This window comes from Papio anubis, chromosome 17, assembly GCF_008728515.1.
Source record: "Papio anubis isolate 15944 chromosome 17, Panubis1.0, whole genome shotgun sequence".
Lineage (NCBI taxonomy): Eukaryota > Metazoa > Chordata > Mammalia > Primates > Cercopithecidae > Papio > Papio anubis.
The window spans coordinates 41,510,889-41,799,246 of record NC_044992.1 but is presented as its reverse complement, the minus strand read 5'-3'; the positions used below and the strand labels follow the sequence as shown (position 1 = coordinate 41,799,246).

The 288,358-nt window shown below is 44.4% G+C and overlaps 4 protein-coding genes and 1 non-coding gene across 50 annotated transcripts in view; 2 read left to right on the top strand and 3 right to left on the bottom strand.

The window, feature by feature from the left end:
• Positions 1-64,811: 64,811 nt before the first annotated feature.
• SPAG9 (sperm associated antigen 9) lies at positions 64,812-224,570 on the bottom strand. 24 transcript variants are annotated; one of them, XM_021929030.2, is made up of 35 exons: positions 224,038-224,570; positions 185,295-185,415; positions 163,347-163,417; positions 151,871-151,965; positions 145,273-145,423; positions 140,793-140,885; positions 134,881-134,922; positions 124,126-124,333; positions 123,132-123,231; positions 117,269-117,390; positions 112,308-112,319; positions 111,002-111,016; positions 110,432-110,489; positions 109,203-109,355; positions 108,359-108,410; positions 104,558-104,688; positions 102,587-102,643; positions 102,080-102,091; positions 101,047-101,220; positions 98,852-98,981; positions 97,751-97,840; positions 97,360-97,527; positions 96,065-96,236; positions 92,855-93,073; positions 92,080-92,275; positions 89,547-89,672; positions 88,111-88,191; positions 87,334-87,401; positions 85,229-85,377; positions 82,510-82,681; positions 79,791-79,904; positions 78,539-78,577; positions 77,442-77,618; positions 73,404-73,553; positions 68,251-69,013 (listed from the first exon to the last, which is right to left on the bottom strand). In XM_021929030.2, exons 1-35 carry the CDS (start codon positions 224,338-224,340, stop codon positions 68,898-68,900), a joined length of 4,137 nt encoding a protein of 1,378 aa, XP_021784722.1. In that variant the 5' UTR covers positions 224,341-224,570; the 3' UTR covers positions 68,251-68,897. The 24 variants fall into 24 exon arrangements, with proteins under 24 accessions (XP_009188535.2, XP_009188538.2, XP_009188539.2 ...); XM_021929036.2 differs by having other exon boundaries at positions 92,080-92,230; XM_021929035.2 differs by lacking the exon at positions 78,539-78,577.
• LOC116271157 lies at positions 202,690-202,793 on the bottom strand. Its single transcript, XR_004179594.1, has one exon. It is a non-coding gene; the product is annotated as a small nucleolar RNA U13 (small nucleolar RNA).
• A 32,872-nt stretch (positions 224,571-257,442) lies between the features above and the next one.
• On the top strand, positions 257,443-267,041 carry NME1 (NME/NM23 nucleoside diphosphate kinase 1). 2 transcript variants are annotated; one of them, XM_009190283.2, is made up of 5 exons: positions 257,443-257,589; positions 259,852-259,981; positions 264,996-265,097; positions 266,159-266,271; positions 266,730-267,041. In XM_009190283.2, the coding sequence occupies exons 2-5, from the start codon at positions 259,856-259,858 to the stop codon at positions 266,845-266,847; spliced, it is 459 nt and encodes a 152-aa protein (XP_009188547.2). In that variant the 5' UTR covers positions 257,443-257,589; positions 259,852-259,855; the 3' UTR covers positions 266,848-267,041. The 2 variants fall into 2 exon arrangements, with proteins under 2 accessions (XP_009188547.2, XP_031513407.1); XM_031657547.1 differs by lacking the exon at positions 257,443-257,589 and adding an exon at positions 257,744-258,370.
• Positions 267,042-270,926: 3,885 nt separating this feature from the next.
• On the top strand, positions 270,927-276,457 carry LOC101016759 (nucleoside diphosphate kinase B). 3 transcript variants are annotated; one of them, XM_009190285.2, is made up of 5 exons: positions 270,998-271,147; positions 271,455-271,584; positions 272,842-272,943; positions 274,242-274,354; positions 276,200-276,457. In XM_009190285.2, exons 2-5 carry the CDS (start codon positions 271,459-271,461, stop codon positions 276,315-276,317), a joined length of 459 nt encoding a protein of 152 aa, XP_009188549.1. In that variant the 5' UTR covers positions 270,998-271,147; positions 271,455-271,458; the 3' UTR covers positions 276,318-276,457. The 3 variants fall into 3 exon arrangements, with proteins under 3 accessions (XP_017806096.1, XP_009188549.1, XP_003912809.1); XM_003912760.3 differs by having other exon boundaries at positions 271,067-271,212; XM_017950607.2 differs by lacking the exon at positions 274,242-274,354 and having other exon boundaries at positions 270,927-271,147.
• Positions 276,458-283,041: 6,584 nt separating this feature from the next.
• Positions 283,042-288,358, bottom strand: part of MBTD1 (mbt domain containing 1) — an 86,596-nt gene continuing 81,279 nt past the window's right edge. For all 20 annotated transcript variants that reach the window (XM_021929041.2, XM_031657545.1, XM_031657546.1 and 17 more), the window contains one exon: positions 283,042-286,274. In XM_021929041.2, coding sequence (XP_021784733.1) covers positions 286,156-286,274 — 119 coding nt within the window. In that variant the 3' untranslated portion in view covers positions 283,042-286,155. The remainder of the gene's footprint in view (positions 286,275-288,358) is intronic.

Below are 288,358 nucleotides of genomic sequence, written 5' to 3'. Positions count from 1 at the left end.
CCCTAGCTAATTTTTGCATTTTTTGTAGAGACAGGGTCTCACCATCTTACCAGGCTGGTCTTGAACTCCTGGGCTCAAGCAATTCACCTGCCTCAGCCTCTCAAAGTGCTAGGATTACAGGTGTGAGCCACCACTAGGGATTGTATTTTTTAACTCTTTTTTTTTCCTTCAGCCAGTCACAAAAAAATCTGGCCTACAATACATATTGAGTTCAAGAAGATTTTTTTTTAACTGACTAGAATAAAAGAATAAAAACTATACCTATAGCTGCTCAATGTTATTGTTGCTTAAGAGGTGAGCATTTTTATTAGATCCAGGTACAGAATAAATTTCACAACTGACTTGGACAACAAGTTTTACACACCTATGATCTTAATGCTTTACATTATGTAAATTACCTCATGTGAATTACTTAATTTAATCCTATCTCAACCTCACAACAGCCACATGAGATGGGAGTAATTTTAAGTTATAGATTAGCCAGACTCAGGGATATATCAGGATCTTACAAATGGTAAATAACGGGACCAGAATTTGAACCAAGGTCAAAATTATGATCGTTCTCTAAATCAAAATGATTAGGATTCAATTGTCTTTAAAGTTTTCTGGGGCCAGGCACAGTGGCTCACCCTGGGAGGCCGAGGTTGGCGGATCCCTTGAGCTCAGGAGTTCGAGACCAGCCTGAGCAACATAGAGAGACCCCGTCTCTACAAAAATACACAAAAATTGGCCAGGTGGGATGGCACAGACCTGTAGTCTCAGCTACTTGGTGGGCTGAGGTGGGAGGATCACTTTTGAGTTGGGGAGGCTGCGTGAGCTGAGATTGAGCCACTGCACTCCAGCCTGGGTGACGGAGTGAGGCTCTGTCTCAAAAATAAATAAATAAATAAATAAATAAATAAATAAATATTTTTGGATGCAGAAATTTGTTTCCAAAAAGGAATATCCCTAAACTGGACCCCTTGGTCACCTGGTTCCTCATAATTTAGCAGCTGAATAATCACAGGTTCACATCCTTCTCAAAGGTTACTGGGTGTGGTGGCACATTCCTATAACCTCAGCTACTCAGGAGGCTGAGATGGGATGATTGCTTGAGCCCAGGAGTTTGTGTCCAGCTGGGCAGCACAGTAAGACCCTGGCTCTTTAAAAAAAATGTAACTAAGGGACTTACGACGAAATCTTTTCCCTTCCTTCGTCTCAACTACGATAAACTTTCTCCAGTCATCTTTCCTCAACCGAACATTTTCTGCATAACTTGGAAAAGTGGTAGATTGTTACCACAAACAAGGGACTGCTCGTTCAGGTAGTATATCGGGCGCATTGACGTTTTGAAGATCTTAACAGAGGGACTGTGATACTGGATGTTCTTTATGTGTAGAAAAGGGCCTTGTTCGACTTAAAGCTCTCATTCACTCAAAAACATTCACAGAGGACTTAATAATCACAGATAATAACAGTAGCTAATGTTTATTGAGGGCTTAGTATGTGAAAGGCACTGCTCTGCCTGCTTTATGAATAGTAACTCATTTAATCCTCAACAACCCTCAGGCAGGAACTATTGTTAAGACAGTCTATAGATGAGCAAACTGAGACAGAGAGGGCGAGTAACTTGCCCAAGGCCACGGAGCCTATAGTATGCTGCCTCTCCCCCCATGCACAAGGCTCTCAGCCAGCTTAGGGTAGATGACACAGGTCCTGCCCTCATGGAACTTATGTGCTCATGCAAGAGAGACATGGAACAAGGAACTTCGGTACTTGGTTCTGGGGACACATGCAAGGTGATAAGAGGTATAAGAAAGAAATGTTGGGCCGGGTATGGTGGCTCACACCTGTAATCCCAGCACTTTGGGAGGCTGAGGAGGGCAGATTGCTTGAGGTCATGAGTTCAAGACCAGCCTGGCCAACATGGTGAAACCCCCATCTCTACTAAAAATACAAAAAATTAGCTGGGTGTGGTGGCACACACACCCAGCTGGAATTCATTGGTGTGATCATGGCTCACTGTAGCCTCGACCTTCCAGGCACAAGCAATCCTCCCGTCTCAGCCTCCTAAGTAGCTGGGACCACAGGCATGCACCACCATACCAGTTTAACTTTTTTTTCAGCTATTCAGGAGACTGAGGCAGGAGAATCGCTTGAACCTTGGGAGGCAGAAGTTGCAGTGAGCCGGAGATTGCATCACTGCACTCCAGCCTGGGCAACAGAGCGAGACTCCATCTCAAAAAACAAACAAACAAACAAATAAAAACAAACAAAAACGTTGGACTGCTGGACTGCTAGCTGATGACTTTAGAGGAATCAGAGGAGGTGACATTTTAGCTGGATCCTGAAGGATAAGTAGGAGTTCAGTAGGTTGACAAGGGTGGGGTTTGTTGCAGAGAGTAACCTTTGCAAAGAGGATAAAACATGTAAAATGTGGAGGTGGAAGAAGAAGAACTTGTTGAGGAACAGCAAGAATTTCTGAGTGATTGGCTCCCAGGGTCCACAGGGGAAGCAGCAGGAAGAAGGCTGGAAAAGTAGGTTGGGCCAAATCATGGAGGGACTAAAGGAACTGTACGTTAGTTGGTGAGAAAGGAAGAGTTACTGGAGATATTTAAACAGAGGAGCAGCATGATTACATTTGTGTTATACTTATGAGCAGTGGGGCAGATGGACAGGGAGGTGAGAGTTTAAAAAGGAAACCAGAAAATCCATCAAAAGGCAGTTGGAGGATCACACCTGTAATCCCAACATTTGGAAAGGCCAAGGCAGGAGGATTGCTGGGGTGCAGGAATTTGAGACCAGACTGGGCAACATAGTGAGATCCCATCTCTTAAAAAAAAAAAAAGTTAGCCTGGTATGGTGGTGCATGCCTGTGGTCCCAGCTACTCAGGAGGCTGAGACGGGAGGATTGCTTGTGCCTGGAAGGTCGAGGCTACAGTGAGCCATGATCACACCAATGAATTCCAGCCTGGGCAACAGAGCAAGAGCCTATCAAATAAATAAATAAATAAATAAATAAATAAATAACTGACAGTTAGAATTAGCTAAGAAACACATAATCCCCCAAGGAAGGAATTGGTTGGCAAAGTATTTTAAGAAGCAGAATCAATAAAACTCAATGACCCCAAAGCTTCTCACCTGGGCCTGTGGAGGACATTAACCTTGGCAGGGAATAAAGGAGGAGGAGCTCATTTGTTTGTCTATTTATTTGTTCAACAGACACTTGGTCAGAGCACAAGAACCTGCCTCAGGTACTGGGGCTACAGCGGCGATTCAGACACAGGCCTGCTCTTGCAGAGCTCGTAGCCTCATGGGCAAGGCAGACAAGTAAACACACTGATTACAAGGCAAAGTAGTGTGTGGGCCACCCCCTGAGTCACAGTCTGATGGTGACATCTTGACATCTTGCCCTTGCTGGCATGGCCAGCCCTAGAGGCGGCACTGGTTCCTCTGGTCACTCTGCCACCCCCTCACTGAAGAGGTCCACCCTGGCTTCCTTAGGGCACAGGGGAAGAGCCTGATGTGGACATTTGGTGATGGCAGAGCTGGAGCCAGGGCACAGCTGCTCTGAAGGCAGGGCAGAAACTCGGCCTTCCAGTGGGTGAGCCACATCAGTGCCCATCTGGGAAATCCAAGAGCCAAATGCTGGTAGAACTGGATAGAAACACCTAATCAAGGCTCTGGGGGGGAACAGAGCCAAGAGTTTATTTTTAATTAATTAATTTTTTTTAGAGACAGGGTCTCACCCTGTTGCCCAGGTTTAAGTGCAGTGGTGCAGTCGCAGCTCACTGCAGCCTTAAATTCCCAGGCTCAAGCAATCTTCCCACCTCAGCCTCCTAAGTATTTGGGACTACAGGTGTGCACCACCACACTCAGCTAGTTTTTAAATTTTTTTGTAGAAACGGGGTGTCCCTATGTTGCCCAGGCTGGTCTTGAACTCCTGGGCTCAAGCGATCTTCCCAGCTCAGCTTCCCAGAGTGCTGGGATTAGAGACGTGAGCCACTGTGCTCAGCCAAGAACCAAGAGTTTAAAGCTGGGCAGATATGAGACAAGAACAAGCCAGAACGTCCAGGGATGATTGCCCTAAACCCCAGGGAACTCGCTGTTTTGCCTGACGGCTGGTATGCACATAGTACTCAGGTTCTAGGGGCTGGCAAAGAGGGTCAGAAGTAGAACCAGTGCGCTGGTTTCTACATGCTGCAGAGAAGTGGCCCAGTCATCACATCCTTTTCCATCCTCCCAGATAACCCGCATCAGTTCATCCAGGTGTGCTGTGGATTGCAAGGCATGAAGATCAACTATCTGTAATTGTTTCTGCAGGAGGCAAGCTGCAGGAGACAGAGGGAGGTAGAGCGAGAGGCCAAGTACACAGAGAGCAGGGCCTGTGAGGAGAGGATTGTCGCCCACTCTCCCTCTCCAGTTTCCTCTCTTTAGAAAGAAAAAGGAATGGACAGAGTCAGCAGAATCTGGAGGCTGCGTTGAAGTTGCCTGTGCTTCTGAACGAAGCAGCCGGTGCCGCTCGACCATCTGGGACACCTGTGGAATTCAGGGCCCCTCTCAGAACATTCAGGGCATGTGGACAATGTCAGTCACAGGGTGAGGGAGGTGGGTAGAGAAAAAGATAACAGGAAGTGAGCAAGAAAGGGAGCTGCAAAGAGAAAAAAGAGAGCTGGAGAGGAGTAAAGAGGTGAAGGTCCTGTTTCCTGTCCCTGGATTCTTACTGCTCTGCTCACAGCAGCTTCATTTCACACAGTGGCACCACAGCTGATGTGGCCCCTTGGGGAGGCAGTGGTGGCAGGAGAAGGCTGGGTTGGGGACCAGCTGGGTGTGTCATGAGTTTCTGAACCTGGAGTACCTGAAGCCTGATGCTCCCTGATGGGAGATGACAACAGGTGGACTGAGCCACTGGAAGGGAGGGAGGCAACGTAGGAAGGGAAGGGATGCTACGGCAAGCATGTGGTTGAGGACACTGGTGGCTGGAGTCCTGGGAGTTCTGCAGTCTCTTTTTGGGGTTGATCGGAGCCTTTGGCAGCTTGGGCAGCAGCCATTCATTGCTGTCTTTTCATTTTATTAACTTTAATTTGTAACTGGGTTGATCAGCAACTGTTCTTCCTGGAGGGTGTAATTAGGGTTATAAATAAAGCCAAGTGGAGAGTTTGGACAACCAAGGGCTGTGTATTCTGCGCCACAATGAGCCTGGGGCCCCCCACGACACCCTCCCTGGAGGACGCCATTTTCCAACAATAGGTTTGTCGCCTCATTGACTCGAAGGGAAGACTGAAGTTGCACAGAACCTCATACTTCACGATTTGGAAGGAGTCAGCTTTGGCAACCTTGATCTTCTAGAAACCAGCCATTTGGGGGTATTTCCTGGTGGAGATTTTTTAATTTAGAGCCCACAGCATTTAATTCATCCCAGATGTCCCAGCTTTTCATTGGCACCCTCCAGGTATAGTGCATGTTCCTCTCCACCTACCTCGTCCAGGCTGGACCCAACGTCCCTCAGATCTGACTGCTTCTCTCCACCCCTACTGCCCAGGCTTTAGTTCAAGAACCACTCAGTTTCCCTCTGGATTATTCCTTGGTCCTCCTGGTCTCCCCATGGCCCTCTCACTGTCTCCAAAATAACCATCCTAAAGTACAAATATCTCCTTGTTTTAGCACTCCAGGACAACCCTAAACAGCCAGCCCCTCACATCTCTTGCCTTTGCACATGCGATTTCCTTCTCTTTGAATCTGTGTCTCTCTCTTGCCCTTACACGTCCGTCATTGCTGGGTCTGAAATTGGTCCTTACTGTCTTAAATCCTGTGTGTCAGTGTCATTCTGGATTTGCAGATGCATCTTGGACAGGGATCGTATCTCTGAATTTTTTTTCTCTAAGGTCTAGCCCAGATAAGGCCCATATATAGATGTCCTAGGTGATAAGGTTCTAAATGTTCTACATGATAAAGCTGCTGCTATATATGTGGCTAAGTATTGAAACCAGCACTGTCCAATACAACTTTCTGTGGTGATGGAAATATCTTATGTCTGCCATGTGCAATATGGTAGCCACTAACAACATGTGGCGATTGAACATTTCTTTTTCTTTTTTTTTTGAGACAGAGTCGCGCTCTGAAGCCTAGGCTGGAGTGCAGTGGCCGGATCTCAGCTCACTGCAAGCTCCGCCTCCCGGGTCCATGCCATTCTCCTGCCTCAGCCTCCTGAGTAGCTGGGACTACAGGCGCCCGCCACCTCGTCGGGCTAGTTTTTTTTGTATTTTTTAGTAGAGACGGGGTTTCACCGTGTTAGCCAGGATGGTCTCGATCTCCTGACCTCGTGATCCACCCGTCTCGGCCTCCCAAAGTGCTGGGATTACAGGCTTGAGCCACTGCGCCCGGCCGCGATTGAACATTTCAAATGTGACTATTGCAATGAAGGAACTAAATTAATTGTATTGAATTTTAACTTAAGTAATTTAAATTCAAATAGCCACATGTGGCTAATGGCTACCATATTGGACAGCACAGGTTTGGCTCAAGCCAACTCGGAATAAGGGTTAGTTAACAAGACTTCCTACCTGTATCAAATTCAGTACCTCACAGCTATTTTTCAGTCTTTGAATAAAATAAATAGCAGTAATAACAATATTTAATCAGGGATTAAATACTGTTTTGATAGCTCAGACTGGGGCAATGTCAGAGGTTTATCATCCCAGGCAATCTTTTGATAGTCCAGGGCAATTTCATCTGTTTAAAACATGCTGAGACTGGTAGGATCTTGCCAGCAAGTGCCTTCTAAAGAAGGTGGAACATGACCGGGTGCGGTGACACATGCCTGTAATCCCAGCACTTTGGGAGGCTGAGGAAGATGGATCACTTGAGGTCAGGAGTTTGAGACTAGCCTGGCCAACATGGTGAAACCCCATCTTTACTAAAAATACAAAAATTACCTGGGTATGGTGGTGCATGCCTGTAGTCCCAGCTACTCGGGAGGCTGAGCCAGGAGAATCACTTGAACCCGGGAGCCAGAGGTTGCAGTGCACTGAGATAGCACCACTGCACCCCAGCCTGGGCGATAGAGCGAGGCCTTGTCTCAAAAAAAGAAGAAGAAGAAAGAAGAAAGAAGGAAGAAGGAAGGAGGAAGAAGGAAGGAGGAAGAAGAAGGTGGAGCATGATGAACCCAGCTAAGTGAGCTACTGCTACTCCAGGCATGAGCAGTGGTATTCCCCAAGCAGGGGAGAATGGTTTCTTAGGTATCCTGAAGTGTTAGAGAAATTATATCCCGAGAGTCTTACAATGAAGATCTGAATTTATCCTACAAAGGTTATTTATTGGCCCCACTCTAAAAACTTTAAAACTGGTAGAAAAAGGACTAGCTCAGCAGATGTGCAGTGCCAGCCTGTTAGGTTTCCTTACCTCTTGCTCCAAGGGTAGATCCTTTCTACTGCCTGTACTTTCTTGCAATGTGTCTGAATATAAAAAGAAAGCTTAATCCTTGTCTTTGGGCAGCTGCATCCCTTGAGTTAGTGAAGCCCGGAGCTCACTGGTGACTAACGGCAAGGTGGAACAATGGGTCAGACAGGGAGGTGAGAGCAGGGGTGGGACACTGACAGCAAAAATACAAAGTTCTCCAGCTCCAGTGCCTACCCCAGTTATCAGCCTGTGCTAATGAAAAGCGAAGACTCAGGAAAAGAAACTCAGCTGCCTTGGCCTCTGGAAGAAACAGTTTTGATGGGGGCTGGGGGAGCAGCAGGCAGGGGAATAGGATGAGGCTGCCAGCATGGCAGTAGCTCTGTTTAAAAACACACTTGGCCAGGCGCGTGGCTCACGTCTGTAATCCCAGCACTTGGGGAGGCTGAGGTGTGTGGATCACCTGAGGAGTTCGAGACTGGCCTGACCAATGTGGTGAAACCCCGTCTCTACTAAAAATACAAGAATTACCTGGGTGTGGTGGCGCGCACCTGTAGTCCCAGCTACTCAGGAGGCTGAGGCAGGAGAATTGCTTGAACCCAGGAGGCAGAAGTTGCAGTGAGCAGAGATCGCATCACTGCACTCCAGCCTAAGCCACAGAGCGAGACTCCATCTAAAAAATAAAACAAAAACACTCTCACAGGATGGGAAGAGCTAGCAAAAGGAAAATAATTATAGCATTTTAGCCAACACTGTATCTGCTTAAATTCACATATAAATAGATCCTTAAGCCCTTCCCTACTCAGCATAGCCGCTTTAACCTCATCTATGAGCAGGGACTTTGAGGGGGCAGGAGAATGTTTTCTGGTGAAGCAAAGAACCACCCCCACAACCGAAGCACCATACAAACTTACCAAAAAAAAAAAAAAAAAAAAAAAAAAAACCTTGCTCAGTCCCTGGGGAAGAGAAAAGGCCAGGATATGGAATAGGGAGGGAAGGGCTGCATTCAAAATCCCGTCCTACCCATACATTGTAAAATGGTACAACCACTTTAGGAAACAGTTGGGTGGTTTCTTTAAAAGTGAAACATACGCTTACCATGTGACCCAACAATCCCTCTTCTAGTTACTAATGCGAGAGAAATGAACACATGCATCCACATGATGATTTAGATACTAATGTTCATAGCTGCTTTATTCATAATAGCTGCCAACTGGAAATAACCCAGATGTCCAAACACAGGTGAATGGACACACAAACTGTAACATGTCCATATAATGGAATGTGTTACTCTGCAATAACAAGGAAAGAACTATGATAGACACAACAATATGAACGAATCTGGAAATCATTAGGCTGAGGAGGAAAAGTCAGATGTAAGAGTAGAGTAGAAACTATATGGTAATGTATATGAAACATGCAAATCTGATCTGTCAGGACAGAAAGCAGATTGGTGCTTGCCTGGGGCCAGGGAAGGGGCGTGACTGACTCACAGGGGGCCACAGGGAACCTTTCAGGGTGACAGAAATGTTCTCCACCTTGGTTATTGTGGTAGGTTTGCAAACATACAACAGTGCACCTACAATGGGCACATTTTATTGTGCGTAAGTTAGACCTCAACAAAGTTGACTTAAGAAATAATTCCTTCCCGAGAGCCTGGCCTACGAGGTGCCGGCAAACAGAGGGGCCTCCCTCAAGGCGCTGGTGAGATTGCCAAGCTGGAAAAACGGCTCGCTGGCAGCCTGGAAAAGGCCCTTCTCTGGCTCTTGATCCTTAAAAGGCTGGAATTTCTGGCTGAACAAGAAGGCCTGGGCCCAGTCCCCAGGGGGCAGCTTCTCCTCAGCCCTGGGCAGGGTGCCCGGCCACCCCTCACACAGGTGCTGGCTTGCTGCCCAAACACAGGACCAAGGGGCCTGGGCAGGCCCCCACAGCCCTGCTGGGGGAAGAGGAGGAGACCAGCCTGTAGCCAGCCCAGCCTCAGCCCCGGCAGCCTGTGGCTGGCAGGGCCTCTGCCTACACAGCAAGCTCTCAGAGTGTGGGGATGGGAGCAGCGCCCAGGCACCCACCCAGCTCCCGCAACCCAGAGTGTCACCAGTGACCTTTACCCTGAATAGGGATGGTTTTAACAGCCCCTAGAGAGAGTCAGGGCATCTGTGACAGGACAGGGTCTGAGTCCCGGACTTTCACCTCTCAGCCCAGTGCCCTTTTCCCCACACCAGCCCAAGCTCCCAGTGATTCGCTGGGGGAGGGATTTCTAATGGGACTGGTTCTGAAGAAAAGCTCTCTAGGGCAGGGCCTGTGAAACCCAAGGACTGACTGCTGTGGGGGCTGGGCAGCCTTTGGGGACAGAGGAGGGGAGAGGGTGGCGGAACCTAAACAGCTGCAGCCGGTGCCTTGTCCAAGGGCAACCCAGCCTCCCAGGTGTGGGCATCGCCTCTGCCTCTGACCTGAGTCTCAGACCAGAACCAGCTGAGGCCTGGGTGCTCCCTTCAGACCCTTCTGGTTCTGCAATTCAAGGTCCAGGTAACCCCCTGTGGGGTCATAGAGAAGCTTGCAGAGGGTGGAGCCTGGGACCCGATTCTGCTCACCCTGGGTTCTGGCCAGCCAGTACCTTCTGGCAGCAGGGATCCTCCGGGGTCCCAGGAGCCCTGGAACCTCCTCTGCTCCCTCTGGCTCTGGCTCTGTCTCCCGCCCCACCCCCTTCCCTGTTGCCACCTGCGCCTGTTTTTCTGGCCTTGCTCCATCTCTCCAATCCACAGGCTGTTTGTTCCCAGGGGTCGCCTCCCCTTATCTCCCAGGCAGCTGCTGGCCATGGCCTGAAGGTACAGAATTCATTGTTAACTCTTCAGCTTCCCTCACACACTCCACCCCCAAAAACCGTAGCAGCAAAGAGCACCAGGGAGAGTCCAGGGTTGGGGGCTTAGGCAGTCTGTGGTCTGGCCCTCCCTGCTGTGTGACCTTGCCTCATTGTGTGATCTTGAACTGGTCACTTACCCCCTGCACTTCTGTTTTCTCATTGGTAAAATGAGAGCATTTTATGTTTTTATTACCCCAGCTCTGCACCTCTTCCCCTGCCACACACACACTCACACACTCTTTCTTTCTCTCTCTCTGTCTCTCTGTTTTTAAAATGTAGGGCCATCAAATAGCACCTATCCAATAATTACTAATTCAGGAGCTGATTTTTTTTTTTTAGATGGAGTCTCGCTCTTGTCCCCCAGGCTGGAGTGCAATGGTGCGATCTCGGCTCACTGCAACATCTGCCTCCCAGGTTCAAGCGATTCTCCTGCCTCAGCCTCCCAAGTAGCTGGGATTACAGGTGCCTGCCACCACGCCCGGCTAATTTTTGTATTGTTAGTAGAGATGGGGTTTCCCCGTGTTAGCCAGGCTGGTCTCAAACTCCTGACCTCATGATCTGCCTACCTCGGCCTCCCAAAGTGCTGGGATTACAGGCATGAGCCACCGTGCCCGGCCAGGAGCTGATTTTGTATGAAACAAAACTAATCAGAGCTTCTGAGCAGCATGTCCTGGTTTTGTTTCATACAAAACAGAATCCTGAATTGGTAATTACTGAATAAATATACATTTGTCATGTTCCTCATTATAATTCCAGCAATGAAACTTGACATTTTAGTTAAGCCCATGAACCCTTCTCACAGATAAATGTTCTATTTTCTGTTAGGGTTTTAGAAAGATAAAAAACAGCAACAGGTCTCTTTCTCCCTGCTCTTTTCTGATCTGGGGTGGGGCGTGGGGAGCCAGGAACAGGTGATCTTCCAGACCCCTTGTATTGCTGGGTTAGGAGGCCCACGTGTGTCCCATTGGTGACTACACTAGTCAATCATTAGGCCCATCATCAGTCCAACCTACCAATGCCTGGCCCCCATCAGAGACCAGTACAGAATAGAAAAGGGCCAGTAGGACCAGGGTGGAAAACCCTGCTCCCATCACAAACCCTTCTGCCTCTGCCCGCCCAGCCTGCAATGAACACCAGAATTCAGAGCTACTATCAGTGGAAATGGGAAGGGACCACTGCTGCAGGCACCTTAGGATTTCTCCAATGGATGAGAAAGACTGGTTAAGAGTCCAGGGGGGCACGGTGGCTCACACCTGTAATTCCAGCACTTTGGGAGGCTGAGGCAGGAGGATCACCTGAGGCCAGGAGTTCGAGATCAGCCTGGCCAACATGGTGAAACCCCATCTCTCCTAAAAATACAAAAAATTAGCTGGGGAAGGTGATGGGCACCTGTAACCCCAGCTACTGGGGAGGCTCAGGCAGGAGAATCGCTTAAACCTGGGAGGCAGAGGCTGCAGTGAGCCAAGATCACGCCACTGCACTCCAACCTGAACAACAGAGTGAGACTCTGTCTCAAAAAAAAAAAAAAAAAAAAAAAAGGGCCAGGCACAGTGGCTCACAACTATTATCCCAGCACTTTGAGAGACCATGAGGTCAAGAGATCAAGACCATCTTGGCCAACCTGGCGAAATCCCATCTCTACTAAAACAGAAACAAAAACAAAATACAAAAAAGTTAGCCGGGCGTGGTGGCATGCGCCTGTAGTCCCAACTACTCAGGAGGTTGAGGCAGGAGAATCACTTGAACCCAGGAGGCGGAGGTTGCAGTGAGCTGAGATCGCACCACTGCACTCTAGCCTAGGGTGAGACTCCGTCTCAAAAAAGAAAAAAAAAATCCATTCCCGACTGGACACTCCACCATGATGTCTTAGAGGTGCCAAATTCAATCTGTTTAAACCACCCCATTATTCTCCCTCTGGGGATGGAAGAGATGCCCCTCTGGCTGGACCCCCCACCTTTACAACTGACCATCAATCACCCAGGCTCTGCCTTCTGACCCTTAACTCCCCTCAGCCCCTGTCAGGAACTCTAGGCCAAAGCTCCAGTTCCTAATGGTGTTTTCTCCTTCACCTCCCTCAGCCCAGGCCTCACTAGGGCCCTCCTGGCTCATGATGGGGGTCTCCTGTCTTCCCACCCAGCACCACACTGAAGCCAGGGGGCTTGTTCACATGACTTGTGATTGATCATCCATAGCCTTTGTCAAAACCTTCAGTGACTTCATGCAAAGACACAGCATGTGTGCGAGACAGTGGGGAGAAAAGCAGGGAGTAACTGAAGTTGTTGGGGGAAAGGTGGTGAACCATTGATCACTCCAGACCTTTAATTTCACAAATGAGAAATCTGAGACTCAGAGACACAGAGTACCCAGCTCAAGGTCACCCAGCAAGGCAGAGGCAGACGGTGTATTCGGGGGACAGTGACGCTCTGTCCCACCTGGCACGCTGTCCATCCCCCATGTCCTCACTGGGCACTGCACTCCAGCCACATGGAGCTTCTGTGTGCCCTAAACTTACACCTCTTTCACCCTACTTCCTTCATGTAGGCATGTCCTTCCTCCCCTCCCCACATCCACAGTCCTAGCCACCCGCCCAGGCCCAGCTCAAGTGCTGCCTCCTCCAGGAAGGCTTCCCTGAATGCCTGTGCTGACCTCCTCTGCGTGCCTCCCCTCCCATCACTCAGCATTCTCAGGTTTGTTCAGAATCATTCCTGGGCATGTCCTCCAGGAGGGGTGGGACTTGCTTTACTCACCTTCATATCTCCAAGAGCACCCTGCATAGTGCCTGGCCTGTCACAGGTGCTCAACAGGTATTTCTGGAAGGAATTATCATTACATTTATATTGTCGCTATGCATGTCTGGCATTGACAGTTGAGTCAGCCACTGCGCTCAGTGTACGAGTCAGAACATAGGCGTCTTCAAAACAGGCAACAACGATTAGCCCCATTTCACAGATGAGGAAACTGAGGCTCAAAGGAAATTGATTGCTTGCCCTGGGTCTCACTGCAGGAAGGAGGCAGAGTTGAAAGTTGACCCTGAGTGCAGCTGATTCTAAAGCCTGTGACTCTCTCTTTTTTTTTTTTTAAAGACGGAGTCTTGCTGTGTTGCCCAGGCTGGAGTGCAGTGGCACGATCTCTGTTCACTTCAACCTCTGCCTCCTGAGTTCAAGCGATTCTCCTGCCTCAGCCTCCCAAGCAGCTGGATTACAGGCACGCACCACCATGCCCGGCTAATTTTTGTAATTTTAGTAGAGATGGGGTGTCACTGTGTTAGCCAGGCTGGTCTCGAACTCCTGACCTCAGGTGATCTGCCTGCCTCTGCCTCCCAAAGTACTGGGATTACAGGTGTGAGCCATAGCGCCCGGCCCAGCCAAGCCTGTAACTGTTAATCTCTGTGTTCTCTCTGCAGCACGGATGACAGTGCTCCTGGAGGCTGGCTGGGAAGCTGGCTGGGACTCTGCCACCCCCAATGGCCCTTGTAGCCTTGGGGAGTCCTGTGATCCAAGGCCGGAGGACTGAGTCCCCTCCAGGTCTCATAGCAGACGAATAGCAGGTTCGCCCAGGCCTGTTTTGTCATGGACCCTGCCGCATTCAGAGGCCGCCCTCCTCTGTGGTTTAGAGCATGCCCTGGAATCCCTAGCATAGCCAGGTGATGAGAGTTCCCCGCTGGCCGCCTGCCACAGGAACACAAAGTACCTTTGCACATAACCTTTCTTTGTCCCCTGCTGGTGACGGCAAATAGGGCAGGCCCAGGGCAACGTGGTAAGGTGACAGAAGTTTGTTTTGGACAGTGTTTGCAGCTTCTCTGTTCCTTTTCCACCAGGGGTTACCTCCTGCTGGCTGACCCCTTCCTGTGCTGCGGGCTGGAATATAGGGTTTAACCCTGTTATAACCCAGAGGAACACAAAAGGAGGAACATCAGGCTTTATGGAGAGACCGGAAATGAAGTGGAGGTTTTCCTTGCTCATGAAACCTGGCTCACCCTACAGGTAGTCCCAAAGAGAGCTTGTGATTTTCTTTCCCCTTTGGTCCTCCCACCCCTTCAGAGCTCTCTGGGAAGCAGTGCTCTCTCACTGCTTTCCCTCCCCGATCAGAGTCCCTGTGCCAAGGCTCCTGGATACGGGGGCTGGAAAACCTCCTGTCCCTTCCACCACTCCTGTGTCCTCCAGGGAAGGGGTCTGGGATCTCGGGGCTCACCCCCACCTGTGTGCCAGCCCCTGTGCTAGGCCTGCACAGACATCAGCTCGCTGATCACTACGAGAACCTCAACACTTCTCCCCATTTCATAAGGACACCGAGGCTCAGAGGGGTTCGTGATACTCAAGATCACACTGCCAGAGCGTGAGTTGCTGGGATTTGAACTTTGGTCCGTTTGGCTGCAAAGCCCGTGCTGCTACGATTCTCTTTCCACTTGCTGCACCCCATGTCCCTCTGGGCAAGTCTGACAACTTAGCTGCCCTCAGCTGCCTGGCCCCGTGGCGTCCCAGAGGGCGAGGGGAGCACAGGGACTGGGCACAGAGGGCAGCTGGGGTGAAGGCAAGGGGGCTGCCCAGCACAATGGTTCTGCTCTAGAGGTGCGGTCAGGCCGCCTGGGTTGGCGTATGCCTGGGTCTGTCATCGTGGGCAACATGACCAGCCTAAACCTCAGTTTTCTCTTTTATCACCTATTCCTGTTTCTGGAGACTCTTGTGAGGATTAAATGAGATAAAGTCCAAGCCAAGTGCTTTGCATAGTGGCACAGGGTAGGTGCTCAAGAAAAGTTTGTTGTCTGCCTGTGGTTTGGGTGGGAGCAGGGTGGGGCTATGACGGTGAAGAAATGACACAGAAACCCACAGGAAACTTCATCACCTAGATGGTAGATGGATGGCACATTCAAGGGACGTAACAAAACGAGAAGAAAAAACTTTAACATTTTGGCTGAGCAAAGGCAACAATATAATTACCATCATTTGTAAAAACTGCCTCCCATTAATGTCTAATTCCCACAAAGCGCAACAATGATTATCTCATTAACTATGTGTCAGATTAACTTTGTTGCAGGTTTTATTTGATTAAAACAGTGAACTCACAACACGTAGGCTCATTCTTCATAGTTTGTGGTTTCTGGAGCATAGTCTTCTGTTGGCAACTTTTTCTAAATTAGAAGGCATGTTTCTGGGTGTTTTTTTGAAATTTAGTTATCTGGAGTCCCAAAGCACCCAGGGTGGGGGGAAGGGCTCAGAGCTTCCTATTAGCTTTCACTTTTGGATTTGCTAAGGCCAGTGATGAAAGATGAATTATGTATCCATATTTTCAAGACTTTGGGGGCTGCACTTGGGCTTGGGCTGGGTGCTGTTCCTCATGCCTGTAATCCCTGCACTTTAGGAGACTGAGACAGATGGATCACATGAGGCCAGGAGTTCAAGACCAGCTTGGCCAACACAGTGAAACCCTGTCACTACTAAAAATACAAAAATGAGCCAGTCATGGTGGCAGCACCTGTAATCCCAGCTACTCAGGAGGCTGAGCCAGGAGTTCTTGAACCCAGAAGGTGGAGGTTGCAGTGAGCCAAGATCATGCCACTGCACTCTAGCTTAGCCAACGGAGCAAGACTCTGTCTCAAAAAAAAGTATTATTCGAATATAATATTCAAACAGTGGAACCTGTTTTTCCAAGGCAATCTCATGCCGAACCCCCATGTATAAATCACAGGAGAGTGGAGCTGCTCAAGGCACTGTGAGCGGCTGCTTCCAGCTCCCAGCCTGGAGATCACTCAGTGGCCAGGCCCTGGAGCTGGGGGTGAGAACCCGGCACTGTCAGTCCTCACAATCCATTTCCATTCCATTTCTCTTTTCTTTCCCTCCCTCCCCCTCCCCTCCCTCCCTCCCTCCCTCCCTCCTCCTCCACTCCATGCAGCCATTTCCTTCCCTTCCCTTCCTTCCTTCCTTCCTTTCCCTTCCTCCCTCCCTTCCTTCCTTCCTTCTTTCCTTCTTTCAGACAGAGTCTCACTGTGTCGCCCAGGCTGGAATGAAGTCTCAGCTCACTGCAGCCTCCACCCCCTCAGGTTCAAGCAATTCTCCTGCCTCAGTCTCCTGAGTAGCCGGGATTACAGGCGCCCACCACCATGTTGACTAGTTTTTGTATTTTTAGTAGAGACAGGGTTTCGCCATGTTGGCCAGGCTGGTCTCAAACTCCTGACCTCAGGTGATCCACCCGCCTCTGCCTCCCAAAGTGCTGGGATTACAGGCGTCAGCCACCGTGCCCGGCCTCACACCTACTTTTCTAAACCTGCAAATGACACTGTAGGTTGCTTAAGGGCCCGTGTACATAGTAAAAGTATGAAAACGTGCATAGGAAGTGCGCTGGTTTCAAGTCAGTGGTCTCCTCTGATGAGGGAGGAAGGAGGATGGGCACTTCAGTTCTGTTGCCAAAATTCAATTTTTTGATTGAAAGAGACCTGAAGAGAATATAGTGAAACACTAACATGTGTTCAAACTTAGTGGTGGGTTAGTGGCTGAGATATTAATCTGTACTTTTCTGTATATTTGAAATCTTTTGCAACTTTAATTTGAAACTTTAAGAAGGACAAATAAATATAATCTGATCTCACCTTAGGCATAGAGTTTTTTTTTTTTTTTTTTTTTGAGACGGAGTCTCGCTCTGTCGCCCAGGCTGGAGTGCAGTGGCCGGATCTCAGCTCACTGCAAGCTCCGCCTCCCGGGTTCACGCCATTCTCCTGCCTCAGCCTCCTGAGCAGGTGGGACTACAGGCGCCCGCCACCGTGCCTGGCTAATTTTTTTTTGTATTTTTAGTAGAGACAGGGTTTCACTATGGTCTCGATCTCCTGACCCCGTGATCCGCCCGCCTCAGCCTCCCAAAGTGCTGGGATTACAGGCGTGAGCCACCACACCCGGCCGATGCCCGGCTAATTTTTGTATTTTTAGTAGAGATGAGGCTTCACCATGTTGGTCAGGCTGGTCTCAAACTCTTGACCTTGTGATCTGCCCGCCTCGGCCTCCCAAAGTGCTGGGATTACAGGCGTGAACCACTGCACCCGGCCAGGCATAGAATATTTTTAAATGATCAAGTAAAATGTAACTTTCCCTCCCCACAACACACTTGGTAATCCATAAGACCGCCCCCCCGCCCCACCCCCCACTTTCTGCTCTGGTAGTTCAGGAATGTAGGTGCTCAGTTGACCAAGGGTCAGGAGTTCTGAGGAAGCGGACAGAAGCTGAGCAGTTATTCAATAAGTATTGACTCTACCTTTGGGGTATCAGGTATGTGGGGGGCCCAGGGAATTGAGACCCAACCCTGATTCAAGAGGAGCCTGAGAGGGGTGAGACCTTTCATGGATAACCTGGCCTCAGGGATGGCTGTGATGGGCCGAGGGAGGAGGAGGGACCTGCCCCTCTCATGCCCCCAGCCTGCGGTCTCTGGGTGGACGGAGGCCCCTCCTCTCCGTCGCTCACTGTTCTTCCCTATCCCTTCGCAGCTTGACTCTCCAATGCACTGCGGATGGCCTTGGACCCCTCTGGCCGAGTTTTGAGGGGCTCAGCTCACCCCTCTGAATGTGTGTGTGTTCTCCCCTGGGCCCCATCTCTGGTTCCTCCCAGTCACCCTTTCTCCCACATCCACTGATGAGGCCCCAAGCTCAGAAAGTTTAGGAGACCTGCCAGGGTCACCCTTCTGGGCTGGGCATGGCAGGAGGAGGGTTGTGGGAGGGCAGCCGTGTACCAAGTCCAGTGAGGTTATTTCACCCCAACAAACAAGTCCTGCTGGTTTGCCATTTGGAGAGAGTTTGGCCCCAATTCCCATGGGCTGGTTAAATGGTAACTTGTCTTCAGTTTTTTGTGGAAATGTGACAGGGCACAGGCCACCAGCTAGGCCAGAAAAGCCGTGCGAGGCCCAGCTAGCTCTGGGCATTGGACTGCAAGCCACGCTTTGCTTCGCCCCTTCCCTTCCCTTACCTTCCCCTCCCTTCCCTTCTTCTCCTCTCTTCTCTTTCGAGACAGAGTCTCACTCTGTCACCTAGGCTGGAGTGCAGTGGCACGACCTTGGCTCACCACAACTTCTGCCTCACAGGTTCAAGCGATTCTCCTGCCTCAGCCTCCCGAGTAGCTGGGATTATAGGCACCCGCCACCACGCCCAGCTAATTTTGTAGTTTTAGTAGAAACAGGGATTTTCTGTGTTGGCCAGGCTGGTCTCAAACTCCTGACCTCAAGTGATCCACCTGCCTCTGCCTCCCAAAGTGTTGAGATTATAGGCATGAGCCACCGCGCCTGGCTCTTTTCTTTCTTTCTTTTTCTTTTCTTTCTTCCTTTTCTTCCCCAAGGTCTTACCCTGTTGCTGAGGCTGGAGTACAATGGCATGATTACGGCTCACTATAACCTTGAACTCCCAGGCTCAAGTGATCCTCCAGCCTCAGCCTCAGCCTCCCAAATACTAGAATTACCAGGACTACAGAAACATGCCATGCCTGGCTAATTTTTTTTTTTTTTGAGACTGGGTCTGGCTATGCTGCCCAGGCTAAGCAATACTTATTTTCCTTATTTTTTATTCTAAAAAGATTCCAGAATCTTCCCCTTTCACATGTCTTCCTAGCCAGATGAGTAAGAGCAAGGAGTGGTGATGTTAATAACAGAGTGACACAGCCATTGAGGCAGATTTCTTAATCAAGAGCAGCTGTGCCCATTTTACAGGAGGAACAACTGACACAGAGATGAGTGAGGTCACTATGAGTCACTGGCCTTTCTGGCCTAACTCAGACTTGGCTCAATATGGCTGAGCCAAAGAGACAGAGCAGGCTGGGGGTGGGGATGGAAAGAAACTCTGGTTCTTCAAAGAGAGTTGTCTGTCCTTGAGTTGACAACTCCAAAGAGAGTTGACCATCTCAAGTGTGAGATGGGGATAGGGGCCCACTCCTTCCCTTTATTCAGTGCCTGCCTGATTAGAGCTGGACATACAGGATCTCGTCTGCTCCCACAACCACCATCTAAAATAGGCAGAGCAGGTTTTACTTGCCCTGTGTTACAGACAAGGAAACAGAGTCAGCAAGATTAGGAGCCTTGTCCAGTTCCACAGCTGGTCAGGCCCAGGGAGACCAGGCCTCTGGACACCAGCTCAAGATGCAGGCTGCGATTTTCAAGCTTATACCAGGCCTGACTCTGTTTCCAGCAAAAGAACCCCAGGACACAATGTTTCTGAGCTGAGTATTACATAGATCAAGGGCTAAGGACTTGGGAGGACCTTTCCTGAAATTAACAGCTGCTTCGAGAGTGAGGCTTCCGACCAACCCTTTCTTTATTTCATCTGGGGCTGGTTTGGCAGATGTCCACCCCCAGCCCACAATCCCAGGTGGACACAGGGAGTTCTCTCCAGCTTTTGGAGGCCCTGGGGAGGAGGAAGCCTCGCTCACCCACTCCTAGACAGTGTGTGTGAGCCCTCAGGCGCCCAGGGTGGGCAATGCTTCCCAGGCAGAGAGGGCATGCAATGCAAGTGAGGTGTTCATTAGACAGACCCGGGGCACTCCAAGCCCCATAGAGTGACTCACTTTCTCTCTTGGTACCCCCCAAATGACCCTACCTTCCTCAGCAGGTCTTGTGAAGGTGCACTGACACAATGTGTGTGAAAAAGGCTTGAGCAGGGCCTGGTGCACAGTAGGTGCTCAACAGCTCCCCTCCCCAGCCCCCAGCCACGGCTTCCTGTGCCCCTGTGCTGTGATTTCAGCCTCAGAGGAGCGGGAGACCCCAGGATTTCCCCAGGAGGGAGTCTGGCATCCTTGCCATCGTGGTTGGCCCCTGTGCTCACCCATCGAGGCCACTCAGTGCTGTGCTGGGGTGGGAGATTCTTCACTGAGGAATCTGCAGAGGTCAGGGGGAAGCAGGAACCAGGGCCACAGGGAAGGCCGGCCAAGGACAGCTGCCCACAGCAGGCCACAGCTGGGGCCCTCCCCACACTGCAGGCTGGCTTGTTTTTCATGCAAAACCATGTTATGTAAATCAGTGCTGGGTTGAGCACACTCAAGTCAGAGTCAAGAACTGGGTCCCCCACCCCCCATTCAGGGTGTCTGAAGGCCTAGGCCAGCATGCTCATTATTCAACCACAGTAGGTGGCCAAGCCAGCTGGGCTCTTCCCCAAATGCTTTCAGGGAGGGACCCTAGGCCTAAGACCTGGGGTCCACAGCCCTGAGGGGAGGGGGCAGAGGATGCAGCCTAGCAAAGCCCAGTACCTGGTGAGTAGGGAGGGGTCCCCCCAGATGGTTCCAACCTTTGACCCAAATTCCTCCGTCTTGGAGGCAAAGGGAAAGGATGTGGCTGATCCACCCAGAGCCCAAGGCCAGCCACCATCCTTTCATGGAGCCAGGCAGCTTCGAGAAGCCACTGAGGCTCCTTGTGCTCCTCGTGTGGGCACAAAGTGTGGACTCCTGGAGGGGGTCCTTGGACCTCTATCTCAGCAGGGACATTCCTCCTCTCCCCACCTTCCAGACCTCCTGCTCCAGATGCCTGGCTTCTCCAGGGCACCCCGATGGGTGGCTCTGCCACCCCGGGACACTGGACTGGGGCCACCCTTTCAGAACCAGTTTGAAGCCAAACAATGGCACATCGCAGCCCAGCTGAGCCAGAGGCCTCAGCAGGGTGATCACAAGTGAGGCTGTGGCCAAGAGGGGCATAGGTGCCAGGGACTCAGAGGCAGGCACGGCGCGAGTGCCAGCAAGCCCCTACTGCCTAGCATGGCGGCCCCATGGCTTCCTCTCTTCCCCGTGACCTGACCTCAGCTTTGAGGACAGCACTTGCCCTCCCCTCCCAAGCAGCAGGCCCCTTCCCTGGCCCAGAGGTGAAGCAGGGTGACTTCCCCGGGGAGAGGAAGCAGAATGATGGCCTGCAGCCTTCCTGCCGCAGGAGGGGCACCTCAGGTCAGATTGGCCGTCTCAACCTCATGGAAGCCTCCCTCTGGATTGATAAATGACCGCTGTTGTGGCAGGAGGTCCACCTTCCCACAAAGGGAGCCAAGAGCCCAGAGGGGTCCCTGGGGCCCAGGGAGGGCGGGACACAGGCGTCTGGGTGGAAGTTGGACAAAGTCTGGCGGAATGGGGCATGAGGGCACAGGAAGACTGTGACTGGGACACTGAGTGGGGACAATCCCCAGTAATTCCCTTGGAGATAAAGAGCCTGTGGCAGGTCCCAGACCCTGACAGGAGACAGACAGGAGGGGACAAGCTGGTGGTGGGGGTGAGCTGGCTAGGCAGAAAGGTCTGTGAACACCTGAGGCCTCCTCCTGGAATTGCCCCAAGCCGTGTGGCTAAGGCCTAGGGAGACCCTCGCCATGTGGGGTGGGGGCCCCTAGCCAAAGCTGGGAAAGGGTGGGGCCTGCAGAGAGCCTCCTGAGGACTGCAGCAGAGAGGAAGCCCTTGAGGCCTTTCTGAGCTCCCCGCTGCCTGGCTTTCCTCCTGCCCAGCACACCGTGGGTGGACTCCAACCTACGGCTTCACTGATCTCAGAAGGCCCCACCCTCTCCCTCCTTGTGCTTCTGACTGTTTATTTCCTGCAGAGGAGTCGGCATTACTGCCACTGAGAACAGAGATGGCTCACCGAGAGGGCCTGCCCGCAGAGCACAGGGGACCCTTGCCTGTACCCCCCGCACCCTAGCTCCATCCTAATGCTGGGATATAAGCTTGGGCCTGTGTCACAGCTGCTTCCTGGGCCTCCAAATCCTCATCCCTGAGCTGAGGGTGTGAGACCAGAAAATCCAAGCCACCATCCAGCCCCAAATGTCTCCCCATCCCATGACTCTCTTCCCCAAATAACATGTCTCCCCAAATACCTCTCCTTCCCAGTGAGAGGAGGTGCAGTCCGGGGTGGGCAGAGGAGGTTTTTGGATAACTGTGCCTTCTCCTCCCCAAATCCCAGCCTCTCCTTCTGGATCGCACACCCAGGGACCCGGCAGTCATGGGGCTCAGGGTGCTCCCCAGCCTTTACAGTTTACCCATCCCTGCACAGTAGCTATGATTTCATTTCCTCCTCATTGCAAGGTAAAGATCATTAGTTCTCTTTTATAGGTGAGGAGACTTAGTCTCAGACAGACCCTGAATCTTGCTCAAAGTCACCTGGCCAGTCAGGGGCAGGACTGGGTTTCGAACCCAGGGGCAGGCCCTCTCTGCACCCCCCGCATCGGTGCAGAGCCCTGGGTCGCCCTCCTCCAATGTCGTTGTGGTGTGAACAGCCAGGCGCTTTCATTCAGGGCCTGACTCTGCAGCCGCCAGAGCCTGGTGATGTCAGCGTTGCCATGGAAACCCTTCCCCGGGCGTCAGGCAGGACCAGCCTCCCCAGCGCAGTTTCCCTTTGTGTGGACTTTGCAATGCGTTGCCAAGGCAGTGGGGCCTGCTGGGCGGGTTGGCATGGGGTGGGGAAGGCAGACAAAAACCCACACTGCATCCCAGCAACTGGCAGCTCACAACAGGGCCCACGGTGCTTGTGGGAGGGAGGGGCTGCAGGCTGCTGGCCTAAGGCGTGAGTGTCAGTGGGCGGGGGGGGGGGGGGCCCACACCCCTGCTCAGGACCCCGGTCTGGCAACAGCCTTTTGGCGTCTTTAGTGCTCTTTTGGGGTCCTGCTGCACCTGGGCCTGGGTGTTGTGAAACAGGCAGACCTGCTGGGCTGGGGTGGAGAGGAGTCAGTAGTGTAAACAAATCCCCAAGGCAATTTGGATATGCCACCAATTCCGAGGATACCTTCGGGGAAGAATGACATTTATTGAGCACCTAGCTATGCCAGGCAGTCCCTTCTGCCTATTTTCTTTTTTTCTTTTTTTTTCTTTCTTTTTTTTTTTTTTTTTTAGACAGAGTCTCACTCTGTTCCCCAGGTTGGAGTGCAGAGGTGCAATCTTAGCTCACTGCAACCACCTCCTGGGTTCAAGCAATTCTCCTGCCTCAGCCTCCTGAGTAGCTGGGACTACAGGCGCCTGCCACCACGCCCGGCTAATTTTTGTATTTTTAGTAGAGATGGGGTTTCACCGTGTTATCCAGACTGGTCTCTAACTCCTGACCTCAAATGATCCGCCTGCCTCAGCCTCCCAAAGTGCTGGGATTACAGGCATGAGCCACCACGCTCAGTCCCCTTCTGCTTATTTTCTCTTGCATTATAATCCTCACAGCAACCCTGAGTGGCAGAAGGGGACAGAAGAAAAATTTTTTGTGTGGTTTTTAAAAAAAATCCTCTTTTCCAGAGGAAGACACTGAAACTCAGAGAGGTTAAAGCTCTGCTTGCCCACGGTCACTTGGCTTAGACGTGGCGGAGTCCGGATTCTAACGCTGTAGCCTCCTTGCCATCCAAGCTGGGCCTGCGGCCTGGCAGTGTTCGCTTCCTCCTACTGCTGGTTTTCCAGGAAGAATCCTAAAGTACCTTTGGAGAGTGGGCCAGCTCTGTCCGAAGCCTCCCACAAGCTCCCGGATCTAAGAGGGGATTGAGCCAAGTGAGAATCTCCAAGCCCAGGCCCCTCCCCGCATTGGCTGCCTGCAGAGTGCTCTAGCCCACCTAAGCCTGCCCAACCTAGCTAAGGATTAAACCAGTGAGCCACTGTGCCCAGAGTCTCTGCTGTCCTCCAGCCACCTCGGCCCTCCAGTCACACCCTCCTCTGTCCTGCAGGCTGCCCCAGCCTCCGTACTCCTTGAAAGGGCTCCTGAAGCCTCTGCTTCCTCCCCCCGCCCCAGGGATAGGTGGCCTCTGACCCAGTCCATGGAGATGCCCCCTTCTTGGATTCATTGTTTCCAGAGACAGAGTCAAATTCAGTGACCTTTGCTGGCGATGTTGCAGCAGCCATCACAGCTCATTACAACCGACAGCCTTCCTGTGTCCACCCTCCACACTTCTACTTTCTCTGAAACCTGGTTCCTTAAGCGCCCACCACCAGGTCCAGCTAATTTGTAATTTTTTTTTGTAGAGAGAGGGTCTCCCTCTGTTGTCCAGGCTGGTCTCCAACCCTTAGGCTTGAGTGATCCTCCTGCCTTGCTCTCCCAGAGTGTTGGGGTTGCAGGCACCATGCCTAGCTGTGAATCTCCCTTATTAAAGGCCAGCAAACACTAGTGACCTCCATTGAGAGCTGGTGAGAACTGACCTCATGCCAGGGATGCCAGGAATGGTTGGATGGTGAATGGTGTTGGGGTTCAGCTTGTGCTGGGCACAGCTAAAGCCAGCCAGGGTTCCAGTCCCAATCATGACTGGCCCTGCCTGTCCCTTCATTAAACCAGTATTTCCTGAAGTCTGTGCTATGTATTAGGAAGCATTTTTTTAAAGTCCCCAAATAAGCCAATGATGGAGAATTAATAAAAGCCAAACAACTGAATAACTGTGACCCCTGTGTCCCCATCATAGAAGAATACAACCTAGTCATAGTTCATATTTGACTTTGGGATGAAGAGGAGGCATACTCCCGAATGCTGACAATGGTCATCCCTAGCTGGTGGCATTTTGGGTGACTTTTATATACATTTGCCGTGCTTTCCAAACTTTCTTTGCTGTAAGATGAAATTTTTATAAGCAGAGGAGCCCCAGCAAGCCTGAGTATTTGTTGAGAGCCTCTTAAGGAAAGCTCGGCGTCTACAACCTCTGGGTCTGGAGGATGGGGCAGAGGTCAGCTGGTCCATGCCTTCTCCTCCCTACAGGGGCACACCCAGACCAGTTGATAAGTTCCCCGGCCCCACTTGTGCAGGCTGGGTGAGGCTACCTGGGTGGACAGCCCGGGCCCAGGCAGCCCCTGGAGACTCTGACCCCAGCCAGAGTTCATAACAACCAAAGGACCAGAAGGCAATGAATGGGCAACATCCAAGATGGGCCTTATAACCTCCTCCCTGGCCCAGCCAGGCTGGGAAGCAGAGGAGAAGAGATGGGGGTGCTGGTTGTCTCAAGGAGAGGGACACCAGTGTGGAGCCATAATGCCTCTTGCACAGGCCGTTGGGGGAATTAAATGTGATGGCTGGCCCACAGGCCACAGAGGAGGAGGCACTCAGTAAACATTGCTGGGCACGTGGATAAATGCACAAGTTGGCCGTGCTCCCTTATGGGGCTGGAAATCCTCTCCACACTGCCGAGTTGTAAAATATCCTCTCCTTTATGATCTAGGTGGGAAGCACTCTCTGCTCCTGAATTCTCCCACACAGGCTGCAGCAGGATGCCTATGGCTGAGGCAGCCAGAGCCACTCTTGATATCTGGCTCCCGAAAGTCTCTCAGTGCCCTGGGGCCCAGGCAGCCCCTGTTGGAACTGCCACGTCCAGTCCTACCAGAGCCCAAGCTGTGGCCACAGAAATGAAAAGGGTGATAGCTTTGTGGGAAACTCAAACATTAAAAAGAATAAAAAATAAAAAACCTGTGAAGGCCAAAAGAAGTCCACCTGTGGGCTGCAATCTCTGTTCTAAATTTTAGCATTGATCTTACTAAAACAACACCTTTGCATTTTTATCGAGGCCTTTCTGGGGAATGATTTCCTCCAAAGAGAGAGACCCCAGTGGTGGGAATCTCAGGCCCTTTGGCCGTGCCCAGGTGGCACTAGGCATCTGTGTGTCCTGTGCTGACTGGCCAGCTGTGCTCCCCAGAATCCATCCGCAGGCACCAGTGGATTTGAGATTTTGGCAACAGCCCAAGGCATTGAGGTTTTGCCAGAAAATAAGGTAGAGGCCTCTCTGGAAGCAGAGGGTGTCAGCTATGCCCTGTGTTTGCAGAGATCATGTGCTGCAAGGCTGTGGGTTTGGGATTCTGGGGCAGGTGGAGTCCCAGAAACATCCCCTCCCCAGGCTAAGCAGATTAAGGTTTCCACCTGTTCTTCCCTTCAATAATCCCTGCATTTGATTCTCCAACCAAACAGGAACCAGGCCAGGGAGAGATGATCATGATTTCCATTTTGTAAATGAAGAAACTGAGGCTCAGCAAGTGACTTACCCGAGGTTGTATGGGGACTAAGTTCAAGCCCTAAGAATGAGGACCATTTTATAGCAGATCTCCCAAAGGCCACAGGTATCTTATGATATTCTCCCCCAGGAGACTTTGTGGCTCTTGTGGCTAATGAAATTTCTTTCTCTTTGTAAATTTTATTTCTCAATCATTACGCAAACTTCATGTTAATATCTATTACAAGAACCCCCAAAGACCAAAAGATAATCCATAACCCATGAATGTCATTATATTGTATTTTCACATTCTACCCTCCAATCATCGTTCAGAGGAAAATCCTTTTCCTTGCCTCTGAGATGCACAGTTTTCAAATTTCTAAACTACAAATGTGCATTTGTTTGTTTTGAGACAGGGTCTCACTCCGTAGCCCAGGCTGGAGTTCAATGGCACCATCATGGTTCACTGAAGCCTCAACCCTCTGTGTTGAAGCAATCCTCCCACTCAGCCTCCCGAGTAGCTGGGACTACAGGCATGCACCACCATGTCTGGCATTTAAAAAACCTGTTTTTGCGGGGAAGAGACGGGGGTCTCACTATGTTGCCCAGCTGGTCTCAGACTCCTGGATTCAAGTGATCCTCCAACCCAGGCCTCCCAAATTGCTGGGATTACAAGCATGAGCCACTGCACCCAGCACAAACATGTCTCATAGTTGATGTATACACACAATGTGCCTGCAAATGTGTGTGCATTTTCTTTCCACCAAAAAAAAACCCTGTCTTTGTAAATCAGTTATGTGTCATATAATTAAGGAAATAGGATAGGTCATTTTGTAGAGAAGTAAGAAAATCATCAATATGATTTGCTTCCCACTTCATTCACTTCCCTTTATATCCCCTGGCACTGGCCAAGGTTTTAAAATAAAGACAATTCAGTATTTCCTAATCCCTGGCCAGCTGGCCACCTGGCCACCCCCACACCAGGCACTTGGGCACTGGAGCTAACTTTAATATAAATCAAAACAGCAAGAGGGTGTGTATAAGCCTCTGCTCTAGAAATTCCAAGGGGAAATGGGAAGGAGAGAAACTAATGTTTAATGAGCGTCTGCTATGTGCCAGCCTTGTGCGGTGGCATTGGAGGAGTGAGGAGGGCTTCTGTCTCCAGATTGTAAAGGAGAGGATGTTTCACAATTCTGAAGTCGGAGGGAGAAACGTTTCCAACTGAATTAAGACAGGAGAGCCCTGGCCCTTGGTAATTAATCAAAGCAAGGTTTTCTTTTTTCTTTTTTTTCTTTTTTGAGACGGAGTCTCGCTCTGTCCCCCAGGCTGGAGTGCAGTGGTGCGATCTCGGTTCACTGCAAGCTCCGCCTCCCGGGTTCACGCCATTCTCCTGCCTCAGCCTCCCGGTAGCTGGGACTACAGGCACCCGCCACCACACCCGGCTAATTTTTTTGTATTCTTAGTAGAGATGGGGTTTCACAGTGTTAGTCAGGACGGTCTTGATCTCCTGACCTCATGATCCGCCCGCCTTGGCCTCCCAAAGTGCTGGGATTACAGGCATGAGCCACCATGCCCGGCCCAAAGTAAGGTTTTCTTTTCAAAAAGTGTCTTTAAACTGACTATCTCTTGTAAAGCTGGTGAGTTTCAGATGTGCCCTGTTCCCGTAGGCACCAGCTTCGCCTCACAGCGCCTGGGTCTGAGATGGTGCGCCTCAAATTGTGCTGAGTCAGAATCACCTGGTGGGCTTGTTAAGCTGCAGCTGGCGGGCCCACCCCCAGAATCACCTGGTGGGCTTGTTAAGCTGCGGCTGGCAGGCCCCACCCCCAGAGATTCTGATTCAGCAGGCCTAAGGCGGGGCCTGAGATTCCACATTTCTAACAAGCTCCCAGTGATGCCGACGCCACTGGTGCAGTTTCGGATCACCCGAGGAGCTTTTGAAAAAAGGCTGGTGCCCGGCTCCCACCCCCAGGATCTGATTTCGTTGGCCTGGGTGCAGCCTGGCGTGAGGCGTGCCATGGCTCCATAGGTGATTCTTATGTGCTGCCCAGCCTAAGGGCCACTGGGTTTACCAAAAGAAGCCAGTAGACATGATGAGCGTTTCCTGAGCCTCTGAGATTCCTTGGATTTCAGGGACAACCTCCTCAGTCTTCCCAGATCAGGGCCTGCCAGGCAGAGAGTCTCTGAGGGATGGAGGGAAGCTGTCCTATGCGAGCCGTACTTCCACCCCTGTATCTTCCATACCAAGTCAACTGTTTGCTAATGCTAGCGGGGAAAACCGTGTGAACTGATTACTAAGATTTCTGGCTTCTCTGCCCAAGCTTCTGGACCACATGGCTGTTGCCAGTGCTCCCTTAGATGGCACACACTTGCCAGCTTGCCACAGTCCCCATCACCCCCTCGTGTGTTACCCTCCTTGGCCTGAGACTCACTGATTTGAGCTACCTGGCACCACTGATTGTCCATCTTCCTGTTTGTGGTTGGGTGTGAATGGACAGGTGCTTTAGGAATGGGAACTTAGATCAGTACTTTCAAAGAAAGACAGGAGACACGGGGAAAGGACCCTGTGTGTGCTTTGAGGATGATGGTGAGCTCAGGCCCTGCTCTTAGCCTAGAAGGGGTGGGGGAATGTTAGACTGAAACCCAAGAGACCTGTAATCTCACCCCAGTTGTGTCGCTAATTTGCAGAGTGACTTTAGGTCACTAACACCATCTCTCTATGCCTCAGTTTCCTCATCTGCAAAGTGATTGAGGGTAAGACATGCTGAGCACCCGTGTCCTTCCTATTCTAGGAGCTGGAGAGAAAAGAGTCCAAGTCTTATAACTAAGAGTTGGGAGGAGGGGGACCCTGAAGCCTAGGGAGGGAGACAGCTGGGCCCCAGGATGTGGGCTGGGAAGGAGGCACGGCTCGTATCCAGTTTAACCGCAGGCCCGTGCCATCCCCAGCTCCTCAAAGCTGGACTCTGCTCCCTGCATCCATGTGTGCAGGTGAAGCCTAATTCTTATACCGACTCTGATGCGAGGTGCTGTGGATAGTGGCTGAACCCTGGACTCTGGAGCCGATGGGGCCCAGTCCTGTGGCTCTGCCACTTCCTGGCTGTGTGGTCTCAGGCAGGTTACCAACCCCCCTGGAGTCTCAACATCTCACATGTAGCATGGGCTAGTAATGGGTTGCTGTAGGAATCAAATGAGCTGCACCTGGAAAGCATTTAGCTCTGTGTGTGGCAGATGCTCAGGGGTCACAATCACCAGCATTAAGAGGAGGCACTCAAGTTGTACCTGGGGCCTCGTTTATGCCCCCAAAATCTCAGCCCCAACCCCAAGATGTGTCTCTCTCTCTCTTTTTTTTTTTTTTTTTTTTTTTTTTGAGACAGAGTCTGGCTCTGTTGCCCAGGCTGAAGTGAAGTGGCATGATCTCACTGCAACCTCCACCTCCTGGGTTCACAGAATTCTCCTGTCTCAGCCTCCCAAGTAGCTGGGATTACAGGTGTGTGCCACCACTCCTGGCTAATTTTTGTATTTTTAGTGGAGACAGACAGGGTTTCAACATGTTGGCCAGGCTGGTCTCAAACTTCTGACCTCAGGTGATCCACCAGCCTCGCCCTCCCAAAGTGGTAGGATTACAGGCGTGAGCCACCGCACCCAGCCCCAAGATGTGTGTCTTGATAATAGGGATCCCACTGCCCTCCTTAATTCCTATGATTGAGCCCAGCTTCCCCGAAATGGGGGTCTGGCCCAGCCCAAGTTCACCGAATGGCTCTCAGACTCCCTACAGACCTGAGCTCTTGCAATCAGGTCTCCCTCTGCCCCTGCCCTAGTTTCCTCTGCCACCTGCCATACTCAGGTGCCCTGAGGCATCCTGGACATGGAGTCAGACAGTATAATCTCCCCTAGCTGTGTGACCTTGGGCAGGTTACTTAATCTCTCTGTACTTTTGTAAAAGGGGAATAATAACTTCCACTAGATCCTAAGCTCCTCGAGGGAAGGGATGGCGTTTGCTTTATCCACCAGTGTATACCCAGCATCTAGTCCAGTGCCTGGCACATAGTAGGTACTCAAAAAGTATTTGTTGGATCAATGAATGGGTGACCTAAGGACTAAATTGAATAATATATGTGAAGCACAGTGCCAGGCACACAGTAGCCCCTAAATTAATGTTTCTTGGAACTGAACCTATCTGACTCCCTGAAAGTCTGTATTTTCCTTTGCGCTTTCTTGTGGCCTACGTGTTGGGACACATTCCAGGAACTTGGACCATGGATGATTAAGACCTTGGTCATCACACTTGGCCCCTACCAATACCTCTCAATTTCAGCAATAGAGCCATCCCCAGGGCCTGCTCCACAACCCTGGCCCACCTTATCTATCCTAACGAACTCAACAACCACGTGTGTGTGTATCCATCCATCCATCCATCCATCCATCCATCCATCCATCCATCTGTCCATTCACTCATTCATTCATTCAACACATTTAAGGAGTGTCTACTATCTCAATACTTCCTCCCCAGGCTCCCCCACAAGCTATGGATTCCTACACATCATGGGTTACTGGATATTTCCACCTGGGCCTGCCATGATGTTGTAAAAGGCCAAACCAGACCCTCCTTTTCTCATACCCACATTTCCTCCAGGGCTCTCTAAGCTGATGGTGCCACTGCCAGCCTAGTCACCCAAAAGGGGAGCCCAAGAGTTACCCATGATACCCCCAGATGGGCACCCAGGCCTGACTATTTATTTCCTATGTTCTTCTCAGATATCGTCCCTCCCAAATTTTCTGCCCCATTAGCCTGGGAATCTCCAAGCTCTTTTTCCTGAGTTTCTCTCTCCTCACTGCTCTATCCCCCTTTCTCTCTCCCTCCTATCTATCCTCTCAATGCTGCTCCCAGGAGGAACCATTTCCTGGCCCCACCTTCAAGCCTCCCAATTGCTTTCTGTCCAACCTGTTGGCCTGTCCTGAAGCCTCCCACAGTCTGGGGGCCCTGTGACCTGCTTAGCCTCATCTCCTGCTCTGTCTCGTATGTCATAAAGAGTCCCCTGACCAGTATCCTTCTGTGTCACCTCCAGGGCTTACTCCTTCTGCCTGGAATGCCTTTCTTTCCTCAGTTCACCCCTTTGTTTGGCCAACCCTTACTCACCTTTCAAAGCCAGTTCAATGTCACCTACTCCGAGAAAACTTCAGACCGCACCCAGCCTAGATTATAGACTCTTCAGCTCTGCTCCCATCTGACCCATGCCTGACTCCATCGTTGTAGTTACCACATTATTTCATAATCATCTGCTTATGTGTCTGGCTTTTGCAGGCTTATTCATTGTTCTACCCCTCTGTGCACAGTGCGAGTAACCCCCTTTGCAGATACTATTGCTCGGTAACAAATCACCCCATAATTTAGTGGCTTAAAAGTGCTATTTAATTTTGCTCATGGTTTTGTGGGTCTAGAATTTGGGAAGGTCTCAGCCAGGCAGTTCTCACTTGAGTCCTGCCATGGGCTGGAGTTACCCAAAGTCTCAAGGGGGTGCATGAAAATGGGCTTGGGTTCTACCAGGGCTGCATTGGATGCTGGCGATTGGCTGGGATTTTGCCAGGCTTTCCACTGAGGTGTTACATGTGGCCTCTCAAGTACAGCAGTCTCAGGGTAGTCAGACTTCCCCTGGAACCAGTGTGCCAAGAAAACCAGAAGGAAGATGCATAGGCTTATCTAATCTAACCTTGAAAGTCAGGCAGTATCGCTTCCATCACATTCTATGTGTTACAAGTGAGTGGCTAAGGTCAGCCCAGATTCAAGGAGAGGGGACAGAAGCCCTGCCTTTCAATGGGAAGAGTGTTGAAAAAATTTGCAGACATGCTTTAAAACCACCAGAACCCTCAACACATGTTTGTTGCATGGATGGTTGAAGAGATGGATGCCAAATCGCTTTCCATCTATCCCTATCCTGCCCCATGAATACCTGGTTTTCTTTTCTTTTCTTTTCTTTTTTTTTTTTTTTGAGACAGACTTTCGCTCTATTGCCCAGGCTGGAGTGCAGTGGCGCCTTCTTGGCTCTCTGCAACCTCCACCTCCCAGGCTTAAGACGAGGTCTCATTATATTGCCTAGGCTGGTCTGGAACTCCTGGGCTCAAGCAATTCTCCCACCTTGGCCTACCAAATTGCTGCGATTACAGATGTGAGCCACTGCACCCAGCTAGTACTTAGTTCTTTTCTTCCTGCCTCTTTCTCCTGCACTACTGTGACTCCAGCACATTTGAGGGTAGGCAGAGTGGCCTGGTGGTAGAAGAACACAGGCTAGCAACCTATAGCTTCTGCCTTCATGTGCCTGCTGCCAGCTGGTGTGAGATGCTCAGACAAGTCCCTCTCCTGTCCTAGGCTTCAGTTTCCCTACCCAGAGAACAAAGTGCTGGGCCAGATATTCTCTAACATCCTCCCCACCTCCCACCTTCTACTCTAACTTTAGGCATCTCCATAATTCCTGCTTGCTTTCTGAAAAGGCAGCTGGAAGCACAGGCCAGCTCCATTCTGCAAAGCTGCCCTCCCCGCGTCATGTCTTTGGGAGTTAGCGTCTTAATGACAAGCACACACAGTACATTCTGGTGTGAGAAACTCAAATACTACAGAAGTATGCAGAGTAAAACATGAAATTCCCCCACGACCTTCCTTTACGCCCTGCCTCCCTCCGAAGGTGGCTGCCTCAGTTCAGCGATTGCCCCGGCAGCCTTTTATACACCTACTGTCCGGCAACTTGAAGCTTTCTCAGAAGGAGAAAGCTTTGCTTGGAATATGTAGTTCGTTTTCTCTTTTAACACATAAAATCATACTGTCCATATTTCTGCAACTTTCTCTTTTTCATGTAATTATGTGTCTAGGACATCTTTCCACCACATACCCAGCCTTTTCTTTTTTTTTCTTTTTTTTTTTGAGATAGAGTCTCACTCTGTCCCCCAGGCTGGAGTGCAGTGTCACAATTACAGCTCACTGCAACCTCTGCCTCCCGGGTTCAAGCGATTCTCCTGCCTCAGCTTCCAGAATAGCTGCGATTACAGGCGTCCGCCACCACGCCTGGCTAATTTTTGTATTTTTAGTAGAGACGGGGTTTCGCCATATTGGCCAGGCTGGTCTCGAACTCCTGAGCTCAGGTGATCTGCCTGCCTCGGCCTCCCGACGTGCTGGGATTACAGGCGTGAGCCACCGCGCCCAGCCTTTTTAAAAAGATGCTCTATAATTTGAGATGGTATGGATGCTGCAAAGTTCATGTGACCATTCTCCACATTGTCAAATATTTTGGTAACTTCCAGTTTTAGTTATTTTACACAGTCTTGCAAAGGGCATCCTCAGGCCGTGTTCAGCACTCCCCGGAATTGCAGGGCTGGGGGACACTCCATTCCTGCGTCCTAGAGAGCCTCTTTCAAGCAAGCTCTTTCAAGCAAGCAAGGAGTGCAAATCCTCCTGCCTGCAGATTGCGGGCTGTGTGGCCTGGGCCAACTCACTGGAGCTCTCTGAGAACCTCTGTGACGAGCCGAGCTAACAATAGCCCTGCTTAGCAGCCCCGCGGCGGCTGACATGGTGAGGCCGGCAGGCCCGCCCCAGCCCGCCCTCCCTCCGCGGTTCGGGCAGGGCGGCAGGGGGTGCAGGGGCAGCAGGGCCCGGCTGGCTCGCTGCGGCCTCTTATCAGAGCCGGCTCTGGCGCCGGTTACGTAACCGGGCGGCTAATGCTGTTTTACTTGTCGATGGAACCCAAATTAAAAGAGGAAATTATTGTCCTGATGCTCAACTCGCCTAATCCCCATCTGTCTCTCCTCTGGTCCCCCGCGCTGCTGAGAGCTCGCATCTAAAGGTCTTGAACGCGTTCCAGATTTCTAATTTCGTTTGCTTATGCAACCAAAAATATTATGGCCGCGTTTCCTGGGGGTGATGAAGTCTATATTCTGGGCTACAGGCACACTAAAAACGGCAGCGCCAGGGCCCAGCGTCGCTCGCGCGTGCACCACGCGCCGGCTTTTTTTGGTTCCTCAGAGGCGCGGGCAGCTCTGCCGCCGCGGGGGCCGCAGGAGGTGGGGGCTGGACCCGCCCGGAGCTCGGGAGGGTCCGGGATGGCCCCGGGGAGCTCAGGCCCCAGAGCCGGGAGGCAGGGGCTGAGCGAACAAAGGCCGGCGTGGGGCGCCCGGAGACGCGGGGGCCGTTCTGGTCGCAGCTGCCTGGGTGACCTCTTGGAACCTCAGCCTCCTCCTTGTTTTTAATTCGACTCCGATCCCTGTGTGCTGAATCGAGGCTGTAGTGAGCTGTGATCGCACCACTGCATTCCAGCCTGGGTGGCAAAGGGAAGATCTTGGAGAGAGAGAGAGAGAGAGAGAGAGAGAGAGAGAGAAATGAGGGAGACATTAACCACCCTGGAATATTGTGTAGATCATTTTTTAAAAAACAGGGTCGATCAAGATGTATTAACATGTATCAGATTGTTAACTTTCTTTAAGAAATAAAGTCATAGCAAAATAGAAAAATACAGAATATGGTTCAACTTGAGTTTTTTAAAATCCATGGGGTGGGGAGAAGCAAAACAGACTTCAGTGTTTTTACCCCACTTCTGTATTGTCTGAATCATCTGAAGAGACACCGTTCATGTATTTCTTGCATAACTTTAAGTATCTGCTTTTAATGATATGAGGAACGGGGGAGCAGGGGCCTTCCTGATCCTATAATTCTCTGGAAGCAGTGGTCAGATCAGGAGTGGGACTGGCTGCAAGGTTTCTCCCCCCACCCCCGACCCCTGGCTGGGGCTTCAGGACGTCTGACCACAGTGTTCTGAGGGCCTCTGACCATCAGGAGGCCACTGGAAGTCTTACGGCTGAGGGAGGCATGGGTACCCAGCCCGGGAGGCCCGAGGCGGGCCCTTGCTGAGGGCAGAGCAAGGGCCCTGGAGTCAGAACCCTGGCTTCTAGTCCCTAGAGCATTGGCTCAAATGGCAGATTCTCCCTTGTTCCTGCGGCCACTCTGGGTCTTGAGACCGGTGGCATCCTCTGCCCTGACAGCCAGGCCAGGGCCAGGGCGAGGAGGAGCCAATGGACCTGGCCGGCTCCAAGGCTGCGGGGCTGGGTCTGAGGCCTCACCTCAGCCAGTTCTGGAGACGTGCCCCTTGACTTGGCTTCTCCGAGTGAGGCCAGGCTCCCTGCGGGCCCCAGACGCAGAGAGCCAGGATGTTTCCCAAGCCACGAGGTACCCCCCACCCCTGAGACGGGTCCAGCCTGTGTGCGTGGCACTCATCAACCAGATGCTTGGAAACATCCGCACAGTTGCTGGAGAAGCAGCAAAGAGGCCGCTTGAATACAGGGAGCCATCACCCACAGCACACCAGACTTCTCCAGGTGGACACCGAGGAGCACGGATTCCGACAAGGCGTTATACCTTCAAATCAGGTTCTAATAGCCAAGAATTGCAGGAACCCGTGATGAACTAACTTAAGCAGATTTCTTTACTTTGGGACTTCTCAGGACCTTACCTACGCTTGGGTACATGATGACTCTCCATGAAGGTGTAATGAGTGCAACTGTTACTAGAAAGCCACGGACTCAGGAGCCCTTTTCTTCCAGAGCATCTCACAGGGCTAGAGGGCTCCAGAACACTGAGCCAGTGAAGGCGGGGAAAAGGCACGGAGGGTGCAGGACTATTGCAGATAGAGTTTGGGAAAACTTAAGAGGAGGATAAGGCCTGGCACAGTGGCTCACAGCTGTAATCCCAGCACTTTGGGAGGCCGAGGTGGGTGGATCGCGAGGTCAGAAGTTCAAGACCAGCATGGCCAAGGTGGTGAAACCCCGTCTCTACTAAAAATACAAAAATTAGCTGGATGTCGTGGGGGGTACCTGTAATCCCAGCTACTCGGGAGGCTGAGGCAGGAGAATCACTTGAACCCTGGAGGCAGAGGTTGCATGAGCGGAGATTGCGCCACTGCACTCTAGCCTGGGAGACGGAGCAAGACTCCATCTCGAAAAAAAAGAAAAAAAGAAAAAAAAAGATAAGGATGAGTAAGCACTGTCCTGCATCACTCAACAAGGGGGATACGTCCTGAGAAATGCATCCTCAGGCAATTTCATCATTGTATGAACATCATAGAGTGCACTTACGCAAACCCAGATGGTGGTATGGTCTACCACACACCCAGGCTACTGCGCCTAGGCTACCCCCTCAGAGAGCTTGTTACTCTACTGAATACTATAGGCAATTGTGGCACAAAATAGTATTTGTGTATCTAAACATATCCATACATAGAAAAGGTAGAGTAAAAACACAGTATTATAATCTTATGAGGCGGGGCCCAGTGGCTCATGACTGTAATGCCAGCACTTTGGGAGGCTGAGGCAGGTGGATCACTTGAGGTCAGGAGTTCAAGACCAGCCTGGATAACATGGTGAAACCCCGTCTCTACTAAAAATACAAAAAAAAAAAAAAAAATAGCTGGGCATGGTTGTGGGTGCCTGTAATCCCGTTACCCTGAAAGGGCAGGCAGGAGAATCGCTTGAACCTGGGAGGCAGAGGTTGCAGTAAGCCGAGGTTGTGCCAGGCACTCCAGCCTGGGTGACAAGAGCAAGACTCTGTTTCAATAATAATAATAATAATAATAATAATAATAATAATAATCGTATGGTCCCACTGCTTTAGCTGCAGTCTGTAGTTGACTGAAGCGTTACGTGGTGCATGACTGTATAAGAAGGTGTGAGAAAAGTGGAGGCCACCTCAACTGTGAGAGATTGGTTTAAAAATCACTCCTGTCGATAGAATGCAGGTGGGTGGGTGGGAGGAAGCCCGTCGACTGAGCAGGTGTGGGACTAACATTCATCTCTTTTCTCAGAGTTTGACGCCTGGGCTCATGCACATCTGTGCACCTACCGAGGCACATACCCAAAGGTACACACACACAAAGCTCACATACAAGCATGTGCTCACATGAAACACACACAAACACACAGGGAAGAACATACATCTCCTCATGGGCACTCTCGCATACAGCAAAGCACACACCCATGCACACCCCCAGGGGTGTGCCCACGCAGACCCACCTGCCCAGGCAAACCCATACAAAACTCACGGAAACACAGATGGAGGCACGCACATCCGCACACATGAGCCGGAGCACGCACAGACATGCACGCAGCACACTACACAGGGACACTCGCGTACACGCACTGGGGTGTGCGTGCGGAAGACAGGTGCAGGCGCATGCTCACAGCACACACCTGCATCCACACACTACGCCCTCACAAGCACAGCGTGTCTAAGGCCACAACAGCTTCCCTGCCTCTTTGTGGAGGTGGGGCCAGTGGGGGTGGGAGTGACACTGTGTTTTAGAGGGAAGCTGAAGGACTCCCAAGCACGTTGAGTAAAGCAGTTCACAGAAGGCATATGTCCTTTGAGTATTTTTATCTTTAGCACTCATATGTCTAGCAGAGTCTGGGTGGCTCCATATTGCTACCAGGAAGGAGGACAAGTGGCTGGATTTGAAAGCAGATGGCCCCTGGGTGCAGAGGAAGGACACCCCTTGCTCCCTCCCCCGCCACACCACAGCGTTTCCTACCCCAACATATGGGGTCCCCCAAAGGCCTGTGTAGGCCACCTGCTTCCCACCAGGAAAACAGCTGGCAGAGCAGACTCCCCAGCCCCTAGCTGGGTGCCTGAAGAGAGGTTCCGACAGCCCGCAGCCCCTAACCTACCCCCTGTCTTGGGAGCTCAGATCTCCAGAGCACTTTGGGCCAGGACCATCAGTCTTGGGTCTGGGCTGTGACCCACTGTGGGGGGCTCTCTGCAGCTGCCTCGAATGTGTACATGGGTGGTGTTTTCCACTATCCCTGAGCTGGCAGGAGGTCTGGGCACGTGCCCTGGCCCTCTGTTTTGGTCAAGGACAAGCTGATGGATTTCCAAAGCTATTTAATCCCTGGGTTCTGACGCACCCGGTTCACCACCAAGCGGGATCTAGTGCCCACAATCTGATGTCAGAGGGCGGGAGTGGCCTTGGCCAGGCCTTGGCATGACTCCATCCCCCTGCCCACATGGCAGCGTGGTGGAGCCGGCAGGGAGCAAGAGGCGCCCAGAGCCTTCGCCTCTTGAATCACAACCATTTGTTAGGCCCGCAAACATCAGCATGGCCTAGAAAATGAGGTAAAACAATAACAAGGAAAAATAATCAGGTGCTATTAAGTGAAAAGAGCAGATAAGCAAAACATTATAATCGTGTTTATTTGAGAACAGTAATATTTAGGCAGAGGGAAAAAACTGGAAAAACCAACAGGGACTATCTTTAGAAATTTGCCATTCAACAAATATTTACGGAGTACCTGCTGTTAGTCAGACTGTTTTAGGTCCTGGGAATATAGTAGTGAAGAGACAAAACCCTTTAAGAAGCTTATATTCTAGAGAGTTAACAGGCAATAAACAAAATATACAAGTTCAATATATAGTCAACTGCTCAGGCTCAGTGGCTCAGACCTGTAATCCCAGAGCTTTGAGAGGCCGAGATGGGCAGATTGCTTGAGTCCAGGAGTTGGAGACCACCCTGGGCAACATGATGAAATGCCGTTTCTACTAAAAATACAAAAACTAGCCGGGTATGGTGGCTCATGCTTGTAGTCCCAGCTGTTTGGGGGGCTGAGGTGAGACAGTCACTTGATCCTGGGAGCTCAAGGCTGCTGTGAGCTGAGATCGAGCCACTGCACTCCAGCCTGGGTGACAGAGTGAGACCTTGTCTCAAAAAAAAAAAAGTAAGTTAAATCGTGTAAATGGTGTTAAGTACAATGGGAAAAGGCTGGTGGGTTTGGGAATTGTGGGTTGGGGACTGTAATTTTTAATAGATTCAATTTTTTAAGATCAGTTCCAGTTTTACAGAAAAATTAAGAAGACAATATAAAGCGTTACCCCCAAACCCTCCCTCTTGCTGCACCCAGTTTCTCCCGTCAGTGACAACTTACATTAGTATGGTACATTTGTTGCAATGAATGAACCAATATTGATACATTATTATTATTATTATTATTATTATTATTATTAGAGACAGAGCCTTGCTCTGTCACCCAGACTGGAGTGTGGTGGTGTGGTAATGGCTCACTGCAGCCTCGACCTCCTGAGCTCAAGCCATCCTCCTTCCTCAGCCTCCAGAGTAGCTGGGACCACGGGTATGCACCACCACACCTGGCTAATTTTTGTCTTTTTTGTAGAGATAGGGTTTTGCACGTTGCCCAGCCTGGTCTAGAATTCCTGGGCTCAAGCAATCCTCTCGCCTTGGCCTCCCAGAGTGCTGGGATTATAGACATGAGCCACTGCACCAGGCCTTGATACACTATTTACCAAACTCTATAGTTTATTTAGATTTTCTGGGTTTACCTAATGTCCTTTTTCTGTTTTAGGATCCCATCCAGGATCTCACATTCTATGTCATTGCTTTGCCTCCTGAGGCTCCTCTTGGCTGTGACCATTTCTCAGACTTTATTTTTGATGACCCTGACAGTTTTGAAAAGTCCTGGTTTGGTGTCTTGGAGGATGCTGCTATATTGGAATTTGTGTTGCATTTTTCTCATGTTTAGACAGGGGTTATGGGTTTTGGGGCATCTGATCACATAGCCGAGGTGCCATTTTCCTCAGGTATCCTATCAGAGGTCCTAGGAACTGGAGTTACGAAGATGCTGACTTTATCGCAGGTATCTGTCGGGTTTCCGCACCGCAGAATGACCCCCCTTCTCCCTTTCCACACTGTACTCTTTGGAAGGAAGTCACTGTGTGCAGCCACACATAAGGCCTGGGATGTATGCTTTCAGCCCCAACTCATTTAGGGTGAAATAGTGACATAAATTGGCCTGGCACGATGGCTCATGCCTGTAATCCCAGCACTTTGGGAGGTCGAGGCGAGCGGATCACCTGAGGTCAAGAGATGGAGACTCTCCTGGCCAACATGGTGAAAGCTTGTCTCTACTAAAAATACAAAAATTAGCTAGGCGTGGTGGCGCACGCCTGTAGTCCCAGCTACTTGGGAGACTGAGGCAGAAGAATCGCTTGAACCCGGGAGGTGGAGGTTGCAGTGAACTGAGATCACACCAATGCGCTCCAGCCTGGGCAACAGAGTGAGACTCCATCTCAAAAAAAAAAAAATCGACATAAATTATTTGAAATTCTTCTGCATGGGTTTTTTCTGTGTATCTTCTTCCCCATTTATTAATTAATCCAATCGCTTATTTATAATGGACTCATGAATATTTATTTATTATAACCCACTTGGGTTATAATACTACTTCATTTTGCTGCCCAATTGTTCCAGGGTTTGGCTGTTGGGAGCTCTTTCAGTCGGCTCCTTCATCCCTTTGTTACCCCCATTCCCAGCACCAATGCGGTTCTTTTCTTTTTGAGCCCTTCCTTACTCTCTGGCACTACACGATGCTCCAGGTTCATCTTGTGCATTTTCTGTCCCAGTCCTGGAATCAGCCATCTCTCCCAGGAGCCCCAGATCCTTTCATTGAAGAAGGGTCTTAGAAACCAAGGTACTAGGTGTGATCTTTTTGTTGTTATTGTTTTGAGACAGAGTTTTTCTCTTGTCGCCCAGGCTGGAGTCCAATGGTGCGATCTCAGCTGGGTGCGATCTCAGCTCTCTGCAATTTCAGCCTCCGGGGTTCAAGTGATTCTCCTACCTCAGCCTCCTGAGTAACTGGGATTATAGGCACCTGCCCCCACGCCCGGCTAATTTTTTTGCATTTTGTCTTTTTAGTAGAGACAGGGTTTTGCCATGTTGGCCAGGCTGGTCTCGAACTCCTGACATCAGGTGATCTGCCCACCTCGGCCTCCCAAAGTGCTGGGATTACAGGCGTGAGCCACTGTACCCAGCCTGATCTTTACTTTTTAACATGGTGGTTAGTGAAGGCTCCTCTGAGAAGATGACATGTGAATTAAGATGTAAAGAAGTTGAGGGGCAAACCACGGGAGCTTTAAGGAGGGGACTTCAGGAAGAGGAGATATCCCTTGCTCCCTCCCCTGCCACCCCACAGCCTTCCCTCCCACAACATACTGGGTCCCCCAGAGGCCTGCCCAGGCCACCTGCTTCCCACCAGAAAAATAGCCAGCAGGGCAGCAGGTGCAAAGGCCCCGGGGCCGACATGTGCATTGCATAGTCAAGGAACACAGGCCAGTGAGGCTGGAGCCAAATGGGCCGTGGAAAGAGATGGTGTTGGAGAGGTGGGGCAGGAGCAGATGATAGAGGGGCCGCCCGACAGAACCGCGGTGTTTCCTTAGACTGCAGGGGAAGCAGACAAGTGACACCATCAACTCACTTTTTAATAAAACCACTCTGGCTACCATGCTGGGGATAGCATGAAGGGGCAAGGGCCGATGCTATTTTAAGAATCCAATGAGTGATGATGTGGCTTGGATTGGATGGTAGCAATGGAGGTTGGGTGAGGGGCTCAGTTTCTGAAGGCAGAGCCAACAACATTTTCTGACAGATTGGATGCTGGGTGTGAGAGAGAGAGGGATGGTGCTAAGGTTGTGCCTGATCATCTGGAAGGAGGCAGTTGTGATTAGTCACACTGGGGGAAGACTGGAGGAGCTCACATGTTGGACACATTAAGTTTGAGACTCCCATCATCCATCCAAACAGAGATGCTGAGTTTGTGTTTCAGTCTGGAGTTCAGGGGAGAGGGTGGCTGGAGGGATGACATGAGAACGGGCTCCCAGCCCAGCCCACCAGGTGGTCTCTAGGCAACGGATTTATACCCGTTGGCTTAGGCTGAATCCCACACAGGACCTGGACCAAGGAGCCAGCCCATAACCACACGGGGAGGGAGGCAGCTTTGAAAAAACCTGGCCCCAAGTCCCGGCAGGTGGAGCAGATGCTACATGCGGCTCTTGGTCAGCTTCCCAAGGACCCCCCGCCTTGCTCTGCATGGGGGTGCACCGCAAGCACCCAGGGCTTAGGGCGTGGAGAGGCCCCAGGATGAGGACTGGGCTTTCTCTCCATCTGAGCTGCTCCCCAGGGCAGAACTTGGGGGCCACATCTACTTTTTCCTCAGCTCCCAGCCTCTGGCTCCTCGCCACAGTCATCAGAACTGCTGAGTGGAAAAAGGCACAAGGCCATATCCAGAGGGCAGCCTCTCTGACCTTTGGGAGGTGACAGCACCAGGTCACTGGACTCTCGAAACAGGAGGAATGGACAGGAGAAGGGAGCGAGGGAGGAGAGGTCAGGGGACAGGACAGGAGAGAAGGAGAGGGAGGAGGAGGGGAGGGTCCAGAGGCGAGGGGAGGTAGGAAAAGGCTGGTGTCCCGGGCTGTGTCCTGGCCCCACAGCCTGGTGAAGGGGCAGCTGACAGCAGGGGTCCTTCTTGCCACCTGCCCGTCTCTCACATGCCACATCTAGTCCACCAGTCCATGCTGTGTCCACCAGCCGTGCCGTGGGCTCCCTCTCTTCCCTCGATGATGCCTCCACCCTGGTCCAGGCCACCCCTCTCTCTGACCTATGCCTCTGGAAGAGCCTCCTCCCACTTCTGTCCTCTACAGTCTGTTCTCAGAGCAGCCAGAATGACCCTTCTCAAACAAAATCGAGATGAGGCCATCGCTTCAGAAACCCTCTCCCTCTCCCAGAGTGAAAGGCCCCTCTCAGGCCGCCGAGTCTGCCCTCTGGTCTGCAGTTCCCCCTCCAGTCCTCCCACGGCAGCCTCCCTGCCGCTCCTCCAGCAGCCCAAGCAGGCTCACAGCTGCCGCAGGACCTCTGCACTTGCTGTGCCCTCCAACCGGCCTGCTCTGCCCAGCAGGTGCCTTGCTCCTTCACTTCCTTCAGGTTAGCACCGAAGTCTCCTCCTCAGAGAGGCCGCCCTGCCCACCCAGTCTGAAATAGACCCCTCCCACCACCACCACTGTTCCCTTCCCCAGCTTACTTTTCTTAAGACTTACACCACTTTATATATATATATATATATATATATACACACACACACACACACACACAGTGTATATATATATACACAGTTTATATATATATACACAGTTTATATATATACACACTTTATATATATAAGAAAAAAATATATACTTTATATATATAAGAAAATATATATACACTTTATACATATATATATATATTTTTAGACAAGGTCTCCCTCTGTTGCCCAGGCTGGAGTGCAGTGGCACGATCTCAGCTCACTGCAACTTCCACCTCCCAGGTTCAAGCGATTCTCGTGCCTCAGCCTCCTGAGTAGCTGAGATTACAGGTGTTTGCCACCACGCCTGGCTAATTTTTATATTTTTAGTACAGATGGGGCTTTGCCATGTCGGCCAGGCTTATATAAGTATTAACACTTCCCCACTGGAGTAGAAGCTCCCTGAGGACCAGACATTTGTTTTGTCCACCAACGCATCCCGGCACCTGGAACAAGCTCCAGCAGGTGTGGGCTCCATGGATACCTGTTGAATGAATGCATGGCCATGCCTCACCTTCTATGGTTCCCTAGGGCTGGCTCAGGGAAGTTGGTTGGGCCTGGCTGTCCTCCTCAGGCCCAATCAATCTGGCTCTCAGAAGTTCTTAGACCAAAGTGGAACCTATCACACAAAAGATGGGAAGGACACTGGGCGCGGTAGCTCACACCTGTAATCTCAGCACTTTGGGAGGCCAAGGTGGGCCGATCACTTGAGGCCAGGAGTTCGAGACCAGTCTGGCCAACATGATGAAACCCTGTCCATACTTAAAATACAAAAAATTAGCTAAGCGTGGTGATGCACACCTGCAATCCTAGCTACTTGGGAGGCTGAGGCGGGAGAATCACTTGAACCTGGAAGGCAGAGGTAGCAGTGAGCCGAGATCACACCATTGCACTCCAGCCTTGGTGACGGAGTGAGACTCTGTCTCAAAAAAAAAAAAAAAGAAAAGAAAAAGAAAAAGAAAAAAGAAAAAAAGAAACATGGGAAGGAAATTCACCAAAACCTCTGCAAGCTAATGACTCCTTTCTCCCAAATCTGTAATTCCACCATGTCTTCCCCAATCCATTCCTCACACCTTCCTGATGCCTCCTCTTCCCCCATTCCACAGAGCCTACTATGCCCCAGGTCTTTCCAGGACACCTCTTTAATTTTTATTTATTTTTATTTATTTTTATTTTTTGAGACAGAGTGTTGTTCTGTTGCCAGGCTGGAGTGCAATGGTGTGATCTCAGCTCACTGCAACCTTCATCTCCCTGGTTCAAGCGATTCTCATGCCTCAGCCTCCCAAGTAGCTGGGATTACAGGTGCCCACCACCACACTCAGCTAATTTTTGTATTTTAGTAGAGACAAGGTTTCGCCATATTGGCCAGGCTGGTCTCGAACTCCTGGCCTCAAACGATCCACCTGCCTCAGCCTCCCTAAGTGCTGGGATTACAGGCGTGAGCCACCGCTCCCAACCCAGGACACCTCTTAAACATCTCTGTAGTGCCCCTCCTCTCTCCGGCCCACTGCCTCAGTGCTTATCAGCTCAGGGACCCCAGTGGTCTCCAGGGTTTGCTTTCATCACCACAAGGCAGTTTCCACGGAGATCCAGAATGATCTTGCTAAAAAAGCACGTCTGATCTGCTCACTCCCAGGCTTAACCCCCTTCACTGGCCCTCAGGATTAGGTCCAGAGTCCAGAGTCATCTACCCCTGCCCTGTCTCCACGCTCCTGCTCCCTCCTGGGCTCTTCCTGCTGAAGCTCCTGTCTGACTCAGCCGCATACATGCCGCCAGCCCCTCGTGCCCACAGCACCTGCTCCTCCTCTCTCAGCCCTCTTCTTGCTTGGTTGCGATTCATTGTGTTACTGCCCTCCAGACGGCCCATTTTGAGTTCCTGCGTGCAGCCTGCCTGGATGGAGGCCTTAGCCTCTGCCCTGAGTCCTGGTTGCATGGGAAGTTCTCTGGCCTCAGCTTGGATGTTTGTGGGTGGGGAGCACCTGCGGTGGGTAAAGGGTGGCTGATGAGGATCATGGGGTGTGTGAGGCTCCCTGGTCCTTCCCTCAAGGACACCACTGCTGACGCCACTTGTCCCCAGGCTCTAGAAGAACTGGGTCTCTCTCTTGTCCAGGACCTGCCAGGGAAGAGGCTCTTAGGCTCTCATCTGTTGAATGGTTGAATGGATCACTCTAAATAGTAACTATAGGTGATTTTTGTTTTATACATCACTGTATTTTCCATAAATAAATAATGTCCATCTTTTTTCTTTTTTGAGACGGGGGGCTCACTTTGTCACCCAGACCGGAGGGCAGTGGTGCAATTATGGCTGACTTCAGCCTCAACCTCCCAGGTTCAAGTGATCCTCCCGACTCAGCCTGAAAGTAGCTGAGACCACAGGTGTGCATCACCACACCTAATTTTTCTCTCCTTCCTTCCTTCCTTCCTTCCTTCCTTCCTTCGTTCCTCCTTCCTTCCTTCCTTCCTTCCTTCCTTCCTTCCTTCCTTCCTTCCTTCTTCCCTCCCTCCCTCCCTCTCTCTCTCTCTCTCTCTCTCTCTTTCTCTCTTTCTTCTGTCTTTTCTTTCTCTTTCTTTTTTGAAACAGAGTCTTGCTCTATCCCCCAGGCTGGAGTACAATGGTATGATCTTGGCTCACTGCAACCTCTACCTCCCGGGTTCAAGTGATTCTCATGCCTCAGCCTCCCAAGTAGCTGGGATTACAGGTGCCCACCACATCCGGCCAATTTTTTGTATTTTTGGAGAGACAGGGTTTCACCATGTTGGCCAGGCTGGTCTCGAACTTCTGGCTTCAAGTGATCCACCCACCTCGGCCTCCCAAAGTGCTGGGATTATAGGCATGAGCTACTGCCTATCATTTTTTTTTTTTTTTTTTTTAAATAGAATGGGAAACAAAAACTTACCTTGGAAAATCATTTTTACTGAAATGTTGATTAAAAAGTAACACTTCCTGTATCTTCCAAAGCTGACCAGACACACACCCGGGCCCTGCCATCCCTGCCCTAGGTATTCACCCAACAGAAATGCATTCATATGTTCACAAAACACAGGAACTAGAATGTTCATAGTGGCACTATTCACCATAGCCAGGAACTGGAACCTCCCCAAATGTCCATCAGCAGTAACATGGGTGAATACATTTTAACAGAGTCACACAATGGCAAGCTACCAGCAATGGGGACGAACAGCCCTTGACTGCCTGTGAGAGTACGGACAAACCTCACAAACATAATACTGAACAAAAGAAACCAGACACAAAACGGCACCCACTGTATCCTCACACAGTTCACAGAGCACTACTGTGCTCCATCTACACACAGTTCAGAAGCAGGCCAGAGTGCCTGTGGGCTGAGTAAGGAGAGAGGCTGGAGTCGGGGATAGTAGGCGGAAGGGGTCTTGGGTGCCGGTGAGGTGCTGTTTTTCAATTTGGGTGCTGGTTGTATGGGTATGCAAAGCATGTGCAAATTCTTTCAGTGGTACACTTTGATTTGTGCAATGTTCTGTGTGTGTGCTTAACTTCAATTTTAAAAAGTCTTTAAAATGAAAGTCATGTCTCTTGGAGCAGGTTAAATCCACCTCCCTTTTCTGTCTAAGGGCAGGTGGAGAGCAGGTGGCTGGCCTCCCTGGGGCACAACCACGTGTCCCCTCGTGGGTGCTACCAGAGTCCCTCCCCAGCCTGAAGACTCCTGAAGCCCCAGACTCAGGGATTTTCTTTCCACTGAGCTCTGGTAAGTCCCACCATCACAGACCAGGCCTGTGTGGGCCCCAGAAGCAGGACCAGTGTTAGCTGCAGCCTGGCCCTCACTGGCTGAGTTACTCCGGGCCTCCCTTGCCATCGGCCCCCCCAGGCTTGGTGCGGAGGCGAGAGTGCAGGGGCGCAAGCCGCCTGGGTCCCCGGGTTGTGACCGGCGGCCTCCCTCCACCTTCTTGCCCCTGGTCGGGGGTGGGAGCGGGGCGGGGAGGTGGGGCTGCCGGTGCTCCAGGGTCCCCAGCCTCTCCCCACCCCCCCGCAGAGGGCAGGGAAGCCCTGGACCTAGTCTGACCTTGCGCGCCAGCCCCAGAGGTCGCCGCGCTCTGCTGTCGGGGTTCAGGTGCCCGCGGTCGGGCAGGGGAGGGCGGTAATTAAGCCGGCCCGGCGGCCGGCGAGGGGCGCGGGTCCAGCGCGCTGCCCTCCGCCGCCACCCGGAGCGGTTATTTATAACCGCGGGTCGCGTTACCTCCTGACCTTAAGCTGGGGCCGGCGATCCGCAGCGATTAGCATCTATCTCCTCCCCGCCGCCCGCTGCGAACAAACACCCCTCTGTGCGCCCTCCCCGGCCCGCCCCGCGGGAGGCCCTGCAGGAAGCAGGATGTTGACCCGGAGCCTCCCTGCGCTCCTGCGGCGGCCCCGCCACGTGTGAGTGGCGGGCGGTGGAGTGCGGGTGGTGGGGAGAGGGGGAGCAGGAGCTTCCCGAGTTACCAATGTCCTGGTCTATTCTGAGTGACTGCCTTATTTACAATATAGGGCTCCCCAGCCCGGGTCTGCCCAAAGGGGTGCCGTCTCCTAAGCCAGTGGGGGACCAGCCAACCCTGGTTGCGGCAGCACCTGCACAGGTGGTCCCAGAATCACAGGCTGCAGACCGCATCCTCCATCAGCCAGGCCGTCGTTGCTCGATGGCAGCTAAAGGCCAGCGGGAAAGGTGGCTGCATCGGAGTCCCACAGCCATCCACGGCGGACCCCGGCTCCTGCCTGGTTTTCCCCGTTGGCTCCCAGAACTCCTGATTCTGGTCCGGAGAAGCCTCATGAAAGGAGGCTGGGGTTGGAAGATTGGCCCATTCATTCAACACATTTTTATGTTATGTATTTATTTTTGAGACAGGGTCTTGCTCTGTCAACCCAGGCTGGAGTGCAGTGGTGGGATCAAAGCTCACTGCAGCCTCAAACTCCCAGGCTGAAGTGAGCCTCTTGCCTCAGTCTCTGAGTAGCTGACTACAGGTATGCGCCACCATGCCCAGATAATTGTAAAATTTTTTGTAGAGAAGGTTTTGCTATGTTCCCCAAGCTGGTCTCGAACTTCTGGCCTCAAGTGATCCTCCTGCTTTGGCCTCCCAAAATGTTGGGATTACAGGCACGAGCCACTGAGCGCCTGGACCATTCAAAACTTTTTTTTGAGTCGGAGTCTCACTCTGTCGCCCAGGCTGGAGTGCAGTCGTATGATCTCAGCTCACAGCAACCTCTACCTCCTGAGTTCAAGCAATTCCCCTGCCTCAGTCTCCTGAGTAGCTGGGACTACAGGTGCCTGCCACCACGCCTGGCTAATTTTTGTATTTTTAGTAGAGATGGGGTTTCACCATATTGGCCAGGCTGGTCTCGAACTCCTGACCTTGTGATCCGCCCGCCTTGGCCTCCCAAAGTGCTGGGATTACAGGCGTGAGCCACTGTGCCCAGCCTCAACACCTCTTTTTAAAGGCACCTGCTAGGTGCCAGGCACCTTGCCAGGCAAAAATCCTTATCCTGTGGAGTTGACAGTCCAAGAGAAAAAGTCCTTCCCTGGAGCCTGGGGCCCTGTGATGGAGGCAGTTGCTGAGGGCCTTGATGTGTGAGTCCTGGGGAGGGAGACTGAGGCAGGGAGTGGGAGGGCTGGGCTGATGATGCATTGTAGGACTGCAGCCTGCGCTGGGTATTTGCTGAGCAAGGCCAAGGCTATGTGAGACGCTAACATCCTGGGCCTGTGAAGGCGTAGGCCCAACAGCGTGTGTACCCCCTGCCTAGCTTAAATGACCTTGCACCCAGGGCAGAGGGTGAAAATCTCACCCAGTCTTGGGAGTCATCCTGGAAGACCTCATGGAAGAGGACCCACTGAGTCAGGACGTTTGAGGAGCACATTGAGGGCAGAGGGAGCCTGGGCTGCCCGCCTTTCTGCCATGCTCTCAGGCACTTGGGGGCACTTGGGAGGAGTTTGCCTGTGTGACGTGACCAGCCCTTGACCACTCCTTGCCCTCTCTGGGCCTCAGTTTCCACAAATGAGCAGTGAAGGGGTCAGCTGAGATGAGGCATTTCAACTCTGGTCGCCTGCGCTTCTGGTCTAGGGACATCCGCTAGGCCAGAGACTCTCCCACCGGAGCCTGGCTCAGGCCGGGTGCATCTGTCTGATGAAGCCCAAGAGGCTGGGCCGGGTGGACCAGGAGTAGCTGTGGCCGTGGGTAGCTGGTGGTGCCAGAGTGTCCGCCGCTTCCTGGCCATGGGATCTGAGACGAGTCCCAGAACCTCCTTCCTTGAGCTTCAGCATATGAGGGAGTGGCACATGCACATACGTGTGGGAGTCTGGTGTGCTGGGTGTGCCTCAGTGGGTAGGTGGCTGCGCAGGGGCGTGTGTGCTCAGCGTGTGTTTATGTGGGGGTGTAAGGAGTGTCTGCAGCAAGTGTGTAGGGGGTGGGGCTCACGCGTGTAGGTCAGATATGTATAGTGGGGGTGTGGGCAGATATCGGAGGAATGTCTTAGTGGTCAGGGGGAGGCTTGAGGCAGGGTAGGAAGGCCTGGAGGGGCCCCTCCCTCACTCTGCAAACCCCCCTCTGGCCACATGGTCAGCCTGTGGCTGGTGTGCCCTGACCAGTCAATGAACTCAGGGTCTGGAAGAGTCAGCGGCTTTTCCAACCTCTTTGCCAAATGGGATGTCAGCATGGGGGCAGGGGTGGTGGGGGTGCGGGCTGGGGAAGGTGGCAATGACTTCATGACCAGACTGCTGAGCAGCTGGGGAGAGGGGGCAGGGCGCCGGAGGCCGGCTAGGTGGGCGATCCATTCTGGGTGGGGAGGCAGCCCAGGCTCATGTTCCTCAGGACCCCTGGATTCCCTTTGTGGGGAGGACCTCCTGGAGGGTCTGCAGGGGGCTCCCTTGGACTGAGAGCCCTCCAGGGGCTGTTACATGGGGTCCCAATAAGCTAACAACAGCTCCGGAAGGCAAGGCCTCTTGTCCCTATTTGACAGATGAGGAAACTGAGGCTGGGAGAGGCAGCCACACAGCTGGAGTGAATGGTGAACTGGACTAGGAACAGGGGTGGGCGCGTTTCCCACGCTGTCCCACAGCCACACAGCAGGGGCAGGGACAGCCCTTAAAATCCAATCCTCTGAACACCTTGAGTCCTCAAACCTCAATCCATCCAAAAGAGGCTCCATCTTGGGGAGGCCCTCCACACACTTCTCTACAATTCGGGGGACCGTCGGCCTCAATAACCACATAGTGGGGCCACTACAAGTCAACAGAAGCCTTTATATCACCCAGCAGACCCTCTCTCCAAAACCACAGCAGACCCTGTCTCCAACAGAGACTAGGCCTGGTTCCTACTTCCAGAACGCCGTGCTCCAGCCCCAGCATTGCTGACTCACGGGGTCAGGCTGGCGTTGCTCCTCTGTGGGGCTGGAGGGGCCCCAGATCACAGACCTGGGGGTGGGTGTGAGCACTGCTTTCGTACGCAGAAGCTGAGGTCAGCTTTTGGGCTGCTCTTTCTTCAGCCATTTACTAGTTTCCCATCGTAATAATAACTACCCCTATCTAAGCTTTATAGCTCAGCAAGGACTTTCACAAACATTCTGTCACTCACACCATCCTTGCACCAGCCCTGTGATGAGGAGTTAATATGCCCATTTTATAGAACAAGAAGCTGAAGCTCAAGGAAGGAGGTTCTGGGACTCGTCTCAGATCCCATGGCCAGGAAGCGGTGGCCACTGGCATTCCTGACCCTGCCCAGACCAGCACCTTCCACAGCAGAGACCCCCTCCAAGGAGCAGGCGACGTGTGACTTCCCCATGGGTGGACTCTGGGCTGCAGCGTCGGCTAGCGGTGCCATCTTTAGTCTGGGAGCTGTGTGAAGCCTGCTCCCCACCTTCCCCTCCTGCAAATATTGGGGGAGGGGCACGGAGGAGCGGAAGATAGAAGCAAAAGTGGCAGTGACGGGTGCATGAGAGATTGGGAGATACGTGCTGGGGAGGGGGTCCCCCGGAGCAGAGCTGGCTGCCCTTGGCACTGGGCCCAAGCGGAGGAGTGGCAGGACCAACAGTTCCTGGAGCACAAGTCCATCAACAGGTGACCAGTGCCAGCCATTGCCATGTTCTCATCTGCCCGCAGCAAAATGAGAAAAACAAGGATGATATAGTAAGGTTTTACTAAAGCTAGGTTTACTGAATCCAAAAGACTGTCCTTTTATCTGAGCTTTGTATTTTCAATCGTGTGTGTGTCTGTGTGTGTGTCCGTGTGTATGTCTCTGTGTGTGTGTGTGTGTGTGAGCGCAAAAGGACCTTTCCTTTGACATTTCCTTTTAATGACCCCAAACTCAGCAAAATAAAAAATAAAAAAAAACTGGTGACTAGTGGGTGCGGTGGCTCACGCCTGCAATCCCATCACTTTGGGAGGCCGAGGTGGACAGATCGCTTGAGGCCAGGAGTCTGAGACCAGCCTGGTCAACATGGTGAAACCCCATCTCTACTAAAAATACAGAAATTATCTGGGTGTGGTGGCGGACGCCTGTAATTCCAGCTACTCGAGAGGCTAAGAGGTGGGGGTTGCAGTGAGCTGAGATGGCGCCACTGCACTCCAGCCTGGGTGACAGGCTCTGTCTCAAAAACAAACAAAACTGGGGACTATGTCAGATCCTAAACTTTTTTATTTTTTTGAAATGTTAGTGATCTGAGAGATCTGAAAGGCTGGGACCCACTGAGCTAGCTCGTACATGGCTCTTGGTGAAAGCTGGCACGGGGCGGGGGCGATGTTTTTTAAATGAGGGATGAATCTGAACAGCTGGAAGCTTCTCCCAGGCTGGAGGAGGGGCTGGGTTGTTGCCCAGACTTGGCCCCTGAGGCCCCAGCCTAGGCATCCCCAGGAAACCTGAGCAGAAGGAACATTCACGTAACTGTACTGGGAATTCTGAGAAGGGCCTAGGAGCCAGTTCCCCATGCCACACACCCTCTGCTCATCCCTGACTGGGAGCCAGGAGGAAATGTTCCCTTAAACCCCACCCCGGCCTCCCCCAGCGCCCCCAAGGCCGGTTCCAAAATAGTCCAGGCCCTTGGAGGAGACATCATGGGTTGAGCTGGCTGCCTGTCCCCTGAGAGGACATGGCAATAACGCTGTGGCCGAATATAGAGGGACAGTAGACACTGACATGGACCCTGCGGCCTGGGGAGGCTCGCAGGCTCCACGGTGCCTGCTCCACCCCCATCCCTTCTGAGCCTGGACAGCTGGGAGGCTGGCGCCCCTCTCCTGGCCCAGCCCAGCCCACCTGGGGACAGGTCCTAACAAGCCCAGGCAGAACAGGAGGCTGGCCTAGGAGGGCCCAGGGCCTGGGCTGGGTATGAGCGTGGGGACACCTCTCTCTGGGGACTCAAAGCATTTTATAAGCTTAACTTCCCACAGGACACCCCGAGATCAGGAGACCAAGCGGAACCAGGGTGTCTGCTGCAGAGCCACTCCCGCTCTCTGTTCTCAGCTTCCGAAGGAGAACAGGGCCATAAAGCTGGGGTGTGGGAGGCTGAGAGGAGGGCAGGAAGCCAGGCCAAACCCCAATAAACTGCTGGTTGAATCGAATCACAAATAATTAGTTCTGATGGCCAAGGTTGCCTCCACCCTCCTCTCCTGGGAATTAAAAGTCAAAGGGCAGAGCTGCTGACGCAGATGTCAGGGGAGACACGAGGTTTGGAACAGCTGGGACTCAGCTCCCAGGCTCCGCTGCCCCAGGTCGCAGGCCACAGTCGCCCTGGACACGGTGTCCCCCAGGTGGGCCCCTAGAGCTGCATTCCCAGCTCAGGGAAGGGGCTCTGCTCCCTCACGCTTCCCCTGGCGCTACGTCACCACAACTTGACTCCAGGTTGATCAGGCTGCCCTGAAAACTGTTGCCAGATGACAGCCTGGAAGAAGCAGTTCCCAGCCTCTCTCCCTCCCACCCCTATAAGAGGAGGAAGAGATCTCTGCCTCCCTGTCAGAGGCAGGGGGAGCCTGGCTCCCTGAAACCCGCTGCGTCCCTTCCCCTAGGTCGGCCTTGCCGCAGGCACACCCTGGGCGGCTGCACGAGGTCTGCGCACCAGCGGTGACCCCCAGTGGTCAGTGCAGGACTTGAACCTGAGCCGTGGGCATGGCTGCTGCAGACTCATCCCTGCAGTCTCAGCCCACAGCCAGTGACTTGGGAAGCCCTGCCGTGCGAGTGGTTTGGGGATTTGATCTTGGTAAAGCTATTGCTGGCGTTTAGAGGTACTTCGTAGGTGCTGATTTTTCCTAATTGAACGGTGGCTGGATCTGGGCCTAAAGGTCCTACTGTCAGCAAATCTGTGTCCACATGCCTAAGAATGAATTCATCATTTAGCCCTAAACCGGCTCCTCCTCCTGACTTCCCTATTTCTATTAATAGCACTGCCACCCTCCAAACCTCCGAGTCATCTTCAGCCGCTCCCCACACTGGGCGGGGTGCCTGATCCTGCCCCTCCTCCCTCCGCAGGTCACCCTTGCATCCCTCTTCTGGACGCTCGTGGCCTCTCACCTGTGTCACTGCCATCCTCAACGATGCTGCTGGCTCAGACGTGGGCAGGGGACCCACCCCTCCTCCACTTACTGGCTTCGCGACCCCGGGCAAGTTACTTAAACTCTCTGAGTCTCAGCTTCCTCAGCTGTAATGTGGGGCTAACAATCACAGTCCCTCTCTCACAGGGCATTGCATGAATTAAATGATAGGCCGGGTGTGGTGGCTCACACCTGTAATCCCAGCACTTTGGGAGGCCCGGATGGGAGGATCACCTGAGGTCAAGAGTTCCAGACCAGCCTGGCCAACATAGTGAAATCCTGTCTCTACTAAAAATACAAAAATTAGCCATGCCTGTAGTCCCAGCTACTCCAGAGACTAAGGCATGAGAATCGCTTGAACCCAGGAGGCAGAGGTTGCAGTGAGCTGAGATCGTGCCACTGCACTCCAGCCTGGGCGACAGAGTCAGACTCCATCTCAAAAAATTAAAAAAAAAACAAAACAAAAAATAAATTTAAAAAAAAAGAATTAAATGATAGAATGGACATGAAGACCCTATCATGTAAGAAATGCACAATGGGTGTGGATTATTAGAAATCATCCAGTCCAATGCTCCCGTTTTATAAGCAGGGAAACTGAGGCCCAGGTGTCTTTACAACATGCTCCATAGCCAGGGACTTGGAAGTTCCTGAAATCTTGAAGCTCTTCCACTCCCCTCCTCCACCATCATGGCATTCTAGAACCCAGAACAAAAGGCCAGCTCTTGAGTCCTGTGGGCCCCTTCCTCTGCTCTCAGGGGCAGGTATGCTTGGGTAAGTGTGGTAGTCACCCAGTCACACGAAGTATGTTCTGGAATGGGATAACCACAGCTGGTATCCAGCCGGCTGAGTCAGGGCCACCCATCTGCAAGGTGATGAGTGAGGCTCAGCACGTGGGCTGGCACAGCTGCCCGCCTCAGGGCACACAGAGGCGTGCTCACATGGCAGCTGTCCAAAAAGGGCAGACGTCTCTGCCTTTGGCAATCCTGCCCTCACCTCCCTCTCCCCACACACACCGCACCCCAGTCCCAGGGTGATCACACCGGGGTCAGAGGAAGGAGGGCAGGCTGATTCAGCCTCTTCCCATCTGGGTCTGCTTCCCTGTGGGCAGGTGTCCTTAATATTCTATCCATGAATGAGCACCCGGCACCCACAAACTCCTTGAAATTGAAGGCAGGAGCCTTGTTCCAGGATGAGGGTCATAGCTGTCATCAGATTTGGGGTTTTACTCCCAAAAAGGCAATAGGAAGAAAAGCAAGTGGGCTGGGCGTGGTGGCTCACGCCTGTAATCCCAGCACCTTAGGAGGCCTAGGCGGGTGGTCAGGAGTTCGAGACCAGCCTGGCCAACATGGTGAAACCCCACCTCTACTAAAAATACAAAAATTAGCCAAGCATGGTGGCACGAGCCTGTAATCCCAACTGTTTGGGAGGCTGAGGCAGGAGAATCACTTGAACCTGGGAGGCAGAGGTTGCAGTGAGCCGAGATCGCGTGCCACTGAACACCAGCCTGGGCAACAGAGTGAGAGTCTGTCTCAAAAAGAAAAAAGAAAAGAAAAGCAAGTGGACAGGCTTTAGAATCAGATGATCCAGGTTCAAACAAGGGCCCATCCTAGAGTTGGCACCTATTGTCTACGACAATGGTTCTCAAGTAGGGATGATTTTGCCTCCTAGGAACATGTCTGAAGACACTGGGTATGCTACTGGCATTTAGTGGGCAGAGGCCAAGGATGCTGCTATATGTATCCTGTAATGCACAGGACAGACCACACTGCAAAGAATCACCCAGCCTCACATGTCAGTACTGATGAGGTTGAGAACTGCTGGTTGAGGTGTCCTGTCAAATGAGGAAATCTGTGCCCCACAGCCGCCCTGGGGACTAAAGGAGGGAATGGATGAGGAATCCAGGACTGGGCCCAGCACACGCTCCACAGTTGCAAGGGATCTTCCTCTCCTAAGGACTTTTTGGCCTGGGACATGGTAGCTAGTGGGCAGAGGTGGAGTAGGCACATATTTTGGCTTTCACGAGAGAACTTTCTGAAATGATCTTGATGCTCCTGCCTCACCCAGCTCATGGCAGAGTTTCTCTAGAACAGTCCCATGCTCATTTATCAACAAGGAAAACCTGGGCATGGTAGCTCACCCCTGTAATCCCAGCACTTTGGGAAGCTGAGATAGGAGGATCGCTTGAGCTCAGGAGTTCGAGACCAGCCTGGGCAACATGGCGAAACACTGATTCTGCAAAAACTAAAAAAAACTAGCTGGGTGTGCTGGTGCGTGCCTGTAGTCCCAGCTGCCTGGGGGGCTGATGAGGGTGGATAGCTCGAGCCTGGGAGGTTGAGGCTGCAGTGAACTAGGATTGTGTCGCTGCACTCCAGCCTGGGTGACAGAGGGGAGACCCTGTCTCAAGAAAAAAAAAAAAAAAAAAAAGGAAAAAGCGGGCTCTTGAAGGAGCCAGCCACCGTTGCCCTCTGGGCACTCACCTTCTTACCCCTCAGGCTCCAACAGGGTTCCATGTGACCCATCCCGGAGGGGAGAGGAGACTGCGGAGAGGATGGGAGGCAAAGCACCTCCTTCAAGCTCCAGGGAGGCAGGAGGATTTGTTTAGGAGCGGCCCGGTGCAGAGGCAGGGGCATGGCTGAGAACACCTTGGGAGGTGGTGTGAAGCTGAGTCTAGGAGCTGTCAGCCCTCCCTGCCACTCAGCTCAGCGCTCACTTGGGTAGCTTCAGCCTCAACAGCCGTGGGGTCAAGTGTCTCCTCTACAAAAATAATTCCCATATAAGTCACTGCCTTCACTCCTGGGACTGGCGGGTGCACCCAAATCGGAGTCACCACCCGGCCCCCTTGAGCATCGCCTTGCTGGCTTATCCATCACAGGCGGAAGAGCTGACGAGGCTACCACAGCGGGAGGGAACTGACCTGAAGCCTCCGGGAGAGATGGGACCCTGAGGGCCCTTTCTGGCACTACTCACTTGTGGGGTCTGGGGGATTAAAACACACTGTCCCTCTCTGGGTCTCAGTTTAACAGGGAGGAGACCACCACCTTCCAAACCTCAGTGACGGTGTCAGGCTGCGGGTAGCGCTGGGGCTCTTGCGTCTGTGTCTGGAGACACAGCTGACTCCCTGACAAGCCCAGACATGCAGCTGTTCCTGCAGAGGAAGCAGCAGGAACGGGGGAAGGGCAGAGCGCTGAGGGAGGGGGAGAGGGACCGAAGGACACCAGAGTGACTGTGTGCAGCGAAGCGAGTATGAGCAGAGTCCCAATCTCCAGCTCCCTTCTCCGGGGAAGCATTTTTGTCTTTATTGGAAATTTCCTCCCATGTGACATCTGACCTCTACCTTCTCTTCTACAGATGAGCTCTGCTAATCCCAGCGGGCTGAGACACTGCGACTGCCCACCTGTCCCCAGGTGCCCCTTCTACACAGTCCCATCCCTTCCCAGGGATGCTCAGTGGCTGCAGCCAGCCTTGCTTTCTGCCACTCAGCCCTTGCAGGGGCTCCAAACCCCAAAAGGGGCAGTCTGGGCTGGGGCTCCTAAGGCATTATCCCATCACGCACGTTCCAGGCAGGACCCAAAGGCTCCTGCTCACCAGAGGCTCCACCCAGGGACTCCTCTCACCTCTCCTGCCACTCCAGCTCCTCTCCGGCTTTCCTGTCATCTCCCGATGCCACAAACCTTCTGACTTCCTCCCTCTTCCCCACTGAATTTCTTTTCCAGGCTCTTCCTTTCCTCAACTGGCTTCACACTGGACATTCCCAGCTGGTAGGATCTGCCTGTGGCTCTGCACAGGAGGCTGGGCAAGGGTGGAGAAGGCTGGGGGAGCTGTCTCCATGAACCCCGTAGGGGTGAGAGACGGAAGCTGCATCTGGGACCTATCGGCTGCAGTTTGGGGCATTCATACCCACGTGAACGTCCTGGAGCAGCCCTGAATCTGGACATCAAACTCCAAGCTTGAGAATGGCGAGCACTACTATTAGGCGCCCCTTCCTCTAGGCCTATGCCCACTCCCCTGTGCCCACGGAAGCTGTGTAGTCCATGCTGGCTCTGACTCATGTGGGTGTCCTGACCGAGTGAGGTGGAGGCAGCAAGGGCCCTTTACTCTGTGCACTCCCAGCTCCCCATCCCGGCCAGGGCAGCCTCGACCCTCCTGCCCGCTCGCTGTGCCATGTGTCAGGTGGCTGGGATCATGCTCTTCTCCTTTCTCCATCAAGAGGATCCAACAGCATCTTGCAGCTAACACTGGGGCGTGGGAGTGAGGGAAACAAACATGGTACACACTCTTCTGCCCTAATGTTTAGAATCATGGGGCAGAAAATCATCCTAGAACTCATCTAGCCCAACTGTCATTTTACGAAAAACAAGACAGAGAGAAAATGACCAGCCTAAAGCTCATGGCTACTCAGGGCAGCTGGGACAGGGGTCAGGTTTCCTGGCATGAAGCCCACAGTGTCTGGATGTGCTGGAACTCGGCATGTCCCCCTGAGAGTTAGCTGCAGAGGTGGCATGTGGGAGAGGAGGCTAGAGAATAGGCTTGGAGGTTTCGTCCAGGCACACAGATTCTCTCCCCCTAATCCTCAGCCCCTCCTTTTCTCCCTTTCAGCAGCAGTTATAAAATCCAGGAAATAAATGTGGATTGATGGCCTACAAAGGGCTTAGTTAGCGCTGTGACCTGCTGAGTTATGTAACTGCTATTTATTATCGGCCTTGGATGAAGTTTCCATTGAAGCAACTCACTAAGCTGATTCCGTGACATGTCTTTTAGCCTTGTTCAGAAGCAGCAGCCGCAGAAATTCTTCTGAAACTTCAAAGACTAGAAATTGGTGGCGTGGTTGCTTTTAAAGATTCCCTTCTTTCATCCTTTTTTTTCTTTTTCTTTTTTTTTTTTTTTGAGATGGAGTCTCACTCTGTCACCCAGGCTGGAGTGTGGTGGCGTGATCTCGGCTCACTGCAAGCTCTGCCTTCCAGGTTCAAGTGATTCTCCTGCCTCAACCTCCTAGAATAGCTGGGATTACAGGTGTGCACCACCACGCCAATTTTTGTATTTTTAGTAGAGATGGGGTTTCACCATGTTGGCCAGGCTGGTCTCGAACTGCTGACCTCAGGTGATCCGCCTGCCTCGGAGTCCCAAAGTGCTGGGATTACAAGCATGAGCCACTGCGCCCAGCCCCTTCTTTCTTTTGGGTCAATGTTTGTCTCATTCATATCAACCCTGTTCTTCTTTCATTTGGGTCAATGTTTGTCTCATTCATATATCAACCCTGTTCACCTCAGCAATGGTGCCAGGCTTTAGGTCCTTGGGTCCCTGGGCTATGGGCTGCATGGTGGGGGCTGAGAGAAGCTGTTTTCCCTGCCCCTGGCAAAGGAAAGGAGTTGAGAAGAACCCAGGGCAATGAGAATCTGGAGCAGCCAGTGGAAAATGCACAGAATGAAGTCAAGATTCTAGTGCAACCACTCTCGGGCTCAGGTTGATTATCAGTAAAGTGAACTGCTTCCCTCAGCTCTACAACTTGACCCTCCGTAGTGTAGCACCCTCCTTGGTCTGGCTTGCTGTCATGCAGGGGTCGCCAGCCCAGTGAGTATGAAGAGGAGGGCCGAGGGGCTGGTAGGCTCTGGGTGCTGGCAAGTGGAAGAGAGGAAAGTTAACACCAACATGGCGCCACCGTGTGTTCAAAAGGGAGCAGAGCTGGGTCTCTCCCCAGCAAGGCAGCTTTCCTCTCTCCAACCCCTTTCCTGCTCTGGGAGTGGGTAGTGGTGGAAAGCCGAGGATGCTCCTAATTCATCTTCACCTCTCAGCCATTTACCTTAGTTGCCAAAGGGGCCCTTGGGAGAAGCTCCCTGAAGGCTCTAATGCCACCCTAAAGTAGACTTTTGGAGACTTCCAAAAGGTTCAAGAAAGAAAAGACCCAAAGTAAGCCCAGGACCCAGATGACTCAACAGTGTCTCTCTTCCTAATTAAGACAGATTCCTCCCATTCATGGAAGGGTTCATCCCGATGCGTCGGGATGAACGGGTGTGTCAAACAAAGCAGCTTGTACCAAGTGGTGCAGGCTACATGATTCCCTCCATTAAGGATCTGGGCACGTTTGTGAATATTGGGATCTGGCTGGGCATGAAGGCTGCTAGTCCACACAACCTAAGTTGCACTGGAAGAGACGGCCCACCCTCAAAGGATGTCACCTTCAACATAGCCTTACAGGCATCCAAGTCAAGTCTGTGCTTGTCCCCAAGGACAACTGGGGACCCAGAGAGATGAGATGACTTTTGATAGAGCAGTGGTAGGGAGGGACTCGAATCTACAGTTCTTTTTCTTCTTTTTAAAATAGGTTTTGCTATGTTGCCCAGGCAGGTCTCAAACTCCTGGGTTTAAACAATCTTCCTGCCTTGGCCTCCCAAAGTGCTGGGATTACAGGCGTGAGGCACCATGCCTGGCCTTACTTTTTACTTATTTTATTATTTTATTTTTTCGAGATGGGATCTTGCTCTGTCACCCAGGCTGGAGTACAATGGCATGATTTTGGTTCACTGCAGCCTCAACCTCCTGGGCTCAAACAATCCTCCCACCTCAGCCTCCTGAGTAGCTGAAATTACAGGTGTGTGACACTATGCCCGGCACATTTTTAAATTTATTTTTTGTAGAGATGGGGGTCTCACTTTGTTGCCCAGGTTGGTCTTGAACTCCTGAGCTCAGGCGATCCTCCTGCCTCAGCCTCCCAAAGTGCTGGGATTATAAGCATGAGTCAGCCACTAAGCCTGGCCCCAAAACCTACAGTGATCTTTACTGTGACTTGGTTTTTGAGATGCTAACTTCCAGCTCACATCTTAACACACCAGAGGGGTCTCTGGGAAGAAACAGCTGTCACCATGTGGTCCCAGAAACAAGGCTTTAATATGGGTGGGAAGGTCTGATAAATCCTCAATTGAGTGAAGCCCAGGACTGGGTCTTTAAATCAGCCAAGGCCTGCCTAGAGGCATCTGCCCAGTTTCTGCTCTTCTCCAGCTAGGCTCCTTTAGGAAGGATCAATGTTTGAGATGTCTGTAAGAATCACATGCCACATTTCTGCTCCTAGTTCCTTACAAACAGCCTCAGGTAAACTCTCCGAGACAGAAATGTAGACGGCCTACACAGTAAAAGCCTGCTTGCTCAGAAGCATACCAGGCCAAAACGCACCAACAGGCAAACAGCTGAAAATGCTCTCCTGGATTTGGAACTCAAACCCACTGTCACTGGTCTGGGGCTGGCCAAACGCAGGGGAAAGTCAGCTTGATGAGAAAGAACAGCAGGAAAATAAATGGAGGCCTCTGTGGGGGAAGGATACAAGTATCTGTTAACTGTTGAGTAATACTTCTTTACACGATCTCATTGGTTCTTTCCAACAATCCTGTGAATGAGAGACCATCATGACAACAGAACTGATGCGGAAATTCAAGCTTCTGAAACACCATTCCACTCTCTTTGGGTATCTCTGTACCTGAGACGTCCTGCAAAAAATCTTAATCCCACTTCATATTAAAGCCATGTTTCAGGAACCCCAAGGTGACAGCCCTTTCTCCCAAAGACCCCTCTGGTGTGATATGTGAGCCAGAATTTTGCATGCTTGCTTAGGAGGAGCGATGCCAAGCTTTTTAATCATGTAGAAAAGCATACGACCATCCTTGCCACTGTTCCACACAGTTGTCCATCTGATGACGCTAATATCTTATTTGGTCCTTTTTATCTGCTCCACCGACTTATATGCAGTGACTGTGAGTTTAATTATTGTCATAAAGCATTATGAGCAACAGATACTGAATAAATGTTTTGATGGCATCTGACAATGTGAAATTCACCACTCTTTCATGCTTCAATATGCCCCTCAATGTGCCTGCATAGGAATGAAATGTACTCTTAGATGTAAAAGAGAATATGAATTATCTTGTGTTTAATTTTCATGGAATACTCCTTTTCCTTAAAATGGGGTGGGGTGGGGCAACAGAGAACAGTATTCCCCCAAAAGGTCCAATAGGCCCAAGCGACCCCTGCTTCCTAACACAGTTCTGTTAGGAGAGACATGGCCTGGAACACCGGTAAATAGAATAGAGATAAGAATATTCTGCATTCAACAGGACTTGCAGGCAGTTTTTCTTTTTATCGCATTACAAAGTAGATACCACACCTACATCATTCGTTCAACTACTGCTTCTAATACGCAGCCACAATACTTGACCATGTCATCATTTCCGCGTCTGCTTTCCTTGACTAGCCCAGTCTCCTTGAGAGTGTCATAGTCATCTTCAGACACCTGGCATCTAGGAACCTCAAAAGTCTGCTACTGAGAGCCTAGCAGGGCCAGGTGGCAAGAACCCTTGGGGGTGTCACTCTTCTAACAGTAAGGAAACTATGAGTGAAGGGTCACAAAACTGGGAAACAGGAGACCCAGGTTCAAACCCATCTCCTGATTTGAGATGTAGCACTTGCCCCAACACACCTGCAGTAGCCTCCAGTGTTCAGTTGTTATTGTACCGCCGGATGAGGCACCTGAGCCTTTACTTGTCTCAGTTGCACCTCTTTACCAGTGGGCAAGGCCACACCTGTGGTTAGGCCTCTGGATCATCTAAAAGCCGTAACACTCTAAAAAGGGGGTTTCTATGAAGATCAACTGAATTTATGGGCTAAATACTTGGAAAACACTATCAGATGTTATGCAAATGCAAGCTAGGCATGATAACAACTAAATGGTTATGAATTTTTCTAGAAAAAAAAAATCAGGAAATAGCCCTGCCACATGAATACAGACTAATGGGAGATAAAATTGTTTCCTTTAAGCGTTTAATGTAGCAATTAAGTTCAAAATACCCTATACTTCAATTGCACATGAATCAGGAAGGAAAGACTACTGGGGTGAGCCATGCTGGCAGGCCGTGATGTGCAGGTTTATTACAACTGGCTAAGAACGAAGGAAGCTCTGTGCTCCTGGAAAACAGATGTTTGTGAAGCCACCAGGGCTGTTGTGAGGTTTTTTGAGACCGGGTCTCACTCTGTCACCCAGGATGGAGTGCAGTTGTGCAATCACAACTCAGTGCAGCCTCGACCCCCTGGGCTCAGGTGATCCTCCCACATCAGCCTCCCAAGTAGCTGCTAGGACTACAGGTCCATGCCACCTGCATGGCTAATTTTTTATTTCTCATTTTTGTAGAGACAGGGTCTTGCTATGTTGCCCAGGCTGTTCTTAAACTTCTGGACTCAAGTGATCTTCCCACCTCCTTTCCCAAAGCACTGGGATGACAGGCATGAGCCAGCGTGTCCAGCCTGAGTTCCTCTTGGGCAGATGTTCCTCCCAAATGGAAGGATCAGAATCACCTGGTAATTTTTTCCCCATGTTCTCTGATAGAGTCTGATATTCTTCAGAGGAGAGAAAAAGAAAGAAATATTTATTCTGTGAAAAGCTCCCAGGGTGATTCTGGCCATGCCTCTCTCTCCTGGCTTAGCTGAGAACTACAGCTTCTAAGTTAAGTCGCTGTCCCCACGGAGTCAGGGCTTATTTGTTCCACTTCTCCTTTGGTGCCTCAAATCAAATTATAACTTTTTAAAATTTTTTTGGAGACTGGCTCAATCTCCCCTGGGCTCAGGGGATCCTCCCACTTCGGCCTCCCAAGTAGCTAGGACTGCAGGTGCACACCACTATACTCAGCTAATTTTTAAAAAAATTTTTGTAGAGATGGGGTCTCCCCATGTTGCCCAGGCTGGTCTTGAACTCCTGGCCTCAAGTGATCTGCCTGTGTCAGCCTCCCAAAGTGCTGAAATTACAGGTGTGAGCCACTGCGTCTGGCTCCATAACTCCTTTATGTCTGTGGGTGGGAGTGAATGTTCTGTGGTTACAAGCAAGGAGCTAAACTATCTGGCTTCTTTTGTACAGTGTCATTCTGATAAATTGGAAATTCTAATTAATCTGATCCCACCCACCAGCTCTCTGGGCCTCATGAGGGACTGGGCAACCATGGACTCGCAAGCAGGAGTGGTCCTTACCTGTATAGACAACAACCAGGCAAATCAGACCCAGAGCCACAGAACTAGGGAGGGTCAGAGCTAGGATTCTTTTAGATTACCTGACTAAGCCACCCTACCTTTTAACACATAAGAAAAGAAAGGTCCAAATACATTAGAGTAGCATCCTTCAATCTCAGCTACATATCACACTTACCTATGACACTTTACAGATGTGTGGGCCCAGACCCCACAGGAGGGTCCGATTCCACAGCCCTGTGTGGGGGACTCCGGGATACTATGTTAAAGTGATTTGCTAGGGTCACAGCCTGGCTTATACAGCCTTCTTTCACACCATACCACTGTGTCTTTCTAAAGAAAACGAGTTTAAAGCAAAACTGTATCAATTACCCTATAATATGTAAGGCATTCTGAGAAGTCCCCTAACTATAAATCCTTTGCTAATACATCGGCTGCTGCTGAAGATTAAGTCCAGGCCCCTTGTGATCTCCAGGCTTTCATGCCTGCCCCGAGTCTGAGGGATCAGGTGCTGGTTAAGGAAGAGCCCGAGGGCTGAAGCAGTCTCTCTCCACTAGTCTGAAAGATAGTTCTTCCGCAAGGGTGACACTGCAGACTACTGTTCCAGTGATGAGGCTGGTGCGCCTGCCCTGTTCCCCAGGGACTAAAGGGCAGGCAGGGTAAGGTCCTATAAAGACCAGGAATGAGCTGAGCTAGTTATTATATTCTAGGGCATCCAACCTCACTGAACAGATGACTATGCCTTCATCTAGTGAACGGTCCTATTAACATGCCAACTGGGGCAACTTCTACTATCACGTTAGAACCCCACGTTTCTCGAAGGCACAAACAAAACACTGGATGAGACTAAATCTCACTGCACTGAATCTGGATTCACATTGTGCTGCCGCATGATCAGTTTTATAATCATTCTTCCTTCCCGAGTCTTGCCCAAGCAAGTGGATCACAAATAAGCACACTGCGTTGTTAAAATTACATTACAACCTGCCACTTATTCTTGAATAATCTGGCAAATAGTATGCCTTAGTATCATGTGTGGGCTGTTACTCAGGGATCCCACATTTCTCCAAAGCCCTCTTGTCTATTCTTGAATCTCATCTGAACACGTGAGCCAAGCCGACCAGCATGAGTGTTCCCCACTGCTCACCTTCAGCTGGTGCCAAATGGCAACAGTTCTGGCCCTCAGGAATGACATGTGTGATGGGGAAGATTATTGGACTTGCAAATAAAAACCAAGTTCAGATCCCCAGGAACGGTAAAAACAAAACAAAACAAAACACACTAGACCTCATACATGTTCATATACATATTTATATATATTTCATGTACAAAGTTACATTCCGAACCCCAGGGATTCCATAATAGAAATAAATACTGAAATAACTACATTGCTAAATGAGCTTTTTTGCTCATAGAAATGAAGCTCAGCCTCTAAGAGACAGCAAGTGGGACATTCTAGAACCCATTTTTCAGATTATAGAGGCAAGTAAAATTCTGATAGAATGTCTTGGACAAAAAAATGAATTTGGAACATAAAATGGTTAAGATATATTCAAATATTGAGAAATGTATGACAAATTAATAAAACCTAATCTTTTAAGAGAAAAGACAGACATTCAGTGTTACAGAATAGCATAACCCTGTTAGAAAAGCATTTATGATTTCCACATTTAATTTTCTCTTCTACTCTTCCCATGTTACAAAGTGGGACCAAATGAGTCCCTTTCTGAACATGATCAATTAAGAAGAGCCCCAAATCTGGTTGAGTCCTTTGGTAACGGTCGTAATACTCACAAGGAAATAAATATTCAGTTCCATGGCATTTGCAAGACACATGTTCTTTAGGACAGTTAATCTTATGAGACATCTGTTTTATTTTGTTACTAAGGCAGCCTATGTTAAAGGGTCTAGTCTCAAATGTAGAAAGACCTTTACAATAAATGAACAATACGGTAACTGAAAGAATTGATTTTAGCCTTTCCTATGCAAACACAATCTGAAAAGTTATGTGCTGCATGTTGTGCTCAAAATGTTTTACACTCTCCACAAGCTGCAATTAAGAGATTCATTCCTATTTTTAAAATTTTGATCCACATGAGTTAGAGAAAAATACTCTCAAAAGTGAGTTCCTAGAGAACATTATCCCTTTGCCTCACAAAGATTTTAACCCGCATTTAAGAGTAAGTATTAGGTTGAGGCATATGATATTGTCGCTTTTGCAGATCAGCAATGTTGAACACTGGCAGTTTCATATGGTTCAACCTTGCACATGAACCAAGTGTAACAAAATGAGAAACCTTCAAGTATCCCTTATTTCTTCCAATAGGGGTACACTCTTTTTTTGTACGGTGAGACCAACCCAAAGTACGGAAGCCTCTTCTTTCCCTTGATGTGGTAGCTACAGGCAGTTAGTTACATTCCTTTGCTGCTTGTGAGAAGCTTACATTTTGGCATTTTCTTCCAAAAGTTACCACGTTGACCAAAGTAAACATTACAAGAATATGAACTTGTTATTGGGGGAAAGGGGAAGTGAAGCAATCTGTAGAAAATATTTAACCAAAATTACAAACATAAGGACAAGCCTTTAAAGCAAATTATACAGGCATTATTGTCCTCTCTCTGGTCCCTGCAGTTAATTAACAGGGCCACAGATAATCTGACATCTTTAGATAAAATAACTACACAGCTATATTACTTAAGTTAAAGCCAGTAAGTTCAAAAAAAGCAATTACAACCATTTTACATGTTTGTATTTTTCATCTTTAAGTCCTGATTTCCTAAATTACATTCAGTCATACAAACATGGCTGAACACCAGCAAATGGGATCTGACTCTGGGATGTTTACTTCTTGGGATTAAAATCCCCAAACACTTTGGTGTCTCTTTCTTGTGAATCTATACAACATTTCCAATAAATGTTTAATAATGATTTTTAAAAAGATATTGCCAAAAGTGGCTCAGATTTAAGATGAAATAAAAACATAGCAAACAAGCTATGGAAAAGTAGCCTACGTTTTGGTGCCCTGAAAAAAAGCGACTAAGTAGCTCAAGCAAAAAATTATTCTTTTAATACAGCTTTTACCAAACAGTTTTAATACATGAGTGGCTACAATTTTATTGTATACACAATGTGCTTATAGTCACATGTGGCCCAATGGATCCAAATGCCTCCTCTGGCTCATGAAATCCCATATATTTCACCATCTAATCATGTATATGCATAAAAGCCACTGGTATACTTTTTACAGACATCTTTGTATAATAGTTCAGAAAAAAAAAATCAGTGGTACTTAAGAATAATTAGACAATTTGACATCTACGTTTGCTTTTTCTTTTCAGTAGTCCTTCTGATGATTAGGGGGCCTTTATCCCATAGGTTTATACTGTTAAAACAGTACATAAAATTACATTTAGCTTTGTTTCGGCTGGGCGCGGGGGCTCACACCTGTAATCCAAGCACTTTGGGAGGCCAAGGCGAGTGGATCATCTGAAGTCAGGAGTTTGAGACCAGCCTGGCCAATGTGGTGAAACCCTGTCTCTACTAAAAATACAAAAATTCGCTGGACATGGTGGCACACACCTGTAATCCCAGCTACTTGGGAGACTGAGGCAGGAGAACTACTTGAACCCGGGAGGTGGAGGTTGCAGTGAGCTAAGATCATGCCACTGCACTCCAGCCTGGGCAACACAGCCAGACTCCATCTCAAGAAAAAAAAAAAATTATATTTAGCTTTGCTTAGAGTAATAGATAAAAAAGGGTAAATCACACATTTTCAAGAAGCTTGAGAGAGAAAAAATTGCAGCATTGTGGTTTTAAAAAACTTATTAAGCAAGAAAATCAGTGAAATACAGACTTTAATCTATTTTTTGCTTGTTTGTCTGTTTTGAGACAGGGTCTTGCTCCATCACCCAGGCTGGAGTGCAGTGGTGCTATCAAGGCTCACTGCAACCTCCACCTCCTGGACCCAGGTGATCCTCCCACCTTAGCCTCCCAAGTAGCTGGGACTACAGGCATGTACCACTACACCCAGCTAATTTATTTTGTTTTGTTTTGTTTTTTTGGTAGAGACAGGGTTTTGCCATGTTGCCCAGGCTGGTCTTGAACTCCTGGGCTCAAGCAATCCACTCGCCTCAGCCTCCTAAAGTGTTGGGATTACAGGCATGAGCCACCATGCCCAACCTATTTTTTTTTAATGGGCATTGTGAATGAAAATAAGTAATGTCAACTTTTACTTTATGTGGTATCTTAGCTTTGTCTTCTTCCCCTTCATAGTTTTGAAGATAACCCTTTAAGCTCAAAAGGGCACAAAAGCTAAAATGTTATTCATGTACAAAATACCAAGTATATAGCTGTTCTGCAGTTTGATACAGAACAAAAGAAAATAACTTTTCTAATTAAATCTCTCATTCTCTACTTAGGCCAGACTCCATCCCACTAAAGTTTTACTTGTATTAACAGGCTAAGAGCAGTCTAGGAACATTTGGCAAACAGGTACATTTTTCACATGGAAAAAACTCAATCAACATCACCATTCTGTGGTACAAGAAATACAAAACACATTTCCTTTAAAAAATCCTCCCATGATGAAGTATCTTCTAAGCTTCCCAGAGTATGTTTTAAGCTTTATAAATAATACACCTTTCAGACATGTATGAAAATGAGACTGGTCTCAAAAAAAAACCCATCAGAATATTCAGAGAAGTAGGCCTCATAAACTTTAGAGCTCTAATAAGTCAGAAACAGGAAACGTTTATTTAAATAGTGTAGTCTTAATTTCTTTAATATAAAACCCCCCCAAATCTGATGAAAACAAAGTTTTATATACCATATAAACAAGATTTGTCAGATTTGAAAGTGAAAGTTAAAGTAATTTACAGTTAGCTTTTAACCCTCTCGGAACATTTAGATAAATCCTGATAATCCATCTTCTATTAGTGTGTGTCAATTTTACAATATACTGGGGAAAACTCGGCTATTGTATTTAATGGCACAGTTTCATTTATCAAGTGTTTCCCATTAATTCCATTATTAGTGACAGCTAACAAGTGACCCTATCAAATGAAGTGAATGATATTAGACTGTGGCAGAGTAAACCACATCTAGATTGCTTTCTATAATTCACCAGTTTGCAGGAAGTAAACATTCTTTGATTTGTTCATAATAACTGAAGTTCCCTATAACACTGGTGCAGTAAACAGCTAGCTCCTCTGTATTGTTATGGTAGAACGGATTTTGTAATATAAAGTTAACAGGAAAAAATGCTCACACATTATGTGGTGAAACTTATCTCACAAAAGAGCATTAAATAAAAGGATAGAGGGAAAATAAACCATGCAGAAGAGACGGCTTCCCCATCTCCACCTGTTTCCTGTGGGCTCACTCACTGCCATACATCACTTGCCACACTATCAAGTGACTCCTTTCTGCTTTGGTGACAGAAGGTTCAAGTGGAAGATCCTCTCCAAGAAGTTCTGATTCTCCACCTTCATCACCTGGTGAATGATAAGAAGACTCAAGTTAGGCTGAGCACAGAAAATACAGAACGACGTGAGTCAGATGTAATGCTCGTGGTTAGTCCATGAACAAGATGCCCAAAACTTGTCTGGCTTTCACGGGAGAGTGAACAGTAAAAGAAATACTATGAGTCAGAATCCTCACCCTTATTCACCCAAGCCACTGCTTGACTTCAGAAAAGGTTAATTCATTTTTCAGACTGTATTTATGAAATCGAGTTCACTATACTATGTTGAAAAGCCATCCCAATATGTCTGCATACTGATGGTACCAGATATGGGAAGCTAAGAAGGCAATTCTGTGTTCGTCCAAAATGAAGAGTCTACTCTCATTTATTTCAAACTAAGAACTGAGAATAAATAGTGTTATAAAATGCATGAGCACAGGTACAGAGCAAACTAACTAAACCCAAATAACTCACACTTATTATCAATGACAGGTGTAACATTCTCCAATTGAAGATAATTGATACAAGCACATGGAAATTAAAATAATCAGCCTGCAGCACTGCAGATGGCAGATTCATCAGCTACTGGGTTTTTCTTCCAATGATTTTCAAGTTTAGGATAGGTTATGAATTAACAGTGCATAATGGAAAAGAAGAAACAGAGGTTGGAGTAGCAGCCAAGATACGGGTTCTTCCGCATGGCAGTTGAGTGAATGTGATCCATGGTGTCCTGATCAGACACCGGCTTCCAAGGCCCAGTGTGGGGTACACCACACTCCTCTCCACAAGACCCAGTGCAGGGCATACGATACTTCTCGATACAAGCTTGCGTCAATTGTATCTGTTGTCACAGAGCAGGGTTATTTTGGCACAACCCAGTGAAAAGTTGTCTAGTGGAATGGATTCTTCAGCAGAATCCTAAAAACATGTACACCACACGATCTAAAGATATATTCCACTGATCTAACAGAATTTTGTAATGTGCCCCATGTGAATTTCAGCTGGATAAAAGAAAATATTGATACCGTTGACTAGAAACAGCAGAAGAGAAAAAACACTAAATATCTGCATTTTTCTCTGCGGGCCAAACTTTCCCTTACCCAGTTCTGTAATGGCCTTTTCACAGCAATATCAAACTAGAGAGAGGAGAACACTCAGGACAAAATCTCATCTCTGAATTGAAACATAACCAGGTGGTTAGAAGGTAAAAAAATTAAGTTTGGCTCTTAAATTTTAAAAAATTTCAATGATAACAAATTAACTGGCTGAGACAAAAGGCTGTTGGCATTTCTTTTCTGAGTTGTTTTGAAGATTTTACTTGTAAGAAAATTATCCTGTCTGCTAGGGTCTCTACAGCTTAAGTTTTAAATTTAAATCATGAAAAATATGGGACTGTTAGAATCAATTTCTCACTGTTAAAATATTGCAGGAAATGGAAAAGGAAATGGACCCCCAAAAAAGATCAAATTCAATTTTTTTTAAAACAGTATATTCGCTATTAAAATTAGCCTATGCTAAAGACAAGTTCTGTTTTTCAGGCTGGAAATAACTAGAGATATTGCCAAACCTGGTTAAGCAATTTTTGTTCTATTTTCAGGATCCACAAATGGAAGGAATTTTTAGTGGAAATGGAAAAACCACATAGAGGTTTTTATTAACAAACTCCTCAGTATGGTTCCAACTGCCATACTGCACTCCAAGACAAAGTTACAAACATCACCCCAGCCAAGTGGAGTCCCTAACAATTCCTCTCATAAAAGGGAATTCAACAATAGTCAATTACTCAAAACACTTTGAAATGACTCCATTCTTGATGACATCCCTGGAATCAATTTCTAAAGTTAACACTAACAGACTTCCCCCCTTGAAAGTGTCAATAAACTTTTTGCATCAGATATTAGTGACACTAATCACATTTGTCACACTGTCATTTAAATGACCCTAATTTTTTGTATTCCTTTACAGAATTCATATCTAAAGTATTTGTTACTGATCTACAACATTATTATCTTCTCTCAAACCACCTAGTGCCTTATGTCTGGGAACTTTTTGAAGCACTGAGATTCTAGGTGAGTCCAAGGGATCAGTTTACGTATAGCAAATAAGCTGGGTGTGGTGGCTCACGCATGTAATCCCAGCACTTTGGGAGGCTGAGGCAGGTGGACTGTTTGAGGCCAGGAGTTTGAGACCAGCTTGGCCAACATGGTGAAACTCTCTCTCTACTAAAAATACAAAAATTAACCAGGCATGGTGGCACATGCCTGAAATCCCAGCTACTTGGGAGGCTGAGGTACGAGAATTGCTTGAACCCGGAAGGTGGAGGTTGCAGTGAGCCAAGATCTTGCCACTGCACTCCAGCCTGGGTGATAGAGTGTGAGACTCTGTCTCAAAAAAGAAAAACTATAGCAAATAAATAAACATATTGGTACAGTGTCTTACAATTTACAAAGCACTACTCTTTCATGAGCATCAATTCTCCATGTTTTCTTTGTATATCTCTGGCCATTCCTTCTCAGATCCCCCCATAAGCTCTAATAATCTTTAAATGGAGTATGAATTCAGGGTTCTATCCTGGAACCTTTCCTTTTTCTTTCTTATCTTTTTTTGAGATGGAGTCTCACTCTGTCACCCAGGCTGGAGTGCAGTGACACCACATCTCGGCTTACTGCAACCTCCACCTCCCAGGTTCAAGCGATTCTCCTGTCTTAGCCTCCTGAATAGCTGGGATCACAGGTACACGGCATCATGCTCGGCTAATTTTTGTATTTTTATTAGAGACTGGGTTTCGCCACTGGAAACTTTTCTTTAACTCCCTAGGTGAACTCACCAACCCTCATGGCTTTTAGTACCACTCCACATGGACAGCTCCCAAATCCCTCCCTCCTAAGATAGAGGACCTGTATATTCAGAAGCCCAGTGGAAATTTCCCACCTAAATCACCACTACGCTCTTCAAGATCAACATGACTAGCACTGGACTCCTCTTTCCGTCCTTCCAGACCTGCTTCTCCTGTTGACAGTCCTGAGCTCTATGGCCCATTCCCTGTTTCCCCACATTCCCATCATGCTTCTTTCTTATCGGTTCCCACTGTTACTACCTTTCTTGGATATTCACTTGTTCCCAACTCATTTCCCTACGTCTAGTCTTAAACCTCCTTCACACAACTCTAATCACATTGCTCCTATAGTTCTCTTTTGCTTGAAAGATAAAGTACAATCTTCTTAATCTGGTATGTAAAGGCCTCCCATACTCCGGTCCCTCCCTCCCTTTTGACAAGAAATTCATACTTTCTTCTACTCCACGCTCTTGTCATTTTAAAATAGTTTTTCTTCCATTAAGATGGTTTCATATCTCTAAACCTTTGGCCAAGCTACTCTCCTACCTCGGAGTGCCAATCCCTGGTCCTCCCCACCCCATTCCCCAACCTGACCCTCTGGGCTAAGACTGTGCAGCGCTGAGTCACTTCAAGCATCATTTCTTGACTTCCTTCTCTCCCTCCCCTTGGAAAGAACTGACTACTCACCACCAGAGCATCAGTAACATTTTCATTTATTAACATGTCTCTATCTCTGCACTGCTCTATAATCTATTAGATGAAGGCTTTGTCTGATTTGTTCCTGCATCTCCAGTTTAAGACTGACAGGTACACAGTAGGTGCTCAATTGAGCACTATGTGTTTAATATAATATATAATAATATAATAACATATTTGTTGTTAAGAAAATGAACAAATGAAGTTGTTTTGACACAAACAACACTTTAAGAAATATTTTTATTTCTCCATTTTGCCAGTTAGAAAACCGAGGCTCTAGGAGGTTGAATGACTTGTCCAAGGCCTTCTGACCCTAAATCTTACGCTTTTCACATAAAACTTAACATTGACCACATCCTGCTATTTCTAATGCTCCTTTCAAACAATACATTTTGGTATGAAAAGAAATACCAAGGGCTGGGTGCGGTGGCTCAGGCTTGTAATCCCAGCTGGGAGGCCAAGGATGGTGGATTACTTGAGGTCAGGAGTTTGAGACTGGCCTGGCCAACATGGTGAAACCTCATCTCTACTAAAAATACAAAAACTATCCGGGTGTGGTGGTGCACGTCTGTAATTCCGGCTACCTGGGAAGCTGAGGCAGGAGAATCACTTGAACCTCGAGGCAGAGATTGCAGTGAGCTGAGATCACGCCACTGCACTCCAGCCTGGGTGAAAGCGTGAGACTTCATCTCAAAAAAAAAAAAAAAAAAAAAAAAAGAAGAAGAAATACCAAAAAGAAAAAAACAAAAAACACGAAATTCTTTCCTATGTGAAGAGCTAGAAGAGAACCTTTTATGAATTATTATCAGAGTGGTTTCTTATTTACTTTGGGAGTAAACCCAAGTCATAGCACACAGCGCACACTGAGCTCCCAGAACCAATGACGTACCCATTCGGAAGTCGATGTAGCCCTCTCCTCCACTGATGACAAGCATAGACTTCAAGGGCGTCTGACTACCAGGCTCCTGTGCAGATGGCCCTGCTTTGTCACCTGTCAGATCCGTGCCACTACTGCTACTTTGTGGGCTGATGACTTGACCTGTTTTATACAGAAACAAAAGTGAATATTACTTATCACAGAAGGGAGGCTGGTTTTTTTTTCTTTTTAATATTTTTAGAGTTAAACAAAAAGGTAAATATATTCTAATAACCAAATACTGGGGAAGCTAGAAGGCTATCCATGATCAGAAAACATTTATATGAAGATTTTAAGAACCCAATTTGAGGCTGGGCATGGTGGCTCATGCCTTTGAGAGGCCAAAGTGGGAGAATCACTTCAGGCCAGGAGATTGGGACCAGCCTGGCAAATACAGTAAGGCCTCATCTCTACAAAAAGAGTTAGCCGGGTATGGTGGTGTGCGCCTGTAGTCCTGGCTTCTTGGGAGGTTAAGGCAGAAAGATCACTTGAGCCCAGGAGTTCAATGTTGCAGTGAGCTGTGATGCGCCACTGTACTCCAGCCTGGGCGACAGAGCAAGACCTTGTCTCTAAAAAATAAACAAACAAACAAAAAGCCAATTTGAAAATCTAAGTAAAGCAATTTTGTAACAAAGCAGGAATAGGCCCCAAAACCAGTATGAGATATATGCATGGCAAGGTGGGTCTTAGCTGCCTGCTTCAAACTACCTTTTTTTTTTTTTTTTTTTTTGAGACGGAGTCTCGCTTTGTTGCTCAGGCTGGAGTGCGGTGGCATGATCTTGGCTCACTGCAACCTCTGCCTCCCGGGTTCAAGTGATTCTCCTGCCTTAAATCCTGAGTGGCTGGGACTACAAGCGCGTGCCACCACACCCGGCTAATTTTTTGTATTTTCAGTAAAGACAGAGTTTCACTGTGTTAGCCAGGATGGTCTAGATCTCCTGACCTCATGATCTGCCTGCCTCGGCCTCCCAAAGTGCTGGAATTACAGACGTGAGCCACCGCACCAGCCCAAACTATTCTATTATTATATTTTTTTGAGACAGAGTTTTGCTCTTGTTGCCCAGGTTGGAGTGCAACGGCGCGATCTCGCCTCACTGCAACCTGTGCCTCTGGGGTTCAAGCGATTAGTTGCGATTACAGGTGCCTGCCACCACACCTGGTTAATTTTTGTATTTTAGTAGAGATGGGGTTTCACCATGTTGGTCAGGCTGGTCTCGAAATCGTGACCTCAAGTGATCCACCCACCTAGGCCTCCCAAAGTACTGGGATTACAGGCATGAGTTACCATGCCTGGTCTCTTAAAAATTTTTAATGAAGTCTTGCTATGTTTGCCCAGGCTGGTCTCAAACTCCTGGGCTCAAGTGATCCTCTTGCCTTGACTTCCAAGTTGTGGAATTACAGGTGTGAGCCACCACACGCAGCCTACCTGCTGCAAACAAACTATTATAGTCTATATCTTTTGATCTGAAAGACAGTGGAAAAAGTCTCTCCCTTGAAAAGGAATGTGCTTATTTGTGTAAGAGACTGAGAAAAGTCTTCAACTTAAGCCCTATGAGTTTGCATTGTCATCATTAACATTTAAATTTATTTCAAATCTATGGCTTTCCTCTCATATTTAAGGAAAGTACAGGTTATTTTTAATTTAGATTATGCAAACACAATTACTAGTAAATGTGCTGTTTCTTTTAAAGTTTAAGTTCTAAGGTAGAATCCTTGAGTGTGAAATAGTAGAAGGAGAGAAACCTTTACTATTCACACTATGAACAAATGAGCAATCTCTAAGCCATTCCTCTTAGCAAGATTTAATTGTGGGATTTTTTTCCTTGTCAGAATCTGCTGTCCTTTGGTCAAACTACACAGACAGTGCCTCCAGGAGCTAGGTGGACAGTCATTAATGCGACACACTGTAACAAAATTAATGTATGTTGAAAGTGGATAGGATAGTCTGATGTATCCCCACAGGGATTCATTCATGCATTACTCAATTATACTTTGGAAGAAATCAAGCACTGCAGAAATGACTTCTGTTGGTAGACGAGTTAGCTCTGCCACAGAAGCAAGAGCACAGTGGTATTACTGATAAGGCCAACCAGAATGGTTTAATTTTTAGGGCCAACTGGCCTCACAACAACCATGTTGCTAATTCCACTTTTGGATTTATATCCAACAGAAAATTCTTGCACATGCACACAAGAAGGTCCGCTTCAGTACTGTTTTTAATAGTGAAAAAAGAAAGGGAAGAAGCCTAGAGGTCCATCAACAGAAGAATGAATAAAATGTAGCACTTTTATGCAGATATAAGAATATCAGTTAAATGAATAAACTACACTTTTATGTATGAACATTGATAAATCTCAAAAAATGAGAAGCAAGTTGTAGAAGCATACATATGAAGCACAACATTTAACATGTAAAGTCCAAAACCACAAAACAATCATACTTTGTTTACAAATACATTCAAACATAATAAAAATACAAAAACATGGGCAAGAGGATATGCATCAACTTCAAGATAGTGGTTACCAATGGAGAGGAAAAGGAGAGGAGAATGGGATTAGAGAGGGATACAAAGGAGATTTAAAGGGGACTCTGATATTTCTTTTTTTTTTTTTAAGCAAGAGAAACACTGTTACCAGCAATCCCATTTCTAGGAAGCAAATGACTACACAAATATATAAAATGTACAAATGAGGTTTCAGAAAGCTCATTATCACTGTTGTTAGGAATAACTGAATAATTGCTTAGGGTAGCCCTTGCCCCATGTACATATAATCATTTACTCTTTGGAAGACCCTTGGGAAAATAAGTATGATGAGTAATTTGACTTGTTAGCTCGGTACCCAGATATTTGGTCAAACACCAGTCTAGATATCATTGTGAGTCTTCTTTAGATGTGATTAACATTTAAAACAATAGACTTTGAGTAAAGCTGATTATGTACCACAGTGTGAGTGGGCCTCATCTAACCAGCTGAAAGCCTTAGGAGAAAAAGACTGAGGAATCCCAAGGAAAGAGAAATGTTGCCTCCAGACTGCTTTCAGATTTGGACTGCAATATCCACTCTTCCCGGGGTCTCCAGCCTGCCAGTCTGCCCTGCAGATTTCAGACCTGCGAGTCCCCACAATTGTGTGACCCAATTTCTTAGGATGTTTCTCTCCTCACACGCACATACGCACGCATCCTACTGGTTCTGTTTCTCTGGAGAACCCTGACTAATATACTAAGACACTGCTATTTCTACATCACACAGTTAGTTGGTGGGGCAAAGTCAGATTTGAACTTTGCCTAGCTCCTAAACTTGCCTCTTATGGGAAAAAAAAAGAATTCAAAACATGGGTCCTGCTTAGAGATGGTCAGTAACATCACTTTAGTATTGTCAATGGATAATTTTTCATTTTTCACTGGACATCATCACTACCACCTTTTGTCTGGGTGGTGCTTTGTAGCTCCCAGTAGCATTTTCATTAATTTACATAACAAATGAAGTAGGCAGAGCAGATATTAATCACATCCACCTAGGAGTGAGGAAATTAGTCTCTGAGGTTAAGTGACTTGCTCGAGGTTAGTGGCAGAGACACAAGGCCCAGACCCCCAGGCCTCCTAGTCCACTGCTTTTTACTGTTAAGCTGCTAAAGGTACCAGAGTGCATTCTCTCTTCCTCCATGCAGCCTTGATGATAGAAGCTTCTTTCTAGTGATTTCTCTTATTAGGTCAAGACCATTTTTGGCAATCCACGATGATAAAATAATACTACTGCTTTTCAAAAGTAAGCAAGTCTCCTAAAGAAAAATCAACAAATTTGTCTTTGGGGGTGGGAGAGATATTCCAGAATAACTTCATTCAAGTATCCCTATACCACCTTACTCACACCTCCATTGCAGAACTTCCTTCGTATATATTGAAATTACCTGCAATTCGAGCACTTAGCCTTAGACTATTAGGTAGTGGAACCAAGAGATGACAGAAGAGAGACAATTACATGGAACATCTCAACAGAATAATCTAACATACCTGGGACTGCCACAAAGAATTTCACAGCATCCCGGTGCCCATGGAAGCAAAGCTGAGCATGTGCCATTGAACAATAGGGTATAAATGTCCCTGGAGTCACTTTATCACTGTTTTCATCACCATATACGCGGATTACACTTCCAGGACGATTTCCCGGTACACCTGAGGTTTTATTTGCTGCAACAGAAAAACCAAATACCAAATATTTTCCCCTAGAAAATAGTAATGGATGTAAGAGGTTACTGGTTAATCCTTATGATATTATCTAAAAGCTACAGCCAGTTGAGATAAAACAAGGATGGCAATGCCAATTCAAGACAAAGCTGGGAAAAAAAGAGATACAGCATGCTAGTTATTTTTAAGTACCTCAGTAAATGGAGTAGGGGATTTTGCCAGTCTAGCAATAAGTAAGCTTATTTTTTAAACACATCTATTCATTTAAAAGGTAATTTTAGTTAAAAACAAGAAAACAAATTTGAATCTTAGTTGTTTCTTGTTTTGTTTTTAATGCCCATGTTAGAAAACTAAACATTATACAGTTTAAAGTAAATGGGTATATTTTCAAATAAAGTCTTTCTTTATAGTTTATCTTCTGATTTTTCTCCCTCGCAGTAAGAATATTTCCCTTGAGGGGGGTGGTAAAAAGCTGTGCTTACAAGAATCCAGCCACTACAATAGAGCAGCTTTTATTGATATCAGACTGATGGTGTGCTGCGTTACTGTAAAAGACCAGACTCACAAAACATCCCCATTCCATGGGCGAGTAAGTAAATGAAAGAAATATGATCGGTAACAAGAGTAAACGATGTAAATTAATGACAGCTTTAAGAGATGTTTCATGTTTATACTGGAAGGAAAACAAAGTCTGAAAGAAAGTTCAGCTGCAACAAAAGATGATAAATAGACTAAGCTGCTGAGCAGTTTGGTGGCCATGTAACAAACATTAAAAAAAAAAAAAAAGACACCTGCTGCAATGCAGTGACTGCAAGTGGATGACATTTAGGAACATTCAAGAGGGTATTCTAGAGGAGTGGTAACAGCCTTACAGTGGCTATTAGAAGCCAGGAAGAAGAGCTTGGTTCAGGATCTGCACTTACCCCTCAGCCCCAGTAAACGTCCCTGGTGGAGGATTACAGCTAAAGTGAGAAAGGAGGAAAGGGGACATGGAGAGGTGCACGACAGGGAGGAGAGAATTACTATGAGCCACCACTCTCAGCGTCTTCTATCTGGCAAAACTGGCACTCAAAGCCTCTAACAAAAATAACAAGATCCCACTTGGCATAATACCAAGTAATACATAAAGTTCTTCCCAAGCCTTCTATAGAATCTCTGCTCAAAAAGGAAAATCTGATTTGTGGTAGTTTTGTTTTTTTTTTTTTTTTTAAATAATAAAGCAACTTTAGCGAATCTAAATCAAAACACTAAGAACTCAATGTGCAGCATTTCCTAAATGCTAAAATTTCTCCTTTATTTCTCTCTCTCTCTCTGTTTTTAAAAAGAAATCCTGTTCCAGTAACTATGCTAAAATGAAACTCTTACAAAGAACTGAAATGAACTCTAGGGGATCCTCGAATCTCTTAGGATATAAGGAGAGGTCTAAATATGATTTATAAGTAACTGCAGAAAAGACAGCTGGGATTGAAACCTTGGGTTCTTTTAAAGACTTCTGAAATACCTTCTAGTCTTTCTCCCTCCTCTGGCCTGAAAAAAGGGTGACTCTGAAGTGTATATTTATTAATGTATTTTATAGACTTACAGTATTTGCTTTTAAACCATTCCCTGCCATGAATTTTGCAACACAAAAACATTTACTTAATGGATGATTAATGTAATGGAACATTGTATGAGAAACACACAAGGTATATTTTACTCATAAAAACAATAAATCACATTCTTTTAAAATAGAAGATAGATGGAAAGGCTTGCTGAACTCCTGAGAAACTTCTTCCACAACTTTTTTTAAACTTCAAATAAGACAAATGGAATATATTAAACTACCTGCTAAGGAGATGTGAAAAACTAGAATGGATGCTAGGTAGTATTTTTGGACAATGGTATAATAAGGCTTAAGAGAAACGGACTTTAACTTCTATTTCAAAGATGAAATAGGACCGTGATTCCTGAACTGTGAAAACATTTTCACAAGGAAAAACCTTTAATTATGACTACTAGTCTTGATACATGAAAACTTATTTTCCTAGAATTTATAAGTTTCATTGAGTGAAGTAACAATAGCTAGATCTTTGCCATCACTGATTTTCTGAGCTAACACAGATTTGAATTCCAGACATAACTATTTCCTATAATTCTCCTATTTGACCCATGGCAGTTATCTAAAAATATACTTACTTTCTGTCAATGGGATGGAGATAATGACACCATTTCCTGTCCCCACCCACAAACGATTACAAGACACCATAAGAGCTGTGATTCTCACAAAAGAGAAGCCCAGTTTTCCAGTACCTGTAAAGAAAGGAGAGAACACTTTATTGAGAAACTAAAGCAGACAGCATGTTACATTCCAAGTTCCTTAGAAGTAGCAGGATTACAAAAAAAAAAAAAAAAAAGGAAGAAATAGTAGCAGGATGACACAACACAAAGGAAATGTGACTAGAGTGAGATGGATGTTTCCTGAAGGCTCATACCAAAGTAAGCTCTTATTGGGGCTTATTGTCTGACAATTCGGGGTTAATGGAAAAAGAAAAGCGTAAAAGTGGGTAATGTAACATTATTAGTTAGAAGAAAAGTACATAGGAAATAGGGTACATCAGGAACTGTGACACAGGATTTCCTCAGGGAACTGTAAAAGCAAACCGACACATAGAACAAAAAACTCCAACAGAAAACAGTGAAACTGGCAGGGCATGGTGGCTCACGTCTGTAAATCCTAGCATTTCAGAGGTCAAGGTGGGATGACTGCTTGATCCCAGGAGTTAGAAACCAACCTGAGCAACATACTGAGACCTAATCTCTACAAAAAGTACAAAAATTAGCCAGGCATGGTGGCACATGCCTGTAGTCCCAGCTATGTGGGAGGCTGAGGTGGGAGGGTCACTGAAGCCCAGGCATTTGAGGCTCTGCGAACTGTGATCCCACCACTGCACTCCAGCCTGTGCAACAGAGCAAGACTTTGTCTCTAAAAACAAACAAACCCAGAGAAATCAAGTGTCCTTTGATCTTATAAGCTGAAAAAGTTCTGGTTTCCCTTAAGTTTATTTGCATAGATAAAAATCTTTGTAAACAAAATCTACACTTTTCCCCTCATTTATATATTTAGGCTCTAAAGCAGTTAAAAACTTTTAAGTATTATACACAAATAATTTAGGGAGAACAAATGCATTTTTGTATTTCAAGTTAATTTTTACAGCTGATCTTATGATCTTATTTTCAGTGACTTAAAAGGTAAATTTATTGAACAGGTAATACATTTAAGAAAGACAACATTAGTACTCATAAGTTCTACTTACAAGAACTGAGGGCATGATTGCTGAACTACAGAGTTAGAAGGAGGCTTAATTACCATTCAGCCTAACCTAGGAACCTTTAACCTCAGTCAAAGTATGTCCCTGAAATTAGCTGGTGTTTGCCTATGTGTATACATTTTAGGGAGAAGGTACATAGCTAGAAATAAGGTTTCTGAGGGCAGTAACTAATGGTTGAAAACCGCTGGTCCAGTTCAATCATTTTTCATGAAAGGAATCCTTTATGACATTCCTAATAATCATTATAGCACTGGGTCTGGTGCTCAAGATAGAGCAGGGAACAAGACAATGATAGTCCCTGATCTTCATGGGGCTTAGGGTCTGTAGGGGAGAGATTATAAACAAGAATCACATAACACAGGTGCAATCACAATAATGACAAGCCCATGAAGACAAAGTATGACAGGATCTAAATGAAGGTCTTTCCTGAATATGACAGGTAGGCTATGACCTGAAAGCTAAGCAAGTAAAAAGGGACCAAGAAGAACTTCCCAGGTAGATGATACAGCAGCACATGTGAGGACCCTGAAATGGGAAGGAACTTGTTGAGCTGTGGTTCGGTGTGAGCAAGGAGAGTGTTTGAGAACATGTAAGGTCTCCTGGTCGTGTCACTTCATCTCAAGGCAACAGTGGAGGTGTGTCAAGGTAGTATCTGCACCTTGGTTACTAGGCAGAGAACAGACTGGAGTGGCAACAGGGAGCCCAGTTAGTAGGCTAGGGGTAGAAAGATAGTGGTAGAGACAAAGAAGTAACCGAACTAATACAGTTTTAGAGGCAGACTTGAGAGTTCCCAGTGACAGATTAGATGTGGGAAATAAGAGAGGAGGAGTCCAAAATGATCCCAACTTTCCGTCAAGAACAATAAGCGGCCAGGTGCACTGGCTCATGCCTGTAACGCCAGCACTTTGGGAGGCTGAGGTGGGCCAATCACTTGAGCCCTGGAGTTTAAGGCCAGCCTGGGCAACATAGTGAAACCCCATTTCTACAGGGAAAAAAAAAAAAAGGTAGCCAGGCATGATGGTGCAGGCCTGTCCAGCTACTGGGGAGGCTGAGGTGGGAGGATCACTTGAGCCCAGGAAGCCAAGGCTGCAGCGAGCCGTGATGGTGCCACTGCACTCCAGACTAGGCGACAGAGTGAGATCCCGTGTTGAAAAAAAGAAAAGAAAAAAACAAAAAACAGAAAACAAAAAAACAAGGCAGACTGAAACATCTGTCTGATACTTTCAGTGATAAAAGTTCACTATTCCTGAGGTAACTTAATTCATTGGTTCTACCCAGCATTTTAGACTATTTAAAAATAAAAACAAGGACTGGGTGAGGTGGCATGTGCCTACCTACAGTCCCAGCTACTATGGAGGCTGAGGTGAGAGGATCGCTTGAGTCCAGGAGTCCAAGGCTATAGTGTGCTATGACTACACCTGTGCATAGCCACTGCACTCCATCCTGGGCAACAACGCAAGACCCCATTTCAATAAAGAGATTAGATAGATAGATAGATAGATAGATAGATAGATAGATAGATAGATAGATAGATAGATAAAATAAAACACCCTCTTTGGTAAAGATAAAACATGTTGGAAGCTTACCTAACATTTTGCTTACATAAGGCTCAATGTCCACATCCTGTAGATGTTGGTAAGTGTGTGCATGATAGAGACGAAGCGTAGAATCCAAGCGAATGGAGACCCACACGCCATCCCCCACCCACGCAAGCTGTCGTACTTGGCTCTCCTTCCTGGGATGTGCATCAAAAGATTTCTAGGAGAGATTGTCCAATCACAAAGTTACTTTTGCCACATAGGATTTCATATTTAAAACTGTGCTAATTTGCACAAGTTAGCAGACTATTGAAAGAGAAGTCCAAATACTATATATTAAACATGATTACTCATATACACAATTGTTTTCATCCTAGAATGCAAAACAAAATAAAGAACTAAGAACAGGATATTGGACTTGAGCACTATATAGGATATCACAAAGCAATACTAGCATATCCACACTATGTAACAGTGTTCAACAGAAAGATTTTCTTAATTTTTTAAATTTTGAGACAGAGTCTTTGCTCTTGTCGCCCAGGCTGGAGTGCAATGGCGCAATCTCGGCTCACTGCAACCTCCCCTTCCTGGGTTCAGGCAATTCTCCTTCCTCAGCCTCCTGAGTAGTGGGATTACAGGCACACACCACCATGTTGGGCTGATTTTTATATTTTTAGTAGAGCAGGCTTTCACCATATTGGCCAGGCTGGTCTCAAACTCCTGACCTTAACTGATCTGCCCGCCTCAGCCTTCCAAAGTCCTGGGATTACAAGCATGAGCCACCGCACCTGGCCTAACAGAAAGATTTTATCTCCAGATTTTGTGTTGTTGCAGAGCCCCTGTGTTGAAGTAAGATCACAATTATAATTAATCAGGCTGGGTGCTGGTGGCTCACACCCGTAATCCCAGCACTTTGGGAGGCCGAGGTGGGAGGATCTTTTGAGTCCAGGAGTTTGAGATCAGCCTGGGCAACATGGTGACACCCCAACTCTACTATAAATACAAAAATTAGCTGGGCATAGTGGTGCACACCTGTATTCCCGGCTACTTGGGAGGCTGAGGTGGGAGGACTGCTTGAGCCCAGTAGTTTGAGGTCAGTCTGGGCTACATAGCAAGACCCCGTCTCTACAAAAAAATTAAAGAAAAATTAGCCAGGTGTAATGGTGTGCCTGTGATCTCAGCTACCTGGGAGGCTGAGGCAGGAGGCTTGCTAGAGCCCAGGAGTTTGAGGCTGCAGCGAGTTATGATTGCGCCCCTGTACTCTATCCTGGGTGACAGAGTGAGACCCTGTTTCAAAACAAACAAACAAAAATACCAAAATATAATTAAACTGAAAGGAACCCACACTGCTGTATATGTGTGTGAGGAACAGGCTGAGCATTCCCAATCCAAAAATCTGAAATCTGAAATGTTTTAAAACCCGAAGTGTTTAAGTGCTGATATGATACATAAGCCACCCTGAACACAGTATTTTTTCTACTGCTCTAATGGTATATCATATTTTTCACTGTTATAAAGTATACAGGAAACATAAATAAATTTTATGTTTAGACTTTGGGTTCCATGCCCAAGATATTTCATTATTTATGTATATGCAAATATTCCAAAATCTGAAAATAATCCAAAATGTGAAACACTTTTGGTCTCAAGCATTTTGAATAAGGGATACTTGTGTGTGGATGGATGGATGGATGGATGGATGGATGGATGGATGGATGGATGGATAGATGGATAGACAGCCAGATAGCTAGCTAACTAGATATATATAAACAGATATATAGATAGATAAATATAGAGAGAATTGATATTAAAAAAACAAACACCAAATGGTTAACTTTGAGACTTCCAGGGAAAGAAATGTGATTTGGGGGAGGGTGAAGGAGACCTTTCACCTTACAATTTCCTGTATGCTTTTTTTTTTTCCCTAAACAATTAGAATGCATTTATGTATTGTGGCAAAAAAACCACAAAAAACTGTAAGAAAACAATGCTAGGCTGGATGCGGTGGCTCACGCCTATAATCCCAACACTTTGGGAGGCCAAGGTGGGCCGATCACGAGGCTAGGAGTTCGAGACCAGCCTGGCCAACATGGTGAAACCCCATCTCTACTAAAAATATTTTAAAAATTAGCCGAGTGTGGTGGCGGGCGCCTGTAATCCCAGCTACTTTGGAGGCTGAGGCAGGAGAATTGCTTGAACCTGGGAAGTGGGGATTGCAGTGAGCCAAGAATGTGCCACTGCACTCCAGCCTGGGTGACAGAGCAAGACTCTGTCTCAGGGAAAAAAAAAAAAAAAACAACTAAAAAAGAAATCAATGCTAGGAGGTTAGGTGGTTTTCATTTTTACAACAAATTCCCAGTGCAATGTTATTTCTGCCTGGGACACATATATGGATGTGCCTGGATTACACATGGGGAGGACAGGGAGGAATCCTCTTCTCAAACAATCCTCATATAACTAAACATATCAATAACCATGTATTCAAAAACACATACATATCTCTGGATACATACACTGACACACATTTAAACATTCATGTATAAATCCTCTTTCCTTTTTAAAAAAAGCCACTTCCTACCCTCACAGTCAAAAGTGGCAAGAGAGTTAAGTAACACAGAAAGCTTAAGATATTCAAATACATTACTCAAGTGCCCTAAAACACACAGATCCAGAAACAATTTCTAAAGAAGCTGAAAATAATTATAGTCTAATAGTTTTCGGATAATACAGATTCAATAAATATAGAAAACATAGGCTAATAACTTGCCTCTATTTTCATGGCCTTTGGCTGCACCACATAGATTTTGTTCCTATAGCCACACCAGACTTTGTCATGTACCACAGTCATGCAACGGATGGAATGATGAGGCCGTCCAAGGTCTAAGAGGTGATAGTTTGACAAATCCCACTGCCCATCTTTAAAAGAAATAAAAGGTTATAGTAAATGCATGCCAACTGTTACTCAATTTCAACACAAGACACATTGTATTTGTTGTATAATTAAAGTTATTGAAGAAGCACCCAAAGTCCCATGTACTAAGTATACCTTTTATTTGCAGCCTGGGTTCTTTTATTCCATAAGCTGCAAAGTTGGAAGAGACCCTCAAAGATCATCTGCTTCAAACTGCCACCCAGTACTCAGACCCCCTTTAAAACACACTCACAAAAGCAGGGATGTGATGATAAATCAGTTACAAGTTATCTGTTTATCATAATATATTTAGAATTAGAATGGACTTAAGGTTATTTTGGGAATAATGTCTCTCACTCACGTACATTTTGATATATTTTCTTGGGTAGAAGTTGAGGGCAACTCATCGCTAACACTTTAGGAATTATGCATACTACATTTTCAGTGATAATAGAAATATGAAGGAGAACCAGTCACCAGAACCTTGCTTTGCGTTGTTAGCTTTTGTGAGCACACTGCCTCACAAAGCAGCCATTCCATTTTCAGACAGCTTTAATTGAAAAATACTACCCACACCTAGCTAAAGTCTGTCTTTTTGTATGTAATCACCCATTCGTCTGCAGTTTTGCAGAGTGGAAACAAAAGAATAAATCCAGTCCAAACTTCTTCTTTACAGCCCTATGTCTTCTCTTTTCAAAACCAAGTATCTTTGGCACGTGCTCTGTACCTACCACAGTTTTATAGACCCTTCGTCCTAACTCTGTTTTGTTGATATCCATTGAATATGCTGTCTTTATCTAGCCTAGTAGAGCAGGATTATCGCCAGCCTTGTCCTGAACACTTTTTTTTCTTTGAGGCTTAAAGGCATTAAACTCATATTACCTAAAGTCAACCTTTAGGTAATTCTCACTCTTTAGACATGTCTCCCCATCTTGCTCTTCGGAACTCAAATGCAGGACTTTACATTGACACTTAATAAATGTATTTTACTTGTCTTATTCTGTCAATATTATTTTGAATTCAATTTACCAAAACATTCATTGTTTCACTTTTTTTCTAGGCTTTCCCACTTATTAGCTGAGTGGCCATGAAAAAGTGACCAAAATGCTCTGTGTTTCAGTTTCCTCATCTATAAAATGAGGATGGCCATGGAACTTTCTTAATAATTTAACGTAAAGATTAAACATAGATAAAGGGTTGAAAAAGGTAAAATGCAGCCCTCTCGCTCTTTGATGATATGGAGTCATTAATCAGCAATTTTCAGGTACCAATCAATTACAAAAGCACCTGTCATCTACTCCACATTTCCCCAAGCCCAGAAAGATAGGAGATTTTGGGAAAAGTTTTTCTAAAATCCAAATTCAAGGTATCTATGTTTCATAACGCTTCCCAGATATACCAATCAAGTGGGTAGAAAATGATGTGTCATTTTTGGTTGACACAAGTACCAAGGAGTTATGGAGGAACACATACTAAATTCCCTCAACTTAATTCATTCAAGGTAGGGTTTCTGATACCACCACCCCTCTATACATGAAACAATGGTTTTAAAGGGGGAAAATATAAATAAGGTGACATGAAAATGATTAAACCTTACCCAATTAAAATTCTTTAAAACAAAGTCCAAATGTTAAGTGGACACAAATTATTTTTAAAACATAGGACATTAAAATAATACCAAGTTTCTCTGAATTGCATAAGCATATGAATAAAAACCAAATGCCTCCCTATCACATTATTTAAAAGTACCATAAAATGCCCATTGTGGTAAACATATTTTCCCTAAGGCATCTGTTAATGTATACCTCCATGCAGGCACTAATATATTTACTGATGTTGTGTATTGTTATTTATTCTTTATCCTACTGAGTATCATTTCTTTAAAACATAAGCCAATCTACTTAAAAATGCTTTGCAAAGCAACAAATTAGCATCCATGTTATATACACATCACCACTCACCCACTCCTCTGTGAAAGATTGCAAGGGTGCCATCAGCCAGGGCTACTAACACGATTCCCTTCACGTGTCTGCAAACAGGAAAGGGGAGTTCAGAACTCTCCATTCAGGCATACACAGGGGACCACATGGTACTGAACTAGTTCAGGGCCTCACAAAGGACCAATCTGTGATGAGTTAAGGAGCTGACACCAGAACATCAATGAACACATCGCTTTCTTCATTGTGCATGTACTGCTGTGAAAAATGTCAGCTGAACTAAATAAACAGCGTGAGTGGTATCTCAGTTGTTTCACTTTCTGGCCCAAGCTTCTCCCCTCATCACAGACAATCAACACAAACTCCAAAGACCAGAGACACGCACCTTGAGTGGAACCAACAGAGTCAGCTCTGTGGGCTCAGAGATAAACTGTCTGATTTTTGATAGGGAACACATAGAAAAGAACTAGTAAATCAATGCCCCAATCAACATATTCACAAGCCATAAAGAACATTCTAAAATAAACATAAATTAATAGGTATTGGTTCTTTCCTGTAGTACTAAAGAACTCCCAGTATGGTGAGGACTCAATCAAGCAAGTTTTCATTTCTACTTGGTTTTCTATTATACAGTTTCATTTTCACTTAACTTCTCTAATTCCATAAAAAGGGTGAAAAAAACCCAAACAAATCTGGATACTAATTTAGTTGTGAAACATGTATTAGCTTTCAAAGTCTTAAATTCTAGTTTATACCAAAATGCATAGTTTTAACAAGAAGAATTTCCAAAATAAAACTTACACAATACTGAGAATCGAATCTTTAAGTTTAATGGAATGGAGACATTTCCTCCACTGGGCTACAGATGAATGGACATACAAACTGCAAGAACAAAGTCAACACTGGTAAGGCATAGAGAACAGCAAGACATTGCATATATCTAATAATGATTGCGAAGTTCATTCAGAAGGAAAGAAGAGTAACATAAATTTTAGAAAAGGTGCTGCTGCTTTTGTGCAATGGTCAGAAAAGAAAAATGAGAGTGAAGGTAGGCCTAAGGTAGAGAAATAGGCTGCTGAGCAAAGAGAAACATATGAAGACTGAAAAGCAGGAACTAGTGCAATGCACAGTCAGTTTCACACACTTAGTCCTTGGGCAAAACTCTTTTTTTTTGAATTACCTTACCTCTCTACTAGACTGACCTATAACTTTTGGATGACAGAGTGGCCCACGTAGGGAGTGGCAAACTATTGCCTACAGGCCAGATCCAGTCTGCCACCTGTTTTAATTCAGCCTGCAAGCTAAGAATAGTTTTTATATTTTTAAAGGTGTGTGTATGGGGGGGAAATCAGGGGTATTTTGTGACAGGCGAGATTTATATGAAATTCAAATTTCAGTGCCCATAATGCTCTACTGGAAGACAGTTACGCTAAGTTTGCCAACTCCTCACTTTACAGTATTGGACTCATATGAAAAAGACGTACTACAGGTTGAGTAACCCTTATTTGAAATGCTTGGGACCAGAGGTGTTCGGATTTCTGACTTTTTCAGATTTTAGAGTGTTTACATTATACGTAACAGTTGAGTATTCCTAATTCAAAAATCCAAAATGCTCCAATGAGCATTACCTGCCAGCATCATATCAGTGGTCAAAAAGTCTCAAATTTTGGATTAGAGATGCTCAACAGTAATCCTGCCTAATCTTTGGAAATGCACAATTTTGTAAAACTCTCCACATGACTGAAAAGTGAACAAACCATATAAAATTAGTTATTATCATCTGACTTTTCAGATTGTGATTTGTTTTGCCTATCTTAGTAAAAAATTTATTAAAAGTTGCGATTGGGCCTTCCTGCAGCCAAAATGTTGGTTTAATCCCAGTTTTCCTGCCCATATTCTAGCCTACATAAATTAAATATTCTCTGTCTTTGTGCTGTTCAGGATATTCTATTTCTGTATCAGCTCTATTTTAAAATTTTACGTACCTCTTCTTCCAAGAATATTATAGAAAGGGAACATTCTGTGACAAAGAAACATATGGCTTACCATTCAGAACCAATGCAAGTCCAGTTTATGTGGTAGTTACAACATAACATCAAATTGTGTGTATATATAAAATTCTTTCCATTAATCCACACTTTTTGTATTTGTGTTTAGCATATTTTACTTATCTTCCAATTTCAAAAGCAAAAGTAAAACAATAAACATATTCTAATGTTAAAAGTGTTGGCACCTACCAGCCATTTTGAGCTCCAAGCCACATAGTTGGTAAAAGACTACTCATTTTCTGGGCTTCTTCTCTCACCAGGTCTTGTTCATTTGGCAGTACTGATATTTGATCTTTATATGCATCTGAGTCATTGCTGGAAAGGTAGGGCAAAAGGAAAGAAATCTGAGTATACTTAACTATAGTTTTCAGGGACTGAATACTTCTATATTTAAGTTTGTTCATTTGTTTATTATTTATTTTTTAGAGATAGGGTATCACTCTGTCACCCAGGCTGGAGTACACTGGCACAAACAGGGCTCACTGCAGCCTTGACATCCCAGGCTCAAGTGATCTTTCCACCTCAGCCTCCTGAATAACAGGGACTAGAGGCACACACACTATCACACCTGGCTGAAACTTCTAGTCAAAAAAAAAAAAGAAAGAAAGAAACCACCAAAATTCCAGAGAAGCCAAAGTCAAAAGCTTACATCACATATTTCAACAATTGTATCAGAAATAACATTAACAAACTAGGAAGCCCAAGGAGCAGATAAGATAATATTCAGACTATTATTATGACTGTCTCTTATTTTGGGTTTTGTCATAGTTTCTTCTCAGGTGAGAGAGAAGGGAGGGATACACACATGCAAAAAGAAGGGAGATATATAAAGAGTTACCTAAAATAAATTAATAAACTGAAATATGTTTAATGTTCTATCACAAAACTTTTCTTTTGAATTGTCAGGGCATAATAGCCAGGCTATCAAATTCAAACATGACTTATTCTTAAATTAATAATTCAGGCCAGGTGCGGTGGTTCATGCCTGTAATCCCGGCACTTTGGGAGGGCAAGGTGGGCGGATTTCTTGAGGCCAGGAGTTCAAGAGCAGCCTGGCCAACATGGTGAAACCCCATCTCTACTAAAAATACAAAAATTAGCTGGGCGTGGCAGCACATGCCTGTAATCTCAGCTGCTTGGGAGGCTGAGGCAGGAGAATTGCTTGAACCCGGAAGGCGGAGGTTGCAGTGAGCTAAGATTGCACCACTGCACTCCAGCTTGGGTGACAGGGTGAGATGCCATCTCAAAAAAAAAAAAAAAAAAGAATTAAATGTTAACCCATTTATGCCAGAGATTGCAAATTTTTTTTGTAAAAAATCAGGGCTCAGCGATGACCTTGAGCAGTAGGATATGAATAACTCCCACAATCTTAGCATTCCAATAATGGACCACTAGGCATAAATGGGTTATTAATTAATCTTGCTTACTTTAGACACTAAGAGGAAGAATATTAAACTTTAAAAAGGATCTAGTTTAAAGAGACTCTCATCTAGAGGGGATCTAGAAAAGGCAGGAAAGAAAATGAAATAATTCACTAAATGGGCCTAGATTAATCAACCCTTTAAAGGAAGAGCCTAAAACAAATTGTTTTGTTTGTTTGTTTTCTGAGACACAGTCTTGTTCTGTTTCCCAGGCGGCAGTGCAGTGGTGAGATCATGGCTCTCTGTAGCCCCCAGCTCCCAGGGCTCAAGCAATCCTCCCGCCTCAGCCTCCTGAGTAGCTGGGACCACAGGTGCGTGCTACCATGCCCAGCTAATCATTAAGTTTTTTGTAGAGATGAGGGTCTCACTACGTTGCTCAGGATGGTCTTGAATTCCTGGACTCAAGCAATCCTCCTGCTCTGGCCTCCCAAAATGCTGGGATTATAGGCATGAGCCACTGGAACCATCTGAATTGTTTTTAATAAAATATTTGCACAAAAACTAAATTCAAAAAGGTCATTCACACCCATGTGGGAAACTTGAACAATGGCAGATTTAAACAATGGACAATTTTGCTGATAACTGGAGTAAAAATTAGAGTAGGGATGGGATTAAAATGACAAAGAATTACTAGTAGAATGAAAGACAGTAAGTACAAAAAAAAAAGAAAGAAAAAAAAAAACAAAAAACAGACCAGAGGAGAAAATGAACACGAAGATTTTGACTAATATATAGTCATACACCTGGTAAAACCATTTTGGAAAATGATGGACAGCATATATGGTGGTGGTTCCACAAGATTATACTACTATATTTTTACAGTACCTTGTGCATGTTTACATACACAAATACTTATCATTATGTTCCAATTATCTACAGTATTCAGTACAGTAACATGCTGTACAGGTTTCTAGCCTAGGAGCAATAGGCTACACCATATCGCCTAGGTGTGTGATAGGCCATACCATCTAGATTTGTGTAAATGCACTCTATGATGTTCACACAATGATGAAATCACCTGACGCATTTCTCAGAACATACCCCCATTGTTGAGTGATGCATGATTATATTTTTATAGATACGATTTTTTTTTAAGTTGGAAGGTGTATAGAAGAAATGGGAGGGAATATCCAGCGAGAATGATGGAGAGGGAATACATGAAGATATCATAAGAATAGGTATCTTTTGGTCCACCACAGTGACACTAATTAGTGGAAATCTTTTGACTGTTTGAGATTATTTTGGTCCCTTTTATCTGTGCACTTCACCCAGTTTCCTAAGTTGATGACCTATTATTATACCTCGACTGATACACTGGTGAGAGGTCTTCTGGGATTTGAACTCCCAAAGGATCTGTAAAGACATGCTCTGTGTAGACGCCAGTTTGGGAGATGTCCACTGTGTCTTCAGCTGATCCCGCATTCCCTTCTGTAGCTTCAGTTGCTTCTTCTGCTGTTGGAACATTTTCATCAACCTCACTATTTTCTGCTTCCATTTCTACAAAGTAAATAAAACACTATTCCGAGTCTGGGCTTTTCTCCTCCAATTATTTCCCCACACAAACCCCTGTTATAGAATTCCATTCCATCTACCCACTCCTTCACACTGTATCATTAAATCAAGAATTCTTGATTCCATTTAACAGTCATTACAGCATCTTTCTTTTTTTTTTGAGATGGAGTCTTGCTCTGTCACCCAGGCTGGAGTGCAGTGGCGCAATCTCGGCTCACTGCAAGCTCCACCTCCCGTGTTCACGCCATTCTCCTTCCTCAGCCTCCCCAGTAGCTGGGACTACAGGCACCCGCCACCATGCCCGGCTAATTTTTTGTAATTTTTAGTAGAGATCGGGTTTCACTGTGTTAGCTAGGATGGTCTTGATCTCCTGACCTTGTGATCCGCCTGCCTTGGCCTCCCAAAGTGCTGGGATTACAGGCATGAGTGACCGCGCCCGGCCTACAGCATCTTCTTTCAAGTTCTTTCAACCTTGTTACTTAAGATCTAAATTAAGTCCATAATGAGGCATCTGAGGGTAGCCTTAGACTCTATACAGATGGCAGGTAAAGAGAATGGATATACCTGGTGGTTTATCCATCACTGGAGAAGCACCATTGGTACTAGGTGAAGTTGCAGCTCCTGTCACACCTTCTGCAGAACAACCAACCACCGTGATGCCTCCTAACAGGCTGTCTGTCTCTGCTGAGCTGTTGCTTGTCATGCTTCCACATAAAGATGCTTTGTCTACCTGACCAGATTCTGAAAGATCTTCTCCTGCAGGGTAGTCTGTTTCTCGTGCACCTGAAAAATAAATCTTCTTGTAACAGCAAAGTAAACTTCTATAAATAACATTTTTTCACTAAAACAACTACAGGTTTGAAATGTGAGGTGTACAGCTAGTTGAATACAGGTAACATTAAATTTACATCAACAAATCTTCAAAATATGGGAAGGCAACTTTAGAAAATTAAGATAATACTTCTATTAACACAAGTGCAAATAAACATAAAAATGTCAGAAAAGAAACTTTTGTTCTTTTTTTTTTTTTTTTTTGAGACAGAGTCTTACTCTGTCGCCCAGGCTGGAGTACAGTGGCATGATTTCAGCTCACCACAACCTCCGCCTCCTGGGCTTAAGTGATTCTCCTGCCTCAGCCTCCTGAGTAGCTGGGACTACTGGTGTAAGCCACCACGCCCAGCTAATTTTTGTATTTTTGGAAGAGACAAGGTTTCAGTATGTTGGTCAGGCTGGTCTTGAACTCTTGGCCTCAAGGGATCCACCAATCTCAGCCAAGTCCTGGGATTACAAGCACGAGCCACCATGCCTAGCCAACTTCTGTTCTTAGTGAGCTCCTCAGCAGCCACAGGTTAAAAACAATCTATTACACCTGACAACTTCAGTCAAAAAAAAATTTCTTTTAAATCATCAAGACTACTACTACTGCTACTTGAAGTATAAGCTTCTATCTATTACTGTTAAAAATTAAATACCCCAAGTATATAGGGTGACTTAGTTATTAGTAAAACATTAAAAACTAAGTATTTATAATATAAAAAATATTTACAATGTAAAAATAAATCTCATTTTTTAATTTAGAAAATTGTTTTATTTATATCACACTAAAAACTTTTATTGCAGTAAAAAAATATATAAACAAAATTTGCCACTTTAACCATTTAAAAGTATACAATTCAGTGGCATTAATATTTACAATACTGGCATTAATATTTACAACACTGTGTAGCCATCATCACTATTTTTTTTTTTTTTTTTTGAGACGGAGTCTGGCTCTGTTGCCCAGGCTGGAGTGCAGTGGCCGGATCTCAGCTCACTGCAAGCCCTGCCTCCCGGGTTCACGCCATTCTCCTGCCTCAGCCTCCCGAGTAGCTGCAATTACAGGTGCCTGCCACTGCACCCGGCTAATTTTTGTATTTTTAGTAGAGATCGGGTTTTACCATGTTGGCCAGGCTGGTCTCGAACTCCTGACCTCAGGTGATCCACCAACCTCAGCCTCCCAAAGTATTGGGATTACAGGCGTAAGCCACAATGCCAGGCCTTTTTTTTTTTTTTTTTTAAAACACAGGGTCTTACTCCCGTTGCCCAGCGGGGAGTGTAGTAGTGCAATCACACAGCTCATTGCAGCCTCGACCTCCCAGGCTCAAGTTATCCTCCCACTTCATTTTTTGATTTTTTGTGGAAATGAGGTCTCACTATATTGCCCAAACTGGTCTTGAACTTCTGGGCTCAAGTGATCATCCCACCTTGGCCTCTGAAAGTGCTGGGATTATGAGGTGAACCTCCATGCCCGGCCTATTTCTAAACCTTTTCCATCACCTCACACAGAAACTCTATGTTTTTATGAATTTACCTCTTCTAGGTATCTCATATAAGTGGAATCATATATTTGTCCTTTTGTGTCTGGCTTATTTCCTTTGGCATAGTGTTTCCAAGGTTCATCTGTGTTAGAGCATGTGTCAGAACTTCTACCTAGAGGATAATGCATTGTACTCTTAAACATCTGTTAAGAGGGCTGGGCATCCCAGTACTTTGGGAGGCCAAGGCAGGCAGATCACTTGAGCCCAGGAGTTCCAGACCAGCCTGGGCAACATGGTAAAACCCTGTCTACAGAAAGTACAAAAAACTTAGCCAGGTGTGGTGGTGTGCGCCTGTGGTCCCAGCTACTCAGGAGGCTGAGTTGGGAGGATCACTTGAGCCTGGGAGTCATGGCTGCAATTGAGTTGTGAATGCACCACTGCAATCTGGCCTGGGCAACAAAGTGAGACCCTGTCTCAAAAAACAAAAATAAAAATTTGTTAAGAGGGTAGATGTCAGGCTGCGTTCAGTGGGTCACGCCTGTAATCTCAGCACTTTGGGAGGCCGAGGCGGGTGGATCACGAGGTCTAGGGGTTTGAGACCATCCTGGCCAATATGGTGACACCCTGTCTCTACCAAAAATACAAAAATTAGCTGGGTGTAGTGGCTCGTGACTGTAGTCCCAGCTACTTGGGAGGCTAAGGCAGAAGAACTGCTTGAACCCAGGAGGCAGAGGTTGAAGTGAGCTGAGATGGTGCCACTGCACTCCAGCATGGGTAACAGAGTGAGACGCCATCTCAAAAAAAAATTAAAATAAAATAAAAAGACTAGTCTGACCAACACGGCAAAACCCCGTCTCTAGTGAAAATGCAAAAAAGTAGCCAGGCGTGGTGGCAGGCGCCTGTAATTCCAGCTACTCGGGTGGCTGAGGCAGGAGAATCACTTGAACCTGGGAGGTGGAGGTTGCAGTGAGCCAAGATTGTGCCATTGCACTCCAGCCTGGGTAACAGAGTAAGACACTGTCTCGAAAAAAAAAAAAAAAAGTATCTCATATTAAGTGTTCCACAATAAAATATAAAATATAGAAAAGAACTTCATTCCTTTTCATGACTGAATAATATTCCAACATATGGATATATCACATACACCTCTTTAATTTTTAAACTAATGTTTTAACATCACATACTGTTTAATCCAAAACTTTAGAAGACCTTTCCTTATTAATTAATCCAAACAGTCCTCTGGCTCCCAGTTATCTTCTCATATTCCCATTGTTTTATTTTCTTCACAGTTATTTTCACTACCTGAAAATATCTTCTTTATTCAATGGTTTCCAGTTTGTTTTTTAATCCTCCCAACTAGAACATAAGCTTCATGACAGCAAGGTAAAGAACTACATCTTCAGCTGCCACATCAATGTCCAGCAGGTAGGTGGTGTGGATGGAGGGGAGGGCAGAGAAACGCATGACTCACTCTTACCTGGTACACTTGCAATGCACAGAACATGAGAGTTGCAAACAGTGAAACTGTCTAGAATGTTGCCAGGTTGAACAGCATCAATAATAAGAACTTTTGTAGCCGAATGAGTGCTGGTACAGATCCAGACTAGACTGGATAATTCTTCTTGATTTTTTAACTCCTTCTGCTGTTCCTGTATAGACAAAGGACGAAAAATGTTTCAAACAATAAGTATGTGCAAATATTCATAAGGTGGTGCTGTTACAGTAAAAGGCAATACTATTTCAAATTTATTTCCAGATTATTTGGAAGAATAAAAATACAACCACTGATGTGGTTTGGCTGCATCCCTACCCAAATCTCAACTTGATTCGTATCTCCCCGAATTCCCACGTGTTGTGAGAGGGACCCAGCGGGAGGTAACTGAATCACGGGGCCAGTCTTTCCTGTGCTATTCTCGTGATAGTGAATAAGTCTCACGAGATCTGATGGGTTTATTAGAGGTTTTCACTTTTGCTCGTTTTCACTCTTCCTCATTTTCTCTTGCTGCCACCATGTAAGAAGTGCCTTTCATCTCCTGCCATGATTCTGAGGCCTCCCCAGAGGTTACCTATGTAATCCCAACTAAACTTCTTTTTCCTTCCCAGTCTTGGGTATGTGTTTATCAGCAATGTGAATACAGACTAATACAACCACCTATCAATATTAATTAGTAGATGAAAAACTAGCAGTTAGGCTGGCACAGTGGCTCACGTTTGTAATCCCAGCACTTTGGGAGGCTGAGGTGGGAGGATTGCTTGAGACCAGGAGTTTGAGACCAGCCTGGTCAACACAGTGAAACCCTCATCTCTACAAAAAAATAAAAGAATCAGCCAGGTGTGGTGGTGTGGGTGTGTAGTCCCAGTTACTCGGGTGGCTGAGGTGGACGGATCACTTGAGTCCAGGAGGTTAACACTGCAGTGAGCCATGTTCATGCCACTGCACTCCAGCCTATGTGATAGAGCAAGACTTTGTCTATAAACAGCAACAACAAAACTAACAGGCAAAGCAGAACAATGATAAAACGTTCTATTATCTTGATCACTGTAGTGATTACATAGGTGTACACATGTGTCAAAACTCTGCCCTATACCCATTTCAAGTGCACACTTTATTGAATGTAAATTATACCTCGATAAAATTTATTTTAAAAGGTTGCTGAGGGACAGTAAGCCAGGGCATAATAATTCCAGTTAGAAGCTGGACCCAGAGGTGAATTTTGGATGAAAGAGTTAAACTCATAGTCTCATAAACCAGGTCAAATGTTACACACTTACCTTAAGTTCCTGATCTAACTTATCTAAACTACTCTGAGAGGCACTTCGCTGTTTACTGCCTTCTGTATCCAAACCAGCAACATCCTTGTAAAATACACTTGCTCCAACAACAGAACCACCATCTCTGGTCTTCCCACCAGATAAATTGACTCCAACAGCACACCACAGCTTCTCAGGTGAAAAAGAAAACAATATTAAGTCTAGAAATGTTTAGAATTTTCCTTTTTTCTTAAAATAACTAATGGTTGTAAATACAGGTCTTTAATATAACCTAAAACTATAAAATGAAAAATAACCTCACCATAGAAGTAATACTTATGCTTTTTTGGTTTTAGAAAAAAAACTACCCAGAGTTTAGAAAATATCTCCTTTAAATTCACAATGAACTTACTTTCATTGATGTATCTTTTTCATCTAGAGGTCTGAGATAGACAGGCACAGGTAAATTTTTCATCTTATTTTCACCTTGACCATTGGTTACCTAATAATGGTGGAAGGAGGAGTGAAAAAGGCACATCAAAAGTGAAATTCTTACAGATCCACTGAGACATGAGCAAGCACTGCTGTTATTTACTCCTTGAAATCAAGCTCAGGTTTTTTTTTTTTTTTTTTTTGAGACAGGGTTGCTCTACTGCCCAGGCTAGAGTACAGTGGCTCGATCACGGCTCACTGCAGCCTCAATCTGCTGGGCTTACGCGGTCCCCTCCCACCTCAGTCTCCCAGGTAGCTGGGACTACAGGCACAGGCCACCATACCCAGCTAATTTTTTAAATTTTTTGTAGAGATGAGGTCATGCTGTGTTGCCTAGGCTGGTCTCAAACTCCCTGAGCTCAAGCCATTCTCCACCTTGGCCTCCCAAAGTGTTAGGATTATAGGCATGAGCCAATAACAGGCATCATGAGCCAATGACAGATATCAGCCAATTTTGCCATTCTTATTTGAGCAATTCAATAAACACAATACAATGGGAGCTCAAAAAGAGGCTCTAATTCACACATATGCGCACACATGCACACGCATATGTGTTTGTACATGAACATGTGAGTCTTTTGGGGTAGGAATTACGGAGTAGACAGATAAAGTTCCTGAAGACCTGAACTTAATTTTAAACGAACAGTTTGAAAAGTTCCATGCCAATGATTTTTTTCAATAATGACACTGGTTTTTCAAAAAACGAAATCTTCAAATATTAAACCAGAATTGCTCTGGCGACAGCAGAGCAGGTACCTCAAACTCCGCACACTTAGCCACCCTTTACTGACTCCTCCCCTCCTCACACACTCAGAGCATTTCATTTGAGTTCTACAGCTCCAGAAAACAGCCTGAAAACCACCACCCTCCATGCTTAAATGTGTGCCCAGTCCATGTGGCTGAGATGAGCAGGGCTGAGATGAGCAGGGCTGGGATGAGGATGGTGAATCCTTCATGCCCAGGCACACTCAACTCACCCTCTTCTTTCCTGCTGGATGCTCTTACCACATGTGCATATTACCTGTTTGTACTTCTGAGGCAGACTCCAGCCAAAAGCCTGCACTCTACCATCTTCCTTCTGAACATGTGCTTTTACCTGACGATACTGCTCTCTCTTTTGTTCTCTGCGTGAGGCTAAACTAGCTTCAGTTCTAAAAGGAAAAAAGATTTTCCTTTTTAATTATGTGAATACATTTAATTACGTTTATCCCCAGTTTTATCTCTCCTCTGTCACTAAAACAGCAAAAACAACAAAAATTTACATGATTTCAAATTAGTTTATTCCAACTGTAACAGCTCCTTAAAAAGTGTTGTAACAGGCTGGGCGCGGTGGTTTATGCCTGTAATCCCAGCACTTTGGGAGGCCAAGGAGGGCAGATAGCCTGACGTCAGGAATTCAAGAGCAGCCTGGCCAACATGGTAAAACCCCGTCTCTGCTAAAAATACAAAAATTAGCCAGGCACGGTGGTGCGGACCTATAATTCCAGCTACTCGGGAGGCTGAGGCAGGAAAATCATTTGAACCTGGGTGGTGGAGGTTGTAGTGAGCCAAGATGGCGCCACTGCACTCCAGCCTAGGGTACAAGAACAAAACACCATCTCAAAAAAAAAAAAAAGTGTTATACTAAAGCTGGTCTTTTTAAGTTTGTGTAGTGAATTCAGTGCCTAACCTTTAACAGGTTAGCAAGCAGCTTTGTTACATTAAATTGAATCATCAGCCACCAAATTTATTTATTTTATTTATTTTTTTGAGACGGAGTCTCCCTGTCACCCAGGCTGGAGTGCAGTGGCGCGATCTCGGCTCACTGCAAGCTCCGCCTCCCAGGTTCACACCGTTCTCCTGCCTCAGCCTCCCGAGTAGCTGGGACTACAGGCGCCCACGACCACGCCCGGCTGATTTTTTTGTATTTTTAGTAGAGACGGGGTTTCACCATGTTAGCTAGGATGGTCTCAATTCCTGACTTCGTGATCTGCCCGCCTTGGCCTCCCAAAGTGCTGGGATTACAGGCCTGAGCCACTGTGTTCGGCCCCAGCCACCAAATTTCTATCAGGTTTCAGATGCTGGCCATATGAAACGGGAAAATTCTTAAGTATTTTTGGCTTTTTTGTTGTTGTTGTTCATTCAACAAATATTTACTGAGAATATCCTAATGCCAGAAAATGTGCTGGAAGTGATTTAAAAATTGAATAAATCAGTATCTGCTTAGGAAGATTGATAGAGGTTAGATTTTAGACCCCATTAACTTGTTTCAGAAGATAAAAATGCAAACTGATTTGGTAAACTTTGTACTTATAAGGTAAAATATTATTAAAATGATTTTGAAAATAATTTGCCATTCTTTTGGCCATTTAAATTTTCATAAGATGAGTTGCTATGTATATATACCACAGTTAACGTATCTACCTATATGTCAGATACTTTACAGATAATAATTGGATCCAATCACCTTTGAGATAGGTTATCAGATTAATTTTACAGACAGAGAAACTGGGGGCTCTGAAAAGTTAATTTGCCCAAGCATTTGTACCTAATGGGTAGTCAAATCAGGACAGAAAACCAGGTCCTTTGACACCAACAGAAATGTTCAGACATTTAGGATAAAGGCTCATTTATCTCTGAAAACCATTAACATTTCTATTAATAGGTATTTATCAATGTTATCATACCAGCAAAAATGAGGCATTTTTTAAAAATCCTTCTCTTTTATAAAAACTAAAGTGCAATTTTCATAAAAACTGTTGACTATAAGTAATTTACTTAAAGATAGCCAAGTTACAGAAATGATTTTATTTCTTTATTTATTATTTATTTATTTATTTATTTTTTGAGATGGAGTCTCACTCTGTCGCCCAGGCTAGAGCAGTGGCATGATCTCAGCTCGCTGCAACCCCACCTCCTGGGTTCAAGCGATTCTTCTGCCTCAGCCTCCCGAGTAGCTGGGATTACAGCCACACGCCACCATGCCCAGCTAATTTTTGTATTTTTAGTAGAGACAGGGTTTCACCGTATTGGCTAAGCTTGTCTCCAACTCCTGACCTCATGATCCGCTCACCTTGGCCTCCCAAAGTGCTGGGATTACAGGCGTGAGCCACTGCGCCCAGCCCAGAAATGATTTTTTTATAGATTTACCTGAATCCTTATAGCTGATAAAAGGCCAAGAATATTCTGAACCATTAACTTAATTTAGAGTATAACGATTAATTTGAAGAGACTTACTCTTCACTAAGGAAATCAAAGGCTTTGGACTTATCCCCAGGGAGCTGAGATAAGGTGCTGCTTCTTTTCTTGACGGAGGGAGTAACATGAGATGTGGGTGCATTGTACTTCAGATTAACAGGTGGTTCAGGCTTCTTAGTCGTGTTACTTGAGGAGCTGAAAAGTCGGCTGAAACTAAAAGAAGAAAGTATGTCTGCATGTCACATGTACTGTGAGAAACAATCCTTGATGTTCCACAAACTTTTATGCGGAAGAAAATTTCAGAGCACTTTTACAAGGCAATGAATTAGAAATTGGCAAAAACAGTTTCTGTAGTCACACGCTGCAGCCTTAGCAATAACTCATAGCCAAACTCAGACATTCAGCGAAGAGAAACTATTGCTTAGATTGGCAGGTGCCTGTTCTTTAACCAGCAATTTCCATAATGAAAGCAAGAAGCTCTTAAGTAGAGGAAACTTCTACTAAATAAATGTATACTTTTTTGGTTTTTTTGCTAGCTCCTACTTGGTGCAAGGTAAGAGCGATTGTTAAACAGCAAGGTTATGGCTGTGTGATGTGAATAGAAGCTTAGTATGCCAGTTCTAAAAATAGCTTATTATAATCAAGTACTAGCACACATATTACCATGTTAACACACATCTTACACATTTTCTGATTAAGCTCAATTTAAATAACTACTTTCAGGTCTATTTTTTTTTAAACTGACACTTCCATTAAATAGCAGATTCACCAAAAATGGGTAAGTTTTAATCACAGTAAACACATAGTACTTCTAGCACAAACATAACCCAAGCCCAATACATACACAATACTACTCAAACCCTACAAGCACTAAATTCCTCATTTTCACTTTGTAATGTTTCTTACAATTACAAAACCAGCCAATCAGAAACCTATTTAATGGGGATCCAGGTCACTTTCAAGTCTATAAATAATTCCCATTATTTAAATTTGGCAGAGGATTGCAACAAATGCACAATCAACATGATGCAGCTTACAATATCATATTTTTTGTCCTTGAGAACAGCCTTACCGAGTTGGCACACTATAGATTAAAAAAAAAAAAAAAGTTCAGTTTAGCTACTTACCCATTACCCTAGTTTTTTAAAAAAATGAAGGAAAGAAAATGGACATAAAATCATTCTTTTTTTTTTTTTTTTTTTTTTTTGTGAGACGGAGTCTCGCTCTGTCGCCCGGGCTGGAGTGCAGTGGCCGGATCTCAGCTCACTGCAAGCTCCGCCTCCCGGGTTTACGCCATTCTCCTGCCTCAGCCTCCCAAGTAACTGGGACTACAGGCGCCCGCCATCTCGCCCGGCTAGTTTTTTGTATTTTTTAGTAGAGACGGGGTTTCACCGTGTTCGCCAGGATGGTCTCGATCTTCTGACCTCGTGATCCACCCGTCTCGGCCTCCCAAAGTGCTGGGATTACAGGCTTGAGCCACCGCGCCCGGCCCATAAAATCATTCTTGGAAATAAATTTTGACTGCAATTTTCTTGTCTCATGTGCTGTCTAACATCTTTATTTGTTTTTCAATACTTACAACTGCCAAATGCTTGACCTTTTTTTTTCCTGCATGGCTGGATTTTCTCGTGATGCCCTACATTCAAAAAGAAAAGAAAAGAAATATGTTATTAGTGAGGTAGTCTACCTTTCTTTCTGAAGAACAAGAGACCCAAGAAGTTCATGGGATACTCAGAGAGTCAACAATTAAATTCAATAAATACAGTAGTTACTTTGACCTACCATGTGTCAGTCAATCTGCTAAAGCTAATTCCACCAAGAAAAATAAAATTATCATCCCTCCCTCAAAGAGCTTAGTCTACCGACAGAGGATTATAATATGTGCTAGACAGATAGCCAACATGCCTGAATGGTATTTAACATTTTTTATTGAAAAGATACCCTCTAACTTTCCCTTTTATTAAAATATTGCCTTGTAAATTCCCGGCTTTACATGAAAGTCTCTATCACCTGTATTCACAGCTCTCACAAAATAGCTTGAAACTTTGGCGTTCTGAGGGGTCATTTTTCACAAGACTAAAACTTCTCCGTCACTGGAAAGATGACCACAGCAGGGAAGAGGATAAACTGGATTGACAGGTAATTCAACAAAATTTCAGAAAATAGGATATTCCAAATTGATTTATAAGGTGGTAGGGATTCTGCCATCATAATCAGAGCTCCCTTTTCATTACTTTTTTGTTACGAACTAAATTAAAAGCATTCTTTAATTCAGTGAATAAGTTAAAAGTAAGCTACCATTTCCTTTAATTTGTTGACTACCACTTGGCTGCTAGAGTTAAAAACAGCAATGGAAAGTGAAGTTCGGCTGGGCACAGTGGCTCACGCCTGTAATCCCAGCACTTTGAGAAGCCGAGGCGGGTGGATCACTTGAGATCAAAAGTTTGAGACCAGACTGACCAACATGACGAAACCCTGTCTCTACTAAAAAAATACAAAAATTAGCCGGGCATGGTAGTGCACACCTGGAAACCCAGCTACCAGGGAGGCCAAGGCAGGAGAATTGCTTGAACCCAGTGGGTGGAGGATGCAGTAAGCTGAGATTGCACCTCTGTACTCCAGTCTGGGCAACAAAGCAAGACTCCATCTCAATAAATAAATAAAGTCCACTTTCAGTTTTTTGAATATTTACTTACTATTTATTTGATATCCACTAAGTACTGCAGTTAAGAACACACTTCTTAGTGGGTTAGTTTCATTGTCTAGTAAATATAGATTAGAATACTGATCTTCCTTATGGGCAGTTATAAGCAATTACAATTACAGCAAATTGTAAAATGATGTGTTAAAACACTTGATTCTAGTATAACATTGGTAAAGGGTACATAAACTGAAATAAATGATGTAATACTAAGGAAGTAAAAGTTGGCAATTAAGGAATATGCTCATAAATTTAAAAACAACATGTGAATGTATACTATTATTGGTAAATCTGATGGGGGCAGCTCATTTATAAACTTTTCGGGAGCTCTTTCTAAATTAAAGAAACACTATTACTGAGACTATGACCATTAGATGGCAGCATCGGGTGAGATTTAAGAGCCACCTGACTGAAAGATACCAATGGAAGGGTGTACTTGGCACAAACAGTTAGAAAAGAGGGAAAGAAATCAAGCAAGAGTATTTGACAGAAAGACACTGAGTCAAAATAATTTATTTTCCTGTGTTGCATATGAAATTGTGATCTTTTCCTGACATTACCGGGAAAGTAGTATTGATTTCTACACATGAAAAATGACCATCATTCCTAAGTAATAATAATTGCCTTTTAGAGGTCATCGTAACATCCTCCAAGATCCCTTACTGGCCCAAAAAGCACCTCCTTTGATCATATTCTGTTGCTAATTCTGAGTGTTACTTTAGAAAGTCTCTCCTAGTAAACAGAGAAAGGGACTTGGATCTCACAGGGCAGGACTTAAGTTCCAAATGAAGGAATATTCAAACCTACAAAATAATAGTAGGAAAATAATGGAGTGCTTGTTATACACACCGAATCATCTCTGTCCATCGAACAGCTTCTTGAAGCTCCATCAATCTCTCTTTATACTGGTTTCTCTCCATGAGAACACGGGCCATTTCTACTCTAGTAAACCGTTTCCTCTGGGCTGTGGGAATATCACTCTATAATGACAAGAAAATGAGAGATCATTCTGGAAGCTTATATATGTCTTGGTGTTCATCTCAGAGTTATGCAAAATCTTCGTTTTTAAGCATTCCTTAATTTCTTTTTTTTTTTTTTTTTTTTGAGCCGGAGTCTCGCTCTGTCACCCAGGCTGGAGTGCAGTGGCCGGATCTCAGCTCACTGCAAGCTCCGCCTCCTGGGTTCACGCCATTCTCCGGCCTCAGCCTCCCAAGTAGCTGGGACTACAGGTGCCCGCCACCTCGCCCGGCTAGTTTTTTTGTATTTAACAGAGACGGGGTTTCACCGTGTTTGCCAGGATGGTCTCGATCTCCTGACCTCGTGATCCGCCCGTCTCGGCCTCCCAAAGTGCTGGGATTACAGGCTTGACCCACCGCGCCCGGCCTAGCATTCCTTAATTTCTAATCTAGTAGATCATTTAAAGAAAAATGGCCTTATAACAAAATCAACAAAGAGATTTTTTAAAATTATTTTTTAAAATATATTTTTTGAGACAGGGTCTTGATCTGTTGCCCACCCTGAAGCACAGTGGTGAAATCACAGCTCACTGCAGCCTCAAACTTCTGCGTTAAAGCAATCTGCCCACCTCAGCCTCCTGAGTAGCTTGGACTACAGGTACATGCTAACATGCCCTATTAATTTTTAAATTTTTTTGTAGAGACAGGGTCTCGTTATGTTGCCCAGGCTGGTCTTGAAATACTGGACTCTAGTGGTCCTCCTGCCTCAGCTTCCCAAAGTGTTGGGACTATAGGTGTAAGCCACTGTGCCCAGCCAACAAAGAGATTTAAATAATCACTCATGACTACAAAGATAAAAGGTGGCAATTTAATTTCTGAATATATACACACATATTTGAACATATTACAAAGAAATCATAAAGAGTAGTGGGGGTCTATTCTTGTAGTTCTTAAAAATATATAAAAAATAAGGCTAAAAAATAGAATAGTAGGGGGCAGGACACATTGGCTCACGCCTGTAGTAGCGGCACTTTGGGAGTCTGAAAGGTAGATTGCTTGAGCTTAGTTTGAGACCAGCCTAGGCAACACAGTAAAACCCTGTAGCCAGGAGTGGTGGCACACATCTGTAGTTCCAGCTACTTGGGAAGCTGAGGTAGGAGGATGGCTTGAGCTGGGAGGTCGAGGCTGCAGTGAGCCATGATCATACCACTGCAGTTCAACTTGGGCAAGAGAGTGCAATCCTGTCTTTAAAAAACAAAACTACAACAACAACAAAAAAAAACAGTAGGGCCAGGCACGATGGTCCATGGCTATAATCCTAGCACTTTGGGAGTATCACCTGAGCCCAGGAATTTGAGACAGCCTTGGCAATGTGGTGTGAGATCCCATCTCTACAGAAAATAAAAAATTAGCCAGGTATGGGGTGGCACACAACTTTGGTCGCAGCTACTCAGGAGGCTGAGGTTAAAAAAATAAAAATTGCATAGAATTGCTCAAGGCCAAGAGTTCAAGACCAGCCTAGGCAACACAGTGAGACCCTGGCTCTACAAAAAATTAAATTAAATGAATAGCCAGGTGGGGTGGCATGCACCTGTAGTCCCAGCTACTTGGGAGGTTGAGGTAGGAGGATCACTTGAGCCCAGGAGTTCAAGGCTGTAGTGAGCTATGATTGTCACTGTACTCCTCCAGCCTGGGTGACACAGCGAGACTCTGTCTTTAAAAAATAGTAATAATACTAAAATAAAAATAAAGAATAGTGCAGATTTTAAACTAAAACCAAAATTGTTATCTACATAGATTTAATATGCTATTTTAAGTTTCACCTAAAAATGTTGCTCTAACATTATTTTAATTCATGCTCTGTAACAATTGTCACTCAGAAAATAGTTATAAGTTAGTTCCATTTATCTCAAATTACCAAACCACATACTCACCTGAGACCAGCATGAAGGGTAAACTTACTGCCTAGTTACCAAGGTATTCAACTATAAGAGCCGCTAAAATACCAACATAAATGCAAACAGATGGAGACAATTGTATTAGTCAGAATTACTCTTAGAGAGAATATGTGAATATAGAGTAAGCATAGGGGTAAGACCTCAAAGGAGCACGGCTCAAGTCAATGTCCTATAGGCTTTCATTATCCACATTTTGCATCAAAGCTGAAAGGTTTGGGACATTAAGAAAGACGCTAAGCTTAGCCCTTAGCAGTCCTCCTCCTTTGTTGTTCTGTTATAGAACCTGGGCCTCTCCTTTCAATAAAGTTAAACAACAAGTGATAAAGATCTTAAGTTTATAACACAGCAAGCCCACTAGTAGGTATGTACTCTGGAAAGGCTACTGCTCCTGCCCACCTGGAGACTTGTACTGTAATGTTTGTAACAACGGCAATGTAAAAAGCTGAGACAAACTAAATATTCCTTAACAGAAAAATAAAACATAAATTGTAGACTATTCATTCAATGGGGTATCATAAAGTAGTAAACATGAATGATAACTACAGCACTATATTAAAACGTGGATGAATCTCAAAAACACGCCACTGAGGAAAAGAAGCTGGTCCCCAAGACTAAATATAGTATGAAACACAAAAAAGTAAAAATTAAACCATATATACATATGTGATATGATAAAATTACTTTTCAAAGTTAAGCAAATGATAAATATAGGATAGCAGCTTTCTCTGCAGGGGAGGAACGCAGAATAGTTCAATGTTTAGCAATGTTCTAATGATCAGATTGGGTGGTAGGTTCAAAATGTTAATTTATTATGATTCATAACCTGCAGGCCTTACATGTTTTTGTGTGTATCATTAAATAAGATATTAAAAAACAGAGACTGAAGGGGCACCAAGTGATCATTCTGTCCAAAACAACCATACATCTTTGGTCTGACCTTTGACCTGCAAATATCTGTTATAAGAATGATTATGACGCTGGGCTGGGTGGCTCACACCTGTAATCCCAGCACTGTGGGAGGCTGACTGGGGTGGATTACCTAAAGCCAGGAGTTAAGAGACCAGCCTGGCCAACATGGCAAAATCCCACCTCTACCAAAAATACAAAAAATTAGCCAAGTTAGACCTGTAGTCCCAGCTCCTCGGGAGGCTGAGGCACAAGAATGGCTTGAACCTGGAAGGTGGAAGTTGTAGTGAGCTGAGATCGCACCACTGCACTCCAGCCTCGGTGACAGACTGAGACTCTGCTTCAAAAAAAAAAAGAAGACTAGAAGTATGCTAAGCATATTAGCAAGAAGCTCATGTTTATTCTTTTGTACTTACGTTCACAACAATATGAACTAATTGGCTAGTACTAAAGTTCTAGACTTCATCTTTTGTTTAATGCTATTAAATAATTATTATTGTTAAGCTTTCATATTTCTAAATCAAAATTTGAAACCAAACAACAATAACAACAACCAAAAACCCCAAAATGTCCCAGTTGGTCCTCAAACTTGAACATGCAAATACAGGTGCACAGAGGCACAGAGGGAAAATGAACACACTGCATGGAGCCAGAAAGCTCAGCATCTGGATACCATGTAAAAGCATGAGCTATCCTATTCATGACCATTAACATGCTTCCTGACTTTTAAAAATCTTTATAGTATTATATCCAAAGCTTACTTAGAAAGAGCTTCCCAAAATACCAAAACATGGTAAGGTAAGAAAAAAAGTCCAGAACTGTAAACCTACATCATCATCATCTTTTGCTTTTTGCCTTGCATCTTCAGCTTCTGCTCGAGCTCTAGTGGGGAAAAAACAAAACAAAACATGTTATTTGAATTGAGCTCATCTTTTCAAAAAAAAAAAAAAAAAAGAGAGAGTAGGTCAACAATTTTAACTACCACTAAAGGATTATTTTTCTTTTCCCAAACAGGGTATTTAGCCACCTTCATTTGGTGGAGTATCATCATATCATAGCATTGTTTTCAGAAATAAACAGGTATTAAAGAAAGCGGGATTAAAAAAAATAATGTTTTAAATTTCCTTATTATCAAAACAAAGATGTTTGAACAGTCTCCAACTTTTTTTGCATCGTTATAGACATAAAAAATGACAGTATTTAGGCCGGGCGCAGTGGCTTATGCCTGTAATCCCAGCACTTTGGGAGGCCAAGGCAGGTGGATCACCTGAGGTCAGGAGTTCAAGACCAGCCTGGCCAACATGGTGAAACCCTGTCTCCACTAAAAGTACAAAAATTAGCTGTGTGTGGTGGCAGGAGCCTGTAATCCCAGCTACTCAGAAGGATGAGGCAAGAGAATCGCTTGAACTCAGGAGGCAGAGGTTGCATGAGCCATGGCCTTGCCACTTCACCCCAGCCTGGGTGACAGGAGTCAATATTTAGATAATAGGCTAGCAACCGGAGAGGCCTGCTCACAGCAGAGGCAATGGGCTGGGGCACTTTGCCCTCTCCCAGGCAGCTCTTGGCCTTCCAGGCTTAAGTGGACAGAAGGTCTCAGTCTCAGGGTTACACCTGTAACCCTTTGTGGCATAACTGGCAAAGAGTTTGGTTTAGAACAACACAGTTAAAACTTACTTCCTAAGCTCTTCCTCCAATTCTTTGTTCTTTTCCTCTAGCTTCAGTTTGGCTTGCTTCACAGCCTCCAATTCCCCTTGCAGCACATCTTTCTCACAGGTCAGTTCATCCACTTTTGCTATCAAATCATTCTTCACTATGTTCAAAGCATTTCTAAGAAACACATATTTCAAGTGCATCATTACAAATAAATATTCTTTCCATCTTTCAGCTATTCCTTTGTAGACTAAAGTAACTGTACAACCATAAAGATGAATAATTTAATACTTCAAGACATTCTACCTGATGTTGTTTGTAGATAAATGCAAAAAGAACACAAAGCAATGGTCTAAGGTTTTACTCATTTATCAAATGAATAAAACAAGACAGACCATCAATTACTAAAAAGTGAAAATATTAAATTTTAAAAATAGCATTCATGAGGTTACTATTGTTAATAATTCCTGAGAATATATTACCCAATCAATAAAGTAAAATTATTCCTTGATGTTACCTTTAGTAAATAACGAGAAAACAGTCTAAACTGGAAAGTTAAGACAGTCTAAGCTGAAGGAAAAAAACGGAGATCCAGTTCCTTTGGGCATAGTGGGCATAGGACCTCATTATAACTGTATTCTGGGGCATAGGACCTCATTATAACTGTATTCTGTCTTGGATATACACAGATGTTCCAAAGTTGCTATGATACAGCAAACTGATAAAGGAACCCAGTCAGCTTTTCCACATGACTGGGGATCTGTCCCACTAAATGTGTCTGAGGGCTTAAGACTCCACAAATTGCACCCAAGGATGCACAGCTAAGGAAAGCAGCTCTGAAGAGGAAGGCTGAGTATACTTCAAAATATCTGTCTGGAAATAAAAGAAACCTCAGGAGAAGAGATAAGAAAACAGACAAATGTCAGGGGAGGGAATAAAAAAAGTGTAAAACCAGGACAAATCCAGAAGATTAAGAAAAAGGCATGGATACTTATAGAGTGAAAAGGAGATGACAATTTGTTTCTACAAAAAAACAGGGCAAGGAAACATATCCATCAGGGCAATGTAGGTCCCAACATTACGCGTGCGCGCGTGTGTGTGTGTGTGTGTGTGTGTGTGTGTACACTCAGAGGAGGGGAACGAGATGGGACAGGGAGATTCCATTAGTATTATGTTAAAATGATGAAGTGTCATTGACTTGGACAAGAATAAAATTCTTTATCTTCTGTTGTTAAAATTTCACATATACTTACTTGGTTTCCAACAGTTGTGTATTTTCTAATATAAGATTCTCAACTTCCCGACCCATTCCTATCAAAAGAAAAAAGATAAAGACTTTGAAAATAAATACATCAATAATCATATACATTTAAAATATAAGCTACAGTCACAAGTTGTATTTTAGAAATGTTATCTGTCCTTTATTAATCTTATTTTGTCTATTTCATTTGATGGATCTACTTTAATAGATTATAAAATTACAAATAATTATTCATTACAAACAAGGCTAAAGATTTTGTTGGCCAATTTCTTTCTTAAATCTGGATTGGCTTGCTACAGAATGAGGCCAATTTTCAATATCTGTTAGTCTATATTTTATTTCTCATAGATAATATTTCAAAAGGATCAAGACTTTTCTGCCAAATATTCTAATATTCCAACATTATTTAGGGGAAAAAAGAACAGCTTTAATATGGATCTAAATTGTTTCTAAATCACATCCGACCTTGGAGGCTTTTGCCTAAAAATTAGACCTTATTAATAGAGAACAGGCAAAACCAAGGCCAAAGAAAGACAGAACCCCAAGGCAGATGAAACCTTACCAAAGAAATTATGGTCTTAAAGCCCATGCATTCCATGTAAAGCAAAAACAAAGAACAAGAAATGTTTTACGTAAGAAACAGCATGAAAACAGATTATTAATCTATAAAGTTTTATACATGATATGAAAAACATCTGGAATCACAATGTTATGATTTAATGCATAATGATGTGCAAAAGACAGAAATAAAGATGATTTCCTTCATTCATAAGGATGCTGATATACTTAAAAAATGCTTTACCAATTCTTTCTCACAATAAAAATGACTATAATTAGATTGAAAATCTTCAATCAACAATACAAACTTTCCTTCAAAGTGCCACCTATAAAATAATAATGTTCAGTTATCACTTGAGTGGCTATCTTTGACAGAGTTTGGCATTTTAATGACTACTGTGAGACAGGCACATACAGCATCCAATGCAAGATCCAATGGAGTGGTCTTTAGGGAGAAGAAAGCTAGTAATTTGATTCTCCTGAGAAACTGAAGAAATGAAACAACACACTAGGGAATATCACTCAAAAAACAAAAAGTCAAAGCAAAACAAAAAAAAACAAAAAAACAAAAAAACCCACCAGTCACTCATCTCAAGGAATTGTGAGCTAATAATGTTGGAAAATCACATACAATGGAAGAAGTAATAATCATAACCCAAGTAAACAGGAAAGAAATCTTTCTAAAGAAAACTACACAAGACAAAGGAGTTAACATGTCCCTTTATTTTAAAAAAGGTAATTTTCCAAATGATTTTAAAATTACTTAAAACAAATACAGCCAACCTAGGAATGCTACATATTCTGTGCACCTGAACTCATATTTTGTCTATATTCTAATTTTCTCAAAGATCAAGGTACTTACACCAGAATGAATTAAATATCAGAAATAGATTACTTAATCATCTACCTATGTATTATCCACAAACTGAAACCAAAGCAAACAAAATAAAAATCCCAAAAAAGTTTCCAAATTCTTAACTCCAAAACAATCTTCGGCAAGATATTTGCTTAAAACACTAATGTTAACTTTTTCTTCCTTTGTAGATACAATGGCTGGGAAAGTTAACTTTTTAACAAAGTTATAGAGACAGAAGAAATAAGAGTGTAGACTGGTTGAAAAAAGTTTATATAGTAACTATGTTTGCTAAAAACTCTCAAGCACTTAGATAAGCGTGAAAGCTGAAAATATATGAAAGGCAAAAAAATAGTTGAGCAGAAAAAAATGATGAGAAAGCATTAGATGAGAACAGCAGCCAAGAACACCTAGCTTAAAAAGCAGTAATATTAAAATATTCAAAAATCATACACACCAGAATATTCCCCTAGGTAAGCAGCCCAAGAAAAAAAATGAGTGAGAATCTCAATTAGATTGTTTTCAGAAAGCAAGAACTAAACTCATTTACTTTAAAAGAGAGGAAACAAAGAAATTGACAAGATGTAGAGAAACCATTAACTAAACACAATGAAGTGTAAATATTTATAAAAAGGAAAAAAATTGAAATGTGTTCTACAGGAAAAACAAATCCTATAATATAGTTTCTAAAGTTTACATTAGCCATGAAGCCAGTAGACAAGACAGATATTCTGCAAACTGGAGGGTATATAGGACATTTTTGAAAAGACACAAAGTCCTCAGTGGGCTTAGAAAATTCACTGTATGATCCATATATTATCCTACTCGGCTTGCATGTCTTCAGGTGCATGAATATACTGCTACTGGGTCCTCGCCATCACCTAAATGTGACTCAGGCTGTTCCACTATAATATGTTGTGAATTTCCCTGTACTGTACTGTTACTGGTCTTCTTGCATCAATGACACAACAGCAACAACATTTTAAAATTATAGTTAAAAGATTAACTGGCAATGTACAGAGTCTACTCTTAAGGGAAAAGACTACAAAAAGTCACGAGGATACCAAATGGAAACACATGATGGTGCCTCTGAGTATGTATGAGACCCGGATAAAGTAGAAATAAAGCCTTTCTGAGATGGCAAAAATAAATAAATAAAGTTTACATTAAATGTACACATTCCCAATGAAGAGTTACCTTAATATATGGTGTATAAATTGAATATATAACCAATAGGATTAGCTAAAATTTCATTTTGAAATGATCAATAAAAATTCTTTATAAGAAAAACGTAACTTAAAGTGGCCTCATTTCTATTCAAGACTTAAATGAAGCACAAATTTAGGTCCAATAAATTTGAAAACTTTACTTATTAAAAACAAGCAAAAAAAACCAAACTGCCTGGCCGTTTTTAAAATCATAGAAGTTTTATTTGGATTTTAACACTGATTCTCAAGCTAGGTCCACAGATGAGCTTCAGAGTTATATGGTAATTCCTTGAGAAAATGCACAATTTTACCTAGTTCTATACATGTATTTTTCCAAAGGTGCATTGCTCTCTTACAAATTCTCCTGTAAAGAATTTTTAATCCCAAAAGGAGAAGAATCACCGATTTTGAGGTGAAACAAAACTATTCAGCAATCCCATTCACTCAGTTGCTATGTGCTAAAGATGCAACCGTGAACAAAAACACAGTTGTCTCAGCCACACTGAACTTATAGTCTGTCCAGGGAGACAGGTAACTAAAAAATAACAGTAAAGTATGAAAAGTGGTATAATAAAATGCAGTGCCATGGGAATACATTTCAGGGAAAACTAAGGGGATCAAGGCAGAATTCCTGGAGGATGTATCACTTAAGCAAGGCAAGAAAAAAAAATATATATATATATACACATATATATATGTACGTATGTATGTATACACACACACATTTAGGAGAGGGAACAAACAAGCCTTGGTGATGCGCTGTGAGGGAAACTGAGAGGTGCAGGATAGAGAGCTATTCATTCACTGAAACAGTGCCTGTTGGTCCAAGAACAGCCTTGGGGGACAGAACAATAAAGATGACAAACTGAGCTTTATACATGTCAAATGTAAAGCCCTCCAGGTCATTTTAGGGGTGTCTAGTATGCAATTAGGAAATAATAGTCTTGGGCTCTAGAAAAAGATTTGGGATGGAGATAAAAACTTGGGAATAATTAGCCATGAAAACCAAGAAACAATGAGAGCAAATATGATTTCTCAAAGTATCAGACCTAGGACAGGAGCGCTGATATCTGAAAGATGAGGAAAGGAAGCAGATCTTGTTAAGATGACTGAAAAGGTAGAGTCAGAGACTGGAAAGGACATAGGCAAGCTGATATCACAGAAACCCAGCAAAGAGAGTTTTAAATAAGAAAGTTGAGGGATGAGACACCAATCAAGATAAAGGACAAATTGTTGAGATTCTTTTAAATTAGTAAAATCAGAAAAAGGTTGTGCTGGCATGATGGTGCATGCCTGTAGTCCCAGCTACTTGGGAGGCTAAAGGCAAGAGGATTCCTTGAGCCTAGGAGTTCCAGGACAGTCTATACAATATAGTGAGATCTCGCCTCAAAAAAAAGCGTAATCTTAAGTACTGAGTCCATATATAATGACTGAAATTTGTTATCACTGAATTACACAGAAGAGAAGCCAAGGACTTTTTTTTTTTTTTTTTTTTTTGAGACAGTTTTGCTCTGTCACTCAGGCTGGAGTGCAGTGGTACAATCTCAGTTCTCCGCAACCTCCACCTCCCAGGTTCAAGCAATTCTCCTGCCTCGGCCTCCCAAGTAGCTGGGATTACAGGTGCACACCACGATGCCCGGCTAATTTTTGTAGTTTTAGTAGAGATGGGGTTTCACCATGTTGGCCAGGCTGGTCTCGAACTCCTGACCTCAGGTGATCCGCCCACCTCAGTCTCCCAAAGAGCTGGGATTATAGGCATGAGCCACTGTGCCCAGCCAGGAACATTTTTATTTACCATCTTTAACCAAAAGTATTCATAAGTAACTAAACTTACAGTAATATATTAAAATATTCTAATCTGGACTATTCTAGAGGTAAATGTATCAACATCTACAAAATGGAAAAGATAGTTGGTAGTCTGTTTCTTATCTTTAAAGTGGCAAAGAAACCAAAGCATCAGGATATTACTTTTATTTGATTTAAAAGACCACAGATATTTCTAAGCACTATAGGGCTTCTAAATGCTTCATAAGAAAAGAAAGTTTGGGGCCACCAACCTTAAAAATTTTGTCACTCATTACTGCATTATGAGGTAACACAGTGTACAAATTATATTCAGAAGTACTTCATTCTTGTTAATACAAACAGGCAGCATAAAGGAATTTTGTGGGGTGATGTATATCGATTCTGGTGAATTTTACTGCACTGAATTATACATTTTTAAGTTCTTCTAACATTTTTTTCATCTGCTCCTCAATTTTGCCAGGGAGTTAGTTTTTTAAACCAATTATGTCTTAAAAGAAACTTTTCAGGTATAATTTGATGTTAACTAAAATTAAAACATAAAAGTAAATATAAAAATGGAGTATTCCTTAAGAATTAAAATTTCAGGCTGGACGCGGTGGTTCATGCCTGTAATCCCAGCACTTTGGGAGGCCGAGACAGGCGAATCACGAGGTCAGGAGTTTGAGACCAGCCTGGCCAATACAGTGAAACCCCGTCTCTACTAAAAAGACAAAAATTAGTCAGGCATGGTGGTGTTGAGCCAAGATCGCGCCACTGCACTCCAGCCTGGGCAACAGAATGAGAGTCTGTCTTTTAAAAAAAAAAAGAATTAAAACTTTCTTAGCCCTCCATAAGAAACGCAATTCATTCAATTTCTTCCAAAGTTTTACTTAAACTTTAATGGTGACAGTCCCTTTCTGTCTAACTGTATGTACTTAAAATACTTTCAATCTCTCTTACTAGATATTTATTTATTTTTATGAGACAGGGTCTGGCTCTGTCACCCACGCTGGAACGCAGTGGTGCAACCCATGTTCACTGCAACCTCTGCCTCCCGGGTTCAAGTCATCCTCACACCTCAGCCTCCCAAGTAGCTGGAACTACTGGCATACTCCACCATGTCTGGCTAATTTTGGTATTTTTTGCCACGTTGCCCAGGCTGGTCTTGAACTCCTGAGCTCAAGTGATCCACTTGCCTTGGCCTCCCAAAGTGTTGGGATTACAGACATGAGCCACTGCAACCGGCCTAGATAGACATTTAGATAGAACTTGTGTTTTCCTTCAAAAACACTTTACAATATCAAGGATATAACTGGGAATCAATAAATTTAACATAAAATAATGCAAGCAACGTCACTCCACTCCAAAGTCATAACAATTAACAAACGAAACCTTTTGAGAACAGTGTAGTCTGCACTATAATTATACCAATAGATACAATTTTTTTTTAGCTTAGTATCTCCAAAGGTATATATTTTTAATTCCATATAGTTTTTAATTTCTATAGGGTCTTAAGTTATAAGGAAGGTACACCAAAACTGATTCATATGAGCCAGAATCCTGCACTGAAAGGAACTTTAGAGATCATCCAGGGCAGGGGTTGGCAAACTCTTTCTATAAAGGGCCAGACAGTAAATATTTTAGGCTTTAGGTTTCGGTGGCCTACTCAACACTGCTGTTGGTAGGCAAAGGCAACCACAGACAATAAGTAAATGGTGGTGGCTGTGTTCCAATAAAACTTTATTTAAACACGCACACAAGAGATCAGCTGGATTTGGTTGGAGGTAAGCTGCAGTTTGCCAGATTCCTGAACTAGGGTCCAGCTCCTTCATTTTACACACAAGGAAATTAAGGTCCAAAAAGGTTAAGCCACTTGGCAAAGGTCAGCAGGCAAATAGTCTAAGAGCCAAATGCAATATTCTTTTCAAACCATGTATTCTTTTAGAACACAAACTTTAAAATGATTATATTTACCATAGAGCTACAACATAATATACTCTGTGAAAGCTTAGAAAAATCAAGTGTTATAATTTCTTATTTAATTAAAGTCAACAGCATATAATGAAATTTAGGTAAGCCAGGAAATAAGTAGCCATCAATCCATACATACACACACACACACGCACGCAAACACACACACACACACACACCATGTTCTTATGTGTAGCAGGAGTTCAATAAATTGTGTTGTATGAATTCAAAATATGAGTTTAAGTGCAATTCAGTTTTAAGCATACCCATAAGCAAAGGTGCTTTCATTTAAAACTTTCATGATCACAAAGAATATGTTCCCAGTAACTACCTAAAAGGGCAATAACCCTGTGCCACTGAGCAGTTGGGGACATTTTAAAGGACTTTTCAATTAAATCATTTAAAAAATCAATTTTAAAAACAGTATGATACTTCTTCAGATGAGCTATCATACCTAGTAAATCTGCTCCTTCATCCACATCTCCTATTAGGCCTGAGCCAGCTGAAGACAGTTCTTCAAAGAGAGATTCTGTATTGCGATCAAAAGCTTTGTTCTCTATGCCTTTGGTGGGAGTGCTATGCAACAAGAACAACAAAACCAAATCAACAAATGACAAAGACTTTTTAGACGCCGTAAAATGAATACAATAGGCTAAGCTACATAGGACTTTCTTACCTATAATTTATGTTTACTAGAAAATATAATTTAAAAAGATTTCTCAAAGGCTTCCTAAGAAATTCTCACTAAGCTCCAGGGAAATAGCTGGTGAAGAAATTATAGAATGTTTTTCTTGTATGATTCCAGCAAACACAAGCAGTAACGGCAGCTCCTCTGCTCTATACCAACTTCTGGTCTAAGTGCTTCCCAAAGATTACCTATGTCACAAGAAGGCAATTATGTGTGTAAAAGATGGTTAGAGTAGCATTTCTCATAGTGGCAAAAATTGAAATGAGCTAAATGACCGTTAACAGGGGACAGATGAGGTAAGTTATACACATATAAAGTTAAAATTTTTACCTTTAAGGTTAAAAACATAAATAGAGCTTTATAAACTAAAGAAACCCATTATACAAAGGTTTTATTTTTTAATCAAGTTGCAAAACAGTGTATATACTATATGCCCTATTTTGCAGGGGTATATAGGGGAATGGGGAAGTGTATATGTTTGTGCCTGAATACTATTATTAATAGAAAAAACTCTGTAGACCATTTCCAGTTAAACATAGTAGAGAGAACATAGTCATTTATCATCTAATAACTCAGAAACTCAACTAAAATGAAAATTAAGAAATTAAAAAGGTATACACCCAAAAGGACAAAGAGAATAGAAAAAGAAACTATAGCAGATGAAATGTGAACAAAATTCTGTAAGATGGAAAACAGATGGGCAAACAGTAGAAAGTGATTCACTAGACCAGAGAAGGCTGAAACCTAAGCCACTGGGGTTTAGGGAGGAGGTCAATATGCTGCCAGAACCCCTGAAAGGCCTAGGATTTGAAGGTATCAGCAACCACAGGGAGGGCATGTAGGGAGGAACATGTAACAGAAGGACAGGATAAAAAAAACTGTACAAGAGGCAGTACTGGACCTAGATACAATCCTCCAGAACAGTGAGACCTCCCTTCTCTTGGCACAGCTCAGTAACAATGGAAGCCAAGTTTAAATGTTATAGGCAGGAAAGTGGAGAATCAGCATTATTTACTTAAGTATGAATAAAACAGCCACAGAGTACCAGATGTTTAAAGAAGGCCTCTATTATAAAAGAAAGGGCCCAAAACAAAGAGGATGTGACAGAGACACTAAGAGCAAAAAAAGACAATGCAGGCAGCAGCGACAACAAAAAAACAAAGCACTTAATTTTCTTCAGAATAAATGTTGCATTCGTAAAATAGCAAGATGGTGTAAGAAGTACCAACCAAGAAAAAAAACTTAGAGAAAAAAAGAAAGAGGGTTTAAAAGAAAATCTGCCAGCAATTAGTACAAAATAAGAGACAGGAAAGAGGGGAGAAAATAAATTATGACAGTCATTCCAGGATGTTCAATACATAGCTAACAGGTGTTCCAGAATGACAGCAGAAGAAACAGTAAGAAGAAAGAGAATTTCTCAGAACTGGAAGATAGGAATGTTCAGATGAAAACAGTTAATTCATGTAAGAAGATACAAAAAAGACCCCTACACCAAGCACAGCATCATTAATTTTTTAAAAATCAAGAAAGTAACAATCTTAAAAGATTTCAGAGAGTATATAAAAATGAGCAAGAACTCAAATAACAACACCCTGAACTCAACATGAAAATGAAGTAATGTCTTTGCAATTCTGATGGAAAAAAAACTCCCAACCTATAGTTCTTTATCTAGCCAAACTATCAAGTATGTCTTCTTATGAAATTTGTAACATTCAAGTTCATAGTGCTCAAAAAAAAAAAATTTACTTGTCATGCACCCTTTGCCTGGAAACCTAGTAAGGATACGTTCTGTCAAAACAAAGGCATAAATCAACAAGCAGGATGATGTGGCATCCAGGAAACAAAAGATACAACAGAAGAAAAAGGTGAAAAGAATTCCAGGGATGATAGTGAGGGCATATTCCAGAACCAGAGCAACTATGACAGTAGTCTCAATTGGAGAATGGGAATAGAAGACTGCAGGAGAGTGAGCCCTAAAAAACAGACAGCTTTTGTGTTTGGTCATATTAGGGACTTTTACATTTATGAATTTCATAGTGTCTGCCAATGATTTAGTAACAGGAACACAGAAACATAAGGAAAAGAAACAAAATAACCCAAAGCTTTATTAATTTCAGAAGAACAAAAGGTTGTAAAGGAAATGAAATGGGCCGGGTGCGGTGGCTCACGCCTGTAATCCCAGCACTGGGAGGCCAAGGCGGGTGGATCATGAGGTCCGGAGTTCGAGACCAGCCTTACCAACATGGTGAAACCCCATCTCTACTCAAAATACAAAAATTAGCCGGGTGTGGTGGCGCCTGCCTGTAATCCCAGTTAGGGGGCTGAGGCAGGAGAATTGCTTGAACCTGACAGGCAGAGGTTGCAAGGAGCCGAGATCGCACCACTGCACTCCAGCCTGGGCAACAGAGCAAGACACCATCTCGGAGGAGGGAGAAAAAAAAGAAATGAAATGTAATTATACTATATTCTGTGGCTAAGTAGAATTACAGATTAATTTTATACAGTCATACTGATATAAATAATGAACATTAACGGAATTTGAAATATAATAATATTAGGAGGATGAAAAGATGGTGCTTTAGGCATTATATCCTCATCTACTATAGAAAGCCAACAGTTAACATCACAGCCTTTTTCAACCAGGGTTCCTTATTTGATCTACAGAATACAGAAAACGATTTAAGTATTTTCTCCATTATCCCAAGGAAAGTACATGCCTAGAGTCCTATTCTAGACGCACAGGAGCATAGCTAATTCATTATATACAAGAGATGCCTTAGGACATTAGGACTGCATTTTCTCACAGAATCTCAGCTGAAAAAGGGAGGGATGAAGGAGGGGCAGGATGAGCATGTCATTTTAGATACCTGAAGACAAACAGCATAAGAGAAAGCTATGAAGTGATAGAGTCATGCACCCTTTACCGAGAAAGCTAGTAAGGATAAGCTCTGTCAAAACAAAGGCATAAATCAAGAAGCAGGGTGATGCAGGATCCAGGAAAAAGAGTGGTGACAGAATGAGAACCTGTCTGAGAGAGAGAGAGAGAGAGAGACAGAGGGTTCTGGATTTGAATCCCAGGTCCACCTCTTGCTAGCACCTCTGGTAATCTGGGACAAGCTACTTGAACAAGTTCTAAGTCTCTTTATTTATAAAATAAGCATAAAAAGTCTACCTCATAAGGTTGTAATTATCATGATGAAAACAGTACTAGTTAACATTTACTGAATGGGGCATTTTGCAATGATTTATCATATATTGATTCATTTAATCTTCACAACCATCTGAGGCATTAACACAACACTGTTTTATAGATGAGAAAACATACCTAGGATTCAAATCCAAGATAGGATTTGAACCCACGCAGTTTTACTCTAGAGTCTGTGCTTTTAACCACTATAGCGTACTGCACAATGCTTAACAGAGATCAATAAATGGCTTTATTTTTATAGACATTAATTAATTAAAGGATAAACTTTATAGAAGAAATGAAAAGAAAGGCAGTAGCTCCTGTCTGACATTCTTGAGCATCAATGAATTTTGGATAATCCTGATTAAGATGACATCTAATCTCCCAGCTTTGGGAGGCTGAGGCAGGCAGATCACTTGTGCTCAGGAGTTCAAGACCAGCCTGGCCAACGTGGTAAAACCCCGTCTCTACTAAAAATACAAAAAGTAGCCCAGTGGGGTGTTGCATGCCTGTAGTCTCAGCTACCTGGGAGGCTGAGACGGGAGAGTTGCTTGAACTCCGGGGAGGGGGGGGGGGGGGGGCAGTGAAAGTTGCAGTGAGCTAAGATAGCACCATTGCATCCAGCCTAAGTGACAGAGCGAGACTCCATCTCAAAAACAAACAAAAAAGATGATATCTAACCATTTTCTTCCTACCACTAAACAGCCTTCCCATGTAAAATGATACTAAAATGAGACTAATTTCTTCCAATAATGAGATTACAGTTCTCAAGATGGAAGTACATTCTCTCTTCCTGATCTGGGGGAAGGTACAAAAGTTTATTCAAACATTTTTGTTTGATTTTTTAAATTACATTTATTTAGCATATGTACACATAAAAAAGAAATCATCTTCTGAACCCACCCAGCAGGAAACGTGCACAAACTCAAAGTAAGTGCTAGGGGGAGGGGCCCTGGCCCCAAGTTAGTGGCTGGGACAATGCAATCCTATGAGTAAGCCCCAGTCAGGAGGGGGCTGGACTGAAGTGTCCAGCAGGCTGGAGTCCCCTGCTGCTGGCCCTAAAATAAGCATGCTCCATAGCCAAAGGTCTGTTTCATGCCCTCAAAGTAGCACTGCTGCCAGCCCTGCCATGTGCACTCTGTTACTTCCTTCACTCCTGCTTCTTGGTTTCCTCAAGTTACAGAAAGTATGGGATATGTCTCGGCTGTCTTTTTTCCCCTAGTTTGAATGTGTCCCCTATAAAATTCAGCTGTTGCCAATGTGATAGTATTAAGATGGGGCCTTCATGAGGTGATTAGGCCATAAGGGCTTCTCCCTTATAAATAGGATTGGGGTCCTTATAAAATAATGAGGCTTTATCCAGTGTTCAGGGCTCACTTGTCCTCCTGCTATGTGAGGACATAGAGGTCCTCCCCTCCAGAGGATGCAGCAACAAGGCACCAACTTGAAAGCAAAGAGCAGCCCTCACCAGACACCTGACCCTGCCAGCACCTTGATCTTGGCCTTCCTAGCCTCCAGAACTGTGAGAAAATTAATTTCTGTTCTTTATAAATTATCCAGGTGCAGTGGCTCACGTCTGTAATCCCAGCACTTTGGGAGGTTGAGGCAGGCTGATCACTCAGGAGTTCGAGACCAGCCTGGGCAATATGACAAAACCCCGTCTCTACTAAAAATACAAAAAAAAAAAAAAAAAATTAGCTGGGCGTGGTGGTGGGTGCCTATAATCCCAGCTACTTGGGAGGCTGAGGCAGAAGAATCCCTTGAACCTGGGAGACAGAGGTTGCAGTGAGCTGAGATCACACCACTGCACTCCAGCCTGGGCAACAGAACAAGACTCCGTCTCAAAAAAAATAAACAAGGATGGGCGTGGTAGCTCACGCCTGTAATCCCAGCACTTTGGGAGGCCGAGGCGGGCAGATCACCTGAGGTCGGGAGTTCGAGACCAGCCTGACCAACATGGAGAAACCCCATCTCTACTAAAAATACAAAATAAGCCAGGCGTGGTGGCACATGCCTGTAATCCCAGCTACTAGAGAGGCTAAGGCAGGAGAATCACTTGAACCTGAGAGGCGGAGGTTGCAGTGAGCTGAGATCACACCATTGCACTCCAGCCTGGGCAACAAGAGTGACGCTCTGTCTCAAAATAAACAAACAAACAAACAAATAAATATATAAATTACCCACTCTGGTATTTTGCTATAGTAGTACAAAATAGACTAAGACACCATCCTTCCTGCTCATACACCTAATTCGTGATCCTACAAAGATAACATTTAACAAAAAATTTAAACCATGTACAGTGTCCAGTTTCAAGAATAGGAATTAGAATATAACACTAACATTTATTCAACAACATTTTGTCCAGTCAGAGACTGGAGAACAGCGTTCATGGGAGTTGGGGGTGGGGAGGTGGAATATGTCTTCATCTAACATTTATGTTACCTTGAACCTTTATATCCACTGAGATCTTTGTCCATATCCAGCTCAGGAGTAGATTCAATGATTGCTTGAACTTCTGACTTCTCTTCATTTTCAGCAGAGCCTTAAAAAAGGACATGATGAAATAAACAATACATATATTACATAGTACCCCAATATAAAAATCCTGTCGTTTTTACAGTTGTGAAGGTATCATTTGAACATTTTTAAAAAATGTACAAGACTGGGTTTTAGGAAATACAGCATTATACAATATATCATATATTCAGTTAACAGTTCATATAAAAAACTAATAAGCAACCAAAGACAGTTTTCCTTTGTGTTTTGTGGAACACAGAGTGCAATGTATCTAAGGCCCTGCTTTCATTCTTATTTAAAAGATGGAAGTTAAAGAAACTAAAGACAAAGACTAAACTAAGATAGGGGACAGAAAAGAACTGTCCTCCTGTCTTTTAGGCTCTGTGACCTCCTGGCCCCCAACTCCTGGCCCCAATAGTTTCTCTCCAAGACTAATCAAACATTACCTCTTTTAAGCACTGAATACAATTAAGTACAGTCTTATCTCAGTATCCATGGGGGATTGGTTCCAGAACCCACAATACCAAAATCTATGGATGTTCAGGTCCTTTATATAAAATGGCATTGTATTTGCATATAACTTATCAATATCCTCCCATATACTTTAAATCATCTCTAGATTACTTACAATACCTAATACAATGTAAATGCTATGTAAATAATTGTCATACTGTACTGTTTAGGTGACAGTAAGAAGAAAGTATGTACATGTTTAGTACAGGCACAGCTATCATTTTTTTTTTTTTTTCAAATATTTTCAATCTACAGATGCAGAATCACAGATACAGAGGGCCAACTATATCCGCCTATTTTATAAATACAAAGCAGGCAACACCTGCAAAGATATATTTTCTGATACCCACATTATCTGGGTTTACTGAATACTTTCCTAGTAAGTAAATGAACTAGAGTCACTCACCAGTAGATACATTTCTAGTTTCTTGGGCTACCTGTACTTCAATGTGTTTGCTTATCTCTGATTTATTTGGCGCATCTGTAACCTTCACAAATCCTTCATTTTCTTCCTTTAAGGGAGTATCAGTAGGAATTGTTGCCACATCTGAATTAGCTGTTGATGCTGGAGTGGTAGCTTTAGATCCGCCTTGGCTAACATCAGAAAGCTCATCCTACAAATAAAAATAATTTAAAATAAAATTTTAAATGATGAATTTACTCTAAACCACATTAAATGGGTTAAGAAATAAATCTACCAAAGAAAGTTCTATTGTTTTGTGTTTTCTTTTTTTTCAAAATAAAGGCAATAAAGAGCCACTGATTACCAATAAGTAATCTCTCTAGACCCTCCGCAAATAATTGGGAAATATTTAAGTAAATTGTATTTTTTCAGATGAGATTTTTCTAAACAGAAAATTTGAAAATAGAAGAATTATTAGCAATAAAACTATACATTAATGTCAACATCATTCTTAATGGCAATTGCAATATTGTACAATCACTTGCTAATAAAGACCTACTTTAGAACATTTAGAACATATGGTCTGTAATAGCTGCTCTAAAACAGAAGTAGAATAAGCAAATTCTTAATCTCGGGGTATCTTTGTAAAGTGTGGTATTAAAATATCCTGCATCTAAAGCATGTGAAGTGCTTAAAGTGCTTGTTAAAATGCGATGGCTCACACCTGTAATACCAGCACTGCGGGAGGCCGAGGCGGGCAGATCACGAGGTCAGGAGTTTGAGACAGCCTGGCCAACACAGGTGAAACCTCGTCTCTACTAAAAATACAAAAATTAGCCGGGCGTGGTGGCAGGCACCTGTAATCCCAGCTACTTGGGAGGCTGAGGCAGGAGAATCGCTTGAATCCGGGAGGCAGAGGTTGCAGTGAGCCAAGACCACGCCACTGCACTCCCGTCTCAGCGACAGAGCTAGACTCCATCTCAAAAAAAAAAAAAAAAAAAAAAAAGCAGGGGGAGGGGGCAGATTTCAGCCATGCACATGCCTGTAATTCCAGCTGAGGTGGGAGGTTGCCTTAAGCCCAACAAGACCCTATCTTTTGAAAAAAAAGAAAAGAGGAGGGAGTAGAGAGGAGTAGACAGAGTCTAAGTCCAACTCCAGACTTAATGCACCAAACTTTGGGCAGTGAGAATAGGTCATCTATATTTTAACAAGCAATCCAGGTGAGTTACATACTCACTGAAATTTGATTACTATTATAGGATCTACAGATAGGTTTCAAGAGGTATACGCAAATTGAAATTGTATGCAAAAATTTGTGTACAATGTATTTTTCTGGGAAAAGAATTATAGCTTTTATCAGATATTCAAAGGGGTTTGCAGCTCCAAAATAATTATAAACAACTGTCCAGTGGCTATCAAGAATGAAGCAGTTCTTTTGGAGCACCCAGGTTTTAAGAAAAGAGAAACTGACAAAAAGTTTACAGCCACCACCACTAATTATGATAATAATAATAATAATAGGCCGGGTGCAGTGGCTTATATCTGTAATCCCAGCACTTTGGAAGGCCGAGGCAGGCGGATCTCCTGAGGTCAGGAGTTCAAGACCAGCCTGACCAACATGGAGAAACCCTGTCTCTACTAAAAATACAAAAAATTAGTCGGGCGTGGCAGCACATGCCTGCAATTTCAGCTACTCGGGAGACTGAGGTGGGAGAACTGCCTGAACCCAGGAGGTAGAGGTTGCGGTGAGCCCAGATCGCACCATTGCACTCCAGCCTGGGCAACAAGAGCAAAACTCTGTCTCAAAAAAAAAAAATTAATAATAATAATAAGGATTAGGGTAAATTAAGTGAATTTATCATCCACTAAATGTATGACCTTCGGTAAGTTATGTATCCTTTCTAAACCTTTGTTTTATAATCTGTACAATAGAGATAATAGTATCTACTTCTTAAGATTCTTATTAAGTTATTCTACATTATGGCTTAGCAATGTATTTCACACATACTAAGAATTTAAAATATTAACTATTATAATAGTAACTATTCGTACAATTATAAATACATAATTATATTTTTTATAATTTATATTTATAATATTTTAATTATAAATTATATATTTTATATAGATAATTCCCTTAAGGGAGTATCAGTAGGAATTATTGCCACATCGATTTAGCTATTGATGCTGAAGCGGTAGCTTTAGATCCACCCTGGCTAACATCAGAAAGTTCAACCTACAAATAAAAGTAATTTAGAAGAAATTTTAATTGAGTAATTTATTCTAAAGTACTTTAAAAATGGGTTAAGAAATAAACTTGTCTGGAGAAAGTTATAATTTTTTTAAAAGGTAATAAAGAGTCACCAATTATCAATAAATAATCTCTCTAGCTCCTCTGCAAATAACTGGGAAATATTTAAGTAAATCGTATTTTTCCAGACATACACGAGATTTTTCTCTTTTTTCCTGAGACAGAGCCTCACTCTGTCACCCAGGCTGGAGTGCAGTGGCATAATCTCAGCTCACTGCAACCTCCACCTCCCAGGTTCAAGCCATTCTCATGCCTCAGTCCCCTAAGCACCTATGATTACAGGCGTTTGTCACCATGCCCCACTAATTTTTTGTATTTTCCGTAGAGATGGGGTTTTGCCACACTGCTTAGGCTGGTCTCAAATACCTGGCCTCAAGTGATCCACTGGCCTCGGCCTCCCAAAGTGCTTGGATTACAGGCGTGAGCCATTGTGCCCGGCCGATTTTTCTAAATGGCAAATTTGAAAATAAGATATGAAAGGCATTAGCAGCCAGGCTTGGTGGCTCATGCCTAAAATCCCAACACTTTGGGAGGCCCAGGCAGGCAGATCACCTGAGGTCAGGAGTTCGAGACCAGCCTGGCCAACATGGCGAAACCTCATATCTACTAAAAATATGAAAATTAGGCCTGGTGGCAGGTGTCTGTAATCCCAGCTACCGGGGAGGCAGAGGTTGCAGTGAGCCAAGATCGCGCCACTGCACTCCAGCCTGGGGAATAGAGCAAGACTCTCTCCAAAAAAGGAAAAGCATTAGCAATAAAATTACACACTGATGTCAACATCATTTTAATGGCAGTTGCAATACTGTACCACTATTAATTACAGTATATTGTACATATTAATTATAATAAATTGTACAATATATTTGACACAATATAACATAAAAATAAAATAGTATACCCATGTTTAAGAGTACAATACTTCGGCCAGGCGTGGTGGCTCACGCCTGTAATCCCAGCACTTTGGGAGGCCGAGGCAGACAGATCACCTGAGGTCAGGAGTTCGAGACCAGCCTGGCCAACATGGAGAAACCCCTTCTCTACTAAACATACAAAAATTAGCTGGGCCTGGTGGCACACGTCTGTAATCCCAGCTATTGGGGAGGCTGAGGCAGGAGAATCACTTGAACCCAGGAGGCAGAGATCGCAGTGAGCCAAGATTGCACCATTGCACTCCAGCCTGGGTGACAAGAGTAAGACTCCGTCTCAAAAAAAAAAAAAAAAAAGAGTACTTCTTACTTGCATACTTCAGGCATGCCTGTAATCCCAGCTACTTTGGAGGCTGAGGCACAAGAAGTGCTTGAATGGCCTGGGCAACATAGCAAGATCCCACCACATAAAACAGTAATAATGTATTGTACATTTAAAATTTTTCGGCCGGGCGTGGTGGCTCAAGCCTGTAATCCCAGCACTTTGGGAGGCCGAGACGGGTGGATCACGAGGTCAGGAGATCGAGACCATCCTGGCTAACACGATGAAACCCCATCTCTACTAAAAAATACAAAAAAAAAAAAAACTAGCCGGGCGAAGTGGCGGGCGCCTGTAGTCCCAGCTACTTGGGAGGCTGAGGCAGGGGAATGGCGTGAACCCGGGAGGCGGAGCTTGCAGTGAGCCGAGATCCGGCCACTGCACTCCAGCCTGGGCAACAGAGCGAGACTCCGTCTGAAAAAAAAAAAAAAAAATTTTTAGAAGGTAGATCTCATATTAAATGTTCTTACTACAACACAATAAAAAAGGATGAGGCAGGAGAATCGCTTGAACCCGTGAGGCAGAGGTTTCAGTGAGCTGAGATTGCACCACTGAACTCCAGTTTGGGCGACAGAGCGAGACTTCATCTCAAAAAAAAAAAAAAAAAAATTAGCCAGGTGCAGTGGCTCACGCCTGTAATCCCAGCACTTTGGTAGGCCAAGACGGGTGGATTAGTTGAGGTCAGGAGTTCCAGACCAGCTTGGCCAACACGTGGAAGCCCTGTCTCTACTAAAAATAAAAAAATTAGCCAGGCATGGTGACACATGCCAGTAATCCCAGGTACTCGGGAGGCCGAGAAGCAGAAGACTCACTTGAACCCAGGAGGCGGAGGTTGCAGTGAGTCAAGATTGCGCCACTGTACTCCAGCCTGATGAAAGGGCAAGACTCCGTCTCAAAAAAAAAAAAAAAAAAAAAATTGCTAACTATTTTCTTTAACTGGTAACTGGCACCCAATATAAAAGTATCTCATAGAAACGTACTAATTCCAGCAAATTCATTTGTTTGCATTCGAGTCAAAAAGGCTGACAGTATTTAAAAAAAACAAACAAAAAAAACCTGACAGTATTTAATACCTCTGGAGCCAAAGAGGCTGATAGTGCAAACAACTACAAGTCCCTCCGAGCACCATTTGCATTGTCTTTGCTTTGATATATACTCTATTAAAAAATAAGTAGTATTTGGCTGTGCATGGTGGGCTCATGCCCGTAATCCCAGCACTTTGAGAGGTTGAGGTGGGCATATCACCTGAGCCCACGAGTTTGAGAACAGTCTGGGAAACCTGGTGAAACACTGTCTCTACTAAAAATGCCAAAAATTAGCCCAGCATGGTGGTGCATGCCTGTAGTCCCAGCTACGAGGAAGGCTAAGGCATAAGAATTGCTTGAATCCAGGAGGCAGAGGCTGCAGTGAACTGAGATTGAGCCCATGTTATCATGTACATGAATTCCCATTCTTTAAAGGTTTCAAATGTAACACACATTAAAAAATATAAAATAAACAGTTTGTATTTCTGATAAACAGTGTTGATGAAAACACTTAAAACCGATTAAGACTATGGATTCAGAAAGCCCTAGAGAATACTGAGTTCATCTATACGAGCAAGTGATATGCCTTTGAAACTGTGTCAAAAATAAATAATTTGAGGTAAATCTTGGAATTGTCATTTACCTCTTAAATACAGAGAAATTATTTCTTCTTCCTCCTTATTATTCCAGTCTCCCACTCCCCACAAAAGGCAGGTTATTTTCACCTTAGAAAAAATTGTACTTAGTAATTTAAAAGTTCACAACATAAAAAGTATGGCAAAGGCCCACTTTGCAAATTCACCTGTGGATCTGGGGGCATGCAATACAATAACCAGGAGACAGTCTAGATATCATGGGGTGAAAAGAAAAAAACAAAAAGAAAGAAAATAACCAGGAGAGAGCTGAACCTAAAACAGGAAAGGGACCTGATACCTCAGCAATCCCAAGGTTTCAGGCTACAAGGAAGTGGTTAATCAGGATCTACTTAGAAGAAAATTATGTTTTAAATTTATCCTAGGCTATCCAAATAACATGAGATTTGCTTATACGTAACTTACTTCCCTTTTATATTTACCATATAAAAATATTTTACACTCTTTAAAATAGCTCACTGTGTGGGCCATACTTCTGACAACTAGATCCCAGAGATACAGCATGAGAGCTGAGAAGCTCTGATTTTAGGGGGTGAGCCATTTTCTTTTTCTTTTCTTTTCTTTTTTTTTTGAGATGGAGTTTCGCTCGTTGCCCAGGCTGTAGTGCAATGGCGCAATCTCGACTCACCACAACCTCTGCCTCGTGGGTTCAAGTGATTCTCCTGCTTCAGCCTCCCGAGTAGCTGGGATTACAGGCACGCACCACCACGCCCAGCTAATTTTGTATTTTTAATAGAGACAGGGTTTCTCCATGTTGGTCAGGCTGGTCTCGAACTCCCGACCTCAGGTGATCCACCTGCCTCAGCCTCCCAAAGTGCTGGGTTTACAGATGTGAGCCACTGTGCCCAGCCGGGAAACCATTTTTGAAAGAGGCCTTTCTTCTTGGTATCCCAGGTAGTGGTGACATCAACTTTCTAAGATTAGCAGAAAAGCACTTAGATGGGAAATCGGACACAGCATTTGGCCAGAGGTACAATATTCTTGTATTATACCTCACTAACTGCCTCCAACTAAAGATAGAATGAGGCTAAGCACAGTGGCTCATGTGTGTAATCACAGCCCTTTGGTAGGCCAAGGGATCACTTGAGGCCAGGAGTTCGAGATCAGCCTGGCCAACATGGTGAATCCCCGTCTCTACTAAAAATACAAAAATTAGCTGGGCATAGTGGCATATGCCCATAGTCCCAGCTACCTGGGCAGCTGAGGCACGAGAATCACTTGAATCCAGAAGGGGGTGGAGGTTGCAGTGAGCCAAGATCATACCACTGCACCCAGCCTGGGCAACAGAGCAACACCTTTTTTCCAAAAAAAAAAAAAAAAATCATCAACGTGTTAAAAATTAAAATATACTTTTGGTCAACAGTACGCTCACAAGATAATACAATCATGTGCCATATCTGCATAATGACGTTTTGGTCAATAATAGACAGCATACAGCATATATGGTGGTGGTCCCATGAGATTAAAATGAAGCTGAAAAATTCATGTTGCCCACTGATGTTGCAACTGCCATAATATCCCAGTGCAGTGCACGAGGGTGTTAACAAAACTACTACACTGCCAGGTGTATAAAAGTATAGCACATACAATTCTATACCATACATAATACTTGATAAACAATTATGTTACTGGTTTATGTATTTACTACAATTTTCATTGTTATTTTAAAGTATACTTCTCCTTCTACTTAAAAATAATAATAAAGTTAACTATAAAACAGCCTCAGGTGGGTGCTGCAGAAGTAACCTAGAATAAGACATTGTCATCATAGGAGGCGACAGCTCCGTGTCACTGCCCCTGAAAATTTTCCAGTGGGACAAGATGTGGAGGTGGAAGATACTGACATTGATGATCCTGACCTCGTGTAGGCCAAGGCTAATATGTGTGTGTTTTGGTTTTTGACAGAAAAGTTTAAAAAGCAAAAAATAAATAAATAAATAGACAAAAGCTTACAGAATAAAGACATAAAGAAAATATTTTCATAGAGCTATACAATGTGTTTGTGTTTTAAGCTAAACATTATTACAAAAAAGTCAAAATGGTAAAAAATTTTTTTAAAGTTTATAAAGTAAATAAGTTACAGTAAGCTAAGGTTAATTTATTATTGAAGAAAAAAATTAATGTAGTATAGTTTAAGTGGACAGCATTTTATAAAGTCTGCAATAATGTCCAGTAATGCTCTAGGCTTTCATATTCACTCACTGCTCACTCACTGACTCACCAAGAGCAATTTGCAGTCCTGCAAACTCCATCCATGGTAAGTGCCCTATAGAGGTAAACCATTTTAAATATTTCATATTTTTTTTGTATTGTATGTTTTCTATGTTTAGGTACACAAAATACTTACCATTGTGTTACAACTGCCTACAGTATTCAGTACGTGCTGCACAGGTTGCAGCCTAAGAGCAACAGGCCATACCATATAGTTTAGGTGTGTAGTAAGCTATACCGTCTAGGTTTGTGTAAATTCACTCTGTGATGTTCCTACAACAAAATCACGTAACTACGCATTTCTCAGAATGTATCTCTGTTGTTAAGCGACACATGACTATGCATGCAAACAAGGGAAAATTCTTAAGAGGTCCTAACTGAAAAGCATTTATTACGAATCATTCAACATAAAGTTCCAGGGGAGTTGCATGCTGTTATTTCACACTCAATCTGTGGCTTCTTGAGACTGCAAATTCCTATTTTACATTAGACTTTACAGGTCACATGCCAGGTTGTGCTGTTTTGGCTAATACTCTTGACTGCAAATGACCACTGGCCTATCAAATCCTATTGTCTGACATCATTAAGATATCTTTTTCAATGGCATGAGTGGTGTCAAACATGGAGACTTACAAAGTTGTCAAGTCTCTTTCTAACATACTTATTTTATAGCCCCATTTCCCCCTTTAGAGCCTTTAGGGAACTGCCACATCGTACGTGTACATGTCACTAGAGAATGTTCACAAAAAGCTAGTACAAGATTTGGAAGTACATATAAAACAATGGCATGTCCGTGCATATTTAAATTGTGCTTTGAAAAAAAATAGATGTAATACAAATGGCCAAGAAGCATATACAATGATGATCAACACCACTAATTATTGGAGAAATGCTAATCAAAACCACAATGAGTTATCATCACCTGGCCCCCATCAGGATGACTACTATGAAGAAAAAGAGGATATGAATACATTAGACATTTGTGCATAGTGGGTAGGATTGTAAAATGATGCAACCACTCTGGAAAACAGTAAGAAAGTTCCTAAAAACATTAAAAATAGAACTACCATATTGTCCAGCAATCTCACTTCCGGGTATATATTCATAAAAGAATTATTCATAACAGCCATAAGGTGAAACCAACCCAAATGTCTATTAACAAATAAATAAACAAAACGTGGTGTACACATACAATCAAATACTACTCAGCCTTAAAAAGGAAGGGAATTCTGTCACATGCTATAACATGAATGAACCTTGAGGACATTACGCTAAATGAAATAAGCCAGCCTCAAAAAGACAAATACTACATGATTCTATTTATGTGCAGTATTTAATATGTGACATAGAATTCATAGAAACAGAAAGTAAAATGGTAGTTTCCAGGGGCCAGAGGAGTTGGAAAGGAAGTTATTATTTAATAAGTGTAGAGTTTTAGATTTGCAAGATGAAAAAGCTCTGGTGCTGTTTTACAATAATATGAATATACATAACACTATTGAACTGTATACTTACACTATCGAACTATATACTTAAAAATGGTTAAAATGGTCATTTTTTTTTCTCCCTGTAGAGACCACATCAGAGCTCATAAGATGGTAATTTTTACGTGTTTTTACCACACACACAAAATAAATGTCATTACTTTTAGTTTTACTTGAGATACTGCAGTAAAAGCAATCTAGTCTTTGTGCCCTTTTCTTATGGGTTTTAGATATAAGGCTAAAAATCTATAAGCTCTTCAAAATATTTTCATTTGTTCCATTTACCAAATGCACCATGTGCTTAGTGCTATATAGAATATATATGTCATGTATTATCTGGCTTTGCAGCATAACTATTTTCTAACAGACTATAAACGATGTTTACAACTAGAAAAAACAAATTATCCCATTCGGTTCAACTTATAGACACTACATGCCAGTGTAGTGTTTTCCTGAGTAGCCTAACTTCTGAAATAAGCTATATAAAGGCAAGCAACTCTGCTATGTAAGTCTGTCTCTTATATTTGAGGATTTTAAGCAAAATGAAAATAAAGACAAAATTACAAACAAGCAATTAGCCCCACATAGGATCCCTCACTATCAACACAATTATAATTTTAGACCTACATTTCTTTCTCCCCAAGTAAAAGTAAGTCTCTAAAGCATTGGTTCTTAAAATTCTTTTTATTTACAGCTATGTGACATAAAAAAGTTACAAAATGGTGCGTACATGCATTCTTCTGGAGAGTTTCAAATAATTTGGTTCCTAAGAGTCTGTGACCCAAAGGAAACACTAAAAACCTTAACTCTAGATACTCACATTTCGGTCAAATCCATCTAAGTGTAAATAGAATGGTAGCTTCAAGAGAATTCAAATTATTAAAGGAAAGGTATGAATGTCCTAACACTGAGTATATTTCGAAGGAACAGGATACTTTTGCACTGTTGATGCTAGAGGGCTTCCATGAACCCAGGTCAACCCCTGACCTAGCACGTAAGAGAAAGTCACAGATATCTTGGTATCCCCAGTGCCCAGCATATCAAGCCTGACACGTAGCAGGCTATTTTTCTTTCTTTTTTTTTTTTGAGATGGAGTCTCGCTGTGTTGCCCAGGCTGGAGGGCAGTGGCACCACCTTAGCTCACTGCAACCTCCACCTCCTTGGTTCAAGCAATTCTCTTGCCTCAGCCTCCTGAGTAGCTGGGATTACAGGCGTCTGCCACCACGCTCGGCTAATTTTTGTATTTTTAGTAGAGACAAGGTTTCATCATATTGGCCAGGCTGGTCTTGAACTCCTGATCAAGTGATCCACCTGCCTCGGTCTCCCAGAGTGTTTGGGATTTCAGGCATGAGCCACCGCGTCTGGTCTGTAGTAGGCTCTTAACAGATGTTTGATGAATAAAGCTGGATGGTGCCCTGACTGGAGATGAAGAACTCTATCAAACTAAGGAAGCAGTCCACGGTAAGATGACACACTAGGCCACATCCAGGACACATACAAGTTATAAACATTATGCCCTAAGGAAGGTATTTCTGGAAAGTATACCATTACATAGAGCAGGATAAATGGAAACAGGTTGAATTTCACAGAATTTACTTATATTTTCTTTCCTTTATTTAAAAATGCTTACTTTGGGGAAGGAATAAATTACAGATTACAGTAAAGCCCTGACAACCACTATAGTGGAAATAGTTTTATATTTCAGTGAATTACAACAATAGTCTTCCAAACTGAGCATCTGATGTATTGAGAATAGCAGTTGAGGAAGTAATCAATAGTTAATCACTTTAGTGTACTTTTTGCAAAATGTTAAGAAGCACCATTCTCACCTCCTGTTCTACAGCCTTCTGAGGTTCAGGACTATTGCTGACCTAGGAAGAGGGAAGATTATAAAAGAGAAAAAAATTACGTGTTTACTAGGTTTTAACATAGCTGTATCTTTGGCTTGTACTATCTCCCAGGATACAAGATTCATCTATTATCTACTGTGTTTAAAATGAGGGCTTGGAGGCTTTGTTTTCTTTTGACTTAAGCTGACTTTAACACTCTAGTTGAAGTAATATCATGGTTCAGAAGCCACCACTTGGATCAACGTCTTATCGACATGCAGCTCATTATTTAACCTTTTTTTTCTACTTCCACTACCTTATGAAATCTTCTTGATGTTTATTCCAGTCCAGTCCCTTTAACTATTTAACATACCAATATTCCAGTGCAGCATACTCAGAAATGTTTATCACACCTCCTTCGATCATTTCTGAATTAGTTAGATAACACTAATGATCAAAAGATCACCAAAATCCAAATCCTTTTTCTTTTTTTTTGAGATAGGGTCTCACTCCTGTCGCCCAGGCTGGAGTGCAGTGACACGATCACGGCTCACTGCAGCCTCAACTTCGCAGGGTTCAGGTGATTCTCCCACCTCAGCCTCCCAAGTAGCTGGGACTACAGGTGTACCCCACCATGCCTAGATAAATTGTTGTATTTTTAGTAGAGATTTGGTCGCGCCTTGTTGCCCAGGCCGGTCTCGAAATCCTGAGCTCAAGTGATCCACCTTCCTTGGCCTCCCAAAGTGCTAGGATTACAGGCATGAGCCACGTGCCCAGTCCCAAATCCTTTTTCATAAAAATCTATTTATTCATATTCTTTATTTCCATCTATACATTTTCCCTCTATGAGATGGATGTGTTTCTCTTAAATACAAAGCAACAGTTTTAAATACTCTTGGTCTGGAAATTCATCAAAGTCTTCTTGAAATGCTGCTAGCTCTCAGTTATGCCCTTAAAAATACACAGATTAGGCTGGCTGCAGTGGCTCACACCTGTAATCCCAGCACTTTGGAAAGCCAAGGCAGGTGGATCACCTGAGGTCGGGAGTCCGAGACCAGCCTGACCAGCATGGAGAAAACTCGTCTCTACTAAAAATACAAAACTAGCCAGGCGTGGTAGTGGGCGCCTGTAATCCCAGCTGCTCTGGAGGCTGAGGCAGGAGAATCGCTTGAACCCAGGAGGTGGAGGTTGCAGTGAGCCAAGATCACACCGTTGCACTACAGCCTGGGCAACAAGAGCAAAACTCCATCTCAACAAGATAAAAAATAAAAAACACACAGATTAGCAAGGCATGATTCACTTTATAGGAAACCAGACTGCCTCTTCTTTCATAGACGTGGTTTTTTTCCCCCTAGCTTTATTAAGATATAACTGACAAATACAGTATACAGTTAAGGTGATTTTTAAAATACATATTGTGAAACAATCACCACATTCAAGCCAATAAACACATCTAGCACGTCATACTTGTTTTTGGTGGTAAGAGCACTTAATGTTTATTTATATGATCTTTGATTCTGGATTCTCATAATCTTTAATCATTCCCTTCATCAAAAACCAGGTAAAAACTTGGTAGCTCTCTCTATATAAAATAGAAAGATCGTCAAGATATGTCATTAAATGAAAAAAAAAAATCAAGCAGCAGGAAAATACTTATAAACCCACTTATCTTAAAAAGACATTATATCTATGTGCACCTGTAAAGAAAAAGGCCAAGGATTCATCAACTATTTACAATGACGGGGGGAAAATGAAATTTAGGGTTGAAGAAACTTCCCATTCCTACTCTGTATTATTCAGTATTACTAAAAATTGTGAAACTGAATTAATATAAATTTTTTAGACACAGGATCTTGCTATATTGCCCAGGCTGGAATGCCATGGCTATTCACAGGCACCATTATAGTGCACTGCAACCTGGAACTCCTGGCTTCAAGCAGTTTTCTCACCTCAGCCTCCTGAGTAGTAAAATAACTATTTTCTTTTTTTCTCTTTTGTTGAGACAGAGTCTCGCTCTGTCGCCCAGGCTGGATAATCTCGGCTCACTGCAACTTCCACCTCCCGGGTTCACACCATTCTCCTGCCTCAGCCTCCTGAGTAGCTGGGACTACAGGTGCCCGCGGCCATGCCCGGCTAATTTTTGTATTTTTAGTGGAGACGGGGTTTCACCATGTTAGCCAGGATGGTCTCAATCTCCTGACCTCACGATCTGCACACCTCGGCCTCCCAAAGTGCAGGGACTACAGGCGTGAGCCACCACGCCTGGCCTAAAATAACTTTTTAAAAGAAATATAAAGGCCTGTTTTAGAAAATATTTGGACCTCTGAGCACCTTAACAACATTTCTAGTACATGGCATTGTGCCTAATGCAGTGAGTATCAATAAATTTTTTTAAGTGAAAAAGGTAATTTTTTCAGTAGAAAATATGTTAAACAACTTCTTCTATTCTAAAAGTTTGTTTAAACAGTAAACATAAGTTTTTTTTTTTTTTTGGAGATGGAGTCTCGCTCTGTCACCCAGGCTGGAGTGCAGTGGCACGATCTTGGCTCACTGCAACCTCTGCCTCCTGGGTTCAAGTGATTCTTCTTCCTCAGTCTCCTGAGTAGCTGGGACTACAGGCGTGTGCCACCATGCCCAGCTAATTTTTGTATTTTTATTAGAGACAGGGTTTCGTCATGTTGGCCAGGCTGGTCTCGAACTCCTGACCTCAGATGATCCACCTGCCTTGGCCTCCCAGAGTGCTGGGATTACAGGCGTGAGCCACCACACCCAGCCTAAACGTAAGTATTAATAAATACCTATATGCCAATTACCTCAGATGAAGTCACATTTAAAATACAATATTTAAACACCATCATTTTGAAAGCACTGCTTATTTACATTTTTACCAGTTTCCAGTCTCAACATACATAATAGGCATCTTGGTCAACAAACAACACAATAAAATCTTTACCCTTCTTTTCCTTCGAATCCTAACAGTCACCTATGGGTGGTTCCTAAAGTTATCACGTGAAGATATATGTGAAGGAAAAAAGCTTATAAGCAAAAATTGAGTTTATAGAACAAATTCCTTATCCACTGTCAAAAGCAAAAACAATATGAAATATTATAACACATAATCCATTTTTTCTTAAAACTCTACTTTTATTTTACCCTAGTATGTACACTAATACAAAATTCTATAAAGGAGGTATAAACTAATGGAAAAGCCCAAACCAGAAATAAAAGAATGAATAGTGCCTAGATCTTGGTTCCTAAATACCTTTCTCCCAAAAAATGTGCCAGAGTTCCTCTGAGAAGTAGTCCAATTTTTAAGAGTGGGGCAGGGAAAATACAACAGCTTGGAACATCTTATGGTGCCAATAAGGAAGAAAGCACTCAAAAAGGATGGGGTATGTCAAAAAAGCACAGGAGCCATCTTGCAAGAGCTCTCAATGTCCAAAGCTAGAATAATTTGAGAACCCAAAGAAATGATAGGTTTGCATAGCCCACAGAATAAAATATATACATATATGTGTGTATATGTATATGTGTGTGTGTGTGTGTGTGTATACACACATATATACAATCTCCATTGAATCCAAACTGGAATGGAGGGAAGAGGGGAAGAAGACAACTCTCGCTGATAGAAGAATTCCAATTAATAAATGTAGAATGAAGAAAACAGAAAATAACTATTAGCAATATTTTACTAATAATTGTTGTAGGCAAAATCCACTGTGGATGCTAAAATCAGTGAATGAAAGTTTGAACAGAAACAGGATATCTACATAGTCTCAAAGTATATCTACACCAAGACACTAGATTCTGTTGTATTCTCACCAAAAATACATAACCTCAATCTAATAATGAGAAATCAGAGAAGCCCAAATGGTGAGACACTCTACAAAACAACTAACCAGTACTCTTCAAAAATCTCAAGGTCTTGAAAGACAAGACAAGACAGAGGAACTGTTACATGCTGGGAAGACTGGGGAGACATAATGTGTAAACGCAATGTGGAAGCCAGGTGTGGTAGCTTATGCCTATAATCCCTGCACTTTGGCAGGCTGAGACAGCAGGATCACCTCAGGCCAGGAGTTCGAGACCAATCTGGGCAATCTAGTGAGGCACTGTCTGTAATAAAAATTTTTTTTTAAAAAAAGCAATGTAGGATCCTGGGCTGGATTCTGGAAGGGAAAAAGGATATTAGTGGAAAAACTGGTAAAACTTGAATACAGGTTTACCTAACAGTATTGTACCAATGTTAATTTCATAGCTTCGATGACTGTATTATGGTTAATGTCAGGGGATGCTGGGTGAAGGGTATATGGAACGCTGTACTATTTTTGCAACTTTTCTGTAAGTCTAAAATTACTTCAAAGAAGTTATTTAAAAAACTGTGAGCTTTAACTTTTTAAATTACACATGCATTTTATAATAGGAATTGTAAATAACAATAGATATGATTTAACTACTATAGAGATTAAAGCTTGTGGAAACTAAAGAAATAGGAATAATTTCAGAACTTAACCACAAATGGAGGAGGATGGAAAATTCTCTCAACAAGAATGCTGGCTCTGTTTAGACATTTCCTGTTCTGCATGCTAAGCACATCCCCTGAAGAATGCAGCACACATTGACTGGCTTTACATACCAAACTCTGCTAACAAGAGCTTCTCACAGCAGTTTACTGAAGTATCACAAGTCATGTGATTTTATGAGAACTCTCTGAAATTTTCACAAGTAGGTGTCCATCCAATTGGTTTAGTTAGTTAAAATTGCTTTTCTCAGATCTAAAGGTCACATTCTACTAATAATCAACAACCAAGGATGCTCTTCAAAGAAAAAAATACTTTTTTGGAGCACATATGTATACACATGCATATGTGTGTGCATGCTGTATGCCAGCCATATAATTTTCATGCTGCTTTGTAGGCCTTGGTTGGTTATTTACCACAGTATGATTTGTAACTGCAAATAATACAGCAAAAGTCTAGGAAAAACTGAAGCTGTCCCAGCAACAAGGGAGATCTGAGTTGTAGCTGGGATATGTGATCCCTTCCCCTCTGCCCTTCTAGGATTCTGATGTATCAATTTATCTTTCTTCACTCCCTTGTCTTTAACTTTTCTCTCTGTTGAACCCTTCTTGTAAGCATACCAACTACCCAGTCTCTCCCACTCTATACTTTTCCCTCTGCTCTGCTAATCTCTACCTCAAGTTATCCTTTTTCTCTCCTCCCACCACAATCACCATTTTGGGTAGTCTATACATGTTATTTCCTCTTTTTATGATTTACAGTTACTCCTGTTACTGGCCCTACAACTTAAACTGCTCAAATCTACACCTATACATTTACAAATTCAGTCCTCATTCTATGTGACTCCCCCACACCAGCTGACCCTGCTGACATGTTCTTCCATTCTAAAACTCCCTTGTGCCTTGTCTTTCAGGGCTCATGTCTCTTACGGTCTCTCTTCTCTGCCACTACAGCCCTCCACTAATGCCCTTCTTTCCCCATGCATCTTCTTTCTTCTCCACTCCAGCCCCGTCTCCCCCTACCACACACAGATGCTGCCTTCCTCACCTGCTCAGGGTCTGACACCCTATACCTGGCACTTCTCCTTGGGGAGGCTCTCATCATCCTGCTTAGGGTCTTGTACCCCCAAGCCTGGCTGCCATCCTGCAGGGATGTCCTTAATGCTGCTGGGGCCCTGACTCTTTACAGCAGGATACCCCATATGGATTACCCTCCTAACTTTGCTTAGGTTATAACAACCCCACCCCTGCTCCTAAGCACCATGGAAAGCCTTACCTTCCTCTGCCCTGCCTGGTGGCTTTAGAACTGAATTGTGCAGAAAGGAAAGAGAAAGGGAAGATGAAGCAATACTATACCACCTTAATAATTAAGCTTTATAGTAAATCTTAATACCTGGTAGCTCAAGTTCTTGTACTTATCGTTCTTCAGGATTGTCTTGGCTATACTTGGCCTTTTCTTCTCCAGTTCCTTCTTTATTTGTAGCTTCTTTGTGAACATAATTCAGTAAGATTAACTGTCTCACCTTAACATTTTGTCCATTCTCAGCCTTAGCCCATCATTATTATTATTAATTATTTTTCTTGAGACAAGGACTTACTCTGTCACCCAGGCTGGAGTGCAGTAGCATGATCATGGCTCTCTATAGCCTCAGCCTCCCAGGTTCAAGTTGATCTTCCTGCCTGTTCCTCCTGAGTAGCAGGGACTAAAGGTGCACACCACCATGCCTAGCTAATTTTTAAATATTTTGTAGAGACAGAGTCGCTTGACACTGGAGGAATAAATGTTTAAAATACATAAAACACAGGCTGGGCGCGGAGGCTCACACCTGTAATCCCAGGACTTTGGGAGGCTAAGGCAGGCAGATCACTTGAGGTCAAGAGTTCGAGACCAGCCTGGCCAACATGGCAAAACCCCACGTCTACTAAAAATACAAAAATTAGCCAGGCATGGTGGTGCCCATCTGTAATCCCAGCTACTTGGGAGGCTGAAGCAGGAGAATCACTTGAACCCAGGAGGCAGAGGTTGCATAAGCCAAGATTGCACCACTGCACTCCAGCCTGGGGGATGAAGCTAGACTCCATCTCAAAACAAACAAACAAACAAAAAAATATATATATAGTGTGTGTGTGTGTGGTGTATGTGTATATAAACTTTTTTTTTTTAAAAAAGGAAAAGAGATGGAGTCCCACTATGTTGCCCAGGCTGGTTTTGTACTCCTGGACTCAAGTGATCCTCCTGCCTTGGCCTCCCAAAGTACTCAGACTACAGGCATGAGTCACCATGTCCAGCCTGTAGCACTTTTATAATACACTTTTTAACAGAACAGCTTTGATCATTTAACATAAGGAGTTTCTTTTTATCAATTTCACTAGAAGTCTCCAGGTATGAAATTCCTGTTAATAAAGCAATACATAACTTCTCTGCTTTCTTCTTGAACTGATCTCTAAATTCGATTTGAGGACAATCAATAGGGTGTTAGTCTCTAGTGTGTTAGTGAGACTACATGTAAACTGTGATATTTGGACTGGCCTTGAATGAGGGTATTTCTACTGGTGGTAATCTAGGCAAGGTAAAGCATATATATGTGAGGAAACTATAAAGAAAAGCAATTAGATGCAGAGGTCTAGAGTCCACGGAAGGGATATGAGTTGGAGATTCAAATCTGTGAACACTGATGCACAGATGACATTTACAGACATGGAATCTGATCTACCCAGATTAAGTAGAGAAGGGCTGAGGAGTACCTCAACATTTAGAGGTCCAAAAGCAGAAGAGAAACCAGCAATGGAGAAGGAATGGTAAAGAAAATCTGTGTGTGTTTGCCAGGGGGAATCCTGGAAGCAAACTGAAGGAAGTATTTCAAGAAGCTGAATATATTCAAATATATAAATGCTGCTAAAAGGTAAGATGAGGACTGAGAATTTTCCATTAGATTTGGAAAGATGGATTCTTTTGGCACCCTTGACAGAAGGCATGTTGGGGCAGTAAGTAGGACTGAAAGTCTGAGTGCAATGAAGAGAAAACCACCATATAAACATAATGAAGTTCTTCCCCACGTCAGGGCCTTCGCATTTGCCATCTCATCTTCCTCAACACGTACTCCTCCAGACCTTCCCATGCACCTGCACATCCCCATGCCAGGATGCAAGTCATCTTCCAGAGGCTTTCTCTCACACCCTAAAATAAGTGCCCTTCCTTACTAATTACTCTTTAGCTTTCCTTGCTTTAACAATACTTGAAGTTCTATTATTTCATTTATTTGTCGATCTCCATGAGATTGTGATAAATCAAGAATATTTACAAATATTTCTTTTTAAGAACTTGTACATTTTTCTAGGTGCATCATTCCTAGAAAATCCATTAGATTATTTATAACCTCACTCACCACAGGTCTCTCACAGTGAGAAATGTGTAACACACCAACAAAGAAGGGCCATAACTTTACAATCACTGGCAAATCCCCTTATCTGCTCCTCTTCTGCCACAAAGTTTTCTGTCATTCTCTCACAGGACATTTTCACCTTAACCTTACTTCACAGAAAAACTGTGGTAGTAAAACTAGTGTTAATTATAATTTACACCTTCAATTTTTTCATAATGAAGTCAAAACATGCCCTAAGATGGCTAGGTCATCCCCAATCTCAGGGGAAATGATATTTTAGAGTCTAGTCCAATTCCTGTTATACACAGAAACCAAAATGACAGGGCATGTGACATACCTGTGGCATAGCCCACAAGTGAATCCTAAACCCCTGACTTCCAGCCCTGGTGAAGTAGGAAGTTATCTAGTGAACGACAAGGGCTTAGGTGAAAAATAAAATACTGTACATCCCAACTAGTAACATGATTTACAAACTAGACTTTGCCATTTTGTAAGCACCACCCCATTCATGGAAATCCTTATTCATTGAGTCTTTATCCCATTTAGTGACTCCATGTCCAGACCAAGTAGCGAGAGATAAGGTTTCGTTTTAGAAACTCTCTGGGAAGGACACAAGAAACTCCTCTGCTTAAGTCTATACTAATAATTTGTTAATAATTTGTTAATTGGTTTATAACTTGTCAGTAAAGTTCTGGCACAGCCTATCAGTGGATTAAAAAATAAAGAGAACTATAATAATCTCTTAAGCACACTTTTGGGTAGTAATTAAAATATAGTTACCATATGGGATTTTTTTGTACTAAAAGTATCCCTCCTACCTAATTTTGTTTTGGGAAAGTGGACATGGCAAGTAGGCGATTGAGACATGAGTGTTTTGGAAAATCTATTAAACCTACAAGAAGGCTAAAAGACCCACTGTGGTACAGGAGTAAAGAAGGAGAGAGTTGCAGCCAGGCATGGTGGCTCACGCCTGTAATTCCAGCACTTTGGGAGGCTGAGGCGGGGGGATCACCTGAGGTCAGGAGTTCGAGGCCAGCCTGACCAACATGGTGAAACTCCATCTGTATTAAAAATACAAAAATTAGCCAGGCGTGGTGGTGGGTGCTATAATTCCAGCTACTTGGGAGGCTAAGACAGAAGAATTGCTTGAACCCGGGAGGAGGAGGCTGCAGTGAGCCAAGGTTGCAGTGAGTGGAGATCGCACCACTGCACTCCAGCGTGAGCGACACAGCAAGATTCCGTTTCAAAACAAAAGAGAGAGAGTTACCCAGTACCATCATTGTGGGCTAATACTGAGCACTATTAGCTTCTAACAAATTGAGCAAGAAGGGGGAAAAGGTAACCCTTATTGTTAAAAATGCTTTTCAGTGGGAGAAAAGCTATCAAATATTTACCAACTGCTTACTGTTTTGAGCACATTTCAAAGGTCAATAGAATGATTCTGAATGCCTCTACATTCTAGAGTTGAGAAAAAGACCACTTATATTGTCCTCAAAGATTCTTTCTAACATCTAAAACAAATCATTCACTCAACAAACATGTTCTGAGTACCTATAATGTGCCAGGCACTTTTCCAAGTGCTAGGGGGATACAGCAGTAAATAAACCTCATAGAATTCATGTTCTTAGGGAGGAGTCTAGAGACAAATAAATACAGTAAATGACAGTATTTTAGAAGCATTGTTAAGAACTATCTTTACATGCTTAGACCATAACAAGTATTATGGAGAAAAACAAAGCAGGAAAAGGAAATAAGATACATGTAATTCATTTCTATTCATTGCAGGTGGCCTGTTTCATGATGAGTAGATTTTATAAGGTAACAAAAAATCTTTAATAATCAGTATTATCTTTGTGAATATTTCATTTTAAAAGATATAGAACATAACTTGAAATACTCTTAAAAGTTAATTATTAGTTCATATCCACTCTTAGCATATATTATTGTTTATATTTATCACTTATTTGATGACAAGTTCTTGGTCAAGAACATATCTATAATTGATTTACACCAGGCCTTTTTAGCTAAACAGAATGCATTTTTGTAGATTGTTCTATGAAGTGGTTTTAAAGAAGGAACAGTGTATTTGTTCTGTTTTGTTTTTCTGTAAGTGAAACCCTGCTAAACTGGAAAGCCTCTAACATGAACCAAGACTTTCTGGTAACAGCGATTTTCAGTTCTAATATAATTAGGCTCACTAGTCACCCTACCCTAAACTCATATAGCCTAAATCAAATAGAAATTAATTTTTGTCATTAGTATACTAATCAAGATGATATAATGCTTCACTTTTTTTCCTATATAATTTGAAATAAAACAGTAAAAAATACACTCTTTGGGAAGAGCTCGTTTTCAATTTTAAAAATCAATTTTACAAACTAAATGTATATAAACAATTACATTTTATTATACTGTGGTTGTCTAGCACTTCAATTAGGATAAGAAAGTTTATGAAATGTAAACTGACAATTTCAGCAGCTTAAAGCTTACCTTCAGGCTGGTATGAGAACGTGGTTGACTTAATTCCTGAAATTTCCATTGCTCAGATCCAGGGGTCTCTCCTCCTTTCTGAGCATCAGGTGTAAGCAATCCATCTCCAGCAGGTAATGGGAAAATTCCTAATGATATAGGACGTTCTTTTCTATTTGAAGAGGGGAGAAAAAATTCGGCATTCATTTATTTTGACTTTTTTAATTTGCCATGACTGTAAGTAAGTCTGGACTGTCACTGTTTTACAACCATCACTCGAAAATGACACTGTCTGCCCATCTGAATAAAACAGACTTACCAAAGAGGAAGGACAGTCTCAGTTTAGTTTAGCCTCAAGAAATCAACTAAGAAAAGTGGTAAGAAGGGTTAAGGAAAGTTTGTAAGTTACTGATGAGTTCCTTGCCCAAGAAGCAGTCAGTGGTCTAGTGTGGTCTGGAGAAGAGCTGCTGCTGAGTTTTTCATCATACGTAGCTTAGCCCTAGGGGAACTTGCAACCTCCTTCTTTGGAAGTGAGCCCAACTCATTTCTAGACTTCCCAAGTCCTCTCGCTAATCCCTGGATGTTTACTGAAGCCTCTTCAGGGTATGCCTTTCCTGCCTAGAGGAAAATCAATATATTATCTAAATCAGGGTTACCTATTAAATGATGAAAAGAACTCAAAATATCTTTCTCCCCACCACCCAAGTAGGAAAGCTCTGTTTTTCTACAGAACCATTATATGAGTTCCTTCCAAGCATAGTACATATGAGAAAACCACTGTCAGTTTTTTCCAAATAAGAAGGCCAAATAATTCTATAAAAGATTACTGAATTTCCAGTGCTTTGTGGGAAGTTTCAATGAACAAGAGTTACAATTTTAATACTAACAGAATTTCAATGAGAAACACATCGTTTGTTGATGCACAGAAGATTCCAAATCGAAGAGCTTTTAGAGGGTGGAAACAAGCCTACTAACCGGTCATCCTGGGTCATTAACTCAAAAGTGTAGAAACTAGAAAGAAATGAGACATTAAAGGATTGTTGCCTCCTGGAATTCATACCTCTACTGGTAAGAATGTAAGTTAGAATAGAAACAATGAGGTTATTAATAAAAGTGGGAAATTTTCCGTTTTGTTAAGTAAGTCTTTTATTCTGTAGTTCATTTTTATTCCAAGAAACTTCAGCCACTTTTGAAATGTGCCTTCACTTAATACAAAGGGTGTGTTCTTCCATTCCTAACAATCTAAAAGGACTAGTAAAACTGTCTCAATGCCTTCTTAAAAATGAGGTGAAGCAAAGGGTTTGAGAGATTACATTTAATCAAAGTTGTATGCACAAGGAAATAAAATTTAAAAACAGAACTTTGATTTAGGGGGAAAATTCAAAAGCAGGAAGGCAGTACAAAAAGAGGGCAGTTTTTTGTTTGTTTCTTTGAGACAGAGTCTTGCTGTGTCGCCCAGACTGGAGTGCAGTGGGACGATCGCGGCTCACTGCAACGTCTGCCTCCCGGGTTCAAGCAATTCTCCTGCCTCAGCCTCCCGAGTAGCTGGGACTACAGGCATGTAACACCACGTCTGGCTAATTTTTATATTTTTAGTAGAGACGAGGTTTCACCATGTTGGCCAGGCTGGTCTTGAACTCCTGACCTCATGTGATCCACCTGCTTCAGCCTCCCAAAGTACTGGGATTACAGGTGTGAGCCACCGCACCTGGCCAAGAGGGTAAATTTTAATACCAAATCTAAGTTTGTGACTATGAGCTGCCAGGACAACCAAATGACAAAAATTAAAGTAACTAGTCAGCTATCATGTTTACACCAGTTATTCCCAAATGCTGTTCAGCAACAAAGTTTTTATAATAAGTCCATGAAAAAAGAGGCATTATTATTTCCTTAGTGCATAGATAATGTAGTACATATTGTACACATATACATTCCCATATACTATAGAACCCTGTTCTTTCTTGAAGATGACTGACCCTTATTTTAAATTACATATTTTCTTCATTGAGTTTAAAATGCCCTTTCTTTCATTAAATGATGGTGACAGTGATAAGTAGCTAGATTTCCTTTTCATATCCATTCTGGACAAAATAAAAAGTTGTCAACCTGATGTTTTCACCCCATATTTTGTGAACTGAAAATCCAAGGATTTTCTTAGTAGACAGTAGTAGCTCTCTACTAAGAGCTACTAGCTGACTTTTATTTACTTTCTAACACACCTTAGTAAGTTAAGCAAAAGGTGACTGGGAATGTAATGACTGAATACAATGGAAAGCTCTCTAACTCAAAATGCAAAGACAACCAGGAAGATGATATATAGACTTCATAAGATGCCATCACACTAACAGAAATCAAAATATAAACCAGTCGTTAGAATTATTCCTCTATATGGTCAAGGCCAGGTTCAAGCCTGTAAATCCCAGCACTTGGGAGGCCGACCGGCTTTTATTCACGAGGTCGGGAGATCAAGACCATCCTGGCTAACACGGTGAAACCCCGCCTCTACTAAAAAATACAAAAGAAAGCAGTCAAGGAGGTGGCAGCCTGTAGTCCCAGCTACTCGGGAGGCTGAGGCAGGAGAATGGCTCTGAATCCCCGAGGCAGCGGAGCTTGCAGTGAGCTGAGATCCTGCCACTGCACTCCAGCCTGGGCGATAGAGCAAGACTGGCCTCAAAAAAAAAAACAAAAAAAAAAACAAGATTCAGACACTGAAAACTATAAAACATGCTAAGATTCTGTGTCTGTTTGTCGGGCGCTGGGTGGCTCACGCCTGTAATCCCAGCACTTTGGGAGAGGCCGAGGCGGGCTGGATCACAGCAGTCAGGAGATCGAGACTCACAGTGAAACCCCGGGCTCTACTAAAAATAATACAAAAATTAGCCGGGCGCTGTGGTGGGCTTCTGTAGTCCCAGCTACTCAGGAGGCTGAGGCAGAATGGCGTGAACCCGGGGAGGCGGAGCTTGCAGTGAGCCGAGATCGCGCCACTGCACTCCAGCCTGGGCGACAGCGCGAGACTCTGTCTCAAAAAAAAAAAAAAAAAAAAAAAAGAATTATTTCCTATATGAATGACAACACATTCATTTTCACACATATCAAATGTTGAAAAAGTTTAAAACTATTGGGCGGAGAAGTCTTCTATGAATCCGAATTTTACTTTCCAAAAAGTAAACAAAATCAGTCAACAAAATCTACAATCCACACTCAACAAAATCTACAACCCAAATTATAAGCAGAATTCCCACCTTTTTAGTTTGCTTGTATCAAACATTCAGACACTACAGGGAGGGGACATCTTCAGAGACTGACAGCTATCTGTCAAGTGGGTCAATGATGCTCTAGGTTACAATGTTCCAACTCTGAAAAAATAATCACTACATACTCCTCCCCTTACTTTACTTATAAATTACATATAGTTGGGCTAAGGGAGAGAAGGGTGCATAATTAGGCCAAGTTCACGAGAATCCTACTTTTGAAAAGAAACCCTGAAAGGTAAACATTAGTCCGGTACTATGTTGGTATATATTAAACGCTTCAGTTAAACTCACAGAAGAAGAAATAAAATGAGATACGCATGGAAAACTATCAAGTGGCAGACTGACACCCGCAGACTGAAACATCTGCTATTACTTGTCTAGAAAACAAAGCTATCACCAAGTATCAGAATTCTTTTTTCTTAATTGCCCTACTTCCATATATCCATTTTTGAGTTGGTTATTAAATGTTAGCTTATGTGTATAAATAATTTTACAACCACATTTTTGAAACAGCTTTTTGGCTATATTCACATTTGATACAACTAATTAGTAAAATCTACTTTATATATGAAGGCAGATAAAAGAAAAAATACATTTGTTGAACACTCACCACATGGTGGGTACTGAGCTAGATGGTTTATTTACATTATCTCATTTAATCCTTATCAAGAAATGGGGATTATTTTCCCAATTTTCAGAGTAGAAAAAGTGATGCTCAGAGATTTTAGGAACTAGTAACTGGCAGAGTTTGGATTCAAAGCCAGCACTGTTCAACTCCAAGCCCTTTGCTTTCCTTGGAACTTCCTACTTGGAACTACCAACTTTTTGACAATTTAATCTTAATATCGAAGACTTTGATATCTTTATTTAATCAGATCAGTAGCAATTTTTGTGGTAAAGTAATTTAATTATAAGGTATTTTATCAATAAAAGCTGTAGTTAAAACTATTTCCGCTAAAAATGGGCACATATAAGTAACTATGAAAATTATTTACTTGAGTAATTTACCATATATCTTACAACTATAATTAAATACAAAATAATAAAATCACTTGATTTTTAAAACCACCCAAAGGGGTATCTCCCGTCAGAAGAGAAAACTCAGGCAGAGAGATTAAGCAACTTGCCAAAGCTCCTACGGCCACGTGCAATAGAGCATTTGCACCCAGGCACTTCAACTCAAAAGCTTTGTCGTACCCACTTGCAGGCGCCACACAGCAGCTCATGGCACTGCCCTCTCAAATGAAATCTAAACCCAAGACAGCCCCTTAACATTAGTCTTATTTTAATATTCTACATATTAAGTTTGCTTTTAATTTCTTCAAAGCTTAAATATACAGATACACATATACAAATATTTTATGTACTAATATATATACAAGTAGTAAGATTATTCCCAATTTTTATAAATCAGGAAAGAAAATAAAAGACCAAGTATCTAGTTTTAAATCACAGATGAAATTTAATTTCTGGGCTTTCAACTAATATTAAACTTGAACTAACCTATAAAAAAAAGAAACACATTGAGGGAATTTACTACTTTAATTCTTCTTAATTTATCTAAATCTACAATTAGGGCTTAAATATTTTATAAACATTTAAATAATAAATAAAAATTATATACTATGAATTTTCATTTAAAACCATGCACAAAGCAGAAATCTGAACAAATCAGACAGTGTTAGTCTGATGGTTTAGAAAACAAAAGAAACCACAACCTTAAGTCTCTAAAATACAGAAGATGGCTCTTAAAGGGTGTAAGTAGAGTGAGCAACAGTAAAGCTACAGAGATTAATGACTACCCCCACAAGCAGGCATGGATATTTGTCACCCAAGACTACAAAGAAAAGAAAGGGCAACATCTGACAAAACAATAGTGAATAGGCTTTGTAAAGCTTTCACAACTTTGATGTGTAAATAATGGGGAAAAATGCATTCCTTAACCTAAAAGTCTTAAATTTTTTCACTTTAAAACATATTTTGTTTTAGGAGGAAAATATTTATAAATTGTCAGTTCCCATGAGCTATTATCAAAAATTACAAAAATGATACCTGAACCTCTATCATTCAAAGGATAATTAAAACATAATAAACTATGGCCTGTATCTAACTGACTGCAAGTTCAAGCATAAAAGATATTTGTCCCTAAATGCTCAGAAGCTAAATGCGGAGGTTGTATAAACTTGGACCCGGTGCTCTACTCTTGCTCTCCTTTACTTTGAACATTCTGCTTAAAACAAGACCACACTGACCTTGTACTGTGTGTAAGTACAATATGAAAATCCTTTTCTTTAGTCGGTGGTTTCCAAACATAAAGCTATAATCCTAACTGATGGTCTATAAATTACTATAAATAACAATCAAAATCCTAGCTTCAGGCCATTTTCCATTGTTTCAATCTGCAACAGAAATGGTTACAAAGCAGACCCGTGGAGCTAAAAATTTAAGAAAAACCAGCTAAGCAGGGGCTTCTAAAAGAGACGGGAGTACCTGAGTATCCTTGGTAGGTTCTGCGTCAGAGCTGGCACACCGGTAGAAATAGAAAAGTGCACAAGCAGCAAAACAGAGAGAGATACTAAGATAGCAGAATTAATGACCACCGCCCCGCCAACAAAGCCAAACACAAACAGCAGCATGCATCCAGGACTCATGGCGCTGTGCTGGCATGGTGAAACACCCGAACCAGGAGGCCTACACGGGGGCCAAAGGGGTATCTTTGTAGTGAGGATCTGTCATTCAGCTTGCTGCCACAAAAACAATGCCATCAGCAGCAGCTTTCCACTCCATCCTGCAGCAGCTCTCAAGCGATGACGTCATTCCGTTCTCCCCACCTCATAACCATAGAGCTGCTGCTCCTAGCATTTATGCTGCAACCCCGAGCGACAGCCAGCCTATTAACTATTTTCCCCTCCACTAAGAGTCCTGGCTTAGCTCATTGGCTACAATGCCTGAAGATCTACATAATTTATTCACACTCCTACATCAAACAGATGGCTAGCTAACCCTTTCAAACATGCCTCTCTGTAACAAAAAGGACTTCAAACCAATTACACAGGAGAAATAAAAAATTTCAGCATTCCCACAAATTACAAAATTTTAAACCTAGTATAATCTCCATTAAGTATCAGAAAACAATCTAAATACTCAAATGTGCTGCTTATATGGATGGCTCATAATTTATTTTTTTAATGGTAAAAACGGTTTCTACTTTTCTGTGCTATTCTCTCCTGTAGCATTCCAATCACAGTGGAGAGCTTTTTGAATCAGCCTAACTATTGTTCCAGGATTAAAGAATAGAGAAAAGCAGAAACAAACATATTATTTATTTTACTTTTTCTCAAGGCAAAATATATAACAAAGCTTACCTAATTCTACTATGAGCTGTGGATTCTAGTTGATCACTCCCTGAGAGCTGATGAAGTTTTGTTCTTTCTAAGTGTTCCATATAATTATGGATCATCTATTTTAAAGAAAGAAAAAAATACACAACATTTAAGGCTAATACCTGGAATAAAATCATAGTGTTAAAACAAGGAAAACATTTTTGTACAATTTTCTTATTTATCAGACTACTCAATTCCATGTAAGAGAATATTAAGAAATGAAAAAAATTTTAATGGAAAGTAATATGCAAATGCTTTCATTTAAGGATGCTGGTGTCCACAAAAGTAGCTAATATCTTGTTTAGCATGGAAAAAAAAAAACCCACTTTTTTTTACAATATGTGATGCTATTAAAATAATATTGACATAAGGAACACAAATTAGTAAACAGACACTGGGAAAGAAGTGATAAAAGACCATGGGTTAAAAATAATAGATGGCATTTGAAAAACCCATTCACTAAAATGAGACACAACAAAGAAATTAATGTGAAACTTCTGAAGAAACCATATCCTTATGTGCTGATCTTTTCCATTTTAAAAGAAATTAACAGAATAAAGATCACTTTCAATTTAATTAATTTAATACCAAGAAAGGTTTCTTCTTTCTGTACATTTAGTTGAAAGAATGTTAAAATACTTTCTCCTTTGACTGTTACTGGTATCATTACTTAGTATAATCATCTATTATAACGGCAGCAAATTAATACAAACGAAAAAAATTAGAACACTTTTTGAGTCTTAGATAAGGAATCATATGATAGACAAGCTGAATATGAAAGTAAAAACTTCAAGAATATAAAGTGCATAAACTGCCAAGAACTTCTAATGTCCTATTTGATTCTTGATAATATATAGTTTCACTTTTAAAAAGCCTAAATTTCGAATTAAGACATAAAATCAAAAGGCCTTTGCTAGAGATACTAACATGACATGAATAAGAAAACAATGAATTTTTAAAAACAAGAAATAGTGTGTTAGTATTTAAAGGGTGTAAATATTAAGAGGCAAGCAAAGGTTGATATCTTTCTTGGGAATATTACTTGAATTCCCTTTTTTTTTTTAATGTCCCTTCTCACCATTCCTAAGGAATATTACTTGAATTCTTAACACTGTAGATAGAATAGCTTTGGAAGTCACTAAACTTTAGCTGTATTAAGATGTATTTCAATCTCTCTGTAACTTAAAATACGCACTGTAGCATATTAAGTAACAAAACAATTTTTTAAAAAAGTTTAAATTCACTTTACAAAGCATGCTTTTCTTGTAGAAATTTTATTTGGCGTGTACGAAAATTACAAAATGTAAGTTAATTTTAAGATGTTATTTATCATCAAATAAACAAAAAGCTGAACTCTGATGCATGAAATAAAACAAATTAACCAGACTGTTCTCCAATGAAGACTAGTCCAAACAACTAATGTTAGCCACAAAGAATGAAAACAGAATCACATGAATATAGTATCTTAAGATTTTTTAATTGACATACTTTTTATTTTAAATTTATAGATTTTACCACCATTTACAAAACAGTTTTGAAGAAACACACTTTTCATCCATCAGCAAGTCAGAAATAATGAGCTTCCTTGTGTCAGGAAGAATTTTCAGGAACAAAAATCAAACCGAAACTAATATAACAAAGTGACTGTCAGGTTTAATCAATCTCAATTTAAACTTTCAAAAGGTTTTAGAACGCCTAAATTAAGGCTTTGCAGTGGCTCATGCCTGTAATCCCAGCACTTTGGGAGGTAGGAGGATTGCTTGAGGCCAGGAATTTGAGATCAGCCTGGGCTATAGCAAGACACCTGCTCTAGAAAAAAAATACAACAACTAGCAGGCACTCGCCTGTAGTCCCTACTGCTCAGGAGGGAGAAGTGGGAGAACTGCTTGGACCCAGGAGTTCAAGGCTGCAGTGGGCTATGATCATGCCACTGGACTCCAGCCTGGGCAACAGAATGAGACCCCTTTAAAAAAAAAAAAAAAAAAAAAAAAAAAACCTTACAAATAAAAGAGGTCAGGTACAAAGGCTAATGCCTGTAATCCCAGCACTTTGGGAGGCTGAGGTGGGAGGACTGCTTGAGCCCAGGAGTTTGAGACCAACCTGAGCAACATAGGGACACCCTGTCTCTACAAAGTTTTTTTAAAAAATTAGCTGGGTATTGTGGGATGTGCCTGTAGTATCAGCTACTTGGGAGGCTGAGGCGGGAGGATCATTTGAGCCAGGGAGGTCAAAGCTGCAGTGAGCCATGATCATGCCACTGCACTCCAGCCTGGGCGACAAGAATGAGACTGGCTGGAGTGCAGTGGCGCAATCTCGGCTTATTGCAATCTCTGCCTCCCACATTCAAGCGATTCTCCTGCCTCAGCCTCCAGGGTAGCTGGGTACTACAGGTGCCCGCCACCAAGCCCAGCTAATTTCTGTATTTTTAGTAGAGACGGGGTTTCACCATGTTGGCCAGGCTGGTCTCGAACTCCTGACCCCAAGTGATCCACCCGCCTTGGCCTCCCAAAGTGTTGGGATTACAGGTGTGAGCCACAGCACCCAGCTATGAATTCTTATATATACTGGATAGTAAAGTAATTGTATGTAAGGAATTGATTTGTTCAAATGGAGGACCTAAGTTTCTTTAAGCATTCAGATGAAAAAAACAAACTTATCCCAGATTGCTTTATAGTATTCTATGAACTCAATATAGAAAAAGAATGACAAGCAAAATGCAAAGATAGTTCTCCCCCAAACAGCCATTCTACAGATTGATTCTCTATTACCTTATTCTAAACTTTCTTTTAATGACTAGTTCAATGTAATTACAGATATAGTATTCTTTTTTCCTCAGAAATCAAGATTTTATTTAATCGATATTTATTTAGTTTTATGATTCATGTCTACAAATCCTACAGATATCAGCTATTACTTTTTTGTTGTTTTTATTGATAGACTTGCTTTCATTAAGATGCTATTTGTATAAAGCTGTTCAGTGCAACATTTTTTTTTTCTGCTTTTTTATTACACTTCAAGTTCTAGGGTACATGTGCACAATGTGCACGTTTGTTACATATGTATAAAAGTGCCATGTTGGTGTGCTAGACCCATTAACTCATCATTTACATTAGGTATATCTACTAATGCTATCCCTCCTCGCTCCCCCCACCCCCCAACAGGCCCCAGTGTGTGATGTTCCCGTTCCTGCATCCAAGTGTTCTCATTGTTCAATTCCCACCTATGAGCTAGAACATGCGGTGTTTGGTTTTCTGTTCTTGCGATAGTTTGCTCAGAATGATGGTTTCCAGCTGCATCCATGTGCCTACAAAGGACATGAACTCATCCTTTTTTATGGCTGCATAGTATTCCATGGTGTATATGTGCCACATTTTCTTAATCCAGTCTGTCACTGATGGACATCTGGGTTGGTTCCAAGTCTCTGCTATTGTGAATAGTGCCACAATAAACATATGTGTGCATATGTCTTTATAGCAGCATGATTTATAATCCTTTGGGTATATACCCAGTAATGCGATGGCTGGGTCATACAGTATTTCTAGTTCTAGATCCTTGAGGAATCGCCACACTGCCTTCTACAATGGTTGAACTAGTTTATAGTCCCACCAACAGTGTAAAAGTGTTCCTATTTCTCCACATCCTCTCTAGCACCTGTTGTTTCCTGACTTTTTAATGATCGCCATTCTAACTGATGTGAGATGGTATCTCATTGTGGTTTTGATTTGCATTTCTCTGATGGCCAGTGATGATGAGCATTTTTTCATGTGTCTGTTGGCTGCATAAATGTCTTCTTTTGAGAAATGTCTGTTCATATCCTTTGCCCACTTTTTGATGGGGTTATTTGTTTTTTTCTTGTAAATTTGTTTGAGTTCTTTGTAGGTTCTAGATATCAGTCCTTTGTCAGATGAGTAGATTGCAAAAATATTCTCCCATTGTGTAGGTTGTCTGTTCACTCTGATGGTAGTTTCTTTCGCTGTGCAGAAGCTCTTTAGTTTAATTAGATCCCGTTTGTCAGTTTTGGCTTTTCTGACATTCCAAAATCATCTATATAATGAAATCGATTCTAACTCAACCAAACTAGCACTTAAAGGAAAGAACTGACAATCAAAAATGACTGAGGGGGAAAAGAGAGAACAATAACAACAAAATGGCAGCTATTATTTATTGAGCACTAATTCTATGTCAGTCAGTGCATTTACAGCCATTTTTTCTCCATTTAATCTTCACCGTATCATGATTTCATAGGTAAACTCTATCCAAGTTAATTGTCTGGTCAATGACTAACTTTTCAAGTTGTCACTAGCTTTGGGGCCAGAACTCTGGCCTGCCTGACTCAGTCATCTGAGCTGTTAAGAATTGCAGGAGTCAGGCCTTATCTGCCTTTGTACTTAATTCTCTGAGCAGGCAATGAGCCCACTGTCCTTTCTTCCTCTTACCCACAAGAAAATCCCATACACTAAAGCATTTCCTGATGTCTAGAATAAAATGTTATGCACTATAGTCTATAAACACACAAAAAAGTATTAAAAAATACATAAAAATTTAAATATTAATAAGGCCTCACAGTATCCACTCAGGTTAAAAAAAAAAAAAAAAAAGTGAGTGGGAGGGAGCATCAGTGTTGTTAGATAGAAAAGTGAAGTGACAAAATAAAATAGGACATGCTTCAGATAATCTATTCCTGGGTCCACCAGGCCCATTGCTTCTGGTCTCAGAACTGCAATTCTCAATTTTCTCAGGTATGCATATTAATTCACACATTCAGGAGTCAATTCAGCAATAAACAAAGCCACTAATCTTAAAGTTGTGGAGACGTCATAAAGCAAAGAGTCATAGAAAAATGTCAGGTTGAGGCTGGGAGTGGTGGTTCATGCCTGTAATCCCAGCACGTTGGGAGGCCGAGGCAGGAGGATCATTTGAGGTCAGGAGTTCAAGACCAACCTAGCCAAAGTGGGGAAACCTCGTCACTACTAAAAGGACAAACAAAATTAGCCAAGCGTGGTGGTGTGTGCCTGTAATCCCAGCTACTTGGAAGGCTGAGGCAGGAGAATCGCTTGAACCCAGGAGGCAGAGGTTGTAGTGAGCCAAGGCCGTGCCACTGCACTCCAGCCTGGCAACAGAGCAAGACTCCGTCTCAAAAAAAAAAAGAAAAAAGAAAAATGTCAGGCTGGCATGATGGCTGATACCTCTAATCCCAGCACTCTGGGAGGCTGAGGCAGGAGGATCTCTTTAGCCCACGAGTTTGAGACCAGCCTGGGCAAGATGGTAAGACCCCGCCTCCAAAGAAAGAAAGAATAAGAGAAAATAAGAAAAAGAGAGAGAAAAAAAGAGAGGAAGGAAGAAAGGAAAGAAGAAAGGAAGGGAGGGAGGAAAGGAAAGGAATAGAAAGGGAAGGAAAGAAAGAAAGAAAAGGAAGAAAGAGAACTTAAAAATTTAAAAAAAAAAAAAAAAAAAAAAAAAAAAGGGGGGGGGAGGGAGGGAGGGAAAAGGAAAATGTCTAGTGGAACCTAAGGGTGTTAGTGTGTTTTTGTTTTTGTTTTGAGATGGAGTCTTGCTGTGTCACCCAGGCTGGAGTGCAGTGGCATGATCTCAGCTCACTGCAACCTCCGCCTCCCGGGTTCAAGCGATTCTCCTGACTCAGCCTCCCAAGTAGCTGGGATTACAGGTGCCTGCCACCATGCCCAGCTAATTTTTGTATTTTTAGTAGAGATGGGGTTTCACCATGTTGACCAGGCTGGTCTCAAACTCCTAACCTCAGATAATCCACCTGCCTCGGCCTCCCAAAGTGCTGGGAAAACAGGCGTGAGCCACCGCACCCGGCCAAGGTGTTAGTGTTATTAAAAGTTCAGGTAGACTGGGTGCTGTGGCTCACGCATGTAATCCCAGCACTTTGGGGGGCCAGGACGGACAGATCACTTGAGGCCAGGAGTTTAAGACCAGCCTGGACAACATGGTGAAACCCAGTCTCCACTAAAAGTACAAAAAGTAGCCGAGTGTGGTGGTATGCGCCTATAGTCCCAGGTATTTGGGAGGCTGAGTTGGGAGAATCACACGAACCCAGGAGGCGGAGGTTGCAGTGGGCCAAGATCAGGACACTGCACTCCAGCCTGGGCAACAGAACGAGACTTCGTCTTAAAAAAAAGTTCAGGCAATGGAATCTGACAAACCTGGCTTCAAATCTAATCACCAGTAGAATTTGGGGCAAATCATTTCATAGACTCTTTCTAAACCTCAATCTGTAAAATAGGAATGGATGAGAATTTGGTCAGAGGATAAAATGAGAATGCACTCAAACACTCCCTGATTTGAGGCTCTCCCAAGATTCCAAAGGGCTAAAGTTTTTGGTGATTAGCATACACACGTGGGCCCGAATGCTTCAAAATTGTCCTTTATATTTCTTCCACTGCCCTCTTTAAGGCATGTCTTCTTTTAAGCAAATTCAGTAATGTATACAAAAATTTGATTTAAAAATAGTTGACTACTTATTCTTAAATTTAAGAATAGTTATTCTTAAATCAAATCAGAAAAAGCCACGGCAGGTTTCCCTTAAGCAACAACGAATGTGTTTCATAAAAGTGCTAAACAACTATTAAAAGACATTACCTTCTTTGGAAGTAATAGTGAAAAGGTTAAGGTTAAACCCCTTCAGGCTTCCTTTCCCTGAATGTTTTCAGAGTTTATGTTTTAAGGGCGCCTAGTTCTTTGGCTTTAGATAGCTATTTATAATTGCTAATTGAATGACATCTCTAGAACAGATGTATAAACAGAAAAAATTGTGGGTTAGAGCAGAATAGATCCACATTTCAAAGCAGCCCTATCCATGTTACATAAACCTTCCTTCCTTGAGGCAAAACAAAATATAGGGAGGAGCCTATCAGGTCAGAGGATAGAAGCTGCTCGTAACTGAGGGAAGAGATCTATGAAAAGAGCTTTTGGGCAGCATGGGAAACCTGCCTTGGTTGCTGGACAGACCTAGCTCTCTGACTTGGTAATTAAAATTTTTCCTGAGATCTTGTTTTCTTCCTAGACTATCTTTTCCTCAAGGAATAGAAATAGACCAAAAAAAATTATATGTTTTCATTTAAAATTAGTATGTCAGGCTTTTTTATAGATGCATATCTTCACCTTTATTAAATATATGGAAAAAATATGAAATTTCACTTTACAGTTATTTTTCAAGAATGTATATATTTCAGCCCAGGCATGGTGGCTCACGCCTATAATCCCAGCACTTTGGGAGGCCAAGGTGGGTGGATGACCTGAGGTCAGGAGTTTGAGATTGGGCTGGCCAACATGGTGAAATCCCATCTCTACAAAAAATGCAAAAATTAGCCGGGCGTGGTGGTGGTGCACTCCTGTAATCCCAGCTACTTGGGAGGTTGAGGTGGGAGAATTACTTGAACTCGGAGGGCGGAGGCTTCAGTGAGCCAAGATCACTCCAGCCTGGATGACAGAGCAAGACCCAGCCTCAAAAAAGAAAAAAAAAAGTAAATATTTTATATCTTATACTTCAATACATCATAATTTAACAATCATGAGGTCAGAAGTTCGAGACCAGCCTGACTAACATGGGAAAACCCCACCTCTACTAAAAATACGAAAATTAGCCAGGCGTGGTGGCACGCTCCTATAATCCTAGCTACTTAGGAGGCTGAGGCAGGATAATTGCTTGAACCCAGGAGGCAGAGGTTGCAGCGAGCTGAGATCACACCACTACACTCCAGCCTGGGCGACAGAACGAGACTCCATCTCAAAAAAAAAAAAAAAAAAAGCATGCATATTGTGGTCCCAGCTACTTAGGAAGCTGAGGTGGGAGGATTGCTTGAGCCTGGGAGGTTGAGGCTGCAGTGTGCTATGACTGCGCCAATGCACTCCAGCCTGGGGAACAGAGTGAGGCCCTGTCTAATTAAAGAAAAAAAGACTCTCTCTCTATATAAAAAACATATATGTATTTATTATTATCAGCTTTAATAAGTACTACTTAAGTGAACAGTACATAGAGTACATTGTTTAGGCATTGAAATGAATGGTGTAAAAATCAATGATAGGCTTAGCAACCTTAATATCCACCAAATGTCATTAAATTTTAATATCCACCAAAATTAAACCTTAATATCTAACAAATGTCATTTATCTGTGGGGCTTTTTTTTTTTTTTTTGAAACAGGGTCTGTTGCCCAGGCTGGAGTGCAATGGCACAATATTGGCTCACTATAGCCCCTACCTCCTGTGCTGAAGTGATCCTCCCACTTCAGCCCCCTGAATAGCCGGGACTACAGGCGCAGGCCACCATGCCTGACTAATTTTTGTATATATTTTTTCGGTAGAGTCGGGGCTTCACCATGCTGCCCAGGCTGGTCTCAAACTCCTGGGCTCAAGTGATCCGCTCACCTTGGCTTCCCAAAGTGCTGGGATTACAGGATAAGCCACTGCTCCAAGCCAAAATGTGGGTATTTTTTACACACTGAAACAGCTGCTGTATAACCTGCTCTTGTCTTCCCTGAGTTCTATGGTTCCAGCCCTTCATGGACCATCCTTTCCATCTACTACTGGATATCAATTCTGTGACATCATGCTTTGGGTATGGTTATTAAGCGAGGATTGTAATAATCAAATCTCACGTGTCAAGGCTAACAGGGAAAAATTCTACACCGTACCCCAAGCAAGTGCTAACTACATTATTCAAACGCAAACGCAACTGAGTGTGGTGGGGTTTTCTGTTCCTTAAAAGCAATGGCCAGTATTAAAACATTTTTTAAAATAAATAAACAAACAAACAGCAACATCTGGGCACACCGGCTCACACCTGTAATGCCAGCACTTTGGGAGGCTGAGGCAGGTGGATTGCCTGAGGTCAGGAGCTCAAGACCAGCCTGGCCAACATGGAGAAACCTCATATCTACTGCATTAAAAATACAAAAGTTAGCCAGGTATGGTGGCATACACCTGTAATCCCAGCTACTCGAGAGGCTGAGGGACAAGAATCGCTGGAACCCAGGAGGTGATGGTTGCAGTGAGCTGAGATCGTGCCACTGCACTCCAGCTTGGACAACAGAGCAAGACTCTGACACACTGACACACACACACACACACACACACACACACACACACACACACGCAACAGAATATAGCTACAATACAATAATGTAAATACAATCTTTGTAGCATTAATATGCTTACTGTACACAGAATACAATCTGTGTGGATATTCTCCAAAACATGATTTTAAATTGTTTTATGATTATGAAGGTTTTTATGCTCTTCTAAAGAAAAACAACAACATAGTTTCTACCAGACGCAGAGTAAGAGATCACACAAACTAGGGAAAAGAAAAAAAAAAAAAACAGGCTAAGACTGGAACCATATGTATTATAATACAAGACTAGTGAGGGGGAAAAAAAGAGGAATTTTTTTTTCATGTAACAAATATTGCATAAAACTATAAAAATTCTACTTATTTGGGTATGTGAACCCCAGACTGACCATGATATACAAAAATAATTTTCACATTAAGATAATAGAAACAAAAGCAACATGAGAGGCTGACAGGGAATCATGAAAAGGTTTAAAAACCCTCAAGTACATTTTCTTTTATTTATTTGTTTTATTATTATACTTTATGTTTTAGGGTACGTGTGCACAACGTGCAGGTTTGTTACATATGCATACATGTGCCATGTTGGTGTGCTAGACCCATTAACTCATCATTTACATTAGGTATATCTACTAATGCTATCCCTCCTCCCAACATCCACCCCCCAACCCCCAACAGGCCCCAGTGTGTGATGTTCCCTTTCCTGTGTCCAAGTGTTCTCATTGTTCAATTCCCACCTATGAGTGAGAACATGCGGTGTTTGGTTTTCTGTTCTTGCGATAGTTTGCTCAGAATGATGGTTTCCAGCTGCATCCATGTGCCTACAAAGGACATGAACTCATCCTTTTTTATGGCTGCATAGTATTATTCCATGGTGTATATGTGCCACATTTTCTTAATCCAGTCTGTCATTGATGGACATCTGGGTTGGTTCCAAGTCTCTGCTATTGTGAATAGTGCCACAATAAACATATGTGTGCATGTGTCCTTATAGCAGCATGATTTATAATCCTTTGGGTATATACCCAGTAATGGGATGGCTGGGTCATATGGTATTTCTAGTTCTAGATCCTTGAGGAATCGCCACACTGCCTTCCACAATGGTTGAACTAGTTTACAGTCCCACCAACAGTGTAAAAGTGTTCCTACTTTTCCACATCCTCTCCAGCACCTGCTGTCTCCTGACTTTTTAATGATCGCCATTCTAACTGGTATGAGATGGTATCTCATTGTGGTTTTGATTTGCATTTCTCTGATGGCCAGTGATGATGAGCATTTTTTCATGTGTCTGTTGGCTGCATAAATGTCTTCTTTTTTTTTTTTTTTTTTTTTTTGAGACGGAGTCTCGCTGTGCTCCCAGGCTGGAGTGCAGTGGCGTGATCTCGGCTCACTGCAAGCTCCGCCTCCCGGGTTCACGCCATTCTCCTGCCTCAGCCTCCCAAGTAGCTGAGACTACAGGCGCCCGCCACCACGCCCGGCTAGTTTTTTGTATTTTTAGTAGAGATGGGGTTTCACCATGTTAGCCAGGATAGTCTCGATCTCCTGACCTCGTGATCCACCCGCCTCGGCCTCCCAAAGTGCTGGGATTACAGGCTTGAGCCACCGCGCCCGGCCTAAATGTCTTCTTTTGAGAAGTGTCTGTTCATATCCTTTGCCCACTTTTTGATGGGGTTATTTGTTTTTTTCTTGTAAATTTGTTTGAGTTCTTTGTAGGTTCTGGATATTAGCCCTTTATCAGATGACTAGATTGCAAAAATTTTCTCCCATTCTGTAGGTTGCCTGTTCACTCCTCAAGTACATTTTCTAATTTCCTTTGAGGAGATTGTGTGCTGAAACTGTTAATTTAAAATACTGAAAACTCATGCAAAAAACCTACTTTTGAGTTATTTTAACACATTATAATTTGTGCTTATATTATTTGTTATGAGCTTAATGCAAATAAGTCCTTTACACTGGAAAACAAACGTAGAAACCCTTTACCAATAACTTACCAATCCATAATTTCCAAGCTGGTAACAAAACAAATCAGTTCTCTCATCTTAGCATCACAGAAACTTCATTATGTACACATAGGTTTTTGCTTAGCCAGCCAAGGAAACAAGTACTATAGCTGCCTCAAATAACTAAATTATTCCGCAGCATACTAATTCACCACATGAAAAGCTAATTCCAGAAAAAAACAAGAAAAGTTGACATTTGGTAACTAGGTAAATGTCACATGAAACTTACTGTTATCTTGAAAGAATCCCCAAGAATTATTCTTTTTTTAAAAATTCTGATTTTCAAAGAAAAATTAAGACATGTTTTCTAAGGTTCATTTCTTTGTCTCAATAATAGCATTGTAATGAAAAACCTAGAAACCCACCTCAGTGTGTCTTTGATGTAATGCATTATATTCCTTCTTCAGTTCTGCTTCTCTTTCTTCAAGTCTGCTAACTGAAATTAAATACATACACTTGATCAAAACAAATAAGAAATTTACTTGAAATAGTACATGTTTAAACTTAGAACGGGCTATCCATAATCCTTAGCAAGTTTCAGACTCAGTGTTCCATATGCAAGTCTTCACAAAGTCGTGACCTCATTTCATCATCCTTAATAATTAAAACTTTCAGACGAGGGGAATACATTAGATTGGTTCTCTAATATTCCTATATTTATCAGGTCATCCCCCTAAACAGTTTTTTTTTTAACATGATACAGAATTAACTCTTTCAAAAACACAAATCATCTCATCAAAGTTTTAAACTGGGATTAGGGCCCAAATCATTATTTCCTACACTACTCAAGCTCTTTTTTTTAGCACTGGCAGTTTGTGAAAGTTGATTGTTTATAAGTACTTTTTTGGCTTCAGGTCTTCTCAATTTCAGGGACTCATCTTCTTTTATTTAGCTCCCTCTACTGATGGGTTTTGTGAGTGGCACCGACTTGAGGTAGTGCTCACAGAGTACAACTTTAGGATATTTAAAAAAAAAAAAAAAAGTTTTATTAATAGATCCTGAGGTACAGAATGTCAGGACAGGATTCCACAGGAAAGAATAACTGATAGCAAAGAGGAATGATTCAGGGAGGAGGTGGTATCCACACAGAACCACAAAGGATGAAATTACAGTACTCAAGACAGAAGGTAATGAGAGCATTCCTGACACTGTTACTACAGAGAAGAGAACACAAAACCATGCCAGTGGTGAGGCAGAGGGTGGTGGTGAGGCAGAGGGGAGACTGGCCAGACTGGAGGAGCCCATACTTGGCTAAGGAGCAGTGCGAGACAGTCTGGGGAGAAATAAAGCTAGTGCTACAGGAGTTTGTCAAGGTACTCATGTATGTCTGTTGGAAAGCCTTAGCATAGATGAAAATGTTCCCTGGGTTTAAGGCTCAGCTGGCTGCAAACAGGCAAGGCTGTGTGTAATCTACAACTGGTGACTGTGGAGGACAGCTGTAGAAGGAACTAGTATGAACTAATACTCCGACAGCAGATATATGAATGTTCTATATGCCTCCTAATATTAACACACCAGACACCAAACAAAACATAGCTTCTGCTGCCCAGAAAATTCATTTTGGGTTTGTGTACCTTTACTTACCATAATTTGTTTAAATATCTTGAAAATATGTGATTAGGAAAACTGTAGCTCTCTTTGTTTTGATTTGTTTCTAATTCAAGCCTATGTGTCGTTGGCTTATTACATTTGCACCACAGAGTAAACACACACTACAGTACACACGGAGCACATTTTATCATGCCACGCAAATGTTGAGTACATCTGCTGCTCATCTTATCCTTTGGCTGAAAGCGATAATAAGCAAATTTATTATGCAGATGTGTTGTGATAAAATAATAGATGACAAAACCATAAATTAATTTTTAAAATAAATTTAATTCTACGATTTTTATTTAACAACAGGAAATCCAAGCAAATTATGGATATTTAATAATTTCAAAATAAACACTTTCTATTACTTCTTGTCATTTAAGCTGATTAAAAGCTTAAATGAATTCTGAGACTACTGGACAAACCACACCTATTTTCAACTGTTCATCTTTTTGAATCATTCTTTTATTGATAATGTGCAACAAAAACAAAAATTGGATGCTGAGGCTAAAATAAAATCCAACTATCATTCATAACCCTCAATTTCAAATTTGTGCTCAATAGTAGAGACTTACTATTCTTGTCAGCTAATGATATAAATTCATAAATAAATTTATATCACCAACACCGCCACTATTAACAGCAGCCAACAATATCAAGTGCTTATTATGTACCATACAGTCCTAAGAACTGCATATAAACTAACTTATTTGAGCCTAACATTAACCTTATGATAAAAGTATTATTATTACATCCATGGTAGAGATGAGGAAACAGAAGCAAATAGGAGCTAAGTAACTTGCCCAAAGTCACACAGATAGGAAATGGCAAAGCAAGGATTCCTATCAGAATCTGGCTCCAGAATCTGTGTTCTCAATTCCCATGCTATACTGCTTCTCAGCAAATACGCCTTTTAATCTGTTTTGTATATTGGAGTTTACTTTAAGATTTCACTTTGGGCAGAGGGGAGTATGCTTCAAACAAAAACTTCCTCTGTTCTTACGGAAACAACCCATTCACAGATACTTTGACACAAAGGCATCAAACTGCCAAGCAAAATGTGTACCCAAGTCAGGGAGATGCACATTAAAACCAACATGCAACACCACCATGCTTCTGAATGGCTACAATGAAAAACTCAATACACCAAGTGCTAGTACGGATGTGGAACTCCTGGAACTTTCATAAACTGTGGTATATGGTTTCATACGCCGGAACTTGGTATGCCCAATTTGAAAACTGTTTGACAAGATTTAATTAAGTTGAATGTTTGCCAACCCTATGATAAAACAATGTCATTGCTAGAAAGCCTACATATTTGTTCACTGAAAGGCATTTAAAACAATGTTCAAAGAAGCACAGTCTGAAAACAACCCAACTGTCCATCAAGAGTAGAATGGATAAATATTCATGTACTGGAATACTGTATAATGTGAATAAACAAATTATTGCCACACACAACATCATAGACCAATAGCACAAATATGATGTTGAAGGAAAGAAGCAGAAACAAACGAATACAAAATTCAAAGACATAACACAAAACTAATCTGAAATGTTAGAAGTCAGGATAGTAGTTACCTCTGGGGAGGAGTTAGTGATCTGATGTATTTATGTCTGTACAGCCCCAGCCCACCTCAGTTCAAACACAATGGGCATCCATTCACACAGGCACTTTCCTCTGCTTGAATACTCATTCTTTCTTATGTTATCCAACAACGGCTATGAATTCAAGTAGAATGGGATTTAAACAAACTATTCGGAACCATAACAAACAACCTTTGTTGCTCTGACTTTAGCATTCTCAGAGAGAGAACAAAAATGTTACCGAACAGACTGGATAAAGAAAATGTGGTGGCTCACGCCTGTAATCCCAGCACTTTGGGAGGCCGAGGTGGGCGGATCACAAGGTCAGAAGTTCGAGAACAGCCTGGTCAACATGGTGAAACCCCATCTCTACTAAAAATACAAAACTTAGCTGGGCATGGGGGGGGATGCACCTGTAATCCCAACCACTCAGGATGCTGAGGTAGGAGAACTGCTTGAACCTGGGAGGCGGAGATTGCAGTGAGCTGAGATTGCACCGCTGCACTCCAGCCTGGGTAACAGAGCCAGACTCCATCTTGAAAAGAAAGAAAAAAAAAGAGAAGAACGAGGCTGGGTACAGTGGCTCATGGCCTGTAATCCCAGCACTTTGGGAGGCCGAGGCAGGCAGACCTCCCAGCACTTTGGGAGGCCGAGGTGGGCATATCACTTGAGGCCAGGAGTTTGAGACTAGTCTGGCAAATGTGGCAAAACCCCATCTCTACCAAAAATACAAAAATTAGCCAGGCGTGATGGCATGCACCTGTAATCCCAGCTACTCAGGAGGCTGAGGCATGAGAATCGCTTGAGCCCAGGAGGCAGGGGTTGTAGTGAGCCATGATTGCATCATCATAGCACTCCAGCATGGGCAACAGAGGGGAAACACTGTCTCAAAGGAAAAAAGAACAAGATAATGTCCTTGAAGCTTTGATACAGTATTTTTTTTTTTTTATAAAAAGACAAAGTCTCTGGCCGGGCGCGGTGGCTCAAGCCTGTGGTAATCCCAGCACTTTAGAGGCCGGCATGGATCACGGTGGTCAGGAGATCAAACCATCCCATAACACTGTGAAACCCCGCCTCTACTAAGAAATACAAAAACTAGCCGCCGGGCGAAAGGTGGCGCCTGTAGTCCCAGCTACTCGGGAGGCTGAGGCTGGAGAATGGCGTGAACCCGGGAGGCGGGAGCCTTGCAGTGAGCGAGATCCGCCACTGCACTCCAGCCTGGCTACAGAGCGAGACTCTGTCTCAAAAAAAAAAAAAAAAAAAATTCCTTAAAGTTCTAGTAATCATTTTGTTCTCCTTAAGCATTTTGAATTATTTCTATCATTAATTCCTTCAGGTTCCATTCACAGCTTTCTAACCCATCAGGGTTACTTTTTGCTAAATTTACTTCCATTTGGCATCACAGTCTTACTTTTGCCTCAAAATAACATTTGATAAACTATCAATCCATTCTCTAACCATCTCTTTCAAAAGGTGAAATGGTTGTATTTACTAACCTCATATAAATAATATACATACACATCTGTATTTTTTTATTTAATAGCAACCATTTATCACAGAAAAAGGGCATTAAGCACATGCAAACTACCTGGAGTTACAGATGACTTGTCCCTTCTGTTAATTTTTTTTTAATAGACTTCATGTTTAGAGCAGTTTTAGGGTCACAGCAAAATTGAATGAAAGTACAGAAAATTTCCACATATTTGCAGACCCCCTACACAGGCAACCTCCCCTACCATCAACATCTAGAATCAGAGTGGTATACTTGTTACAATCGATGACCCTACACTGACACATGCTTATCACCCAAAGTATATCAGTTACATTAGGGTACACTCTTGGTGTTGTATACTCTACAGCTTTTGACGAAAATATGACATGTAACCACCATTACAGTATCAAACAAAATAGGTTCACTGCCTTAAAAATCCTCTGTGCTCCACCTGTTCATCCTCCCTACCATCTCCCAAACCTTGACAATCAATTATCTTTTCACTGTCTCCATAGTTTTGCCTTTTCCAGAATGTCGTATAGTTGGAATCATATAGTACCTAGCCTTTTCAGATTGGCTTCTTTCACTTAGTAATATGCATTTGAGGTTCCTCCATATCTTTTTGTTTTTGTTTTTGAGACACAGTCTTGCTCTTTCTCCCAGGCTGGAGTGTAGTGGCATGATCTCAGCTCACTGCAACCTCCGCCTGCCAGGTTCAAGCAATTCTTGTGCCTCAGCCTTCCGAGCAGCTGGGACTACAGGCACCCACCACCATGTCCAGCTAATTTTTGTATTTTAGTAGACACAGGGTTTTGCCATGTTTGCCAGGCTAGTCTCGAACTCCTGACCTCAGGAGATCCACCCGCCTCCGCCTCTCGAAGTGCTGGAATTACAGGCGTGAGCCACTACACACAACCTACTCCACGTCTTTTCCTGGACGAATAGTTTAATTCTTTTTAGCACTGACTAATATTCCATTGTCTAGATTACCATAGTTTATGCCTGTTATTTTCATAAGAGCTAAAGGTCTTAAAAGTACAGGCCTTAAACATTTACCATCTCTTTCACACACAAAATTTCATGTTTTTAATGCACAAAAAGTGGTATGTTAAGGTATTTTCAACCTACTGTTGCATACTAGAAACTTGTATGCTGGTCGGGCGCAGTGGCTCATGCCTGTAATCCCAGCACTTTGGGAAGCCGAGGAGGGCGTATCTCCTGAGGTCAGGAGTTCAAGACCAGCCTGGCCAAAATGGCGAAACCCCATCTCTACTAAAAATACAGAAAAATTTAGCTGGGCATGGTGGTGCATGCCTGTAATCTCAGCTACTTGGGAGGCTGAGGCAGCAGGATCATTTGAACCTGGGAGGTGGAGGTTGCAGTGAGCCAAGACTGTGCCACTGCACTCCAGCCTGGGCCACAGGATGAGACTCAAAAAAAAAAAAAAAAAAAAAAAAAAAAAAGGTGTACTGATGACGTCTATCTTTTCGCTAAGTTTTTGATACAAAATAAATCATAAAGTATACTTAAATTAACCTCTGTCTCAGCTTTTTATATAAATGTATTTTGTCTGTAACCTGTTACATAACAGGCAAAATACTGAATTTTGCAACATCTAAAATAAAAGCAGGCCAGGCATGGTGGCTCACACCTGTAATCCCAGCACTTTGGGAGGCCAAGGTGGGTGGATCACCTGAGGTCAGGAGTTTGAGACCAGCCTGGCCAACATGGGGAAATCCTGTCTCTACTAAAAACAAAAATCAACCGGACATGGTGGCACATGCCTGTAATCCCAGCTACTTGGGAGGCTGAGACATGAGAACTGCTTAAACCTGGGAGGCGGAGGTTGCAGTGAGCCAAGATTGTGCCATTGCACTCCAGCCTGGGTGACAGAGCCAGACTCCATCTCAAAAATAAACAAACAAACAAATAAATAAATAATAATAATAAAATGGAATTTTAAAAAATAAAAGCAGACAAATTATCTCAGGGTAAAAATATCTACATAAATTAGACGTAAATATTATCCTCTAGCATAAGTATTATCCACTTCCATCTTTCTCTCCACTCCAGTAGATGAGTAAATTAGAGCCTGTTCATCTCAGTCTACTTACTCAAGGCCCTTAACTAATTCATTTATCTTTCCCATTAAAATCAAACAGGTTTATCATTCTGCTTAGTTATATTCAGATGTGTCACTGATAGCTAATTATACAAATAAAACAAGATGACTAATATACTACCGACTCCTAGTAGTCAACCACAGCACTGTAAAGATGGTTCAAACATTAAGTTATCTACTTACCCATTTATGAACTAGGAACTAAACAAGTCAAGATGCCAAGAGGAAACCCAAGGAATATCTTCCCAAAGTGGTTGTTCATTATACTCAACTCTTCAAAACTATATTACTACAGACTTTCAGATAGTAAAGTTAAGAGTTTTGGTTGTTTCTAGCTCTGGTAGGATATATAGGCAATTGAAACAGGAGTGGAGGGTATCCCATAAAAGAGTATTACTCAGTTATGAAAAGGAAGGAAGTACTTGACACATGCTACAACATTAATGAACCTTTATGCTAGGTGAAAGAAGCCAGTCACAAAAGACCATATATTGTATGAGTCTATTATTATGAAATGTCCCAGCTGGGCACAGTGGCTCACGCCTGTAATCTCAGGACTTTGGGAGACCAAGGTGGGCGGATCACGAGGTCAGGAGATTGAGATCATCCTGGCTAACACAGTGAAACCTCATCTCTACTAAAAATACAAAACAAAAAAAAATTAGCTGGGCGTTGTGGTGGGTGCCTGTAGTCCCAGCTACTCAGGAGGCTGAAGCATGAGGAATCCCTTGAATCCGGGAGGGGGAGCTTGCAGTGAGCCAAGGATTGCGCCACTGCACTCCAGTCTGGGTGACAGAGCAAGACTCCGGCTCAAAAAAAAAAAAAAAAAAAAAAAAGAAAGAAATGTCCAGAACAGGCAAATCTATAGAGACAAAAATTAGATTAGTGGTTTTCAGGGACTAAGGGGAAGCAGAAAAGCAGGAGTAAGTGTAACAGGTATGAGGGGGTGGTTCTTTTTGGGGTCACAGAAATGTTCTGGAATTAGTGGTGGTGGTTGTACAACCTTGAAAATTGTACTAAAAACTGCTGAATTGTACACTTCAAAATGGTGAATTTTGGCTGGGTGCGGTGGTTCACGCCTGTAATCCCAACACTTTGGGAGGCCGAGGCGGACGGATCACCTGAGATCAGGAGTTCGAGACCAGCCTGGCCAACATGCTGAAACCCCATCTCTACTAAAAACACAAAAAAATTTGCTGGGCATGGTGGCAGGCACCTGTAATCCCAGCTACTCGGGAGGCTGAGGCGGGAGAATTGCTTGAATCTGGGAGGCGGAGGTTGCAGTGAGCCAAGTTCACACCATTGCACTCCAGCCTGGGCAACTAGAACAAAATTCCATCTCAAAATATATATATATAAAAATACATAAAATAAAATGGTGGATTTTATGATATGTGAATTAGATTTCAATTTTCAATTTTATTTTTAAAAAGAGAGAGTGTCTTGCTATTTTTGCCCAGCCTGGTTATGAACTCCTGGGCTCAAGCGATCCTCCTGGCTCCCAAAGTGCTAGAATTACAGGCACGAACCACCACGCCCAGCCTGGATTTCAATTTTTAAAAGGGTCATTTGAAACCTATCCCTTAACGCAAGCATGAGGAAATTACTTAATTTAATAACCTATTTTTTTTTTTTTGAGACGGAGTCTCGCTCTGCCGCCCAGGCTGGAGTGCAGTGGCCGGATCTCAGCTCACTGCAAGCTCCGCCTCCCGGGTTTACGCCATTCTCCTGCCTCAGCCTCCCAAGTAGCTGGGACTACAGGCGCCCGCCACCTTGCCCGGCTAGTTTTTTGTATTTTAGTAGAGACGGGGTTTCACCGTGTCAGCCAGGATGGTCTCGATCTCTTGACCTCGTGATCCGCCCGTCTCGGCCTCCCAAAGTGCTGGGATTACAGGCTTGAGCCACCGCGCCCGGCCATAATAACCTATTTTTTAAAGAAAAAAGTCAAATGGTAAGGGATCAAAAAGAAAATCTCAACATTTATGCTATAAGAGAAGGACATTTAATGAAATGAGTATCTTCCTCAGATAATTCATAGGAGAAAGAATAGGCAGATGGTTGCTAAGCCTTAGGTACAATCATTCCTTCGCCTCAACACTTGGGCAAAATAACACACTAATGGCCCCTACTAAGGCTGTTAAGCTGAGGCAAAGACTGGCCAGATGTTAACCAAAACAGTTTTCTTCTTTTGTTTGGACAAATAGCTAGGCTATCCATCCCAGCCCCTGCAGGTAGCCTCTGACTGAGTTATAGCCTATCAAGTAGTAGTAAAAGTGATGTGTGTTACTCCTAGACCTGGTCCAGTAAAAACCCTCCACACACCATGCTCCATGCCCTTTACCCTTCCTCCAACTTAATGCAGGTAAGACAAACTTAGAAGCTATAAAGTGGAAAATGCCCATGTCTCCACAAAAGCCACCCACTTATCTGAAACATCCACTTTTTAAACTTTACATAAGCAAGAAATAACATTTGAGTCATTATATATAATTTTTGTGGCTAGTTCGCTATAGCAACTACAGTTAGCTTAACATATATCAGCTTATAAACATGTACTGAAATCCTCTTAAAAGTTAGCAATCCAAATTCTCAAAGGTATGCTACCCCATTATGCTTTTTTTTTTTTTCCCTCAAGACAGGGTCTCGTTCTGTTTCCCAGGCTGGAGTGCAATGGCACAATCACAGCTCACTGCAGCCTTCACTTCCTGGGCTGAAGCAATCCTCCAGGCTCAAGTGATCCTCCCAAGCAGTTGGCACTATAGGCGTGTGCCACCAGGCCAAGATAATTTTTTTATTTTCTGTAGAGACAAGGTCTCACTATGTTGCCCAGGCTGGTCTTGAAATCCTGGTCTCAAGCACTCCTCCCTCCTCGGCTTTCCAAAGTACTGAGATTATAGGCGTGAGCCATTGCCTCCAGTCCCCATTATGTTTTAAGAATAGTTTACTTTGGCTACTCGGGAGGCTGAGACAGAAGAATTGCTTGAACCCAGGAAGCGGAGGCTGCAGTGAGCCGAGAGCATGCCATTGCACTCCAGGCTGGGTGATGGAGTGAGACTCTGTCTTAAAAAAAAAAAAAAAAGACCAGGTGCCATGGCTCACGCCTGTAATCCCAGCACTTTGGGAGGCCAAGGCAGGCGGATCATGAGGTCAGGAGATCAAGACCATCCTAGTCAATATGGTGAAACCCCGAGATCAAGATCATCCTGGCCAACATGGTGAAACCCCCTCCCTACTAAAATACAAAAAATTAGCCGGGCATGGTGGCACACGCCTGTAGTCCTACCTACTAGGGAGGCTGAGGCAGGGGAATCGCTAGAACCCGGGATGTGGGGGCTGCAGTGAGCCAAGATTGCGCCACTGCACTCCAGCCTGGTGACACAGCAAGAGCCCGTCTCAAAAAAAAAAAAAAAAAAAAAAAAAAAGGATAGTTTACGTCTGTTATTATAAATGATTTTCTGAATGCTATTGTGGTAGTATATTCTCTCCTGCCTAACACCTACAGCAAGAACCTGAACAGAAACTGTTTTATGACTTTCTGTATTTCATGTTTTCTTTACCTATACTGCGATTCTAAATTTTAGTATTATCTTTGTAGGTACTTATAATATAAATCATATAATACAAAGATCATATATAATTGATCATATAATACATAGAAAATATACACACATATACCGAGATCAAATAATACAAATTCAGAACCTCTCTTTTCTGAAAATACTTACAATAACTCAGTACAACAACATATCCAATGAACTCAGCTTACTCAAGGCCTAAGTCCCATAAGGTAGTATAAACATTTTTGAGAAGTCATTTTAACACGTGGAAGAGCCATTTCTTTAAAGTCCCGAATGCCACTAAGGAATCAGATAAAGGGAAAAGTAAAGGAAGCAGAAGGGAAGGAGAAAGCAGGAAAGAAAAGTCCACCTGGGCAAGGACTATAGACATCCTCAAAAGCCTCAAGTACCATGAAGTTAACCTATACCTATATTGTTGCATTCCATTTGAAGTATATTAAAAGATCATTTCATGTTTAATAGTTCCACGTAAACCTAAACTTCAAAACGATCTCAGGGAAAATTCTAAATCCTTGTCATGTTACTCATCAAAACTAGCTCCAAGTAGAGATTAACTGGAAATAAACAAGATTCTGTTCATCCTACCTATCCCAAAACAACTGACAAGTAACTGTCATTTTAAAAATTGCTAATTTCCTGGGGAGTTAAAAAAAAAAAAAAAGGCAAATCATGTTACCTAAAAAGAAAAAAAGGTGAGGGGGCAAGAAAAAAGAACTATCAAAAGACAAATCCTAAATTTCCCCTTTATAATAATGAATGGAGATACTTCAGCCTCATTTTGAGCGCTCTTTCTATCCATCTTTCCAAAAAGCAAGAGGATAAGATTAAGGCAGGAAGAGCCACCTGCTCTGCCGGCTCAAAATCAGAGCTTACCTCCTGAGATTGATGGCCTTTGCCAAGTTTGGAACACCTTCCATCTCTGTTGTCTTCTGCCCCATCAGACTGCTGATAGGCCTACGGGGGGAAGAAAGAGAAACAGACCTGCTAGAATGCCATATCCAACTCATTATTTGCCTTCTCAAAAGGAATCATCAGTTTTTACTGTTCCTGGAAGGCAGATAGTCCAACTGTTGCTGGGCCTCAGAAGACTGACATGTGGTCTTTCAGAAACTTCTCCTTGAACAATTTAGCATCGGAAGTCCCAACAGGTAAGCAAGGCCGACTTAAGAGCAAAGAAATCTCAGACAACCACATCAAAACAGTAATAACCTCTCCTCACCAACTAAGTCCTTTACCATGTCTCTCAACTTCAAAAAATTTTCAGGTATTATATGTTATTAATCAATGACACAATGTGAAATAATACATATTTTAAAGCTACCATGAATCAATGATTATATTCTCAAAACAGAGTAGGATAACTTCAAAGAATTCCAGCGGTAGAAACTTCTAGTGATCCGACAGATCCCTGTCTTGAAGATGTTATCTAAGCCATCCACAACAAAGTTGATGCTTCTCCTACTTGAAGTCTCTATGTAGGGACAGTCCACGCTTTACCTCTGCACATATTCCTGTGTATCACCCTCATGGCCAAGAAATACTTCCTCATGACCAACCAAAGCCAAAAAATTCATTTTCTCTCACTTTATCTTCCAAAATAACAGACAAACAGCTTGCTATACTCCTTACCCATCTCTTTATATGTTTGAAGGAATAATCAAATTATTCATATTTTCCCTGTTCTCTAAGCAAATCACCAAACATCCTTTAACTCTTACTCATAAACTTAATTTTCTGATACCTTTAGTTCTAGATATTAATTATAAATTACAACTTTAAGGTTCTCAATAGACAACACTAGACTACAAAAATCAAAGAGCCCAAATACAGATAATAAAACATAAAACAGCTAAAGACCACAAGTATTACCTAATGAAGCAGAAGTAATGTTAGTGTTTGCAAAAACTATCTTGTGCCTAATTTTCTAATTTCCCACTCATATGGAGACTCTAAATAAGAAAGAGCTGCTATATATTGTTTATTAAACATATATTCTTAATATTGCAAAAAACTAGATTCTGATTAAACAGACTAAAAGTAGCTTTCTAAGTAATTAACTTCCTAGTCATTCTTTTAAAACCAAAAGATATAATTCAAACTCCTAAAGCTGCCTCATTAAAAAATACTTTCAACACAAATACATATGATCATTAAAATATATATATATATAAAATCATTGTAATCTACTTTTATCATTCTTAAAATTATATAGAAGGAATTGCCTATTGAGATAGAACTAAAATGGAAAGAGTGTCCTATTACAGTATTATTCAATTTTTCCAAAATACTAACATTCATTGCTAATCATGAAGCACAGTAAAGGATCTGATAAAGTTTTGTACAAGCCTGAACGTATTTTTTTAGGTGATTTGAAAAACAGTGACAGAAAATATTTAGGCTCTCTCAAATATTAACTTTGACATGAAATGACACCTGGCAACTTTAAAATGGTTTATGTGCTGTGAAAACTCTTAATCTGTCAACCACCTTGTGTTGAAGGTCTGTTTTAAGCCATTTATTCCTTTAAAATAAAAATTACATTATTGTTTATGTTAATATCTCCCCCAACTTTCTAACTAGTGGAGTGTTTATTCTTATGACCAAGAAATAAGAAGTGTTTTCCTTCCCATACTAATGTTTCAAAGTGAAGGCCTGAAGGTATTTTATTAGACTAAGATCTTGATACAAGATGTAAAAAGCAAAGGAATCTTATATGGGGGACGAAAAGGGTAGAAACATCAGAGTATAAGGATCTAATACATTTGACTTCAGTGCCAACAACATTTTTCCATTTAATTCAAAAAAATGAATTTTCATTTAAAAGAAGGAAGGGCAGAATTAAAGAAGAGTCTAAATATAATAGCCATGGGTGTAGTGGCATGCGCCTGTAATCTCAGCTACTCAGGAGGGCTGAGGTGGGAGGATCGCTTAAACACAGGAATTAGACCCCCATCTCTTAAATAAAAAAAAAAAAAAAAAACTGTACTCCCCCCAAAAACATAGCCACCAAATTAAGAAGTACCCACTCAAAAAAAAAAAAAAAAATTCACTGTCATCTAAATCTTTTCATCTTCTCCACAAAAGGCAATGGCTCTATACTCAGGGAAAAATAACTTGTAAATTCAAGAAGCCTGAGGGTAACACAAGCTTCCTAAGAGAGAACCAAATAATAGATGATTCTATATCAGCTGTGTGTGCTAATATGTTGTAAATAATGGTTCAAATTCATACGTTACGACAAGCAAAATGGAATTTGCTACTAACCCTTACTTCTCCAATTCTATTCACATTAGAAATGGCCAAACTATTATATGCCAAGAACCACTAAAGTTCCTTGACCTACTTCCTTAAATATATTCTAAGAAAACTACCAACAGAAGGGAAAACTTATAGATGTAAAAAAATATTTACTGCAATATGATTCAGTATACCAGGAAAAATGACCAACCAACCAACAGAAGTTTTTGGTTTTTGTATTTTAAGTTTCTTACATTTATTTTACCCTGAGTCACCTCTTCATTCCACAAAGGATTTGAGATAGCTTACAATAGAGTATAATATATTCATTATACATGTATAAAACGTGGATCAAGAAAAAAAACAATTTAAATATGCCAACCAGGTAAGGTTCAAACTAGTTGTTATGGTTGCATTTCAACATTTGTTCTGTTTCTGGGTTGCCATGGTAAAAAATGCAGTGGCCATTAAATAATTCTCATTAGAGGAAAAACTAAAGCATAGTCCTCAGGGAAAACAAAAATTGTTAATAGATGGCATAGCTTCTGGATGGTGAATTTATGTGGACATAAAAAATAATAATAAAGATTATACAACAAGGAAAAATACTTACGATAATGTTAAGGAAAAGATACGAATTAAATATACATTCTAACTGCAATGATATAAAAACATAATATATAGGGAAAAAAGACTAGTAGGCCATATACATAATCTTCCCCTTCCTCCCCACACCAAACTACGATTTCTTTGACCACAAGGACCATATTATACTCTTGTGTACCACAACCATACCTAGGCAGAATGCTAGGCATACTGGACTAGTTTAATATTTTCAACTGTATTAAAATATCTATACTTGCTTGACTCAAATTTTAGATAATACTTGGCGTACAAGATAGAAATACACAACACACAACAGAGACAATGAATATAAAAAGTACTTTCTGACAAAGACCTATTACTGTCACACTATGAACGGCAAAGTTGATTACACTCCTTACACACTTGAAAAGTGCCAACAAGGCTTTCTCAATTCACAACTTCCTTATTCCACACAATATCGATTACAGACTCTTCCTTAAGGTTCATATTAATTAACAGGAAGTATTATTGCTACTCCTAGATAAGGAATAATATACAGCATTTTAAAAAATCCTTTATTCATGTTGGAAAAAGTAAAAAATATTTCTTATATTGGTTTAGATTTTGAAAAGTAATCAGAAATCTCCAAAATCAAACATGATCAAAAATTGTTTAAAAATGTATTATAGACTCAACTTCTCAACATTGTTAAATCATGCAACGTGACAGATTCCACACTGTCAAAAGCTGTAAAGTGTATCTTTTAATTCAGTTCCTATTTCTTTACCTTTTCTTGCTTCTCAAATAGCAAATAACTTTAACCAAAATTTCCCCTTTTAACAAAGGAAGTAGTCTTTAGAGCAGAACTTGAATTTTCATTGTGGCTATTTTTTAAAAGGGATATGTGCCCTAAAATACGTTCATGAGAATTGACAAACTCAGTCTTTTAAAATTAAAGACACTAACACACTGTACAAATATAAACACAAAAACTAGAAAAGGTACAGTTAGTTATCATCCAGCACTCAAACAAATGGCACTCAGCAAAAAAACTGTATCCACCTCTCCTCCCACTACAGATACTGCCAACAGTCATCTCAGTGGCCCTAAATAAATGTTTATTTTAAAATAAATGTTGGGTTCCATTTACTTTATCACAAAATTCATATTTTCTTTTTTTGTTTTAGATGGAGTCTTGCTTTGTTGCCCAGGCTGGAGGGCAGTGGCTCAATTTTGGCTCACTGCAACCTCCGCCTCCCAGGTTCAAGCATTTTCCTGCCTCAGTCTTCCAAGTAGCTGGTATTACAGGCAAGCGCCACCATGCCCAGCTAATTTTTGTATTTTTAGTAGAGATGGGTTTCCCCATGTTGGCCAGACAGATCTTGAACTCCTGACCTCAAGTGATCCACTCACCTCGGCCTCCCAAAGTGTTGGGATTACAGCTGTGAGCCACTGGGCCTAGTCTCATATTTTATTTAAAAAACAAAAAATCAGGCTGGGTGTGCTGCTTCACGCCTGTAATCCCAGCACTTTGGGAGGCCAAGGCGGGCGTATCACCTGAGGTCAGGAGTTCAAGACCAGCCTGGTCAATAGGGGTGAAACCCCATCTCTACTAAAATACAAAAATTAGCCAGGTGTGGTGGCACACACCTGAAGTCCCAGCTACTCAACAAGCTGAGGCAGAAAGAATCGCTTGAACCTGGGAGGCAGAAGTTGCAGCGAGCTGAGATTGCACCACTGCACTCCAGCCTGGGTGACAGAGCAAGACTCTGTCTCAAAAAAAAAAAAAAAAAAAAAATTCAGTTATATTAAGATTAGATAGCCCAGATCATCTGTTTTCTATTACACCAAACAAGAATTAATGAATTCCTGACATAACATCTATTTAAATTTGTTTTCGTCTTTTAAAAAGCACTCATTCCCAATCTTGGTTTTCCAATAGTATAGGGAACTAATGACACTTCAAGATGACTTCCTACATCACCTTTTTAAAAACTAAGAAGTTTTTAGACTATGCGCAGTGGTTAATGCCTGTAATCCCAACATGTGGGAGATCAAAGTGGGCAGATTGTTGAGTCTATGAGTTTGAGACCAGCCTGGACAACATGGCAAAACCTTGGCTCTACAAAAAATACAAAAATTTGGCCGGGCACAGTGGCTCATGAACGTAATCCCAGCACTTTGGGAGGCCGAGGTGGGCAGATCACCTGAGGTCAGGAGTTCGAGACCAGCCTGGCTAACATGGTGAAACCCCATCTCTACTTAAAAAAAATGCAAAAATTAGCCAGGCGTGGTGGCGGGCGCCTGTAGTCCCAGCTACTCGGGAGACTGAAGCAGGAGAATGGTGTGAACCCGGGAGGCGGAGCTTGCAGTGAGCCAAGATAGCACCACTGCACTCCAGCTGGCACGACAGAGCAAGACTCCATCTCAAAAAAAAAAAAAAAAATTGGCCACGTGTGGTGGCATGTGCTTGTAGTCACAGCTACTCAGGGATGAGGTGAGAGTACTGCTTGAGCCTGGGAGGTTGAGGCTACAGTGAGCCATGATCCTACCACTGCATGCTAGCCTGGGCAATAGAGCTGGAATGTCTCAAAAAAATTAAGAAATAAGTAATTTTTTAAATTAAAAATAAGAAGTTTTGATTCATATTGGAGATTAAAAAAAAAAAAAACAACACTACGGTGGTAAAGTGAAAAAACAGTCAAATAATTTAAAACAGTCAAATAATTTCCCCCCAGAAAAACTGGGGGAATGTTTAAGTGTGGTAAAATAAAAACTACGAAGAAAATTTAAGATATACTTAGAATTCATATTACACCAGTTAAGGCTTAGAAAAAAAAAAACAGAAGAAGAGAAAGGAAAACAATTTGCTAGAAAAGAGAAAAAGACTGCAAGATCTCAAAAACAGGAGAAGTGAGTAAGTTCCAAAGCATTAATTAATAAAAGATGACTCAGGCCAGGCGCGGTGGCTCACGCATGAAATCCCAACACTTTGGGAGGCCAAGGTGGGCAGATCACAAGGTCAGGAGCTCGAGACCAGCCTGGCCAATATGGTGAAACCCCATCTCTACTAAAAATACAAAAATTAGCAGAGTGTGGTAGTACATGCCTGTAATCCCAGCTACTCAGGAGGCTGAGGCAGGAGAACTGCTTGAACCCGGGAGGCAGAGGTTGCAGTGAGCCGAGATGGTGCCATTGCACTCCAGTCTGGGCAACAGAACAAGAGTCCAGCTCAAAAAATGACTCAGTTCATGGAAAAAGATTTTGTGTTATCAACTTTGTGCATCTGAATGGTCAATTTTGATTAACCACAGTTTGTAAGTTCCTTAATTGTTCTTTATACAGTAAGCTTTATTTCGGAATGGAACAGCAGACTCCCAGGAGGAGAAATTCTTTGGAGGATAATATATTCATAACAAAAATAAAGTTTTTAGATCAAATTAAGCTCAAGATCACATCTAATACTTGATAAAGAATTTCTTCCTCCCTTCCCTAGAGTATTGTCAATTATTTTTAAATGATCTAATTTTTATAAAGTCTTCGAATTAAAATGGAAAACATAATTAATGCTTTTGGAGAGAGGAATGAGAAGACGGATACCACAGAATATGACAATTCCAAAAAAGGTATGACTCTCTGGACTGGATAACAAATCTGGGGCAATGAAAAAAAAAAAAAAACTGACATACTCAAATAGTCTCCTAAATTGATTACCTCCCTTAATTAAGAAACCACTAGGCCGGTCACAGTGGTTCATGCCTATAATTCCAGCACTTTGGGAGTCCAGGGCAGGTGGATCAACTGACGTCAGGAGTTCAAGACCAGCCTGGCCAACATGGTGAAACCCCGTCTCTACAAATACACAAAAATTAGCCAGGCATAATGACAGGTGCCTGTAATTCCAGATACTCGGGAGGCTGAGGCAGGAAAATCGCTTGAACCTGGGAGGTGGAGGTTGCAGTGAGCCAAGATCATGCCATTGCACTCCAGCCTGGGCAAAAAAGCCAGACTCCATCTCAAAAAAGAAAAAGAAAAAGAAAAGAAACGAAACCACTATATTTTGTTTACATTTACTAGAAAGGATCAGGAAACAGATTTTTTAAATTGAGTAATAAAAGGGCTAATATATGTGAAATAGTCATTCACTCCACTTAGATACTTTTGTGAAAAAAAGCACTATCTTCTGCTTTTTTGAGTGTGAGACATTTTAAAGGTACTTTGATATCAAAAATGCAATTTCAAGTACAAGGTAATTCTTCCTCTAATCACAGAAGACAAGTACTTAATGCACAAAAGGATTTTAGACAAGGAATTCCTTTCTAAGTCAAAAAAGCAATTCTGGTCGAACACAGTAGCTTACACCCGTAATCCCAGCACTTTGGGGGGCTAAGGTGCAAGGATCACTTGAGACCAGGAGTTCGAGACGAGCCTGAACAACATAACAAAACCTGGTCTCTACAAAAAATTTTAAAATTAACTAGGCATGGTGGCTCATGCCTGTAGTTCCAGCTATTTGGGAGGCTGAGGTGGGAGGATCACTTGAGCCTGGGAGTTTGAGGATGCAGTCAGCTATGATCGTGTCACTGTACTCCAGTCTGGGAGACAGAGCCAGACTCTGTCTCTAAGAAAAAAAGAAAAAGATCCAGCACTTTGGGAGGCCGAGTGGGTGGATCATGAAGTCAGGAGATCAAGACCATTCTGGCTAACACAGTGAAACTCCGTCTCTACTAAAAATACAAAAAATTAGCTGGGGGTGACGGCAGGTGCCTGTAATCCCAGCTACTCGGGAGGCTGAGGCAGGAGAATCACTTGAACCTGGGAGGCGGAGGTTGCAGTGAGCCGAGATCGCACCACTGCACTCCAGCCTGGGCGACAGAGCAAGACTCCATTTCGAAAAGAAAAAAAGAAAAAGAAAAAGAAAAAAAAATTTTTTTTCAGGCTGGGCAAGGTGGCTTATGCCTATAATGCCAGCACTTTGGGAGGCTGAGGCAGGTGGACTGCTTTGAGCTCAGGAGTTCAAGACCAGCCTGGACAACATAGTGAAACCCTATCTCTACAAATAATACAAAAATGAGCCAGGCATGGTGGCTTATGACCGTAGTCCCAGCTACTCAGGAGGCTGAGGCTAGAGGATCGATTGAGCCCAGGAAGCATAAGTCACAGTGAGCGGAGATCCTGCCACTGCACGTTAGACAGATTGACAGACTGAGATCCAGTTTCAATAAATAATAATAATTTCTTATTGAAAACTTGGTACCCAGGCTGGGCACGGTGGCTCACGCCTGTAATCCCAGTACTTTGGGAGGCTGAGGCAGGTGGATCACCTGAGGTTGGGAGTTTGAGACAAGCCTGGCCAACATGGTGAAATGCCATCGCTACTAAAAATACAAAAATTAGCCAGGCATAGTGGCGCATGCCTGTAGTCCCAGCTACTTGGGAGGCTGAGGCAGGAGAATCGCTTGACCCCAGGGGGCGGAGGTTGCAATGAGCCAAGATCACACCACTGCACTCCAGCCTGGGTGATAGAACAAGACTCCGTCTCAAACAAAACAAAACAAAACAAAACAAAAAAACAGAAAGAAAACTTGGTACCCTACAGATATCAACAAGAAAACTTAATACGTAAAACAATGAAAGGTAGGCTGAGTCTGTCGAACTTGTCGCCTATCTAGTGTATCTAGGTATCTAAGACATAGCTTCGATCTAATCGCCTTCAGGCCGAGTGCACAGTGGTGTCATGTCTGAAATCACCAGCAACCTCTGGAGCCCGGAGTCAAGTGTATAGACCAGCCTGGGCAACATCAATGAGTAGCTGGGATTACACGCATGTGCCACCATGCCCAGCTAATTTTGTATTTTCAGTAGAGACAAGGTTTCTCCATGTTGGTAAGGCTGGTCTCAAACTCCTGACCTCAGGTGATTCGCCCGCCTCAGCCTCCCAAAGTGCTGAGATTACAGGCGTGAGCCACCATGCCTGGCCTTGTCTCTATCTTTAAAAAAGTACGATCAAATTAGGATTTAAATATTACATTCAATAGTTAAATTTTCTTTCTTGAATAGAAAAGGCTCAACTCTTGAAATGTACCAAAAGCTTGCAATTGCCACAAAACCATTTCTCCAGATGAGTGGTACTTATAGTAATGCGACTCCAGTGCTATATCTATTAGTGGATGCCCTGTGGAGTCACATCATGCAGTGCTCTAAGACTTCAAATTTTTTTCTTCTTTTGAGACAGGGTCTCACTCAGCCTGGAGTGTAGTGGCGCAATCTCAGCTCACTGCAACCTCCACCTCCCAAGCTCAAGCGATCCTCCCACCTCAGCCTCTCAAATAGCTGGGACTACAAGTGTGCACCACCACACCCAGCTAATTTTTGTATTTTTGATAAGAGATGGGGTTTCACCATGTTGTCCAGGCTGGTCTCGAACCCCTGAGCTCAAGCAATCTGCACGCCTCAGCCTCCCAAAGTGCTGGGATTACAAGTGTGAATCATCGCGCCTGGCCTCGTTTTCTTAATTTTTTTTTTTATCATAAAGACACGATCTCGCTATCCTGCTCAGGCTAGTCTCAAACTCCAAGGCTCAAGCAATCCTCCCACCTTCACCTCCCAAAGTGTTGGGATTACAGCTGTGAGCCACCACACCCAGGCAACCTCAAATTTCTGTGGAAGAAATCACAGAAGTCACTCAATGTATTCAATGTTAACAAAGGTATCCAACAACTCTGGGTATCCACAAGTCTAAAAACACAAAGCATGACACATGGCTCATTTTGTCTCGCTAAAGTTGGCTTCTGTTACCAAACATCCATTGGCCCTCTTCTAGGACATCTGCTTAATAGCCACTTGAGCTCTCCTTGAATTCCAGAACACTTGAACTCCAGATTTCTAGTGGTTTTAATTTAGCTCTATTCCGTCTTTCCAGAGTACTAGAGAGAGAACAGTCAGTTCTCACATATGCTCCAAGACTGCTGGCAAAGGCTTTCCATCATGAATGGCTGTACCTTTATAGCTGGTGTCACTATGTAGTCTTAATGAGTAATGTGGATAGAGTAGCTACCTGGCCATCCTTTGCTCCCTAGGATTCTGAAAGTTTACAATGCTGGGAGAGAAAGGCAGAGAACTGTCTGCTTACCTACATCAGACATGAAAATAGGCCATAAAGTTTCTCACCTTTTTTTTTTTCTAATTTTGACTTAATTAGGTCTGTTTTTATTAGCCAAAAGGGGAAAATCATCCTTGAGGTTTGAAACAATAATTTTAAAAACCAAGAAAACATGCAATTATATTAAAAATAAAATGATTCTGAAAAACGAAGTTCTGTTCCCCCAAATGGCCCCACTTTTCCATTAAAAAGGAGCAAAAAAGAGGATTCAGTACTTTTTCTCTAGTATCTAATTACATGCTTAGGTCATTTTTAAATACATACTTCAAAGTTTATCTTACATTTTTACATTTCAAAGCAAAACAGAAAAAATGGAACTTCGTGTACTTGCTCAAAATTAGAGGAAATGATCCACACGCACACACTTGCATAATGATTACAGCATAACGTTACCTGCAAACAAAGGCTGAGAGCTAAACTGAAGAAGTTGAGTCTGATAGGTTTAGTCACTTCTGCATACATGGGCACCATGTGAAAATGTGAATAAACAAGAACTAACCCTAGTTCCTAGGTCTCACTCCAGTCTGGGATGACAATTCCAAGTTTGTATTTAGAACCTTAGTCAAATTTCAGGATGAGTCATTGCACCATTAGAGCCCACTCTTTTTTTTTTGGCGGGGGTGGGGTGGGGGAACACAGTTTCATTCTGTTGCTCAGGCTGGAGTCCAGTGGCACCATCCTGGCTCACTGCAGCCTCCGCCTCCCAGGTTCAAATGGTTCTCATGCCTCAGCCTCCCAAGTAGCTGGGATTACAGGTGCGCACAACCATGCCCAGCTAATTTTTGTATTTTTAGTAGAGATGGGGTTTCACCATGTTGACCAGGCTGGTCTTGAACTCCTGACCTCAAGTGATCCTCCCACCTTGGCCTCCCAAAGTGCTGGGATTACAGGTATGAGCCACCACGCCTGGCCGAGCCCAGTCTTTAGTGTACTTATGAGAAGAAATGTTTTACTTACTCTGGTCAGCATAGTTTTTTGCTTTGAGCTCAAGTTGTCTTGTTTGAGATTCTAAAGATTCCACTCGGGTCTGTAAGTCCTTTTTTTCCTGTTCTTGAGAGTCTTCAAATTCAATGAATTTCTAATAAAGAAGAACAATATAAATTTCATCAGAGAAATTAAACGTTACATTTTCAACTCCTATATTTCTTGGAATCAATAATCACAATTAGGTATCAACTACTTAGATCTCAGAATTATGAACTTGGGTTGATTTTTAGTTTTTCTATAAAAATTAAGTTTTAAAAAGCTCCCAAATATAGAAGAAAAAAAATAAAATAATTAAGGTGTTTCCACTTCATATTATAGGCATTCCATATAAACACATATCTTCCTACAAATATATAAACTCTTTTGTATACTTGCATATGCATCTTGATTTGCAGACAATTAAAAAATCTATAACATGTACAACAGAGAACAAAAGAATGATGGAATACTCAATAAATATTTGTTAAATGGTTGTGTGATTAACAGTCATAGATTCACCTGAACCATGGAGTTTAAATTCCTAAGAAAAGGATGTGTTCTAGGAATAACTGCACCACTCAAATCTAACTTACCAAACCTGTTCTCATCAACTACAGTAACACTAAGTGCAATCATTAAATCTCGGTCTTCATCCTGATTGTTGTATCAGCAACATCTGACAAGTAAGTGATTGCTCTCTCCTTAAAACTTTTTTTTTTTTTAATTTGGCTACCAGGATATTTTCTTGTTTGCTGCTGGTTCTTGGTCTTCTTTGGTAGCACCACCTTTTCTCCCCAACTTCTCACTCTGTCCTGGGACACATCTTCTCTTCCTTGTTTACACTTATTCCCTAGTGATCGCATCCAGTTTCATGGCTTTAAGTATAAACTACATGCTGACAACTTCCAAATTTCTGTCTCTAGCCCAGACCTGAATTCCAGATTTGTATGTCCAACTGCCTACTAGACAACTTCAATTGGATGTCTAAAAAGCATCTTAAGGCTGGGCATGGTGGCTCACGCCTGTAATCCTAGCACTTTGGGAGGCCAAGGTGAGCAGATCACGAGGTCAGGAGTTCAAGACCAGTCTGGCCAACATGCTGAAACACTGTCTCCACTAAAAATACAAAAATTAGCTGGGCATGGTAGCGCGTTCCTGTAATCCCAGCTAATTGGGAGGCTGAGGCAGGAGAACTGCTTGAACCGAGACCCGGGAGGTAGAGGTTGCAGTGAGCTGAGATTGTGTCACTGCACTCCAGCCTGGGCTACAGAGCAAGACTCTATCTCAAAAAAAAAAAAAAAGTATCTTAAATTGAGCATATGAAAACTTGCTCCTCTCCTGGTCTTCTCTAGCTCATTAAATTATTGTGGTCAGTTGCTCAGGACCAAAACACTGGAGTCAGCTTTGACTCTTCTGTTTCTCTAGTACCTCACATATCCAATCCATCAGCAAATCTACCTACAGATCTGACCGCTTTTCATCATTTCCACCACCATCCTGGTGTGTGCCACCATCATCTAATACCTGGATTACTGCAACAGTGAAAGTCTCCTAATTGGTCTCCTTACTTCCACCCTACCCTCTACAATATATTCTAGAGGATCTAGGAGGATTCTTTAAAAAGAAAGTCAGCCAGCCTGGCCAACATGGTGAAATTCGGTCTCTACTAAAAAATAGAAAAATTAGATAGGTGAGGCCGGGCGTGGTGGCTCACGCCTGTAATCCCAGCACTCTGGGAGGCCAAGGTGGGCAGATCAAGAGGTCAGGAGATCGAGACCATCCTGGCTAACATGGTGAAATCCCCGTCTCTACTAAAAATACAAAAACATTAGCCAGGCGTGGTGGCAGGTGCCCAGTCCCAGCTACTCAGGAGGCTGAGGCAGGAGAATGGCAGGAACCCCGGAGGTGGAGCTTGCAGTGAGCCTAGATCGCGCCACTGCACTCCAGCCTGGGTGACAGAGCGAGACTCCGTCTCAATAAAAATAAATAAAATAATAAACATTAGCTGGGCGTGGTGGCAGACTCCTGTAATCCCAGTTACTGGGGAGGCTGAGGCAGGAGAATCGCTCGAACCCAGAAGACAGAGGTTACAGTAAGCTGAGATCGCGCCACTGCACTTCAGCCTGGGCGACAGAACAAGACCCCCTCTCAAAAAAAAAAAAAAAGGAAAGAAAGTAGGCCAGGAGCGGTGGCTCACGCTTATAATCTCAGCACTCTGGGAGGCCGAGGCAGGCTGATCACCTAGGTCAGGAGTTCGAGACCGGCCTGACCAACATGGAGAAACCCCATCTCTACTAAAAATACAAAATTAGCCGGGCCTGGTGGTGCATGCCTGTAATCCCAGCTACTTGGCAGGCTGAGGCAGGAGAATTGCTTGAACTCGGGAGGCAGAGGTTGCGGTGAGCCGAGATCATGCCATTGCACTCCAGCCTGGGCAAAAAGAGCAAAACTCTGTCTCAAAAAAAAAAAAAAAAAAAGTAAAAACAATTTACTCCGCTGCTCAAAACGCTCTAGTGGTTTACATTCTTTACCATAGCCTCTAAGGATCTACACAATATGCTTCCACCATTCTCTTACTTCTTTGACATCATCTCCTATTTCTCTTCCTACCCTCCTCTCCTTCCCATTCTGATTCCAGTCTCCATGCAGTTCCTCCAACACTTCAAGCCTTAGCACTTGCTTCCCACTACCTAGAATTTTCTTCTTCCAGATATCCAAACGGCTTGCTCTCTACTTACTTCCTTCACATCTTTGTTCAAATGTCACCTTCTTGGTGAAGTCTTCCTTGGCCATCCTATTTAAAACTGCGATACCAGGCCAGGCACAGTGGCTCATGCCTGTAATCCTAGCACTTTGCGAGGCCAAGGCAGGTGGATCACTTAAGGTCAGGAGTTTGAGACCAGCCTGACCAACACTGAAACCCCATTTCTACTAAAAATACAAAAATTAGCCAGGCATGGTGGTACACGCCTGTAATTCCAGCTACTCAGGAGGCTGAGACAGGAGAATTGCTTGAATCCAGGAGGTGGAGGTTGCAGTGAGCCTAGATCGTGCCACTGCATTGCGTTCTAGCCTGGGCAACAGAGCGAGACTCTGTCTCGAAAAAAAAAAAAAAGACTGTGATACCTACTCCCTATCTCTCCTCCCTGTTTATTTTCTTTAGAGTACTTAAACTCATCCGACATGCTATTTTAGTAATTGATGTTACTTATTACTTGTCTGTCCTCACTAGAACGTGGGTTCCATGAAGTCAGGAATTTTTGTTTTGTTCACTGCTGTATACCCAGTGCAAAGAATGATGATAGCGGGTTCTCAAATATTTGTTAAACAAATGAGTAAATGAAGAAATTTTTCCAAGTTAAAAAAACTGAAACACTTATAGAAAAATTTATAATTCACCAAAAACTTCGGTATCACTACAATATATCCTAGTTTTAATGTGAAATTGTCAGTCTATTACCTATTTTGACTGTCCTCAAACTTTTCAATCACTGCAGAGGACACTGGGTTGTTGTTGTTTTGTTTTGTTTTGTTTTTTCGTCTACACACATTACGTTCCTTTGGGGAACTTTCTCTCTCCAGTTTCATACTAATTATATTCAGTCCATGTAATTTGATTGGTGATGACTCCATCTCCCTAGAGGTGGGCACAGGACTTGAACCAGACTGATCAGAGTCCTCTCTAAAAACCTAGCAGGCCTAGGCTGCAGACTGACATCTTTTTCCAGCATAGAGAAGAGCAGGCCTGAGACTAAAGCCAATATAGAGAAAAAGAGCAAGGGGGAGAAAAACTTTAATTCAAGATACTATTTGTACCCAGGATTCCTGGAGCCAGAATTTTCCCAGTGTTTTTTGTTTTTTTTCAGTTACAAAATCCAATAAATTCCTTTTTTACATAAGCTTGAGTTGGTTTTCTTTTTTTTGAGACTGAGTTTCACTGTGTCCCCCAGGCCAGAGTGCACTGGTACCATCTCAGCTCACTGTAATCTCTGCCTCCCGGGTTCAAGTGATTCTCCTGCCTCAGCTTCCCGCACAGCTGGGACTACAAGAGCCCACAACCGCACCCAGTTAATTTTTGTATATTTTTAGTAGAGACGGGGTTTCACCATGTTGGCCAGGCACCAGTCTCAAACTCCTGACCTCAGTGATCCACCCACCTCGGCCTCCCAAAGTGCTGGGATTACAAGCATGAGCCACCACACCCAGCCTCTTTTTTTTTTTTTTTTAAGATGTAGGTCTCACTATGTTGCCAGGCTGGTCTACAACTGCTGAACTGCTGGCCTCAGACTCCTGGGCTTAAGCAACCCTCCTGCCTTAGCCTCCAGAGTAGCTGGGACTACACGTGTGAGCCACCATGTTTAACTTTCCTGATCTTTGAAGCTTGGAACCCACAAACTCTGTAACATTGGTTCTTAATCATTAGGGGGTCCAAAGACCAATTTGGAAATTTGATCCATCTATGTACCATATTTCCCTAGAAAAAATGCCCCCACCCATGTCAAATGCCACCTATTTTTCTCAGGGGGCTTAGAGACACTGTAGTTCCTTCCACAAACCCCAAGTTTAGCACCTCTAAGCTATACGTTTCTATGAAAACATTTCATATTTGTGGGACTTCTGGGGAAATCAAGTTATTGTTTATTTTTCAGAATATTCAAGATGACCAAATATAAGAAAAGTAAAGGTTACAGTAAATATAGGAAAAGAGGCAAACTAATAAATCATTCATTCATTCATCAAGAAACATCTACTGACTACTTACTATGTACCAGGCACAGGGAACATGACTATGAGTATCCAACTAGCCCTGCCTTCCAAGTGTTCACTGGCTACAACTGAATGCAAGCAGATGATATAAGGTTACATTAAACAGAAAAGCAGAAACTATGAAGTCTGAGTAAGTTATTTCAACATTTTACCTGGATATATAAGCAAAGACTAACAATTAATAGGAAAACGTAATTATTATTTTTTGGCCTGCTTTGAAAATGATGCTCCCTTGGCTAACTTAACTACTATATCTGGGAAAGTAACCAAAAAGAAACAATTTTTTTTTTTTAGATGGAGTCTTGCTCTGTCACCCAGGTTGGAGTGCAGTGATGCCATCTCAGCTAACTGCAACCTTCATCTCCTGGCTTTAAGCAATACTCCTGCCTCAGCCTCTGAGTGGCTGGGATCACAGACATGGGCTACCATGCCTGGCTAATTGTTTTTTTGTATTTTTGGTAGAGACAGGGTTTCACCATGTTGACCAGGATGGTCTCGAACTCCTGACATCAAGTGATCTGCCTGTCTTGGCCTCCCAAAGTGCTGGGATTACAGGCATGAGTCACTGTACCCAGTCCAGAAATTCTTATATTAGGCACCTCTTGTGCTATGGATAAAATGCTGTTTTAAAGAACATACAGCATTATGTTTACCAAGAAACACTTCAGATGCTGTGCTATTAAACTGCTAACAAAAAATTTTACCACTATTTTGCTTTTTTGTTTGTTTGGGTTTTTTTGGGATGCAGTCTGGCTCTGTTGTCCAGGCTGGAGTACAGTGGCATGATCTCGGCTCACTGCAGCCTCCACCTCCCAGGTTCAAGCAATTCTCGTGCCTCAGCCTCCCAGGAAGCTGGGATTACAGGCATAAGCCACCATGCCTGGCTAATTTTGGTATTTTTAGTAGAGGTGTGGTTTCACCAAGTTGGTGAGGCTGGTCTCGAACCCTTGACCTCAGGTGATTCTAGCACTTTGAGAGGCCGAGCTGGGATTACAGGCATGAGCCACCGCACCCAGCCCAGAAATTCTTATCTTAGGCATTTTTTGTGCTATGGATAAAATGCTATTTTAAAAAGCATACAGCATTATGAAGACGCTGTGCTACTAAACTGCTACCAAACAATTTTACCACTATTTTGCTTATTTACAACTTCTTTCTGCCTAATAGGAGACACCTCATAAGGGACACACAATTTCACATCTGCTTTGTTGCTTAGCGACCAAGTTCAGCTTCAGAAGATGGATACCACAGAATATGACAATTCCAAAAAGACCTACCTAGATGATTCAAGCTTCAGAATTTTTCACGTTTTATTATGATTACTGAGGCTTTTTATCTATATCACTTTAAATAAATATGGCAGAGAGAAAAGAGATTTTTTTTAAGTGATGTGATAGGTCTTGGATTGGCAAGGCTATTATCTCCAAAGAGAAATCTCATTTCTTTAGTTTCCTTACATAGGAAAGTACGAGCAATAAAAAAAATATTCCAAAGCAAATACACACTTTGAGTCCTTTCCTTCAAACAAATTAAAACAGATAAACTTAGAGATTACAAAATGGAATGCTGTCTTTCACAAATGTATGTACATTTTCTCCTTTCTTGTTCCAAGCAGATCTTAAACTTCTTGGAATCATAAACTCTTCTGAGTATATTGTGAAAACAGATCTTATACCCACAAAGATAAATATTTAAAACTCAAAGCTATATACATTCATCAGTGCATCTTCAAATTCTAAAAGAAATCAAGCAGGATTCTTCCCCATTTATAAATATTGTTGATGTTGATTTTGTAGAAATAATTTTATTGTCTTCAAAATCCCAATTTTATTTTATTTTTTTATTATTATTATTATTTTTGAGACAGAGAGTCTCACTCTGTTGCCCAGGATGGAGTGCAGTGGTGCAATCTCAGCTCACTGCAACCTCCACCCCTTGGGTTCAAGCAGTTCTCGTGCTTCAGGCTCTGGAGTAGCTGTAACTACAGGCATGTGCCACCACACTCAGCTAATTTTTGTATTTTTGGTAGAGACAGGGTTTCACCATATTGGCCGGGCTGGTCTCAAACTCCTGACCTCAGGTGATCTGCTTGCCTCGGCCTCCCAAAGTGCTGGGATTACAGGTGTGAGCCACCACACCCGGCTGAAAATCCCAATTTTAAATGTGTATTGAGTCTTGGTTTGGAAACATACAGTTGCCATCCTCATTTAAAATGCTAATCACAGCCATGTGCAGTGGCTCATCCGTGTACTCCTAGCACTTTGGGACGCTGAAGTGGACAGATTCCCTGAGCTTAGGAGTTTGAGACCAGCCTGAGCAACATGGTGAAACCCCATCTCTACTAAAAACATGATTAAAAAAAAAAATTAGCTAGGCGTGGTGGCATGTGCCTGTAGTCCTAGCTACTCAGGAGGCTGAGGCACAAGAATATCTTGAACCCAGGAGGTGGAGGCTGCAATGAGCCGACATCCCACCACTTCACTTCAGCCTGGGCGATGGAGCAAGACTCTGTCTCCAAAAATAAAATAAACTAAAATGGCCAGCACGGTGGCTCACGCCTGTAATCCCAGCACTTTGGGAGGCCAAGGTGGGTGGTCAGGAGTTCAAGACCAGCCTGGCCAAGATGAAACTCAGTCTCTACTAAAAATACAAAAATTAGCTGGGCATGGTGGCAGGTGTGTGTAACCCCAGCTACTCGGGAGGCTGACGCAGGAGAATCGCTTGAACCTGGGTGGCAGAGGTTGCAGTGAGCCAAGATGGAGCCATTGCACTCCTGCCTGGGTGACAGTGAGACTCCATCTCAAAAAATAAATAAATAAAATAATAAAATAAAAAGTAAAATGCTAATAATTAATATGCATCTAAAATAAATATTCCTCAGTTCTGATAAGACATCCTTAAGAGCTTACACAGGGCATTGAAAGCCTAGTAGGATAAATGTAATGTTAACTTTCAAAGAATAATCAAGAATGGCCGGGCGCCGTGGCTCAAGCCTGTAATCCCAGCACTTTGGGAGGCCGAGACAGGCAGATCACGAGGTCAGGAGATCGAGACCATCCTGGCTAACACGGTGAAACCCCGTCTCTACTAAAAAATACAAAAAACTAGCCGGGCGAGGTGGCGGGCGCCTGTAGTCCCAGCTACTCGGGAGGCTGAGGCAGGAGAATGGCGTGAACCCGGGAGGCGGAGCTTGCTGTGAGCCGAGATCCGGCCACTGCAGTCCAGCCTGGGTGACAGAGCGAGACTCCGTCTCAAAAAAAAAAAGAATTAAAAAAAAAAAAAAAGAATAATCAAGAATCAAGAAAAAGTAACAAGTCACTAGAAGTTTCTAAATTGCTATCTAAGAAAAATATCCATCAAATAGTCTAGTTTTGGGCCATTGTTTTGAGAAATATCACTGACAATATAGGTAACCTCATGAACAAAAGTTGCTGTAAGGTGGAATAGCTCAGAAAGCGGAACACTCATAATTACAAAAATACTTCAGAAATGGCGTAGCTCTATATAGCAATTAGCAACCATGTGAAAGTGGGAAATATTGATATAAGAATTTAAGAATGAGAAAACTGGAATAGAAACAGAGACGGTGTCATGAAATTCAAACAGATGCCAAAACACAGCTCTTGGCAGAAAAAGGTTTGGATTCATGGTCCTAATAAGAGTCCTCTTTTTTCCTGGATGAGGGTTGGAAGTATAGCATAAGGGAAGTAATGAGAATAGTTTCTTTCTCTCTATACCTAACCTTTTCATACTATCAATAAAACACTTAGGCAATAAGTGGCATGGGTTACACTAAAAAGAAAGTTCTCCAATAGGGCTTTCTGCTTCCCTTCTACATTCAGAGATCTTAGTTGGGCTGGTAGCACGTGAGTTCTGCTGAACCTCATTACTCGATTTGTATAGTACAAGCATTGCTGACCTTCTTTATTAATTTAATTTTTAATTTTTATTTATTTATTTTTTAGAGATGAAGTGTTGTTCTGTCATCCAGGCTGGAAGTGAAGTGGTGCAATCATGGCTCACTGCAGCCTCAAGTTCCTGGGCTCAAGTGATCCTCCCACCTCAGCCTTCTGAGTAGCTGGGACTACAGGCACGTGCCACTATACCCAGCTAAATTTTTTTTATCTCTTATTTTTAGTAGAGACAAAGTCTCACCATGTTGCCCAGCCTGGTCTCGAACTCCTGAGCTCAAGCGATCCTCCTGCCTCAGCCTCCCAAAATGCTGGGATTATAGGCATGAGCAACCATGCCCGGCCCTGATCCTCTTTTTAAAGCTTTCTTGATTTACTTCAAAGAAACATATCTGCTTTCTACTTCTAGAATTTCCACTTAACACACAAACTAACTGAGATAACATAAAAATAGGAAACATCCCAGTCCGTCACTTTGTAGTCAAAGAAAAAATTGTCATAGTTAAGAGACTAGGAAAAAGTTGTTGTAATAGTTAAGCCACACACCTATTCACAATGCCTATTCTCCATATGTTAGGCAGTTAGGCAGTATGACGACATTTACTATAAACTAGGTCATGTCATTCATAAGATTTATTCTTAGATAAAATAACATGTTAAATATAAAACTAAAACTCTTTGCCCACCCATCCAATAGGAGTACTCAAACTGTATGAGAGCCATCAAAGACGTACCATAAACATTGACAATGTAACATGCTAAGTGCTATAATGAAAGCAGAGAGGAAGAAGTGACTAAATCTACTTTAAAAAAGAGAAGTCGGGGCCAGGTGCGGTGGCTCATGCCTGTAATCTCAGCACTTTGGGAGGCCGAGGGCGGATCATGAGGTCAGGAGGTCAGGACCATCCTGGCTAACACGGTGAAACCCTGTTTCTACTAAAAATACAAAAAAATTAGCCGGACGTGGTGGTGGGAGCCTGTAGTCCCAGCTACTTGGGAGGCTGAGGCAGGAGAATGGTGTGAACCTGGTCAATGGAACTTGCAGTGAGCCGAGATCACACCACTGCACTCCAGCCTGGGCAACAGAGCAAGACTCCATCTCAAAAAAAAAAAAAAAAGATTACATTCATCCATCCATCTTTTCAAAACACAACTTGAGCCCCTCCTGTTTTAAATATTCCATGGTACTGGGAAATGTAACAGGTTACAAGAGAGCCCTGTGTTCTACTGATTGAAATTTAACAGAAGATGAAAGGTCTTAAACATGGGTAATTGCATTTTATAAAAAAGATGGATTTGCAAAAGATCTTGCATAATTCAACAGTCACCTAATTTGAGGTTAAGGCTGATAAGAGACAACTGATATTTCTGTTACTGCCTAGGTAATACCAACATAGGATAACAGCACAACATTGGTTTACAGCTCAGTCAGGTTTGCATATAACAGGATTTCTGAAGACTTTCTGAAATGAAAAGGTAACATTTCAAACTCTGAATAGGAAACGAAACTTTTAACAATCACATAGTTCAAGTCTGTATATGATGTAACCACACTGAAATTATATACGTGAACAAGAAAAAGCACAGGCCAGGCATGGTGCCTCAAGCTTGTATAATCCCAGCACTTTGGGAGGCCAAGGAGGGCTGATCACTCAAGCTCAGGAGTTCGACGCCAGCTGGGGCAACATAATGAAACCTTGTCTCCACGAAAAACATGAATATTAGCCTGGTGTAGTGGTGTGCACCTGTAGTCCCAGCTACTCAGAGGCTGCGGTGGAAAGGGATCACCAAGCCCAGGAGGCAGAGATTGCAGTGAGCTGAGAATGAGCCACTGCACTCGAGCCTGGGCGACAGATCAAGACTTGGTATCCAAAAAAAAAAAAAAGGAAATGAATGCTCATAAAAAGTCTAGGATACTCATTACTGATTTAATGTGACTTAATTGATTGCCAGCGGCATGACTTTATAAAGTTGGTCACCCTCTGCTACACTTGGCAAACCTTAGAATAATCATGATAGAGTTAGGCCAAGAGCAAAATCGTGGCAGGAGAGGGGCAGGGTTTTTTTTATTTGTTTGTTTTTTGGGTTTTGTTTTGTTTTTTTTTTTTTTGCAAATTATAAAACCATATTACTCCTGGAAATTCCAGCGAGCCTTCTCAGCACAAGAATTTGTCAGATCACTCAGGTATGTTGGTATAAAATACACATACTCTTCCCCTTTTCTCTGTTTTTCTCACACACATAAATACTTTTCTTTTTAAAGGCTAGGGGCATTAAGGGCCTGTGAATGAGCTTTTTCAGCATGTATAATAACACATCTTCACTAAATACCCCTCTCCCCTTTCAATAACTAACAGGCCAGCAACAACACTGAAGTGACTTCAGACAACTCTCCTGGGAGCAACTAGACATTGTTTAAAAAAAAAAATCAGTGGACAATACAGACTTATGTCAGGATCTAAAAAGAGTAAGCTTTGTGATGAAGCAAAATGCTTTCAAGTCCAGATGGCTTATAGGGACTGTTTCGCCCCACTGTTCTGGGGAAAAACAAATGAATACTTTGAAAAGACAAGCTCCCAAAGTTAAAAAAAAAAAAATTCCCTAGAGGTTGTTGCTTGTTGGAATAAAGATGCAGAAGAAAAAAGAAAAGAAAACGAATACCCATTTAAATACTTTGACTACAGAACTTGTCTAAAAAATAATAGCAAATAAAAGGCTGACTTATTAAGTGTCCATCAAGATATTATATTAAACAATTAGTTAAATGTAATTGTTTTTAAATGTAATTTCTTTTAAGAAATAAGACAGGATTGAAGACCATATTAAATAACACTCAAGGGATGCAATCCTCCCAAGTCCAAAATGTGAAAAAATTTTAACACAAATAATTTGGTTTCTTCTACAATAAACGTCAAGTGGGGAAAAAAGAAAAAAAGAACCACTATATATAAAGAGAAACTTGAGACATATTGAATCCAGTATAAATGTGTAGACTCTCTTGTTTAGATACTGATTGAAAACAACCAACTACAAAACTACATTTGTGAGACAATTAGGGAAATGTGAACACTTATTAAGTATTAAATTTATTTATTTTTTTTTTTTTTTTGAGACGGAGTCTCGCTCTGTCGCCCAGGCTGGAGTGCAGTGGCCGGATCTCAGCTCACTGCAAGCTCCGCCTTCCGGGTTCACGCCATTCTCCTGCCTCAGCCTCCCGAGTAGCTGGGACTACAGGCGCCCGCCACCTCGCCCGGCTAGTTTTTTGTATTTTTTTAGTAGAGACGGGGTTTCACCGTGTTAGCCAGGATGGTCTCGATCTCCCGACCTCGTGATCCGCCCGTCTCGGCCTCCCAAAGTGCTGGGATTACAGGCTTGAGCCACCGCGCCTGGCCAAGTATTAAATTTATTAAAGAGCAATTGTTTATAAATTTTAGATGTGATACTGATGTTGTGGTTTCTGTATTTGTTAAACAGCCCTATCTCCTAAGGATACAATGATATAGTCTTGTCTGCCTTAATATTATGGTGAAAATGCTGAAGGGAGGTAGGGAAGCACAGGTGAAAAAAACATTGGCTTGGCCAGGCACAGTGGCTCATGCCTGTAATCTCAGTGCTATGGGAGGCCAAGGTGGGAAGATCACTTGAGGCCAAGAGTTTGAGAACAGCCTGAGGAACACAGAGAGACCCTCGTCTCCACAAAAAAGAAAAAGAAAAATTTAGCTGGACATGGTGGCAGACACCTGTAGTTCTAGCTACTCAGGAAGCTAAACTGGGAGGACTGCTTTAGCCCAGGAGTTCTAAGCTGCAGTGAGCTATGATCACACCACTGCATGACAGCCTGGGCTACAGAGCGAGCAAATGTCTCTTAATTTTTTTTTTTTTTCTAAAGAAAAAATACTGGCATATTGTTGGTAACTGTTGAAGTTGAATGATGGGTATATGGGAGTTCATATATATTCTACTATTCTCTCTAATCTTCAATGTTTGGATATTTCTGTAAAAAAAAAAAAAAAAAAAAGTTGGCCAGGCAAAGCGGCTCATGCCTGTAATCCCAGCACTTTGGGAGGCTGAGGTGGGCAGACTGCTTGAGCTCAGGAAGTTGAGAGCAGCCTGGGCAAAACAGCAAAACCCCTTTTCTTTTTAAAAAACAAAAAATAAAAATAAATTTTAAAAAAAGTTTAAAACAAACTGGAATAAAAGTATCAGTAGTGTTTAATATGAAAAGTTTTTCCTGCCATTAAAAAGCAAATATGCAGAAAGGGGCATGTACAAAGACATTCACTGAAGGGCTATATGTAACAGTTCAAAACTGGAAGATAACTTAAATGTCTATCAACAGACAGTAGATAAGAAAATTATAATAGATTCATACTATGGAAAATATGTAATAGAAAACTGGTGTGGTATGTGATGATGGGAATGAAAACAGGAGAGTTCAGTGGAAGTCTAAAATCACTAGTTAGTAATATTCCTAGTAAGTAAACAGTCCCATAGCAGAGTGGCCAGGCGGCCTTCCTTGCTCAACTACATAGGAAATAAGAGGTTTGTCTTCTGAATAAACTGAACCAGAGATTTTAGACTAGGAACATTCTAGGCACAGCCAGGCAGGTGCCAAATGACAAGTGAAATTACATGAAAGTCTGAAGTCTACATACTAAAAACAGTAATAGGGCCTCCTTCCTGCCTTCACCCAGGTTGCAACAATGTAGATAACTAGGCTTACCTACCACTCCACCAGCCACCCCTCAAAGAGATTATCCTTCTCTGGAAAAACTCAAATGTCTCTACGAAAGGACCATGGGATACTGAAATCTGGGTTCCCAAGAGGCAGTAAACTGTATCCAGGCACACAAAGCTTCCAACCCTCCTTTTTTAGTGCCTCACTTTTAAAACATGAAGAGATAATTAAGAATTATAAGGCACTTTAAGTTCTAGCCTGAAAGAGAGAAACCAAAACTATAAGAAATGAAAATGGGACTCTGAAGAAACAGACAAAACAGGAAACAAATGAAAACTATAATTAATACACTCAGGGACCACAGAAAAGTCATTGCTCCCATGAAACCAGAATAGTATGCTATTTTTAAAAGTAGTGAGGAGAGAAGCAAAACAAGAAAGAACACTTGGAAATTATTAAAGTATGAATTGACGAATCCAGCACTTTTTGTCTTTCTTATATACAAACTATACCTTAGGGTAACCAAACAGTTGATGAGGGGAAGTTTCCTTTACAAGAAAATTTAGCTGATAAATGTTGAAGGAATAAATGGATTGAAATAGCATCATTTCCCAACCCCTAATGATATAATAAGGAATATCCAGTTTTCCAGGTTGTCTCATAAATGTTTTTACACTCATGATCCAAACAAGGTTCATACATTACATTTGGATAATATATCTCTTAAGTCTCTTTTAAACTCCAGATCCCCGAATAATGATCCTTTTCACCTAAGTGATGATCCTATAATGGAATACTATAAAACCATTAAAAATATATAGCTATATACTTCCAGACATAGTTTGTTGCCAGTTATCAGTGAATAAAACTGAATAGGCAATTCGCAGAAAAGTAGAATCACCAGTAAATGTAAAACATGCTCAAGCACACTAGTGATCTGACAAAAGCAAATAAAAATAAGAAGTAGCAGCCAGGCGAGGCGCAGTGGCTCACACCTGTAATCCCAGCACTTTGGGAGGCCGAGGCGGGCAGATCACAAGGTCAGGAGATCAAGACCATCCTGGCTAACACTGTGAAACCCCGTCTCTATTAAAAATACAAAAAAAAATTTGCCGGGTGTGGTTGGCGGGTGCCTGTACTCCCAGCTACCAGGAGGCTGAGGCAGGAGAATGGCATGAACACAGGAGGCAGAGCTTACAGACAGCCGAGATCTCACCACTGCACTCCAGCCTGGAGGACAGAGCGAGACTTCGTCTTAAAAAAAAAAAAAAAAAAGTGGCGGCACGGTGGCTCATGTCTGTAATCCCAGCATTTCGGGAGGCTGAAGGGGCAGATCATGAGGTCAGGAGTTCAAGACCAGCCTGACTAACATGGTGAAACTCCATCTCACTTGATCTTAGCCAAAAGTCAAGAAACGATGAAACCCCTTCTCTACTAAAAATACAAAAATTAGCCAGGCATGGTGGCGCATGCCTGTAGTCCCAACTAGTTGGGAGGCTGAGGCAGGAGGATCACTTGAACCTGGGAGGTGGAGGCTGCAGTGAGCTAAGGTCGTGCCACTGCACCCCAGCCTGGGCGACAGAGTGAGACTCCGTCTCCAAAAAAGGAAAAAAAATTATATACATACATAGTGATATATATATAGTGATATATATGTATACACATGTATAGTTATATATATGTGTGTGTGTGTGTGTGTATACATATATATAAGGTGGTTTCACATCTGTAATCCCAGAACTTTGGGAGGCTGAGGTGGGTGGATCACTTGAGGTCAAGAGTTCAAGACCAGCCTGGAGAACATGGTAAAATCCGAACTCTACTAAAAACACAAAAACTAGCCAGACATGGAGGAGGCGTGTGCTTGTAATCCCAGCTACTTGGGAGGCTGAGGCAGCAGAATTGCTTGAACCCAGGAGGCAGAGGTTGCAGTGAGCCAAGATTGCTCCACTGCACTCCGGTCTGGGTGACAGAGCAATATTCTGTCTCAAAAAAATAGAAGAGAAGAGAAGAGAGAAAAGTAAAGTGTTGGTAAAGATATAGGAAAATGAGAAGTCTTTTCTACTACTGATAGGAATATAAATCACTGCACTCCTTTGACAAGCAATGTTACCGTATCCAGTTAATTTTACAAATATATATCCTAAAACCTGGCATCCTATTTCTAAAATATATACCTTTGAGAAGATCTTACACATGCACCAAATGTTACTGCAACAACGTCTGTAATATATAATGTGGTAATGAAGATGGATAGTGGTATAGTCATGTGATAGAATACACAGCAGTAGGCCGGGCGCGGTGGCTCACGCCTGTAATCCCAGCACTTTGGGAGGCCGAGGCGGGCGGATCACAAGGTCAGGAGATCGAGACCACAGTGAAACCCCGTCTCTACTAAAAATACAAAAAATTAGCCGGGCGCGGTGGTGGGCGCCTGTAGTCCCAGCTACTCAGGAGGCTGAGGCAGGAGAATGGCGTGAACCCGGGAGGCGGAGCTTGCAGTGAGCCGAGATCGCGCCACTGCACTCCAGCCTGGGCGACAGCGCGAGACTCCGTCTCAAAAAAAAAAAAAAAAAAAAAAGAATACACAGCAGTTAAAAGGAAAGAATTAGATGCATATGTATATCAACATGGACAGATCAATAGATAAAAAAATAAAATGCAAGATTATATAAGAATGTAAGTGTCATATTGTGAAATACATATGTGGTCTCTGACCCAGTTTCCTAACATATAATTCCTAAAATCCTTAGAATTTCCAGAGAGATGTCTTTTTGTATGTTAATGAGTAGATTCATGGCTGGCAGCCCCTATGTAGTAGCTTAAGGATGGGAGCTGGTCATTGGAAAGACCAAAAGCATAATTAGAGGGTTAGGACTTTCAGCCCATCCCACACAACCTCCCGGGAGGGGAAAAGGGCTGAGGGGAAAGGGGCTGAAGGTGAAGTTGATCACCAATGGCCAATGGTTTCATACCTACGTAGTGACGCCTCCATAAAAACTCAAAAGAACAAGGTTGAGAGATCTTCCAAATAGCTGAACACACGGAGGTTCCTGCAGGGTGACATGCACAGGGAGGGCATGGAAGCTCTGCACCACTAACCCCATACCTTGCTTTATGGATCTTTTCATCTACATCCTTTGTGACAGTAAACATAAGTGTTTCCCCAGGTTCTGTGAACCACTCAGTAAATCAACTGAACCTGAGGACGGGGGTTGTGGGAACCCCGGTTTATAGCCAGTTGGAGACTGTACTGGACACAGAGGATTCATCAGAAATAAAAGACAGTAGCTGGGCAAGGTGGTACATAACTGTAATCCCAGTGATTCAGAGGCTGAGGCAGGAAGACAGCTTGCACCCAGGAATTCAAGATCAGCCTGGGCAACACAGCAAGACCCTCATCTCATGAAGAAAACAAATTATAGTATCTATATTACACACACACACACACACACACACACACACATATATGTACATATATATATATGGCAGGTTGGTCAGAAGCACAGGTAAAATAACCTGAGTCTTGAGATTGGCATAAGTGTTGGCGGTGGTCTTGGGGACTGAGCCCTCAAACTGTGGGATCTGACACTATCTCCAAGTAGACAGTGTCAGAATTAAGGTAGATGACACCTAGCTGGTACCTGATACAGAACTGATTGCTTGCTGGTAGGGAAAACCACTCCCATATTTTTTATTTGTTTGCTTTTTAAGATAGGGTCTCATTCTGTTGCCTGGGCTGGAGTGCAGGTGACACAATCCCAGCTCACCGCAACCTTGACCTTCAGGGCTCAAGCAATCCTCCTGCCTCAGCCTTCCAAGCAGCTGGGACTACAGGCACATGCCAACATGCTCAGTTAATTTTTGTATTTTTTATAGAGATGGGATTTCATCATGTTGCTCAGGCTGGGCTCAAGCAATCCATCTGCCTCAGCCTCCCGAAGTGCTGGGATTATAGGCATGAGCCACCGCACCTGCCCTCCCCCACACATTTGGTCACATAAGTCTTCTACGTTTTTTTTTTTTTTCAGGTCTGATGGGTAATGTGCCAATGTTGTAACAAGGTTCAAGGGTGGCATATCTCACACACCTGCATGAACACCCAATCATCATGCTCATGAACTACAAAAAGAGCAAGCTGATTGTTTTTGGTGTGACAGCAGAAGAAAGACAGTTAATGGGTTTTTTTTCCCACTCTTAAGCAATGGTTTCTGAATTAGAGGGAAGAGTGAGGAAGTTATAATCACAAACGCTCTGAGAGATTGTTTTCCAAACACACAGGCCCTGTCTAGCAGCACTTCTTCCACCCAGAGTCTCACAAGCCTATGGGGGTAGATGGGTTTTCTTTTTTTTTTTTTTGAGACGGAGTTTTGCTCTTGTTGCCCAGGTTGGAGTGCAGTGGTGTGATCTCGGCTTACTGCAACCTCCGCCTCCAGGGTTCAACCAATTTTCCTGCCTCAGCCTCCCCAGTAGCTGAGATTACAGGCATCCACCACCACGCCAGACTAATTTTCTATATTTTTAGTAGAGACGGGGTTTCTCTGTGTTGGCCAGGCTGGCCTCAAACTTCTGACCTCAGGTGATCCGCCTACCTCGGCCTTCCAAAGTGCTGGGATTACAGTCATGAGCCACTGTGCCCGGCTAGATGGGTTTAAAGAATTGGCTACCTTGGGCCAGGCACGGTGGCTCACACCAGTAATCCCAGCGACTTGGGAAGCCAAGGCGGGCGGATCACAAGCTCAGGAGATCAAGACCATCCTGGCCAAAATGGTGAAACCCGGTCTCCACTAAAAATACAAAAATTACCCAAGTGTGGTGGCGTGTGCCTGTAGTCCCAGCTACTGGGGAGGCTGAGGCAGGAGAATTGCTTGAACCCAGGAGGCAGAGGCTGCAGTGAGCTGCGATCATGCCACTGCACTCCAGGCTGGGTGACAGTGAGACTCCATTTCAAAAAAAAAGAATATGATGTACCATTAATACAGTGAAAAAGTGGCTGGGTGTGGTGGCTCACGCCTGTAATCCCAACACTTTGGGAGACCAAGGTAGGCAGATCACCTGAAATTGGGAGTTTGAGCCCAGCCTGAACAACATGGAGAAACCCTCTCTCCACTAAAAATACAAAATCAGCCAGGCATGGTGGCGCAAGCCTGTAATCCCAGCTACTTGGGAGGCTGAGGCAGGAGAACTGCTTGAACCCAGGAGGTGGAGGTTGCGGTGAGCCGAGATAGCGCCATTGCACTCCAGCCTGGGCAATAAGAGCAAAACTCTGTCTCAAAAATAAAAAAAAAAGGAAAAAAAAAAAACAGTGAAAAAGTAGTATGTTCAAAGTAACTTGTGACATCATCTCAGCACTCAAAAAGTTTCAGATTTTGAAGCATTTCAGATTTCAGATTTTCAGATGAGGAATGCTCTACCTGTGCTATGTTTGCTACATCAGTCAAGTGATGCTTTACTTTGTTATGCAGTTTTGTGCTTCTGTAGGTATATGGCCAACATCTTATATTTCTGACTTTAATTTACAGATCTTTAATCCTGACACTGTGGTTTTTGCTTCAACACTTGACTCTGTTATGAAAATATTCTTCTATTAATAATAAAAAAAAATTCACTAGAAATTGTTACCTTAAAAAAGAACCGGCCGGGTGTGGTGGCTCATGCCTGTAATCCCAGCACTTTGGTAGGCCGAGGAAGGTGGATCACCTGCCTGAGGTCAGGAGTTCGAGACTAGCCTGGGCAAAAAGGCAAAACCCGGCCGGGCGCGGTGGCTCAAGCCTGTAATCCCAGCACTTTGGGAGGCCGAGACGGGCGGATCACGAGGTCAGGAGATCGAGACCATCCTGGCTAACACAGTGAAACCCCGTCTCTACTAAAAATACAAAAAATTAGCCGGGCGTGGTGGCGGCGCCTGTAGTCCCAGCTACTCGGGAGGCTGAGGCAGGAGAATGGCGTAAACCCGGGAGGCGGAGCTTGCAGTGAGCCGAGATCGCGCCACTGCACTCCAGCCTGGGCGACAGAGCGAGACTCCGCCTCAAAAAAAAAAAAAAAAAAAAGGCAAAACCCTGTCTCTACTAAAAATAAAAAAAAATTAGCCAGGCATTGTGGAAGGTGCCTGTAATTCCAGCTACCCAGGAGCCTGAGGCAAGAGAATCACTTGAACCTGGGAGGCAGGAGTTGCAATGAGCCGAGATTGTGCCACTGCACTCCAGCCCGAGCAACAGAGCAAGACTCTGTCTCCAAAAAGAAAAATAAAAAATTAAATAAAATAAGGGTAAATAAGCACTTCGCCCTTAAATGCTTCTTCAGTATGTCAAGGTAACAAACTTTAATGCTTGAGACATTTAATTTGGCTGTTTAGAAGTCTGTTTAATTCCTGGCCCTTGGCTAGGTTAAGGATGGTTAAAACTGAGCCAATTACAGACTGAATTCCTAACTCAAGATAAAAGTATTTTTTAAAGAGTTAAAACTAGGGTCGGGCACAGTGGCTCATGCCTATAATCCCAGCACTTTGGGAGGCCAAGGTGGGCAGACTGCTTGAGCCCAGAAGTTTCAGATCAGCTTGGGCAACATGGTGAGACTCTGTCTCTACAAAAAATACAAAAAGTAGCTGGACATGGTGGTGTCTGGCCTGATGCCTATAATACTTGTGACAGTGCCTGTCGTACCTGCTACTTGGGAGGCTGAGGTAGAAGGATCACACGAGACTGGAAGTCAAGGCTGCAGTGAGCCATCATCATGCCACTGTACTCCAGTCTAGGACAGAGAGACCCTGTCTTCAAAAAAAAAAAAAAAAAGGCTAGGTGCAGTGGCTCACACCTGTACTCGGGCACTTTAGGAGGCCAAGGCGGGAGGATCACCTGAGGTCAGGAGTTCGAGACCAGCATGACCAACATGGAGAAATCCTGTCTCTACTAAAAATACAAAATTAGCCAGGCATGGTGGCACATGCCTGTAATCCTAGCTAATTGGGAGGCTGAGGCAAGAGAATCACTTGAACCCGGGGGGGCAGAGGTTGCAGTAAGCCAAGATCATGCCATTGTACTCCAGCCTGGGTAACAAGAGCAAAACTCCATCTAAAAAAAAAAAAGTTAGGCCGGGCGCAGTGGCTCACGCCTGTAATCCCAGCACTTTGGGAGGCCGAGACGGGCGGATCACGAGGTCACGAGATCCAGACCATCCTGGCTAACACGGTGAAACCCCGTCTCTACTAAAAATACAAAAAACTAGCCGAGTGTGGTGGCGGCGCCTGTAGTCCCAGCTACTCGGGAGGCTGAGGCAGGAGAATGGCGTGAACACGGGAGGCGGAGCTTGCAGTGAGCTGAGATCGCGCCACTGCACTCCAGCCTGGGCGACAGAGCGAGACTCTGTCTCAAAAAAAAAAAAAAAAAAAAAAGTTAAAACTAAACAAAGCCAAAAATGAGTGTATAATTTCTGCCAAATGTGTCCCGAATCACATCAAACAAGTTCAAGTGGACTATTTTCATACAGAAACCATAGGCAATCTTTTTTTTTTTTTTTTTGAGACAGAGTCTCGCTCTGCCACCCAGGCTGGAGTACAGTGGCCGGATCTCAGCTCACTGCAAGCTCTGTCTCCCAGGTTTATGCCATTCTCCTGCCTCAGCCTCCCGAGTAGCTGGGACTACAGGCGCCCGCCACCTCGCCCGGCTAGTTTTTTTGTATTTTTAGTAGAGACAGGTTTCACCGTGTTAGCCAGGATGGTCTCGATCTCCTGACCTCGTGATCCGCCTGTCTCGGCCTCCCAAAGTGCTGGGATTACAGGCTTGAGCCACCGCGCCCAGCCAGGCAATCATTTTTTTTTTTAAAGTTACCCTTATGGGCTGGGCACGATGGCTCATGCCTATAATCCCAGCACTTTGGGAGGCCAAGGCAGGCGGATCACGAGGTCAAGAGATCGAGACCATCCTGGCCAACATGGTGAACCATCATCTCTACTAAAAATACAAAAATTAGCTGGGCTTAGTGGCGCGCAACTGTAGTACCAGCTACTCGGGAGGCTGAGGCAGGAGAATCGCTTGAATCTGGGAGGCAGAGGTTACAGTGAGCCAAGATCGCGCCACTGCACTTCAGCCTGAGCGACACAGTAAAATTCTGTCTCAAAAAAAAAAAAAAAATTACCCTTCTGGTTTTACAAAAGTCTGGTTTGATCCTACACTTTGAAAAACCCGCTTAACCTTTAAAAAGGTATTTGTTTTGCCATTATCTGATGCCTGGCAAAAAATAAAAATAGAAAACAAACAAAAAAGGTATTTGTTTCTGACAGGTAGCAGTAACAAGACGTGGCTAGGCTAGAACAGGTAACTGAAAGAAAATTCAAATTGAGAAGCTCACAATTAAAAACAGAAATTTGATTTATACCATAATAGTCTTTTTTTGAGGGGGGGGCGGGGGGGGCGGAGTTTCAATATTGCTGCCCAGGCTGGAGTGCAATGGCTCAACCTCAGCTCACTGCAACCTCCGCCTCCCAGGTTCAAGCGATTCTCCTGTCTCAGCCTCCAGAGTAGTTGGGATTACAGGCGCCTACCACCATGCCTGGCTAATTTTTTGTATTTTTAGTAGAGACAGGGTTTCACCATGTTGGCCAGGCTGGTCTCAAACTCCTGACCTCAGGTGATCCGCCATCCCTGGCCTCCCAAAGTGCTGAGATTACAGGCATAAGCCACTGCGCCTGGCCTATACCATAACAGTCTAGCAGAGGCTTTTAACCAATATGGATTTCAATATCCCAAAAAATAATTGTTTATTTTTCTTTAGAACAAATGTTTTCTTCAGAAATAAATGTTATTTTACTAACCATTTTATCTGTTACTCTAAGGTACTGCTGAATCCTGATTAGAAAGGTCTAACGTGGGCCATGCACGGTGGTTCACATTTGTAATCCTAGCACCTTGAGAGGCCAAGGTGGGCGAACTGCCCAAGCTCAGGAATTTGATACCAGAATGGGTAACATGGTGAAACCCTGTCTCTAAAACACAAAAAATACAAAATACTAAAATACAAAAAATTAGCCAGGCATGGTGGCACACGCCAGTAGTCCCAGCTACTTGGAAGTCTGAGGCACGAGAATCGCTTGAACCTAAGGGCCAGAGGTTACAGTGAGCTGAGATCACGACTCTTCCAGCCTGTTATCCAGCCTGGGTGACAGCGTGAGACTTTGTCTACCAAAAAAAAAAAAAGAAAAGAAAGAAAGAAAAAAAATAGAAATGTCTAACATAAGAGACTAAACAAAGAGTTAAAATTAAGTTTTGGCACTCAATCTTCATTTGTACGAAAATTTTTTTTTTTTTTGAGGTGGAGTCTCACTGTGTCACCCAGGCTGCAGTGCAGTGGTATGACCTTTGTTCACTGCAATCTCCACCGCCTAGGTTCAAGTGATTCTCACGCCTCAGCCTCCCCAGTAGCTGGGATTACAGGTGTACATCACCACACCTGGCTAATTTTTTGTATTTTTAGTACAGATGGGGTTTTACCACGTTGGCCAGGCTGGTCTCGAACTCCTGACCTCAGATGTACTGCCCGTCTTGGCCTCCCAAAGTGCTGGGATTACAAGCATGAGCCACTGTACCCGGCATTATTAATATTATCACTATTATTTTTAGAGATGGGGTCTTGCTATGTTGCCCAGCTGGCCTTGAATTCCTGGGCTCAATCTCTTTTGAGTAGCTGGGACTTCAGGCGTGTGTCACTATACCCGCCTTGAATTCCTACAATACTTCTGAAAGTAATTCCAATGATCTTAACATTTAGATTTTTTAAATGCATAAATATTTATAGACTAGTATAACAATGTAAGTAAAGTGTCTGAAATAAGTCTGAAATAATTATATCCAGGAGAAGTCATAGTTTTTCTGTATATGCAAAAGTGAAAGGACTTATTGAAAAACTTTTTGGAAGTTTTAGCATAACTTGGCACCAGAAGTAAGAACAATAATTTGAATGCACAAAGAGAACTTGAAATGGTTAGTCTTAGCAATCTGACCTTTAGCATAGTCATCCATCCAACCAACAAATTTCTGTTAATTATCTACTGCATCTTAGTTGGTGGGAGAATAAAAGCAATAGGTTACTTTGACATAGCATTGAAAGTGTTATAAGAAGGCAAGAGGACTGTAAGCTGTGGAAGGATACAAAATGTGCCCAATCCACACTCGATTGTTAAGGCTTTCCAGAATTGAAATCTGAAAGATAAATAAAATTAGGCAACAGAAAAGAAGAGAAAGTGAGTGCAAAGCAAAGGAATAGCTTTTAGGAAGGCCTGGAGAGAGAATACTTTTTGCAAACCAAACTCAAAATGTTCAGTATGGCTCAAAAAGAAACAGATGAAACTGACAAGATTGGGGCAGCCAGATCACAAGGTCTTGTATGTTAGGAATTTAAGTCATTTTCAAGAGCTTTAGAAAGAGCAACTGGCTAGGCACGTGTGCCTCACATCTGTATTCTCAGCCTTTTGAGAAGCTGAAGTGAGAGGACCACTTGAGCCCAGGAATTCGAGAAAAAGCCATTAAGGGCTTGTGGAATGATCTGATCAGATTTCCATTTTGGAGAGATGGGCGGTTTACAGGTTGGCCATACTGGAAGCAGAAAAATCAGTTATGGACTAGTTTTAGTTGTCCATTCATCTATTCAGAAAAATTTCCCTGGCACTTTCTATGTGCTAGGTACTGGGATATAGTGGTGAATGACAAACTTCCAGGTCTATGGAGTTTGCATTCAGGGTGAGAGATATTGGTGGCCTGTACCAGAGTAGTATAAATGGATTTAGAAAGTAATGAGATTGCAGCAATATTTAAAAGTTGAAAACAAAAGAAAAGGCCGGGCGCGGTGGCTCAAGCCTGTAATCCCAGCACTTTGGGAGGCCGAGACGGGCGGATCATGAGGTCAGGAGATCGAGACCATCCTGGCTGACACGGTGAAACCCCGTCTCTACTAAAAAATACAAAAACTTAGCTGGGCGAGGTGGCGGGCGCCTGTAGTCCCAGCTACTCGGGAGGCTGAGGCAGGAGAATGGCGTAAACCCAGGAGGTGGAGCTTGCAGTGAGCTGAGATCCGGCCACTGCACTCCAGCCTGGGCGACAGAGCGAGACTCCGTCTCAAAAAAAAAAAAAAAAGAAAAAAAGAAAACAAAAGAAAGTAGCAATGGGAATGAGGAAGAGTTAGGGATGGTAACCTGATTTCTGGCCAGGTAGATGGTAGTATCATTCAAGAAGATAGGGAACAAAAGAGAACCAGATTTGGGAGATAAGTTCAGTTTTGGACACGTTGGGAGATATTCACGCCTGGTAAACAATCATAAGATGAATGTGAAACTCCAGAGAGAGATCTGGCCTTAAAGTTCTTAGCAGGCTATCAGTTCCATGAGTAAACAATCATAAGACGAATCTGAAACTCCAGAGACAGATCTGGCCTTAAAGTTCTTAGCAGGCTATCAGTTCCATGAGAGAAGGACCTTGTCTGTTTTACTCACCACTGTATGCCCAATGGGCACAGTATCAGGCACATAGTTGGCACTCAATGAAAGTATCTGTAAGGCCGGGCGTGGTGGCTCACACCTGTAATTCTAGCACTTTGGGAGTCTGAGGCAGACGGATCACACAAGGTCACCAAGTTCAAGACCAGCCTGACCAAAATGGAGAAACCCCATCTCCACTAAAAATACAAAATTAGCCAGGTGTGGTGGCACATGCCTGTAATCCCAGCTACTCAGAGCTGAGACAGGAGAATCGCTTGAACCCAGGAGGTGGAGGTGATGGTGAGGTGAGATCATGCCATTGCACTCCAGCTTGGGCAACAAGAGTGAAACCCCATCTCAAAAATAAATAAATAAGTAAATAAATAATTTCTGTTAGATGAATGGGTTAAACATTTTGGAATAATCAACAAACGGTAAATTGAACCCCTGGGAATAGAGGACCTTAGAAAAAATGCCCAGGAGTACAACATTCATCTGAGTAAGAGGAATCCACAGAATGGTCAGGTAGGTAAGAGGACAGCCAAGGAATTTCAAAGTCAAAAAACCTAAATATAATGTTTCTCAGAGGAAGAAGTAGCCAAAAAACACTGCTGAGACATCAAGTATGAGAAGGAATAAGATAGAAAACAAGAAAGGTATTTATGAGAACTTTTCTGAATGTTCAAGAATGAGTAGAAGACAATCTGAATAAGTATCTAAAGTTTCAGATCTAAATAATTACCTTATAAGATGAAATGAATTATTTGCTGCAAGAGCAGCTTAACCTTTTTTTCTTCCCTTTTATTCCCCAGTACCTTGAATAAACACTTAAAGCTTAACCTTTATTAACTTGTTTATTCCATCTAAAGTGCCTACCTCTTCACTGCTGCTTGCTTGGTTAAAAAAACTAAAATTATGGCCGGGCGCAGTGGTTCATGTCTGTAATACCAGCACTTTGGGAAGCAGAGGCAGGAGGATCACTTGAGGCCAGGAGTTCGAGGCCATCCTGGGCAACACAGCAAGATCCCCCCGACTCTACAAACGCGCACACACACACACACACTAGCTGGGCATGATGGCATACACCTGTAGTCCCAGCTACTTAGGAGGTTGAGGTAAGAGAATCATTAGAGCCCAGGAATTCGAGGCTGCAGTGAGCTATGATCACTTACTCCACTGCACACCAGCCTGGGTGACAGAGCAAGACCGTGTCTCAAAATAAATAGATAAGAAAAATAAAATTTAAAAAAAATTTTAAGTAAAATAAAGTGCCTGCCATTCTAGTCTTTATCCCATCACCCTGTTTATTTCCTGCATGGCATCTATCACCATCTGTAATTAACTGGTTTGCTTATTGTTTATTGCAATGTGAACTCCAAGAAAACATGGGCTACCTTCCCTGTCTGTTTCATTAGTGGCTACATCCCCAGGGCTTAGAACAGTGTCTTGCTCTGCCAGGCGCGGTGGCTCACACCTGTAATCCCAGCACTTTGCGAGGCCAAGGCAGGTGGATCACCTGAGGTCAGGAATTCAAGATCAGCCTGCCAACATGGTGAAACCTTGTCTCTACCAAAAATACAAAAATTAGCCAGGTGTGGTGGTGGGTGCCTGTAATCCCAGCTACTCAGGAAGCTGAGGTGGGAAAATCACCTGAAACTGGGAGGTGGAGGTTGCAGTGATCCGAGATCAAGCCACTGCACTCCAGTCTGGGCAACAGAGCAAGACTTCATCTTAATTTTTTTTAAAAAAAAAAAAAGGCCGGGTGCAGTGGCTCACGCCTGTAATCCCAGCACTCTGGGAGGCTGAGGCTGGCGGATCACAAGGTCAGGAGTTCAAGACCAGCCTAGCCGATATGCTGAAACCCCGTCTCTATTAAAAATACAAAAAGTAGCCAGGCATGGTGGTGTGCACCTGTAGTCCCAGCTACTTGGGAGACTGAGGCAGAAGAATCACTTGAACCCGGGAGGCGGAGGTTACAGTGAGCCAAGATCCCACCACTGCACTCCAGCCTGGGCAAGAGTGAGATTCTTTCCATCTCACAAAAAAAAAAAAAAAAAAAAAAAAGGAAAAGAACAGAGCCTGGCTCAATAAATAAATAAATATTTGTTCTTTCTAACCATCTACGTTTCTATTTTATCCTTCCACCTACTTGGGGAAATGGGATAAGATAGAACTAGAAAATCATAAAGTTCCCATCCAGCTCTTTAAAAGAAACTGTAGGAAGGCCGTTCGCAGTGGCTCACGCCTGCAATCCCAGAACCTTGGGAGGCCAAGGCAGCAGATCACTTGAGACCAGGAGTTCGAGACCAGCCTGGGCAACATAGTTCGATCCCCATCTCTACCAAAAAATAATAATAATTAATTAAATTAAAACTGCAGGAAGAACAAGAGAAAACACACTTTAAAGGGCAATAATAGCCGGACACGGTGGCTCACTCCTGTAATCCCAGCACTTTGGGAGGCCAAGGTGGGCAGATTGCAAGGTTAGGAGTTCGAGACCAGCTTGGCCAATATGGTGACACCCCATCTCTACTAAAACTACAAAAATTAGCTGGGCATAGTGGCACGCGCCTGTACTCCCAGCTACTCAGGAGGCTGAAGCAGGAGAATTGCTTGAACCCAGGAGGTGGAGGTTGCAGTGAGCCGAGATCGTGCCACTGCACTCCAGCCTGGACAACAGAGCAAGACTCCATCTCAAAAAAAAGCTTAAAAAAAAAAAAAGCAATAATAGACAGGGCATGGTGGCTCACACCTGTAATCTCAGTTACTTGGGAGGCTGAGGTAGGAGGATAGCTTGAGCCCAGGAGGTTGAGGCTACAGTGAGCTGTGATTGCAACACTGCCCTCCAGCCTGGGCAATAGCATGAGACTCTGTCTCAAAAAAAAAAGGGGGGGGGGCAATAATAGAATCCAGAATCACAAAAATTCTAGGCCTATACCCCAAAGGAAATCTTATCAGCAGGTAAAAGAATTTCTCAGGCTCTATAATCCTGGCAGAACAGGTAAACAAGTCAGAAACAAGATATCCTGGAAATGATAAAAGTAAAAAAAAAAAAAAAAAAAGATGACCGTGGGGCAATGGCTGGCACTGGTTATCCCAGCATCTTGGGAGGCTGAGGCAAGCAGGTCACCTGAGGTCGTAAGTTCAAGCCCAGCATGGTCAACATGACAAAACCCCGTCTCTACTAAAAATACAAAAATTAGTTGGGTGTGGTGGCGGGCACCTGTAGTCCCAGCTACTCAGAGGCTGAGGCACGAGAATCACTTGAACCCAGGAGGTGGAGGATGTGGTGAGATGAAATTGCGCCACTACACTCCAGCCTGGGTGACAAAGTGAGACTCTGTCTCAAAAAAAAAAAAAGTTACTAGCAAAAATATTAAATGTAGGGTCAGTTTCTGTATTTCTATATCTCAAAGTTTCAAAAAGGGGAAAAAATTATTTTCTTTTTGAGACAGGGTCTTGCTCTGTCATCCAGAGCAAGTGGTACAGTGTGCCAGAGTGCACTGGCACAATCGGGGCTCACTGCAATCTCGAACTCCTGGGCTCAAGGGATCCTCCCACCTCAGCATCTCGAGTAGCTGGAGCCACAGGTGTATACCACCACACCTGGCTAATTTTTCTATTTTTTGTAAAGATATGGTCTCACTATGTTGCCTAGGCCGGTCTGGAACTCTGGGGCTCAAGCTATCCTCCTTCCTTGGTCTCCTAAACTGCTAAGATTATAAGCATGAGCCACTGTGCCTGGTCCATAACAGTTTTTATCTAATAATTTTATTTATTTATTTATTTATTTTGAGACAGAGTTTCACTCTTGTTTCCCAGGCTGGAGTGCAATGGCACGATCTCGGCTCACTGCAACCTCCACCTCCCGGGTTCAAGCAATTCTCCTGCCTCAGTCCCCTGAGTAGATGGGATTACAGGCATGCACCACCACGCCTGGCTAATTTTACATTTTTAGTAGAGACAGGGTTTCTCCATGTTGGTCAGGCTGCTCTCGAACTCCTGACCCCAGGTGATCCGACCGTCTTGGACTCCCAAAGTGCTGGGATTACAGACGTGAGCCACCACACCTGGCCAATGTGATAATTTTAAAACAAAACTAGCCAATTTTAATTCCGTTCTATAGATTTTAAATTTTTTTCTTTTCTTTTTTTTTTTTTTTTTTTGAGACTGAGTCTCGCTCAGTCTCCCAGGCTGGAGTGCAGTGGCCGGATCTCAGCTCACTGCAAGCTCTGCCTCCCGGGTTTACGCCATTCTCCTGCCTCAGCCTCCCGAGTAGCTGGGACTACAGGCGCCACCTCGCCCGGCTAGTTTTTTTGTATTTTTTAGTAGAGACGGGGTTTCACCGTGTTAGCCAGGATGGTCTCGATCTCCTGACCTTGGGATCCGCCCGTCTCGGCCTCCCAAAGTGCTGGGATTATAGGCTTGAGCCACCACGCCCGGCCTTTTTTTTTTTTTTTTTTTGATGGAGTCTCGCTCTGTTGCCTAGGCTGGAGTGCAGTGGCACAATCTCGGCTCACCACAACCTCCACCTCCCGGGTTCAAGCGATTCTCCTGCCTCAGCCTCCGGAGTAGTTGGGATTACAGGCACATGCCACTATGCCCAGCTAATTTTTGTATTTTTAGTAGAGATGGGTTTTCACCATGTTGGTCAGGCTGGTCTCGAACTCCTGACCTCATGATCTGCCCACCTCAGCCTCTCAAAGTGCTAGGATTACAGGCATGAGCCACCGCGCCCAGCCTCAAATTTAAATTTCGTATAGAAAAGTAACTAAAATGTAATCACTTCCTCTCAGATGAGTTTCATTAATTCATTATAAACATATTAAGAAGCTAGTCAGCTCTATAATAACTGACATATACCGGGCTCTTAAAAATTAATTCAAATTAATATAAGATGATATTACAAAGATTCTCTTTTTTTTTTCGACAGAGTCTTACTGTGTTGCCCAGGCTAGAGCACAGTGGCATGAACACATCTTACCTCAGCCTTGACTTCCTAGGCTCATGCGATCCTCCTGCCCTGGCCACCCAAGTAGCTGGGACTATAGGCACGCACTACCACACCAGGCTAATTTTTATATTTTTTGTAGAGACAAGGTTTTGCCATGTTACCTAGGCAGATCTTCAACTCATGAGCTCAAGTGTTCCGCCCACCTCAGCCTCCCAAAGTGCTGGGATTACAGGCGTTAGTTACCACACCCGGTCCTGGAAATGTTCTCAAACATAAATAATATAGTGGTTATATGGCAGAATATTCTCATTTTTTAGGAGATACATACGTTAAGTCCCAAGGCAAAGTGTCATAATGTCTGTAATTTAAATAAGTTAAATACTGAGGGGCAAAGAATCATAATGTCTGCAATTTAAAATGGTTCAGCAATTAAATATGTGTATATGTGTGTATGTGTATCTACACCCACACATCCACATATACAGACAAATAAAACAATGACTGAATCTATACAGTGGGTATACAAATGACAAATATACTTTCCATTTTTCTATATGTTTGAAAGTTTTCCTGGCTGGGCGCGGTGGCTCAAGCCTGTAATCCCAGCACTTTGGGAGGCCGAGACAGGCAGATCACGAGGTCAGGAGATCAAGACCATCCTGGCTAACACGGTGAAACCCCGTCTCTACTAAAAAATACAAAAAACTAGCTGGGCGAGGTGGCGGGCGCCTGTAGTCCCAGCTACTCGGGAGGCTGAGACAGGAGAATGGCATAAACCCGGGAGGCGGAGCTTGCAGTGAGCTGAGATCCGGCCACTGCACTCCAGCCTGGGCTACAGAGTGAGACTCCGTCTCAAAAAGAAAAAGAAAGTTTTCCCAATAAAAAGTTGGGGGGGTGGTGGAATTACTGAAAAAGTATGCTAATCTTAAAAAAAAAAAAGCCCTAGCTGGACGCGGTGGCTCACGCCTGTAATCCCAGCACTTTGGGAGGCAGAGGCAGGCAGATCACTTGAGCTCATAAATTCGAGACCAGCCTGGGCAACATGGTGAAACCCCATCTCTACAAAATATTAAAAATTAGGCCGGGCGCGGTGGCTCAAGCCTGTAATCCCAGCACTTTGGGAGGCCGAGACGGGCGGATCACGAGGTCAGGAGATCGAGACCATCCTGGCTAACACGGTGAAACCCCGTCTCTACTAAAAAATACAAAAAACTAGCTGGGCGAGGTGGCGGGTGCCTGTAGTCCCAGCTACTCGGGAGGCTGAGGCAGGAGAATGGCGTAAACCCGGGAGGCGGAGCTTGCAGTGAGCTGAGATCCGGCCACTGCACTCCAGCCTGGGCTACAGAGTGAGACTCCGTCTCAAAAAGAAAAAAAAAAAAATTAGCTGGGCATGGTGGTGCACACCTGTAGTCCCATCTACTTGGAAGGCTGAGACGGAACGATGGCTTGAGCCCAAGAGGCAATGGCTGCAGTGAGCCAAGATCATACCACTGCACTCCAACCTGGGCCGGACCTTGTCTAAAAAAAATAACATAAAATAAAATTCTATACCCTCAACTCAGCACTTCTCTATTACATTAATATATAAATTCCCATGGTTCAGTTCAAACATTTTTGGGTGTGCCTATTATGCCAAACTACTGAACGCTGTAATTCTTAAGAAAATAAAACACAGTATGGCCGGGTGCGGTGGCCCATGCCTGTAATCCCAGCACTTTGGGAGGCTGAGATGTGAGGATCATCTGAGCCCAAATGTTCAAGATCAGCCTGGGCAACATGGGAAACCCATTTTTACAAAAAATACAAAAATTAGCCAGGCATGGCAGCATGATCCTATAGTCCCAGCTATTCGGGAGGTTGAGATGGGAGGATCATTGAGCTCCGGAGGCAGAGGGTGCAGTGAGCTGGGATCACACCACTGCACTCTGGCCTGGGCAACAGAGTGAGATCTCATCTCAATCAATCAATCAAAAAATCTATAAAAATATAAAAATATGTGTTTTTTAGGCCAGGTGCGGGGGCTCACACTTATAATCCCAGCACTTTGGGAGGCCGAGGCAGGGGGATCACCTGAGGTCAAGAGTTTGAGATCAGCCTGGACAACACGGTGAAACCCCGTCTCTATTAAGAATACAAAAATTAGCTGGGTATGCTGGCGCATGCCTATAATCCCAGATACTCGGGAGGCTGAAGCAGGAGAATCGCTGGAACCTGGGAAGTGGAAGTTACAGTGATCTGAGATCATGCCACTGCACTCCAGCCTGGGCGACAGCACAAGACTCTGTCTCAAAAATAAATTTTTTAAAAAATGGGCTGGGCACAGTGGCTCATGCCTGTAATCTCAGCATTGTGGGAGGCCAAGGTGGGCGGATCACAAGGTCAGGAGTTCAAGACCAGCCTGGCTAACATGGTGAAACCCCATTTCTACTAAAAGTACAAAAAGTAGCTGGGCATGATGATGCACGCCTATAATCCCAGCTACTCAGGAGGCTGAGGCAGGAGAATTGCTTGAACCCAGGAGGCAGAGGTTGCAGTAAGCCAAGATTGTGCCTCTGCACCCCAGCCTAGGCGACAGAGCGTAAGACTCAGTATCAAAAATAAATAAAATTAAAAACTAAAATATCAAGTGTGGGCCAAGTGTGGTGGCTCACATCTGTAATCCCAGCACTTTGGGAGGTTGAGGCAGATGGATCACTTGAGGTCAGGAGTTTGAGACCACCCTGGCCAACATGGTGAAACCTGTCTCTACTGAAAATACAAAAATTAGCTGAGTGTAGTGGTACACACCTGTAATCCCAGCCACTCGGGCAGCTGAAGCAGGAGAATTGCTTGAACCTGGGAGGTGGAGGTTGCAATGAGCTAGGATCATGCCACTGCCCTCCAGTCTGGGCGACAGAGTGAGACTCTGTCTCGGAAAAAAAAAAATGAGTGAGAACACTGAAACAAGAACAATGAATGTCAATACCTATTTTCTTGCCCATGAGTCTTATGGGTTCCATGTTCATACACTTCCAAAGATAAGAAGTGTCAAAAGTCGGCTGGGCGCGGTGGCTCACACCTGTAATCCCAGCACTGTGGGAGGCCGAGGCAGGCGGATCCCAAGGTCAGGAGATCGAGACCATCCTGGCTAACACGGTGAAACCCTGTCTCTACTAAAAAATAAAAACTAGCCGGGCATGGTGAGGGGCACCTGTAGTCCCAGCTACTCGGGAGGCTGAGACAGGAGAAAGGCGTGAACCCAGGAGGCGGAGCTTGCAGCGAGCCAAGATCACGCCACTGCACTCCAGCCTGGGTGACAGAGTGAGACTCCATCTCAAAAAAAAAAAAAAAAGAAGTGTCAAAAGTCTCCATTTAAACAAAAATCATTTTGTTACTGCCTTAAGTGCTGATTCCGTGGGAACAAGTTAGAAAATTCTCAAGTTAGAAAATTTTTTGAGACTCCGTCTCAAAAAAAAAAAAAAAAAGTGTCAAAAGTCTCCATTTAAACAAAAATCATTTTGTTACTCCTTTAAGTGCTAATTCCGTGGGAACAAGTTAGAAAATTCTCAGTAGTGTCTCTCACCTCTGCATTCAATCATCCTATTGTTTTGGTTTTTGGTAAGAAACAGGGTCTTGCTCTGTTGTCAAGGCTGGAGTGCCGTGGCCCTGATAGCTCACTGCAGTCTCAAACTCCTGGGCTCAAGTGATCCTCCTGCCTTAGCCTCCTGAGTAGCTAGGACTGCAGGCTCGCACCATCACACCCAGCTATTTTTTTTATGGTTTTGGGGGGAAAGGTGTCTCACTACGTTGCCCAGGCTTGAACTCATCCTTTTTTTTTTTTTTTTTTAAGCAAAAGGCCACAAAAAAGCAGTCACAAAATCACACAATCCATTCCCAGTAAAGACATTCTCTCTGTAGCCCATTCTCTCCATGTATGAGTCTATCTCAAAAAGGAGGGAAGATGGCCGGGTGCGGTGGCTCACGCCTGTAATCCCAGCAGTTTGGGAGGCCGAGGCGGGCAGATCACGAGGTCAGGAGATCCAGACCATCCTGGCTAACCCGGTGAAACCCTGTCTCTACTAAAAATGCAAAAAATTAGCCGGGCGTGGTGGCAGGCGCCTGTAGTGCCAGCTAATCGGGAGGCTGAGGCAGGGGAATGGTGCGAACCTGGGAGGCGGAGCTTGCAGTGAGCTGAGATGGCGCCACTGCACTTCAGCCTGGGCGACGGAGCGAGACTCCACCAAAAAAAAAAAAAGGGGGGGGGGGAAGGAGCTGGGCGTGGTGGCTCACACCAGCAATCCCAGCACTTTAGGAGGCTGAGGCAGGCAGATTACCTGAGGTCAGGAGTTCGAGACCAGCCTGACCAACATGGAGAAACCCCATCTCCATTAAAAATACAAAATTAGCCGGACATGGTGGCGCATGCCTATAATCCCAGCTACTTGAGAGGCTGAGGCAGGAGAATCGTTTGCACCCAGAAGGCAGAGGTTGCAGTGAGCCAAGATCGCACCATTGCACTCTAGCCTGGGCAACAAGAGCGAAACTCCACCTCAAAAAAAAAAAAAAAGAAAAGGAAAGAAGATGGTGCATCTTTGTTTTTATGTGCAGTCTCCCTCTACCAAATGATGTTAAATGAGCTCTCACTTTGAGAATAACGGTGATAACATACAAGACCCACAGAATCACTAGGAACTAAATTCCGAAGGAAAAGGTTCTTTAAACTCGTATGTCTACTTTTCAGAAGTATCTTTTTTTTTTTTTTTTTTTTTTGAGGGCGTCTTACTCTATTGCCCAGGCTGGAGTATAGTGGCACGATCCCAGCTCACCGCAACCTCCACCTCCCAGGTTTAAGCAATTCTTCTGCCTCAGTCTCCCCAGTAGCTGGGATTATAGGCATCCGCCGCCACACCCGGATAATTTTTGTATTTCTAGTAGAGACAGGGTTTCACCATGTTGGCGAGGCTGGTCTCACACTCCTGACCTCAAGTGATCCGTCTGCCTTGGCCTCCCAAAGTGCTGGGATTATAGATGTGAGCCACCACACCTGGCCCTCTTTTTAAAATTAAAGCAAATCATGCCTGTTTTAAAAGAATCAGAAGTTGCAGAAAACCCCTAACATACCCAGTTATAACCTCTCTCTCCAGATCATTTTGTATCCAGATTTTTATTTTAAAAAGTCACTGGGCTGGGCACAGTGGCTCACCCCTGTAAGTCCCAACACTTTGGCAGGATCCACAAGGCAGGAAGATCACTTGAGCCCAAGAGTTCCAGACTAGACTGGGCAACATAGTGAGACCTTGTCTCTATAAAAAATTTAATTAGCCCAGTGTGGTGATGCATGCCTGTGGTCCTAGCTACTCAGGAGGCTGAGGCCAGAGGATAACTTGAGCCCAAGAGATTGAGGCTGCAGTGAGCTGTGACTGTGCCACTACACCCTAGCCTAGGTGACTGCGTGAGACTCTGTCTCCAAAAAGAATTTAAATTTAAAAGTCACTGATTTAAAAATAAATTATTCAATAGGTTCACAGGGCTTATTCTGGACAGAGTCAACAGCATGTTCTGGTTGAAAAAGTCAAATTTAAACAGAGTAGAAAGTGAGGAGCTAGCTATGTAAAACTCTAAGGAGAGCATTCTAGAGCATGGGCAAAGGCATCCGACGGGTCTTGGTTAAAGAACGGAGAGGTGTGTCGCAGGCAGCCCAAAGGAGAGAGTGACGGGCATAAGATGACAGATTTCTTGATTAGCATCTGAAACAAGTCCAAATCTATCTAAAATTAGCCTTTCTTTAGGTCGTTTTTAAAGAATCCCTAAAACAGCAGACTAGCTCCACACTAAAAATTCAAATAAAAGCAAAGAAAAAAGTCAGAAGGTATTCAAAATATGTCCTATCAATATAAAGACTAAATTTCTGATGCCTTGCTGAGAATTCCTGCAAGCAAGAGATTATAGCACCTCACACACTCCTAAAACATTCTCACTATTTACATACCCACCTAAGTTTCCACAAAGGTGCTCAGAATTTACTCTCTCTGGTGATGGATAATTTCCTTGTTTTCAAATCATTTTTGCTGTAAATACGCTGAGGCACTTACTTTTGCTATAATAGACTCTTGGTCTCCACATTAAATACACAAACAGGCCAGCACGGTGGCTCATGCCTATTATCCTAGCACTTTGGGAGGCCGAGGCAGGCAGATCATGAGGTCAGGAGACTGAGCCTATCCTGGCTAAAATGGTGAAAACCCGTCTCTACCAAAAATACAAAAAAATTTAGCCAGGCATGGTGGCACAGGCCTGTAATCCCAGCTACTCGGGAGGCTGAGGCAGGAGAATCACCTGAACCTAGGAGGCGGAGGTTGCAGTGAGCCAAGATTGTGCCACTGCACTCCAGCCTGGGCGACAAAGCGAGACTCCGTCTTTAAAAAAAAAAAAAAAAGGGCACAAAGCACTCACAGAAAACTAAACACAGAATTCACTCTACATATTGGCCAAAGGGAGACAATTTCTGGATACTGAGCAACACACGATTTATGATCTTTCATGAAAACCAATGGCTGGGCCCGCGGTGGCTCACACCTGCAAGCCCAGCACTTTGGACGGCTGAGGTGGGCAGATTGCCTAAGCTCAGGAGTTCGAGACCAGCCTGGGCAACATGGTGAAATCCCATCTCTATTAAAATACAAAAAAATATATATATATTAGCTGGGTGGGGCGGCATGTGCCTGTAGTCCCAGCTACTCGGAAGGCTGAGGCAGGAGAACTGCTTGAACCCGGGAGGCAGTGAGCCGAGATCGTGCCACTGCACTCCAGCCTGGCGACAGAGAGAGACTGTCTGATAACAAGATGTGTTTATGTTTGTGGCCTGGGAGTTGGCGTATTTAGCTTTTCATGAATGTTCTCTGTTCTCAGGTCATGACCCTTTGCCCAATGGTTTCACTGCAGAGAATTTATAGATGTGACTGAAAAAATATAAACTACAAATAAATTCACTGGATAACCTATTTTTTTAAAGTCATTTACTTAAGAAATTAATATGGAACCCAGGGTCTAGCAGTCGGTCAGTTTTGTTTTCTGATTCTGCAACCTGTGGCATATGGTTTTCTTGGCACGTGTGACCTTGGCATTTTGCCTATATTTACACAGACTGACAGGAGTTTAAGGCTGGAAGGAGCATTTATTTTATGTGAGGTAAAAGGTCATGTCAGGCTTGCTTGTCACCTGTGTGTACATGTGGTTAATTCCCAGTCACTTCCATGTATATCCACACACTGGCAAGGGCCAGTGAGCATGAAGCAGCAGCAAGCCCTCTCAGAAGTAGCACTTGACCTCTGTTCTACAAAGAGTGCTAACAAACAAGTGGAAATTGTGATCCTATCATTATTTGGTTTTTCATCCCATCCTTCCCTATATGAAAGGAAAAGCTCTTGAAATAGTCCATTCCGGCGGGGTGCAGTGGCTCACGCCTGTAATCCCAGCACTGGCATGGTCAGCCCCAGGTCAAAGTGGGCAGATCACTTGAGGTCAGGAGTTCAAGACCATCCTAGGCACCATGGAGAAATCCCCTCTCTACTAAAAACAAAAATTAGCGGGGAGTGTTGTCCCAGCTACTTAGGAAGCTGAGGCACAAGAATCGCTTGAACAGGGGAGGCAGAGGCTCACCCGGGAGGCAGAGGCTCACCTGCAGGTGAGGCTGTGGGCGTGAGCCAAGATCACCCCACCGCACTCCAGCCCAGGACAGAGCGAGACTATAACCCCAAAAAAAAAGAGCTCTACCTGTTTAAAATCTATCACCATTCCCTGAGTAGTGAACTCACACTCAGAACTAAAAATCATCACTACAGTCAAGCTTTTAAAAAAGGAAAGAACTATTTAACCAGATGCAAAGGTATACATGACAAAACAAAAATTTTTAATGGTGTTACTATTCAGTGCAAAATGAGCTGGCTACATCCTAAAAACTCTTTCAAGTCTTCTGGTTACCGCCGTCCTTCATCAGCACGCCTCTGATCACCGCCGACAATCCAAAAGCAAAAAAGATGAAATGGTGTTCAGTAAAATAATGACCTGTCTTGATATGTCCATAACGCTAATGAAGCTTAAAATCCCATCACCTCAAAGACCAATACTTTAATCGAACTGGTTCAGTCGAGGCCTGGTCACGTTCGGTGAGTTAATGGCGGCTGGAATCTCGCATCGAGAAACAGCAGTCTGAGAAGGAAACTCAGACGGAAAAAGTGTTGTCAACTGTCACCTACATCTTCCCAACCCCGCCCCCCAATCCTTTTTATAAATAAATGGAGGGTTTCTGAAGGGAACTGTCCAAGGTTACCTCCAGATACTGTGGAATGCTCTGGTTTGGGATACCCATGAAATTGTTTATCTATTCATTGAATACTGCCACACAACATCTAAAAGTTGACAAAGTGTCAACCAAGGCACACAGAATATAAAATAAGACCTCTTCTCAACAAGATTAAAACGTCAAGAAGAAACTGACCGAAAGAGGGAGATCTCTAACTTCCCAAAGCAAGGCAACCCCCTGGAAAGGTACTGGAACTAGCGGAAGTTACATATCCAGGACAGAAGTGTCCCCCTCCCCAGGGGTAAAACTTTGAACCGCCATCTGACTATCCCACGGTGGTCGGAAACTTCCCTCAACAACAAGAAGCAACCAGACACCCAACAATCTCCGCCCTTGGCTAACCCCATGTGTCCTCAGGCCAGGCTGTCGCTTCCTCCCCGGGCCCTGCCTCCTCCATCTCGCTCCCTTCCCAGGACACTCAGTAGCCGGCCTCGGCTTCCAACGCCAGCCTGGGTCCCGGGGTACCTGGAGGCCGCCGGGCTCGGTCCCGGGGGGCATCGGCCTCAGGCCAGCTCTCCAGGAGGCCCGTCGCGCCTCTAGTCCCCGACCCGGCCGCGACCCCCGCCCCGACCGCCCCCGGGGACGGATCCCGCGGCCCCCGCCCTGCCGCCGGCCTCACCTCCTCGGCGTGCTTGCGCAGCGCCTTCTCCCGCTCGTACTGGGTGATGAGCTGCTCGTTGTCGTCCCGCAGCAGCTCCAGCTCCACCTGGTGCTCCTGGTCCTGCGCGAACACCGAGTCCAGGTTCTCCAGTACAGCCACCACCAGCGGCATCAGCTCCTTGACCACCTCCTCGTCGTAACGCCCGATGAGCCGCTCGAACTCGCGGTAGATGGAGCCGGCCAGGCCGGACACCCGCTCCGACATCACGGCCCCGGAGCCGCCGGGTTCCTCCTGATACACCACACCGTCCTCCAGCTCCATGGTGGCAAGCGGGCGGGCGGGCGGCCCGGGGCGTCGCCGGCTGAGGGGCGGCACCGGCCCGCACGGGACTGGCCCGGCTTGGGCTGGGACGGGGACTAGGGCTGGAGCCCGGGCCGGGGCTGGGGCTGGGCCCGGCGGGGTGGGGGTCGGGGCCGGAGGAGGGGAGGGGTGGCGTGTGCGCTCTCACCCCAACCGCCGCTGCACCAACTGCCGGGGCGGCCGGGCCGCGCGCGCCACACGTCATCCGCGGGGCGGGGCTGGCGACGCGTCGGCCTGATGGGCGGGGCACCGCGGGAGGCCAGGCGCGGCCGGGGGCGGGGCCATGCGTCTTCGGGCGCCGGCGGAGGAAGCCGTGGCGTCAACACCCGGCGCCGCGAAGATGATGCGGGCGCCAATGGGAAAGACTGCGGTCGGAGGGTGGGAAAAGTGTCCATCCACGGCGGGATTCGCGGGGCGGGTCCCAGGGGAAAGGGAGGGGTTCGGGAAGAGTGACGAGTTAACTTAGCTGGCATTTCTATGGATTTTTAAAGCTCACAAAGCACCTTCTCACTTCATCCCCACAACGGGCGTAAAGCGGCAGATGTTTGGACCTCGTTTCACAGACAAAGAAACTAGGCCCAGAAAAGTGGCGGTGCTGTCAAGGTCACGCCCCTGGAACGGGAAACGGGCTGAGCCGGGACTCAAACCAGTTCTCCAGATTGAGAATTCCGGGCTCCGAAAAAAATGGGAAACAGAAAGGGAGGGGAAAAAACCATAACCAGGGTCTACCCAAGTGGAAAGGTGGTCTCGACTAGAATAGGGCTGTTTTGTGCTATGGAAGAGCAAGGGTGAGATGAGGGGAAATTGGAGTTACTGCTAGTAGGTATGGGATTTCCTTTTGGGATAATGAAAGTGTTCTAAAAATTGATTATAGTGATGTATACATAACTCTAAATATGCTAAAAGACATTCAACTTCACACGTTAAGCGAGTGAATCATATGGCGTGTGAATTATATCTCAAGTTATTAAAAAATAAACAGGAAGGGTGATAGCATTCTGGAGAGGGGTGAAACTGAAAAGTTACATGTTGCACTTTCCCAAATAGTGTGTCTGCTACTTCTGGCCAACTTGGGACGGGGACATTTCCAGGCTCCAGCCACCCTCCTTTCCTCAAGTCTCGAAGTGGGGCGGAAAGGGTAAGTGGGAGGTTGGGGAGCAGAGGAGGAAAGGGGTGGAGTCACTGGAGTGAATAAGTCCCATGACAAGTGAGATTTCTGCCGCCTGGCAGAGCGTCACGTGTGGGGAATGGCACAACGCCCACGCCAGAGCGGGCTGAGTCAAGATCGCTTCCCGGTGTGCTCACCTGACGTCCGCAAATGGGACGGAAGACACTCTCAAAAGTCCCTTCTCCCCGCCTTAGGTGACTCAGTTCTCCGTCCCGACTCGTTTAAGAAAAGGGGGAGGAAAGGCAGGATAAACATAGATTTAGGGGGAGAACTGGCCACCCACCGGGATCATAACTACCCTTAGCTTGGGGTTTACAAGTTCAAGTACTTCCCACCAAGTATGAAGTAGTTCCCTAAAGTTTCCTACGCATGACCCACCTGGAGACCCACAAAAACAATATGAAGGTTGGGCAAGAACAAACCTATAAATTTGGAAGGACAAGGATGAAAATACTAAGTCTAAAGTGCCGGATGGGACTGAATTTGCTTCCTGTGTTTTCTCCATTCTCACCCTCACCTCACATTCACCCTTATGTCATTTAGATGTTTGGGTAGTAGGAATGCCGACCAGCTGGTTAGCTGTGAGCCCCAAATGCCCTTTCTCTTCTTAACCTTTCATACTTGAAAACCAAAAAGAGTCTTGATGTGAATCCTTTTATTTTCTCTTCCTGAGGGCTATCACTCACCTGATCTACCTACATACATGCCTCTCTTTTCCTGGGGGATCAGAAGAGCCGAAAAACATACGGGCAGGCTTTACTTTTTCTTTCCACAGTATTACCATACGCATCAGAAAATTTAAAGAAAAAAGTATCGGCCGGGCGTGATGGTTTATGCCTGTAATCCCAGCACTTTGGGAGGCCGAGGCGGACGGATCATGAGGTCAGGAGTTCAAGACCACCCTGAACAACATGGTGAAACCCCATTTCTACTAAAAAATAGAAAAATTAGCCGGGCATGGTGGCGCGTGCCTGTAATCCCAGCTACTCAGGAGGTTGAAGCAGGAGAATTGCTTTAACCCGGAAGGCGGAGGTTGCAATGAGCAGAGATCATGCCATTGCACTCCAGCCTGGGCGACAGAGTGAGACTCCATCTCAAAAAACATTTTTGAAAAGAAAAGAAAAAAGTATCGATTTTTCAAGTAAGAGATTTTAATTGTCATTCCTAATAAGTATACTTCTTTAGGTATAAATTCAACATAGAAAGTTTTACACTTATGTCTTGATTATAAGCTTCTGCCAGTTATGAGATAACAGTTAGTTAAAATTCAGCTAAATAACCATCAACCGATGAATGGATAAAATGTGACATATATATACAATGGGCTATTATTTGGCAATAAAAAGAAAGTCATTGGAGGGGAGGGGAGTGGGCGTGGTGGCTCGTGCCTGTAATCTCAGCACTTTGGGAGGTTCAAGGCAAGAGGATGGCTTGTGCCATGAGTTGGAGATCAGCCTGGGCAACATAGTGAGACCTTCATCTCTGGGAAAAAAAAAAAAATTTTTTTTGGCAGGGCACAGTGGCTCACACCTGTAATCCCAGCACTTTGGGAGGCCGAGGCGGGCCAATCACCTGAGGTCGGAGATCGGATATTCAAGACCAGCCTGACCAACATGGAGAAACTCTGTCTCTACCAAAAATAGAAAATTAGCCAGGCGTGGTGGCATGCGCCTGTATTCTTAGCTACTCAGGAGGCTGAGGCAGGAGAATCGCTTGAACCTGGGAGGCAGAGGTTGCAGTGAGCCAAGATCGAGCCATTGCACTCCAGCCTGAGCAACAAGAGCAAAACTCCATTTCAAAAAGAGAAAGAGTAGAAAAGAAAAAAGATGCAGGGCACAGTGGCTCACGCCTGTAATCCCAGCACTTTGGGAGGCCAAGGCAGGTGGATCACCTGAAGTCGGGAGTTCAAGACCAGCCTGACCAACATGGAGAAACTCTGTCTCTACTAAAAATACAAAATTAGCCAGGGTGGTGGCGCATGTCTGTAATCCCAGCTACTCGGGAGGCTGAGGCAGGAGAATCACTTGAACCCAGGAGGTGGAGGTTGCGGTGAGCCGAGATCGCACCATTGCACTCCAGCCTGGGCAAAAAGAGCAAAACTCTGTCTCAATCAATCAATCAATCAATCAATCAATAAAAGAAAAGAAAAAAGAATTTTAAAGTACATGCCATGACATAGCTGAATTTTTTGAGACAGAATTTTGCTCTTGTTGCCTAAGCTGGAGTGCAATGGTACAATCTTAGCTCACTGGAACCTCCACCTCCCGAGTTCAAGCGATTCTCCTGCCTTAACCTCCCAAGTAGCTGGGATTACAGGTGTGTGCCACCACACCCGGCTAATTTTTTGTATTTTTAGTAAAAACGGGGTTTCACTATGTTAGCCAGGCTGATCTCAAACTCCTGACCTCAGGTGATCCACCTGCCTCGGCCTCCCAAAGTGTTGGGATTACAGGCGTGAGCCACCGCACCCAGCAACAAAGCTGAATCTTGAAAAAGCTAAGTGAAAGAAGTCAGTCACAAAGGACCACATATTGTACAATTCCATTCATATGAAATGTGAATTTAGTGATTGGCTAGGTCTGAGGGGCATGACAGGGTCAGATGAGGGGAAATGGGAGTGCCTGCTAATAGATATGGGGTTTCTTTTTGGGATAATGGAAATGTTCTAAAAATTGGTTATAATGATGAATACAGAACTCTGGAAATATGCTAAAAGACATTCAACTCTACACATTAAAAGAGTGAATCAGATGGTATGTGAATTATATCTCAAGCCATTAAAAAACTAAATGAAGTAAAAGTTATGGCTGGCCGGGCATGGTGGCTCACGCCTGTGATCCCAGCTGGGCCATAGACTGAGACTCCACTCAAATAAATAAGTAAATAAATAAATAAATAAAATTTATGGCTATAATGATTTTTATAGTAGACCCAATGAAAGCACATCACTCAGTATGATTAAGGTGAAAGAAACTGGTGTTGAAATTAGGAAGCTTATATTCTAGTATGGACTGGTCATTTTGAACAACTTAGGCCATAAACAAAAGAGCTAGTAGTTGCTGATTACCCACTCAGTGACAGTCACAAGGATAAGGACTGTAAACTTCAGCTTATTCATCTGTATGATGAAGGGGTTTATTAGAAAATCTGTCCCAGCACTTTGGGAGGCTGAGGTGGGAGGATCAGTTGAGGGTAGGAGTTTGAGACAAGCCTGAACAACATAGCCAGACCATTTCTGAAAATAAAAATAAAAAATAAAGCCCAGGTTGTGCTTGTGCAGGCCTGTAGTCCCAGCTACTACTTGGGAGGCTAAGCCATAAGGATCACTTGAGCCCAAGAGGTGGAGGCTGCAGTGAGCTGTGATGGCACAACTGCACTCCAGTCTGGGCAACAGAGCAAGACCACAACTCCATCAAGAAAGAAAGAAAGAAAGGGAGAGAGAGAGAGAGAGGGAGAGAGCGAAAAGGGAAAGAAAGAGGGAAAGAAAAAGAAAGAAAAGAAAAATCTGTAAAGGCTTTTTTTTGTTTTGTTTTGTTTTGTTTTTTGAGAGGAAGTCTCGTTCTTGTCCTCCAGGCTGGAGTGCAATGGCACGATCTCGGCTCACTGCAACCTCTGCCTCCTGGGTTCAAGTGGTTCTCCTGCCTCGGCCTCTTGAGTAGCTGAGATTACAGGCGCTTGCCACCACGCCCAGCTAATATTTGTATTTTTAGTAGAGATGGGGTTTCACCGTGTTTTCCAGGCTGATCTCAAATTCCTGACCTCAGGTGATCTGCCCGCCTCAGCCTCCCAGAGTGCTGGGATTACAGGTGTGAGCCACCATACCTAGCCCCCCCATTTTTTTTTTTTCTGAGACGGAGTCTCACTCTGTCGCCAGGCTGGAGTGCGGTGGTGCGATCTCGGCTCTCTGCAACCTCCGCCTCCTGGGTTCAAACAATTCTCCTGCCTCAGCCTCCCAAGTAGTTGGCATTGCAGACATGTGCCACCACGCCCTGCTAATTTTTGTATTTTCAGTAGAGACGAGGTTTCACCATGTTAGCCTGGATCCTGAATGGTCTCGATCTACTGACCTCGTGATCCACCCGCCTCGACCTCCCAAAGTGCCGGAATTACAGGCGTGAGCCACCGTGCCTGACCTGTAAAGGGTTTTTGCAGTTCTAAAACCCTATGATTATCTTGTATAATAGGTTGTAATGACAGACAGGAGACAGGGTCTTGATATTGAATCCCGTTAGTGAACTCCTACTTATATAGGTAGTACTACTACTTCCTGTATTCAATTGGCTGGATAGATTCCCAACTTCCACCCCTGACCGCAATGAGAGTATCATTAAGTAAGAGTTGTTAAGGAAAAATCGGTTATCTTGTGTACTTTAAGTGTTTACTTTTGATTTCTAAAGGGAAGGAAATTCCATTTCAAGAGATTCCTTGGCCTTGCAAAAATAGTGAAGACAGTCACGGGGGCAGCAGAGGGGAGCAGTTAATGAGGGCAGGAAGGGAGGAGTTTCTTCCTAAGCACAATAACTATAATCACTGGAAGGCTGAAATTACTAGTCCTGTTGTTTGTCTAGCCTTCTGGAACATACGCAGTTATTTCTATGTGAATCAATTTCTCTGGTTTCACAAACGACATTTTCCCACCTGCAAGGAGAGAGTCACTGAAAAAGGAAGAGAAGACAGGGTTCCCCAGGCACAAGGCCCTCTGCTCATGGCAGTGTGAAATGATAAGTAATTCATCACTGGATACAAACTAAAACATGTTTGGTGAGGCAGTCTAACTAAGGAATTCCAGGCTCAGAATGAAAAACACAAGGGTATATTTCTGAGGCCTCAGTGTTTCCTTTGAAAGTCTTGTTTTTTTTGTTTTGTTTTGTTTTTGAGATGGAGTCTCGCTATGCCGCCCAGGCTGAAGTGCAGTGGTGCGATCTCGGCTCACTCAACCTCTGCCTCTGTAGTTCAAGCAATTCCCCTGTCCCAGCCTCCCAAGTAGCTGGGACTATAGGCACATGCCACCACGCCCAGCTAATATTTTTGTATTTTTACTAGAGATGGGGTTTCACTATGTTGGCCAGACTCAACACAAACTCCTGACCTCAGGCAATCCGCCTGCCTTGGCCTCTCAAAGTGTTGGGATTACAGGCGTGAGCCACTGCGCCCAGCCTTTTGTTTTTGTTTTTGTTTTGACAGGGAGTCTCCCTCTGTTGCCCAGGCTGGAGTGCAGTGGCACGATCTCAGCTCAGTGCAAGCTCCACTTCCCAGATTCAGGCGATTCTCATGCCTCAGCCTCCTGAGTAACTGGGATTACAGGTGCATGCCACCACGCCCAGCTAATTTTTATATTTTTAGTAGACAGGGGTTTCTGTCAGGTTGGCCAGGCTGGTCTCGAATTCCAAGCCTCAAGTGATCCACTGGCCTCAGCCTCCCAAAGTGCTGGGATTATAGGTGTGAGCCACCATGCCTGGCCAAAGTCTTTTTTTTTTTTTTTTTTTTAAGAGGCAGGGTCTCACTCTGTCACCCAAGCTGGAGTACAGTGGCACGATCTCTGCTCACTGTAGCCTTGACCTCCCAGGATCAAGGGATTCTTCCCCCTCAGCCTACCAACTACAGATACGCCACAACCCCGGCTAATTTTATTTTTTTACTTTTTATGGAGACAAGGTCTGGCTCTGTTGCCCTGGCTGGTCTCAAACTCCTGGGCTCAAGTGATCCTCCCACCTCAACCTCCCAAAGTGCTGGGATTACAGGAGTGAGCCACTATGCCTGTCCTTGAAAGCCTTTTTAATATGCCAAAACAAGATGGGTAAATGTATCCAGGTGGAAGTTAGAAGGCCTCTAGACAATAGCCATTCTGTTTTACTCCCTGTTCCTCAAGAGCTTTGGATTCACAGGAATTGCCTCTAAGAAGAGTCTGTACACGCGTTGAAGCAGGAATCCCAGTATTGAGGCTGTTTTTGATGGGGCGAAGGAATATTGGTCATATTTGTGTGCAGGTCTATTTTCTGTCTCCACTTTTTCTGACTTGGGCTGAGCGGACGAAGAGGAGGCCCACCACCACCTCTCAGTATACTTTGTACACATAGAGCTGCATTCATCTGGGAATAAAGGACATGTTTTCGAAACAGTAGGTTTGATACAGGACAGGCAAGCTCCCAAATTGGGGCTTAGCCAGGGAGGGTCGTTGGCTTCTCCCAGGAAAGAATTCAAGGGCAAGCTGGTGGTGTTAAACAGCAACTTGTATTGAAGTGGCAGTGTATAGCAGCAGCAGAGGTACTGTTCCTAGCAAGCAGGGATACCCCATAGTGTGCCCAGAATAGCATCTCAGAAGCGGTTCTGCACTCATATCTATACCCACTTATAATCATATGCAAAATAGGGGGCAGTTTATGCAGACATTTCTAGGAAAAGGTTTGTAACTTCTGGGTTGTCGGGTTATTGCCATGGAAATGGGTGGTAACTTTCGGGTGTTGCCATGGCAATGGTAAACTGACAGGGCACGCTGATAGGTATGTCTTATAGAAAGCTGCTTCAGTTGGCTGGGCGCGGTGGCTCAAGCCTGTAATCCCAGCACTTTGGAAGGCCGAGACGGGCGGATCACGAGGTCAGGAGATCGAGACCATCCTGGCTCACACGGTGAAACTCCGTCTCTACTAAAAAATACAAAAAACTAGCCGGGCGAGGTGGCGGGCGCCTGTAGTCCCAGCTACTCGGGAGGCTGAGGCAGGAGAATGGCGTAAACCCGGGAGGCGGAGCTTGCAGTGAGCTGAGATCCGGTCACTGCACTCCAGCCCCACGACAAAGCGAGACTCTGTCTCAAACAAACAAACAAACAAAAAAAAGAAAGCTGCTTCCGCCCTAGGGCTTTTTTTTGAAAGCCAGTCCTCGGTTTGGTCCAGTGTGCAACCCCTGCCTCTGGAGTCCAGTCCCTGCCTCCTACCCTCTTCGGGCTTGCCTGCTTTGTCCCTCCCACTATAGAAGGAATGTATTCACTGAAAATTTACTAAATACGGACTAGGCACAGTGGCTCACTCTGTATCCCAGCACTTCCTGGGAGGCCAAGGGCTGATCACGCAGGGTCAAAGAGCTCGAGACCATCAGGCCAACATGTGAAACCCCTGCCTCTACTAAAATACAAAATTACAGCATGGTGGCACACGCCTTGTAGTCCCAGCTACTCGGGAGGCTGACGCAGGAGAATTGCTTGAATCTGGGAGGCGGAGGTTGCAGTAAGCCAAGATCGTACCACTGCACTCCAGCCTGGCAACAGAGCCAGACTCCGTCTCCCAAAAAAAAAAGAAAAAGAAAAATTTGCTAAATATGGCCAGGCACGGTGTGGCTCACTGTAATCCCAGCATTTCAAGCAGCTGAGAGGGCGGATCACAAGGTCAGGCGCTCAAGACCAGCCTGGCTACCATGGTGAAAATCCTGTCTCTCAAGTCATGCAATTAGCTAAGCATGGTGTGGTGAAAATCTGTAATCCCTGCTACTCGGGAGCCTGAGGCAGGGGAATTGCTTGAACCCGGGAGGCACAGGTTGCAGTGAGCGGAGACTGCGCCACTGCACTCCAGTCTCGGCAACAGAGCAAGACTCCATCTCAAAAACAAAAAAAAAAAAGAAGAAAATTTGCTAAATATAGGCCGGCTGTGGTGGCTCATGCCTGTAATCCCAGCACTTTGGAAGGCCAAGGTGGGTGGATCATTTGAGGCCAGGAGTTCGAGACCAGCCTGACCAACATGGTGAAACCCAGTATCTACTACAAGTACAAAAAAATAGCTGGGCGTGGTGGCAGACACCTGTAATCTCAGCTACTCAGGAGGCTGAGGCAGGGGAATCACTTGAACCCAGGAGGCAGAGGTTGCAGTGAGCCAAGATCGTGCCACTATACTCCAGACTGGGCAACAGAGTGAGACTCTGCCTCAAAAAAAAAGGGAAGGGGGGAGTGAAATATGGCTTCTGTTAGTTGATCAAGGTAGATAAAGATTTATGGAGCCTTTTGATTCATATAGTGACCTTTGCTCTGTGTCTTCTGGTCTCGAAACAATGTTCCTTGTTTTCTTGGTCTCTGAATATCCAACTGGCCTTGAGAGTTGTAGCTGTGAGCTACCAGAACTCAGAATCCATTCTTTTAGCATTGTTTCCTGTCTAACTTGGCCACTTTTGACTCTAATGCTACACAAGACATCTCTGAAGTGTGGCTGTGATGGTAGCCTTCACTGCAGCCCTTTCCTCAGAGCCACCTGCTGTCTACCACCCACCCCACCCCAGCATCCACGCTGGACTGCGGAAAGATAAATCTCTGAGCCTTCCATGGCCTGATCCCACAGCACAGCCAGTTTGGTACGCTTGTTTTTTAGATTGGTATTGGGTAGCCTTCAGGGCAGCATCTTTCTGAGCCCCAGATGAGAAGAGGGTAGGGTCCTCAGGATTACTTTCCGTTATCCAGCCCATCTCCTACTCTCTGGGATGAAACCTGGACTTCCAAAAATGTGGGCACAAATCTGACAGTTTTATTCTCTTCATTGCTGGTTTTTTTTTTTTTTTTTTTTTGATTGTTTGTTTTTTTGATTCAGAGTCTCGCTCTTTTGCCAGGCTGGAGTGCAGTGGTGCAATCTGGGCTCACTGCACCCTCCGCCTCCCGGGTTCAGGTGATTTTCCTGCCTTAGCCTCCCAAGTAGCTGGGACTACAGGTGCCCGCCACCAAGCCGGCTAATTTTTTTATATTTTTGGTAGAGACGGGGTTTCCCCATGTTGGCCAGGATGGTCTCGATCTCTTGGCCTCGTGATTCACCCACCTTGGCCTCTCAAAGTGCTGGGATTACAGGCGTGAGCCACTGCACCCAGCCCATTCCTGTTTTTCTGCTTCCATCTTGCCAATCTCCCAGACTAAAAAGTGAGGCCGGGCATGGTGGCTTATGCCTATAGTTTCTGCATTTGGGAGGCTGAGGTGGGAGGATTGCTTGAGGCCAGGCATTGGAGGTTGCAGTGAGCGATGATTGTGCCACTGCACTTTATCCTGGGTGAGAGAACAAGACCCTCTCTCAAAAACAAACAACAACAAAGATGTGGCTGGTGCTGAAGTCTTGGTGCATATGTTTAAGCTGATCTTACTTAGATCTTTCTCTTTGCATTCAGTCTCTTTCTGTCTAGTCTTCCTAGATGCCTCCCCATCCTCTATGCTAATATGTATTTTTTTTTCCGAGATGGAGCCTTGCTCTGTTACCTAGGCTGGAGAACACTGGCGCAATCTCGGCTCACCACAACGTCCGCTTCCCAGGTTCAAGCAATTATCTCACCTCAGCCTCCCAAGTAGCTAGGATCACAGGCGCCTGCCACCACGCCCGGCTAATTTATGTATTTTTAGTAGAGACAGGGTTTCACCATATTGGCTAGGCTGGTCTCGATCTCCAGAACTTGTGATCCACCCACCCCCTGTGGGCCTCCCAAAGTGCTGGGATTTCAGGCGTGAGCCACCATGCCCAGCCCATCTATGCTACTATTAATATAATGGCAATGGTATGAGTATGAGAAACATTTGAGAGATCTACTGAACAGACCTTGGTCGTTTTAGATGGGGATAGAAAGGGGACTCACAGATTTCTGGTTTGAGTAAATGGGTAACTGATGGTGCCACCAATCAAAAGAGCTAATTCAGGAAGGAAAGCAGCTTTTGAAAATAAAACAATGAATTCATTTTAGACTCCTTTGGTTTGAGATACTTCTAGATTAAATCTCAAAAAATGATGGTGGCTGTACAAATCTTTTAAAGTCATTAATTTATAAATGTAGTAAAGTCTTATTTGTAAATAACAAGATTTTATGAAACACATCATCCAACATTTACCCTTTTTATTTTTATTTTTTTTAGACAGGATCTCACTCTGTCACCCAGGCTAACTCCAGTGCACTCCCAGTGGCACTATCATCCCTCATTGCAACTTTGAACTCCTGGCCTCAATTGATCCTCCTGCCTTAGCCTCCCAAAGTGCTGGAATTACAGGTGTGAACCACCACAGCTGGCCCAATATTTACCTATTATATATTTTTTTTGTATTTTTTTTTGTAGACACGGTTGGGGGGGGGGGGGGTTGTCTCATGTTGCCCAGGCTAGTCTCGAACTCCTGGGCTCAAGTGATCTGTCTGCCTTGGCCTCTCAAAGGAGATAGGCTGGGCGCAGTGGCTCGCACCTGCTGGTACTACAGGCGTGAGCCACTGCACCTGGCCTACCCTTTACATTTTCTTTAGTCAACTGTTTCTACCAAATAGCTATTTGAAATCAGCTGCCCTAAGGGAATGCGAATTTTGCTGGGTAAGGGAAAGAAACCTGAGATAATTTTGGAATTCATGTCACTACTTAGGAAAGCAAATTTGGGGGAAAAAAATGAAGATTAAGAAAGAACTTGGGGCAGGGCTCAGTGGCTCACCCCTGTAATCCCAGCACTTTGGGAGGCCAAGGTGGGTGGATTGCCTGAGGTCAGGAGTTGGAGACCAGCCTGGCCAACATAGTGAAACCCGTCTCTACTAAAAATACAAAAATTAGCCGGGCGTGGTGGCACGTGCCTGTAGTCCCAGCTACTCAGGAGGCTGAGGTGGGAGAATTGCTTGAACCTGGTGAGTTGAGACCATGCCATTGTACTCCAGGCTGGGTGACAGAATGAGACTCCATCAGAAAGAAAAGAAAGAAAGAGGGAGAGAGAGGAGAGAGGGAAGAAAGGAAGGAAGGAAGGGAGGGAGGGAGGAAGGGAGGGAGGGAGGGAGGGAGGAAGGAAGGAAGGACCAACGGAGGGGAAAAGGAAAGGAAAGGAAAGAGGGAGGGAGGGAAAGAAAGAATTTTAGTGTTTTTCTTCCCAACCTTTCCTTCCATTTTATTGCTGAGAAAATGAGGGCCTAAAGCGTTCAAGGCTTTGAGCAGAAAGCAAAAAGACAGCACTGGCCCTGGGGAGAGGGGAGCGGACAAAGGAGATTTGAGAAGGTGAGAAATAATCCCCAAAAGCTGAATAGAAAAACTACCCTACAACAAAACCCTAGGATGAGTCCTGTTCCAATAAGACTTTACTACCTTAAGTGAATACGGAGAACTTGTCCTCGCGTTGCCCCATCACCAGGGGATGACCAGCTGTTCCAAAGAAACCATGTATATGAAATCACTCTGCAAAGTCCAGTTACCAGTGTTGCTAACATCAACCATTATTCCTCAAAAACATTAAAAAACCCAGGTCTAGGCTGGGCATGGTGGCTCTCGCCTGTAATCCCAGCACTTTGGGAGGGCCAGGTGGGTGGGTCACCCAAGATCAGGAGTTTGAGACCAGCCTGGCCAACATGGCGAAGCCCTGTCTCTGCTAAAAATACAAAAATGAAGGCTGGGCGGGTAATCCCAGCACTTTGCCGGGCCGAGGTGGGTGGATCACGAGGTCAGGAGATCGAGACCATCCTGGCTAACACGGTGAAACCCTGTCTCTACTAAAAATATAAAAAATTAGCCGGGTTTGGTGGCGGGCGCCTGTAGTCCCAGCTGCTTGGGAGGCTGAGGCAGGAGAATGGTGTGAACCTGGGAGGCGGAGCTTGCAGTGAGCCGAGATTGTGCCACTGCACTCCAGCCTATGCAATGGAGTGAGACTCCGTCTGAAAAAAAAAAAAAAAAAAGAAACGATACACGAAAACAAAACAAAAACAAAAGGAAAAAATCCCAGGTCTAAGGACAAGTTCAATCCACAAGCAGAGAACAGGATATGAACAACTGGAACACAATAACATGCTGTGGAATATATGTTCTATTTAAGGTCTACAGCTTATCTGAAATACAACAGAAAAAGAGGTACTGGTTGGGAACAAGGGGTGGTGTCTGATCAGAAGGGAAATAATACGTAGATCCCCTGTGACCTTTGTCACTTTTTTCCTCCACATATTCATGTATGAAAATGACTCAGCCCTAACACCCCGTGGTTTATTTTTAGTAGGGGCAAGAGAGCCAGTTGAGAACCTAAGCATAGTAACTATTGCCCATCAACAGCCTCACACATCAGAAGCAGGGAACAAATATTTACTCATTTCAACTAATATGCGTGACTCAAGGGGCACCAGAGAGTCTGCCCCTTTCAAGATATATATTTGCTCTTTCTTTCTTTCTGCCACGGTATTGGAACCTCCCAATGGGAGAATGATTCCTTTGGACCTGAAATTTCAGTATTAGGAGGCCCTTAGCCAACAGTGAGTGGAGTCCATTTCTCTCATTTTACAACTGAGGAATCATCCAGTCACATGTAAGTTTGTGGCTATGTTGGACTGTCAGCCCAGTGCCTCATTGTACCTCCATTGTTCCACATTCCTAAGTCAAAAGCTAAATAATAGCACATGTTTGACATGAGACCATAGTTCCGGAAGAAGAAATATCCAGGGCTGATGTCCCATTATAATGTCAATTAAATGTTGAACGTAAGGAGATAACCTTCTATTGTTCACTATGAAATGAGTAGACATCAAGACCCATAGGGATATATTCTTTTCTTTGTTTTAAGACGGAGTTTTGCTCTTGTTGCCCAGGCTGGAGTGTAATGGAATGATCTCGGCTCACTGCAACCTCCACCTCCCGGGTTCAAGCAATTCTCCTGCTTCAGCCTCCCAAGTAGCTGGATTATAGGCATCCACCACCACACTCAGCTAACTTTGTGTTTTTAGTAGAGATGGGGCTTCGCCATGTTAGGCTGGTCTTGAACTCCTGACCTCAGGTGATCTGCCAGCCTCGGCCTCCCAAAGTGCTGGGATTACAGCCATGAGCCACCATGTCCCACCTGTTTTTTTCTGAGGTGGCATCTCGATCTGTCACCCAGGCTGGAGTGCAGTGGCATGATCTCAGCTCACTGCGACCTCTGCTTGTGTTCCAAGTGATTCTCCTGCCTCCAGCCTCCCAAGCAGCTGGGACTACAGGTGTGTGCCACCACACCTAGCTAATTGTATTTTTAGTAGGGACAGGGTTTCACCAGGTTGGCCAGGCTGGTCTTGAACTCCTGATCTCAGGTGATCCACCCCCCCTTGGCCTCCTAAAGTGGTGGGATTACAGGTGTGAGCCACCATGCCCAGCCCCAGAGGGATGTATTCTTTACTGTTTCGTTAAAATTCAAAATCTTCATCAAGCATCAGCAACAAACAACAGCAACTGAGAGTGCAAGGATCTGGGGTTAGCTGCGGAGTCTGAGCTGTGCTTCTGCCACTTACTAGCTGTGAAGTTACTCTTTCTACTTGTTTTCTCACCTATAAAATGGGTTGAGAAAAACAGTACCTATCTCATAGGGTTTTTGTGAAGGTTAAATGAGATAATATACACACAGCACTTAGATTAGTGCCCGGCAATATAAATATTCAATAAACGTGATATGATTTGGCTCTGTGTCCCCACCCAAATCTCATCTTGTAGCTCCCATAATTCCCACGTGTTTTAGGGGGAACCTGGTGGGAGATAATTGAATCATGGGGGCAGGTCTTTCCCGTGCTGTTCTCATGATAGTGAATAAGTCTCTTGAGATCTAATGGTTTTTAAAAATGGAGTTTTTGTCGGGTGCGGTGGCTCACGTCTGTAATCCCAGCACTTTGGGAGGCCGAGGCAGGTGGATCTCCTGAGGTCAGGAGTTTGAGACCAGCTTGGCCAACCTGGTGAAACCCTGTCTCTACTAAAAATATAAAAATTAGCTGGGCATGGTTGCAGGCATCTATAATCCCAGCTACTTGAGAGGCTGAGGCAGGAGAATCACTAGAATCCGGGAGGTGGAGGTTGCAGTGAGCCAACATCGCGCAATTACACTCCAGCCTGGGCAACAAGAGTGAGACTTCATCTCAAAACAATAAAACGGAGTTCAGCCAGGCAGCATGAGTGGCTCCATGTAATCCCAGCACTTTGGGAGGCTGAGGTGGGTGGATAACCTGAGATCAGGAGTTCGAGATCAGCCTGGCCAACCTGGTGAAACCCTGTCCCTACTAAAAATACAATTAGCTAGGTGTGGTGGCACACACCTGTAGTCCCAGCTGCTTGGGAGGCTGAGGCAGGAGAATCACTTGAACACAAGCAGAGGTCGCAGTGAGCTGAGATCATGCCACTGCACTCCAGCCTGGGTGACAGAGCGAGATGCCACCTCAGAAAAAAAGAGGTGGGGCATGGTGGCTCATGGCTGTAATCCCAGCACTTTGGGAGGCTGAGGCTGGCAGATCACCTGAGGTTGTCCTCAGCTACTTGGGAGGCTGAGGCAGAAGAATCGCTTGAACTCAGGAGGCAGAGGTTGCAGTGAGCCAAGATCAAACCACTTGCACTCCAGCCTGAGTGACAAAGCAAGACTGAGTCTCAAAAAAAAAAAAAAAAAAAAAAAACATAGTTTGCCTGCCCAAGCTCTCTCTTCTCTTGTTTTCTGCCATGTGAGACATGCTTTTCACCTTCTGCCATGATTATGAGGCCTCCTCAGCCACGTGGAACTGTGTCAGCATTGTGAAAATAGACTAATACAAAATGTAAGCTATGATCTTCCCAGGCTGGTCTTGAACTCCTGGGCTCAAGCAAGCCTCCCTCCTCAGCCTCTTGAGTAGCTGAGACTACAGGTGCATGCCATCAAGCCCAGCTAATTTTTTCATTTTTTCTGTAGAGACAGGATCTCATTATGTTGCCCAGGCTGGCTGGAATGACTGACCTCAAGTGATCCTCCTGCCTTGGCCTGTAATCCCAAAGTGCTGGGATTACAGGTGTGAGCCACCATGCCCGGCCTGCATGTTACTGTTTCAAAAGCACACCCAGCATATCTGTGGCAGGCTTTCCAGTCTCTTGGAAGGATGCCCTATTTGCTTTTTAAGTGTTAATGCCAACTGACTTTTATCCCTTGGAAACTACAGTGGCCAGGTATTTTTGAGGAAAGTGTCCTGGTTGGAGAGGGGACTTCAAGTCTTGAGAAGAAAGTTTGAAGTCACTGGACACGATTATGCTATTGAAGAGCAACCTGTGACATTAGTGAGCTGTCTTCAAATAGCGTGTCATATAGAGAGAAGGCTAGAGGGAGGATGATAACCAAAGCTTTCAAGACGTGCATTTTTTCTCAATATAAGAACTTTAGGCTGGGCGCGGTGGCTCATGCCTGTAATCCCAGCACGTTGGGAGGCTGAGGCAGGCAGATCCCTTGAGGTCAGGAATTTGAGACCAACTTGGCCAACATGGTGAAACCCCATCTCTACTAAAAATACAAAAAGTAGCTGGGTGTGGTGGCACGGGCTTGTCGTCCCAGCTACTTGGGAGGCTGAGGCAGAAGAATTGCTTGAACCCGGGAGGCAGAGGTTGCAATGAGCCGAGATCCCACCACTCCACTCCAGTCTGGGTGACAGAGTGAGACTCGCCTCAAAAAAAAAAGAAAAGGCCGGGCGCGGTGGCTCACACCGGTAATCCCAGCACTTTGGGGGGGTCAAGGTGAGCAAATCACGAGGCCAGGAGTTTGAGACCAGCCTGAGCAACATGGTGAAACCCCATCACTACTAAAAATACAAAAATTAGCCGGGCGTGGTGGTGCACATCTGTAATCCCAGCTACTCAGGAGGCTGAGGCAGGAGAATCGCTTGAACCTGGGAAGTGGTGGTTGCAGTGAGCGAGATCACGTCATTGGCACTCCAGCCTGGGTGACAGAGCGAGACTCTGTCTCAAAAAAAATGAAAGAAAAAATAAAAGAACTTAAAAAATATCAGTGGGAGTTGTCCAAAATTAGTTACGGGGATCTTGGGAAATAGTGGAGTCTCCACCACCGCAGTTCTCACACCTGACTTGGACAGCATATGGCAGGGATATGGTCAAGAGAAATGCAACATGGGAGTTGGAATAGGTAAGGATTTTGTTTGTTTTGTTGTTGTTGTTGTTGTTGTTGAGATGGAGTTTTGCTTTTGTTGCCCAGGCTGGAGTGCAATGGTGCAATCTGGGTTCACTGCAAACTCTGCCCCCTGGGTTCAAGCGATCCTCCTGCCTCAGTCTCCCGAGTAGCGGGGATTACAGGTGTGAACCTCCATGCCCAACTAATTTTGTATTTTTAGTACAGATGGGGTTTCACCATGTTGGCCAGACTGCTCTTGAACTCCTCACCTCGAGTGATCTGCCCACCTCGGCCTCCCGAAGTGCTGGGATTACAAGCGTGAGCCACTACGCCCAGCTGGAATAGGTGTGTTTTAAGATCCTGTTCACCAAATCTTAAAATGTTTGGTTGGCCAAATCCCAGCACTTTGGGAGGCTGAGGAAGGCAGATCACTTGAGGTCAGGAGTTTGAGGCCAGCCTGGCCAGTATGGCAAAACCCTGTCTCTACTAAAAAGAAAATACCAACATTTGCTGGGTGCTGTGGCATCTGCCTGTAGTCCCAGCTACTGGGGAGGCTGAGGCATGAGAATTGCTTGAGACTGGGAGATAGAAGTTGTAGTGAACCGAGATTGCATCACTGTACTCCAGCTTGGGCCACAGCAAGACTATCTCAAAAAAACAAAACAAAACAAAACACTAATGATAGCTGATGAGCTTAAAAAAAAAATCACAAACAAACTCACAATGTTTTAAGAAAGTTTATGAATTTCTGTTGGACTGCATTCAAAGTTGCCCTGGGCTGTGGGTTGGACAAGCTTGCTTAAAGTATGTTTAATCTTGGCCGGGCGCGGTGGCTCAAGCCTGTAATCCCAGCACTTTGGGAGGCCGAGACGGGCGGATCACGAGGTCAGGAGATCCAGACCATCCTGGCTAACACGGTGAAACCCCGTCTCTACTAAAAATACAAAAAACTAGCCGGGTGTGGTGGTGGCGCCTGTAGTCCCAGCTACTCGGGAGGCTGAGGCAGGAGAATGGCGTAAACCCGGGAGGCGGAGCTTGCAGTGAGCTGAGATCCGGCCACTGCACTCCAGCCTGGGCGACAGAGCGAGACTCCATCTCAAAAAAAAAAAAAAAAAAAAAAAAAAAGTATGTTTAATCTTACAGCGTGTTTAAAACAAAAGCACAACATTAATAATCACTGGACTGGTGTATAAACTGTAAGAGGAAGACCCTTTTCTGCCAGAGTTATGTGGCCTTTTCCCTTTATGTCTGACCTGTATTAAACTGTCTAAGGCAACCTGGGCAACAGAGTGAGAACTTGTCTCTACTAAAAATTAAAAAAATAAAATAAAATAAAATAAGTCAAGTGTGGTGGCCTGCGCCTGTAGTCGTAGCTACTTGGGAGGCTGAGACAGGAGGATCACTTGAGCCTGGGAGGTTAAGGCTGCAGTGAGCCGTGATTGCACCACTGCACTCCAGCCTGGGAGACAGTAAAAGATCCTGTTACAAAATAGTAATAATAAACTGTCCTAGGGAGATAGTGGACCAGGAATGGCTCTTGGACCTGGCTTCCAGAGCATTTGTTCAACCTGCTTTTATCCCTTCAGTGTTTCTTCCATCTCTCTTTCTTCACCCTACTTCAGAGAAAGAGTGTTTCTTGCTCTTAGTAACTAATTGGCTGGGAGCAATGACTCATGCCTGTAATCCCAGGACTTTGGGAGGCCAACGTGGGAGGATCATTTCAGGCCAGGAGTTCAAAACCAGCCTGGGCAACATAGTGAGATCCCATCTCTGTATAAAACCGTTTTTTGTTTTTGTTTTTGTTTTTGTTTTTTGCTGGACCAGGTGGCTCATGCCTGTAATCCCAGCACTTTGGGAGGCTGAGGTGGGCAGATCACCTGAGGTTAGGAGTTCAAGACCAGCCTGGCCAACGTGGTAAAACCCCATCTCTACTAAAAATACGAAAGTTATCCAGGCGTGGTGGTGGGTGCCTGTAATCCCAGCTACTTGGAAGGCTGAGGCACGTGAATCGCTTGAACCTGGGAGGCAGAGTTTGCAGTGAGCCGAGATCGCATCATTGCACTCTAGCCTGGGCAACAAGAACGAAACTCCATCTCAGAAAAAAAAAAAAAAAAAAAAAAAAACTCTTTTTTTTCAAAAGCTCCAATTATAGAAAATTCAGGGGTGTTTTCAGACCACTGTCAGCTAGGTAACTCCTGATAAATGACAAGATTCAAAGCTAGACATGGGGAAGAGGGAGAAAATATCTCAACTGTAAGGCATGTAAGTTAAAGAGCTTCGGCAGTCATCTGGCAGGAGGTTAAAACACTCCAAAGAACAAGAATTGGATTAAGCTATAATTAGTGGATTTAGAGGTAGAAGGTTAAAGCCCAAAGTACAAGTGTATGGGCCGGGACTAGACTGGGAAAGGAAGAGATAAGATCATGGTGTTTCAGAAATAGATCAGAAAACTGAGAAAAGGGAAAACAGATTAGAAAATAAAAAGATTGCAGTGTGTTTGGCGGGGGGCACAATGGCTCCCCTGGTGTAATCCCAGCACTTTGGGAGGCCAAGGAGGGTGGATCACTTGAGGCCAGGAGTTTAAGACCAGTATGGCCAACATGGTGAAACCCCATCTCTACTAAAAATACAAAAATTGCTGGGCATGGTGGTGCACGCCTGTAATCCCAGCCACTAGGGAGGCTGAGGCAGGAGAATCAGTTGAACCTGGGAGACAGAGGTTGTAGTGAGCTGAGATCATGCCACTGCACTCCAGCCTGGGCGACAGAGAGAGACTCTGTCTAAAAAACAAAACAAAAAAAAACAGTCTGGGCACGGTGGCTCATACCTGTAATCCCAGCACTTTAGGAGGCCGAGGCGGGTGAATCACCTGAGGTCAGGAGTTTGAGACCAGCTTGGCCAACATGGCAAAACCCCATCTCTACTACAAATACTAAACAAAAATCCTCCCAGGCATGGTGGCGCTTGCCTGTAATCCCAGCTACTAGTGGGGGCTGAGGCAGGTGAATCAATTGAACCTGGGAGGCAGAGCGAGGATCGCTTGAACCTGGGAGGCGGAGGTTTCAGTGAGCCGAGATGGTGCCACTGCACTCCAGCATAGGCAACAGAGCGAGACTCCATCTCAAAAAACAACAATAAATAAATAAATAAATAAATAAATAAAGATTGCAGTGTCTGACATATTTGTTTTGTTGGTGGTTTTGTTTTGTTTTGTTTTGTTTTGTTTTTGAGACAGAGTCTTGCTCTGTTGCCCAGGTTGGAGTGCAGTGGCGTGATCTCAGCTGGCTGCAACCTCCACCTCCCAGGTTCAAGTGATCCTCCTGCCTCAGCCTCCTGAGTAGCTGGCGTGATCTCGGCTCACTGCAACTTCCACCTCCAGGGTTCAAGCGATTCTCTTGTTTCAGCCTCCTGAGTAGCTGGGACTACCGGAGCACGCCACCATGCCCAGCTAATTTTTGTATTTTTAGTAAAGACAGGGTTTCGCTGTGTTGGCCAGGCTGGTCTCGAACTCCTCACCTCGTGATCCACCGCCTTGGCCTCCCAAAGTGCTGGGATTACAGGTGTCCACCACCATGCCTAGCAATTTTTGTATTTTTATTTTTATTTATTTATTATTTATTATTATTGTTATTTGAGATGGAGTCTTGCTCTGTCGCAAGGCTGGAGTGTAGTGGCGCAATCTCAGCTCACTGCAACCTTTGCCTCCCAGCTTCAAGTGATTGCCCTGCCTCAGCCTCCCAAGTAGCTGGGATTACAGGTGCATGCCACCACACCTGGCTAATGTTTTGTACTTTAGTAGAGACGGGGTTTTACCATGTTGGCCAAGATGGTCTAGATCTCCTGACCTCGTGAACTGCCTGCCTCGGCCTCCCAAAGTGCTGGGATTACAGGCGTGAGTCAGCACACCCGGCCTATTTTATTATTATTTTTTGAGATGGAGTTTTGCTCTGTTGCCCAGGCTGGAGTGCAGTGGCTCTATCTTGGCTCACCGCAACTTCCAACTCCCGGGTTCAAACGAGTCTCTTGTTTCAGCCTCCTGAGTAGCTGGGACTACAGGAGCATGCCACCATGCCCAGCTAATTTTTGTATTTTTAGTAGAGACAGGGTTTCACTATGTTGGCCAGGCTGGTCTCGAACTCCTCACCTCATGATCCACCCACCTTGGCCTCCCAAAGTGCTGGGATTACAGGTGTGAGCCACCGTGTCCAACCAATTTTTGTATTTTTAGTAGAGAAAGGGTTTCACCATGTTGGTCAGGCTGGTCTCAAACTCCTGACCTCAGGTGATCTGCCTGCCTTGGCCTCCCAAAGAGCTGGGATTACAGGCGCTAGCCACTGCGCACAGCCAGTGTGTGATATATTAGTGAGAAAAAGGCAAAGACATCCCTGTCTCACAGAATGCCAAGTATTCCCGCATATTTCCTAAATCCTTTAGCTTTAGGCAGAGCTATTTGACTAGTTTGGTCAATGGGCTGGAAGGAGAAGTGATGGGTGTCACCTGGAGGCCAAACCAACCATTTAATAGGTATTGTGTGATCCTCCAGCTTTCTTTACTCCACAGTGGTACACTAAGGCCTTGTACTGAGATGGCAGAACTACATGTTTGAAAGATTCTTAGAGTCGCTGCCAGAGTCAGCTAATGGAAGAGATGCTGGCCCTTGATTTTAGGTGAATGAGAAAGTTTGGTTCTGTTAAACCACTGAGATGAGGGAAGTCTCAGGATACCTAGCGTATCCTGATAAATACAAAAAGGCACTTCAACAATAGTATTGTAGCCGGGCTTGCAGTCGTTTACACCTATAATCCCGACATTTTGGGAGGCTTAGGCGGGCGAATTGCTTAAGGCCAGGAGTTCAAGACCAGCCTGGGCAACATGGTGTAACCCTGTCTCCACTAAAAGTACAAAAAATTAGCCGGGCATGGTGGCGCATGCCTGTAATCCCAGCTACTCAGGAGGCTAATGCATGAGAAACACTTGAACCTGGGAGGTGTAGAACGCACTGAGCTGAGATTGCGGCACCGCACTCCAGCCTGGGCAACAGAGCGAGACCTCATCTGAAAACAAAAACAAAAATAGTATTCTAGAAATTATAGATTACATGATATTCAGCTCCCAACTAGAGAGACTGAAGGGACAAAGAAGAGCTGGAGCCAGTCAAGAATCACCATTGGTAAAGACAAAATATATCAGGCCTATGTCAAAGACTCCCAATAGCGTCTAGGGTCAAACCACATCAAAGCAAGAAGATTAATGCTAAATCACTACGCTGAATGTTGAGCCTCTTCATCTACATAATCCTTTTCCCCAGAGAAGTTTATCCTAAAAGACTGTACCAGGGTCAAAGTAAGTGGAGAGACTGTTACAGGCAAAGAGCCTGTGGTTTTGCTAAAGGCTTTACTGTACCTAATCTCAGAATATGGAAACAAGAAGAAGGTTATTGGAGAATATGACAATAAATGGGCCGGGTGCAGTGGCTCACGCCTGTAATCCCAGCACTTTGGGAGGCCGAGGTGGGTGGATCACAAGGTCAGGAGATCAAGACCATCCTGGCTAACACAGTGAAACCCCGTCTCTACTAAAAAAATACAAAAAATTAGCTGGGTGTGGTGGCGGGCGCCTGTAGTCTCAGCTACTCGGGAGGCTGAGGCAGGAGAATGGCGTGATCCTGGGAGGCGGAGCTTGCAGTGAGCAGAGATCGCACCACTGCACTCCAGCCTGGGCGACAGAGCGAGACTCTGTCTCAAAAAAAAAAAAAAAAAAAAAAAAAAAGCAAAAAACAAACAAACAAAAACAATAAATGGAGAGATGGTCAAGGAGCTTAAGGAGAAAAGGTCGATGGTATTAGAATCATTGTTGATAAGTAAGAGCAGAAAATGAAAGGCTTTCAAAGCAAGGTAGTATAGTTCAATAGAAGGAAAAACATGACTCATGTAATTTGGTTTGGATTGTGACCGCTAAGGTTTCATTATACCAGGAAAGTCTATGATTTCTGAGGACATCATAGCCTATGGTACACAGTATGGTGGTTAAGAATGTGAGCTCTGGGCTGAGCATGGTGGTTCATGCCTGTAATCCCAGCACTTTGGGAGGCTGAGGCAGGCAGATCACCTGAGGTCGGGAGTTTGAGAACAGCCTGACTAACATGGAGAAACTCCATCTCTACTAAAAATACAACATTTGCCAGGCATGGTGGTGGGCACCTGTAATCCCTGCTACTCAGGAGGCTGAGGCAGGAGATCACTTGAACTCGGGAGGCAGAAATTGTGGTGAGCCAAGATTGCGCCATTGCACTCCAGCCTGGGCAACAAAAGTGAAACTCAGTCCAAAAAAAAAAAAAAAAAGAATGTGAACTCTGGGCTGGGCGTGGTGGTTCATGCCTGTATTCCCAACACACTGGGAGGCTGAGGCAGGAGGATTGCTTTAGCCCAGGAGTTTGAGACCAGCCTACGCAACATAGTGAGACCCCATCTCTACAAACAAACCAACCAAACCATTAGCTGGTTATGGTGGCACACACCTGTGGTCCCAGGTACTTGAGTGGCTGAGGTGGGAGGATCCTTTGATCCCAGCAGCTCAAGGCAGCAGTGAGCCAAAATTGCACCATTGCACTCCGGCCTGGGGTGACAGATCAAGATCCTATCTAAAAAAAAAAAAGAAAACAAAAAGGAATGTGACCTCTGGAGCATGAGTAAGAAGGGTTCATAACCAGGCTCTGCCATTTATTAGTTTTGTGGCCTTGGGCAGGTTATTTAACCTTCCTATGCTCAGTTTTCCCATCTGTCAAATAGAAATAAGAATAGTGCCTGCCTCATATGATTGTAGCACCAGACTATGTGAGTAGTCCCTCATGACTACCTTCCCCAATCAGCAAATAATGCACATTTCCCAAAAAACGCTCCTCCTCCCTCCCTCAGGAATCAGGGCCTCAGAAGCGTTGAGGAGGTCGTTTACCTATGCATATTCCAGAGCAAGAAGCAGACAGATGACCTATGTGTGGGTTTTGTAAAGCACAGGCAATTACCCTCACCAAATGATCCTGCTGTTTGATTTGTTGGTTGACTCTGGAGTCAGAGGTGGGAGGGCTCATACTTCATTCTTGATTATGAGCAGTGAAGATTCCCTGGGCGCTCATTCTCAATTGGTGTTATGAATGTTCTCTCTTTGCCCTGCATCCCAAGATGTTTTTCTCTTCTCACACACAGGCATAATGCATTAGTTGTTCTGATTCCTTAAATCATTAATAACAGGGAGTCACGTCCTGAATCAATTCCATTCTTTGTACAGTATTAGAGCTAGGTGTCTTGTTGGTCTCAAGTTGCATTTAAAAACAATTATGTTGGCCAGGCGTGGTGGCTCACAGTTGTAATCCTAGCACTTTGGCAGGCTTAGGCAGGAGGATCCCTTGAGCCCAGGAGTTCGAGACCAGCCTGGGCAACAGGGAGACAGTGTCTCTATATAATAATAATAAAAAACAAATAAAAACCAATTATGTAATTTCCTTGTCTCATTATGATTTATTTGCACCCCATCTCACTGCATGGCAGTGAAACCCAAGAATAAAGCCTTGTGCATCATGAGGCAGCACACACATGGTTAAGGGCCTGGGTTCTGGCACTGTACAGACTGGGTTGGGCATGCTGACTCATGCCTGTAATCCCAGCACTTTAGGCGGGCGAATCACAAGGTCAGGAGTTTGAGACCAGCCTGGCCAACATGGTAAAACCTCATCTCTATTAAAAATACAAAAGAATTAGACTGGGCATAGTGGTAGGTGCCTGTAATCCCAGCTACTCAGGAGGCTGAGGCAGGAGAATCACTTGAACCTGGGAGGTGGAGGTTGCAGTGAGCCGAGATCACGCTACTGCACTCTAGCCGGAGCGACAGAGTAAGACTCCCTCTCAAAACAAAACAAAACAAAAAAATTGGCTGGGCACGGTGGCTCACGTCTATAATCCCAGCACTTTGGGAGGCCGAGGTGGATGGATCACTTGAGGTCAGGAGTTCAATACCAGCCTGGCTAACATGGTGAAACCTTGTCTCTACTAAAAATACAAAAATTGGCCAGGCTTGGTGGCGTGCGCCTGTAATCCCTGCTACTCGGGAGGCTGAGGCAGGAGAATTGCTTGAACCTGGGAGGCAGAGGTTGCAGTGAGCCAAAATCATGCCATTGGACTCTAGCCTGGGTGACACAGTGAGACTGTCACACACACACACACACACACACACACACACAAATCAGCCTGGCTTGGTAGTATGTACCTGTAGTCCCAGCTACTAGAGAGACTGAGGTGGGAGGATCTTTTGAGTCTGGGAGGTCAGGGCTGTAGTGAGCTGAGATTGCGCCAGTGAGCTGAGATTGCGCCACTGCACTCCGAGGTCAGCAACAGAGAGACACTGTTGCAAAACACACACACACACACACACACACACACAAAACCCCCACAAAACGCTGGTTCTACCTCTTAGAGCTGTCTGCTCTTGCGCAAGTTACTCTGTCTCCATGAGCCTGCTTCCTCACATGAAAAAATGAGGATAACAGTTGTGTTTACTCACAGAGTAGCTGTGCAGCTTAAACAAATTAACTCAGGCAAGGTACTTTGTGCCTGGCACAGAGCAATCTTTTAATCACTATTGGCTATTATCAATTGTTATGTAACAAATGAATGGTAATTATCACCCCTTCTAAATCTTTTTAGACCTTTATGCAGAAAATTCAGACCTTTTAAGATCACCTTTATGCAGAAAATTCCCACTTCTCTCCTCAGGGATAACATCTCTTCTGAACCCCAGATAAATGTCTTCCATTGATGACTGCACACTTTCTCTCTGTATCATCTTCCATCACTCACATTACATCAGACTCAGTCCTCTGGCTGGCTCCTTTGGTCTTCCCTATTTCTGTTAATACTATTATTGTTTATAGCTTTTTAGAGGTAATTTTGTCACCCAAAACTATTTTTTAAAAAGCCCAAACAAACAGCTGACATTTATTATTTACTGTGTGCCAGACACCATGTTAAATCTTTATTGGATTACTTATATATAATTCTCACAACAATTTTTTGATGTAGGGGCTATTATTAACTCCATTTAGCAACCCTAGCAACTCTAGAAACTGATGCTTAGAGATGGTTCAATGACTTGTCAACGGTCATGTAGCTATTAATAATAAGTGACTCAGCCAAGAGTTACACCCACATGTTTTGAAAACAGACCCACGCTCTTAAGCACTATCATGGTATGCTTGGTTTTTTTTTTGTTTTGTTTTGTTTTGCTTTTTTGAGTCAGAGTCTTGCTCCATTGCCCAGGCTGGAGTGCAGTGGCGCGATCTCGGCTCACTGCAACCTCCGCCTCCCAGGTTCAAGCAATTCTCCTGCCTCAGCCTCCCGAGTAGCTGGGACTACAAGTGCCCACCACGCCCAGCTAATTTTTGTATTTTTAGTAGAGATCGGGTTTCACCATGTTGGCCAGGCTGATCTCGAACTCCTGACCTCAAGTGATCTCCCGGCCTTGGCCTCCTAAGCGCTGGGATTATAGGTGTGAGTCAACATGACCAGCCCTAATTATTGATTATGTCAATAACTTCCTATTGGGTCTCTTTGCTTCCAGCCTCTCCTGGTCCAATTTATCCTCCAGACTGTAGCTAGATTCTCCATGGAAAACATAGCCTCCCCATAGACCACTGTAATCTTTTTTCTTTCTTTTTTGCATTAATTTTTTTTTTTTTTTTGTATTTTTTGTAGACATGGGGTTTAACCGTGTTGCCCAGGCTGGTCTGGAACTCCGGAGCTCAGGCAATCTGCCCGCCTTGGCCTCCCAAAGTGCTGGGGATTACAGGTATGAGTCACTGCCCCAGTATAATCTTAAATAAATGGGTCATTTCTTTTAGTCTATTTCTCTCTAAAGTGAGCTAATTTTTGTATTTTTAGTAGAGATGGGGTTTCCCCTTGTTGGTCAGACTGGTCTTGAGCTCCTGATCTCGTGCTCGGCCCACCTCGGCCTCCCAAAGCACTGGGATTACAGGCGTGAGCCACTGCGCCCAGCCTTCAATAGTTTTATTGAGTCATAGAATGTTAAGATGTTTCTCGTGTCACTGTCCTATTTCTAGACTTTAATGGCTTCCTATTAACCACAGTTCAAGGTCTATACTTCTTAGCATTCAAGGATTGTCACTCTGGTGGTTTTACCCCTTCTGATCCATAGGATTCTATGATTCCCTGTGCGATCTCCTTATGAATACGGCCATGCCTTTTCCCCGTCTCCTTAATTTAATTTTATTTTTTTTTGAGATGGAGTCTTGCTCTGTCGCCCAGGCTGGAGTGCAGTGGCATGATCTTGGCTCAGTGCAAGCTCTGCCTCCCGAGTTCACGCCATTCTCCTGCCTCAGCCTCCCGAGTAGCTGGGACTACAGGCGCCCACCACCATGCCCGGCTACTTTTTGTATTTTTTTTAGTAGAGATGGGGTTTCACCGTGTTAGCTAGGTCTTGATCTCCTGACCTTGTGATCCACCCACCTTGGCCTCCCAAAGTGCTGGGATTACAGGCGTGAGCCACTGGGCCCAGCCTCATTTTAATATTCTTTTGAGTTGGGTCTTGCTCTGTCACTCAGGCTGGAGTGCGATGGCGTGATCATGGCTCACTGTAGCCTCGAAATCCTGGGGTCAATCGATCCTTACGCGTCAGCCTCCTCTGAGTAGCTTGGCCTACAGGCATGTGCCACCATGCCCAGCTAATTAAAAACATTTTCTTCCTTTTTTTGGAGCGACGGTATTGTTACCAGAAAGGGGTCCTGATCCAGATCCCAAGAGAGGGTTCTTGGATCTCGTACAAGAAAGAATTTGAGGTGGGAAAAAAAAAATTCAAGGCAAATCCATAAAGTGGAAGCAAGTTTATCAAGAAAGTAAAGGACTAGGTCGAGCGCGGTGGCTCATGCCTGTAATCCCAGCACTTTGGGAGGCTGAGATGGGTGGATCACGAGGTCAGGAGATTGAGACCATCCTGGCTAACATGGTGAAACCCCCGTCTCTACTAAAAATACACAAATTAGTTGGGCGTGGTGGTGGGTTCCTGTAATCCCAGCTACTCGGGAGGCTGAGGCAGAGAATTGCTTGAACCCAGAAGGCGAAGTTTGCAGTGAGCCGAGATCCTGCCACTGCACTCCAGCCTGGAGACAAAGGGAGACTCCATATGAAAAAAAAAGAAAAAGTAAAGGAATAAGAGAAAAAGTAAAGGAATGGCTACTCTACAGGCAGAGCAGTTATTTCTTGATTATATGCTAAACAAGGGGTGGATTGTGAGTTTTCTGGGAAAGGGATGGGCAATTTCCCCTCTCCCCCAACTGAGTGCTCCTCACCTTTTTAGACCATATAGGGTAACTTCTGGTCGTTTCCATGGTATCTGTCATGGTGCTGATGGGAGTGTCTTTTAGCATGTGATTCCATTATAATTAGCATATAATGAGCAGTGAGGGTGACCAGAGGTCACTGTTGTTGCCATCTTGGTTTTGGTGGGATTTGACCAACTTCTTCACCACTGTTTGATCACCAAGGTCTTTGTAATCTGTGTCTCATGTCGATCTTTTTTTTTTTTTTTTTTTTGAGACGGAGTCTGGCTCTGTCGCCCAGGCTGGAGTGCAGTGGCCTGATCTCAGCTCACTGCAAGCTCCGCCTCCCAGGTTCACGCCATTCTCGTGCCTCAGCCTCCCGAGTAGATGGGACTACAGGGGCCCGCCACCTCGCCGATTTTGTATTTTTTAGTGAAGCAGGAGTTCACTGTGTTGGCAGGATGTCTTGATCTCTGACCTCCACCATCTGGCCTCCCAGAGATGCTGAGACCCCGAGCAAACCACACAGCATCGCCTTTTTTTTTTGGGACGAGGTCTGCGGCTCTGTGGCCCCGGGCTGGAGTGCGGTGGCGGGATCTCAGCTCACTGCAAGCTCCGCCCACTCGGGTTCACGCCATTCTCTGGCCTCAGCCTCCCGAGTAGCTGGGACTACAGAAGCGCCGCCACCTCGCCCGGCTAGTTTTGTATTTCTTAATAGAGATGGGATTTCACTGTGTTAGCCAGGATGGTCTCGATCTCCTGACCTCGTGATCCGCCCGTCTCGGCCTCCCAAAGTGCTGGGATTACAGGCTTGAGCCACCGTGCCCGGCTTTTTTTTTTTTTTTTTTTTGAGGCGGAGGTTTGTTCTGTTGCTCAGGCTGGAGTGCAGTGGTGCGATCTCAGCTCACTGCAACCCCTACCACCCACGTTCAAGCTATTCTTCTGCCTCAGCCTCCCGAGTACCTGGGACTACAGGCGTGCACCACCATGCCAGGCTAATTTTTGTAGTTTTAGTAGAGACGGAGTTTCGCCATGTTGGCCAGGCTGGTCTCAAACTCCTGACCTCAGGTAATCCCCCACCTCGGACTCCCAAAGTGCTGGGATTACAGGCATGAGCCACCATGCCCAGCCCTTGTGTGGATCTTCTATCTCATCCTATGACTAAGAATGCCTAGCCTCCTGGGAATGCAGCCCAGTAGGTCTAAGCCTCTTTTTACCCAGCCCCTATTTAAGATGGAGTTGCTCTGGTTCAAAAGCCTCTGATAGTATCTTATTATACTGTGCAGGCTGGTCTTGAGCTCCTGTCTTCAAGGGATCCTCTTGCCTCAGCCTTCCAAAGTGGTGGGATTACAGGTGAGAGTCACCATACCTGGCCCTTTCCCTTATCTCTAATTTCTGGCAACCACTAAACTAGTCTATCCTCCATGTCTATACTTATGTTATTAATATTTCACAAATGTTAAATAAATGCAACAATACAATATGTAACTTTTTATGATTGGCTTTTCTTCAGTCAGCATAACTCCCTTGAAATCTATCCAAGGGAATTATGTATATTGCATGTATTAATAGTTTGTTATTTTTTTCTTTTGTTGAGTAGCATTCCACGGTATGGATATAGCATAGTTTGTTTAACCATTCACATGATGAAAGACATTTGGGTTGTTTCCAGTTTTCAGTTATAACAAATAAAGCTACAATGAACATTTGTGCACAGGTTTTTGTATGAACAGAGCATAAGTTTTTATTTCTTTTTTTTTTTTTTTGAAACGGAGTCTCGCTCTGTCGCCCAGGCTGGAGTGCAGTGGCGCGATCTTGGCTCACTGCGACCTCCGCCTCCCGGGTTCATGCCATTATCCTGCCTCAGCCTCCCGAGTAGCTGGGACTACAGGCGCCCACAACCACACCTGGCTAATTTTTGTATTTTTAGTAGAGACAGGGTTTCACCATATTGACGAGGCTGGTCTCAAACTCCGGACCTTGTGATCCGCCCGCCTCGGCCTCCCAAAGTGTTGGGATTACAGGCGTGAGCCACTGCGCCCAGCCAAGTTTTCATTTCTGTTGGATAAACGCCCAAGAGTGCAATGGCTGGGTCATATGGTAAGCACATGTTTAGTTTTATAAGAAACTATCAAACTTTTTCAGAGGGGCTGTACAATTTTACATTCCTACCAGTAATATGGATCCAGTTTCTATACCTCCTAAGCGTTTGGTGTATCACTACTTTTCATCATAGCATTCTGGTAAGCAGGTAGTAGTATCTGATTTTGGTTTTAATTTGAATTTCCCTGGTGGCTAATGATGTTGAACATCTTTTCATGTGCTTTCTTGCCTCTGTATATCCTGTTCAATGAAATGTCTATTCATGTCTTTTTCCTATTTCCTAATTGGATTTTTTTAACCTGTTGAGTGTTCAGAGTTCTTCAAATATTCAAATCTTCAAATGAAGAGAAGGCCTTTATCTGATATGTGGTTTGGAAATATTTTCTTCCACTCTAGCTTGTTTTTTTGTCCCTTCAAAAGGTCTTTCACAGGGCAAAGGTTTTAAATTTCTTTTCTGCAGGGCACAGTGACTCCCACCTGTAATCCCAGCACTCTGCGAGGCCTAGGTGGATGGATCACCTGAGGTCAGGAGATTGAGACCAGCCTGGCCAACATGGTGAAACCCCGTCTCTACTAAAAATACAAAAATTAGCCGGGTGTGGTGGTGCATGCCTGTAGTCCCAGCTACTCGGGAGGCTGAGGCAGGAGAATGGCTTAAACCCAGGAGGCAGAGGTTGCAGTGAGCTGAGATCTGCCAAGGCACTCCAGCGTGGGCAACAGAGCAAGACTGCGTCTCAATAAATAAATAAATAAATAAAAGGCCGAGCACGGTGGCTCATGCTTGTAATCCCTGCACTTTGGGAGGCTGAGGCAGATGGATCGCTTGAGGTCATGAGATCGAGACCAGCCTGGCCGACATAGCGAAACCCTGTCTCTACTAAAAATACAAAAATTAGGGCAGGGTGTGGGGGCTCATGCCTGTAATCTCAGCACTTTAGGAGGCCGAGGTGGGCGGATCACGAGGTCAAGAGTTTGAGACCAACCCGGCCTACATGGTGAAACCCCGTCTCTACTAAAAATACAAAAATTAGCCAGGTGTGGTGGTGGGCGCCTGTAATCCCAGCTGCTTGGGAGTCTGGGGCAGCAGATTCGCTTGAACCCAGGGGGCGAAGGTTGCAGTGAGCTGAGATCGCACCACTGCACTCCAGCCTGGGCGACAGGGCGAGTCTCCGCCTCAAAAAAAAAAAAAAAAAAAAAAAAAAGCTGGGCGTGGTGGCAGGCACCTGTAGTCCCAGCTACTGAGTCACCAGAATCGCTTGAACCCAGGTGGCGGAGTTTGCACTGAACCGATATCGTGCTACTGCGCTCCAGCCTGGGCGACAGAGCGAGACTCGGTCTCAAAAAGAAAAAAACAAAACAAAACAAAACGAGAATAATGAAATTTTACTTATTTATTTTATTTTATTTATTTTTTAGAGACCGAGTCTCGCTCTGTCACCCAGGCTGGAGTGCCCTGGCGCAATCTCGACTCACTGCAACCTCTGCCTCCCGGGTTCAAGCGATTCTCCTGCCTCAGCCTCCCGAGTAGCTGGGACTACAGGCGCCTGCAACCACGCCCAGCTAATTTTTGTGTTTTTAGTAGAGACGGGGTTTCACCATGTTGCCCAGGCTGGTCTCGAATTCCTGAGCTCAAGTGATCCTCCCGCCACCGCTTCCCAATGTGCTGGGATTACGGGCGTGAGCCACCGTGCTAGGCCAAAAGTTTTAAATTTCAGTACGTTCCAATTTATCAACTTTTTCCTTTTATAGATTGGTCTTTGGTGTCGTCTAAAAACTATTTGCCTGGCCCTAGGTCCTGAGAATTTTTTTTTAACTCTTTTTTTCCCCCATCAGTGATTTATTGTTTTATGTTTAAACCTATGGTTTATTTTGAGTGAATTTTGTATAAGGTGTGAGGTTTAGGTTGAGGTTCTTTGGGTCTATATTTGTCCAATTTACCCAGCATCATTTGTTGAAAAGGCTCCTGATTCCATTTTTGTACCTCTCCCCTGAGAGCAGTGGGAATGTTTTTTTGAAAAAGTATGTCAGTGATGATGTGATGCCTTGTGCAAAATCCGTATTGGCATCTCACAACGTAAGATTTGGCTCTATTCTAAGGGCATTTTCTACCACTCGATATCCACTGTAATACTTGGCTCTCAGGGAATCACTGGGCTGGCTCGCTCACTTCATGCAGGTCCATTCTATTATCACTTCCTCAGAGATTTCTCTGGCCTTTTCTTCACAGCACTTACATAATGAGATATATTACATATTAATTTGCTTATCTGTTTCTTGTTTTCCTATACTCCTATCCCTCCCAGAAGCTCCAAGAAAGCATACTGTTGTATCCCTAAGGCCTAGAATAATGCGTCCACATAGTAGGTATTCAATAAAATCTTTTGCTTGACAGGTTAGAAAAGGTGAATAAACACAAAGCGGGAGCGAAAAGTTTACTTCTAGGTCAGGCGCTTTTTGGACGTCATGCAAAGTGTGAGCGCCACCTCTCGGGAAGCCAATTTGCTCGCGAACAAAGGAAGTGAGTCAGAGAACCTGGGGGTGGAGGGAAGAAAGCAAGCAGCTAACCGGAAAGGTCTGAAAAAGCTAGCGCCGGAAGTTAAACAGCAGAAAGTTGTTCCCTAGAATGACTGCCTACTCCCAAGAGGAAGCGTGGGCGAGCGGTGTTCTGCAAAATGGGCTCTCCGGCAGCGGATCTGCGCAGAAGCGTTCCGTGTGTGCAAGTGCTGCGAACCACGTGGGTCCCCGGCGCGTTTCGGGTTCCGGCGGCTGCAGCTGGAGTTCAAGCCTAAGCGGCTGGAAGGGTAAGAGGTGTTCGGGATCCTGAGAGGGAAAGGAAAGGAGTGTAGTCGCGGGAGAGAGTTAGGTGAGGAGTTAGTGAAGAGGTCAGTTCAGCTCTAAGAGGCGGCGAGGAGGATCGGATGGGAGGAGGGGCAGGGAGCGCGTGTGGACAAGTGCAGACCGGTCGGCTCACGTCCCATGCCACATGGACTCGCCTTTGTCGGGGGCCGCCTTTCTCGTCAGGCCGCGACGACAGGGCTGTGCCTTATTTGTCTCTGTCGAGAGCAGTGCCGGGAACGGAGTTGGCGTTCTATAAGGCCTTGCTGAATAAATGACGGGCGTGTGTGTCATTCATTCAGCAAGGACTGAGTGCTTACTGTTGTGTCACCGGGATCGATGTGGAGGGACATTTTTAGGATCTATTTCTGGCGCTTTAGTCCTGTTTTCTCCTGGACAATATTCTTGCCCCGCACCCCATCGGGCGATTCTCCGCAGTCTTTGGGCTTTGTCTCTTTTTTTTGGGAAGTTGCAGAGTGATGATAAATGATTTTCTTTGCGCTTATTGACTGCTAGGCCCTATGGCTAGGTACCATAGACCTACACAGGAGTAAATCAGCCTGGTATGCAGGCCAGAGACCGGTGGGGAGGCAGACACACAAACAGAAAATTGGGCTACAGTGCTAAGATGCTGTAAGAAGAGGTTAACTAAAGGACAGGAAGGTGGGGCCAATAGGTGGAGCTGCTGTGTACATCAGAGATTGTCTTTCAAGGCGAGGGGCCTCCCATCTCAAGATGTGATACAGGGTAGGTCATGAGCCAGTCTTCTGTAAAATGAGGGATCTGGACAGAATAGGTACTCTCTAGGCTTCCTTTCAGTATGATGTCCCGTATCAGGTATTCCTAATGTCTGTAGCTCTCCCACACCCCACTGTTTATTGGCTAGTCAAAATATTCTTTGCATTGTAAAGTGTAGCATACATTACAAGAATGGATTAATGGGTTGGGAATGCTGGGTTTTGGCCTTCATTCTGGTGCTCTGGTCCTGTTTCCTCATTTGTAAAGTGAAGGGGGTTGTAAAGATACATTCTCTTTTTTTTTTGAGACGGAGTCTCGCGCTGTCGCCCAGGCTGGAGTGCAGTGGCGCGATCTCGGCTCACTGCAAGCTCCGCCTCCCGGGTTCACGCCATTCTCCTGCCTCAGCCTCCTGAGTAGCTGGGACTACAGGCGCCCACCACCGCGCCCGGCTAATTTTTTGTATTTTTAGTAGAGACGGGATTTCACTGTGGTCTCGATCTCCTGACCTTGTGATCCGCCCGCCTCGGCCTCCCAAAGTGCTGGGATTACAGGCGTGAGCCACCGCGCCCGGCCTGAAAGATACATTCTCTAAAACCCCTAATGCTGTGGATGTGGCATTAAGTCAAACTATTATTTCTTACTGCTTTGTACCAGACATCACTTTCACATAAGTAAAACTTTTTATCAGTGTAGTTTCTCCCAAGTTTGATTACTGAGAAAGATTGTTTTTACCTCCTGTATCCTAGTTCCACCACAGTGTTTGGTACACAGTAGATGCTTAAAAGAAGCTTATTATATCAAATGGTGGCCAGGCACGGGGCTCATGCCTGTAATCCCAGCACTTTGGGTGGCTGAGGCCGGTGGATTACTTGAGATCAGGAGTTGGAGACCAGCCTGGCCAACATAGTGAAACCCCATCTCTACTTAAAAAAAAAAAAAAAATACAAAAATTAGCTGGGCATGGTGGCACGCGCCTGTAGTCCCAGCTATTCAGGAGGTTGAGGTAGGAGAATAGCTTGCCTGGGAAGTGGAGGTTGCAGTGAGCCAAGGTCGCGCCACTGCATTCCATCCTGGGTGACAGAGCAAGACCCCATACCAAAAAAAAAAAAAAGGGCTGGGTGTGGTGGCTCATGGCCATAATCCCAGCACTTTGGTAGGCTGAGGTGGGTGGATCACTTGAGGACAGGAGTTCGAGACCAGCCTGGGCAACATGGCGAAACCCCATCTCTAAAAAAACCACAAAAACCAAAACCAAAATAAAATAAATCAAATGGGATAGAAATTATAGTCCTTGCATTTGGATCCTTTCCCACATTGACATATTAGTTCATAGATGAGGGGACTGGGGAGGAATTGGGTTTTTACCAGAGGGAGGCCTGCAGCTGACCTGACAGATTTAAACCAGCTTTATGGGATAATCCGCTTGAGAAGGATGACGATGTAGGCAAGTGATTCAGCGCTGTTTCATTCCTCTACCTGCCTATCCCCAGGACCATGGCCAACTGTGAGCGTACCTTCATTGCGATCAAACCAGATGGGGTCCAGCGGGGTCTTGTCGGAGAGATTATCAAGCGTTTTGAGCAGAAAGGATTCCGCCTTGTTGGTCTGAAATTCATGCAAGTAAGTGGACTTCATTGTTCCCATTTTGATTTCTTCATAGTATAGGAGAACACTGTGATTAACCTGTTTCTCCCCGGCTTTCTTATTTAAACTTCTTCATGGTAGAGTGGACAGAGTGGACACAAGTATCTAGAGACCTGGAAACACCTCATTGCCCTAGCGTTTGGCTACATTTAGGATTTTCCAAAATAGTCTCTGTAATATGAGGTGCATTGCTATGGGAAAAGCAGTGCAGAGTTCCACATATGACTGCATCGCTGTAATTTGTGACTCAGCTGAGCATGTTTGAGTTTTTGGTCTTGAGCTTCCTGAGCAGATAATTTTAGAAAGATTTTTTTCCCCCTTTGAGACAGGTTGTTTTTTTAGCAAGAAAATCTTCCATCATCAATTACTAGACACTCATCAATGCTTATTGTCTAGCATTTATTAGGTACCATAGGAGCTTGTGGAGGAAAACTATGGTTTTGGTTTTGGGGAGGTTCTCCTGAAATAGCAGAGGGCAGATGTACCTGCAAGCTACTTACAAAGCAATCTTCTGATAAATGCAAGGGATTGATTGACCAGTAACCCCTCTTTAAACACATTCTAGAGATAAGAATTCAAATTCTTGGCTGGGCGAGGCACAGTGGCTCATGCCTGTAATCCCAGCACTTTGGGAAGCCAAGGCGGGCTGGTCACTTGAGGTCAGGAGTTCAAGACCAGCCTGGCCAACATGACGAAACCCCATCTCTACTAAAAATACAAAAATTAGCTGGGTGTCAGGGCGGGCACCTGTAATCCCAGCTACTTGGCAGGCTGAGACATAAGAATTGCTTGAACCGGCCGGGCGTGGTGGCTCAAGCCTGTAATCCTAGCACTTTGGGAGGCCGAGACGGGCGGATCACGAGGTCAGGAGATCAAGACCCTCCTGGCTAACACGGTGAAACCCTGACTCTACTAAAAAGAATACAAAAAACTAGCCGGGCGAGGTGGCGGGCGCCTATAGTCCCAGCTACTCAGGAGGCTGAGGCAGGAGAATGGCGTGAACCCGGGAGGCGGAGCTTGCAGTGAGCCCAGATCGCGCCACTGCACTCCAGCCTGGGCGACAGAGCGAGACTCCGTCTCAAAAAAAAAAAGAAAAAAAAAAAAAAGAATTGCTTGAACCGGCCAGGTGCGGTGGCTCACGCCTGTAATCCTAGCATTTTGGGAGGCCGAGGCGGGCAGATCACCTGAGGTCAGGAGTTGGAGACCAGCCTGACTAATATGATGAAACCCCGTCTCTACTAAAAATACAAAAATTAGCCAGGCTTGGTGGCATGCACCTGTAATCCCAGCTTCTCGGGAGACTGAGACAGGAGAATTGCTTGAACTGGGGAGGTGGAGGTTGCAGTGACTGAGATCGCATCATTGCACTCCAGCCTGTGCAACAAGAGCGAAACCCCATCTCCAAAAAAAAAAGAATTGCTTTTGAACCCAGGAGGCGGAGGTTTCAGTGAGCCGAGATTGCACCACACCGCAGCCTGGGCAACAGGGAGACTCTGTCTCAAAAAAAAAAAAAAAAAAAAAAAAAATTCCAATTCTCAGATCAAATAGGGGATAGTATGTTTTCCTAAAAGGGCATCAATTTTGGACCTTTCTAGTACATTTTAAATTTTAGTTTGACTTTCAATTTACTTACTATGTGATGTTTTAGAAAAATTGCTTTAGGGCTGGTGCGGTGACTCGCCTGTAATCCCAGCACTTTGGGAGGCTCCATCTCCAAAAAAAGAAAAGAAAACTGCTTTAACGTAAAAGAGGGTAGACTGATGTTCATGCCGAGAGGAGAATGTGGTGTCCAAGCTCTAGGAGCTGGCATCTAATGTAGGTTTTCTTGCTGCATCATCCCATAACAGAATAGAAGGGCAAGAGAGTGCAAGAGTGAGAGAGAGCTAGAGAGAGAGCAAGAGGGGGTTGACCTTGATTTTATAACAAACCCACTCCTGAGATAAGACATTAATCTATTCATGAGGGTGAAGCCCTCATGACCTAAAACCTCCCATTAGGCCCCACCTCCCCACATTGTTGCATCGAGGATTAAATTTCCGACATGTGGGGCCGGGCGCGGTGGCTCAAGCCTGTAATCCCAGCACTTTGGGAGGCCGAGGCGGGTGGATCACGAGGTCAGGAGATCGAGACCATCCTGGCTAACATGGTGAAACCCCGTCTCTACTAAAAATACAAAAAAATAGCCGGGCGAGGTGGCGGGCGCCTGTAGTCCCAGCTACTCGGAGGCTGAGGCGGGAGAATGGCGTGAACCCAGGAGGCGGAGCTTGCAGTGAGCCGAGATCGCGCCACTGCACTCCAGCCTGGGCGACACAGCGAGACTCCGTCTCAAAAAAAAAAAAAAAAAAAAAAAATAAATTTCCGACATGTGAACTTTTGGGGACACATATAGATCACAGCAGAAGGTAACATGAAATGAATGTGTTGTTGATCAGACATTTGCCATATGCTGGGCACATATGTTTCCTGATTTAGTCTTCATGCCAGCCTTGAGAAGTACTTCCTCCTGTGTTCGTGGTTGTTAGTGATGAGCAACCTAAGGCTTGAAGAGGTTCAGTGATGTGCCTGATAGCATACAGTGATGCCGCTGGGATTTTAACTTGAGTCTCTCTGACCCCTGAGTGCAGACATTTTCTCCTTTACATTGAATTTCCTATTAAGGATATATGGGTTTGGTGAAGAATGGACGGAAGGATAGCTGCCATGACTCTAAAGGGCTATTTAAATCTGCTGTGGAGGTAGGAAGCAAAGGAGAACTTGAGGTTCCCAACCCCCAAGCCCTTAAAAAAGCCTATGATCTGCTTGGCAGACTAAAGATCATCAGTTAGGGCCTGGTGTGCTGGCTCACACCTGTAATCTCAGCATTTTGGGAGGTCAAAGTGGGCGGATCATCTGAGGTCAGGAGTTCGAGATCAGCCTTGCCAACATGGTGAAACCCCATCTGTACTAAAAATACAAAGTTTAGCTGGGTGTGATGGTGCATGCCTGTAGTCCCAGCTACCAGGGAGGCTGAGGCGGGAGGATGGCTTGTACTTGGGAGGTGGAGGTTGCAATGAGTGGAGATCGAGCTACTGCACTCTGTCCTGGGTAACAGAGCAAGACCCCATCTCAAAAAAAGATAATCAGTTAGTCGTGTAGTGGTGCACACTTGTAGTCCTAGCTACTGAGAACCTGAGGCAAGAGGATTGCTTGATCCTGGGAGTGTGAGGCTGCAGTGAGCTATGATCATGCCGTTGCACTCCAGCCTGGGTGGCAGAGAGACGCTGTCTCAAAACAAACAAACAAACAAACAACAAAACCAACAAAAAGATAATTGGAACCAATTAATAGAATTAAAAGAGTATTCTGGTAAGGGAGGGTCACCTCAGTGTCTGTTAGGAGACTTTACGACAAAAGTCTTCCATTTGGCTAGGAAAGGACAGGGCGAGGGTTGGATCCCTACCACGGAATGATTACGTGGCCATATAATTTTACTTTGGCAAGTGATAACTGGTGGCTGAATGATGGGGCTTTTGGGCTGCCAGTCTCCACATTTGTGTGTGTCTCTAATGTGTTCGATACGCGTCATACAGCGCAGTACCACAGAGCTGGAAAAACCATGGGACCCTGTTAGATTTGAACAAGCATATATGCAGTACAAGAGAGAACACAGCCAAATTGAGTTGAAACTGTTAAGCAGATGGTTTGTTCTCTAGCTAACGTGATTTGTTCCCACATATTAGCCTTGCAGTATGAGAACTTCTAATTCATTTTTTTTTTTTTTTTTTGAGATGGAGTCTCACTCTGTCACCCAGGCTAGAGTGCAGTGGTGTCACCTCGGCTCACTGCCAGCTCTGCCTCCTGGGTTCACGCCATTCTCCTGCCTCAGCCTCCTGAGTAGCTGGGACTACAGGCGCCCACTACCATGCCCGGCTAATTTTTCATTTTTCAGCAGAATTATGTATTGCTAGATGTCATTTACTTTTGGGTGATTTGCAGATACCTTTGGGAATCACACGGTCATCACGCTGGGCTTTTATCCTCTGAGTAAACGTGAAGCATCCCTGGGTAATGGCCTGGTTTAGTTTGCTGCTCATCAAATGCCAAGACTTGCTCCCTGGTGTCCTTCTAACATTTTATTTGGGGTTTGCTCTGGGAATGGAAATTTATTGTATTGTTGATTTTCCTGCCTAAAATGAGATGGTTGAGGGCCAGGCATGGTGGGTCACGTCTGTAAGCCCAGCACGTTGGGAGGCTGAGGCTGGAGGATCACTTGAGTCCAGGAGTTTGAGACCAGCCTGGGCAACATAGTAAGACCTTATCTCTACAAATAATTTTTTAAAATTAGCCAGGTATGGCTGGGCGTGGTGGCTTACACCTGTAGTCCCAGCATTTTGGGAGGCCGAGGCAGGCAGATCACCTGAGGTCAGGAGTTTGAGACCAGCCTGGCCAACAACCCTGTTTCTACTAAAAATACAAAAATTGGCTGGGCATGGTGGGCGGGCATCTGTAATCCCAGCTACTTGGGAGGCTGAGGCAGGAGAATCACTTGAACCTGGGAGGTGGAGGTTGCAGTAATCAGGATCGCGCCACTGCACTCGAGCCTGGATGACAGAGGGAGACTCTGTCTCAAAATAAATAAATAAATTAAAAAAAATTAGCCAAGTCTGGTAGTGTGTGTCTACAGTCCTACCTATTCGGGAGTCTGAGGCAGGAGGAACACTTGAGCCCAGGAGTTAGAGTTTTTTAAAAATGAGATAGCTGAATTTAATTTTAATGTTCTGTGGTTTTATTATCAGTCAATGCCAATAGGGAGACAATTGATATAAAATTGGAGAAGTACTTTTAGTCCTGTCACTGCTCCCTTCCAGTGTGGAGAATGAATTGGGTTATAACAGAATCAGTGAGCCCAACCACTCATGTTTTACATAGCAGGGTGGGTGAGGGGGATTTACATGGATTGTATGTTCTTAGATGGTTTGGGGCCATTCTCATTCTCCGTCCTGTTGAATAGGCCTCTGAAGACCTTCTCAAGGAACACTACATTGACCTGAAGGACCGTCCGTTCTTTGCCGGCCTGGTGAAATACATGCACTCAGGGCCGGTAGTTGCCATGGTGAGTGTGCCTGTGTGAGATACTCCAAGTATGCATTGCTTGTCGTCTGCGCTAGGCTCTCTTCTAGACACTGGGGATACAGTCATGAGTGAGACCAAATAGATATCTGTGTTCATATATCAGCTAATGGTTAGTGATAGGCTTCAGAAATGACATAGGTTAGTGATAGGCCCAGAAATGAATAGGAGTAGCAAGTGATCACTTTAGATTGGATGATCAAAGAATGCAATTTTTAAGCTGCGATCTGAATGACAAGAAGCAGCCAGCTATGTACAGAATCACAGTGAAAAACATTTCCAGCCAAGCAAACAGCATGTGCAAAGGTCCCAGGGTGGGAATGAGCTTGGCTTTTTCAAGTATGGGAGGAGAATTGAAATGCCCGAAGCCTGATGGGTGGGAGGGAAGTTGGGATGTGAAGAGTTCAGAGGCATGGGCAGGGGCCTCCTCTCTTAGGGATGTGTTGACCATGTAGTTCCTGAGTGCTGGGAAGCTATGGGACACTTCACACTTGGCCTTTTTTTTTTTTTTTTTGAGATGGAGTCTCGCTTTGTCACCCAGGCTGGAGTGCAGTGGCACAATCTCGGCTCACTGCAAGCTCCGCCTCCCAGGTTCACGCCATTCTCCTGCCTCAGCCTCCTGAGTAGCTGGGACTACAGGTGCCCACCACCATGCCCGGCTAATTTTTTTGTATTTTTAGTAGAGACGGGGTTTCACTGTGTTAGCCAGGATGGTCTTGATTTCCTGATCTCGTGATCCACCCGCCTCAGCCTCCCAAAGTGTTGGGATTACAGGTGTGAGCCACTGCGCCCTGCCCACACTTGGCATTTTAAGGAGGCTGCTCTGGTTGCTGAATGGAGAGTACATTGTAGAAAGGCAAGCATCAGGGCAGGGAGACCAGGATCCCTAGTGCTGGAATAAGTGGATACTCTAAATATTTGTTCAGTGAATGAATGTCATGTTAAGGGGCCTTTTTATTTTTTCCTATTTTTGGATTAATAGTTGCCAGATTTTCTGCTGAGATGGGTTTTCTTCTTTGACCATATCTTCTTCTGTCCTTGGAGGTCTGGGAGGGGCTGAATGTGGTGAAGACAGGCCGAGTCATGCTCGGGGAGACCAACCCTGCGGACTCCAAGCCTGGGACCATCCGTGGAGACTTCTGCATACAAGTTGGCAGGTGAGATTTTGCTCTTTTCCCCCTTTTTCCAAAATCTGATTTAGTTGCCACAAGGATTTGGGTTTCTGAGGCTGGAGGTAGACATGATACCATATGCAGGTTGATTTTATCGGAGTTTATTGTTTTCCTCCCCCTTAAGTTGGCGTTTGGCTTTGGTTTTTAAAATCACTGTAGTTGTACCTCCGTTACACGAAGTGTAGAACCTGGTACAACACACTTTGCTGGCCACAGTCTTTCCTGAAGGCTCTTACTGTTTGCACCAGTGTGACCGGGAGGGCTGAATGTGGGGAGGGCATTTTTCACCCTTACATGAATGGCCATTGTAGGCTTTTTCTTTTAACATGGTCTAATGTCCATGGAGCTTCAGCTTTTATGCTGCTGTAGCTGTAGATTTCTGGCAATGGGCGCATTTTAATCCTTCTGGTCTTGGTCATGTGACTGTCTCTTTCTCCACCCAGGAACATTATACATGGCAGTGATTCCGTGGAGAGTGCAGAGAAGGAGATCAGCTTGTGGTTTCACCCTGAGGAACTGGTAGATTACATGAGCTGTGCTCAGAACTGGATCTATGAATGACAGGAGAGCAGGCCACAATGCTTTCACATCCATTTCTCCTCCTTCCCATGGGCAGAGGACCAGGCTCTAGGAAATCTAGTTATTTAAAGGAACTTCGTCATAATTTGGAAGGAAGCTCTTGGAGCTGTGAGTGCTCCCTGTACAGTGTTACCATCCCCTACCATCTGATTAAAATGCTTCCTCCCAATGTAGGATTCATTGAGTCGGTTACTTTGTATTGTTGTATTTTTTTTTCTTCTTTTCATGTACACTGAATAACCTGACCTAATAGAGAATGTAAATACTATAAAAATTATTTATATTGAGATCTCACATACACACAGGCATTCTTTGCCTGCCCTTCTTAACCCCTGCATCCCCTCCACTCTTGGCACGGAGCTACTCAACAGGCATCTATGGAGCATCTGCTACATGGCCAAGACTGGACTAGGTGCAGAGGATTCATCAGAAATAATACATGAGGGCTGGGTGTGCTGGCTTGTGCTTGTGATACCAGCTACTTGGGAGGCTGAGGTGGGAGACTAGCCTGGGTAACAGAGCAAGACCCTGTCTCACTAAAAAAAAAAAAAAAAAAAAAAATAGGCTGGGTACAATGACTCATGCCTTTAATTCCAGCTATTCAGGAGGCTGAGGGGAAGAATCGCTAGAGGCCAGTACAAGTCCAGCGTGGGCAACATAGCAAGACACTGACTTTACAAAAAAAAAGAAAAATTAGCTCTGGTGCTGTACACCTCTAGTTCTACCTATGGGGAAGGCATAATAGGCAGGAGGATTGTGCCCGGGAGTTCAAGGCTGCAGTGAACCATGATCATGCTACTGTACTTCAGCCTGGGTGACAGAATGAGACCAGTCTCTTAAATAAAAACATACCCATTCTGTTCTTGAGAAGCTCTTGGGGATTCAGTGAATGGGGGAGTGTGGGAAGTTGTAATTCCTCCGAAAATCAGAAAAGCTAGGTAGACAGTAGGCCTGGGTCCCTGGGATGGCCTCAAATGAAGCAGGAGGTCTTGTAAGTAGCTTTGATTTGTTAGGATATTGATTTGGTTGCTTTAATGGAGACAAGATAGAAATGTACTTCTCTTTCATTTGAAAGTTCAAGTGTGGTCGGGTGCGGTGGCTCATGCCTATAATCCCAGCACTTTGGACAGTGGCTCATGCCTATAATCCCAGCACTTTGGGAGGCCAAGGCAGGAGGATTGCTTGAGCCCAGGAGTTTGAGACTAGCCTGGGGAACAGAGTGAGACTTCATCTCTTCCAAACATTAAAAATTAGTCAGGTGTGGTGGCACATTCCTATAGTCCTAGCTACTCAGGAGGCTGAGGTAGGAGGATTGCTTGAGCCCCAGAGGTTGGAGCAGTGAGCTGTGATCCCACCTCTGTCCTTCAGCCTGGGTGACACAGTGAGACCTGTCTTCAAAAAAAAGCCCTAACTACTCAGTAGAGGTGGTCATAGTGGTAAGGCTCTGATCTTTAAGGTGGTCTACACACACCTGGTTCCTTCTAATCAGTCCTACTTGGATTACCACCCCATGTTCCTGCAAGTTGGGAAAGGAAGTGGAAGAAGTATCCCTTTTAAAGAGACATCTCTGAATTACAACCTCCACTTCCTCTTACATCCCATTGGCTAGAACTTAGGCATATGGCTGCATCTAGCTGCAAGGGAAACTGAAAATTTTTTTTTCTTTTGAGACGGGGTCTCACTCTGTCGCCTAGGATGCAGTGCAGTGGTGTGATCACAGCAGCTTACTGCAGCCTCGACCTCTCTGGGCCCAAGTGATCTCCTACCTTAGCCTCTGGAGTAATTGGGACTACAGGCACGTGCCACCACGCCCAGCTAATGCTTGTATTTTCTGTAGAGATGGGGTTTCGTCATGTTTCCCAGGCTGGTCTCCAACTGCTGGGCTCAAGGGATCTGCCTGCCTGGGCCTCCCAAAGTTCTGGGCTTATAGGCGTGGGCCATCGTGCCCAGCCTGAGGGTTTTTCTTTCTTTTTTTTTTTTTTTTGAGGTGAAGTCTCGCTCTTGTCGCCCAGGCTGGAGTGTAATGGTGCGATCTTGGCTAACTGCAACCTCCGCCTCCTGGGTTCAAGCGATTCTCCTGCCTCAGCCTCCAGAGTAGCTGGGATTACAGGCGTGTGCCACCATTCCCGGCTAATTTTTGTATTTTTAATAGAGACGGGTTTTCACCATGTTGGTCAGGCTGGTCTTGACCTCAGATGATCCACCTGTCTCAGCCTCCCAAAGTGCTGGGATTACAGGTGTGAGCCACTGCGCCTGCCTGCTGAGGGTTTTCTTATCTTTCCTGTTCATCTGGCTTCGGTAGAGGCAATAGAAGGGAAGGGACTTCTCAGGAGCGGGGAGAAGAGGATAGTTGGGGTGGGCTGCCTTTATGGACAGATGAGGGCGAGATGATTTTTTTTTTTTTTTTAATTTTTGAGATGGACTCTCATTCTGTTGCCCAGGCTGGAGTGCAGTGGCACGATCTCAGTTAACTGCAACCTTTGCCTCCTGGGTTCAAGCGATTCTCCTGCCTCAGCCTCCTGAGTAGCTGGGATTACAGGCATGCGCCACTATGCCCGGCTGATTTTTGTATTTTTAGTGGAGACGGGGTTTCACCATGTTGTTCAGGCTTGTCTCGAACACCTGACCTCGTGATCCACCCGCCTCGGCCTCTCAAAGTGCTGGGATTACAGGTGTGAGCCACTCCACCTGGCCTGAATTTCTATTAATATTTTACACAAAGTGTGGCCTGTTTGTTTTGGGGCGTGAGATGAGCATACCAGGACTTGGGGAATGAACATGTGTGTAGTGAAGCTGGAGGGTTACAGCCTCCCCAGTTAAGGACAGTCTTCCCAGGAAGGAAAGAAGAGGTGAAAGCAGAGGGGTGGTCCTGACTGTACCCTAAGTAGCCATCAGTGACCTGACCAAGGGGCAGATAGCTCTCCCCTGGACAGAGAAAAGTCCGTGAAATTTCCAGAGCTGTTTCCACAGTTGACATTTGGTAATCCAAATGAGAGTGTGCTTCAGATGGAAGCCAAAAAATACAGTGCCCCCAAATGAGGGCACATGACAGTCATTGTCAATGTCTGGTGGGCTAATGCTCTGTAACTAGAATTTTGGAAAGCAGATAAGGTGTAATAGAGGCCAGGTTGTCATCTGTCTGGCCAGTGACAGGTAATCAGCGCAGTGGTAGGGGCACTCGGGTGATGGCATGATTGCTGTGGTCAGCTCAGAGTCCTGAGGGGAAGCAAGCGGGCGCCCACCATGTCAGGGCAGTACCACTGCTGTGCGGCTGTCAGTCAGTGCTGCAGGCGCTGAGAGGGGCTCGTGACCACCCCAGGGAAGTTGGGCATCACCAAAGGGAGCTTGTTTGCAGTTTACACACTGCAAATAGGAAGTGTGTACAGGTTGATGACAGGCCTGATCTCTATGACACGGTCTAGACTTTCCTCAGGGTCCAGGGGCGCGCCTCAGGGTGAACTGGAAAGCTCGACCGCACTTTAGTGCCAGGTGGGCAGGGATCCCTATCTCAGGGTGGGAGGGGGCAGCTGATTGGGGCTGGAAATGTAGGTGGGGAGGCTGCAGCCAGGCAGCAGGGCATCCTGCGAAAAGAGCATCTCGCTAAGGAGTCTGAACGCCATCCTGTAGGAGGGGGAGTCATCAAGGCAGGGCAGGGGCAGGACCAGATGGCCGTCTCAGGTGCTGAGCGAGGCTCCCAGTTTGCGGGGAGAGGTGAGATCGAGGCCGGCAGAGGTAAGATCGAGGCCCATTGGGAGGCCGAGGCTTAACCAGGGCTCAAGCAGAGGGGAGGGAAGGCTGGATTTCAGAGGTAGGGAGAAGGACTATGGGTACACGGCGGGGAGGGAGAGTCAAGTCAAGGTTAATGCCAGTGCTCGGGCGGATGGTGAAAGCAGCAGATGGCCTTGACGGGGTAGAGAACTCGAGCACAGGAGCAGGTTCTGTGTGTGTGTGTAGGAGCTTTTGGGGTCACGGGAAGTACTGAGAGGTGAGGAGTGGGATTTGGGACGTCCAGGTGGAGAAGGAATCAATTCCTGTCTCTGGATTCGTTTCGACCACTGCCCGGCGAGGGCGCGCCCCGGCTGGGCGTGGGCACGGTTCTCGGGCCGCGTCAGGCCAGGCGGGTGGGGCGTTCCTGCGGGTTAAGAGGCTAGGTCCTCCGGGGTGTGGCCACGTCGCGCTCCGCCCCCCGCCCCTCCTCCGCTGCCGGCTCCCGGGTGTGGTGGTCGCCCCAGCTCTCTGCTCTCGCAGCGCAGCGCCGCCACCCGGCCCCTCCAGCTTCCCGGTAAGGCGGTGGGGCACATCCCTTGGCGACTCCTCCGGCTCCCTCTTCCGCTTGCGCGGCCGCAGGTGGGCCCGGTCTGTGGGCGTCCCCCGATTTCCCGCAGGTCTCGCGCGGGGTTGGAGCGGGAGATTCCTTTGCCGCTTGCGCCCCGCGGGCCTTCGGACTCCGCAGAGTGACGCCGGCCCTGCGCGGGGCGGAAGCACCCGGGAAGCCACGTGTCCCCGCGGCCGCGCGTGGTGGGGGAGGCGGGCCCGGCGGCGCCCACGTGGCCTCCTCCCGGACCCTGACCGCACCTCTCGCCTCGCAGGACCATGGCCAACCTCGAGCGCACCTTCATCGCCATCAAGCCGGACGGCGTGCAGCGCGGCCTGGTGGGCGAGATCATCAAGCGCTTCGAGCAGAAGGGGTTCCGCCTCGTGGCCATGAAGTTCCTCCGGGTAACTCGCCCCCGTCTCCCCTTCCCCCGCTGCAGCCGGCTCGCGGGTGTTTTTCCCTCCCGGCGGCGGTTTGTCCGCGTTTCCTTTCCGAATCCATTTCGCAGCCGCGAGAATCCCTTTGCCCTCTGCCCCCGCCCACGGCGGCTCTGGCCCGCCGACCATTTCCCGGGGCGGTGGGGACAGACGCCCTTGGGAAGGTGAAGCGCGGGTAGCGTGACTCGCCCTCCGGGTCTGGCTTCCTTCTCGCGGGCCGCCACCTGCCCACCGGCCGCAGGGAGGCAGCAGGGAGCGGAGAAACCCCGTGCCCCAGACCCCCTGCGCCTGCCCACGCGGGTCCACCTAGGCACGGAATGGATTCTTAGAGTGTCCTTTGCTTTAGTCTGAAACTCCGAATTCCAGTGCGGTGCTCCTCCTTTAGCATAGGGTAGGAACTATATTTTCCACATTAAATTTGGGGCACAGATCTGAATCCCTACACTTAGGGATAAGTATCTAAGTACTGAAATTCAACCAGGCTCATCGGTGAAGAGAATGTTCTCAGTTACCATCTGAAATATTTAAAAGGGCATTGTGAGTAGCCCAGGGGAGTTTAATGTGACCTCTGCCTGGCATGTGACCTGACATATGTACTTCAGTTGCAGCTGAAATTTAATTCTCTAAATCTAGATCTTCAAACCACCTACTTCTTAGGATTACAAAACCCCTAATGTCATTGACAGTATGAGGGTGTCTTTACGATTAGAACAGTCTTGGCCAGGCGCAGGGCTCACGCCTATAATCCCAGCAATTTAGGAGGCCGAGGTGGGTGGAGCCCAGGAGTTGGAGATCAGCCTGAGCCACATAGCAAGCCCCTGTCTCTACAAAAAAAGAAAAAAAAAGAAAAATTAACTGGGCATGGTTGGGGGCCTCTGTAGTTCCAGCTGTTTGGGAGGCTGAGGTGGGAAAATCACTTGAGCCCTGGAAGTTGAGGCTGCAGTGAGCCATGCATCGCTGCCGGGGTGATGAGAGGGAGACCCTGTCTCCTAAAACAAACCAAAACAACACAGCAAAAAAGAACAGTCTTTCTGTTAAAATGACATTAGTTTCATGGTTTGGATGGGATTTAAAAAATATTTGTGTGAGTATGTATATATTTCCACACACCGCTTATGAACGTGGGCTAGAACATAAAACCGGACTTGCTAATGGGAGGTTCAGAGGATGGGACTGGAGTCTTTCCAGCTTAGCTCCTAACTGGCGCGTCCTCTCCAATGCCAGGCCTCTGAGGAACACCTGAAGCAGCACTACGTTGACCTGAAAGACCGCCCGTTCTTCCCCGGGCTGGTGAAGTATATGAACTCGGGGCCGGTTGTGGCCATGGTGAGTGGTTGTGGGGAATGAGGGAAAATGGGGAAAAAGTGCTGGGTGTTCTTTTTTAGACATCTCCCTCAGCTAAATTATTTTATGAATGGAACCTGCTGAAGTTAGTTAACTGAGCAACTAGGAGCTTGGGAGGAGAAAGCAAATCAGACCTTAGAAATGGGAAGGACGTTAGCTGGGTGTGGTTGTGCACGGCTGTAGTCCCAGCTACTCGGGAGGCTGAGGCAGGAGAATTGCTTGAACCGGGGAGGCGGAGGTTGCAGTGAGCTGAGATCGTGCCACTGCACTCCAGCCTGGGCAACAGAGCGAGACTCTGTCTCAACAAAGGAAAAAAAAAAAAAAAAAGATAAGGGAAGGATGTTTTCAGGTAAATTTTTCGAGGGTTAAATAGAATCTCACTGCCTACAAGAATGGTAAATTTCCGGGCCAGGCTCCGTGGCTCATGCCTGTAATCCCAGCACTTTGGGAGGCTGAGGTGGGTAGATCACCTGAGGCCAGGAGTTAATCCCAGTTAGGAGGCCAGTTACTCAGGAGGCTGAGGCAGGAGAATCACTTGAACCTGGGAGGCGGAGGTTGCAGTGAGCCGAGATCGCCACTGCACTCCAGCCTGGGTGACAGCAAGACTCCATCTCAAAAAAAAAAAAAAAAGTATTAAATTTCTTGTTTGACAAGTGTTCTAGACCTTAATGTTTCCTAGATTAAAAAATTTTTCCTATTTTCTCATGAAAAATTCAAATGTAAGTATTTAAGAAGTTCTCAAATCCTATACTAGAAGCAATTTCTTCTGGATGGTGCTAATGTCCAATTGGGAGTGGAAAGAATAGGAGAGAGTAAAATAGGGAGGCAGTGAAATTGTTGAGAAAGTAGACCTATTTCCCGTTCCCCTTTTTCTTCCTTCTGCTCTTCCCTGGAATCCTGACCCTTGCATGTTAGTCTTTCTTTTCCCTGTTCCAGCAGTCTTCTGCGATGCCCTTCCCACTAACCCTATTCCAGACTGGCCATGTTCTCCTTTCTTAACTAGTTTTTCTGTGTTGATGGCTGCATAAGGATTCTTCAATATTGTTTATCTCTGTCTCAGCTAAACTGGGAAGTCCCCAAGTTGGGCAGACCTTTCTTTGAATCCTAGCAATACATTTGGAATGGAGTTTTTAGGTAGGCCCCTACTCTCTGCTGGGGTTAGCTGATAATCATGTCACTGGTTGGTCTCATTGATGTGTCCTGTCAGGTAGGAGTAAATGTTAGACACTACCTGTCCTGAGTGGCAGATCTGATTATAAATCCATTTTCACACTTCTGAGGTCTGGGAGGGGCTGAACGTGGTGAAGACAGGCCGAGTGATGCTTGGGGAGACCAATCCAGCAGATTCTAAGCCAGGCACCATTCGTGGGGACTTCTGCATTCAGGTTGGCAGGTAAGTCCGGGGACAGGAGGGTGGATGACTTTTATGCAACACCATTTATTTATTTATTTATTTATTTATTTTTATTTTATTTTATTTATTTTTTTTTTTGAGACAGAGTCTCGCTCTGTCGCCCAGGCTGGAGTGCAGTGGCGCGATCTCGGCTCACTGCAAGCTCCGCCTCCCGGGTTCACGCCATTCTCCTGCCTCAGCCTCCCGAGTAGCTGGGACTACAGGCGCCCACAACCGCGCCCGGCTAATTTTTTGTATTTTTAGTAGAGACGGGGTTTCACCGTGGTCTCGATCTCCTGACCTTGTGATCCGCCCGCCTTGGCCTCCCAAAGTGCTGGGATTACAGGCGTGAGCCACCGCGCCCGGCGCAACACCATTTAAAGCAGACATCAGGTGCATCCTACTTTCAGAAGAATCTGTGAATTTTTTTTTTTTTTTTTTTTTTTTTCTTGAGACGGACTCTCCCTCTGTCGCCCAGGCTGGAGTGCAGTGGTATCATCTCAGCTCACTGCAACCTCCCAGGTTTAGGCGATCCTCCTGCCTCAACTTCCCAAATAGCTGGGATTACAGGTGCATGCCACCACGCCCAGCTAATTTGTGTATTTTTAGTAGAGACAGGGTTTCACCACGTTGGCCAGGCTAGTTTTGAACTCCTGACCTCAGGTGATCCGCCTGTCTTGGCCTCCCAAGGTGCTGGGATTACAGACATGAGCCACCGTACTTGGCCTGAACTTTTTAAATTAGTTGGTGATTATCATTGTATAAAAACTTTCAGGCTGGGTATATCATTGTATAAAAGCTCAGGCCATGCCTGGCCCAAACTCTTAAATTAGGTGGTGATTATCATTGTATAAAAGCTTTCAGGCCACACTTATGCCTGTAATCCCAGCACTTTGGGAGGCCGAGGTGGGTGTATGACCTGAGATCAGGAGTTTGAGACCAGCCTGGAGCCTGGCTAACATGAACCCCGTCTCTACTAAAAATAAAAAATTAGGCAGGCATGGTGGTGCATGCTTGTAATCCTAGCTACTCAGGAGGCTGAGGTGAAGAATTGCTTGAACCCGGGAGTTGGAAGCTGCATTGAGCTAAGATCTTGCCACTGCACTCCAGCCTGGGCAACAAGAGCGAAACTGTGTCTCAAAAAACAAAACAAAACAAAACAGCTTTCACACATAGCTTCTTCCCTAGGTTACTTAATTTTAAGCGAGACAACAAGGGGGCCGTATGTGGTAGTTCCTGTGTAGCACAGCAGAAAATGCTAGGTGTGGAGAAGGGAAGCGTTCTAGCCATATCCATGAGTACTTTGTCCATAGGTGTGACATTTAACCTTTTGATTTCCCTCACCTCTACACAGTCAGTTCAAAACCTTTACAAACTTGTGAGGTTCAAGTGGAATAAAGGGATTGTTATTAATAAGCAGTGTTATGTCATGGTTGGGCTTTGCAAATCAGTGTTATAAGAAAATGCAGCAGAGCTGGCCTATGATAACGCATACATCATATCTAGTTGGGATGTTGATCTGGAGTGGGTTTGAATATTACTGTATTTTCCAAAATTTGAGGAGGAGTGTTTTATGTCATCAGCAATCTTGAGGTACAAACACTCTTTTGATGGGGAGGCCAGACTTGGAAGCGTAATACAGTTGAAACAAGGAATGTTTTGAATCAAGCACCTTTACAGTTGTATAGCTGCTTTTAAAAGGAAGTGCTTTGGGGGTATAAATTGGTCTGCTGCTTCAAGTGGCAATATGGCTGAAAAAGTCTGGAGTGGCTATCCGTTGCGGTACCCATTAAACAGACTTTTGCACTTTAAAACATGGCAACTAGTAATTGTTTTCTTTCTTAGGAACATCATTCATGGCAGTGACTCAGTAAAAAGTGCTGAAAAAGAAATCAGCCTATGGTTTAAGCCTGAAGAACTGGTTGACTACAAGTCTTGTGCTCATGACTGGGTCTATGAATAAGAGGTGGACATAGCAGCAATCTCCTTCAGCACGGCGTGGTGTGTCCCTGGACACAGCTCTTCATTCCACTGACTTAGAGGCAACAGGATTGATCATTCTTTTATAGAGCATGTTTGCCAATAAAGTTTTTGGAAACTGGATACTGTCTCCTTGTGCTTATTTGATACTGAGCTGAAAGAAGTGACTTGGTTCCCTGGCTGTAGTAGCATTATCTACATCTAAATCCTGCTTGTCAAAGAATGATCTCTCTGATCCTGACGGAGTTTCGCTCTTGTTGCTCAGGCTGGAGTGCAGTGGCATGATCTTGGCTCACCGCAACCTCCGCCTCCTGGGTTCAAGCGATTCTCCTGTCTGAGCCTCCTGAGTAGCTGGGATTACAGGCATGCACCACCATACCTTGCTAATTTTGTATTTTTAGTAGAGACGGGATTTCTCCATGTTGGTCAGGCTGGTCTTGAACTCCCAGTCTCAGGGGATCTGCCTACCTTGGCCTCCTAAAGTGCTGGGATTACAGGTGTGAGCCACCGTGCATAGCCTATTTATTTATTTGAGACAGAGTCTCGCTTTGTGGCCCAGGCTGGAGTGCAGTGGTGTGATCTCAGCTCATTGCAACCTTCACCTCCTGGGCTGAAGCCTAGTTGGTCAAGTGGTTCTTGAGCCTCAGCCTCCTGAGTAGCTGGGATTACAAGTGTGAGCCACTGCACCTGGCCACCTGTAAGAAAGATTTCTTGAAACTTGGAGTGAAACATACAGACTAGGCAAATACTCTAGATTTATATATCTGCTGATTACAGATTGGGCAAGTTACTTATTAGGAAGTGGAAGCCTAAAGACATCTGTGAAATGGGCATGCCTACCACTGTAATGCAAGATTAATGAAATTATGTATATGCAGCTAACCTAGTGCTTGGCCTATAGTTGGTACATATTTCTGCAACCCTAGCAACCCTGCGCCTTTATTTTTTTCCCTGGGATGAGATATCTATTCCTGCTGGTTTCCTGGGCCAGATGCAGTGAGTGGTTACTACAGGCATATTCCCTGCTTTTGAGGTTAATTTTGCTGGATTGAAACAGTTGTAAAATGTTGTTAATAGCACCTGTCAATACAAATCATTTGTAGCACTATCACCTGGAATCAATTATAAATGTACACTTCCTATAAAAAAATGGTAAAAGCTAAATGTCACTCCTATATATGACAATCCTATGCTTTTTTTTTTTTTAGATGGAGTCTCGCTCTGTTACCCATGCTAGAGTGCAGTGGCCGTTTTGGCTCACTGCAACCTCTGCCTTCCTGGTTCAAGCAATTCTCTGCCTCAGCCTCCCAAGTAGCTGGGTTTACAGGTGCCTGCCACCACGCCTGGCTAATTTTTGTATTATTATTATTATTATTTTTTTGAGACAGAGTCTCGCTCTGTCACCCAGGCTGGAGTGCAGTGGCACGATCTTGGCTCACTGCAAACTCTGCCTCCTGGGTTCACGCCATTCTCCTGCCTCAGCCTCCTGAGTTGCTGGGACTAGAGGCGCCTGCTACCACGCCCGGCTAATTTTTTGTATTTTTAGTAGAGATGGGGTTTCACCGTGTTAGCCAGGATGGTCTCGATCTCCTGACTTCATGATCCACCCGCCTTGGCCTCCCAAAGTGCTGGGAATATAGGTGTGAGCCACCGCGCCCGGCCTAATTTTTGTGTTTTTAGTAGAGACAGGTTTCACCATCTTGGCTAGGCTGGTCTTCAACTCCTGACCTTGTGATCTACCTGCCTCGGCTTCCCAAAGTGTTGGGATTACAGGCGTGAGCCACTGCGCCCGACCATTCTTCTATGCTTTTTATGTATACTGCTATAGTAAATATAAGACAATGACATTGTGACGTAAGTACATATTTGGTCTCTGCCCTTAGTTCCTGGCACGCAGCTCCTAAAACCCTTGTAATCTCAAATGTTAGGTTTCTTATATGCTAATGAGATGACCAGTGGCTGTGGGTGCTCCTGGATAGCCTCCCTACAACCTCCAAGAAGAGAAGAGGGGCTAAAGTTCAATTGCTCACCAGTGGCCAATTATGCCATCAATCATGCCTATGTAATGAAGCCTCCGTAAAACCCCAGAATAGGGTTTGGGGAGCTTCCAGATTGCTGAGGTGCTTGGAGGGTGGGACACTCTGAGAGTGTAGCTCCATGCCATTTTCCATATACCCTGCCCCATGCATCTGGTCTATCTATATCCCTTATTTTTTAGACATGGGGGTTTTGCTATGTTGTCCAGGCTAAGCCTTGAACTCCCGGCTCAAGCAGTCCCCCCCCACTCACCCTCGTGAGTACCTGGGATCACAGATGCACACCACTGTGCCCAGCTATATCCTTTTTTAAACCAATACATGTAAGTAGTGGTTCCCTGAGTTCTATGATCCTCTAGCAAATTAACTCAATCTAAGAAGGGGGTCATGGGAACCCTTAGTTTATAGCCAATTGGTCAGAAGAACAAAGTCATAAGCTGGGGCTTGCAATTGGCATTTGAAATACGGGCAGTCTTGGGGGCCGGAGTCCTTAACCTGTGGGATCTGACTTCAGGTAGAAAGCATCAGAATTGTAGGAGAGGACCCCCAGCTGGTGTCTGGTGGAGAGCTGCTCAGTGTGAAGGGAAACAGCCCCCTTACATCTAGTGTCAGAAGTGTTGAGGTCACTGACAGAGTAGAGAGAAAACAGCTCAATTTTCCTTTGGAATGAAGTAAGAAATACTTTTAATGCTTTAGTACAAAAAAGAAAGTGTAAAGATTCTAGTTTCCAGTCAACAATTGGTAATAAGTGTAACATTTTAAAAATCATTCCTCAATTTCAAATATAATTCATATATGTTTATATATGCTACATTCTCATCACAGTTAAGCAGAAGTTTAATATAAACATCTTAAGAGCCTGGGGCAGGGCCTGAGCACCTGCATTTCACTGTGCTCCCTGGTGACACTTACGCATGCTGGTGGAGGTACCTGGGTTAGGAGCAGCAGCAAAGCATGAGCTTACTCTGCCAGGGCTGTTCAAAGAACTTTATATACATGCATTCATTGCATCTTCATGACTCTTGGGAGGCTGGCACCAGTATCCCCATTTTACAATGGAGGAAACTGAGCCAAGTTACATAACTAGCCAGTGGAGGAGGAGCCAGTTTCCAACTTGAGCGCTGTCTTCAGACTCCATGCTCACGGCCACTATGCTTTACTGCCTTTTTTTTTTTTTTGGAGACGGAGTCTCGCACTGTCGCCTGGGCTGGAGTGCAGTGGTGTGACCTCGGCTCACTGCAACCTCTGCCTCCCAGATTCAAGTTATTCACCGCCTTAGCCTCCTGAGTAGCAGGGATTACAGGCACCCGCTACCACGCCCGGCTAATTTTTTTGTATTTTTAGTAAAGACGGAGTTTCACTATGTTGGCCAGGCTGGTCTTGAACTCCTGACTTTGTGATCCACCCAACTCGGCCTCCCAAAGTGCTGGGATTACAGGTGTAAGCCACCGTGCCTGGCCTTTTTTTTTTTTTAATCTGTCTTTAAATACTTTCCCAAGTGATACGAGGAAGTGAGTTTGGAGGGTAAGTGACATCAACCTGTAGTGGTGAAAGATGAGTAAGGCTTTGGATGTTAGGACTCAATTTGTTAGAATTGAATGAGAAATACGGAGTAGACTAGGGTGAGATTGACAGTTACTGCCTCTGGGCCGGGTGCCGTGGCTCACAACTGTAATCCCAGCACTTTGGGAGGCCGAGCCAGGCAGATCCCCTGAAGTCAGGAGTCAAGACCAGCCTGACCAATATGGTGAAACCTTGTCTCTACTAAAAATACAAAATTAGCAGGGCGTGGTGGTGCATGCCTGTAATCCTAGCTATTTGGGAGGCTGAGGCAGGGGAATCACTTGAACCCGCGAGGTGGACATTGCAGTGAGCCGAGATCGCGCCACTGGGCAACAAGAGCAAAACTCCGTCTCAAAAAAAAAAAAAAAAAAGTACTGCCTCTGGAGTAGGCTTGGTTTAGGTCCTAATCCTGCACCAGCTAGGTGTGTGAAAGTATCACCTCATTTATTTATTTGAGAGACAGAGTCTCGGCTCTGTTGCCCAGGCTGGAGAACAGTATCTCACTCAGTTCACTGCAGCCTCTGCCTCCTGGGTTCAAGTGATTCTCGTGCTTCAGTCACCCAAGAAGCTGGGACTACAGGTGTGTACAAATACGCCCGGCTAAGTTTTATAGTTTTCGTAGAGATGCTCTTTCACCATGTTGGCCAGGTTGGTCTCAAGCAATCTGCCCACCTTGGCCTCCCAAAGTGTTAGGGTTACAGGCATGAGTCACTGCGCCTGGCTGAAAATGACGTATCATTCAGAACATCTCATGCTTTCAATAAACTTAAAAAAAAATATAGTGAAAGTACATTATTATTTAAAATGCATTATCTTGGCTGGATGCAGTGGCTCATGCCTGTAATCCCAGCACTTTGGGAGGCCAAGGCAGGAACATCCCTTGAGTTCTTGAGACACTTGTTTCTGGGCATAACTAGTTTCCCAAGAGGGATGTAATGGTTTAAAGAAATATATTTGGCCGGGTGTGGTGCCTCATGCCTGTAATCCCAGCACTTTGGGAGGCTGAGGCGGACAGATCGCGAGGTCACGAGTTCAAGACAACCTGGCCAATATGGTGAAACTCCAGCTCTACTAAAAAATACAAAAATTAGCCAGGCGTGGTGGCATGTGCCTGTAGTCCCAGCTACTCAGGAGGCTGGGGCAGGAGAATTGCTGGAACCTGGAAGACGGAGGTTGCAGTGAGCTGAGATCGTGCCACTGCACTGGGTGACAGTGTGAGACTCCATCTCAAAAAAAAAAAAAACCTAGGTGCAGTGGCTCATGCCTGTATTCCCAGCACTTTGGGAGGCTGCTGAGGCAGGCGGATCATGAAGTCAAGAGATCAAGGCCTTCCTGGCCAACAATGGTGAAACCCCATCTCCACTAAAAATATAAAAATTAGCTGGGTGTGGTGGTTGTTTTAATTTAAATTAATTTGGCACTAACTGTTTTGATTTAATTTAATGTAACTTAATTTAGGAGAGCTAAGTAATTAAACATGAGGCCAAAGTACATAAGAAAGTGGCAGTCTTTTGTTGCAAATATGCATACACTCTTGGACGAGGTTCTCTGGTCCTCAGGTGTGGGGGGCCAGGGAAGTCGCGCCGGCGCTCTCGGGTGATGTTCTCCGGTCCACAAATGCGGGGGCCGAAGAAGTCACGCTGGCTCCTGCCAGTGGCAGACTTTTATGCATTGGTACTGGAAGGGGGAGGGCAGTGGGCAGGATAAGGGTGTGATAGGGGCGTCTCCATAGGCGTGGCTGGGTAAGTTTTGATCTCTTCGGATTGACATCACCTGGAGCATGCTCGGTTGATCTGCATCTTCCCGTGCGCGGGAAAGTTGGTGAGGAAGAACCCGGAAGCAACATGGATTATGCCTTCTTGTTCACCTTCCTCCATCTTGTCCTTTCTCCTTCACCCAAACAGTGGTGTGTGCCTGTACTCAAGTGAGGCAGGAGAATCACTTGAACCCAGGAGGCAGAGGCTGCAGTGAGCCGAGATCATGCCACTGCACTCTAGCCTGGTGACAGAGTGAGACTCCTCAAAAAAAAAAAAAAAAAAAAAGCAAAAAACTCATATATAAAAATATATACGTATTTGTCAAAACTCATGGGATAGTAAATAAGCACCAACCTAGGAATTCCAGCTTACTATGGCAACTGTTCAAACCAATTAAGGTAGAAAACAGGGCAGAAATTAGGCTTTTTTCTTGGAATGCGTTATATTTTTCTAAAGAATGAAATTAATCCCTGAAGAGACCCAGTCCATCTCATTACTGTCTTACATATCCTTTCCCAATTCATAAAAATCTCTACCAACTGCATCTGCAGTAAAAGTTGAATAATTTTCCAAAGAGCCAGCTGTTGGAAAAGGAGGGCTTTTTGGCATTCCCTTGTAATGTTAAGGGAGTTAGCTGGGATACTTTATTTACATCTGATTCACTTTGCTGCTGAGGTTAATGGAGTTAAAAAAAGGCTTCTACTAGCCGGGGCGTGGTGGCTCATGCCTGTAATCCCAGCACTCTGGGAGGCTGAGGCGGGTGGATCACGAGGTCAGGAGACTGAGACCATCCTGGCTAACATGGTGAAACCTCGTCTCTACTAAAAATAGAAAAAATTAGCTGGGCGTGGTGGTGAGCGCCTGTAGTCCCACCTACTCAGGAGGCTGAGGCAGGAGAATGGCGTGAACACGGGAGGTGGAGGTTGCAGTGAGCCAAGATTGCACCATTGCATTCCAGCCTGGGTGACAGAGCGAGACTCCATCTCAAAAAAAAAAAAGTCTCCTACTAAGCATGCCAACCCTGAAACATGATGTTCTAGCTCAGATGATTTAATTTCCCCATAAAGGTCCCTGTTCACCTCGGCTCCTGCTGTGGTTTTTGCCCTTTCCCTCCCTGCCCCTGCAATCCCACCTCCAATGTAACCTCGTCCCTATGTCTAACCATACTCCTCTTGGCTCCCTCACCAGCAAGTGGTAAATTCTTCCTCACAGCACTCATGTGCCTGCTACCCCTTGTTAGAGGAAGGGACGGATCCAACTTTCATAGGGGTCTCTGACTGCTTATAGAGGGCATGCAATAGAAAAGCAACCCCCCAAACCAAAGCATATTAAAGAACTGCTCAAATCCAGCTTAACTTTAACATTTTATTTTGTGTAAAAAAGGGCAAATTTAGTGAATTATTTTCATCTTGTACACAAAGTTATAATTTTAATGCTTTTCACATCCATGCTGAAAATTTGCAATTTGGTAAAAATGAAAGGAACATAAATTTTTCCAAAGGAATTTTTCACGCCATTATATATACACTTCATGAGAAAGTTTCAAACACTTTCTCAATGATCACGAGTTACCAAGAAAATAAAAGATTAAATTTGTACAGATATTGATTTATATATCAAATACATACAGAAATGATGTAAAAACCTTATGCAGTTTACTTTGACCTCTGTCCTCAAAAGATTTGCCCAGGGACAGATGCTTTTCTTTTGTATAAATGACTGTGGCTTTATTTAAAATATGAAAATCAAAGGAAGAAACCCAGTTAAATCACAGTATTTTTAAAATCCCTTCCCAATATTAAAGGATCATTACCAATATATAGCACCATAATACAAATATTGATGGGAGAGGGTATTCACATCACGCAAAATTAATAATAATAATCAAAACAAACAAACACTGAAAACCCGTGTTAGTATCGTAGAATAAGGTGATAACAGCTTTAGCTTTCCTCATACACAGCAAGGAAAAGGTTAAAGAGTTTACACTACCAAAAGTCCCCAAATAAATCCTAACAGGGAAACAAAACAAAACAAAAACAAACCCAAGGTCAGCAGTTTTGAACCGTAAAACAGAATGGGGCGATTGAGTTGTACAACTGGAGTTATGGCTAAGACATAAATCTCCCCTGCATTAATTATTTTTCGGTTCGTCAGCAGGAGGAGTTAGTGTGTGAACAATGAAAGAGCGCTTTAGGTTGTGTTTAGACTGTAGGAAAGTCCTTACCAACCTTCAACTGTTGGTCAAGGGATCAAGACAAGAAACACTTCATGAATTAGGGAATTCTAAAACACTCAGAGCCTGGGTTTGCTACAGAATTGGAAGCTTATGAAACCGGGGTATAAATGAGCATTTCATAGATTACCAGGACTGACTAGCTCCAAATCCTCTCTCCTGGTTTATTCAGTTCCCCATGGAGCTCCTAAATCCAAGGTACTGGCAGAGTACACCATACAACAGGCTTCTTGTGCCTGTGCTGTGGAATTAGTCCTGGGTTTAATTCAGTGAGCCTGAGAATCAAGACTGCTGTAACCCTTGCTTTGGAATACTTCCAGGCTTTAAGTTTACGAGAAGATTTTTCAAAGTTAAAGATATGGGAAGTGTGAGGATGTCACATTTACAGTAGGTCCCTCTCAGCAATGTTAAGATAAATATCCAGTAATTTAACAGCTGAATTCACATATATTTGACACACGAGAATCAACTTGCGTTGATGTGATCTGCATTTATGCCCCTAAAGAGTCAGTATTAAGAAATGGTGACATGCGATTCCATACATTCTTACACTATAAAGTAACAAATTTTACTTCCAGTAGCTATTATAAAACCTTATGTTATTAACCCCTCTTGCATAGAATGAGGTAAACCTGTGCGTATTACCAATGCTATTATTCCCAAAAGTAGAGCAATATTTTAGAAAATAAATTGCTGGTTTTTTTTTTTTTTTTTTAAACGTTCTATGCATTTTAAAATTCAAACAAAAATCTTACCTAAAATGGTCTCCTGGGGCTTTCCATTAACATTTTTTAAAGCATTCCATAGGTTGAAGGACTGTAGAGGTTAATCACTTTGATTAATTTCTAATTAGCCCTACCTATATTCCAGAGGAGATGGTCAATATTACCACTCTGAAGAGGCCAGGCTAAGACCCAGAAGCACTTCTAGAACAGATGCAATTAATTCCTGAGAGTTTAGTTTATGAACCTCACTGGTAAACGCTAGAGAGCTCTCATTCAGTCACAACTCAGTAGAAAGTTAGAAAATGCAGAGAGCAAACCTTTCACCAATTTACCCTTGTATCCTTTTTTTTTTTAAAAGGAAGTCATGTGAATTTTAAAACAGGGAATGTTCAACATGGTCCAAATCAGTTATTATTAAAATAAATCCTGAATACAATTAAAGACAATCATATATATATATATACGGAATTTTAAGAAAATTAAATTCTCTTTCAAATTAGTTTTCTACCAAATCCAGGACAGATAAAAGCAGAGCTGGAATGATTCTGAAATCTAAACTTATTTTGACTTTGAATAACTTTCGATTCGATTCTCCTAATACAGAACATCTGTTTTTGGTTGTGGTTATACCAAGTTGTTATTTCACAGACAGAGGGAAATAGCAGAGAACTGATCAGAATCCCTTTCGTGGGGTATTTTTTTAGAAAGGAAAATAAACTCAGAACAACATTGCATTTTCCCCAACCCCTCAACGTGTAGACTGAGATCCTGTATATCTTGTCAACCATTCCAGTTTAACACTTTAGTGTTAGGATAATTCTAATCATTTTTTTAATTAAAAGAGAACATATAAAAGTATCCAGAGTTCTTCCAGTTTCATATAGAACTCCAAATAAATTTTCACAGAATGAAAAATATTTCTGTACAAACATTTAAAATGGGCTGCAATAAAATGCCAACAAGCAGAAATAATGACCCCTTCCATGACCTATGTGGTGATGACCCCTCCCCTCCATGAGGAGTTCAGTTGCATATTTCTGCAGCAAAGGAAGCTGGAGATGTGACTGGCCTAACTTCTAAAAATCCCAAAATCTCCCAACAGGTACCAAAAAGGTTCATTTGTAATGACAGTTCATTTGCATTTAACACCTATATCCTTCTTAAATCATTTCCTTCAATCCTGCTACCTAAACTTTAATCTTACCAAAAAAGTTAGAATTTCAGTTCTTGTTAACAATGCACATAAATCCAAAGTTGGAAAATATTACAAAATTCTTTCAAAAGCTTCAAATACAACACAAAAATTGTCCATCTTTATAAATTGAAAATTTCCCACCCCACCCCCCGACTAAAATAGTTTCCCCACCCACCTGAAAAATGTGGAACTGAAATCTTCTATGTTTAGCAAAATGTCCCAGTAGAATAGCCCCCTGTACAGCTGGATTGATTATAAATCAGTCCTGTGTAAAATCCTTCCCCTCCCGCCCTCAGTTTCTGAGCCACCTCATGGCTCTTGTTTGATGTAGAAGTTGGCAGAGCCATTGCTTTCCTGATCAGACGCTCCTTGGAGGAAATTATAGTCCTCTCCATCCAGCAACTCCTCCTTCAGCTGCAGTGTCGTCACTGAATGGGAGAGAGAAACATATGGGCATTAAGGCTCTCTAGAGTACTCAGATTGCCTGTGATCTTCATGTTCCATCAGTTTCACAGTTATTAAGACTTCTTCATTTCTTCAGTAACTTCAAGTTAAGTCCCTAAAGTACGAGCATTCGGTTAATTTTAATTTTCAAGTACATTAGCAGTTAAGAAACATTCTGGAAAGGAACAGTACTGCATAATGCACACTGCACAATGGATATCTTCAATGAAATGTTCGGGGTAATGGTGCTCACTAATCTGACTGGGATGAGAATTTTGTGATCAAGTATTCACTTTTATGTCGATGTTTGTACAAACAATGATGTAGTTCTTTCATGGTTCTTAAGTACAATCTTTTTTTTCTGAGATGGAGTCTTGCTCTGTCATCAGGCTGGAGTGCAGTGGAACAAACTCGGCTCACTGCAACCTCCACTTCCCGGTTCAAGCCATTCTCCTGCCTCAACCTCCCAAGTAGCTGGGACTACAGGCACATACCACCACACCTGGCTAATTTTTTGTATTTTAGTAGAGATGTGGCTTACCATATTGGCCAGGATGATCTCGATCTCCTGACCTTGTGATCTACCCGCCTTGGCCTCCCAAAGTCTGGGGATTACAGGCGTGAGCCACTGCGCCCGGCCTCTTAAGCACAATCTTAATTACCAACACAATAAATATGACTTTAATATATTATTAATCCCAAGGAGTTTTTTTTTTGAGACGGAGTCTCACTCTGTAGCGAGGCTGGAGTGCAGTGGTGTGATCTCGGCTCACTGCAACCTCTGCTTCCTGGGTTCAAGTGATTCTCCTGCCTCAGCACCTCGCCCCCTCCTCCTCCCCCCTGCCCCGAGTAGCTGGGACTACAGGCGCCCGCCACCACGCCCAGCTAATTTTTGTATTTTTAGTAGAGACAGGGTTTCATCATGTTGGCCAGGATGGTCTCGATCTCTTGACCTCGTGATCCGCCCGCCTCAGCCTCCCAAAGTGCTGGGATTACAGGTGTGAGCCACTGCGCCTGGCCCCAAGGAGTACTTTTATTAAAAAGATTATCTGAAGAAAAAGATATAAATCTGATGTTAAATCAAAACATTAAAAAAATTATAAATTATATAAGGATGTAACATACATTTAAAAAAAGTAAATCTGGGCTGGATGTGGTAGCAGCCTGGGCAATGTAGCAAATCCCCAGCTCTACAAAACACAAACAAAAAAAGCTGGGTATGGCTGTGCAAGCCTGTAGTCCCAGCTACTCAGGACTGAGGCAGGAGGATTGCTGGAGCCCAGGAGTTCGAGATTACAGTGACCTATGATTGTGTCATTGCACTCTAGCCTGAGTGACAGAGTGACACCCTGTGTACACCTCTTCTCCTACGAAGAAAAACGAGTATTAAACTCCTGAGCCGAGTGTGGTGGCTAATGCTTACAGTCCCAGCTATGTGGGAGGACAAGGCAGGGGGCCAGTTCAATGCTGAGTGCCTGCCTGAGTTCTTATCTGATGACTTACTCTTTAACGAAAACAGATTAACAGTATAGCCATGTTTCTGTAGGTCTTTAGTATGGAAAACAGTTTTTCAGTTTCATTTCCCCAAAGTGCTGGGATTACAGGCGTGAGCCACCATGCCTGGCTGTGTTCGGGTTTCTTAAAGTTACTGTCTGGCTGGACGCAGTGGCTCAAGCCTGTAATCCCAGCACTTTGGGAGGCCGAGACGGGCGGATCGCGAGGTCAAGAGATCGAGACCATCCTGGCTAACATGGTGAAACCCCATCTCTACTAAAAAATACAAAAAAATTAGCCAGGTATGGTGGTGGGTGCCTGTAGTCCCAGCTACTTGGGAGGCTGAGGCAGGAGAATGGCGTGAACCCGGGAGGCGGAAATTGCAGTGAGCCAAGATGGTGCCACTGTGCTCCAGCCTGGGCGACAGAGTGAGAAAGTTACTGTCTAACCAAAGTTGAGCTCAAATAATTTAAAGAACAGATGAAGCGGTCTTTTGTGCTAACACATCCACTGGAATCTAGTCCCATGGTGAGCAATGCTACCTTCTTTCCCAACTTCTTTAGCATACATGGAT

What these genes read in the sequence shown, in the direction of transcription:
- SPAG9 (XM_021929030.2), bottom strand. Translation starts at nt 224,340, where the DNA reads ATGGAGCTGGAGGACGGTGTGGTGTATCAGGAGGAACCCGGCGGCTCC. An exon ending in ACAGCTCATAGTAGAATTAG is followed by an intron (nt 145,424 to 151,870) that starts GTAAGCTTTGTT and finishes CTCTTCAAATAG; the next exon opens with AAAAGAACGTCCTATATCAT. An exon ending in TTGGAGGAAGAGCTTAGGAA is followed by an intron (nt 108,411 to 109,202) that starts GTAAGTTTTAAC and finishes TTTCCCCACTAG; the next exon opens with AGCTCGAGCAGAAGCTGAAG.
- NME1 (XM_009190283.2), top strand. Translation starts at nt 259,856, where the DNA reads ATGGCCAACTGTGAGCGTACCTTCATTGCGATCAAACCAGATGGGGTC. An exon ending in TTGGTCTGAAATTCATGCAA is followed by an intron (nt 259,982 to 264,995) that starts GTAAGTGGACTT and finishes CCTGTTGAATAG; the next exon opens with GCCTCTGAAGACCTTCTCAA. An exon ending in CAGGGCCGGTAGTTGCCATG is followed by an intron (nt 265,098 to 266,158) that starts GTGAGTGTGCCT and finishes CTGTCCTTGGAG; the next exon opens with GTCTGGGAGGGGCTGAATGT.
- LOC101016759 (XM_009190285.2), top strand. Translation starts at nt 271,459, where the DNA reads ATGGCCAACCTCGAGCGCACCTTCATCGCCATCAAGCCGGACGGCGTG. An exon ending in TGGCCATGAAGTTCCTCCGG is followed by an intron (nt 271,585 to 272,841) that starts GTAACTCGCCCC and finishes CTCCAATGCCAG; the next exon opens with GCCTCTGAGGAACACCTGAA. An exon ending in TTCTGCATTCAGGTTGGCAG is followed by an intron (nt 274,355 to 276,199) that starts GTAAGTCCGGGG and finishes TTTCTTTCTTAG; the next exon opens with GAACATCATTCATGGCAGTG.